Here is a 288,358-nt window from a genome sequence, read left to right as displayed (position 1 = left end):
TCTTGGCTTATCCGGGGGAATGCACACAGTCAGTTTAAATGAGTAACGGCTGGCTGTTTCTGCTAGATCGACACACGTTACCAGACCATCCATCAAGCCGCGGACAGCTCCCCGATGTTTTCTCTAGGGGAGGAGCACATGCCTACATGCATCATACACACACACACACACACACACACAAACCCTTTTAAAATCTCCCCTCAGCCATTTTGAGTTCCCTTACCCAGCATTAAGCTGGCAGGGTTGGGACTTATACACTTCCTGTACTACTTTGGCTGCATGAAGATAATACGGTTTCAGGAATTTATACTGCGTCAATTTCTTTCATTCATTTAAGCAATGTTGACAGAGAGGAACCTTTAACTCCTAGCAACTGATTATTTCTCCCATAAGGGCCCTATACATACTGTCCGCGGACTTATAAGTAAGTGGTCTGCGTATGAGCTGTTACATTCATACTCCAAAACAAGGATTGCACTGGGATGTGCAAGTCTTATATTCCACACATGCACACTTTTCTGAGCCACACGGCTGTTGTCCCATGCTTGTTGTGTGAAGAGGTCTACACGATCAGCACGATGGATGTTGATACTAGCAACACACACACGTGAAATCCATTAACCGAATTAAGGAGCAATAAGTGGCTCTGCAACCAACTGGACAGGAGTCAGAAGCAAGTGTAGCTGCTGCAATCAGCCACTTGGCCCCCCTCCCTTGATGTACGGTTTGTTTTGGTTTGGTTTAGTTAGTGCTGCTTTACACATACCATACACTCTTCACTCACACAGACACCGCATCCATTACTGACTACTGACATTCATGCACCATTTATTAGAATACTTTAAACTTGGTTAAATAAATTATAATTTGGTTAAACTATTCTCTTGTGTGGTTTCCTCTTTGTCCTTCCCTTGAGCCGGGATGTGACAGTATCTCAAGAGCCCACAATTCTGTGCTCTCTCATGCAGCTCCTCTTTTAACATCTGCTTCTCCCTCTCATTGGAGAACAATAACGTCATCTATTCTGCCGCCCAGGGGTCCAAAGCAAGTGTGTCTAATGCCTCACCAGACGCCCACCTCTGTGCCTCTCTAACCCTCGACTCATTCATCCTAAATGGCGGGTTTAATGTACAGGGAGATGTTACAGGGAGTCAAAGGGGGACTGGAAGTATCTCCAAGTGCGCTGAGCATTAACTCAGTCGGCAAAATTAATAATAATTGAGTGTACTGTAAAAACAAATAGGGAAATCAGAGCACAAACACCTGCAAATAAGTATTCCACATCATTATGCTCTCCACTACTGTGTCATGTTCAAGACAAATATGAGAGTTAAGTCAACAATTATACATTATCCCATTTAATGGCTTTTTATGGAGCTTATAACTAATAACTGGTCCATCATACAGATCACCGTTTGTGGTTTCACTTTCGTTTCAGGTCATGTTTAAGCCTGTGAGACCTAGCTGAGCTGAGGCGCTGAATGTGTTAAAAAGACTATAACATTATAATGTCCATAGTTTGTTAACCTGATCGTCCGCACCCACCCGCAAACAGATAAAAACCTGTGCCAAAAACAACTGAGGGGAACTGCCGGTCCCGTGGGCATCTGCTATTACACAGACCATACGGGCAAGAAAAAGAGAGTTTATCTTGAATATAGTGTTCTTCAGTCAGTGCGTTTCCATGGGACAACTGGATTGGATTATCGCATATACCGAACTTGCCGCTCGAACGGACCACGTCACTTGTCTGAGTATACATGGCCTTTCAAATATTCGATAAATGTCCGATAAATGGCTGTCTCCACTATGCTAGTTGGCGCTGCAGCCCTTTCAAGAAGTGGTTATAGAGCCACGTCCGGTTCCCTTCTGGAAACAACCCTTCTATTTTTTACATCGTCTCCTTCCACTTCCTTCTGAAATCCTCCGGATTCTCGAGCAGGCGCAGAAAGAGAACTCCGATATGCGATATCCGATCCCTGTATACAGTACATGCAGAGAGGATGCCGTCTATGAACGAGTTATCTAGGTGTTCTTATCCGACTTCGCTTGTGTGTTAATGTGCCGATTTGTGTGCGAAGTACATCGGATAAAGGTGTTTACACACATTTTACAAGTCCTGTTGAAGTCTTATGCGTTTATTTACCCGATTATGAGTCTGCATGTAAACACAGTGACTTTCTTAAAGGTCTCATATTATACACTTTTCTGTCAGTATTATCTGGTCTTAGAGCTCCCTAATACGTTTTTCTTTAGTTGTTTGCTGAAAAAACCGTTCAGATAATGTATTGTAGTATGCCTTTATACCCTTATTTTCAGCTAATCTCACGATGGCCTATTTTTGAAACCGAGCTGCAGCTCCCCTCGTTTTATATACAATCTATGAGCTCCTCCCGCCCCTGTCCGGAAGCGAAGCCATTGGCCTCTGTCCATAGGTCCATAGCTTGCCGTGCCTGTACTGCATGTTACCACGGTTAGGTTTACCCATGAGAAGAACCACGTCTAGTGCTAGTAACGCAGGAGCTCAGCCGCACTTTGAACAGTTTGACATGACCGATCCTTGTCTGCATGAAAGACTATGTTCATACAGATGCACTGACAGCCACAAGCTAATGGAAACGGCAAGTTCACAAAAAAATGCAGCAAAAGATGTAGGCTACTGCGAAGCTACTCGGGGGCTAACGATTAAAAATAACACTAAAATCAGTGAAAAAATGTGCTTCATAGTTTGACTTCTACACTATTACCTTCCAATGCTTTGTCTTGCTAAAAACGAGGCATTGCCAGACTGCTGTGGGGAATCTACTGTAAATGGGTTATTATGAGCAAAAGCTGGATGCTTGTCCCAAAGCTAATAGCTATACACCAGTCAGGCAAAAATACCAATAAAAACTAGTGCTGTCAGTTTAACACGTTATCAACGGCGTTAACGCAAACCCATTTTAACGGCGATCATTTTTATATCGCACGATTAACGCTCGTAATGGCTTAGCAAACGTTGTGTTTTTTTCACATGCTGTTGAATCAACTAGTAATGTTTGAACAACTGAAACACCACAAACTATACATATGGCTCGCAGTTAAGTTACTGTTAATTTAAACGGAACATGTCCTACAGCGTAATTTCACATTAAAATCATTTAACTGGCAAAATGGCTAAACGTCCAGTAAATTCTGACTTTTATCTTGAAGCAGAAACCGGAACCTAGTACTTCCTAGCTCAGCTGCGCGACCTTTACTAGTAGCTTCTTCCGTGTGTGAGTCTAGGAGTTCGCGGAAAAAGAACAGAAAAGAAAGCTTGTCATTTGCAGAAGTCTTACTTATAACCCTGCGCGCACACTAAAACCTCCATGAATGTTAGTGGCAGCCGGCAGTCATTCATTTTCACTTTAATTTTCTACGAATGGCGACTGAAGCCTCGGCTGCACCAGCGCCATAGCAACCACCCCACATACACAAGCGTATGGTGTGTCCACTCCACACAGTCTGATATAAGCCGTGGATGAAAGACTCCTAAAAAATGCAGGCCTACAACAACCAGTTTAATTTAGCCTGAATAAGTTTATTTGTTTTATATAGCCTATGTTGTTTTATGGTTTGGTTTTTAAAGAGGACCTATTATACTACTTTTCTGGTCTTAATTTCTTGTTTTACACTGCTATAGAGCAACCTGACACAAATCACATCACAAAAAACTATGTAGATTTTCGGGAAGCTCTTTCTCTTATTTTGGCGATCCAGCACGTCCTGTCAACACTTGAGTGTGTGTGCTTCGGCAATCTCCGCTCCCTCCGCCTGTGCATCGGCCATCTCCGCTACCCCCCCCCCCCCCCCCCTCCTGCAAACCCCACTCCGTTGTGATTGGTTACCTTCCTTCCGGAACACTTTCAGTGGCGGGAAGCGCGAGTATGGACCTATAAGGGCGCGAGGCAGAGGCGAACAGGGAAGTGACAGCATTACCATACATGGAAACATCCGCGTGGTGACTTCACGAAGTTACATGCGACGTCACGAAGTTACAAAGGGTAGACCGCTTTGAACACGTGACTTCTCGACTGGCTAGAATAGTGTTTAGTGCTCGGCACAGACACCCCAGACGGTCAGCAGGGAATACGTCGAAATGCATGTAAGTCATTATTTGATAATTTAGTATGGTTAAGCATGACTATGAATCATCATAACAACGTTTATAGGTCATAAAAGTCAAAAAGCATCATAGGTCCTCTTTAAATAAAAAAAGAAGTTCCAATTATGTTTGTCTCTGCTGTTTTTTTTTGGGGGGGGGAGATCTACATTGTGGGCTATTTGCACTGAATTGCAAATTATGATATTTTAGAAGAAATACACTGAATTACTAGGGTGTAGAGAATGGGTGTGATAAGAGCATTACAATAATAAAAAAATAATGGGACAAAAAGAAATCAAGGGACATTTAGGCTAGAATAGATAAACATTTTAAATATTTTAATCGTTTGACAGCACTAATTAAAAAAAAGCACAAGTAGCTTCCTATCCTTTGTGTTATTAAAAACGAGGCATTAATAGACTGCTGTGGTTAAGATAAATTAGTGGATTATGAGAAAAGCATTCTGTGTTGGTTTATGCAACATTCAGCAGTGTTGGGAAAGTTGTTTTTCTACGTGAACTAGTTCAAAGTTCAGTTCACACACTTTAAAATGTACTAGTTCAGTTCACAATTCAAAATTCTGAACTAAGTTCACAGTTCAAAAATGAACTAGTATACGAAGAAGAGGGTAGAGCCTGAGGCTAGGTCCATGGTCTGAGTAAGTGCTGCTGCATTAATTTTTTATTTTTATTTTCAGTGGTGTTTCGCATTTTGATGACGCAGCGGCGGTGCGACACTGTGGTGGCATGTGTTGCCAGATTGGGTGTTTTTCAGCTACATATTAAGGGCTGTTTACGCTGTCTTTTAACTGGGTTTTCTATGGAAATCTGGAACTCGATGAACGATTGAACGACTGTAAGAGCGCCGTTCACAAACGCCAGAATGAACGTGTTCGCAATAACGTTCATCAGGCAGAAATACATACATTCAGTTCACGTTCGCCCCCAATATGAACGAGTTCATGAACGATCGTTCATTGAACGCGGGCACAACACTGACATTCAGCATGCTTTGCTGTACTACAGGCATCTTGTCGCTTAGCGGGGAAAACAAGATGAAGGTGAAGGAATATTTTTCCAGAGGATCTCGGGGCCGTGGACCAATAAGAAATAGGGGGGTGGGGTTATCATAGACTACTGCACGGTGGAAATTTCTGGTTAATATGGGGGGAGGTCGCTTTCCCGTTTTTGACGTCAGAAACGGGAAGATTTCTGACTGGAGTATATTGGGGGGGAGGGGTGAAGGGTTTCAGAAAGGGGGAGAGTGGGAAAAGGAGAGAGTTTTCTTTTTTTATATACTTTGGCAGTCTCTAGGCACACCGTGGACCCATGTTTAGGTTCAAAAACATCGAAAAAGTGCATTTTGCACGATATTGGAGCTTTAATCTGACTAAGCCTCAGACTCTGTGGACCTGGTTGATTGCCAGCTTAATCATGTGATATAAAAAAAATGTATATTGCCCTTCAAACCTTATATTAGTTACAAAACTTGTCTTTGCTTAGTGTAAGTTATTAAGAGGATTTCAGAAACACAGAGAGGAATCTGTTTGTGAACCCCTTGAATGAACCTGAGAGCACAGTGTGAAAAACGTTTGAGTGGTGAAATGAAAAATTGTCTTCTAATGCAGGGGACATGTCGGAGAAGCAGTAAAATAAATGCGTCCTTGGAGAACGGGAGATTGTGTGTGTTGGTCATGAGGCCTGGTTACCAAACAGCCCTCTGTGATTCTGACAGTTGAGACGTGAGATTTATGGTGTGTTTTTACTTTCAAAGAAAGTCACTGAAGGTCGCGTTGATTGGCAGAGAGGATTAAGGTCATAGAGTTGCTTTGGATGTCAAAGTTATTAAATTAGGCATTGAATACAAAGTGAAAACTATTCTTAATCAAATTTGGACTTTCGAATCTGAACAACTCTAAGCCGCTGTTAACGTGCATTACATCAGATTTCACTGTAAGAAGGCAACAAAAAGCAGTTATAAAGGCGTGTTAGGGACAATTCTCAGCTCCAGCCACACTGAGGGGTGGCATGTTCTCCTCCTGTTAAGAATTCCTCTGTGTGCTTGAATTCACCATACTCCCAACATGAAAAGACAGCCTTGAAATTGCAGATACGTATGAATGTGAGTGTGAATGATAGTCTGTCTACCTGTGTTAGCCTTGTGACATATGTGTGACCTGTCCAGGGAGTTCATTTTGCTTCATGCCCACTGTGTGCTCATACTACACCTTGTTCCTTCTTCCAGAAGAGAAATAATTAGGTAAAGAAAATGTATTTTACTGGTGATATTCACTCAAGAAATCGACGTTTATGATAGATAGATAGATAGATAGATAGATAGATAGATAGATAGATAGATAGATAGATAGATAGATAGATAGATAGATAGATAGATAGATAGATAGATAGATAGATAGATAGATGTGTCAGGGGATTAATGTATGTGGGCTTTGCCAGTTAAGGCCTCTCTGGATGTGTGAGGCTCATAGTGCAGCTGATAAGCACTGAGGTGTCAGGAGGAGGCAGTTGAGAACAACAGTGTTGTTTTAGATTGTTGTTTTCACTAGTTCAACCTGAGTCACATTTCTTTACATTATATGATATGTACACCTACAGTCTCGTACACCCGTCCCATGTACTTCTTTTGTGGACCGTCCATTGCATTACAACAACCTTTTACCATTGCTATAGTATGCCGTTTATAACGATATATAACTTCATCACGCACCTCCTAAGGGAAATATCAGGCTTGCTACACTTTAAAGTTCTCAGAAAGGTTATTTTTTCTTCCTCAATTCACTTGCTCAAACACACTGGTGTTAACAGATATACCGGGTTTTAAGGTCAACCGATTTACACTTTTAAATAACTCCTCTGTCAGAGATTTAAGTGGATATATATTTCAGCACAGTTAATAAAAAAACACTTCTGAGACAGACAAAGCTGAACAGATGATATGAGGACATCATGTGTGGATTTGAGCAACAGAAGCTGAGCTCTGAAGAAAAGCTATAATTCGGTAAAGCGTGACATTTGTTAATGCAGGGACTTCTGTGTTATATAAATAGGTGCTTGAGCGTTTGACAATTTCATCAATTGGAATTTTTCAGGGTGACAAGAGTGAAGTTAAAGGGCTCATTGTTCATATAAACAGTGCTGTTAATGTCAGACACTTGGGTGACACAATGCATGAGGACTTTGAGATAAAAACAGTCCACTGTTAGCATTGTCGTACTTTGATTTATATGTTCAACACTAACAAAGGAAGGAGGTGCACGGTGCTGAGCCCCTGAAGTAGACTGTAAGGTTGGTTGCTTTTATTTTTCTCAGGCAATACATAAATGCTACGTCACTGATATTTTAATTGACAATACATATTTTTTTTTCTTAACTGATGTTATATTTTATTATTACTCCTACGTTGTTTTACTGATCGTACTTCATGGCTTGATATATCAAAGCATTGTCATGGGACCTGTTGTGAGGGACAAGTATTTGTCAGGTTGTCGTTGGGCTAATAACTTCATAATAAAATGCATTGATTTGTGTTTTTTGTGCCATCCTGGCATCCTCCAGGTTCTTATGTCTACTGATTTAAGTCAGTTCAGGTAGAAATATATTTAAAAAGACCAAAGTGCATCTGGGTCGATTAAAATCTGAACCATAGTAGGAAGAGTATGCATCACAATAGAATACATTACGTTGATAGGTCATGGACAAAACCATTAAAGGGACACGCCTCCAATTTTACATATGAAGTTCAGTTTACCATTCATAAGGAGTCGTACTAAGTCTGTGAAAACCGTTGTCTAATATCTGCAGAGTATTATATATAATAGTATATATTTATATATATTTGGTGCTCAAAAATGGCCTCTGACAGACTTATAGACAGAAGAAAACACAACATGTGTTTGAGGGAGCACACAGGAGGATGCTCAAATAATCTTTAAGGTCAGTTGATGGAACCTTGAAAATCTATGTGTGCTGGCTAGATTTCCCCTAGGCGGTGTGGAGGAGTGCTGCTCATCAAGTTACTAACAAACACGGGGCCCAAATGAAAATCGCAGAATTGCTTTGAGAAAATTAGCGTTCCTACTGTGCAGGGAAAATGCGAACCATGAGCCCCTTTTACACAGCCAGTGAAAGCCGGGAATATGCCGGAATTTCGGCCCTCCGCCCTGCTGTATAAATGTGACCGTTGCGGAACGGGGGAAGAAAGGTGCGAGAGATTGTTCCGGGAATTTTACTACCTCGGGGGGTAGTAAGATTGCCGACACAATCAGTTCGTTGGGCTAATAACTTCATAATAAAATGCATTGATTTGTGTTTTTTGTGCCATCCTGGCATCCTCCAGGTTCTTATGTCTACTGATTTAAGTCAGTTCAGGTAGAAATATATTTAAAAAGACCAAAGTGCATCTGGATCGATTCAAATCTGAACCATAGTAGGAAGAGTATGCATCACAATAGAATACATTATGTTGATAGGTCATGGACAAAACCATTAAAGGGACACGCCTCCAATTTTACATATGAAGTTCAGTTTACCATTCATAAGGAGTCGTACTAAGTCTGGGAAAACCGTTGTCTAATATCTGCACAGCTTGAGATTTACAGTATATACACACACTTGTATATATTTATTAGTGGTGGGCCGATAACGGCGTTAACGGCTGCGTTAACGCCAGACTCTTATCGGGCGATAAAAAAAATATCGCCGTTAATCTCTTAATTCCACCTCCTGTTCGGCTCAGGGGAGATGCTGTTCGCCGTCGGGGTGAACCCCCTTCCGCACGTGAAGGCTCGCTTCACGTGCGGGAAAGCTATAGTGTGAGCGGCCACAGCTTGTATTTTGGTCATATCTAACACTGGACTGCAGGCCTATATAAAAGTGTTGTACCTTTGCTTTCTTTGGGTTAAAAAAAACTCCATCAACTCAGTATCCGTCTAGTCCAAAAAAACTCTGTCAGCTGCTGCTGCAGACGGTGTGCAGACGTGCTCGGAGAATCGGCATCGGCGCATCAACAGTCATTCAATGCAGCGGCAGTAATCATACAACCGAACGGTGTAGAAAGTCCCGTCAGTTAAAAATAGTGATCCAGATTTTAAATCCATGTTAAAATCGGAAGGATATAAAGCTAGTTAGCTTAAAAAAAGTAGCAAACATGTCAACTGTGATGTGTTCAGGCCGGCTCAGTAATATGATTGATGTGTTCAAATGCAACACAAAAAAAAAGAAATTTGAGATTTTGGCGAAACTTGTTTTCCCAGCAAGATAAAATAGATAGTAAAGATGGAATGGAATTATGACCTGTTTAATGTCCTATCTAGAGCTATGATCATATCAGCAATTAAAGCAATAATACAAGTTCTATTTCAACAAAATAATAGAAAATTATCAATTTTGATATCAATAAAGACTTGGATCGTTAAGGAGTCTTGAAAATGGTATCAATATCAATACAAATTAACTCTCCTGTCATCTGAGAGAAATTAAGATGATTTAATTGTTTTAACCGTTAGTATTTACCGGTTAAAAATATTATCGGTTGACTGGTTTACCATGGACATCCCTTATACTGTATAAATGTATATCATACATTGTATGTTTTTTTTTGTGTTATCCCAGTTAAGTTTATTATTAATTTTTTATCATTTAATATTACTTTTAATAGTTCCGGGACGTTGGAGTAATAACCTGGTGTTTTGACACTTCAGTGTGCACTGTGAATTTGAAGTAATGTTCAGTTTTTGAATAAAGATGCAGCATTTACAAATGTTTATTTTTTTTATCCGATTCATCGATTAATCGAAAAAATAATCGACCGATTAATCGATTATTGAAATAATCGTTAGTTGCAGCCCTAAACAATTCATCGTTACCTCTTATGGCCTACAGTTCAAAGTTCATGTTTAACTGAATAAACAGTTTGTAAACACAAGTACATCTTGTTGAACATTATTTATTTTCATCACCAATTATCATAGTAGAACAGCTTCCTCAAGCAGTTTGTGATGCATGTTGGAAACAGGAGATGAGCCCCTGGTCTGATGCGCCACCTGGCTTGAGAAACACGTTCTCAAAGACTTACTTTGAGTCATTATTTAGGGAGCGCACACATATTATGAATGAATTCAAATGAGCCATTTTAATCTAGATTAATCTAGATTAATTTCAAAATTAATCTAGATTAATCTAGATTAAAAAAATTAATCTATGCCCACCTCTAGTTTAAAGTATTCAACAAACACTGTTTGTTCTTAGATGTTATACCATAGGACATTGTTAATTGGAGAAAACTGCCTGTGTACTTTCAGTGTTTGTAAAATGTGTAAATAATTAAAACCACATAGGGCCAATGGGAGGAAGTGGCATTGTCCCCTTTATCTGCAAAATAAGCAAACTTTTGGTATACACATACTATTTGTCAGTGAGGAATATAAACTGTGTTCATTAAACCTCATATAAAATTTATAGATATAGCCTCAGGGCTGCAACAAAATGTCGTCTCTGTTTTTGTCCCAGTTCGCACGTCAAATGTATAATAATTTGGCACTTGTCAGCCACAACTTTTCTCTAAGATAAAGTCATGACAAACTTTGCAAAAACCTGATAGGTGTTTTGACAGCACTTGGTGTGTAGTTGAAGAGATGTCCAGAACCTTCTAAATGGCCTTCTGTCCTGCCAGTATGAAATATATCCAATCCACTGCAGCCACATAAACTAGATTGTGGCCTTTTTTTACAAGGTTCAGTCCCAGTCCTTCAGCTACAATAACATGGCAAAAACCTAAACTGACATATCCTTGGACAATGCAATGAAAATGTGAACGGGTCTGAACAAGAATCCACAGTGACAAGCTTCCACATGCCTTTCAGCTGTAGTAAGGTTGAGCATGTATCACAACAAGTTATAGATTGTTATACACACGCATTTGTTGTTTGTATGGAAAGTAACTGCGGGAAATCGCTGAAATAGTAGATGCTGAAAGCTGACAACCTCTGGGAATATGAGCTGTAAAGTTAATTCATTCTAAATTAATTTACAGTAAATTATAATCTCAGCGATCAGACTTGATTGGACGTGTGGTTCATGTTTTATGGTTGTGAATTATTTGATGACATGCGCACACACACACACACAGGCACACACGTTTGCGCATGCACATTTCCATTTCCATCACATCATTCTAATGATTTGTTAACCACTGTCTCTCACTTCAAGTGATATCCGGGGATTTATTTTTCTTCTCATGATTAAGTTTCTTAATCAGTTGGCAGTGCATCATGGGTAATCACTTATACCATATTTATTACCTCTGGACATGTGGGTGAACAAAACACGCAGAGATGCGATTATGGAAACAATTTCTTCATTGGTTTTTATAGAAAAAGATCCGAGTTGTAGATGAAAGGTGTAGTCGGCAATTCTGGAGAATGCTTGTTGTCAAATAAACTTTTTGTCAAAATCAGTGAATATCTCCTCACGATACGCTACCTGTCCATACTGTATGCGCGCTGAAAAGAAATCCACTGTTTATACACTCTGTAAACTGGTTTGTAAACAAATGATATGTTAACAAAGAGGGCCCACTATAGCTAGCAACATGCCCCAGATCCTAGGCTGTGTATTAACACTGGATTTCTTTTGAGCGCACACAATACAGAAAGGCAGTGGATTATGAGGAAACATTCACTGATTTTGATAAAATGTGAGTTTGACAACAAGCATTCTCCAGAATGGCTGACTCCACATCTAAGGGTGTATTCACACATGCCGTGTTTAGTTCGGTTGAAACGAACTCAGATGCACTTCTGCCTTCGGTGCGCATCTTTCAGGCAGGTGTGAATACAGCAATCGCACTCGGGTGCGGACCAAACAAACGCTCCGAGACCCAGCTGAAGAGGTAGTCTCGATGCGTTTCCAAACGCACTCTGCTGCAGTTCGTTTGTGGTGTGAATTTGTTCGGACTCGATCCGACCCAAATGCAGGAGGCACTGTGCCTTTTCTTTCTTTTCTTTTTTAATAAATAGCCGTCAGCTTCACATTATGGGAAAGTGTTGTTGTCACCATTATTAGGAAGATTAGTTGTGGTTTGACCGGGAGCCCAGAACAATATAAATGCTGAATGTGTTCAGCGATCAGATGAAGGAGAGGGGAGCGTCTCTCGCACAGTGCCAACAGGTTCACGCTGCGCAAGAAGTGTGTGTTTTTATTTTGCTTCCCATGTACGGGACCGTCAATACTATCCCCGTGTCAGTTTGGAGCTGAACTGCGCCGACCCAGCTGATACACAGCTTAATCAGCTGAGTGTCAGCTTGAGCCTATTCTTCTCGCGTGACGCGCATCCAGCACCAAAAATACAGTAAAAATGATGTTTCACATCGTAGGCTACAAGCCACATAACGTGGCATTGACATAAGGCTACACATTATGACCATATGAAACAACAATAATTTGATGTTTTTCCTCTTTATTTATAGGTTAGATGTAGGCCCTTTTATTATTTTTAGCCCCATATTATATCAATGATATATATTTCGCAGTTTAAACTTCGTGCTTCCTGTTTCTCTCCACCCCAGAATGTCTGTCCAATGAATGAATGACCTCAGATCACGTGTGGTTTTGCTTCGTAATGCTGGTTCACTTGCAAAAGGGGCAATATGAAAGTGGACCACACCAAACAAAAAAAATCAAAACTCTATTTGGTCTGGACCAAAGCAAGTGCACTAGCGGACTTTCCCAGTGTGAATACACCCTAACTGAATGTATGAGTTTGTTTCATGCCACCTTTAATGTACATCAGTGTGACTAGGATTGCATGGGACAATGTCAGCAAATTCGTAAAACCTTTACTTTTCAGAATCATTTTACCCACTGTAAGCGGTTGGGATTTGTTTTAATCAGCACAGTTGCAGGTGACAGACTACAATATCCCTCCTGTGGACAGACAGGAAGATCCCAACACACTGTTTCAGAAACCTTTGGGCCTAATTTCCTGACAATGATAAATTACGGCAAAAAAAGAGTAGAGACCTGATTTCATATTATATTTTTTCCCTTTTCAGGGCGCCTCTAGGATCACTGCTCACACAACTGACTAGAAAAAGAGATGCAGCTTCCACCTCATTTAATGATTGCTGTAGTTACACAACACCACCTTTGATCCCTCTTTATTCAATGTGCCGCTCTTTTGATATATTACCTCAAATCGCAACAGCTAATAGAAATCATATATCTTCATTCTTTCAACGCCGGCTTTTTTTTTCAGCAGCAAAAGAGATTGAAAAGCTTACTGGAAGCAACCCTTAATGAGCTTACACGTCAAAATCTACTTTGCAGCAAATAGAAAACAAGGGAAGGGTTGATTAATTTGGCCCTGATTAATTATAATCGGCCTCTTAACTAATTATGTGGGATATTTAATTACACATGAATGCATGGCTCACTCAATAATCAATTGTTTCTCCTGGCAGTAAGTGATCAATGTGACTCTGTGAATGCGGTAATGTGTATTGTTTTTTTGTATTGTGATGAGGATGTATGAACTTGCCTTTGAAAGCAAAATGGAGAGAAAAGCAGCAGCACGTCACCCCTACCATATTTTTGTACCACTGTTAGCGGGTTGAGTAACCTCAAGCACAGCAGTTTGACCACCACAGTTCACTGTTGTTCTTTTCAGTGGCGAGTATTGGTGTGGAAGGGCGAATGGTCCCTGACTAATGGGTTGTGGCCTACAGCGTGGCAGTGATGAATGGTACTGAGAGTCTTTGCTGTGGTTTCAGGATTTACTCAGTGCAGTTGGAGGATCGTAAGGCTAAAGTGAGCTGAGCGATGTTCAAGCATGATGTGCTCTGCAATTGAAACCCTGTGTAGTTCTTAAGGCTTTTTACCAGCCCTGGGCTCAGGGTGTGTTAAGATGCCAGATGTGTGACCTAACATAACTGTAAGTGTTTATGACACCACAACAGGAGTGTTTCACAGTTGAGAGTGGAACAGAGTGGAGGTCAAAAGACGATCTTGCATCTCTGCCTATATCATTTTCCAGCCAGTGGCAGAATACTATTTTTTTCCACTGCCAAATAGTTGCGATGTGAGTCACCCTGCTCAGTCTCTTTTTTGTATTTGGGCTCATTGCCTTGACCTGTCTGTCACAGGATTTGCAAGGACCTAAGCCGTCCAATTAGCTAAGCTGCCTTTTGTTGCATTTCTCATACACTTTTATTCTGCAGAACTCCTTACACCTTGTCTCACAAAGAAATACAAAATGATGTCATACATACAAAGGAAATACATGTCATGCAAAGGGGCTCCCTTAAAGGCATTAGATTCAAACAGTTGGCAGAAAACCAGAAGCCCTTTTAGATGATCAGGTACTGAAATTATTCTCCAATTTGAGCCCATTAACAGGCTCCATTTCTTGATCCTGGGCCTTAGATCCTTCCCCAACAAATGTCTGTTCCCAAAGTAACACTTTCTAATTAACACACAACTTGTGGACATTCAGACTGAAAAGCAATCACTAGGTGTCACAAGTATCAATATGAGAACTGTGGATAGGATTTCATTCCGTATTAATGACGCGCTGGAGATTCCAGCTCCCTCCCGGGAACACTGTTTTCTCTTTCACAGAACTTGGGTCCCCAAGAGGGAGGCTCTGCATGGCCACTACTCAGTCTTTGTAGTAAGATGCAGTGGTAGTATAAATAAGTTCTTGCAAATTTTATTATGGCGATACATTATAATAACGCTCAATCATCTCAGACACAGCTCCAATTCACCTTGACGTACCTTCAAGGACAAAGCTCATCCCTGTAAAATGTATCCCCTCATTTGGTGTTATGATGGTGTTGAAGCTCTGTCTCTGGCATGTATGGTGGTCGTGTTACTTACTCAACTAATGGATCTGAATATTATAATTTTTTTGGACAGGAGATATAGGAATCAAGATACAGTAATAAGACAAATATGTCACAAATCACATGGAAAACAGATCTGGCAACACTGAGGAGGTTCATTAGAAAACCGACTGCAGAAATAATAATTCTAATGATTGACAGAAAATGATACACCTGAAATGAAGTGTTGGGGTGTGGGTGTAGGAAGTCAATAGCTCTCAGCTTCTCTCGGACTGTTCATGTCAGTTAGCCGACTAATTTTGTCCGACTGAAAAATCTGAGCAACTATTTGATGGACTGTCATTTTTATTTCTACATTTCGGAAAGAGATTCATGGTCTCCAGAGGACGAAGCCTACTGACCTCATCCTCTGACTTTTCTTGTGGCAAGACCACAAGATTCACACTAATGGTTCTGAACGATCATGGCACGGTATCCTGGCAACTTTTGAAGGGATTGCTGTAAAAGCTGCCACTGTTATCGATTGTCCCTGGAGAATGTATTCTAATGATTTTGACGATCTGGGGACATTTCTTCTGGCAGGACCAGTATCTCAACATTCGTCCTAAGTTAGATAGCTTGACATCTGTTGGATGGATTGGCCCATACAATTGTGGACTTAGAGACGTTCATGGTTTTAAGATGGTGTATTCTGATAATTTTGGGGAAGCCTTGGTGTTTCCTCTAGAGCCAAGATCAGCAACATCTTGACAACAATTGAATTGTGGTGTGTCATATTGTGTCATATATATTAAAGGTTCCTGGAGGATAAATCCTATCCTTTCTTTTCGGCCTCATACGTCCTATATGTGCAGTGCTAAGTAGAAAATGTTTGCATTGTACCAGGGTTATATAGCATGATACACCTTCAGACTTATGAGGTTAGCTTTATTATGCTTAACACAGTGTAAATATTAGTAAATGTAGTATTATGTTTATTCCTTAAATTGCATGAGTGATTTTATGTCATGAATTGTATGCAATAAAGTTTAACACAGTAGGTCCACTCATTAAACAACTAATTTCTTTTTTATTTTATTTTTTTGGCCAGAATCCAAGCCCAATGCATGAACAGCTTTTCTGTTTAGTCAGAATATATAGAAGCTCAGCGCAGCTGGAGCAGAAACAGTGCTGCCCTTCATCTCGTCTTCATATTATCATCAGCTTCATAATATATTAGTATAATATCACCATTTTCTGAAGCTTCATGCTGATTTTGTCTAAAGTGGCAGCATTAACCCTTCCTCTCCAAGTACTGACTTGAATAAAATTATAAATTCATATAACGCTGAGATACTTGGGCCAAAGTCATCCCTTGTTATTCATCATCATTACCCTCTTAGTGGATTTCCTTGAATTGGATTTTTTTCATGTCCTGCACCATTCGATCTTTCCAGTGACTAATGCTGTGACAGTGGGGACAAGTGGTAGCTTTCTACAGTGCAAAGAATGATTTATAACCAGGTAAAAAGTGAGATTAAGTCATGGACAAGGGTTCATTCCTTTGGCATTTATCAGGAAGGTGGTATACATTAGCAGGGGGGACAAAACTGTATAAACATTGGCTTATCTGTGGTCCACTGATTTTTATTCACTTGTGCAAGCGCAATAGAGCATTAAGCTGATGACGAGCTCTGACAGAAGGATGATGCAGATTCTAGAGTCTGATATGAAGACTCTCTTTCACCTCCATCTTTTTCCTGAAATGGGGCAGGGCTCTCCAGGACCCCAAACTGGTTGGAAATGTTCACACCAACAAAAGAAAAAAATTCAAATAACACAAAATTTAAGGCTTCTTTTTCTATCTCTCCAGCTTGCTGTCCCACTGTCTGATGTGGTGATCTGGTTCAGGGTCCTTTGCGAGGGCCAGGCAGTGTGTTGACAACCCAAGGGTTTTCTCTGACATGTTGTGTAAGTAGTCAAGCCATTTGATGGATGACTGTTATTTTCTTGTCAACCACAGACGACTTTTATGTTTATCTTGGTATCTCCTTGATGGGCTTTCATTTATCCAGGACCGACCGGACTGGACAGGAAGTAAGGGAAGGCGAGCAAGAAAGAGAAAGGCAATCAAAGAGAGAGCAAGAGTGAGGGGAACATTGCATCATGACAAACAGAGGGAGGTGGAAAGCGAGAAAGAGGGAATAAGAGACCACAGAGAAATAACTGCAGTAATTCAACTGAACATATACTGTTGTAGGTCTCACAAATGATAAGTGCTGAATTGACATTCTTGTGAAGGAACGTGAATTAAGTTTTATTTTCATCTGAATACAACACGACCAATCCATAAAAGCTGCCAAATTTGGAATAAACCCCTCTGAGCTACATGTGACTCACACCACATCTCAGTGACCTTCAATGATGAAGCCCTGTAGGCCAGGGTTAGACTATAGCCCCTTTTACACAGAGATTGCGGCATATTGACGGAACGAAAGAGCGGCAATTTGCCGTCTCTGCTTGGTTAGGTGTTATTTACACAACGCCGGCCTGCTGGCGCATCAGTAGCCCCTTTTACACAGCGTTCCGGAATGAAAGAGGTGCTTGTAAGCAGCGTCAGGTGTGACGTAAACATTTAGCGTCGTGCCGGTCAGCTGCTTTACAACAACAACACTGGCTGGTGAATTGAGAGCAGAAGTGCTGGAGCTTGCAGTAAGATGGCCGTATTTTACTGTCCCCGTGATGTGCCCGTTGATCTCGCTACGCGCTGAGTCCAACATCTCTGGGACAGTTAACCAAACTGACAACATCACTCCGCTCACTGCGTCACCTGTGTGTGTGTGTGTGTGTGTGTGTGTGTATGTGGGTGGGTGTCTGTGTGACAGATTGGCTGTGAGCGAGTCTCTTTGAGAGCAGTGCTCTGCCATTCAGACATACACATTCACACAGAGTGTGAAGTCACGTTACTGTAGACAGAAATATAGTGTGGATATAGCCTACATATACGCTCAGATTTGGGATAATAATAGCGGCGGCGATCTCGCTACGCGCTGAGTCCAACGTCTCTGGGACAGTTAACCAAACTGACAAAATCACTCGACTCACTGCGTCAACTAACTGTCTGTGTGTTTGTGTGACAGGTTGGCTGTGAGCGAGTCTCTTTGGGGGCAGTGCTCTGCCATTCAGACATACACATACACACAGTGTGTGAAGCCACGTTACTGTAGACAGAAATATAGTGTGGATATACGCTCAGATTTAGGATAATAATAGGTCGCAGCCTAGCTTAGCCTAGCCTAGCTTTCCTACTTCATTGTACAACTTCCCCCGGGCAGAAATAGACTCATCAACTCTGCAAAATGAAGCGTGGGGGTTTGGATTGAGCAGCGGACTTTATGATCAGCTAGATTATACGCCGTTCCTTTTATTTGGTGATTTTTACTGGACATCAGGCCGCCGTGGTAATGTTAAACACACGTCCTTCAACTGCTAACATGGTCGCATGTTTAGAACGTAGGCTATGGAACATCAAATGCCCCCTGTTCCGCATCAACAAGCTGGCTGCATTTATACAGAGAGGCGGAACTGATTGTGTCGGCAATCTTCCAGCATTTTCACGGCTTTCACTGGCTGTGTAAAAGAGGCTTATGGTTCGCATTTTCCCTGCACAGTAGGAACTCTAATTTTCTCAAAGCAATTCTGCGATTTTCATTTGGGCCCCGTGTTTGTTAGTAACTTGATGAGCAGCACTCCTCCACACCGCCTAGGGGAAATCTAGCCAGCACACATAGATTTTCAAGGTTCCATCAACTGACCTTAAAGATTATTTGAGCATCCTCCTGTGTGCTCCCTCAAACACATGTTGTGTTTTATTCTGTCTATAAGTCTGTCAGAGGCCATTTTTGAGCACCAAATATATATAAATATTAGAGGTGGGCATAGATTAATTTTTTTAATCTAGATTAATCTAGATTAATTTTGAAATTAATCTAGATTAATCTAGATTAAAATGGCTCATTTGAATTCATTCATAATATGTGTGCGCTCCCTAAATAATGACTCAAAGTAAGTCTTTGAGAACGTGTTTCTCAAGCCAGGTGGCGCATCAGACCAGGGGCTCATCTCCTGTTTCCAACATGCATCACAAACTGCTTGAGGAAGCTGTTCTACTATGATAATTGGTGATGAAAATAAATAATGTTCAACAAGATGTACTTGTGTTTACAAACTGTTTATTCAGTTAAACATGAACTTTGAACTGTAGGCCATAAGAGGTAACGATGAATTGTTTAGGGCTGCAACTAACGATTATTTCAATAATCGATTAATCGGTCGATTATTTTTTCGATTAATCGATGAATCGGATAAAAAAAATAAACATTTGTAAATGCTGCATCTTTATTCAAAAACTGAACATTACTTCAAATTCACAGTGCACACTGAAGTGTCAAAACACCAGGTTATTACTCCAACGTCCCGGAACTATTAAAAGTAATATTAAATGATAAAAAATTAATAATAAACTTAACTGGGATAACACAAAAAAAAACATACAATGTATGATATACATTTATACAGTATAAGGGATGTCCATGGTAAACCAGTCAACCGATAATATTTTTAACCGGTAAATACTAACGGTTAAAACAATTAAATCATCTTAATTTCTCTCAGATGACAGGAGAGTTAATTTGTATTGATATTGATACCATTTTCAAGACTCCTTAACGATCCAAGTCTTTATTGATATCAAAATTGATAATTTTCTATTATTTTGTTGAAATAGAACTTGTATTATTGCTTTAATTGCTGATATGATCATAGCTCTAGATAGGACATTAAACAGGTCATAATTCCATTCCATCTTTACTATCTATTTTATCTTGCTGGGAAAACAAGTTTCGCCAAAATCTCAAATTTCTTTTTTTTTGTGTTGCATTTGAACACATCAATCATATTACTGAGCCGGCCTGAACACATCACAGTTGACATGTTTGCTACTTTTTTTAAGCTAACTAGCTTTATATCCTTCCGATTTTAACATGGATTTAAAATCTGGATCACTATTTTTAACTGACGGGACTTTCTACACCGTTCGGTTGTATGATTACTGCCGCTGCATTGAATGACTGTTGATGCGCCGATGCCGATTCTCCGAGCACGTCTGCACACCGTCTGCAGCAGCAGCTGACAGAGTTTTTTTGGACTAGACGGATACTGAGTTGATGGAGTTTTTTTTAACCCAAAGAAAGCAAAGGTACAACACTTTTATATAGGCCTGCAGTCCAGTGTTAGATATGACCAAAATACAAGCTGTGGCCGCTCACACTATAGCTTTCCCGCACGTGAAGCGAGCCTTCACGTGCGGAAGGGGGTTCACCCCGACGGCGAACAGCATCTCCCCTGAGCCGAACAGGAGGTGGAATTAAGAGATTAACGGCGATATTTTTTTTATCGCCCGATAAGAGTCTGGCGTTAACGCAGCCGTTAACGCCGTTATCGGCCCACCACTACTTTAAACACATTCTGGGTATGGGCCAAGCCATGTAGGGCCAGTGAAGTGATGTGTGGTGGTAACTGTTGCACAAAATGACTTCTTGTATACCATTGGTGGCCCACTATATTTCTAAATTAGACTCTGTTCACCCAGTAAACCAATTTTTCTATGTGTTTCTATTATATATATAATGATTACTGTAATTTATAATTATTAAGTATGTGAGTGCAGAACTTTAAGCATATTATACTCATGCATCTTTTATCTGCCTCATTGCTTCACCATTACTGTCGACCCTAATTATTGTATAGGTGCCCCATAAAGACAATAGCGTAATTAAGGACTGAAAGCTCAAAAAGCATTATCTAGAAGTGTCATCACTGCATGCATTTAAACGATCTTATACAACTCTATAAAGGAATCGTTTTCTCCGAACAAAAGACTTTCCCACATGGGCCTGTATTTATTCTGAAGGTATTAATGTACGTTTGCAAGAAAGAAACTGAAACGAGCGGCCTCGAGCAATTAAGGCATGCACAACTAGAATGCGCCTTCATCGGGCAGCCTGCTGACAGGATTAGATATAATGAGGACGCGTAGGGATCTGTAAGAGAGGTGGACAGATTAATTCATTCCTCATGATAATGCCTTCTTTATTCATTCAGCGCCACAGTGGTGAGGCTGAGGCGACGAGACATATCTCTCCTCAGGTCTGTGACTAAATAATGAAGTGTCTCGGGGGAAAAGGATTGAAGATGCAGTTTAAGAAACTGTGGTGCCAAATCCTGGACGTTTGCCATTCATTTAGCTCTAGCCTTTCTCAATTTGTAACTCGTCACGTTTGGCACTATATTACGTATATAGTAATACTGTTGGGGAAAATGGTGAGTCACTACTGTCATTAAAAATATAGCCTATGGTGTTGTACTTCTACCAAATGAGCATGTGGGCTGGCGGACACCCCATCCGCAGGCAGGAGATGATAAGGGTCTTTAATAAGTATTACAATTGAGCAACAAGATCTTTATGTATGCTTACATAAACTGTGAAGCCAGGCGGTATGGTTTAGAAGAGCACCCATTCAGGTTTTACCTTAAGTTCCTTTTTCAATTTTTTATTTTTTGCCACATGAGATCAATTACACTCGTTGGTGTTTGACGCATGCTACAGAGACGTTATTGATGTTCCATTCACGTCGTCAAAATGGATTATTGGACAACATTACCCTGAAAAGGAAATTCCCATTCAGCCGTTTCCAGGCAGTTGGCCTCTCCATCTACAGCTCAGCTCAACATCATGCAGGTGATGTAGTGGACCACTACAGAGAGCGAGCAGCTAAACAATGCAAACTGCAAGATAAAGCAAACCAATACACACAAGGCACGGCGGACTCCCTCCTCTTTTCTTCAGTGTATCATTGCAACAATGTGACTCCTTGCATCCTAGATAACTCCCACAGAGGACACATTTTATTCTGGCCACATTTTTAGTATGCATTTTTCCCTATCTCTGTTTGTGCCTGAGAATATTTAGAGATTGTAGGTGCAGTCAGCGATTCTGGAGAACGCTTAATGTCAAAATCACTTTTTGTCAAAACCTGTGAATATCTCCTCAAGATTCACTACCTGTACTGTGTGCATGCAGAAGAAAAACATTGTTAATACACAGCCAAGCTATGTACTATAAAATGCCAATACATGCTAGCTACGTCGGGGAGATATTCGCTGATTTTCATAAAAAGTGATTTTGACAACAAGCACCCTCCAGAATCGCTCATTCCACCTTTAAGTGACGTGGTCAGATATTATTTAAAAGGGAGGAACAGATGCAATGTCAAACACACACACACACACACACAAACAAAAACTACAGCTATTTAGTATGGTAGAAAAAGATTTAGGATGTCCCAATTCTTGTGTTCAGATGCAGCATGCTTAAAAATACCAGGATGCCTATAACATCCGGTCGGGACTCTTAGTGTGGAAATCAGCATGCTATTTAAGCGGTTCTGAACCACAATCCAGTGTACCTCTGTATAAAACAATCAGGGATGCGACGGGTATATAAGCAAGAAGCAAGATCATAGTGCAATGTTATGAGTAAATAAATAAGTGAAAGTATGTCCCAATTGTATGCCTACTGCATGCTAACTAGATTCCCTTTATGATCAGCTGGAATAGAAAAAAGAAAGAGTGTGTGATTTGGAACGCAGCCTATGATAGCGGGAACAAGAAAAAAATCAAAAATCAAAATCCCCAATTTTGTAACAAAAGTCACTTAATTTCCTCTCATTCACTGAGATCCATTTTGTTAAGTCGGAGGAAGTGTTTTAAAAGTAGCTCCTTGCTGTGATAGTACTTTTTAGTCAACACTCTATTTTTTTCCATTCTTTTGATCTTATAGAATGATTAACATCACTGTCTGTGATCAAAATGTGAAAAAAATTCTGACCCAACACCAACATTAAATAAAAATAAAAGATAACAATAACAGATAACAGTTGTTAACACTTGTTAATTCCCTTCTATTTAAAAACCAACTTAGAGTATGTGTGTATTTTCTTACACCATAACACTGGACTTATTTTGTATTTTATGGATTAAATGTTTTCAGCGAGCACAATCTCATTCTGGACCATACTTCCTTCTCCTTCTCCCAAATGTGGAAGGCTGGCAGTGTTGCTGGACAGAGAATCCCATTAACAGAAGTTCAAATAGCAAGTTGCATACAAAGCAGAAATACTTTGTATGCAACAGCCTACTAAATAATGTAGTGATGGGCAAGCATTTGCGAATACCCATTTTCAGTGTTTTGTACAAACAAATTGAAGCCCAATAACCCACGTTGTCATTGTGGCACTGACTGAGTTTCCCATCAAACTTCTTATGATTCCTCCAAATGAGTTTGTCATCATAATAGAGAGAACAAATGAGATGAAGAGAATAAAAATGTGAGGTCCACTTAACAGCTGGTAACTATTGGCGGCTCTATTTGGGTTCCAATTGGCTTCGACCATTTTTAATCTATTAAGCAATAGAAAACAAAGTTAAAGGTAACAATATAAACTAAATGAATGATTTGTGCTCATGCTCACTCCTTGTTTCCATCCTCAGCTAAAACTAATACAATACGGGGCGACCGTTTACAGGCTGTACATCTGTCCCAAAGCCACAGTCTTGAGTTGGCATAAGAATGTATGTCTACCTTAGTCATTGACTCACACTAAGGAGATTGATTAAAACCTTGAGTTGGTTTCAAGTTGTATTAACAGCATAATAGGCAGATATTTATACCAGACTAACCGTTGAGTCATGCAATTGTTTTCCTGCTCATTGCTCTATATTCAAATCAATGACTAAGGTAGACATAAATTCTTATGCCAACTCAATAAGACAAACTATAGTTGGGACTTTTGCCCATTTGTGGTTTAGAATTGTAATTTTTGCCAATGTGGCAAATGAGAATATGGAGGATGAATAAGCAGGAACTAAAATAGATCAACGATTAGTTGACTATAGGCAAGATTCGACCAATCAGATTTGACTATGTTAATTTTTAGTTGAGGACAGCCGTACTACACATTTGTACCTGATGAATGGTTTACACTTTAGATTAGGAGGATGTAGAAAGGTTTGTAAATTACTTATTAAAAATGTACCAATAGCAGTTATTGATCAACTTCAAATATGTTATGTTAAGTATTGGTTCATCATTATCTAATGACTTATAGTATATGATATATGAATTCTTATAAATGAACATTATTATAAAGTGTTACCGTATATGGTATTTAGCTAGGTGTTTCTGTAACAGACATAACTGTAACACTAAGATGTGGCCACAGTGGTCCCTTAGATTAGAACACTGTTAAGCAGAAGAGCACAGCACTTAAATACATTACTCCAAAAGTAAAACCGAATTCCTTGGTCACACTCAGCAATTTCGAGCCCCATGGGTTGTGCAACAGTGGTGTTACTATCTGAAACAATAACAGTTTTGCCTGGCAATTACCCCTCAGTTAGTTGGCCGTTGTCCTCAAAGGCTAATTGGTCTGATCTAATGTTCCTAAATGCTGTCCAAAGATTTTGCAGCTATTTTTGGTTATTAAGCATTAACATTAACAGTCCAGTTGTGGGGTACAATGTTGAGGCTTTTTAAATTACTTAAACACATTATATTGTCCTGAGATGGAATGACTTCATTGGTCCTCATTTGCCCCTTTCCAACCGAAGCAAAATTGGGGCTAGTTCTGAGCTAGAGCCCAGTTCTAACCAGTTTTTTGGTTTCCCACTGTCAAAGAGCCGGCTCCGGGCTGGAAAAACTGGTGCCAGAGCAGCCCCAGGTTTGAGCGGGGCTAGAAAATGTGAACCACCTACGTCAGAGGCCAGGAGTGGGATTATCCCCTGACCAACCAGACCAACTAAAACCTCATAGTCGCCATATTTAAAAATACCGCTACTGTGAGACGTAAACATAGCATAATTACGAACGTAGCGATCAAATCGACCGGCGAAAATACGCTGTATGGGTCATGTTTGGTTAACAAAGCAAAGCGAGAGGCAACACGTGTAAAAAATAAGATGTTGCTGTGCTAGCTTTAGCGTTAGCAAGGAGAGCAGCGAAGTTGGGCGACGTACACTGTGAGAGTTGGGATTTTTCATTGTGTAAACATGTGTTCCGAAGTGACCTGATATAACCACATGTCGTTTCGAACTCTGTACTCTGGGATCTCCATGACCGGGGCTGACCGGTTTCCAGCAGTCAAGAGACGCTGACATGCCCCAGCTGGGATAAACAAACAAGTTCCCAGAGACAATCATTAGTAGAAACGCACACACACAATGTCTGTAACCACCATTTGAGATGTGAATAAAAGGCCGGTAAGGAGAAGGGGAACGGCAGAGTTGGTTCCAAGATTGACGACATAGTACACTGTCGTTACCACTCTCCTTGGCAAGTAAAATGAGCTCTTTTGTCTCTGTGTATCTTTGTGTCTGTATCTCTTTTTGGTCTGTTTGAACTAACGCTTGGGTCTTGTCTTACACACAAGTTTAATATCCCCAACATACACAGACGTTTACAGTGACGTCATGACGTTGCTCTCTTACCAGCTCTGGTCGGTAGGAAACGAAGCGGTTCACAGCTTGTGCCAGGGTGAAACCAGTGGCTAACTGGCCCCAGCACCAGCCCGGAGCTTGCACTTGGTTCCCATTCTAGGCTGTACGCTTATTTTTTTAGGTGGTAGCACTGGTGCTAGCAAGCAAAAAAAAATCAGTAGCACAAAAATAAATTTGGTAGCACACAAAGTCTGATCGAAAACTTTCATAACCTTAACCCTTACTTTTCGTTCTAATTACCTTTGAGCATGTCATCTTGGTCTCATTTGAGATTCTCAATTAATATTATATCCTAGTGTGTGCAGTAATAATTGTAGAAAAATGAATAAGGGTGCACTGATTGCAATTTAGACAAAATAATTTAACCTGCTGATTGCAATTTTTTGCTGATTCAGAATTATTTCTACCCATAAAAATATAAAAATAATATCTATATCTATATATTTTTTGTATATACATATATTATTATATTAATTATAATAAACATTTTTGGAAAATGTCCTTCTGTTAATTAAAACCAAACTTTAAAACATTAAACATAGCCTAATAAATAAATAAGTATACATATTGGTACAATTTAGGATAAATTAAATATGTTGTTGTGAATGTGTTGGGAGTAGTTCTTCAGTGGCTTATTTCAAACTTTGTTTAAGACTACTGTTGACTTTTCTCTGCAGCTGAAGGAGTTGATGTTCAAGCTAGAGCACTGCAGAGCTGTGAAACGCTAACTTCCTGTTCTTACTGGCTTCAAAATAAAAGTCAACTCACGTTTGGCTAAAAACAGGCTTTTAATGTAAAGGCGCACAGGAAATGTTCTGTTTGCACACGCGCTAACTTGAATGCGTTAATGTTAAAAGCCGTCTCCTTCCGGTGTTGCACCGAAAGCTGTGACCTGTCAGAATGTTTGACCCTAGAGGGCGCTGTTCTTATTTCTTAACTGATTTCAATAGACTAGGTATTACAACCTAGCCTGGCTCCGCCCGCCCGCCTACTTCCGGCCAAATTTCATTTTCCCTTCAGTAGTCAGTCTGGGTGTACAGTGCATTTCCCAGTTTTCTCCGGAGAATCTACAATCGTCCAATCAGCGAACAGAGCGAGTGGCTGAGAACGATGACGTCGAAGTCGCGCTCCAATTTCAGTTGAATGCTGCGTTCCTTTATACTCGGAAGAAGGAGATTTCCGACTTGGTAGTTCCAAGTTCCGACCTGTCTGTGTTCCAGTGCATCTGCTCGCGAAAGTATGGACGCCTAAAACCTTTCTCGTCCAAATAACTAAACGTTAGGCTCTAACAAGTTACTGTTGCCAGGTACCGATTCATAGACTACAATATGTAGTGAAGTCGGAAATTTCCGAGTTCTCTGTCCAACTGGAACGCACCGTCAAAAGCCGGCTCATGACACACGTGACGACCAAACGTGATGCGATTGGTTGGCTAATCCAAAGTGGCACTGGGCAGATCCAATAGTTTTAAACTTCGACAGACACCCGCCTCCAAGTGAGTGAACGTTTGCCAATTACAGCACTTCCAGACCTTCTGTACAAATGAAATGAAGTACGATGGTCTGGTTGGACCAGGCTAATAACAACCCAGTCTCACAGTGAAATGTTTTAATATTTATGTTGGTCCACAGCTGAAAACATAGTTTCACAAAAACAGCCCTGCAATTGAGAGATAATTAAGTTGTTTGCTTCCAATTTAAAATGATTGCGCAGTGGAAAAAGTATAGCCTACACATTTGGTAACTTCATGGGTAACTAGGTTGGTTATTCACCTTTAAAAAGAAAACTATCTGACCATTTCAGTGCCAATTTTGAGAAACTTCTACAATTTGCGCAATGGACCAACGTTTTTACATAGCTTATATTTCACTATGAGACTGGGTTAATCAAAAAGAACAGCACCCTCTAGGGTCACACATTCTGACAGGTCACAGCTTTCGGTGCAACACCGGTTATTACCGTTGGTGAATTTTCTTAAGACGCTAGAATCGCCGCACAAGCACAGATCCCGAGCAAACATCTTTCACCAGCCAAAGTGGCGGGTGGACTCAATAACTTACTTGCCTAAGACTACTCACCAACATTTGGAGAGTGTTAATGTAGAGCCCTCTAAGCAGTTTTGCGCATCGCTCCTCTGTGTCTCAAAGACAGCCTCTCCTCATTAGCAACCTGTCGCACTAGTGCGAGTGGACTTGTATTCATCACCGCACGTGATCAATTTCAGTAGCAAATGCGAACAAAACTGTCGCACTGTACAGCCCTGGCCATTAGTGGGAAAGGGGTAATTGAGTATTGAATGGTCCAACGGTTATTGGAAATATGTTTTGCAATCTATCTGGTGCTAAAGGGCTAGTTGATTAGGTCTTGCGATTGCAGTGAAATTTCAATAAATGAAGAGGGCAGAGTTCCCATAGGAGAATACACAGGCCAGGCAACCTGTGCAGAAGCCAATGAGTGTCGGGGTAAGAAAAGGTTGTTGTTGAAGAATTATTAAACACAAAACAGGCACAACCTTCTCATGAAACCCCTTTGAAAGGTCAGGAAAATGCCACATAGCTCCACTGCAATTAATCACACCAACTTTGTTACATTGTAATGGTCAAAACCTCCCTTCATTAGAAGGGACCACACAGCGACTATATGCACAGTTATGCACATTGTGGCTCTCCTATACAGTATATGATTATATAAAAGTGAAATGTGGCTGAATTATATGCTTGGCTCCACCAAATGGAGTATGGTTTAATGTATAATTGCAGCTGGATAAAATAAAAAAATTCAATATGAATACATACTAGTGCTGGCTGGAGGAAACCATCTAAATCTATAAATACCTAACTTCTTCCCCCTTATCTTTGATTTATTCATTAGATAGTCAATGTCAAAAAAATGGCTTGCCAGGGCAAGTTAAAAATAAATAGCACAGTATGTAAAACAAATGTATAATCCCTTGTGTAAAATGAGCACTAACATCTTTTGAATGATTAAGCAGTGTGATTGGTTATACCAATTAATTTGTACGTTTACACAAAAATAAATGGTGTAACCGATGAAGAAGGTTCTTTTAAAGGTGGAGTCAGCGATTCTGTAAATCGCTACTGTCCGTACTGCATGTGCGCTGAAACAAATCCAGTGCTAACAAACAGCCTAGGCTCTGTAAATTGGTATGCAAACAAAGGGGTCCACCGTAGCTAGCAACATCAAAAAGTGATTTTGACAACAATCGCTGACCACCTTTAAGTGGGCCTGTCCCAAAAGTTCGATCTAACATGCACACTTCCACGACTACACTGACACTGCACACATGTGACATATCCCTATATAAAACATTCATCCAGAAGAACAGAGTGATTGTCATTTTATGGATGGCAACAACAAAACAAACAGCTGTAAAACTAGGCTGCGCTAGTAACTCCTGACAAGCCTTCATTCCACCCTCCCTGTTTTGTATCTGTTTGAAGCATCTTTGTAGCTTCATGCCAAAATCCAAAGCACATAAAGGCCAGGACACACCAGTCCGACTACCCGAAAATGGAGACTGCCGATTCAGGGAGCTCCAGTCTTCCCGTCGCGGCCGAAAAAGTGCAAAGAACACACCAAACCGACTGCTGACTTTCCGTACGCTCTGCGCTTGCGCGGGACGTAATGTCTCCATAACAGCAGGCGGCGCTAATCTGTATTGTGGCCCGAAAAAATATGGAAGCCGGAAATGATGGGACGGCCATCTAGACCATAAACATAGATGGAAATACGTATTTATATTTATGGACCATAAAGAGCACCATTTTTAGCAGAGAGTGTCGAGCATGGTGTCGAGCAGTCAACAAGGGTTGATGCATCTGAGTACTCGCTGAACGAAACAAACAAACACATTAAAATGATGGCTAACTGTTGTTAGCTGTTTGTGCTACCCGCCTCACTTCCGGGCTTCACTGATTCGCTAGCCCTCCACAAATCAAATTGCTCCAACTGAAAGACTGCCCGCCGCCCAAAAGAAGCCCGACGACATCTACGACGACCGATTTCACGGCACACACCAAACAGATTCGTGTCCCCGCCCCCTCCCGACTCTACGACGGCGATTGTCGGGCCGGTGTGTCCTGGCCTTAAGAGATCAACGATATTCCAATACAAGCAATCTTTGTTCATTCTTTCAATAGATTTGATCTCCTCCTTCGAAAATCGGTAGAATTGTTTTAATCTAGCCTCTGGCCAATTACAAAGATCACATCTGATAAATGCCATATTCATTGCTTTTTATAAGGTGGTTGGAGCACTAATTTCCTCTGGGCACCAGTATGTAATTTGCTCATCGATATGTGTTTCGACTTACAGTTGACTTGGATCAAAGCCCATAAGGAGCTTGTTTACCGTGAAACGTCATCAGTTGGTCTGACCACTGACTAACAGCACTCCCCTGTGGAGAGTCTGTAATGTTACAGTTTCTGACTTGTCTAGTTGTACTCTTCAACCCTTTCTATATGTGCCTATGTGGATTTGTATTCATACATGCATTATTTATGGAATCTATCTCGTGTACAATCAGGACTAAGGTAAATGTATAAATAAGCAGGTTTGTGTCAGGTCCTATTGATCAGACTGACGGGTAAATAAATCCACTGCGCTCCAACACTGCATTCTAACAGATATAGCTTATTATTCTGAGATGTCGTTTTGAAAACATCTTACATTTGTTATTTCTACACAAACCAGGTTCATTTGGTCGTGTGTGTGGCTATGCAACAGAATCAACAAAAAGTCATCTCTCTGAATGAACTAACCCGATGTCATTTTTTAATACATTTTGTGTTCAAGTCATTAAGAAAAGATGAGCTATCAATGTATAGATAGACAGATTTCAGAAGTCCCCGGGCTGAAAAAAGGTAGATTAGAAGTCTGGCAAATAAATGAGAACAAATAATAGATGCATCATTTTATGGCCACTTGCAGAAAAGCAATTCCAACTGTGAGTGTGTGTTCGTTGTAATTTTCAGGTGCTTCACTGCCACAGAGAGGAGTTGCGGTATGAATAGCTTATGAGCCAATGGTCTTGTTGGTAAATGATGAATCTCTTGTGGTGCTGCAGAGATCAGACATTGCATTCGAATGGATGGAGTGGGTTGTACTTTCGGTTTCACTGGGAAATGTGTTTGTATGTATGGCATTGTCATATCATATGTTTGTCAAGCCCCTGAAAACATGGTTTGTATCTGAAGTATTTCTCTATATGGTTGGTGTTCCTGGGATATATATAAGGCTCGTTAGCTGCTAAATGCTCTTCTTGCTAATCAATAACTCATCAGTCTGCTTCAAACCAATGACAGAAGCACTAAAATATTTCATGTAAAATAACCACACTTGTTCTAGGTAGAAACATATTTATAAAACCGTTGTGACATCACACTAGTAAAAATGTAGGGTTAGGATTAACAGGACAGCTGGGCCAAGGGAAGACTGAGGAAAGACTGAGGGAAGAAAAACCTTGTTCATTATATTACAATAGCGATTTTATAATTATACAACACCGATTCCGTATGGGTGAAGTTTTCCTTTAATAAACATGACCATGGTACCATGCCTTTTACATGGCATCCAGGTTTTTAGTGGGACTGAGGAATTAAATCACAAGGTGTGATTGATAGCTCACCTACATTGCAATGACACTGCCAACCCCCCACCTCGAACCATCAATCCAGTGATTATTGTTACCACTCTAAAGTAGTAACAATAACCAATGGTACAGCGTGTGCTGGAATCTTACATTTAGTCCCATTCCCATGTCCCAAATTCAACTCACGTCCCATTGACAAGTTCAACCGCGTGAGCTTTAAAGCTATAGTGCGTAACTTTTTTCATATAAATGAATGTCACCTTTATTCAAGCCATTGGCAAATTAGTTGACACAAAGTTGAATCTACTCAGTATGGCAGTGTCTAAAAATGTGTGCGACCCCTGACAGGAGCTCAGAAAAATCTGAAGCGCCCAAGAAATGTTTTAGTTGTTGATTCTACTGCTAAGAATAAACCTTGACATACAGGTGCTGAAGGTATAAAATCCGTGTGCCATCAACAAAGGCCTACCTAATCTACGACAACATTCTTGTTGTCATTATTTAGAATTCCTCTTGTGGGCAACAGAAGTTACACATTATAGCTTTAAAAGGCACTTGCCATCAGCTCTCTCTTTAATCAAAAGTTTCACAAAGTCAACCAAGGCGTACCCCCCTTCAGTTTGAGGGGAGATCGGTCACATTAATGCAACCCCCCCCTGGCAGGGACGATGGCAGACGAGTAGTGGGGAGTTGATGACATCCGTGGGGTAAATGATGGGTAGAAAGGCTAGGACGGCGACAAGGACAGAGGGAAAGAGAGGTGGATAGAAAACCAAAGAGAAAAGTGTGTGATGAGGGACAAAAGCCATATGGGTGAAATAAGCAGAGAGGGGTACAAAGGGGCTAATTGAAGCGAGGAGGGAAGGAGAGGGGACCAGTGAAACCGGGTTAATGGCAGAGCCCGCAGCTGGCTCACTTGGATCAAGTGGAGCCGTACAAAAAATAAAAAATAAATAACCTGCTGCGGCGATAAATATAGTATGGCAGGTCATCAGCACAGTTATACCCATGTCCCCCAAAGGACACTGCTGGCAGAATAGGTCCACGGGACAAGTGGACTGCCCAGCACACACATTGACTGATGAGCAGTTGATTGAAGTTCGGAGTGTGAGTAAAAAAAGAATCCCCTGAGGAGAACAGACACACACACACACACACACACACACACACACACAAGGAACGAGTAGATGAAGTTGACCTTTAACCCGCGCAGTACGAAGAGAACACTACTGATGGATCGAAGACAGGAGCGATGGGATCTATCAATCACGTGATGCGGAGATATATTGGTTGTTACATAAGATGACAGTGATCGAGTCTATCAGGGTTTGAGGAATGATGAAGTGCAATGTTTTCTGAGCTGCCTCATGGGCAAAAGGGGCAATATCGTGTGCAGCGTACCTCTTGACAGGATTTTGAATTCCTGCTGACATTGGACATATAGGCCTACTGCACACTATATAAAATGCTGAAAGAGTTCTATAAAGGTTCAGTTAGACAACAGTCACTACACCCTGAAGAAAGGCTCAAGAGGACGCGCGTTGGTGTACTTTTTATGTCTTGACAAATGACTTAAAGGGCTTTTGTTTTTTGATCCAACCTTGAATGCCCGGATGCCTTCTTCCTCTCTGTTAACTGTATTGCCTTGCATGAGCACTGGTGGTTGAAAGGATACCGAGGTGCTCCTGACACTTTCTTCTTAGTGAAAGTAATAGGTCAAATGGCAATGCACTAAACTATCCCAAACAAATGCTACGTGTAAGTGTCTGCAACATTGTCAGTGCTTTGCCAGTAATATTATACAATCTCGTGAAACTTTGCCATTGAAAACACAAAAAAAGTCAAACAGGAAGGGTTCTCTGGCCACCATGATGAAGCAATAAAAAAATATAATTTTTTTGCTGCCGGAAGAACCAGTGACGACCAGGAGAATGATAAGAATGTGGTGGCCATGGAAGCAGAGGAAGATGGACAAGTGGCAAGAAGACAAGCCCTGGAGTGAAGCATGCTCTAACCCAAGCCACAGTAGTAGTAGTACTTTTGACACATAATGCAAGCCATATAGATGCACACATTCTTCTGTCTATCTTGTGAGAACATCCTGAGGGACTGCTTTCTCTTTAGAAAACATGCATTAGGAGATATTGCGGCAGAGGACTTTAACTTAGGATGGACTCTCCCCCCTGGACAAAATAATAAGTACACTTCTGTTTCACGTAGGAGTGGAGAAGACATTGTGCCATGGGCACGAGGGCTTAATGGGCACCCAGGAAGAGTTAGCTAACATGAGTATGGTGGTCCTCAGGAAAGAAGGGAACACATGTAATGGATAATGTGTATCAGGGTGGAAGAATCCAAATGTACCGGACCAATGCATTTGAGCAAAACAAAAAATACCAAAAAATGCAGGCACTTGCCAACACTGTCGAAGAAATCATCATTTGTATTTCAAGTTTTCCAGGGTGAAAAAGAGCAGGGTGCCAGCTAATGTCTACTGCACATGCCCATCCACTCAAGGAGCTACCACTACAATGAGAATCTGGGGTGGCCGTGTCAGTCTTAGCTACTATTTAAGCACATACCAATTTCCTTTCGACATTCAGCTAAAGATAATACATGAGACAATCAAAGTCTTAATTACCTCAGGTAAGACCAATCCCCAAAACGAATGGGTAAACTCTGAGTCGTAGATCACACCATGAAACAAATGGATTTTAATGAAGATGAAGATGTAATAGGAACCTGTGACTAGCAGATTGCCTTGTAATGAGAGCAACACACAAGGTGGGCGACTTGTGTTTTGCTCTCAAACTACTATATGTGAGGACAAAGAAATCCCACATATTAGGCAATCTCTGCACGTACGGTATAGCTGCCGAAACCTCAAACAGAGAGAGTCTTACCGACGTTGTGCTATGATTAAAATACATGAAATTGAGCGGACATTTTGAATACACAATAAGCAGTTTAAGTATGAAAAAGATGAAGTGGCTCAGAGTCTCAAGGGAGCCAATGCTGACCTCTGGTAATTTGTCAGCAATGGAGTCTTACCAGCTTTGACACTTTGGTCACATTCAAGAAATCAAACACATGTCGACATAAAATGTAAATTAACATCACACAGAGTCATTAAAAGTGAACTCTCAAGTCAGGTGCATTATTCAATTGACTCGTTTTGCCAAAAGAGGAAAACAAACACTCCACTCACTTAGTTAATCAGTGAACATGCTTTCAAATTGAAAGTCATGACCGGATTCACATGCAAATGCATATCTGCAGTGTGTGAGGCGAATGTTTATGTTTCTAAATGTTGTGAAAAGCTGTTTATTTATATAAAGGGTCTGTTCACTAAATTTACATAAAACCAATCATTCTCAGTTACCCCTCATCGAGTCGAGCCATTCAAGATTGCAAACACGCCTGTTGGCTAGTATACTAGTGACATGGCTACTTGAATTTACAAGCTGACAAACTGGAATAAGCTATTACACCTCATTCAAGAGCTCCCAGAGCATTTTCCTTTCTCTCTTTCAGGCTGTTTTACATCTTGATGCTCCAACTCCTCATATTTTACACAACAGTGGTGGATGGTAATCCATATTAATTTTGCATTTTCTTTTGCATATTCTGGAAATTCAGTAGACATGTGTGTTATATACATTTAAATCAAACTGTAGCTGAAAAGGTTATCCGGAATACTTTCATAACTGTCTGTATCTACCATGCTCTTTTTAGGGAGCTGTTTTGTACACTCTGTAAACTGTAAATATCCCGCTCAGTATGGATCTTGCTCACAGTTGTTTAAAGACCAAATTGATCTCGAATTGATCTTGAATTATATTAGCCAGTCGTTGTTGTACGATAAGTCTTTAATATTGATATAGGTATATCAGCCTCAACAATCCAGTTTCTCTCTCGGCTATAACCACTATCGTGTTTTGTCTGGCCCTTTCTTTCTCAAGTGTTTCTTAAGGAGGAGGATATGTTGTTATAGTGACTGGCAAAAGGGCTGCACTGGGAATAAAAGCAAGCCTTTTTAATCCAGCATAGTGTTACAGCAATGACTCTCCCCTTAAACAGTCTAGCTAAAGGTCTGAGCTGACCCAGCATCAGAAAGGTGACATGGAACAAGGCTCACAAGCTCCCTGTGTAGCTGTGCATGCAGGAAAAGCTGCTGAGCCGTTCTAACTAAAAGGCCAAGTTCATGTCATTTTAGATACGCCACTCGGGTAAAATACTCTTGACATTTTGAACCAGCCGTTTCCAACTGTTATTAATCATGCGTTTGTCGATCAGCAGCTGTGTTTTTATTATCATCAATCATCTGTATACCCGTGTGTGCATTGCCTCAGAGTTGGCCCAGAACCATAACAGGGGTCAACTCGATTCTGATCTTTCCTGGCCTTGGGCTTTTTTTATTAGGCTAAATTTAACATATGACATGTACATTAATGGGTTTTTAATCTGATAGAGCAGAGGAGAGAGAAGAAATGCACACATGAGCACAACCATCATTATTTAAAGTAAGATTGCTAACTGTCGCCATCATGTGGGCGCTAACAGAACTGTGCTCATTGAGACACGAAACACTCAGTATTAGCAGCAATCCATGTTTATGTGAGAGCTACTCCAATCATGTGAACACCTACACCTGACGAGTCTTTGACAAGTTGTATAATGGAATCCCACTGTTCATTCCCCAAAGCCATCATCCTAGCCTACCTTCACAGGCATAATTACACTTTAATTTGAAAAAGTTACACAATGCATAATTCATCAGGCAACTTACTCAAGGCACACAGCGCGTGCACAAACACACACACGGAGAGCTTCACACACAATTGCAATCACAGTCTGGAACAGCTGAAGACTAAAGAAAAGTCATGAGTAAGTTGTGGTATAATATTTTATTCTCATATTTTATGGAATACAAAGCCCCATCCCCCCCCTCCCCTACCCACCCCAGAAAGTGTGCACATCAGATGTGGTGGAAACTATTCAAAGAGCAGGAACAGAATAGCCAAGAGACAAAAGAAGTTTCTTTATGGGTGTAGAAGAGTATGACTGCAGTTTAATGCAATGATCATATAAAAAGTATACCGTCACATCATGAATGAACCCTTTGAATGAAAAATCGCCAAATGTGGCTAGAGTCAGTTGATGAAAGGGCTGCAGCCATGACAGCTAAGACAAAAGAAAATAAATCCGTCTTTGCAATGATCTTTTCCATTATGACTACAAAGACGTAATCAATCGTGTGCAACAATAATTTAGCTTTTATGTGACTGTAAATCCAGTCACTTTTCTAGTCTTCCACACAATATCCTGCTAAGCTGCACAAAAGGAATGAAATATCTCCCCAGTCGGGACTTGGAAAAAGGAACAAAATAGTTCGACAGTTACACAAAAAGAAGACACATAGCGGAGGGGATAAGAAAATCAACCAGCAGGGCAACAAATGGACAATAACCTCATCTGTACTAGCAGCCAACCTAGGTCCAATAATTTAGGCTTTTTTTTTTCCTTTTCTCAAAAATGACTGAACATCTGGAGTGTTTTTGCCATAACTACCCATAACTTCCAAGGGAATTTGTACCACTGGAACCATAACGCAGATTCCCATCAACTGGGACAAAATAACAGAAGCACACTTAAGTATTTTCATAAAGGTTCTGGCCAAAGCTCTTTGCCAATCTCATGACATGTAAAATCAACCAGCTCGAAGACACACTGGGATGGCAAAAATCACTGACAAGTAGAGTGAATACAAAAATTAACATTAGTAACATCACTGCCATTGAATCCATACATTTCAATGCATGACAAAAGTTCATTTCAGAAGTTTTGGGAGCAAAACGGGTTTGTTCCAACCCCCTCCAACCTGTTATTATGAGATGGTTTGTTTTAGTTGATTTTCCCAAGAATGAATTGTAATCTTTTCCTGACCACTACACATCAAAAAACACACCAGAAAAACAAGTTAACCCAATACGATACACACAATCCAAGGTTCACAGTCCGAAAAGGTGCTGTTTTGAAAAAGAGCATCAGGTCCTCTATGTCCACCGAGTAAAGTGTCCGACTCGGTGGACTGCAGTTCCACCTTTCAGTGAGAGCCATTCACGAGGTGGACGGCGGAAAAACTATTTAAACAAAAAAAAAAGGAAGAAAGAAAGAAAAGAAGAAAAAAGGACATGTTCGGGATGATGGAGCTTCCCCCTCGTCAGCCGCGGTCTCATTTGTCTTCTAAAAGCTTTTCTCAGACGTTCTAGTAGGGGGAATAAACAGGCGGTAGCAGTTTGCTGTCCATGTCTATTCCTTTTTTTCCAATCATGACTTCATCTATCCATCCATCCCAGTCTTTCCCCTACGTGGTCAGGCTCCTCACACCATGTAGGAGTTCTGGTTCTTCAGCTTGTCCAGCTCTTTGCTCTGCTGCCTCAGAAACAGGATTCTGAAATTGAGGCAAAAACAATTGGGCATAAGAATGTGTGTCATTGTTAGGACCGATATGGATTCTTGAGTGCCGATGCCGATTATTTTCTGAGAAAAATTACGATAACGATTAAATCGGCCGATTATTATTATTTTTTAATCCCATAAATATATATTGAAAAAAATATCTTTTTTGAACCCTTAAATATATATAAATACTTGTTACTGTCAATAGGTGTACAGGAACTTTTTATTTATTGAAATATGCATTATCTAAAAATAAAAAAGTGTTACAAATATGTCTAAAGTGACATGATGCATTTTTAAACTCAGACATTAAGCATTTTATGTAACTGCACCCAACCCTCTGATATATCGGTCGGGCCCTAGTCATTGTACAGTATTATCAGTTGAAGTGGATGTCACGTTGGCCTCACCTCTGTTCCCTCAGCGTGGCCTGGACTTCACACACTCGGACCAGGGAGCGCAGGTTTTTCATCTCGGTGCAGATCTCAGACATGTACAAGTTTCCCATGTTGTGGAAGTCCTCGTGCAACCGAGCCGCCTGCCGCAGACGGGGGAGAGAGATTAGTGTCAAGTTCTGACTAAAAATTTTCAAAACAAACATCCATTTGGCATACTTTAATATCAAAGACCAACATTAGCTCATTGATTTTGTGAATATGAAGTAACTAGGGCTGTCAAACGATTAACATTTTTAATTAGATTAATCACAGGGCGCTGTGGATGAATCACGATTAATTCTTCCATTCGAACAAATGCCCGAAAAATTCGAATTTTCTCTATATTGTTGTATGAACAGAACGATAACTGACAGAAGGTGGATATGTACATTTAAAATTAGTCTTTTTATTCATGGAAAATCCAAATTATGATTTTAATATATGCCCACCACACCATAAATAAATTATTCTGTCTCTTTGCTATGTATTTGGGCAAATATAGGCTATATAATGGCATTTATTTGGTGAATCCATAGGTTGTGCATTCATGAATACAACTTGATTGCGTGCACGGCCACGTATTAGGGGACTGTTCATTTGTGCCAGAAAGCCAACGTTATGTTGATGTCTAATCACACACACACCTCTGAAAACTGCAGACGTTTGTGTCCTTGCAGGCTCTGAAGAGAGCAGAGAATATATCTCCTCCTGTTGCTCCTCTTTTATACAGGCCTCTATGGTTGCTCCTGACATCAACTGCCGCCAGCGACACAGACGCGGCCGTTAGCAGAAGCAGTTCTTTATAAGTACGTGGTTAGCAGTTTAAAACACAGACTAGCTGCTGCTGCGTTTGGCCGCGCGCAGCTACTGATCCTGGGTCAGCCACAACGTTAGTGAATGTAGTGCAGAGCGAGTGGGATGCACGGAGTAGATCATTCTGCACATGCATTAATTGTGTTAAAAAATCAAAGCATTAATTCCAGAAATTAATCACCCTGCGTTAACGTGTTAATTTTGACAGCCCTAGAAGTAGAGCTGAAAGTTTATTTTTTGAACTTGGAAACGAGTTACACTGACAAATTACCAATAGCGAGGACCACTAAAGCCTCGTTTCCACTGTGCAGTGTTGTAAGTTTTGGTGCGGCTTGGCACGCATTTAATCGCGTTTCTGTTGTCAAGTTCGATAGGGGATCCAAAATAAGCGAACTGCAGTGAAAACGCAAGCCAGATCTAGGGTTACTGTGCCCTGCCCAACCAAACTGTGCTGCTCAGTGGAAACAAGACTTTAATTGGTGTTTCCTGCTATCACAACTAATGGACTTTCTCTGAAAAGAAGAGTTGCTCAGTTGTCATGGAGATGATTTGGCAACAATGGTTAATAACAACCTCTGAGAAAAGCCTTAAGGGGAGTCAGAAAGCTTCTGAACACTAAGTAAGTGGACCTTATGATTAAATGTGTTGTGAAGCTGGGCCGATTCTTTGCACACTGTTATAAAATGATTGGAAATTTGAAATACGTGGACGACGCTAATCTTACAAGCTTAAAACAAGATGGTGCAAAACTTAATGTGGCCTTTAGATGCCAACGCAGGAAAGACTGTCTATCAAGATTACTTTTTTTATTTTAATAAAAAGGTCCAAGCCACAAAGACTCTTGTCTTTTTCGAGGCTCCATAATGGGTGCTTCATACAGAAACAGAAACTAGTGATAAGAACACACCAACGTGTGTAAATCCCCTCGGTGGACAGTACCTGTTTCTCAACATTCTCTGAAGGCCATCCTTGGATATGTCTGATGAGGTTCTCATCAAAATGAGATGCCAGGGATGGAGTGAAGGAGACGGGGGCGTCGGCCTGGTTTTGGCTGCTGCTGCTGGAGGGGGCGTGGGGCAACGCGGCACCGGATACGGCTGATCCCGTATAGGCCATCTCCTGGCTGCTGGAGCAAGACAACTCATTAACTGTGCGTTGACGGTGGCAAAACAATCAAACTGCAGTTTCCCTTATGTTGGAGTGCTGATGCTTTGCACACTGGTCACAGATACTGTGGATTGTTCAAGCTATACTATTTAATTTTTATCAACTGAGAAACAGGCCACCAACACTGCTTATATATTTTGATGAAACGTGGGTGGTTAACCAACTTTCACTTATTTTTTAGTGCTTAAGTACCATGAAAAGCCCAAGTTCCATTGTATGCCAAAATAGGGGACAGGCTACTAGACCATGGAACCCTTCTTAGTGTTGATGTGATTTGTGAGAACATCTTACCTTCTCTGCTGGATAATTCTGGGGTCCTCTGGTCGCTTCTCTACGGCCTGAGACAGTGGGACAGATCCTTGTTTAACCGAAGACATATTGCCCTGGAGAGAGAACAACAACAGATAGCAAATTAGGAAAGAAAGATAAATGATGCATTTCAGATGAGGGCGGTCATGACAAAGTGGACAAGAGTGAGAGGAAAGATTTGGGGTGAGTCATAAGCAAGGGGAAATACAGTCTTCAAATGTCTGGTTCAGCGACTCACCCTTGTTTGTGAGGATGTGATGCTGCCAGGGTGCGCGCCCAGGAGGGATTTCTGGTTGCTCTGTGGCGTGCCGTTTCGCGGCGAGACGTACGGCCGCGGTGATGACGCGTCCGACGTCAGAGAGACAGGGGACTGACTGGAGTGCTGGACTGAAAAAGGAAAGACAATGGGGTGGGTCATTACATTTCTATATATTCAATCAGCTTACATTTACACATACAGGACGTTAGCCTTGACAGATATTAAGAAATGTGTCAACAGGGAAAATCTGAGGCCTGCAGTCATTGTATTGAGTGGCACACATGAAAGTAATCAGTTTAGCAACAAGGCCAAAAAACCATCTGACAACGAGCAAATTAATAAGCTACAGTCATGGAAGACTAGCCTGGTCCAACCAGACCATTGTACTTAATTTCATTTGTACAGAAGGTCTGGAAGTGCTGTAATTGGCAAACGTTCACTCACTTGGAGGCGGGTGTCTGTCTAAGTTTAAAACTATTGGATCTGCCCAGTGCCACTCTGGATTAGCCAACCAATCGCATCACGTTTGGTCGTCACGTGTGTCATGAGCCGGCTTTTGACGGTGCGTTCCAGTTGGACAGGGAACTCGGAAATTTCCGACTTCACTACATATTGTAGTCTATGAATCTACCGGTACCTGGCAACAGTAACTTGTTAGAGCCTAACGTTTAGTTATTTGGACGAGAACGGTTTTAGGCGTCCATACTTTCGCGAGCAGATGCACTGGAACACAGACAGGTCGGAACTTGGAACTACCAAGTCGGAAATCTCCTTCTTCCGAGTATAAAGGAACGCAACATTCAACTGAAACTGGACTCGTCATCGTTCTCAGCCACTCGCTCTGTTCGCTGATTGGACGACTGTAGATTCTCCGGCGAAAGCTGGGAAATGCACTGTACACCCAGACTGACTACTTAAGGGAAAATTAAATTTGGCCGGAAGTAGGCGGGCGGGCGGAGCCAGGCTAATGGAAGACGGCTTTCGGGTTGGACCCAAGTTCAGGCGTTCTCAACTTTTTTTGGCACACTTGTTGCGAATGCTATGCAACACATCTTCTGTTCCAGCAGAGTACTGTCATTGGTATGAAAGAGTATAAAGAGTCAAGAAGACAGTCAAAATGTAGTTAACAAACTTGGTAAAGTTGGAAAGATTTTGACTATACAAACTTCCGAGATCAATAACTCATAAGCAAAACGTTATCAAAACAGCAACGATGCATCTTTGCTCTTTTCGTAAGCCAGAAAATGGGCTACAACCTAATTTTCACCGAAACAAGACATCATCTAAACCCAACCACTGTAAATGATATTGAAGAGCTATACTTATTTATGCATGTTATAACCGGCACTTTCGTCTCACAGCCCGCTGCCCATAGAGAACAACGTTATCAATCGAGTTCGGAAGTCTCAACTTTTTTTTTAAGTGCATAATGGAAAAAATAAAACTTCCATCTCTAATTTATTCTCACCGCTTGCCCCAATACTCATCCGACTTTTGTTCTTTTCGACATACCTATAGACAATCTAAAAACCCTCCAAGTGCAGTTTGACTTTCTGGGGAGACACTGCACTTCAAGACTGATTTGCGGGGACAGGCAGAGCAGGATTTATAAAATAAATAAATAATAAAAAGAAAATTTGAAATGAGTTTGTGTGGCAGATGAGACACAGGCGAGGAGGCCGTACCTTGGTTGGAGTGCTGAGCGGCTGCGAGTAGAGCAGTGATGTTGAAAGCAGGTCCAGCACTGAGGAGTTTATGAAGCACAGACCGCAAGGAAGCTTGGGTGACAGCAGCTGCCAAGACTGGAGGGAGGAAAGAGGACACGGACACACACACACAAATTAGCAAGGCCACATAACAGGTGGGTGCACAAACACGCATGTTCAAGTGAGAAAACACAGATTATATCAGAAACAAATCCGTGGAAAGATTCAACTTTTCAACAGCATCAGAAGCCACTTCATGTAAATGACACTTTACTAGCAAACAACTGGAAGAACTCGAAGCATAAAATATCAAGCTCACATGTACGCTTCTTAACCCCGTTAAGACAGAAAGGCAAGAAATCCATTGCAAGTGGACATCAGAAACGGTATCCAAACACAGCTATGAGAAGGAAATACATTTTTTTGCCCTATATCAACAGCTGTGTGAAAAAGAGCTACAGTATTTGCCCGAATATAAGTCCACTGCCATCAAGCATTTCTTTCTCCTTAAAAGTTGAAAAACATCAGTCACATATTTGCACATTCTGTCTTCAATAGAAGTTGAAATCATTGTCTCTTGTAGTTAGCATTTAACTTTTTGCACTCCTCATCTGCATCCTTGACAGATAATTCAATTCACAATCCCTTCCTTGGAGATTAATTAATGTCCTCAGTGACAGCAAAACAAATCTTCAAAAACTCCTGCAGGTTAAACTGGTCTAACCGACCCTAAAAAGGACACACTATACTGCTAGCTTAGCAACAATAACGCTACCTACAATCCATAATAAACTCACTGTGTGAGCCGGTGTTATACCGGAACCATTCAACACGTTTGTTATGAAGAATAACACTACGCACAAAAGGTTACATCAAAGCCACTTTGTGTAGGAAATTAATGTTCACAACCTTACTGAACCTTCTGATAAAGACACAGGGCTTGTTACAGCTTTATGACCCTATCTCTACCTGTGTACAGCAAGTAAATAAAGAAAACAGCTGCATGCACAGACCACAGTCTTCTTTTTCTTTTGTCTAACAGTGTCCCTTATACGCCATCTTCATTGTCTTTATTGAATGGCCAAATCTGGGTCAGGTACAACCTTAATATACATCATACTAAGATGGCTCACACACTTAGAACACTCGTGCACGTATAGTCTGGCTCTGACTGTAGCAGCAATATTATCACTAATGCAACAAATGCATCTATTTTGGTGTTTACATTTGTCCCAGATATTCATGTTAAAAAGTGGTTTCCACTGATGGCATCAAAGGCCAAGAATTGGTCGATAATTAAATCAAAATGGAATGTCTGATGCAACGGTTACGGTTGAGCCCGGAGACACTTTAGAAGTGTGTGGAATAAAAAGGAAGGTGGCGTTTTGTGTTTGTTGCCCTCACCCTCATTGAGTTTGGCCATGTCCATACTGCCGTTGTTCATCTGCAGAGTGGCCTGTAGCGCGGGCAGCAGCTGGTGCAGGATGGCTGGGTCCTGCAGCAGGGCCGGGGACGGGGACTGGACAGACTGAGGCCCTGAAGAGGAGGAAGAGGAGGAGGACATGGTGGAGCCTAAAGCAGCAGAGCTCAGGCTCTGAGAGGACGAGGAAGAGGAGGAATGGCCGGAGTTGGACGGCGTGGACTGGTCTCCTGGTGTGGTCTCTGTGGAGGAGAGAGGAGCAGCACAACACAGTGTCACTTATGTGTCATTATTTCACTGTCAGTTTCTACCTTAAATGTTTAGCCACAAAGTGACCAACAAATGTAAAAATGTGACCCACATCGCTAAAGTTTTACATTTCTGCCATACTTACTTGTTGAAGCTTTGTCCTGCAAGGCCTCTTGTCTGTAGTCCATGTCCCTGGGGAAACTGTTCGTTGCCACCTTGACTGGGTCTTTCTGTCGTTGTTCCCTGAAGTGGATTGAAGCAGAAAGCAACAGTGATGGTGTGCAGGAAGCCAGCTGCAGTTGGACCCTACCTTAAACTAATGATATTCTGTTAAGATAATTGCACTGTGTGATGCTGTAATGCATGACTGCATAAGAATTCTCCATAACCATTTCAGGTTGAATGGAATTTGAGTGTGTGTTTGTGTGTGTGTGTGATGTAATTCCATGTGTGTGGGCTTGCCTCTCCAACAGGTCCTTGGGCTTCTCCCATTGAGAGACCTCAGTTCTACAGTTGTAGTAGTACTTCTTCCCAGAGGAGCTGATGTGTTCTGTCCAGTCGTCTGCTGGCTCCTGGTGCTGAGAAAGACATGACATGAGATATTAGAAAAGGCTAAGGTAAGATATGAAGAGTTAAAGGCTTCCACTGAAAAAGATGCAAGCGGACTACTGCAGACTTCACAATAGCTGTCGAAAGCGAATTGATTGTAGCAATAATACATTTAAAAATCTGAAGCAGAGCAGCAATATTAAGTAATGCTCTGCAGGTTAATTGGTAAAACATTACAGATGGGATACACTGGGCCAATGCAACATATCGCTTCACATGAATCAAGTATAAATAAGTCTATGTTCCTATAGAAGGCCAACATCCCTCACTTTCCATCCTCAATAATGGATAAGGGGCCTTTCAGTCAATGGTAGTACACATATATATATATAATATATATATATAATATATATATTAAATATATATATATATTATATATATATATTAGTGGTGGGCCGTTATCGGCGTTAACGTGCTGCGTTAACGCCAGACTCTTATCGGCGATAAAAAAAATATCGCCGTTAATCTCTTATTCCACCTCCTGTTCGGCTCAGGGAGCCAGTCATTTGTACAGTTCAGCTTAGACTCGGCCGTAATGCTGCTGCACACACACGCGCACACACACACACACACACACACACACACACACACACACACACACACACACACACACACACACACACACACACACACACACACACACACACACACACACACACACACACACACACACACACACACACACACACACACACACACACACACACACACACACACACACACACACACACACACACACACACACACACACACACACACACACACACACACACACACGCTGCATGTCAGAGACGAGGGGCGAAGCTTCTCTCACACACCCGCCGCTCTCTCTCTCTCCATCACTTGCCCACGACACAATCGGGTATTGGAACGCAGGGTGGGTGTGTGTGGCCACCGGTCGCCACGTGACTATAAGTTTCCAAGTTTTAAACACTTCTATCTCTTCAACGTCAACGTCACCGTACCCGAATCCTAAATATCCCCATAGCAGACGCTATATTTCATCGGGGGGAAAACTTTGTTTTGCGCCACAGTTCGACTCGGCCGTAATGCTGCTGCACACACACACACACACACACACAGACACAGACACAGGCACACACACACGCTGCATGGCAGAGACGAGGGGCGCTACCAAAAAGACGAGAGGAGCGGTTGGAGCAGTTGGAGAGTTTAGAGACACATGCGCGCACATTTATTTACATAAAATCGCAATCACTTGTGCAGTTATGTAAAATGTTTCACTAAGGAAAATGACAGAAAAAGTAACGCACAGTGACTTTGATGAGTAACTTTAATCTGATTACTGGTTTGGAGATAGTAACGCGTTAGATTACTCGTTACTGAAAAAAGAGGTCCGATGCCGGTAACGCGTTACTATGTAACATCTTGTTGAACATTATTTATTTTCATCACCAATTATCATAGTAGAACAGCTTCCTCAAGCAGTTTGTGATGCATGTTGGAAACAGGAGATGAGCCCCTGGTCTGATGCGCCACCTGGCTTGAGAAACACGTTCTCAAAGACTTACTTTGAGTCATTATTTAGGAGCACACACATATTATGAATGAATTCAAATGAGCCATTTTAATCTAGATTAATCTAGATTAATTCCAAAATTAATCTAGATTAAAAAAAATAATCTATGCCCACCTCTAAAATATATATATATATATATATATATTTGTACAGTTCAGCTTAGACTCGGCCGTAATGCTGCTGCACACACACACACACACACACACGCACATATATATATACATATATATATACACACACACACCATCATTACAAGAATTCCAGGAAGAGAATGTTATTTGCCGCATCCTGTTTTTCCTATCTACAATTGGACAGGTTTTAAAAACAGAGAGCCCCAATAACACTTTAGTTTCTCTCAAGAGAAAAAAATAGATGACCTTAATTAACATGAATATTAGCCAGTAGTGGTAATAGAAGTTTAGAGCAGGATTTTTGTGTGAATACAAACAAAAAAGGGAAACGACATTATTTAAGATATTTATAAGACTTTGTGTTCATTCTCGACAGAAAGAGAGCTTATTATGTCCACTATAAAAACCATTGTGGTTGTACTTATCGCTGCTGTAGAATATAATGTCTCTCAAATGTTTTGAATCCTTTTCACTGTGTCCCAAATGGTCAACAACACTGCTGTGACTAACTGCTCGGGTCTGTTACAGTTAACTAATGTTATGTGCAGTCAGGTAACCCCAAATTTTCAGATTAGCCACATGAATAAGTGGTCCGGCTAGGTTTGACACTTGCAATGCACAAGTCAAAAGAGGAGGAAGTTAAATAGTGACAGTTTTTGACGAGAGCCGACCCACAGAAGATTAGAAAGCCGTTTTTTGCAGAAGAGGAGAGGAAGGAACCATTTACAGTAGACTCATGATAGCAATAAATAATCTTTACACTTCCATCTTGATAAACATGCACTGCAAACCACCTGCAGTTCTTTGTCCCCTCCTGTGGCCCTTGGATTTGGTTCAATTAATCAAAACTTGATTTGTATAGCCGGAGTTTGCATACACAGCGAAGGCAACACAAACTGCCTTACAGAATCAAAACATCTCTCTCGTGATGGCTGCACAGATGTTACCAAATGAAGAAAACCCTGCCTTTAGGTAAACTACCTTCCACGGCATATTTTCTTCAAAATTATATGAATTATATATGAAAGCTCCATCGATTTGATAAATCCGATAGCCTGTATTCATTATACTGGAACACAATGTTAGTATGTGGCCTTAATGCTCAGTCCAACCAGGCGGATACTTTATAATATTTAGATAAAGAATTCAATCTTTTTAACAAGGAAGCCATTTCAGAGCATATGAAGGTTCTATAGATAACTGTTGTTGAAAATGTATGCACAGAGAAAGAGATGCCTTTCCATAATGTCACGCATACCATGTTCTGAAGTAGTGTGACGGCAATTTCTAGAGGAAATGCTGAGGGTTTATCATGAGGTAAGAGTGGACAACGTCTTACCCTGTCTGCAGGCTTGCTCTGGGTCGGATGCGAGTCGGAGCCATGGTGGGAGCTGTTGTTGTGGGAGTTCTCCTGAGGAGAGCCGCTGGTCCCTGCAACAAAGCCATTCATCAAGTCACAGGAAAAACACACAATGTTCTGCTGGAGACTGAAACTCAAGCTCATTATTTACATCCGAGCAGCAGAAGCTACATTGTGATGTATGTTGGTGGTCGGATGACAAAAAACATTTAAAGCTTCACTTAGTTCTCTGTGTCGGTTCCTGGGTTAATGTTTTTCATCACACTTTTAGCATTCATGTCTCCTCTCCTCCAAAGTGCTAAGGGCTAGAGTGCAGTCATGATAAAACCAGACCACACAGTAAGAGACCAACACCAAAGCAATGCTAAAAGTTACCATGGAGACACTGACATTCATCATAAGACTTTGCATTTGTTGATCAGTTAATAAAAGTTCACATGGTACGCCGAGGGAGAGAGCCATTAGTTTGTCTGCAGCCACAAGCATCTGATGTTTTCTATCTGTCTGAGGTTATTGCAGTAGCAAGAAGGTGCATGATCCCCTCTCCCTTATGACAACACTTAAAATGCCATGCAAGCATAAGACTACCCCTCCATGCCTACCATTTTTTCCTCTGACTGTGTGAGAGGTTTTTGCCTTGCCGTGTCCCACGCCGTCTCCGTGTCTGCTGACGGGACTTTCGTCCGAGCGTCGCAGAATCTTGTACGGGGGCGTGGGGTCAGAGGAGCCATCGCGCACCTTGTCGTAACGGTGAACGCTGCTGGACTGGCTCTTTGGCTGAGATTTATGGGTCTGGATTGAATAAAGAATGATAGAAAGACTTGTTAGAATGACCAGAATGACCACTGAGGCGGTGCAACATCATTGAGACTTATGGAAGTGAAAACATAATTGATTATATCCTCTTAAAATACATTTTTCTTGCAAAAGACACATCTGCACCTTACAGTACAATGGCTTTGGCATTAAACTATCTACTTTATATGCAATGGTTAGCTGAATATATTACATTTGTTTTACATTTCCCTGATGCTCTCTTTTTATATTCTTATGGAGTAATACTTTACAAAAACTCTTAAAGTGTGGATTGCTGGTTCTGCTACTATAATCCTTGAGGGATATGTGTGTCTTCAATAAATATTAAAGATTATGCCAAGCTTCTCGGTCTCACCGAATTTGTTTAATGCATACAGGAAGCCACTTAAAAGCTGGTGATTACATCAGTATTTTTGATGTTCAAGGAGCACTTCAAAGGCGCACACAATGGTCTTCCCTTGACAAGCCTACTGCTACATTAATGCAGTTAATTTAGTTGAATTTACTTTAATAACTTAGGGAACTACCACAGCAGTACTTTATTTTGTGTTTTCTTTGTATAACCATGTAGAATACTGTAAATAAACACTTCATAAGGGTTTATATTGTTGCACTATATAGTGTAGTGACAAATTATTGAGAGTTGAACTGTAGCCGAGTTAGTGAGAATTGCCTCTCACCATATATTTGAAAATATGGCTTAGTTTGAGGATGGTTTCTGCATCTTCAACGTCACAACAAGAAGATTTCAGTGAACCCTTTCGATGGAAAAATACTACACCTCGCTAAGCTACGTTAGTGGACAACACTGACAGATGAGCGGTACCGAACTGAACATGTCATTATACCTGATAGGGTTGAGAATCCCTTCTGTCGTTGCACCTTTGGAGATACAGACAAAAACAATATTAGAAAAGTCGTACTGACGGTTGGTTTCTTACCATAGCAACACACTTTCTGCAACAATTTTTAGCCAATTAGCTGCCGTTAGCTAACTTAGCTTGATAAGCCACCTTAGCAACAGCTGGTTGCTCATTATGTCAGAAGTAGAACATTGATAATACATACATTTATATGTAAACTATATCTTACTAAATGTGCCCTATTTACGTAGGGTTTCCCACTATAATGTTCATTAGCTAGCGCCGTGTTAACATTAGTCGACTAGCTACAGGAAATATCGAGAGCCCATAGCTAATTGCAGGCAAACTGTTAACGCTAGCTGGTAGCACGGATAGCTAGCAGATACACATAAACACGTATACCCAACCCTACATAAAAAAGGCAAACCCTTCGCCTAATTATCTAAATGTTCCAGTTCGTGCTTGATTTACCCATCGCTGACTCTTGCTGGTTTCCTTGCATACATCACCATCAAGGCCGAGGTGATGTATGTGTGTGTGTGAGGGGGAACTGTGGCCTCCTGTCTGTCTGCTCTCAACACTTCTCTTTTCTTCAGCTTCCTGATATCTGCACTCAGCCTATCGTTTCAGATACAAATAGCTACAGGCCGCGCACCGAGTACCAGCACTGCATAGCGGCTGTTCTTTAATCAAAAACCGGCCTCAGTGCATCATCTGGCATGAAGTTACGGAACGCTTATGGCTCGGCCGACGTAGCTCAACGAAAAGCAGCAGAGTCAGGAGGAAGCCATGGAGGAAGCGGAGAAGAAGGACTCATCGCTAATGTTTAGCTAGAAAAAAAACAACGTCCGGTTTCACCTTTCAAAATAAAGTGCAACCATCGAACGCGTATCATTATTTGGCAAAGAACAATGCTACAATGTAGAATAAGTAGCCTACATCCCTGTAGTTAAAGCTGTTAAAATGCTGCCTTTGAATGTTTAATGTTAAATTCAAACAAAGTTAAAACATTTAAAATGTTAAAGTAAAGAAATTAAAAAGACTAAATGTAGGCCTATCGATAAATGGGAAGGAATGACTAAACATCGAGACTTTTCCAACGGATAACTACTATACAGGCTTATTCTATAAAGGTAAACTATTAGCCTATTGCTGCGTAGGCTACAGCTGCCAATATTGTAGCAAAATACAGAAAGTAGGCTATCATAATATTAAATAATATATAGCCTACTCATCAAAAGTAGATACATTTTACGTTTAATTGATAAATCATATTATCATAAAATAAAAGGGGTAGGCCTATTTCTTCTGGAATTTGAGCTTAATTGTTACCAAAAATAGGTAGGCCTACATGCCTATTTTTTCCAATTCTTGTTATAGCCTATCGAAAATAATAGGCCTATTCCCTGAACTACAAAAAACGCACGACCTCGATATAAGGACAAGTGTAAGGTTTTGTTCACTGTGGCAGTTTTAAGTTAGAGCTGTTATTTTGAAGTAAGGGTCTTCGTCTCCGGTCTTAGCCTGTCTCTGGATAACGTGACGCAGCTGAAAACCAAGCTAGTTGGTGTGGTGAACTCCTCCTCCGAGTTCACATTTAGTTGGCTTGCCATTTTCTGGGACACACCCACGGTCGGTCTGACAGCCGGTCTGTGTCTGTTGTATTTACATTAGTGGCATGGCCAGGAACAGTAGATTGGCTTGTAGGGATAGCGACTCATCTCGCCCCCTCTGTATTGGTGATGGTGATGCACGCCCCTCAATCGCTTAATAACAACACTTAGAAAATAATAGGCTACCTGTAACCTCTGTATACCGTTTGTAACAACCAAATTAGTGTGAAATTGATCTTTTGAGAATATTTCTTTTGATGTATACTGAAAAAGGATGCAACTTCAATTTCATCTGTATGGATGCGGTGAAAGTATGTGTGGAAAGTGAACTGGTGTAGTCTAACATCATGCCCAATGCTCTGTGATTGGCTTATTGATTGCCCGCTGGCCTGATTTAGGTCAGACCTGGTCAACCCTGATACATATTGACTGAACAAGAGACAGAGTCTATTGTACAATCTGGCCAGTCGAACACAATATACAATCTCTCTCTCCAATTGGAGGTTGAAATGCAGCTCGTGCTCTTTAGATATCAAGCAGCCAACTAGGCCTGATGGAAAGGACTGTCTCTGGTGAGTACACTTTTAGTTATGCAGGGTCATGCTGAGCTGCTTCCCCTTCTTAAAATGTGTATGAAAGGACATACATATGTCTGTTTTACACTGCTAATCTATACCACAGTATTAATCCAAACTTTTTTCTCGACATTTAAATGTCATCAGCTATCTAAAGTGTATTGTATTTCTATACCCATGGTAAATGATGATTGTTTTACAGACCTATAGTGCATTTATTTTAAATCGATCCCCGTGCTTCTAAATGGACCTCTGAATAGATAAGGTTATATGATTTGAGATGGATCAATAAGAGAGATGGTAAACAATTGATTTATTTAGAGTTTCTATCCTGTAGAATAATTTGTTTGATGTTATTTTAGGTGTGTTATATGAAGCATGCAAACATGTCCATTGTATTTAAAAAAGAAAATTAAATCGGAATACGTTTGATAAAACAATGACTGATTTGTGTTTATGGACATAACAATATAGATATATCTAATAATTCCGTCATGTTGAAATATCTCGTGCAAACATTAGGGGGCAGTAATATCTCACAAGATGTATCTTTTACATACCATGTGAAAAAAACACATGCACTTCTTTTCTGTCTCTAGTCATGCTGTGTTTTTCCTCCTGACTGATAGAAATAAAGAAAATCTGAAGCAGATAATTGAATGTGACAATGTATCTTAGATCCAATATGTGTTGTCTTTGCTCTAGAGTGAGGAGGATGCTGGGCCGAACAGAACACAGAGGTACAGTATGTCCAAAGTGAAGCAGGTTCACACATTGCCGTTACTTTTCACCTCCCTGATCCTGCCCTTATAGATGAAAAGCCCACATAGCCTAAAGTAAAGTAGTGATCCCCTACAACAGTTAATCTTTCAGAGGCTCCCCCTGTGGGAGGTTATTCATCACAACCTCCATTTAACCTTTGACCCCTCTCTTTGTGTTATTGACCTCACCTCATAATCCTCAAAAAAGGCACTGTAGATTAGGAACAGGTGCAGGTGGAGTGCTTATAATGTTGTGTGTGTGTGTGTGTGTGTGTGTGTGTGTGTGTGTGTGTGTGTGTGTGTGTGTGTGTGTGTGTGTGTGTGTGTGTGTGTGTGTGTGTGTGTGTGTGTGTGTGTGTGTGCGTGTGCGTGTGTGTGTGTGTGTACTGCTCCTCCTGCTCCAGGCGTGTGCAGGCTGCTATCATCAGTGATGTCTGGAACAGAGTCTCACACAGACAGAGAGGAGGACTACAGGTTCCTCCACAGCATGCTGATGGAGAAGAAGCTCCACCTGCTCTTTAAGGTGATGACACGTTTGTTCTACAAACATCCATGCTAGTTTACTTCCACTGAGTTAAATCACCGCATTTTTATTTATTTTGTGTAACTTTAAAGTAGCTCCTTTTTCTGCATAGAGCGGGTGATAAATATACATAGGTGAACATATTCAGATCGTGTTCTGATTAGTGATACTATCCATTAATAAAAATGTGCAAGTATTTATTCGAAAGATGTGTCAAAATAATCTAGGGTACAACACCATACACTTTGTATATAATTCTATACAGGCAGAATGGCTCACGCCGGTGCTACACAACATATATTATAATTATATATCATTATTACTAGTGCATTAATATGTATGTAGCACTGTATTTATGATCTGGTAAAGATCTATTTTACTGTTTGTTGTATACAGTTTGGTAGGTAAATGCATTGCAACATATCATACTTTATAAGATTATGGGACAGTTTGTGTGCAAAATATGAATCGGTTCAGGGACTAATAAATCAAGTAACTTAAAATGAAGCACAGCAATTAAAGCAATAGTTAAGTCAATGTTACTTTCCACCTCGCTTGAAAAAACACAGAAACGTGCCTCGGTTATACTGAATATCTTTCAATAGATTATATTTTATGATTATAAAACACTGTAATTAGTAGAAGAATCAGTAGTAGTAGCAGCAGTATTTGGAGAAGTACTAGCAGTAGAAGTACAATAGTGACTTTTTCCATGTAGAGAAAACCTTTATTTTGATACTCTCCTGACTTCGACAGATCCACGAGCGGCTGAAGCGCTTTGAGAAACGAAGCCCCATCCCTGTCCAAGAGTGCGCTGTGAGCCTGGCCTCAGATGTAAGTGTCTCTCTCCAAACATCTTTTGCAGATAGACGCGCCGCCGAGGATGACAGTTTGACAGCGGAGGGAACAGGGAAAGGGTTTTTCCTCGTTCAAATACTTTCCTCTGACATACACATGACTTTCCTGTCACACGGAAGCATGAGTGGAACGCACACACACACACCTTCCTGTGTGTGCTGAATTACGCAAATTATATCTCAAAACTCGGCCACTTCGGAAGATCATCGCTTGACAGGCTTGTGTTTTACCGCAGATATCGTTTTGTATCTGCGCGGCCAGGAGTTTGGGTCACCGAGGACAGTGTCGAGCAAAAACGCTGCTAAAATCATTTTGTGTGTAGTCTAACATTTCGGGGTTGGAGAGCAGTACAATTCATTTCAGTTTCAAGATGAAGTGACAGTGAATACTCCCTCTGCGGCTGTGACTCAAAACGACACAGCCGGTCACCATTCCCTCCAGATGTGCATCAAATGTCATATACCGGTTCTCTCCACTCTTGTTACCAACCAATCACTCCTTTATGTCCATCCCATCCTGCTGTCTTACTGTATATGTACCACTTTGATCACATTCTTCGATAATTTCCCAGATTTTTCCCCCTCCCGGGCTTGAACTAAGTGTTAAAGCTGTAGTGCCTAACTTTCTCATATTAATGATTGTCGGTCACATTCAAGCCACCGGCAAAAGAATTGACAGAAAGTTGATTAAGCCTATCAGCTCCACCCAAAACTCACAGTAGGGAAGTGTTTACAAACTGGTGTCACCCCCTGACACTGGCGCAGGAGCTCAGAAAAAAGAAAAAAAAAGAAGCACCCAAGAAAAGTTTTGCTCGTTGATTCTACTGCTAAGAAAACACCTGGACATACAGCAGAAGGTATACAATCCATGCCACTCACTTAGGGCTTACCTCATGAAGAAGCGCAAACAGTGTTGTTGTAATTACTCAGAATACCTCTTGGGGGCAAGAGAAGTTGCGCACTATAGCTTTAAACTAGGATAATGTTCCTACACTTTTCCCTTACTCTATGCTTCCATCTTTTCTCCCCTCAACCCCCAAACCACACTCCCTGTCCATTATAACTATTCTTCTCTTCTTTTTCAGTATCCTTTCCCCTTTCTCTCCATTTGCTTTGCCTCACATTCTCCCTACACCCAAACGTACTGTAGTTCCTGCCATATTTCCACACTGTCTGTCTATCCCCACGCACTCCTCTCCATCTCTTTCCCTTCAATCCCTTTAGCTTCAGATTCGGTTAGACAGCCTCTCTCTCCGCCTGGCTTAAATCATCAGGGCCTACTGGTGAGGGCCAAAACCATGCGTCTGTTTCCCCTCAGAGAGGCTTCTGTTTGCTCACAGTGGAAACTAATGACCTTCATGCATTGTGTCTCTGGAGTGTGCCTCGACATCTTGAAGCAGTAGAAGTCATTACAGTAATATGCTCGACAAGACGGGCGACTGCACACAGTCACTCCCCGCCTTCTCCAACTCGCCACTGACGGTCAAGGCTGCTCTGTTGTATACTGTCGCCGCAGCTGTCGTGTGGCCTTGAACATTTGGGAGTTTGTTTTTCCCCAAAAGTGGCTAAAAGAAAAAGGGACCAATAGTTAACATAGAGAAGGGACAAGCAATTTCCCCAACATGGAGGCATAGTGGGAGTGTAGAAATAAGGACAGTACTGATGATGTGTCACTGCAGTTGAAGTTGAATTTCACGAACCCCTTTCTGTGCCTCTGCTCGTTTCTCTGTCTGTCTTGGCTTGTCCAGTGCAGTGTACTACAGCAAACCTCACTCAGGCCATGGTCTAAATATATACCTCTAATTATGAAAAGAATATATCCTGCATCCTCCTTCTCTTTTTCTCTGCTTCCAGTTGGCGGAGGACCTGATACGCCAAGGCGGGAGCGATGAAGTCAAAGAACTGGTTGCCCTCTTTTCTAAACCCCACTTCAAGGTAAATAGTGTTTCCTTCCATGGTGATGCGTTCCTATAGCTTCTCATATGGGTGAAGACCTAATAAATAAATAAAATAAAATTCTTTCTACCAAAAGAATGCACTTTTAAAAAGAAATAGATCAACAACATGTTGGGAAATGTGCTAGTTTCTTGATTAGATGCACCAGAGAAGAATGATACCACTCACTCACTTAAAGCTATAGTGCGTAACTTTTTCATATAAATGAATATCGGCTAGATTCAAACCTTTGGCAAATGAGTTGAAACAAAGTTTTTTTTGATGAAGCCTATCAGCTCCACCAAATTCTCTGTAATTGTCAGTATAGCAGCATTTACAAAGCCGTGTCGCACCCCGCCACTGGCACAGGTGCTCATCAAACACCCACAAAATGTTCCAGTTGTTGATTCTAGGGCCACGGGAAGTTTAGCTTATGACTGGGAGCGAGCATAGGGAAACAGCTAGCTTTTCTCTGTTAGAGGTTAACAACAATAGCCTATCTCCCTGATAAAACACACATAAATAAATGTTCTAAACATTGTTTCGGTATGAATTAAATAACCCCATATAACGTGTTCATTTGTGAGGTTTATTTGTGCCACAAGGCATATTTTTGGACATTTAAGACAGAGCCAGGGTAATGTTTACTCCTGTTTCCAGTCTTTATTCCACGTTACTTAAGCTAACAGGACAGACATGGGCGTGTTAAGTCGCTCTTCATCTAACTTTTGGCAAGCAGGAAAAAAGCATGTCAAAAGCTCACCTTAAGCGACTTCTTCAAACTGTGAGAGAGTCCAGTTTTTCTCTGACTGAAGCACATTTTGTAATTGCCATTCATATGGACCATTTAGGAAACAAGAATTGAATTAATTCTGAAAATGCTTGTTTTTGTTTCCTTCTCTATAAGGACCGTTATGAATAAAATAAAGCTATGAATGTTGTGGTTACACATTCAGTCATTCACATGGCTAACAGTAGCGCTGCAATATATTTAATTCAGCCATGCTTCGTCTCTAAGCTATGCGGATGCTGCTTACACACACATCAAAAGGCTTGTAGTATTTTGTTTCCTACATGGTTCACACATATTAAACCAACTGTAGATTTTATTTTACATTGATTTCACCTCATCATTCTGCCCACCGAGAGGTGCTGACATCTATTAACCACACTGGCATTGAAGCTAATCTACTCCCTAGTTATGTTTATTAGTGTTCACTCATGTAGGGGCCCAGCCTACTGAAATGCATGTTTCCTTATTATAGATCTGCTGACAGTCATACTTCAGACACATACACACAGACACACAGACACACAGACACACACACACACACACACACACACACACACACACACACACACACACACACACACAGCGTATGGTTTTCCAATGAGCTGCAGAAGTCGTTGCTTTTCTTATTGAGGAGACGAAACCAGCCGAGAACTCACAGGTTTGTTTAAACAGTCTTAATGACCTGTTTGTTCTTGGCCCCAACGTAGGAGCTCACACATACTTACGAGAGACTGTGGGTATAATATTCTGTAAATGAATGTTTGTTTTTTGGAAACCTACCTCTGAAAGTGGCCAGAGACACATTGCTCACGCGTTGGCAGCTTCTGAGCAGAGCAACCGTTAACGGACGTGGGGATAACAAGTAGACTAACTGACGGATGGATTGGCTGATTGTTCAAATTAAAGTTGACGAGCAGATGTTTTCCCCCCGTCTCATTCTTTCTCATTACGGTAAATTCCCCTTCTTGTTGGGAATGTACCTTGTCCAGGCTCACTGCAGTAGATTAACGTTTATCCAGAATGTTGTTTTTTTTCTCCAAACAAACCTAGAGTTTTTTACACTGCCAAAGTTAACAAAGGATGACCTTAAATGAACTGCCTGGGAATTGATAGTGAATCATATTTCAATTCACAGTCCTCAGTCGAAAAAGGGAGTTTGTTTGTTTTGTTCTAGGACGTGTGAGCCATGTACAGAGGTTCTGCTTTACTTGTGTGTGGGGTTGTGTTCAGGTGGTCCACAGTCGGGCAGTACATACATTCCAAACTAAATCAAAGCGGGCTTGTTGGCGCGGGCGAAATGGAAGGTGTGTGACGAGACGAAAGCACTGTATTTGGATCAAATCTCCATAGTAGTGAGCGCAGGCAGGGCAAGCAATCCTGTTGGAATTTTTGCACTGCCTCATTTAATTACCCACTCGCCTTTAATTAGGTTTCAAGGATTGGTTGCATTTTTGTTTTAGTGCCTTTAAACCTTACAGTTACATTCATCCATCTTTTGCCAAACCAGTGACTGTCATTTATTCTCCCATATAGTGGACGGCATGAAATTAACAGATTTTTAGCAGTGATTACTCTGGCATTTGTTCACAATACCAAGGTTCAATGCTGACAACAACTTGACAGCCAATATGCATATTTCCATTATGTTTGGCGTATACCTCTGGTCTTAAATTATAAAAAATGCCCTTTTTCATTGTTTTAAAACATGGCAACTGGCAGTTAGATTCATGGCCAATCAGAGCAGACTGGACTTTTTGGAAGGCGGGGCTAAGAGACAGTCTCTTAAACGTATCGGGTCAAACAGAGGCTGAAAAGAGGAGTTGCAACAATGGCACTGGGACACTACTCCAAGAAAGCAGTTTCTGGTAGAAACCTAAATAACAATTTTGAAAGTGAAAAGAAGCATACTATGTGGCTTTTTATCAGTATACATTTTTAGAATTCAAAGTAACACACACGTCCTGTTCCTATTTCCTTTACAGAGTTTCCTGTCTGTCCATGACGCTGTAGCTCAGAGAGACTTCGAGCCTATTCTGCCACCAATTCCTGATGACATGCCAGAGGAGGACGAGGAGGATTCAGTCAAAATTGTCAGTCTGGTCAAAACCAAAGAGCCCCTGGTCAGTAAACATTGTCATGTGTCAAAGGTCAAGTTAAAAATGTGACTTCGGCCTATCACCTGGCTTAATCAATCATTCTTTATTCTCAGAGTTACACTTAAACACTAACTGAAAGTAAATGAGAAGATTGATAAAAGACTCAAGTCTGTTTGCTAAATGTGCAGCTAAAGCCTGCATGCGGTTAGTTTAGCTAGAATAGAGACTGGAAACAGGCTGAACAGTTAGCCTGGTTCTGTCAAGAGGTTTATATATATATACAGTATCTCACAAAAGTGAGTACACCCCTAACATTTATTCAAATATTTCATTATATCTTTCCATGCGACAACACTGAATAAATTACACTTTGATACAATGTCAAGTAGTCAGTGTACAGCTTGTATAACAGTGTAAATTTACTGTCCCCTCAAAATAACTCGACACACAGCCATTAATGTCTAAACTGTTGGCAACAAAAGTGAGTACACCCCTAAGAAAAAATTTCCAAATTGGGCCCAAAGTGTCAATATTTTGTTTTGCCATCATTATTTTCTAGCACTGCCTTAACCCTCTTGGGCATGTAGTTCACTAGAGCTTCACAGGTTGCAACTGGAACCCTCTTCCACCCATTCATGACGACATCAAGGAGCTGGTGGATAATAGAGTCCTTCCGCTCCTCCATCTCCCGTTTGAGGATGCCCCAAAGATGCTCAATAGGGTTTAAGACTGGTGACATGCTTGGCCAGTCCATAACCTTTACCCTCAGCTTTTTTAGCAAGCCAGTGGTCGTTTGGAGGGGTGTTTGGGGTCGTTATCATGTTGCAGTACTGCCCTGCGGCCCAGTTTATGAAGGGAGGGGATCATGCTCTGCTTCAGTATGTCACAGTACATGTTAGAATTCAATGAACTGTAGATCCCCAGTGCTGGCAGCACTCATGCAGCCCCAGACCATGACACTCCAACCACCATGCTTGACTCTAGGCAAGACACACTTGTCTTTGTACTCCTCACCTGGTTGCCGCTCCACACTCTTAACACCATCTGAACCAAATAAATGTATTTTGGTCTCATCAGACCACAGGACATGGTTGCAGTAATCCATGTCCGTAGTCTGTTTGTCTTCAGCAAACTTTTTGTGGGGTTTCTTGTGCATCATCTTTAGAATAGGCGTTCTTCTGGGATGACAGCCATGCAGACCAGTATGATGCAGAGTGCGGCGTATGGTCTGAGCACTGACAGGTTGACCCCCCACCCCTTCAAGCCCTTCAGCAATGCTGGCAGCACTCATACGTCTATTTTCCAAAGCCAACCTCTGTGTACGACGCTGACCACATGCACTCAACCTTCGTAAACTGGGCCGCAGGGTGGTATTGCAACATGATAACGACCCCAAACACACCTCCAAGACGACCAGTGGCTTGCTCAAAAAGCTAAGGGTAAAGGTTATGGCCTGGCCAAGCCTGTCTCCAGACCTAAACCCTATTGAGCATCTTTGGGGCATCCTCAAACGGAAGGTGGAGGAGCGCAAGGTCTTTAATATCCACCAGCTCTGTGATGCTGTCATAAATGGGTGGAAGAGGGTTCCAGTTGCAACCTGTGAAGCTCTAGTGAACTACATGCCCAAGAGGGTTAAGGCAGTGCTGGAAAATACTGGTGGTCACACAAAATATTTACACTTTGGGCCCAATTTGTAAATTTTTTCTAAGGGGTGTACTCACTTTTGTTGCCAGCAGTTTAGACATTAATGGCTGTGTGTCGAGTTATTTTGAGGGGACAGTAAATTTACACTGTTATACAAGCTGTACACTGACTACTTTACATTGTATCAAAGTGTCATTTATTCAGTGTTGTCCCATGGAAAGGTATAAAGAAAAATGTGAAGAAATGTGAGGGGTGTACTCACTTTTGTGAGATACTGTATATATATATATATATATATATATATATATATATATATATATATATATATATATATATATATATATATATATATATATATAAACCTATATATATTATGTTCTTTATTTTATTGAAAATAACGGAATAAGATACAACTTGGTCATTTGTAAACTTTTGACCTGTTGCTTTAGACAGCTAACTACCTGCTGGCTCGAGCTGCATATTTATGTTTTTGTTCAAACATGAAAGTGGTATCCAACTCTCAGCAAGAAAGTGAATAGCAATATGTCCCAAACAGTCAAACTATTCATTCATTCAGCAGTTGTAGCGGAAGGTTTATAACCTCTCAGTTAAAAAGCACTGGGGATAAAAGTGAATTCCTATCGTGGACACACATGATGACCTGCACTAACATATAAAATGTATTTTTCACTCTACCCACGAGAATCCTTAAAATGTCTCTAAAAACATATACAACTGTGTTTTACTACTTGCGAGCCTGTTTCTAATTTGGTCTACCTGGCCTTGTAATGCACACAAAGCAAACACAAACGCAGGTATTAGAGCTAAGACAACCATGTAACAGGGTAACTGCACTCTAACATTTGCAATTTGTCCAGCCACAATATATGACATCCACATAGCAATAAACATATCCAAGGGACTGAATTTATGTCATGTTGTCAAACGGCATGACTGATAAAGCCATGTATGCCAAGGCGTAGCAGGACGTACAGTCCTTGAAATGACAGGGAACATAAGAAAAGGCTGGATCACCTTTGCGTCTGGCGCGCTGCTCGCTTCCCTCAACCAGGAATTTCCACAGTCAATTCTTCCACATCTTTGTTGCCATATATCTGCTTTGACGCACAACATACTTTCAGCATTGTTGTGTGTGTGTGTGTGTGTGTGTGTGTGTGTGTGTGTGTGTGTGTGTGTGTGTGTGTGTGTGTATTTGCGCGTGTGTGTTCGCGTGTGCACATATTTACACATGTGTATATGCTCTGCAAAACTATGCCTCTGAAATGAGGCCTTTAAAGCCGTTGAGGGCATTAAAACGGATTGGGATGATTTCTCTTCCGTCTTTGATGTAAATCAACTTGTTTCAAGGTCTCTAATCATATCTAATCTTCTTGATACTGCCAGACTAATCTAGGTTTATTCCACCTTGTCCCAAATCATTGTCACTTATTTCTGGAAATATCCTGGATCAAGTGAACCTGGACTTAAATCCAATCAAAGAACAAAGAGCACTTACCTTGGCCAAGGTCGCAAATCCTTTACATTTGTTATTTCAATAAAAAAAAATAAAGAATTTTTTTTTTGATCTGCAGCTGGATCTAGAATTCCATGAAATACATATAGTGATGGACAGCATTTGCCAGATTTTTTTCCACTAAGGTAGGTCCAGTAGCTCATTAGAAAATAGCATAAATTATCAAAAAAACGACTGCACACAAAGTTAATACCCCTTTAAAATTTCCTGGACCGTCATCAATAAGTGAAGCTTTTTTTTCTGAGCCTTACTTTCCACCAAATTTCATTGGAATCTTTTAAAGTTATTGACATATCCCGCTGAACTAAAAGCCAAAAAAAAAATCACCAAAAACCTAACCCATATGGCAGAGATGAGTATAATCTTTTTTTCTCTCTCTTTAAAAAAAAAACTAAAATATGCTTTTAAGGGGAAACGTGAGAATAATTGACTTAATGATGAACTGTTTTTGCAGTGTGTGTGTGTTTGCTTGTAAGTTAGAAGAATGGGACCAATAATAGAGAACATACTTTTGTATTGATCCCAAAACTAGATTGGAGGGGGGCTGACCTTTTTCTGACACGGCCCCCTTTGATTGATCCAGCATGTTCCCGTTTTTTCCAGACAACAGGGTTACACCCAAGGGCGAGTTGATTGTAGTCAACTACATAAGATGCTCTTTCCATTGCGATTTGCTCCCCATCAATAACAGCTGTTGAAAGTAATGCTGATTTGGTTTAACCTTTTTCCACTGCATTGTGTGTTACATGTATTTAAATGATACAAATAAAATCCCTAATTAAGATGCTTGTCTAGACTATAATCAAAGCAACATGTTGTATCCGCTGTCTATCGATTGACCTCTCTGCCTCTGTGCTTGTGTGTCTGTCCGTCATCCTTCCATTCCAACACCACCATCCTGAAGGGGGCCACAATAAAGAGAGATAAATCCACTGGGGCTATTGTTGTGGCGAGGATCATGAGAGGAGGTGCAGCTGATAAAAGCGGTGAGCCGATGTTGCGTCCACTCTACACTTCCCTGAACCATTAAAGGTGCACTATGTAACTTTGGGTGTGACAGAGAAATTAAACTATATGTTTGGAATAATGTTTGAAGTTAGAAAGCTACCTGAAAATCTACTGTTTCACAGTTGTTGCTTACAGCAGCAGGTCCAACAGTTTTGTTAAAAAACATATTCTGTAGTCTTACGTTTGTGTCCAGGTGCTTCAAAATAAATTAGTTTTTGATTATATTGATGAAATAATTTGTTAATAAGATTTTCATGTAGAGAAAATATGTTTTGTTAACTAACTGCAGGCTCTACAAATGTAAACAAATCCCCTTCCCCTGAAAATGCATAGTGCACCTTTAAATCAGGCTGCTGTTACAATTATAATGATGAATGGTATACATATACTGTACATGTCAAAGAGAAGAGCGTATAGTACACATTTCCATATGTATTTCCAACACTTTGAAGGCCTGATCCATGAAGGAGATGAGTTGAAAGAGGTGAATGGAGTCTCACTGGAGCACAGGAAGCCAAAGGAAATCCTTCCTCTTCTGGTTAGTCTCACCTTAGCTGTTTGGTGTTGCTGTTTGCTTCCATGTCTCCTTGTTGGATGTTTTGGTTCCTTTTCTCCTCTTTGCAATCAACCTTTACTTTCTTCTTGTCTATGTTGTAACTTAAAAGGATAAGGCTGGGTTTGCATCACACCTGTCTGTCAATGCATTAAAAAAAGTATTGTTTTATAGTTAAATTTGGGGTGATTCAAAATAACCTAAATACAGTGTAACACTGTGGCTTATTCATGTGGTTTTTTAAAAGGTTTTTTTAAGATAAAAAAAAAAGATTTAAACAATTAAGCAATATTCCACGTCCAAAGGAATAATATTTTTCAGTCTTTGGCTGTACAGACAGAATACTTGTTATAATTTATACATCTTTTCAGCTAAGAAAATGAACTTACAGCCAGGAGATGGTTTGCTTAGCTTAGCAAAGGGGTAAAACAGCTAAAATCTGCCAATAAATAGGCTACTTATTTTTATAAACTTTTGTTTTGGCACTTATAAGTGCTGATAGTGTAATTTCACTACCCTCTGACAGAATCAAGCTTGATATTAGGTGTTGGACACTTTTAAGAAAATGTTTCCAAAATATTAAACTGCTCTTCTTGTGCAGGATCGTTCTCAGGGTGAAATTACATTCAAAATCATTCCTGCCTCCTCCAAGGAAGAAATGTCAGCAAATAAGAAAAAGGTACAGTTAATATTAACTCCACATATTCCGTGCTGTGTGTATTTTACGTTAGCATGCAAACTGGCTGCATGCGCAAAGTTGCCCACCTGGTTCACGTAAAAAGAGATGAAATCAGGGAAATCTTGTGTTTTCGGTTATATTTTTGTGTTTTCGCCACAACGCTGTCACTAGAGCAGCGTGTTGTCAAGAAGTAAACTCAGATCAAAGAGTCAAGGGATAAGGCACTCACTAACTGCATTGCAATTTACTGCTTTTATTGGTTTAAACACTTGATTGATGAGTTTGCACACATCACATGTGATGATCCGTATCAACTCAAGTTTAAGATTTACAATACATTTATGAACTTAATGCGGAAAATTTCAAGTTTCACGGTCCTCTTTGGCTAGTTAAGAACTCTAGGCCACTACCACCACCACATACATACATACATGGAGTGGATAGTCCAAGCTGGAAACTGTTAGAGAGCCGGGAGCATTTGTAAAGGATTAAGACAAATTATTCTTTATGATCATGGTCATTTCTCAAAAGTGACACAAGCTTATGTGGAGAAAAAAAGCACCAGACCCAGACGTTCTGTCCGTTGCCAGGATTCACAATGAGCTCACAAAGCTGAAGTATAGGAGAATAGAAGGATGAATAAACAGTTAAAAAAATGTAATGTGAATTGAGTGATTTTCTTTTTTCAGCTGTTTTTGCGGGCACTTTTTGACTATGATCCTAACGAGGATCCTGCCGTGCCGTGCAAGGATGCAGCGGTAGCCTTTAAAAGGGGCGATGTCCTCCAGATTTCCAGCATGGAAGACGAGGCATGGTGGCAGGCCTGTCATTATGGGGAAAGCAGCACTCGGGCAGGCCTCATCCCGTCACAGCAGCTCCACGAGAGGTGGTGAATTATGGCTTATTGTAAATCGCAAAGAGTCCACTCACTTGAAAACCCCTGTGATATATATTATACCTATGAGACATTTTCTTTAAAGCGTCTGGAAAGCTGGTCTAAAATAGTAAAAAAGATGGGTGTCTCAATAGGCTTTTACAACAATCTGATATAAAATAAAAGTTCATCTGTATAATAAAACTTAGTTTAAAAAAAAACAGCTCATTTACTGTCAAGAGTAGACAAGACTTTGGTTGGCGTGGCCTGTATCAATTGGTCTCCATGGCAACAGTCATTGTTTTTATGGAACGTTCGTGCAGAGAACTGCCGTGATTGGTTCAAAATACTTATTGAGTAATGAGAACCAGAGCATAGCCCGTCCATCAAAACCAAATTTCTAAAGTTTATCAAATTTAAAAGATAATATCTTTAACTATTGATAGGATTGACAAATATAACTCTGTTCAGATGCTTACTATCATGCAACTAACTCCCCCAAATTACGTAGTTAAAAGGAATTTGTGGATTTGGGTTTACAGAGGATTTAAATCCTAATTCATTCTTTTTTTATCTGTCTTTCTACAGGAGAGTGGCACTACAGCGACCTAAAGCCCTGTTCAACCCCCGAAGAGTCAAATCAACAGGTGATGAACCCAAGTTTGTCCATAAAAAAAAATCACCCCACCTGTAAGGAATAAAACACTTTTTAACAATTTCCAATAAACACATTAGCGGTCCTTTAGCGCTATGCCTAGGGGTGACAGGCCAGGTCTGAAGAGCATGGCCCAGGTCGGGGGGTCATAGGTGAGCTCTGCTGCCCTCCTGTTGTACTCACATTGCCTTCGTTTTGCTCCACATGCTCCACAGATGAGGCTCAAGGTACTGTCTGCTTGAATTTGCTTTTTGAAACCTCACCTTGAGCTTAATTCACCTGGAATAATATGCATGTGTATTATAGGTATTGGTTTGGTGTTGTAAAAGATTTAAAGAGGTGTACTATCCCAAAGTAATAATCATGTAATGCTGCCCGCACCACAGAGGATTCTGGGAAATGTTCCTAAGTTGTTTAACCCTGCAGGTTTGAAAGAATCTGACCTTCTGCAAATTCGCTAGTTTTTCGCTAACAGTCACTTTGTAAGGCTAAGGTAGTTATTAATATTGCTCAATTGTGGATATCGTTTTTTAAATGAAACTATTATTAGAATTTTCCAAAGTCAAATATGACATTTGGGTCAGAACATATGCTAATACTTTGAGTATGAAATTTCAGAGCAATGCAGATGTCATCCCCTTGTGGTTTTTGTCCACGATTTCCTCACTCTTTCCTCTTCTGTCTTCCTGTTTTTTTTTCCAGTCCTGGAGGATGTAGACTATGGAGCTATAACAGGGATCCATATCGGTGAGATGTTTGACTTGTTCCACTGGTACTGGAAAAAGGACCAATATGATACTAGACAATGCAACTCAGGGCAATTGGACATGACAGCTCACAACACACACTTATATCGACTATATAGGGTGAACTTTGCAATAATAATAGACGGAGAAAAACCAGCGACAAAAGGAGGCCCTGGTTATATATTTACAGAACAAACCCGTTCATATGATGATGTAGTTGTGGTCGGGAGATTTGTGGGAGAGGACTGGAACAACGAATGTGGGGTTTTTTTGCCTTCCCATTTATCCCATTTGTCTTGATCTGGTGGATTGGATGTGAAGTGTGCGCAGATGAGCGGTGCAGGATGTGTTCATATGGGGGCCGTGCACTTGAGAGGCTGATTGTAAAAAGGTTCCTTACATCTGCAGGAGGCAAGATAATTACAGATGTTTGCGAGATATCAGTTCTGCGAGTCATGTGTGTTTAATAATGTGCACTTCATCTCATCTCAGGCCAGATTCCACCTGAGGACGGGCCTCAGACAGACTGTGTGTTTTGTCTTTCGTCTGGCGTGTAAACACTTACTGATGCTGCACGACCCAATGACTTCATGTGCAGAGCAATCAGAGGAGAGAGTGAGAGAGAGACGAGGGACATGGTGGGGTACTGCGTGTGGACACCAAAGTAAATGCAAGGTGATGAGGGGAAAAAAACAGGCCAATAGCTTGACCCACTTTATCTCCCAATGGTTTATTGTCTCAGGCCATGGTTACCTGTGTCTGCCCCTAAGAGAAATATGACAAAACTCTTATTTGCTTTCTTGCCGAGAGTAAGACGAGAGGATCGATGTCGCTCTCATGTTTGTCCGTTAAACATGAATTTAAAGCCAGCAGCCAGGTAGCTCAGCTTAGCATTAAGAATGGAAGCAAGGGAATGCAAATATATATCCAACTTGTTATTTTTACACTTCAGTTTTTGTTCGGTTATTTTATACCATATAGAAGGGTCCAGGCTAGCTGTTATTCCCCGCTCCGCAGATTATGCTATTGAAAAACACTGGGGAATACAACAAGTCAGTTCCAAACCTGTCTGCCTGTCAATTGTGTCAGTTGTTTTAAACTCAGGCCATATTCTTATATTACTAGCTTACCAAAATGAAGCCACACTTGATCGTTAGCTTGTTGATCAAAGTAGCCAAGTTGATAGACATGGGCTCTCTTTATAGGCTCCTCTATATAACGTCTGTCCAAAGCTGGTGGCTATCAAAATTAATATGTTAGAAGGTGCAGCTATGTCATTGATATCAATTGGGAAAACGTTTTATTTAGATTTCCAAAGAATGTTTTTGAGGTAATCAAATTTGAAGGATTTAATCCAATTCCCTCTTATACCCACACGCAAACCAAATATTTAGTTTCACTTGAGAAATATATGAAGGTAAAGGCACTATTTACTGAATAGTTATTAGAGTGGTATGACTTTTTTCATCTCGCTCTTGGCAAGAAAGCGAATAAGCGCATTTCCTGAACTTTCTGTCTAATTTATTAAATGGCGAAGCTTTACTATTCAGTACAACTTAAGTTCCCTAAATGGTCTCAGTGTGTTCATGGAAGACTACGATGCGTTTTACGGAGAACTGATCTGGGCTCATATCATATAATCTTGACATTAAGGGCTTTGGCCCGTTTTGAGTTGCATGTCATCGCTCTTATCTCTCCTCTCACTCTTAATTCATGCTGACCAGTGAAGCAGAAATATCTTCAAGCATTTCCAGAAAAGAACTAATGTTTTACGGCTGAGAGCATTTTCAGTAACAGATGAGAATTTTACTGCCAGAATTCATTTAGACCACCAATTACAAAAATGTTTTTCCTCTGGACCTCTATTTCAATCTAGGAAATGAGATTTCTCCTTTTTCTGTAGAACATTGGTCGTATGCTCTACGTATTACGCTCTTTACATTTCTGAGTGAAATCATCAGTCTAATTCTCATGTAAACAAAGGGTTTGACATAGTCTACTCGTACTGCCATGTTTCTTTAGAATGAAGCCCCGAGAGGAAATGAGACAGATATGCTTACAAAGTGAAATTACGGCTGACGTCAAAGAAAAGCCTGGCAACATCACTTAGCAGCAGTTAACATCATGAAAGAGAGGGAGCTTGCCAAGCCAGGCCAGACCACAAGTCGCATGGCAGACGGTGGCAGTCAGACGGCCTGCAAGCCACGCGTGACAGACTGGGGTTGACTGAGATCTTTGCTATGCAGGGTATAGTGCTCGACACCTGAGTTTGTTTGGCAGTGCTGACGGTTTGGTAAAGACTGTTGTACTTTTCTATCCTGCCTCCCACTCCTACTAGCGTTTGACACGGTCCAGTTTTGACTTTGACTAATCAAGTGTAGAACCAAAGGCAGCATGTTCAATGGATTGTAAATCTTTGAGGTAGCCTAATTCAAGTATTTCACGCATGTTGAGCTTAATAAAGTATTAAGTTATCTAAAATTTGAAGTCGTCATATAGCTAAATAACATAAAAATGTCTGGTTGACTGTGAAGATGGGTAGATATGGGCTGGTTTTAGCATCCGTCAAGATAACAAATGTCTTTCTTTGGTATGTGTAGATTGGTTTGAATTAAGAAAACAACATGAAAATGTGCACCAACCTTTATATACTAACAATAGATCAAATGACTGGGTTTACCGTTAAAGGGGTCGCTCCTACGACAGTGAATTATCAACCAACAGTTGTAGTCTCCTTTAGTGACTTGTTTTGGATTTACAGCCTGCACCTTTACTGTTGTGGCTCACTCTCAAGCTCTCATCAACCTAATTTCAGGCTCTGTTATCAGGGAAAAAGCTCTACAAACACACCATATGCTACCTGATCACTGATCAGCACCAAACGACATATAGACAAAAATAGCAGCGGAGTGACAAATATTGCAGGAATCAAAGACAGAGCTAAAAGGAGAGTGAATAATAGACTTGCATTCGCTAATGTATAAATTGATAACAAACCCACCATATCAACTTTACAAGCCGATAATGCGCCTTGTGTTGTGTGTTGTGATCAAGGGACCGGAAAAATCAATGAATGCAGGTTTTTAGGACTGTGATTAAATGAGGATATCCCCCTGCCAGGTTTCAGTGATAAACCTGGAGGGTATAATGTCCTCTCTCTCTCTCTCTCTCTCTCTCTGTCTCTCTCCCTCTCTCTCTCTTTCTCTCTCTCATTCTCTTTTCCAGCTGGTTCAAGAAGGAGCTTTCGACTGGGGAGAAAGAGCAGTCGGGCCAGAGAAGCGGCTCGGTCTAGGAGGTGGAGTACAGGAGTGCACGGCTCACTGCGTGCCCCTACCTACAAAGAGGTGATCCCCTACCAGAGAGACACCAAAGACAGACAACGCCTGGTCCTCCTGCTAGGTACATATGAGCTGAACATGTAGCCATGTTAAGGAAACAGGCTTTTGTGTGGGAAATGTTGTTGTTCAAAGCACAATGTCAAAAGCTGGCAAAATGGTTTCCAATGTGTGAACGACTATAAGCAACTATTGTGAAATACTGTGTACATTGTTTAACATTGCTATACACAAGGCTTATAACATCCTGTGGTAGGGTTAATATCGCACGCTGTGGTCAGTTGTGTTCTGTTTTATGTTATCCCACTTCCCTTTTTTTTTTGTCCGTGTAACAAATTCAAAATAACATGATCCCTTTCACTAAAGGACAGTTTTGTGGAAGCAGTTGTTGATCAAAAGAAAAAGCAATGCGTTGATGATGATTTATGTTCCCACTCGTGAGCACAGGAAAAATCCTTTCCCATCAGAACCACAGTAAACACTGTCACATAACTCCCAGGTCAGAATATATTGTGTTCTCTTAAGTTACCTTAGCGGCCCACCCCAGATTCACTTCTCTGCCAATCCTGCAGGTCTGCTCTATGTATTCTTTGAGCTATATCTCTCCCAGGGGGAGCTTCACACTGAGCCCCGCCGACAGTCTTTTTAATGTCATCTTACGATACAAGTGTAGGTCAGCTGTGAACGAGGGAGAATCGAAGAAAGAGGAGAACTGGAGAGGTGCAAAAACAAAAGTAGATAGAGTGGAGATAAATGATAGTTAACGGAGAGAAAGGGATGAGTGGATTGTGAATGAGATCCCTCATAATGTCAGCCAAGTGCTCCATCATCAAGCTAGAACACTTAAGCTTGGATTTAGATTTAGACCTCTTTAATTGAGTTGGAGCTTACCCCGACTCTGGATTACATTTTACTGTCTGACGTGAAGGCTCTTCATTGACCGGAGGTCATCATTAAGAATATATGGCTTATTGGCAATGAGAGTTATGGACAGGAAAAAGCCAAACCTGGATGGCTAAAACAGGACCAGCTGGATAATGTTTCACCAGAAATATACCCGTTTTTGTTTGCATTGCTTACGCACTTTGGATGAAACAATAGACCGTTATGCCCCAGGAAAGTTGGTGCAAGTCACTGCCAGCCACTCTAAGCCATGCAGATCGTGTAACCCTCGAGAAAAAAGAAAGAAAAAAGTCGGAAGAAAGTATCCACACAGCCCTGATGATGCTCCGCTCCAGTTCCCTGGAGCAGCTGTGAAAGACATCAGCAGTGTAAGAGTGGAGAGTCCATAAACTTGATATTTTGTAATGTGTCAAGCTCATGCGACGCTGTGATGGAAAAGGCAGGTATGTCAGGAATCCTACTTTCAGACGGCGCTCCATTAGAGCCTGATGCAATCTGGGGCTGCAGAAATCTGCTTTAGAAGAAAATCCCAGATGCTACAGTGTGTGTGTGTGTGTGTGTGTGTGTGTGTGTGTGTGTGTGTGTGTGTGTGTGTGTGTGTGTGCACGCGAGAGCGAGTTTGCTTAACTGCATGCTTCATCCTGTGCATCCTACACTCCAACGACACTGATACCATGTGGCTTTGCAGATGTCACATTACGATGGCGATGCAATGGATTTTCCAGAGGGTATATGGGAGAATTAAACGTCTTTCGATAGACACATGAGGGACAGAGGGAGGCCGCTTGGAGAATCATTTTCAAACTGAAATCAGTATGAAATCAGAGCTCTGTCTGTCTGACTCTCTCCACCTGTGATGATAAAGGCAGATGTGTCCCCAGATCACTATAAGACTATTTGATGTTAAGACTTGTCGTGAGGAAAAACATTAGTACACGCGGCGTATGGGGGAATGAATACCCGTGTTTTGATCTTTTCTCTCAAGGGCCCAGCGGCGTTGGCGTTAATGAACTGAAGAGGAGGCTGCTGGTATCCGACCCTGACCGCTACGGCGTCACTGTACCGTGTAAGACAGACATTTGAAAAAGTTTCACCTCCACCACCACCATGGTTTCCCATCTTTTAAAGCTGTCCTCCTCAGCCTCGCCCATCCTGTTCTCTTTCAGACACCACGCGTGAGAAGAGAAGGCAGGAGAGTGAAGGGGTGGATTATCATTTTGTATCAACTCACATGTTTGAAGAGGACATCCTCAATCACAGGTACCGATGTGTCCCACTCATGTTTTGTTCTCCTACCTCCGTTTTTCAGGAGAATGATCTCCACCATTTCCACTGCTGGTCGATGCCAGTATGCTATTTCACTGTTTTTAGTCCCTGTCCTTTTTGTCTCTAGGTTTATAGAATATGGGATATACAGAGGGCACTACTATGGGACAAGCCTAGACTCTGTGCACAAAGTGATAGCTGAAGGCAAGGTGTGCCTCCTGGATGTGCACCCTAGTGTAAGTATGAATAGACCATCAACCAAAATAATTCATGTTTCTTGTGTAAATCATTCACACTGGTTTTCATCATTTGACCTGTTTATTCTACATATTGATCAAATAAAATCCTGGCAGTTTCCTGCCTTGCCATACCGTGCGTCAAAGAAAACTGCCATATTCAGTTGCAACATTTAGTATTATTTAACTTTTAGCTTCCAATGTTTAAAGTAATGCTAGTAGATTCACACCATGCTTGGATCTCAAGAGGAACAAGTGATGATGTGCTGTGTTTTTCGTGCCAAAGACTGACTAGTTGAACCAATAAAATCTTGGCTTATTCTTTGAATGTGTGTCTACGTTGTTTACAAAACGTATCTTAACCATAAGTGCTTACTTCTGCCTTCATCTGACCTTCCTTCTTTTTTTTTCGTCCTTATCGCCTCAGAAAATAAAGCACGTGTACACATCTGAGTTCAAACCGTACGTGGTGTTTGTGCAGCCGCCGCGTATAGAGGAGCTGCGCCTGACCAGACAAAAGGCCAAAGTCATCTGCGACGAAGAAGACAAGGGCTCGGTCAGGATCTTTTCGGTAAGAGAAAAAACAACCAGGACACATGTGTGAGGTCAGGTGCTTTTTCCATGTCTTGTAACACGCAGGGCCGCATGAGGTCATACACCCTGACTCCAAATACACCCACCCAACTCTTACAGTCATACACACCCACCTAAACGACCTTACTCATGAACACACCTTGACTTCCACATGGTTGACCCTGTGGATGGCATTTAAGAGACGTTTAAGAGACAGAGGGGGCTATGAGGCCGCTTGGTGGGTGGCTTCTCGTTACCCAACTCACGTATAGGTGAGAACTTTTTTGTCCGGAAGATGAAGGGTTACTTCTTTTGTATATATACGTATGTGATGGATTAAAAGATGGACTCAACTTCTCTGTGTTGCTTTGTGTTCAATCAAAACAACAGTGCATTTGTTTGATGGTAGATGTGTTCTAGATCACTTTGGTAACCCTCATCTGGCTCCACATTCACTCTTTGACCCCGGCTGCCCATGTGGCCCTTATTAAACCCACAAGGTCACACACCTGTGTTGCAGCATATGGCCAGGGGTTTGCCCCAGGGCCAAAAATTGCAGCTTTAAGATATTTCAGGCGTATCTTATAAAGGCTTGTGCTTTCAACTCGCACTGCAGCTGGTGTGAAAAGGTTTCCTTATCCTAGAGACTCTCGGCATGTAACGATGTGTTACTGCCTTGGCCGGTATAGTTGAATGGTCGCAGGGATCTGTTCCATGTCCAGTTCAGAGTTACAGAATGTGCAGATTATTGTCAAAAAACACACTTCTCGGAAGGATGTTTTTTGTCACCATATGGCCAGGCTTCAACAGGTCCATTAGCATTCCATCCACAGCATTTGTCCGGTCAACAGTGAATTTGACTTTAAACCTCCTATGAGGAACTTTTAAAAGTTTATGAAACAGTCTAATTTTTCCATGATCATAAATGAACTCAAACAGAAAACAAGACCATCAGCGAACAAATCGCTATCTTTATATAGTTAGGATTAATGCCTTTGCCTTTGATTTCCAGATAAAGAGACAAAACTGTACCAAATCAAAGGTGACTCATTACTTACTTCACCATGGTCATATTAATCTAACATAGTCACATATACATTTCCTCATTGCGGTGCATCCTGCGGTCTCTCCTTCACTCGCTTCCTTAACAAATGCATGCACTGCTGGCATGCTTTTGGGCACTGGTGTCGTAAAAACACTACCACGAGAATCAACAAAAACTGAAAATTCCTCGTAGCAAATCGTAGCAACTTTAAGCATCAATCGCTGATTCTTTCTTAGTGTTCCTTTAATAATTTTTATCTTTCACTTGATGGTTAAATCAAAAGACACACAAATCAAACTGTAAAGGCAGCTGAATGTGACCAAATGTAGCATCCCGTTACCGCATTTTATTTACCAAGGTGTTGTCTTCACACAGGAGGAGGATTTTGAAGACATGATTGCCTTGTCTGAAACCATGGAGAGCCAGTGCGGCCACTTCTTTGACAAGGTGATTGTCAACGGAGACATCGCCACAGCGTTCAGAGAGCTGAGGGCGGACCTCCAGAAGCTACAAGAGGCCCAATTCTGGTGGATTCCTGCAGAGTGGATCTGTTCCTCGCCGACAAAAGCGTGGAAAAACAGCGGTCATTTGGGCGCCTGGATTTGAACTTTGAACTCACAGAGAGACAAAGAAACAAAGGAAAAAAAATGACTTTATTATACCTAGGATATAAAGTTTGAGTTCCAGTTGTAAACAGGTCCTGTGATTACCACACTTTTCCACAGTGTCCCCTTAGTGCGTATCTAATTAGGCAAACAGAATCCATCTCTCCCTCCGTCTGTCTCGGAGCCAGGTTTTCTGTTGGCATTTGGCTGAAATAACGTCGGCATACGCAGGACAGAGGAGGAGGAGGAGGAGAAGAAAAAAAAGAATAAGAAAACTCTCCAGAGCTTGTGGCTGAGTGTAATCCTTCCTTGCCAAGTCGCAAACATCAGCATGTAATTATTCTGACAGCTGCTGCACTTCAATTAAATGTAATGTACACCAGAGAAATATTATTAGTAGAAGTCAAGGAGATATTTTGCCGACAACATGCTGAACAAAATATACACTGAAAAAAAGATAAACAGTCAATTAAAGACGGTAGACTGCTTCATGGCTGTAAGTTTAATAAGTGTGTACATATTGTTGATGATGACTATAGATGTTTTACATGTGTGATAGACACTATATAAACTTAGTTGTTGAACATTTTCAGGGCTTAACATTGTGCATTCTTAAGCACCTTAACGCCTTTATGGAACATTAATTGTATAGATGTCTTTTCTTTTTAAATACACTAACATATTGAAAACATATTGCAAGGTAATCACCATTACTGACACTCCTTTAAAGGTGCACTATGTAACTTTGGGTGTTTCAGAGAAGTAACATTTTCTAACATGTATTTTCATAACTTAATAAACAATCTTTCCTCACAGGACAATTGGATCTCTGGAACACTGTTTAAAGTAAGACAGCTACCTGAAAAAGTTACCGTTTCACTGTAATTGTTTACAGCAGCAGGAACCACAGTTTTGTTAAAGAGGACCTATTATACTACTTTTCTGGTCTTCATTTCTTGTTTTACACTGCTAGGCCCTCATTTATCAATTTTGCGTGGAAACTGGTGCAGATTCTGGCGCAAATACCTCCCTACGCCAGGTATCGCGTGGGATTTATCAAACAGGCGTATCTCGCCAATCTCAGCGTATGCCAGGCCATTATTGATAAATGCGGCGGATGAAAACTAGCGTATCACGCCCCTATATTTTCTCAGTTTAGAGGCCTCGCCCAGAGGTTTTACGACATGCATATGCGCAAGACGGCACTTCCCTGAAGTAGAAATTGACAGAATAACAGCGAAAGTAGAAAAAAAAGAGTTTCATTTCGGAGCATTAGCCTACAAGCAGCATCAAAGACATAAGGCAGCAGTTAGGAAGGAAATAACTGCTGCGGTCAACAGCGTTGGTGTTGACTCAAAATCGCCACTAAAAAAAGCGTGTTGCTGTTCTGAAATGCAACCAAATGGGGGTGCGGGGCTGCGGGCATAATATAAGTGGTGGAGGAGAAAAAGACGCACCAACTGTCCGATAATGGTCCCCATAAAATAAATACAGGCCTGCAGAGATTTCAATGATTGGCCCTTTTAGATAGCACTATTCAAAAGGGTTTTAAAAACTAAAAATAACACATTTAGCGTTTTACTGTATGACAGCATGCGCTTGGCACGAGTGGTCAGCCCGGCCGTCAGCTGCACAAGCCGACCCGGCAGCGATCAGCTGTGAGAGCGCCCACCGTCCTGCTCCACCAGCAGATAGGAACAACGTGCCGGTTAACGGTGGAAATAAATCGCTCGCTTTAGCATTAATGACACATTAAAAGAGGAACTAACATCTACAAAGTGCGTCAAATAAATAAAATGTTAAGCTGAATGTTGTGCCGTGTATTTTTTTGTATCATAAAGAGCAGTGTATGTCTACTACATATTTAATACTTAGGCTAACATTTTGAATGAATGCAGCCCCCGTGCCTCAGTGTCCCCCCAGCTGCCCTTTCGAAGTCCCATGCAGCCCTCCTAAGTGGCCGGTGTGCGCACTATTGAATCAGCTCTCCTACTCAGTTGCACACCATAAGCTGCTCATTTTTAAGTGATTATATCTTTATTTCGGTCTTATTTGCACTGCATTTGTATTATCTTCTAATAATTGTCCAACAAAGTCATCGGCTACCCGTCACAGCCTGCACTGCGAGTCCAAGCTGTTTTCAAATTTGCGTACACGAGCTGAGAGCTGGCGTGGGATTTGAGCGTACCCTACGCTCACGTCCATATTGATAAATGCCGAGATTTGCGTGGAAATGTACGTACACCCATTTTTCTGGTCTACGCAAGATTGATAAATGAGGGCCACTGCTAGAGAGCAACCTGACACGAATCACATCACAAAAAACTATGTAGATTTTCGGGAAGCTCTTTCTCTTATTTTGGCGATCCAGCATGCCTGTGCTTCGGCCATCTCCGCTCCCTCCGCCTGTGCTTCGGCCATCTCCGCTCCCCCGTCAAGCGTCAAGCCGCTTTGAACAAGTGACTTCTCGACTGGCTAGAATAGTGTCTAGTGCTCTGCACAGACACCCCAGACGGTCAGCAGGGAATACGTCGAAATGCATGTAAGTCATTATTTGATTATTTAGTATGGTTAAGCATGACTATAAATCATCATAAAAACGTTTATAGGTCATACAAGTCAAAAAGCATCATAGGTCCTCTTTAACAAAAATATTCTATTCTTAATTTTGGTTCCAGGTGCTTAATAATTTAGTATTGACTTATGATGATAGAATTACTCAATACTAGGAATTACATGTAGAGTAAATGTGTTTCGTTAACTAACTGCAAGCTGTGTTTAAAAACAAATCCTCCTCCTCTGAAACTACATAGTGCACCTTTAACAGATACTCATATTGGAGCATCACAGCTGCAAGTCGGGTGTAAAGTTCCACTCTTCTCCTTCACACACGCTGCCTAATCTGATTCTTGTAAAAGGCTGCATTCCTGTGCATCAATGGTATTTCCTTGCTCTTTTTGGAAGCTCGGCTCAATTGGGTGTTAAGGAGTGTTAATGTTTCTATCACGTTGTGCTTGGGAAGAAGTGGGAGCCGCGTAATATGGGGGAGACGATAATGGCTTTCAAGGGACGTGGGCCTTTTTCAGCCATAGGCTACAGAAAGAAATTTACGACCACACATAAAAGCTTACTGTAAGAGCACAGGGGAAGGTCTACACTAGGATTAGGCTCCAGGGATAAAGAGCATTCCCGTTTGTCTCAGGTATTTATTATTGTTTGACAGTCTTATTGTCAGAGTCAAACGCAACTGAGCACGCAAAGAGGACAGTGGCGGAGATGGGTGAGTGGAGATGCACTAATTGGTGTGTCTGTATGTCTCTCGGTCACCAGAAAACCAGACAAACTAGACTGTTAGGACAACAGTCACACTTGTGCCAGGATCGAGGCCCGACCTCAGCCAAAGCGTGGTGGCAGTATAATTTCATCACACCACTGAGAATCTGCAGGCGCCCTCTGAGATCATAACTATGCCATTTAAGACACCGGAGTGATCCAATGAAAAGTCGTTATTTCACGTTCACTGCAGCTCCCACTTCAAACATTACACAGGAGTATGATGTCAATTGGTCTCGGATCATTTGGCTCAATCATGTAAATGTCTGTCCGAAGTATGTTAAAATAAATACGAGCGATGTTAAAAAAATATCTTCATCTTTGCGTGAGATATTCATAACACATACGTGCTGAAAGTATCTAGGAGTTAGTAACTTATACAAACCTAAAGCAGGAAGGGGGGAAAGCTTTAGTTCATTACAGCGCACTGTGAATTGAAGGAGTCATCGACTGTTTCCTATTCCCTACGATTGACACATTAAAGCTGGACTGCAGACAACTTTTGAAAGATGAAATGACAAAAACTTCTTCTTTCCAAAAAAATGTTTAGTTTACGAGCAATAAATTGGGCCCTTGCAAAATGTAATACAATATGCTATGGGGTTTTGTCTGCTTAGCTTTATTTGGTCTGCTATGACCAGAAACGGTTAATGTTAGCAAACATACGATATTGCTTTGGACTATACATGTAGGCCTACTGACTCGGTTCATTGGCTTTACGACACAGTTGGTAGTGACATGCTAACATGTGGTTTTAACTGTCACTACACGTTAGCATGTAGCATGCCATTCTGTTATACTACATGCCAGCAGATCAGAGAACCAAAATGTCACTGTTTTTATCATAAAAATCAAACAAAGGTGAAAACCTGACCTCATCCGAAGACGTGTGTGTGTGTGTGTGTGTGTGTGTGTGTGTGTGTGTGTGTGTGTGTGTGTGTGTGTGTGTGTGTGTGTGTGTGTGTGCGCGCGCTTGTGATCCACTTGCTATCAGTCAGGTCACAAAGATGTGATGATTTGCTGGCCCATGGTTGAAGGGCAGAGGTGTAAACATAACATTGACACTTTTCTGGTAGATTGTTGTCCCTTTGGATAAGCATGTGTTTTGAACCTGCAACACACAAACACAAACACACACACACACACACACACACACACACACACACACACACACTCACACACACATACAGGAATGCCAAACTATCCAAACAAGAAGAGATCTACATCCTCCCAAAGTGTTTTTCACAGGTCTCCTGGCTGCAGTATGCAGGTGTGTTCCCAGCTAATATCAACAGCTGAGCCGGGGAACATGTCACAGAGGGACAGGAGTAAATGGTGTGTGATCGCATGTTGCATTCTCCCACTGCTGCAGAGGAATGTGAGCAAGGTATTTACTGCACCTAACGGGGATGCTTCAGGTCCATGTGTTTTTCAGCTTTGAAAGCATTTGAAACTCAAAGCTCCCCACCGATACTGCTGAATTATAGATGAGAGTTATGGAGTCCTTTAATAAGAGTTATGGAGTCCTTTAATATGTTTAACTGTCGAACAAGTGCTGCTCGGATTTAAGCCACACAACCTTCAAAAGTTTTGACTGTAGGCAGGAAAACCCGCATTTTATCACATAATGTTTGTTTGAGGATTATTAAGTTATGATTGTCCATGGCGAAGTCATTACAGTAGATCCAAACAGCCTTACATAAGAGTGTTTGGATGTCATGACAGCTGAAGCTGAACCACAGTCTTCAAATACTGGGCCGGGAGCCCGCATGTTGTCATATGGTTACACTAATGACGATGCTAAGCCCCTGTCAGACCCAGCTTTTCTAATTGTTCACAGTCCCTGTTGCTTCATAATGGAGACAAACATTGACAAATATGAGTATTTTGGTTGGATTATCCCTGCTCACGCTGCAGACGGTGCAAAATAAATGCCCATGCATACACACTTTCTGACTCAAAAGAGCTACATGTGCAACACTGGCTCTGGATTATATGGGCAAGTATTAATTTCACTTTCCAGTGTTTTTGTTGACTCCACCGTGAGCCAATTTGTACTGAAATCCATTTCAAATCTGCAGGATTTCAGGAGACACAGTTTTGGGGGTTTTCTGGTTATTAGCAAGCATGTAATTACGCCCATATATATTTCCTTGAATCCCCTGATAAAACATGTATTATCTGCTGACTCGCTTATTGGTAAAAAAAAAATGCAAGACATTCATACGCTTCGTGTAGAAAATATGAAAGCGTGTCCAACGCGCTGCAGTCACACCAGACACAAAAAAAACTCACTAGTAAATCTAATGACCGCATTTGCTGCTATTCTCACATGTGCAATATATATTCATATGCTGGCATGCTACCAAGGCTGCTGCTGCTGCTGCTGCACTGCAAGCTTTTCCTCACAGAGCTCTGATTGGTCGGCAAGAGAGGCTATGGGCGTCACTGCAACAGGTTATTTGAACTCTCCTCACAAAGCTCAACTAAAGCAGACAACATCCTCTGACTTTGCAAACATTATTCTCTCAAAAGGGGTCTGTCATCATCACGTCGGCTCAGCCCTTCAACGCAGAAATAAGAAGAGTAAGGAAACGCTTCTGAATCTTTTTCTTCTACTCACCACTACATCAAAGTGTATCGGGGATGGGAACCTGCTGCCTCTGCTTACATCTGGAAGTCTGCTGATGCACCTGTTGATCGAGGGGGAAAATGTCTCTGTGTCTAACGATGGACAGGGTTGCAGCGATGACGTCCGATACTCATAATATGCTTCATTTGGAGGGCAACAGGACAGCGGAGGAGAGCAGGAGCAGATTGGACTGTGTAGTAGACTTACCCCAGAGCAGTTTAACAGACGGGCAGGACACAGACCCGCAGGGATGCCAGGACACCACTGAAGACAGCTCTCCGATCAAGTACAGAAGATATGGGTACGGCCCTTTTTGTCTTGAGTTGGAAATTCTGTTTTTATGGCATGATCAACGGCTAAACTGGGGGTTTGTATTTTGGACTACAGCTTTAATATTTATTATAAGGCAATTCAACTGAAAATTTAGTATTTCAAAGTCATAAAATCTAAGACAATTCTCTGCCCTGACATTTTGCTATTCTAGAATGTTGTTTTTGGAGTTCCTTTTCGGTTCCTCAGTCGTGGAGGTTGGAGGCAGAGATGATTTAGCACCGTGTTGTTTCATGTATAAATGTTATAGTCTGAACAGATGGGATCGTAGGCGGCCTTTTTTCGTGAAACCTATTAGACAACTTCTGATCCCTCCAGGTCTCGTCTGGGCGGCGTCCAGGTTCGCCACAAGAGGCAAGTGCTTCAGGACATGGCGCGACCGCTCAAACACTGGCTGTACAAACACCGCGACAACCCTTACCCCACCAAGACTGAGAAGGTCCTGCTGGCTCTGGGCTCACACATGACACTAGTGCAGGTGAGGGACCAGAGTGGGATGAAGGCACTAGTGAATTTCGTGAGTTAATCTGAAGCCACGTTGCTGTTCTGTAACAAGGTGCATCTGTATATCTGTTTCAGGTTTCCAACTGGTTTGCGAATGCGCGGCGGAGGCTGAAGAACACAGTGAGACAGCCAGACCTGAGCTGGGCCCTGAGGATCAAACTGTACAACAAATACATCCAGGGCAACGCGGAGAGACTGAGCGTGTGCAGCGATGACAGCGACTCAGATGGTACGGGCTACAATAGGCCTATTAAAGAATCTGGCATTGTGAAAGAAAAAAGGTCCAAAGACAGGAATTGTATCTTAATTGTTTTGATAGTTTTGTAACATCCCCTTTCTTCATATGACATTTTTTAATGAGTAGGACCTGGAAGAAGTCACAGCTTTTTTATTTCCTTTCCCTGCTGCAGATGACGAGTGTCGCTTTCAAACACCCATCGGCCAGTCAGACTTTGGCAGGTCGTCTCTTCACCACAACAAGAGCGTGCTCCAGAAACAGGGCAGCGTCCTCAACATGGCCGACTCTGCTAACAGCGACGACAGCACGTCCCCTCCGTCCAAGTACAAGAGCAGTTTACTGAATCGCTATCTGAACGACACGCTGCGGCACATGATGGCGGCGAAGGCAGAGGGAGTCGCCCAGGCACGCAAGAGGAGGAGCCACTCGGAGTCCTTCAGCTCCAACGAATGCGAGCGGGACGTGGCCTCCCCGGCGTCGTCCTACGAAACAGAGGCCAATTTGGTCTATCATATGGGTGAGCCATTTCAGGCATTACAGCAACTACATGTGTGGTTGAGCGTTACTGTTTGTGCTTATAATCAGAGAAAGCATGCAACAAACACAAACATATTGGCAAGGACTCCACGATACGATACGCATCACGATACATGGCTCACAATATGATACATCACGATACATTGCGATAAGATGCCTTTTACGATATTCCACATAGTTCAATAAAGATGTAAAAACAGAGCAGTAATACAAGTTGCTGTACAATCTGGGTGGTCTTAATACATCACATTGCATTGTATTGATAATTCAGCAGGCAAATTGAGTCTAAATAGTTTTATTCAAAACTTTAATTTGAGGCAACTTGCTGTACTGCTACATCTACAGGAGCTAAGGTTGTAGTTCACAACATGTTTAAAACCATTTTTTTTTTTCAAAATTTCGATTTCGGGAGCCGACAATACGATACAGATATTGCAAAAATTAATATCACAATATATTGCAGAATCTTTTGCACAGCCCTATTATATATCAAACCAACTCAAGTAAAGCAATTAAATACAACATAGAAGGTAAGAGGAGATAGATGATAGCACCCCCTGTCAACAGAAATCATTAAAGCATCTTGCTTGTTCATTGGAGATTTATGTTGAATGTGAGGTAAAATGACGTTTTAACTACCCTCCTTCCCCTCAGCTCATTTTTAACACACCATAGAGCACAATAAAATAAGAACAGAACGAACAGTAAAGTCTACACGGCTACCTCAGAGCTCCCTCACGTTAATAAATCTCAGGCATTCCACTGACAGTCAGAAGCTCTGCGAGATTCAATTATAAAGTTACAGCTAAACTTTTAGGGAGTGTGACACCCGGGTGCAATTTCAGACCTATGGGGAGCACAGTACACTGACAAGCCTTACAATCTGCTAAGGTACAGGAGTCAGAGCCTTTACAAACTTTACTTCTAAGGACTCGTGCAGACGCTGAAATCCCTCATTTTGAAAATTGGATTGGAGCTGGCCCTGGCTGCCACTGTACACCGCAAATATAATTTCCATATAGTAGAATGTGCCATTTGTTCCGCTTCAGCCCCTCGCCGTGGTGGAAATGTCCAGTCCAGTCTCAAGGACAATTACAGAATGTCTGAGACTTTATTCTCCCCCGAGGTGAGAAGTGGAAACCTCAGGCGAATGTAGCAGTGGGAGCAGCCAGTCAGTGAAAGGCAGTGAGGACTTCTCACAGAGCGACAGCCAGTGCTGCCACTCAGCTGTGAGACAACGCAGAGCGACATCACTAACACCCATTTGGCTTTATACCCGCCGCTGTCTGAGGGTGCAGCTTCATATGCTTTGGCAGGCTGCTTCTCCCAAGTGACTCCAAATCCATCCAAATTTACATTGTATAATAGGAGTTGTGAAAAGATTTTGGAAACCAATCTAGCTCTTTAGCATATCTAGTAGGTTTTATTATCAAATTAAACGAGGCATGCATGCTTAATGTTCCTTTACTAATCATTATTTTAGAACCTTTTCCTGGCAAACCTCAAATCCTGGTCCCAGTCTAAAGGTTATTTTATAGACATTTTTTTATAGTCCATGGTTTAATCTGTGTCCGGGAAACTGAACTAATTGGGCTTGCGCTATATATTTAATATAATAGTGCAGGGAATTGGTATATCATATAAAATATACTGTCTTGCTTAAACTATTAAACAAATGTGGTTTCATTTTAATAAGTGTTTATAATAATTCAACATCGATGATGCAAAGAATCTCATTTCTCATTTTTTTCAGGGAGTAGTTTGACATTTTGGGTAATATGCTCAAAGCAGATCGCCACTGCTTTTTGTTCGGTATCTCGGCTCAGCCCACTGGTAACAAAATCCACCTACCAAGTTCACTCATTAGCACTTATAGTATCTCGTCTGTTTCATCCTTTCAAAACTTGATGTGTAAAAACTGATTCTAATTACCGTTTTGGCCTAAGCCAGCCCAGCTGTTTCCCCCTATTTTCAGTCCTTAAGCATTTTATGCTAAGCTAAGCCGACCGTCTACTGGCTGCAGCTTCATATTTGGCATGCAGACACGAGAGATGCATTAATCTTCTGATCTAGCTCAGGGCGAACGAAAGCGAACAAACCTTACGTTCCAAAATGTTACTCTGTGCCTTTCAGACATGTTATTGCTCTCATACTTCAAATCATATTTCTTTTGGGAGGATTCGGGGGCGTCTTGATGTCATCACACTCTATTGAAATGTTTGTGCAAACTTTTAATGCGTCCCTGCTGGCCATATTAAGGGTGTTTGCAACCCAGTACGGCTCCTCTGTGGAAGGTGAAGTGGAAAGTCAGGATTTGCCAGATGCATGACAGGCACCGACACCATTAACACGTTTCTACTCCGCGCCTAAAGCAGTCACCATCAAGAGATGCCACTGCACAGTGTCTCACAAGGACACTTTAGACGTGTCAAACTGTCTCCCGACCAGGAAGTAAAAGTCTAGTGGAATAGCATGTGATAGTAAAGTTACAATTCTGTACAGAAATGTGAGGAGGATGTCTACACCATATAATCATCAGATTCAGTATTTCCCTCCAAAAGGCTGGAGAGCCATAAATGTGACCAGAATCATGTTTTATTGGATGCACAGCGGCGAAAAACATTTCTGCCTTGCTGCGTTTTCCATCCATTTTTGTTTCAAATGAAAACATGAAGGCTGAGAGGGGGAGAGAGTCTGTCTTTTTGCAGATACAGATTCCCGTTGAGGAAAAATACGGTGTTAGACACTTGTGTTGATCCTGAATGACAGACCTGAGAGATGATTGAAAGGTGCTGACTTTGGATCATGAAGGGACTTAAAGTGAAACTGTTGGAGAACACCAGAGACCTAAATCCCCTCACGTAGCCATTCGTTCAGAGTGAGGAAGTCACGTTGGCGAGAGTTTTTGGAAGTAAAGAGAAAGCTAAATTGGAAACAAAAAGATTGTCCAACTTTCATACAAATTCTAATTCACTGTCTTGCTGACGGTTAGATGAGAAGACCGATACCACTCCCACATCTGTTCATTTAGAATATTGAGAGGACAAGAAAGTACATAAGAATTTTTCCCAGAATGCCAGCACTATTCGTTACTTGTAAAATAATAAGGATAAATTTAAGCTCTAACGAATTAACCTTCATAATAAATGAATTATAGCTGTACTGCACTTTTGCAGCAGGGTCATATCGAAAAAAGCAGTCAGCTTCATTACCCCCTTTTAAAATCTTGTTGTAACTGATCCCTGCTGTACATTTGAGGCTCACCAGAGGTAAAACAATGTTTTTTTTTGTCTTGGTCATAAATACAACAGAGGCACTGAAGTACTTTCTTGGCAAAGTACATTATGGCTAAGTTCAGTAGCAGCAACAAAAAAAAAAGAGAAAAAGGAACAAGCATAAAACAGCAAAATGATTTACTGTCGATAAGTAGTAACTTTTGGCTGTAGCCTGGCCAGAGAAATCAGAGACAGGGATGTTTCGGGCTGTTAGCACTGAAAGACTGTGTTTCACAGTGGGCCTCTAATTTCCCTGTCTATTGCACTCTGAAGAAAATTCGCTTTGACCAGCTCCTATCTGCTCCAATGGGGGAGAAAAAAGGCAATATTCCAGAAGTGAAAATGGAAAATATGCTCTACATCTAATGCACACTTAGGCGCAGACCACAAACAGAGATTTGTGCAAGCAATAAAATATTACTCCAAAAGTCCCAATTTATCCTGCTCCCTGCATGTGAAGTAGCCAGAAGTACTTTATAGTCTCATTTCAGGGCACTGCATGAGTAAGCCTGGCCCCTTCCTTCTTAGACAGGCATGTTGTGATGTTCAGGTATTCATTCATAAATATAACAAATGAATCAGGTCTTGGTCAAAAAAGAAATATCTATGTGTAGGGATAGCTTTAGTAAAAAGTATTAACCCACAGCAAACTGGGCGCTTATTAGAGCTGGAAACCTGAAAGCGCAATCCTTGTGACACGATGCAGATATCAGATTGTTTTCCCTCTTAAAAGCTCAAGAGAAATCCCTGCATTGCATTTGTTTTGGCCAGAGCGGCTGAGCACTGGCAGACTGGCATTGAGTCAGACCTCAAACTCCTGTGGCAGTGTATGACAGATCCAGAGAGACATACTTAACTTGACAAGTAGTGGCTGCATACACAAATGTGCTAATATTTCAGAGATGCACACACATACTTGCACATTTGGGAGCGCCTTCCCATGCACAATAACACACACACACACACACACACACACACACACACACACACACACACACAATCACAAACAATCATGCACAATCACTTATAAATGCACACTTAAATACTCACAGACATGCTGCAAATAAATACAAATAAATCTCCTAAATTAATACAATGTATCACTAACATACTGCCACACAGCCTGATCCAGCCTGGATTATCCTGTGAATATTCTCTGTTTGCAATGTGACTGCTATAGAGTAAAGTAATTCATGGCATACTTAGGTGAGTCTTGTTTCCTTCTCTCCTGCAGACACAACGGACTATGCTTCAACTAAATGTGACAGGTAAGTGCAATTGTTCACCACTCAATCTGCAATCAGATCAGCTGTTTGACCTTTTCAACTCTCATCAGCTTGGAAAGTAATACTGCTTAGGATCCCAACCGGAGGTTGTTCACCTCTAATTCATCCATATTAATTTGGCTTTGTATCAAGGGGGAAATATCCAAGCACATGCAATGTTTCTGCTTTTCATTCCTAAAATCCCTCTTCAGCCATCCCACCCTCAGGTTGATTTAGGCAAGTGGTGAGATGATGTTTAATAATCCTCCTATTTTCTCCTTTTTCTTTAAAGCGAGACAATGTAGGTAATAACATAGTTTTTCAAGAACTGGTCAATTTGAAACTTTTTTGGCTATTTTGCTTTCATACCATTTCTTCTTTCATACTAGTATGAAAGAAAGTGTTTTTTTAAGAGATGCAGATGTAAATAATATAATGCATATTGCCACATTTGCATATGTATTCAAACATTGCTGAAAAACTTGTAATACAAAAGTATTGTTTTGATGTAAATAATCAACTTAGTTGTGTGATGATATCTATAAGTTCTTAATGTTACCCCATTAACATGAAGTGTTTCTCCTTACAGGTGGAACATACATTCTTGAGAATGCTTGTTGTCGAAATCCCTTTTTGTTAAAATCAGTGATTATCTCCATCCCATCCCCTTCCTGCCTGTACTGTGTGTGCATGTTGAGTATAAATCCAGTGTTAATACACAGCCTAGGCTCAGTAAAATGGTATTTAAACAACTTGTATGTAAACAATGTGGCCCACCAAAGCTAGCAACATACCAGTTAACAGATCCTTGTCTGTATAGTTAATCATGTTGACAAAAAGCATTCTCCAGAATGGCTGACTGCACCTTTAATATATTCACAGGGCGCAGCAGCAGGGCAGAGGCCAGCACAGAGGAGTGGGTCAGGGCTGGAGGGAGATCCACGCTGCTGTGGCTCTGACCGACTTGGCCCAGGGGCAGAGCTGCACGGTGGGCCAGAGCGGAGGAGCCGTGCCCAGCGCTGGCACAGTGCAGAGCCGCGCCCGAGAGCCCTTCTCCATCAGGAGGACCTCTATCATGGACAGGATGCGTGTCTCGACACCCGCCTGTGCCCTGAGGCAGAGCTGCACCGTGGGGCCCACTCTCACCAGCCGCATCATCCAGAAATCCTCTCATATCTCTGAGGTCCAGACTGTTAACGTGGCCCTGGCAAACAGTGTGTAGGCATTTTCGCTGGAGCATCTGCTCTAAGCAACATAAGCAATAGGAAAACCAGATGCTTAAGTGCCTCACAAATATATGTACAGCCTCTGCTATTTTGTAATGCTGATAAACGTTGACATTTTCAATCATTTTGTACTTTGTAAAAATGGAAAAACTGACCTAACTCAGTTAAAGATTTTTCTAGCATTTTTGCCATGTTTGTAATGTCTTCCCATTGCCGTCTGTTGCAGTAAGTTATATTAACTTCCACGAGACTGGATTATCATCCAATGCTTGAGTTTTGACAGCAGCTATTTGAATAAACCCAATGTGAAATCTTTGGACCCTGCAATCGTTTGCTTTCAATCAGCGCTCTGCAGTGACTGAAGCCGCATAGTTATGTTTGACCGAACTGCATTTAGTGGTAGTTTTCATGTGTGCAACTTGTGGGTCCTGCAGTTCTATTATATCCTTTCATGAAAAGCTTTTTTAAAGGTTGTAACATGGGCAGAAGGGGGTGGCATTCTGAAATGAGCAGGGAGAGCAGAGTACTGTGGTTAAACAAGCATCGATAACAGACAAAGAAAAGTTTTACACACTTTGTACTTTGATATTTATTTGATAGTTGTTGAAATACATTTCAGTAGATCAGCAGAAACCCATTAAACATGTTGTATAAGAGTTACAGCCACCACAACATGCGGCTGTAACTGTTTTCAGAGGAAAAAATCTCTAAGCCAATTCAGGATAACTTTTCAGCACCAGTGACCATGGAACATAGCTTAGTGGAGACCAATGGAGCTGTAACCAAACATTCCAACTTTTTAATACAAATAAAACTTTTACATATAAATATTTAACCAAGCGTTCAACGGATGCACAAAAAAGTCCATTCCTCCTTTTAACATGGGCTCAAACATAAAGCTTCCTGTGCAACAGTTTTAATGAGAATATTTCTAACCCGGAGTCTGAACTCTCAGGCTGCATTTAGGTTCCATCTCCTTCTTTGTGTGGACACTGTGGACAATAACTCCCAATCTGTCTATTAAAAAATATAAATGGTTCAATAAGAAATGATCATCTCTATCTATCTATCTATCTATCTATCTATCTATCTATCTATCTATCTATCTATCTATCTATCTATCTATCTATCTATCTATCTATCTATCTATCTATTTAGATTTTTTTTTTGCTTTTCTGCAATGAGAATTTCAACACACACACACAAATAAAAACAAGGTCTGATTCCATGAATTTATTTGAATTTACCAACTCCAACTCCAACTCCAACTCCATAACCCAATACTGCGCTGCTGCAGCGTTCTCAAAACAATTGCATTTTAAGCTTTAGCTGGTGGACCTACGACACTTATCCAATAACAATCAGAAAATGTTTTCTTGTAACTTTTCCAAACTCTAATTGACCGTCACGTCAATTAAACTTACTATTAACAGTTCAAAATACATTCAGAGGATAATAACCTGTTAGCATTGTAATAGAATTTTATTATAACATACTTGTTTATGAAAATAAAGGCATGATAAGTGTAACAGAAAATATGATTATAGAAGAAGAAGAAGTCACACACAAAATATTAAACAGAAGACAGACTGCACATTATAATCAGTACGTCCAAGCAAGTTATTATCAATTTTACTCTCTTTAATGCGAGCCAATGCAGGCAAACTTATTTTTTTCACGGACTGGTCAATTTTTTGATGTTTGGCAATTTGTTTTCCACAACAGTTTATACTAGTTGACTGACTCCAACTTTAACGGCCATATTAGCACGGCCTTATTAGCACTATTCTAAAGGTTATTACGGCTATTTGCACATTTATTCAAACATTTCTGAAATATTGTAATTCAAAAAAAGAATTGTTTAATGTGAGCAATCAACGTTCAATCAAAGTTTGATGATGATATCTATAAGTTAAATAGAATTGTCCCTATAAAGCGAAAAGTTTCCCATTAGTGAACTCCATGTACATCTGCAGCTATGTCTGACAGGAGTTAAAATACATTTATTCAACATAAAACTTTTTCCCTGCCTTTTTAATACCTACTTGAGCTCACAGAACTCAACAGTGTCCGCATTACGACCAGCCAAAAACAGTCCAGCATAGAGCGGCTCAGTGAACGTGGTCTGGACTCTGTGAAGGAGAGTCATGGTTTCAGAGACGCTGTAGAAAGACAGAACACCTGCACTGTGATCCAGGTACACTCCTACTCTGGAGACTTTAGGCCCTGAGATGCTACGTAAGCAGTAGTTATGGATGAAGGTATAACTACTGCCACAATTTAATACCCAAGACTTCTCATTGCATCCAAATGCATGTGAATCAAAGGTCCCTGATCTGGCTACACCCTTGTAAGCGACTGCTACTGAAGCATTCCTGCTCATCTCCACCTCCCAGTAACAACATCCAGTCAGTCCATCTTTACTCAACACCTGACAAGCGTGGATGAATCTGTCTGGATGGGGAGAATATGCCGTATTTTCATCACTGTATGTTATCTTTTGGTCATCTTCCGATAAAACCAGAAAATGGTTTGCTGTGTTTGGATCCAGTTGGATTTGACATGAATATTCTAAGAACTTAGCTCTGGTCGTGGGCTCAGCCAATGACCATTTCTCCATAAGAACGTGCTGCATTTCATCTCTTGCCGCTGTAACTGCCGCCATCACGTCCTCAAAGTACCGCAGGTGACCGACTTTTGGTTTTGGTGGTGAGTCTGTAGATGCAGTAAGTTTGGACAGGGAGGGGTAATTGTGAAGAAACTGGATGTTATCCTCTGTGCGAGAGAGCAGGTCCAGCTGGACGTCTTTCCCCTTCAGCTCAGCGATCTCTTGGTCCAGCTTCTTCTGAAGATCTTTGGTTCGAATCACTTCCATTTCCTGTTGGCGTTTGATCTGCTGCATCACATCAGAGCTTCTTTTCTGGACGAGACGGATCAGCTCAGTGAAGATCTTCTCACTGTACGCCACTGCTTTATCAGCGGATCCATTGATAGCCCCCACCGCCTGCTGAAGTTCCTTTGCATATTTCTCTCGGTCCTGGATTCTCTGCTGGATTTTTTGCCGACTTTCAGCGAGCTCCCTCTGCTTCACAGTCCTTTCTGCCGCGGCTGACACTGTTTCGTGGCCATTGTGTTCATCCATTGAACAGAGAAAGCAGATACACCGCTGATCGGTGCGGCAGAAAATCTTCATCACCTCATCGTGATGGGAGCAGATGGTGTCCTGAAACTTAACGGAGGCTTCCACCAGTTTGTGTTTTTTAAAAGTGGGTGATTCGTAGTGAGGCTGGAGGTGTCGCTCACAGTAAGAAGCCAGACAAACCAGACAGGACTTGAGGGCTTTCAGCTTCTTCCCGGTGCAGACATCACAGTTCACATCTTCAGGTTGGGCATAGCAGAGATCAGCGGGAGCAGCTCGGAGTCCAGTCTTCTTCAGTTCCTCCACTAACTCTTCCAACATGGCGTTTTTCACCAGGAAGGGCCTCGGGCTGAAACTCTGTCGACACTGAGGACAGCTGTGGCTTTTCTCCTTGTCTTTTTCTTCCCAGGAGGCTTTGATACAGCTCATGCAGTAGTTGTGTCCACAGGGAATAGTCACCGGATCCTTCAGCAGATCCAGACAGATCGCACAGCAGAATTTCACCTCGTCTGCTTGTTTTCTTTGCAGCGCCATTTCACCATTTAACAACAAGGAAATACTTTTCAGTTTCACTTCTTCATTCCAAATAAAAGCCTTTGCGAAAGAAACCAAACCCTTTTTTTATGTTTTCTTTCACTCACATGCTGATCTGCAATGACTGTGCTTTTCACCTCTTGCACTTTGCAGCAATGCGGGTACATAAATCCCTAAACTTGTAGATCTACCAAAGGGGCATGAACCAGGAAATGTTACATTAGAGCTGCACTTAGTTATACAAGTCACAAAATACTCCAAATGACACCACAGGGGCATCACATCAGTCTGTTGGATACATGGAAAAGGAGCAGTATTAACCTTGGCAGCATTTATGGCCCTTATTAAAATGTTTACAGTCAGTACTGTCCTCCTTTAATGCTTTATGTTTGAGGACATATCTCCTTAAAGGGATAGTTCAGTATTTTTCAAGTGTGGGTTACTTAGGCATAGTTGATATGTAACCTTATGGAGCTAACAGTCAGTGCAGTCACTAAAAGGAGTTTAGGGGAGATATCGCTGTAGCAGAATTGAACATTCTAAAGTTGCAGAGGGGGCCAGAAGAAAAACCTTTTTAAATCCATATAAATGTAAACCTAAAACCATAGATCCATTCAATTGTACGCTGAACTGAGATTTTTTCCATAGCTTAGTTTGCCATACAGCTGTTTATTTTTGTATCATTCGACTCAGAGCTACTGTGAATTATCTCAGTTCAGTGTACAATTGAATGGACATAGGTTTAGGTTTTAGGTTAGCATTTATAGGTGGTGAAAAAAAGTTGTTCTGCTGGCCCCCTCTGCAACAATACAAGACTGACTTCAGCTCCAGCAAAGTCTCCCCAAACTCCTTATAGTTACTGCGCTGATGTCCATCTCCATAAGGTAACAGACAAACTATGCATAATTACCTCATACAACCCCACTTCAACAATACAGAAATATCCCTTTAATATTCAGTGTAACCACTAACTTCAGCCATCCTTAGCCATCCTACTTATTAATAAGTGAGTTGGAGTAAGGAGGAGAAAATGTTGCATCTGCTTCTAATGCTATAACCATTTTATAAACTGCCGGTAAGTCATATAGTGATAGTTTTTGTCAACATAACACCAATAATGATGAGTAAATATTGCGCTCCCATTTGCTGGGTCACTGCACCAAAGTCTTTCATTTCTATAATGTATTGTCTGTCTGGTGAACAAAATCATGTTTTTCTGTATTATTCTTGAACAGCAAACAGCTCTTTAACTGCCAAAAAAACTTAATGTTATTGGAAATATAGAGAATAGGATAAGCCTGGTTTGAATGTCTGGTACTCTGACGAGAGACTTGCGGGGAGCGTCCTGTTCCATCTGGGGACATCCTGACACCAAACATAAGCTTGTAATCACACTCAAGTCATCTGGGACCGTTTCAAAAAACATGAGTAACGGCAATTTTTTCCACTCCTGACCTGCTTTTTTGGGTCTGTTTTTTGACATTTTGTGCAAAGATTGTCTTGAGTCCTGCATGTGTACATCAGGCCAATCATCAACAAAGTATTGCGGAAAGAGCACCTCACTCCTGTTTCCACTGTGAAGCTGCTTTTGATTATGTGTGCTGCTACACAACATGGAAACTAAAACGCAGTCCTCAACTGGCAAATGAAACAATAATTAGTCCGGAGTGACGGCATCTTGAGGTTGTCATTTATTTCAGTTTGAAACAACAGAGACTTTACTGGACCATAACCATAGCAAATGTCATTCAACTTTAAGGCAAATATTAATTGAAAAAATATTGCTGAATATGAATAGGAGCACAGCAACAACAACAAAAACCTAGAGGTACAGGTACAGAGATGAAAAAGTCAACATGATTAAATGTAAGAAAAAGGAATTCAAACAGATAGCAAAAATACATCAAATCCAAACTATATAGTGAAGACAGGAAAGTACAACGCTCCTAAGAAATGCTCTCATACTATAATATGTGAGAAATGCCTTCAATAAGTCAGTCATTATATAGACCACACCAGACAGGGACTAAAAATAAAGACAACATAAATTGGGTGAAGACAAACTTAAAGAGTCAAGCTGAGACTTAAATGGCCAAAAAAATATGAACTGGAGTGAGTAAAAGAGCGTATTTCATTCCAACAGCTCTTAATACTGTAAACTTGTAGCGGTTATGGTCCAGATCAGACATGCAAAGAAAACAACACACAGGGTTGGTTGCAGAAAAATCCTTAAAAGACAAAGATGATTGCTTGTCTTGGACAAAACAAAACAAATCTGTTATTTTGGAAGCATTTTTTTTTATACATAAGAATGTGATACACCATATCACCATCAAACAAATAATGATTGGATTAAGAGCAAAAATGAACTGGCGTCAGTAACCCTAAGTAAGTCTATTGTGAAATGTCTTATGGGAGCATTCACAGTGTTGAGGTGCATAATGACAGACGTTACATGAAAGCCAACACACACTCCATATAACAAGTCTCTTTCACCACTATCCCCAATGTATGTGAAGCGTTTAGTGTATATGTATAAAATAAAGCTTGCAAATATATGTGCTGTAGAACATTCTGTACTTTGTAGCTACTTCGAAAAACTACTTAGAAGTGGACATGTACAGCTTGCAAAGCATAAGCAGGGCACTAGCTTCAAGGAGATTTTTGCATGGAGTATAATGAATCATTTTTGGGTACAATTTGACAAGCTATGTACTGTACTGTAACCTACAAATTGGTTCATGTTAGAGGCACTATTAACCTGATGCCTTAATGTACAACAGAGTCACTGCTGCCAATAAGATAAATTCAAACCAGACGTGTGCTCGTATGACGTGCACTTGGCCTGGTTATTTCAATTTAAAAGGCTATACTTCCTTCGACAGGAGGCTATTATTGCATGATCCTTTCATTCATGTTTGAAACAGAAAGTAGTGACAGATGATGGTTGGAAAGGAAGTGTGCAAACAGCAAAGTCCTTTTGACCGACAGAACTAACTCCCAATTATAAACTTTTTTTTTTTTTCTAAATAGAAAAAAGAAGTACTCATCTAGTTCCACCTCCCCCTTTCTTTTACTCTTTTTCCTCCCCCGTTTCTGGTCCGTAGTCATTCCTATAAGGTTGGTGCTTTTTTTTTGTCTTGATTTGTTTTTTTTTGGTTGTGCCCAGTTTCAGGGTATGGAACAGTAGCCTCCACACGCCCTGCCACCGCCCTGCTCCTGCTCCCCCAGACGGACCTTCTGCCCCTGGCCTTCACTCTCCCAAAGCCCCGGGGTCTGGAGGATCTTCTCCACAAGCTCCTCAAAGGCACACTGGACGCCATCTTTGGTCTTTGCACTGGCCTCTGTACAGAGAAGAGAGGGTTAGCAAGATTTATGAGATCAACCAATAGACTGGCAGAGATTTTTCCATGTAAAAATAAAAATATAAAACCTAAAGTCAGCTTTCTAAATCCAAAACAGAGCAATACATCTTTCTGTTTACACTATATTCAAACTAATGATATAGATTTGAGAAAATTCACGTGTTGACAAACACGACATATCAAGTATGAAATGGCTTCATTGAAGAAGCAGGAGAGAAGGATCTTCCAGAAGGATGAAGACATCCACACAGCGGATTAAATCCTAGACCAGCCCATCCATTTTCCAAAGCCCTGCTTTTGGCCCTTCTAAAATGGAAACTCCGCAAGAAATGTTAACCTAATTTCCAAGAGACGGGCAGAGTGAAGATGAGAATCAGGAACATGTGTAGACGCGGATCTGATAAATGAAAGCCCCGCTGGATTTGAATCATAATGCAGTTCTTCTGGGCAGCGCTGACGGTAGAGACTCAAAATTGCCAAAGCAGTGTAAACAATGCAACAAACCAAAACTTAATGCATGACTTGTTCCAACTACACAATGGTAGCTCGGACCTACAACTACGGTATGGTACGTTCTAATGGCGCTCGGCTACATTTTATGGCTCTATTCGGTTAAATGACCAGGTCAGGTTTCACTCCAACATGGATACTACTTACCAATAAAAAGCATAGAGTGTTTCCTCGCAAATTTCAGACCCTCGTTTCTGTCCACCTCATGGTCGTCCTGAAAACCAAACAGACATCCCATGTCATTTCCCCTTATGTTAAAAACACATGGTAAAGGATACAACAGCTGGTGAGCTTATTTATCAAACAGTCTGGTGTGGTATAATTAATGTTGAGAGGTAACTGTTATACTGCATATTCTGAACAGAAATGACCAGAATTGTAAGATGTGTCAACTGTCACAACCTAACCTGTACAGTGTAAGTGTTGAACCTACAGACTCACCCTATCGATTTTGTTCCCGACAAGCATTTTCACTATTTCATTGCGTGTTGTGTAGGTCTCCAGTTCATTCAGCCAGTTTTCCAACTTAGCAAAAGTGTCGCGCTTTGTGACGTCGTATACTGTGAAAAAAGTGCAAAAAAAATTTTGTTGATGATTTTGAGGAAATATGTGATGTAAAAGTGTTATAAAATCCTTTTCCAGGACATGCCTTCTATCTGATGGCTGTTGATTTACACCAGAGCATTAAAGGTGGAGTCTGCGATTCTGGAGAACACTTGTTGTCAAAATCACTTTTTGTCAAAAATCATCATGAATATATCTCCTCAGGATCAACTACCTGTTCGCACTGTGTATTGATAAAATATTTAGTGTTAATACACAGTGTTAAACTAGTATGTAAACAAAGGGGTTCCAAAGTAGCTGGCAAGCAACATGTCATTTACAAAGCCTAGGCTCTGTGTATTAACACTGGCTTTTTTCCCAGAGCAAACACAGTACATACAGGTAGCGGATCGTGAATAGACATATACACTGATTTTGACAACAAGCCGTTCTCCAGAATCGCTGACTGCACCTTTAAGTTCAAAGTGACTGACACTGATTCCCTCGGTGCAACTTACCAAGTATGACTCCCTGTGCACCGCGGTAGTAACTGGGTGTCAGGGTGCGAAACCTCTCCTGTCCAGCTGTGTCCTGCAAAATAAAGTCACTCAAGGTCAATTTGGGCGAAAGACTGCGTGATACCAAACGTTTATCATGAACAGGTACGCCAGCCAAGTCCCAGCATCCACACTCACAGACTCTGACATTGACATGTGTTGTTCAGAAGTCTACAAGGTCTCTCTCTGCTGTCCCACTGTGAAATTGGCCATCGGATGAGGACTTTTTACTGACTTTTGAAATCCTGTGCCGTTTCTTGTGGGAATTATACTCGGTTTATATTGTTCTAATGTTAAAAACAGGGATGAACAGCAGGGGCGTCAATAAAATAAAAATAACTACAGAAACAGAACCCTAAAATAAATGGCTATATAAAATGTACATGTAGCTCTGTAGTTCTACTTCACTTTTAGTGAGCTTATTGACATATGTATATGTATGCATTGCACACAATATAAGCCTTGTACCTGCCTCAGCCCATGTTACATGACACTTAAACTGCTGCACAAAAACATATAAGCTAAGCAGACGCCTAATAGGCTCTATGGGAGTTTAGTGTGTAGGGCTTAAGTCGGGCCTCACTGTGTATGGTGTGTAATAACTGCACTTTATTTGGACGGCTGCAACATGTAATCTGCTATTCAGTTTCTTGCCGTGAATCTGGCTGTGCAATGTCGCCACCGTGTGGAGAATCCCTGTAGTTCATTGTGTTTTTCCTGACTACAAAGATAAACAGTAGACAATTAGCTTCATGACTTTCTTCACTCTTACTCTTACCCATATCGCCAGCTTTGCTTTGTTCCCGTCTACTGCCAGGGTCTTCACTTTAAAGTCCACACCTGACCAATGAAGAGAGAAAGGGGCTTTTAATGGTCCGTTTTAAATGATCAATAGTTTCCATGTGTCTGCATGGAATGGAGTCGTTCGTGTGTGCATCTGTGTGTGTAGTTGTTTTTGTGTGTATGTGTTTTTTTTTGGTGTGTTATTTTGTGTGTGTTTGTGTGTGTCAAACCTATTGTCGCCGTCTGATCTGGATCAAAAGTATCGTCTGTGAACCTCAGGAGGAGACTGTTGGTGCCAAATAAAGATAACATGCAAATAAGCAGGACACAAAGTACAATAGGCTTTTGTGAGTGGACTAAACGCTATTTTGGCCTCTCAAGTTACAGGAAGGACCACAAACAACAACAACTGTAGAGCTTCAATGTTAACGACCGACTGGTGAAAAGTAGAGTAGCCTAATATGTTATCAAGACACAACAAATAACCCAAAACGTTTTTTAACAGCTGCCAGTGTCACATTGACGTTTCTTGTCATCCATTTGTCAACTTGTCAATAGTCAGTATTTTGCCTACATTGGTAGAAAAGGGGAAATAACAATAGCAGCTAGCAGTAGCAGCAGCTGAGCATTGGAAAATAAGTTTGACTTACATAACAAGAACAATATCAACATTCTGAACAGGCTAGCTTGTAAGCTCGCTAAAAACAAAGACATACCTGGACTTCCCGACTCCACTTTCGCCAATTATCAACAGCTTCAGAGTGGTCAGCACGTCGTCATCCATATTTATATGACAGATAGTCTTACTTCCGAATGGCAACGCTTTCTTCAACAAATTTCACTTGTTTTTAGAGCAGCAGGAGGCTAGTAGCTCGGATGACAGGATGACAGTCTGCAGTTCGCGCAACTTCCGCCCAACCTGGGACGCGTGACGTCACAGAGGCTCACCAGGTTTCAAAATAAAATTTAAAATTGTTTACAAAGATTCTCAGTCTGTTATTGCGTATTCTTGTACACATGTTTTTATACTCATTTTGCGAATATCTGTGTCAATTGATGTAGCTGAATAAAGTTGTATTTTAGTTCAAAGTAAATAAGTAAATTAAATTGCATTGAAATAAATGCAAAACATATACACAATAGTAAAAGCAACACAATTTAAAGCAACAAATTGAAAATAATACCTTCATACCCTATAACAAATGTACTTTCATCCATTTAACTTGAATTGCAGCCATTTACATCGCTGTCTATATACGTTTCAATTGTTTTGTCTCTTTATCAGCTGGTTTGTATTTGATGTATATTAGCATTGTATATTGTGTATATATTGTTGTTTTTTGCTTTGAATTTGTTGACTCAACGTCATTGTAAATGAGGGTCACCCCTCAATGATCTCTCTAGTATGAATAAAGGTAAATGAAAATGGATGTTAAGAGTGAAATGTCTTTATTTTTAAAGATGCAAATGATGCAACTCTTACAATTAGTTTTACAGTTCCAAGACGAAATTCATTTTTTTAAATTGTTACATGTCACAAGCGGTCACAAGGTTACATTGTGAATTAAAATGTACTGGACACCACTTTATTTTGTTACTGGTTTGTACACATTTTTCTTTTCTTAAAATTTTCAACACAACTTCATATTATTTTGCCAATGTTGGCAAGTTTACCCTGAAGCAGAGGTGGAGGGACTAGATGGAAGTCTTCCATAGAAAATGATTGTTGACAGGTAGAACACCTATGATTGGTCTAAATAAAGATCCACAGTGCATAACAATATGTCTTTGTTCTTCACCTTTGTCACATTTCATCAATCTTCAATGGCCCAACTGTTCTTCAAGTTACCTCAACCACGAGAAGGAATCACCTGGGGGTTCAAGCAATTGGAAACTTGCAACAGTAAGTATTGAAATGGAACCACTGAGCCATGCTACACCTTCTTCAATGGGTTCTTTGACTGGGCCTTTCCTGCAGCCCTCATCTGCCTCCTATAGTCATTACAGAGGACCAACTCTGTTATTATGCAAATCACATCTCATGAAGGACCTGAAAAGAGTCTGCAGTAAAATAAATACAGCTACATGGGAATACTCACTGCTCTCTTTAGTCTGGCATTTCTGAGAGAGGAGCAGCTCTTTTCTATTCCCCAATGAAGTGTTTGTACTAGAATTAATCAAGTGGCTTAATTGGAGCAACTTTTTTACAGCTATGGCCAGATTCCGCACAGATTGCATAGAAAGACCCCTTCGCACCTGTTTTGCCATGATGGGTCATTTTATTGGATCTCATCCCTGGTGGTTCTTGATCGGCCCCCTTATTCTCTCTGCGTTTCTCGGGAGCGGATTCTACCTTCTCCAGGACCGAATGTCGAACGATATCGAAGAGCAGTTCACACCTGTCGATGGACCAGCCAAAATGGAGAGGAAATACATCCAAGAAACCTTTCCCGGAGATGAAACCGTGTTTTCCCGTTTGAGACTGAGCACAGATGGAAATTATGCCACTCTCATTGCAACGAGTGACAGGAACATTTTGACTGTGGAGTCTCTTCAGGCCATCCTAGATGTGGACTTCAAAGTTAGGAGTATGGTTGTGCACTTTGACAACCAGTCATTTGAGTATGTGGATGTCTGTGCTGAAGTGATGGGATCCTGCACCTCTAATGACATTTTAGATATCATTGAATACAATGCCAACAATATAGACACTGTCAATTTGACGTTTCCATGGCATGACTCTAATTTGAGGCGTTTTCCGTTTTATTTAAGCCTGGGGAGTGTGAGAATGTATGAGGAGAGCTCTGTCCTTGAAAGTGCTGAAGCCGTACAGCTCCATTACTATTTACGTGAGGACAACAAAACAAAAACTGACCTCTGGTTGGAAAGCTTCCTTATTTTGATCTCAAACACATCATCCACATCCATTCAGGTAAGAAAGACTTCAAAACATTCCAGTCATTTTCAGTGATCAGTTTCCATTTCATAAAGTGGCTTTTTTTTAAACGTATAAATAATCTTTCTAGGTGTCATACTCCACCTCCATGTCAATGCAGTGGGAATTTGAAAAATCCCCAGCTTCCGTCATCCATATATTCTCAATCACCTATGCCAACCCAGTCTCACAGTGAAATGTAAAATAGGTACATTGGTCCACAGCGCAAAATGTAGAGATTTCACAATACAGGCCTTGAAATTGTGAATTACCTACATTTGTTCCCCCTATTCATTTCTAATGGCCAGCGTACATGTCACGTGACTTTCAAATCCTCCCGGCCGAAACGAAACCCAAGCTGTGACCGCCATTGCCCCAGCTTTTATTCTGCAGATTTTTAAGATGTATACGCTATTAAATGGGTTTTTGATAACATTGTTAGTGAGAAATGTGTGTCTTACTCTCACAATCTTCACTCAGTGAATGTATACGATGTAGTTTGATGGTTATCACGAATATTATTCTGGACATCGCCAAGAAAATGTAGAAATACAACATTTCTTTCAGGTTGATATAGTGGTTGCTATGCTGTTGCTATGACGCTCCTGGCGCTGCCTGAAACCGGAAACAGGAAGCGTTTGAATTATTATTATTTCTTTGCTGTAAATGCTTAATTTGTTGTTCTCTCATTTAAAAAACACATGTTTATTACAGAGGAGGGATGACGTCTACAGAGTCGCCTGCTAACAGCTCCCGTGACAGTTATGAACGTTTTATATTTTCGTTGTCACCATGAAAGCCAATCAAGAGAGCAGAGCTCAGTCATCCTCCACGGTCAGACAGGAAGTGAAGCGATAAATTACAAAGTAAAATCAGTTTGACACTTCCGGTTTCACCATATGTAATGAATTTAGCTTTCTTGATATGTCATTTAGAGCGATCTGATGATTCTGATCACTCGATATTGCGGACTTTACAGTTAAAATAGCAGGAGAGATCACTTTGCTTGCTTTTTAACCTCTGCATAATCTTGTGGATTAAATTACTTTTTATTTTATTCATTATTTTACATGAAATTACCTTTGAGGGATATCCTTGACACCTATTTTTTTTCTCACCTGCACACTTTGTTACCTTTTACCTTTTACGTTGTATCTTATTTTCTATTGTCTATATCTTTTTAGTTTTTTTATTGTGCAAATAAATTAAATCAAATCAAAAGCATTACATTCTCTAATTTAAAAAAAAACATGTTTATTTAAGAGCAGGGATTACGTCTCCAGAGTTGCCCGCTTACACCTCCCGTGACAGTTAGGAACGTTTTTTTTTTTCACGAGCAGCTCCCATGAAGCATGGAAGCGATGCCTATGAGTTCATGGCATGGACATATAAAGAGTTCCGAGCTGTCCGCCGGTGATTGGCCGCATTCTTTCAGCTTGTGACGTCATCTGAATGGGCGCATTCCATTTTCATGTCTGCACCAAGCTGAATCAAAAGGCCACTATGTTTGTTTTATAGCCTGATATTGATTTTAATGTAATTTCATGTGGCTGATTATATTTATTATGAAATAAAATATATTAAAAACATATATTATATCAGTTAATAGGCCTATTGAACCAAATCATCCACTAAAGCCCTACTGTGTGTGTGTGTGTGTGTGTGTGTGTGTGTGTGTGTGTGTGTGTGTGTGTGTGTGTGTGTGTGTGTGTGTGTGTGTGTGTGTGTGTGTTGAGTGATAGTGAGAGAGAGAGAGAGAGAGAGAGAGAGAGAGAGAGAGAGAGAGAGAGCATGGTCAATCAGACTGAAGACTATGTTAACAGTGAGTGAGTGAGTGAGTGAGTGAGTGAGTGAGTGAGTGTGAGGAGTGAGAGAGAGAGAGAGAGAAAGCATGGCCAAATTGACTAAAGACTGTTAAGAAATGTTTCATTGCATGCCCCTCATTTAATCCCTGCACTCTCTTCATAGGCCTATTTTAATGAGATATTCAGAATATTCAGCAGTTGAGGGTGGTGCATGCATGGCATGCACCATGCATCGCACAGTTTTGTGCCATGCATGTTGTGGGAGGAAGATGAACGAGATGGTTGTGGATTTTTGGATGAAATGGAGCACTAGGCCGAAAACAATAGGATGCCTGGCTACTCGAATCCTGGGGGAAGAGGATGAGATGGTGGAGGGCTACAGAGACCTGCTTTTACTTCTACAACAGAATGCAAATGTAACATGGGGGTTGTGCATGGAGGGACAGAGCAGACTGTACTTCATGAGCAAATCATTATTTACCTATTTGGGCCCATAGTTGGTTGTGGAGAGAATGATAATTCACAAGCTGCTGAAGATAATGGACAGCACTGCTCCTTCAGCTATTCAACCACTACAGAAAGTCATTCCTGCCAACTGCAATACAATCCACAATAACTGCTGCTTCAATGCTACAATTTCCCTATGGCAATAAATAAAGTAGGCCTATATTATCCATCTACAAATCCATCCATCCATCTATGCAGGTATATTTGATTTAGGCCTGTATTTTAGATTATGCATAGCGTTCTGCATTATAATCTCTGAAAGTGACATCCTTTGGATTATTATTTCCAAAAGAAAACAAATGAGCAAACAAAAAGCTTCATTTTCATTATTGGGTTTTAAAAGTGATCAGGGGCCTATTTCAGGTAGCTGGTTTTGAGTCAACCCAGAGTTTGTTCGCTCTGAGTTAGTGGAAACTCAGGGTTTTCCGTTTCAGGTAGCAGGTTCAGCGCAACCGAGAGTCAGTTACTGCGGCAACATACGCCGTGGGTCTAACCTGCTGGATAGGTGGTTAGACCTACCCTGAGTTTGTTTTCACTTTACGCTGCAGCTCCGACTGAAGAAAGAGTGTCACTGTCACACGCGTCCCAGTTTGAAGCAAAATCACTCCATAGAAATCTCCATCGGGATGTTTTTATCATTTCCTGATGATTTTACGTTTGACCGATCATTTATCTGATCAGTAGCCTTCTCAGTCCGTTCATATAGTCGGCCACCTTACACATCGTGACATGCTCTACATTCAGATTAATAAACCTATTTGTATTGTTTTTAACTGGACTTAATTGTCTTTCACTCCCCATTTTAAAGAAGCAACAGTCTGTTTACTGCACAGTGGGCTATTAGGCTATAGCTTCCCAACATATTATACAGCAAATATAAAACACTGTCAGAAATGCTGTGCTGCGCCAGCTTTATTACTTTACTGCTGATATGCGTAACTTTTTAAAATAGACTATGGCTTCTCATACGGAAGCGAAATGATTGCTCTGTTTTTTTCTGAATTGCCGAGGAGATTAGATCAGAGTTATGTGACAATATCCCCGTTAATTCTTCTCCATAGGCTACCATAAACTCATTCGTTAATATTTCTAACTCCAGTGGGAGTGAGAAGTGGAGAAGTGGGAGGATCACGCATTTGTTTCTTCTGTTTCCATGGTGAATCATGTTATCAGCGATCCATTGACGATGGCTTTTATGCACACGCTCCACCCAGAGTGAACACGCTCAGAGTTGATTGACCCAACGCTGATCCACTGTTCTGTAACCGAAAACCCAGAGTTACTCATCAACCCTGCGCTCTGAGTTGACCAACTCAGAGCGCAGGATTAAACTCAGAGTATGTAAAACCAGCTACCTGAAATAGGGCCCAGAAGATCAAAACCTTGCCATAAGAACACCAACTGAATACATCGCTGGAAAGGTCTTAATGTTGTCAGTGTAAAGATTCTACGACTCTACATTTAAACACACCTACAATTCACCATCATGCTTATTATTTGATTTAATTTATTTGCACAATGAAAAAATAGGCCACAGAAAAATAAGATATAAAGTAAAAGGTAAAAGGTAACTTGTGCAGGTGAGAAAAAAATGGGTGAAGGATATCTCACCTCAAAGGTAATTTAATGTCAAATAATGAATAAAATAAAAATTATACAGAGGTTAAAAAGCAAGGAAAGTGCTTTTTGTTAGCACTTGCTATTTTAAATAATATACATATATTTTGCAGGTTTCATACCCTTCTATTTCAAAACGCTCTATAAGTAGAAGACACCACCACTCAAGGGCATGTCCGTCTAAAGGAAATGCAATGAAGAGAGTAAATCATGATATATATTTCTTCTCTTCTCTCTCTTTATGATGAATGTAAGTTTGATTTAATTTATTTGCGAGATAAAAAAGGAGGTGTAAGCGGGCAACTCTGGAGACGTAATCCCTGCTCTTAAATAAACATGTTTTTTAAAAATTAGAGAACACAATTTAGCAGTTACATTAAGCTTTTACAGCAAAGAATAAAATAAAAATAAAAAACGAAAGTCATCAAAACGCTTCCTGTTTCCGGTGTAATGCTTTTGATTTGATTTAATTTATTTGCACAATAAAAAAACTAAAAAGATATAGACAATAGAAAATAAGATACAACGTAAAAGGTAAAAGGTAACAAAGTGTGCAGGTGAGAAAAAAAATAGGTGTCAAGGATATCCCTCAAAGGTAATTTCATGTAAAATAATGAATAAAATAAAAAGTAATTTAATCCACAAGATTATGCAGAGGTTAAAAAGCAAGCAAAGTGATCTCTCCTGCTATTTTAACTGTAAAGTCCGCAATATCGAGTGATCAGAATCATCAGATCGCTCTAAATGACATATCAAGAAAGCTAAATTCATTACATATGGTGAAACCGGAAGTGTCAAACTGATTTTACTTTGTAATTTATCGCTTCACTTCCTGTCTGACCGTGGAGGATGACTGAGCTCTGCTCTCTTGATTGGCTTTCATGGTGACAACGAAAATATAAAACGTTCATAACTGTCACGGGAGCTGTTAGCAGGCGACTCTGTAGACGTCATCCCTCCTCTGTAATAAACATGTGTTTTTTAAATGAGAGAACAACAAATTAAGCATTTACAGCAAAGAAATAATAATAATTCAAACGCTTCCTGTTTCCGGTTTCAGGCAGCGCCAGGAGCGTCATAGCAACAGCATAGCAACCACTATATCGACCTGAAAGAAATGTTGTATTTCTACATTTTCTTGGCGATGTCCAGAATAATATTCGTGATAACCATCAAACTACATCGTATACATTCACTGAGTGAAGATTGTGAGAGTAAGACACACATTTCTCACTAACAATGTTATCAAAAACCCATTTAATAGCGTATACATCTTAAAAATCTGCAGAATAAAAGCTGGGGCAATGGCGGTCACAGCTTGGGTTTCGTTTCGGCCGGGAGGATTTGAAAGTCACGTGACATGTACGCTGGCCATTAGAAATGAATAGGGGGAACAAATGTAGGTAATTCACAATTTCAAGGCCTGTATTGTGAAATCTCTACATTTTGCGCTGTGGACCAATGTACCTATTTTACATTTCACTGTGAGACTGGGTTGCCTATGCCATCGCCATCACATTTTCCATCGTGTCATGCTGGAGGTTGGTAAAACATCTGCTGAACATTTGATGCGATGAATTTTGGATGTGTGACTCTTCTTGATCTCTGAATTTCTTTGAAGGTTGGATAACGTGAGGACCAAGGTGTGGGTGGCGTCCTGCGGTGTGCTCTCCACAGGGCTAGCAGTCCTGAGCGGTTTTGGTGCGCTGTTGTTGCTGGATCAACCTTTTGTCATGACAGTCGCCTCCTGTCCTTTCATGATATTAGGTAGGTCTTTGTTGAAACATAACCATGTTCCATGAAGAACCATTGTCCGAGGCTGAAGCAAAAAACAGATTACAATTACAATTTACAAGTGGTTAGAAAAAAAAATCAAAGCTATTTTGTAGTACCACAGTCCTTTAAAGAAGAAGAAATCTTGACCTTTCAAGAAATCTCAAAATATGAACCCACTGCTAATTATGTCGTAGTTTAGCAGTGAAAATCCAAACTCATTTGCAATAAATCAAATTACCAAAGATCAATTGACAATATTCCACAATTTTTCTTCTTGCTATTTGTAAAATAACTTTCTCCCCTGACTTTTAATCTCTAGGTATTGGACTGGATGATATGTTCATCATGATCTCTTGCTGGCAGAGGACCCTTGTTCTGGACAGTGTCCCTGACCGGCTGGCTGAAACCTACAAGGAAGCTGCCGTCTCCATTACCATCACCACCATGACAGATGCTCTGGCTCTTTTCATGGGCTACAACTCGCCCTTTGGCTCGGTCCGGTCCTTCTGCCTGTATGCTGGTATTTCTATTTGCTTCTGCTATCTGTACAGCGTCACATTCCTGGGGGCTTGCATGGCTTTGAATGGACAGAGGGAAGCAGAAAACAAGCACTGGTTCACCTGCGCCAAAATCCCAGAAGACGTGGCACCCAGGACCTCCAAAGCCTTTAGTATCTGCTGCGTTGGGGGGAGCTACGATCGAATCACCGAAAAGGAGGAAACAGAGCCTATGAGCTACATTTTCAGGCGGTTCTATGGCCCATTCCTGACCCACAAAGTGGTGAAAGCATGTGTCTTTGTAATTTATGCAGGCTATCTAGCTGTTAGCATCTATGGTTGTTTTGCCTTAGAGGAGGGACTCGACATCAAGAATCTAGCTTTGGACGATTCCTACCTGATCGATTACTACACCGATCAAAGGCAACACTTCTCTGAGTATGGTTGTAGCGTGATGGCAGCAGTGACCCAACCCTTCTCATACTGGGACGAGGATGAGTGGGAGCGTCTGAGTTCGTGCATTTCAGATTTTGAAAGTTTGAATTTTGTCAATGGCACTTTTGCTTGGTTTCTGTCCTTTGAACAGTATGCAAACGCCAACAACCTCAACGCAAGTTCTCCAGAGACTTTCCAAACACATCTGAGCCATTTCTTAGAACTCAACGCCATGTTCAAACAAGACATCAACTTGAATTCAGACAATGAGATTGAGGCCTCTTGTTTTTACATTCAGACACTGGACAAGACCAGAGTGAATGAAATGATGAGTGGACTTAGAAGGACAGCAGAGGAATGTCCAGTAGAGCTCCTGGTGTACCATCCTGCTTTCATCTACTTTGACCAGTACACTGTCGTCATGGACAACGCCATTCAAACCATCCTGGTGGCAGTGATTGTGATGCTAGTGGTCTCGCTCCTCCTGATACCCGATCCCCTTTGTTCCGTGTGGGTGGCTTTTGCAATTTGTTCGGTCATCGTGGGTGTGACCGGCTTCATGGCCCTCTGGGGTGTAAACCTGGACTCCATTTCCATGATCAACCTGGTCATGTGCATTGGTTTTTCTGTAGACTTCTCAGCACATATTTCTTACGCTTTTGTCACCAGTCCAAAGAGTGACGCCAACGAGAAAGCTACAGACGCCTTAGCCCATCTAGGCTATCCCATACTGCAAGGAGCATTGTCCACCATTTTAGGAGTGGTGGTGCTATCCATGTCAGGGAGTTACATCTTTAGGACGTTCTTCAAGATAGTTTTTCTCGTGATTACATTTGGGCTACTCCATGGCTTAGTGTTTATTCCAGTGTTTCTGACACTGTGTGGGGCCTGTTGGAAGCGGTGCTGAAGTGGGGATATCCATTATGTGCATTAACCTGCATTTTAAAGTAGAACTGATATGAAAATGAAATGTTGTGTGAAAAAATATAATCTTATATGATTTTATAGCTTTTGTGCATTATTTTCAAGTTTTTGTGTCTGTGCCTATGTTTCAGTTGGGGTGTTTGCTTCCCCACCCAACCCCAACCAGTTGCTATACCTAGCCATAACCCCATGTGCTGATATTTTAGGGGAGGAGTTGCTAAGAAACACTCTGTAAATATCAGTGATGCCGTCGGCTAGAGATTGTCAAAGCATCAAAATGTTGTTTCAAGATTTTTTACGGAACTGCTGTGACATTATGAGCTAATAAAAACTAAAGTCGCATTTTTTTTATTTGGGCTTCCTTTTATTTATTTGTTTTCCGGCTGCACAAACATTCATAAGACACCATTGCCATCACATTGTTGAGAAACTTTGTCAGTCAACAGCAGAGAGCCATTCAATGTGTTCACAGAATAAAAGCATTACTATACATCTATATACAATGTTCCCACTATGTCCAACTCATATGTACAGCTAAACATGAATAAAAGGCAAAATAACAAAATAAATGATGCCAAATTGAAGCTAAAAACAAAGGTTACATTATGAAGTATAACATATGCTGGTGGTAATCTTGACAAGAGCTATACCTTCAATGAAATCAATGTTCTAAAATATGGATTACAACGTACACTGGCATCTTTCTTCCACTGCACGGGGCAAAATGTGTTGCTTGAAACGAAAAGATAAAGACTACTAGATGAGAGAAATGCTTTGAAGTAAAGGACACGACAATGGACAGTAACTGACAGAACTGGCCTTTGTTTGTCCGAATAATCTAAGGATTGAAAGTCTTTAATCCTCTCATTTGCAATTAGAGGGAAAAACTGATATTTTGAGCTCAAGACTATTTCAAATATATTAGGCCAACAATACAGCCTTAAAATCCTTAAGGTTCCAAGGCTCTATCACTACATAAGCACAGCTTGGATTTGTTGCATGCTTATATGAGGCTGAGCAGCAGCTTTTTGATCCATCTGTACGCACAGCACATGCAAAATAAATTACTAAAGAAGTGCAAAAGTTAATGTTTGTATGGTTTGTTGTACACTTAACCTAAAGTGCTTTATCTTGTTTAACTTTATACACTTCCTACTTTTAAGGAAGAAAAAATAAGTTAAACACTTACAGTCCCGAAAGGCCACCGTGTAAGTAACAGGGAAATGTGCAGAGGGGTACAGCCAGACAGGAGAGTGTGTGTGTGTGTGTGTGTGTGTGTGTGTGTGTGTGTGTGTGTGTGTGTGTGTGTGTGTGTGCATGATCTTGCAATCATCCAAAACAACAATTATTACATGGAAAGACAAAGTGCAGAACCCCATTATAACAGCAAGGGGCGAATTTGAGAAACACATGACTCCAGCCACGAGTTGAGATCTAGTTGAAAGTCTAGTTGCCATGATAACACAGTACACAGCGGCTTTTTGGGGTTAACATGAGCACTTCATGTCAACAAAGTAAGGATCTCTAAAGACCTGGCTCAACAGAATGTGAACACATTTCCACAAACCATTTAACACTAAGAAAGGAATGCTATCCGGATGCTGTCTTTCCCACCTTTGAGGTGCAGTTACATTCATGTAATATTTCCTCCTGTCAACTGAGAAACATCCTAAACATTATGCATTTAGAATGAACCTGTGTAAAATACACATGTTAAAAAGGTCAACTTATAAAGTTTCATATAACAAAAATACTTATCCGGTAGTATTGATGTGATCGCACGAAAGGGTAAAGCGTGAAGATACGAAACGGTGCCAACACTAGTCCGGAGACTTTGTGAGTGCAGGCCCTGGCTTCTTACTCCCTGTGATTGGCTAGAGTCCATCCCTCCTTCCACGGCCCCCCTGAGCTCTTATAGATCTGACCATTTCCCCGTCGCTCCCTCCTGATTGGTTGCCGTCCTCTGCTGGTCTCATCTGGTCTCCAGGGACTCCAGGGTCTTGCCCTCCAGGACCAGCCGGATCTCTTTGTTATCCAGAGTCTCGTACATGAGCAGAGCCTCAGCCAGGTTCTTGTGCTCTTTGGAGTGAGACTTGAGCAGGGCTTTGGCTCGCTCATAAGAGTCCTGGACAGAGCAAGAGAAAAAGATGGTTGGAAAGGTTTTGTTTTTGCAAATGCTAAGTTTTTTTTTCGTAAGTGTTCAGATAATAAAAAAAGATCCCACATACCTTCAGTAGAACCCTGATTTCGTGCTCCACAGCTGCTTGTGTCTCTGGGCTCTGATTTGTCATGTCACTATAGGTCATCACACCTAACTGGAAGACAGGGAGGGGGAAATAATGTAAAATGTAGCAAAATGATATGCTTAGCTGCATATGTGGTACAAATACTTTGATCAGGTTTACAATTTCTAAGTCCGTTTCACATTAGCTTACCTTTTCACACATTCCAAATCTGGTCACCATCATCTTTGCGATTTTTGTGGCACTGTCAAAGTCGCTTGATGCACCTGGAGAGGAGGAAATGACATGAAGGCCAAAGTTGTGCAGCATATTTTGTTGCCTAAGCATGTGTGTCAGCGAGAGGCAGAGAGTGAAAGAAGTGAATACCAGCCAGTCTCGTTCTGACAATTTGTATTCGCGATAAAGACATTTTATACATGCCATGTAGAACATCTAGCAATGTGTTGCGTTTATTCTACGCAGTGCCCACCCTTAACACATGCGTTGCCGTAATAAGTTCAAAGCTGCCAACAGCCTTTCTTCATGAAAAGGTATCAATAGTTTTCCCACATTCTACTCTTTGTAAAAAACACATTTAAAATTTCCTGTCCTTTTCGAGAAATCTGTCTTACCAGTTGTGATGTTCTCATGGCCAAATATAATCTCCTCGGCTACACGGCCGCCCATGCTGACGTCCATCTGGGCCAGAAGCTGAGAGCGAGTCTCACTCCAGCGATCGTTCTCTGGGAGCATGGACACCTGGGAAGCAGCAAACAAAGAGGATGAGTTAAAAATGTAGGGCATGAGAGGATCTAGAGAGTTTCGAAGTTTGTACCGGACCTTTTGTCAAAGCTTAATATGGAAGAGTTTAACCGTTGAGCAAACAAGCTTTAGGTTCCCTTACATGTCCCAGACTGGGGCCTCTGGGCATGATGGTGGCCTTGTTAATCGGCATGGCGTCTTTGGTGTACCAGGCTACAATTGCATGGCCTGATTCATGATACGCTGTTATTGTCTTGTTCTTCACGTCAATTTCAGCACTCCTTCTCTCAGGGCCTTGAGGGGGAAAACGAAGGAAAAATCAATACAACAATCCCATTAAGAAAGAGGAGGATTGAAAATAAGACCATTGCCACGTTGTCAACATGACTTTGATGAGAGTGATCCTAGTCGTAAAATTGCAGAGAAACAAAGGAGGTGTTCTTTCTCCACCAACTAGCAAAGCTTCCGCATGGCATTGCTCACCCATGAGGATTTTGTCTTTAGCAAACTCCAGCTCCTTCAGTGTGACCATGTCTAAGCCATCCACCGCTGCCTTCAGGGCGGCCTGGTTCACCAGATTTTCCAGGTCAGCGCCAGAGAAGCCCACTGTGCCCCGGGCGATGATATTAGCCTCAATAGCTGCAGAGAGAACAGGAACAAAAGACCTCACAGTTAGGAACAAATAGTCAGTCTAAGATGCAGACTGGGATCCTGTTAAAAGCAAGTTAGAAATCAAACATCCAGCCTTTGTTGTCGGCTTAAAGGTGCACTATGCAGTTTCTAAGAAGGGGATTTGTTTACATTTGCAGAGCCTGCGGTTAGTTTACAAAACATACTTACTATACATGAAATTGTTAATACTGAAAAAGTCTAGTCTAAAAAAAAAATCATAAATAAAGTCTAAAAAAATCATGAATCAGAACAAAATTATTTTGAGGTCCCTGGAACCAAACAGAAGACTAGAATATGTTTGTAAACAAAACTGTCGGCCCTGCTGCTTTAAACAAACATGTTTCAGATAGCTTTCTAACTTGAAACAATGTTTCAGGGATCCAATAATCCTAAGGGAAAAATTATTTATTCAATAATTAGAATATATCTCAGTTCACTTCTCTGACACACCCAGAGTTACATAAACTGCTGCCTACAAGCAATGGTGGAGTCTGTCTTGTAGTGGGTTACAATATAAAATACCACAATGATGCGTTTGAGAAAAAAATATTGTGTCAAAAAATAAGATGTTGAAGTCACACCTGGATCCACTTTGATTTTCTTTAGATACCAGTTGAGGATCTCTGTGCGTCCTTTCACGTCCGGTTTGGGGACAGTCACCTGCATGTCAAATCGTCCTGGGCGGATCAGGGCACTGAAAGAGAAGATTGGGCTGGTTAGAAAAAATACTGTGTCGGCAGCATTCAACTCTGTGTCACTACATCAAAGACGGCCTCTGAGTCCATTCTTTGATATTGACAAGGAAGGCTGGGACTCCGAGGGCTGTTTACATTACGTCATGTGCACAGTCAGCTCTGACATTTGCACAGGTAATAGCAACAAGCACTGAGGTAAACATACGTATCCAAAGCCTCTGGGAAGTTGGTGGCACCAATGATGATCACACCCTCATTTGGTTTGAACCTGTAAAAATAATATGAGTCAGTCTCTGCAATGAAGTACCTCATTTCATCATTATTATCACTACTACTTTATTGTAATACTAGTTACTTGTAAATGCCTCTAAATGTGCTATGTCACAATATAAAACCATATATCATGAAAGAAGATTTTATTCATATCACTGATCCCTGCTGCTAACACACCTACCATATTAGCAGGTTTAAAACAACTACTCACTTACTGAATTTCAAAAAGTAAAAAAGGGAAAAACTAGAAAATTCCTAGAAATTACCCATCCATCTCAGCAAGCAGCTGGTTGATAGTCTGCCTGGAGTAAGGATGCATGGGAGACTCAATCCTTTTCCCTCCAACACTGTCCAGTTCATCAATGAAGATCACACAGGGAGCGTTGGCTTTAGCCTCTCCTACAAAGAAACAGGAAGACAAACATGAGAATAAAACACAACAATTATAATTACTGCATTTGCCACAATTCTGCAGCCCTTGTTTTAGGAGTCAACTTTACATAAATTCTCTGGGAAGGGAAGTGGAAATATATATGTAAACTATTTTTCTATTTTTTTTTAATCTTACTGAAAAGGTTCCTGATGCGGCTGGCTCCCACTCCAACAAACATCTCGTCAAACTCGGACCCTGAGGCGTAGTAGAACGGCACGTCTGCCTCTCCGGCCACGGCTCTGGCCAGGAGAGTCTTTCCTGTCCCTGGAGGGCCAACCAGGAGAACACCTGGAGTAAAGAGGTAGAAGAATGATACGGAGATACACAAACAAAGCCCTTAAATCACCAAATAACATAAAACGGTCACTGTACTTTAACACACACCAAGTGCAGAATTGTTGGAAAATCAAAGCTTGAAATACACTAGAAAAAGGCAGGCCTACCTTTGGGCAGCTTTCCTCCCAACACGGTGAACTTCTGTGGGTTTTTCAGGAACTCCACCACTTCCTGCAGCTCATTCTTTGCTTCTTCCGCCCCCTTGACGTGGTCAAAATTGACGTTTTTCACCAGGACGGGATCCACCGCAGAGTCTAGGCCTGATGTGGTTCGGAACCGCACTAATCAAAATGGTTAGATTAAAGTTCGAAATCACACTGCATGGCATGGTTAATGAACTCGCGCGCGCGCACACACACACACACACACACACACACACACACACACACACACACACACACACACTCTGCCGGTTACTTCAAATTGAAGAACCCCATCTGCATTGCATAGATCAGTCAACTTATGCTGGGCTTACACTAGAGGACTTTTAAAAGACTTTGAAAAGACTGAAGACTGAAACCCTCTTACATCTAAAGACAATCAACTCACACCTGAAAACAACTAGTCATTAGTTTTCAGTCACAGAGTGAGATTTTGAAAAGACAGGGGGTCTCATATTGCAAGACTACAACTAGATTCCTTTTGAGATTAATATTATTTCCGCAAACGCGATAGTGATTATTTAATTAAAAAAAGGTTAATTCAATATTCCGAGCGGGGGACTTCCTTTAGTTATTTGACCATCTTTATTTGCTGATCTCGTCCCCCAATAACTTTAACTCTAACTGTTGGAAAGGCCGCTTCCCTCATGCACCCGCACTCGCCGTGCCCGCGCTCATATTACTTTTGGACATTCCATGCGCACAGAGGGGCAGAGAGTTCAGTGGAGGAGTAGTGTCTGTTTGTGTGCGTTATTGACCAAAACGTGAGTTTGTCCATTGTGAACGGCACATAACATGCTTTAAGTTAAGCCTACCGTGACTTGCATATTTCTTAAGCTTTATGAGTGTTTAAAGTGAGTTTATTACCTGTTTGTCACAGCCTGTGTTAAGCTAATTGTTATGTAGAAAACGGCGATTTTGCCCACTTCATTATCCTAATTTATGCATCCTTAGTTGAAGTTACTAGTCTGGTGTCACACTATTATATGTAAGCCCCTGATATTAATGTTGTTTCGCTACATATAGTGCAATTTCGGCGATCTTTTGTGTGTGTGAATTCGCGAGTCGTTTATAGTGTAACGGTCACGTTAATGAGCCATTAAGCCCTTTGTTCTATATGTTTCCCGCCTTTGACCACTTAACACTGGTTTGTGTTTCACCATTGTAACACTGTGTTAGTGAAAGAGTATATGTCTGTTTAGCCTACCTGTAGTAATGCACAGGCAATACTGTTATTCCTTTTATCATATTTGTGAACATACTGTATAGCCTATATTATTCGATATTAATGCAAGTGTGGTTTCTTGTCTATTTCCTTTTCAGACCACACACACTGTTACTTATGCAGACATAACCCCAAAGCCTAAGTTAATTAACCTGTGCATTGCTGTGCTGTGCTGTAAACCACCAAAGTCTGCTATTAAAACCCATGACTGCATCCTATACTCTACTGTGTGTTCTTACCGACACCCCAGGAAGACACTCTGCTCTAACCCAATAGCCTTATACAGTCCACCCATTCAACACTAACCCTGTATTTGACGGTAAAGTGTTAAGGTTGCGCGGCTGTCAGCCTGGTTCTCCCGCCGAGGCTTTAAGGAAAAAGTGTCCGAAATAAGTCCCTGCACAGACGGACGCAGGTCGCGACTAATGCCACTCCTCCTGCGTCCTGCTTGGTGCATGCGAGAGTGTGACAGTGTTTACGTCATTTCGCTTGAGCCAACCCCTTAAGACTAGCGATAATATCAAACATGTTTGATAATGTCGGAACCTCAAGACGGGAAGAAGACTAGCTGAAATCGGGTCGGAAGACCACCTTACACCAAACGACTGAGATTACGTGCGCACGCCACAACTCCAGCACGACTTCTGTGATTTCAGTCCGACATTGGAAGATTGTCTGCGACTGTCAAATCGCGTGAAAAGTCGTGTAGTGTAAGCCCAGCATTAGTTGTTGTTGCAGAAAACATGCTTCTTTTTAGAGGTTAATGCATTTTTAATATGCGTAGATTAGTTTAGTAGCCAAAGCCAAGGCTTTATTATTAACATTCATATATTGATATGTCAAACATATTTAATTGAATTTATGACACTATTAAAGAGTAGCTTTAGAGGAGAAAAGGAGCCATTACCCGATATGAAGGGGGTCTTGGAGAGACCATAGAGCCCAACAAGGAGCAGCACCAGCAGGATGAGACGAGTCCTCTTGAGAGAGTCTGAAGAGGGGGAGCAGGAACACTACACATCAGTACTGTTTAATGCTTAATTACATTTACATTTTATTTAGCCGTCGCTTTTATATAATGCCACTTCTAGTAAGTGCATTCAACCATGAAGGTACAAACTCAGAACAATAAGAATAACTTAAGTACTATAGCTTCAAATAAACCAAACTACTAAGTGCCACATGTCAGTGCTGTAACAAGTGCTTTTAATTTGTTTTCATAAATAATGGAATAATGAGATAGAACAATGAAACTTGCCTTGTGTGCGTTGTGTCAAGGCTTGGGCTTTGAGGAAACCCTCAGCAAAGCCCCTCTTGAAGGAATCCTGCTGTCCGTCAGGTATGTTGGTGTTCTTTACCAGAATGTCTAGACTCTCAACTGCAAAGCCCTTGTCACGTGTCAGGAAACCCTGCAATACAATACAAGGCAAGGCCGGTCAGCAGTATTCACACATTCACCCTTATGGTGTGTTCAAACTGCATATAGTTAGGCCTGAAAACTAAAAGGTGCACCTGCTCTGCCTTTAATTTTAGAATTTTGCACAAGAAGAACCTTTGGAGGCCCATTTTTGTGTTGCTCAAAGGCAGCTGCTAACCGAGCTTATGCAGTTTGGGTAACTTAACGCAATTAAATCAAATGTATAAAAGAAAACTTTCATATTTACTATTTATTTCAGTCACGAATGTGCAGAAAACAAAGTACCAGCTTTTCCACCATTTTCAGAGGATCCAATGAAAGACGTGAGGTGAAAAGAACTGAGGTGATGTGATGCATTTTCCACTCAAGAGCAGAACATTTTCAACTTAAAATTTGAATTTTTCTCCAGAGCACATTAGTCCTATCCACAACATGCTTAAGCACGTTAGGCACGTGAAGCTCTACCTCTTAAAATACGAACCTTCATAAATGATGGTGTGAAGCCTTCAGGTTCCAAGGGGCGTTCAGAGCCTAACTGCAGTCGCTTGGTTCTCCTTACTGTTTTAAAGCCTCTGCTCTGGACCCACACTTAGAACAAAAAAAATAACAGCAAGCATATGACGTTAAATCAGAGGTTTCAACTTCCCACAGTGTGTAACTGTACTAGATTCATTGTAAATATACAGATTGTTACAAGGCAAGTTCACAATGTATATGAGAAAATAATAATAATTATATATATTTTTTAATAATCAAGTGAACACAAAACTTTAGATCAAAATTAAACTTGTCACATCACATGTAAATACTGACTTGGCCAGTGTTGTAGCTCTGTGCTGATAGACTGAAGAGGTGAAGGATGTTGCCAGGAAAAACCCTGGGCAGACACTGGCATCGCACCACATGAGAAGCCTGGGGACAGAGGACAAGGTGTTACTGTTAATCCTTAGATACCTTTAAGGGACAAGCACACGCACTACTTACTTATTAGCTATCACCTCGCCGTTAAGCTGATCAAAAAGACGAGATGCATCAGAACCCTGTGATGAATGCTAACCAACTCAACTAACTAGATTCCTGAGAGAAAAATCTGCCGTTCTGTGCAGACAAGCTTTACATGTTTTAAGTTCCTTTCATATTGTCAAGTCCTGACCAGTTGTATTCAAATATGCATGATAATGCGGGGTCAGGGAGGTTGTAAGGTTCTTGTAAACTTCAAGCAATGATAGAGACGTCAGAAGCCATAACTGTTGTTGAGTCATTAACAGGAATGCACAAGGAACTACAGAGTGTGAGGCCTGTTTACTCCAAAGAGGCACATTCTCACCATTCTTATTGCAGAAAAAGGAGTGTGTGGAAAGATGGGAGGTCCTCCAGGCTGTCTGTCCGCCCAATGCAAGTGGCGCCTCCTGTGGACTGAGGCGTGGGAACACATGGTTCAACAGCTCATCCAGCTGCAGTGCTCCCAGGTCTGATAAGCCAAGGTCGCGCAGGTTCCACACGGGCTAAACACCCACACACACATAATACCGTTAAGTGTATGAGATTTGATTTATACACAAATTTTCAATAAAGCTATAGAGTGTAACTTTTTCATATGAATGAATGTCGGTGACATTCAAGCCATCGTCAAACGAGTTGACAATCACAACGTTGATTAAGCCTGGAAAATAATCCCAAGAAACAGCCAAAAAAGGTTTCAGTTGTTGATTCTACTGCTCAGAAAAAACCTGGACCTACAGCAGAAAGTATAAAAAACATGTGCTATCACAAAAGGCTTACCGCATGTAGATGCTCCGCCAGTGTTGTTGCAATTACTCGTAATTCCTCATGGGGGCGGCATAAGTTACGCACTATAGCTTTAAATAAGTGGAGCAGAATTTGGGAGAACGAAAACACCCAAGTGCAACATCACACCGTCTCTGACTTGACACCGCAATTAAATAAGACGTCCTGCTAATGTTTACCTCTGTGCACTGTGGTTCTGCCTCTGATGCATGCTCCTTGTGTGTTCTTAATTTGCAGGTGGCACTGCTGCTGCTTCCCACTGAGCTCTTGATAGAGTGGAGGACGTTGATGAGGTGGCTGAGAGGTACTGTCACCTGTAATCACATGGAATCAAACAGTGAGTGAATGAGCATTTAAGGATTAAGGCAATTATTAATGGAAAGGCAAATGTGAGTGTACACGTGTTATTTGTTGCTGCCTCTTGGCCAGGATTCCCTAGAAAAAGAGGTTTTTAATCTCAATGGGACTTTCCTGGATAAATAAAGGTTAAATAAAAAATTAAAAAATACTGTACAAAAAAGGCATATTCCATCACCTAGCTTGTGTTAGAAAGGCAACGTGTGTAGCAAGCTTAGACTCTTGCTAGTTTTAAATATACGTATCCACATACAGGTGACAATCACTTATCAGTGGACATATTGGTTAAATTGCCGATTTTTAAAATAATGCTAACGATCAGCAGTCAAACATTTGCTCACTGACGCACTTTCCCACCTGTCAACTGAGGACACACTGAGCGCTGAAACTTCACATACAGGCCCGCACACAGCCTTTATTTTAGTTTCAGTACGGGTCAACAGGAAGATAACAGTACTCGCACTAATTTACATGTACGTTTATTTTATTTCATCAAACCATGGAGGAACTAGGTCGACAGCAGTGTGACTCGTTAGAAGAGAACAAGCTAAGGTTACCTTAGCTCTGCTAGCAGGCTCAGCTGAACAGGGTTGGAAGCAAAACAACAACAATGCTAGCCCGGCCTCATGCTTTCTCTCTTACCTGCGGTTGGACGGTCAGAGAAAACATGCTTTTCCTTCTTTTAACTGGTTACGGGACGGTCGTGAAGCTACAAGAATCACACCACTAGCCCTGTGTGTTAAAGGTCCGTCTGTCTGAAGCAGGCATAGCAAGCAAGTCAAAAGGCGAACTTCAGCGGCACACCAACAGCCTCAAATAAACCGGATATGACCTCGGCTGCGTTGTGACCGGTTGTGACACATTTTGTATCCCTGTCGAAATCTGGTTATCTTTCCCTGGTGTAGCTACAGTTCCGTTTATATGCCTTTGGTAAATGTAAACGTTCTAATTTGATAGTCTGCTAAGGTACATTTTTCAATATGTGATAAATTGAATATAGTCTCTATAGGCTAATAATAGCCATTATTTACCACTTCATATTTTTTTGTTTTATTTTTTCTTAGGCTGATAACAGGGAATAATAGAAAATAGAACAAAAGACAGCAGACAGTTTCAGAAACAGCTCTATTCTATTCATTAAAATCCAATGTGTTTGGCCCAAGAATGTGTTTATTGCATGTCAAAAAATTGCTTCAGATACTATTGTTTTACAATTGTATATCAGAAAGCATGATAACTTTTACTTAAAACAGAGCACTCCTTATTTTCAATTTACAACTGGCAAGACACAGGAATAAATATATGGATTGTCCTTACTTTGTAGCTCACTTTTTGCAAAAGTGTAACCTTTGATTACTATTGCACAGAAGCCATACAATAAACGATTTTACACATAAATAAATATATTTATATTATATCGCCATCTATCCAGTCTAAAAAGAGAGCCCCTAAAATAATTCTATATTTTAGACAATAAATATAAAAGGTTGATGTCTGCAGTTACCTGAAGAAGAAAATATCATTGAGACCGAAATGTACAATAAATATAACATCTGGCAATAACATTAGGAAACTCATCACTTGAGGTCCATAGCTACTCTATGATCATGAATGAAAAGTATGTCTATTAAAAGTTGACTCAGTTGAACTCCTGATGATCTTTGGGTCATAAATAAGATCACTGCCTAACGCTAAGCTACTGTAAGTGTTAGAAAGAAAATTTGCCAGTATTTAAAATGCATGAATCTTACTCTTTTACAACACCTATAAAGTATCCACTATAGGCCAGAATGCTACACTATATTGCAGAGTCTCCCACACCGTTATGAACATTCATGTATCTAAGGTAGCATCTCCATTTCTACTGGGGCCTCCTTACACTCCGTCTGTGGCAGCGGCTTGAAAAAGCCCCAAAGCAACAATAGTAGAATGGCTTCATCCCAGGTTCTTGTTCTTTGATTGATGAAGTCATTGATAATTCAGGGGATTTTCCTGTGAGGAGGAAAGATGAAACAGGGTTTTAGTAGTCAGGTTTTATAAGCAGAACAAAGGGGCAATAAATTCCAATGGAGAAGATCACATCAGTATTTTGCTCACCTTCTTTTCCGTTGTAAGTAAACCTGGACAAGCCATTGGGCAATCAGAGGCCAGAGTGCAGTCAACGCCACTGTGAGTGGACAGTATTCAAAAGGCCACCAGGACGGTCTCAGGACCTATAAAGACAGACACTTGTTCATCCCAAACACTGCATCATAAAAAAACTTAATCCAATAAAGCTGAGATCTTTTTGATGAGGACCTTTAATGCTACGGGTAAGGAGTCCTCCTGTCTTGGTGAAGATGATCTCGACTGAAAGATTTGAAAAAGAAAATATAGAAATGATTCATGAATCAATACATATGTAATGTATGGTATACAGGTGCAAGAAGGAAAATAATGCAATGTTTACTTTCCACTTCTTGTGTGATTGTAACAAATAAACCACGGTCTCTAGATTTACCAAAGTCTACATAATGTGGTGAACAACACATGTCTCGTTCTCTCACCTGTGACGCGGTCAGTGCCTCCAGTGCGTTCAGCCTGTGCAGCACAGTGGCCATGTCATGCTGCAGCCTGAGCAGAGCGGTAGCTATCTGCTCGTTGACGTTTCCCCTGGCAACGCTAACAGGAAGTCCGCTCCTTGACACACAGCAGCAGGCAGCATCTGCACTGGCACGCCGCACAGAGCTGCACGTAACCCTCGGCGACAGAGAACCTGAAACGGCAGTCAGAAGAATGGGACACCTTTAAAAGCCTCCGGAAACCTAGTCTAAAATAATATATACATATATGATATCAGAGTTGGGTGTCTCAATACACTTTTACAAAAATCAGATTGAAAATAATTGTTCATAATTATTATAAAGCTTAATTAAAAAAAAACGCCTTTCACTGTTTAAACCAGGACTGTGTGTGCGTGGTATCAAATGTTATCCATGGCAACACATCATTGTTTTTAGAAAACGTTCGGGCAGAGAACTGCCGTGATTGGTTCAAAACACAGCCTGTCTCATCTAAACTGGATTTGGGTTAAGTTTATCATACATAAATGACAATATCTTTCATTTGGATTGATAAATATGCCTAACTCTTTTCAGATGCTGACTATCATGCAACTAACTCCCCAAATTACATAGTGAAAAGGATTTTGTGAATTTAATGCTAAAAGATATGTGAATTTAACGTGCATCTTATGCGTGCTGTATCTTAGGTTGTCTGATTGTTCTTTTGAAGGTGAATGAACTAAGTGCACATCTCAGGGCTACGCTGTCAGTGTGAATCAAAGTCGACCACTGTAGTCTCACCTCTCCCTCTTCTTGACAAGGAGCTGTTGCGTTGGCTTGTACTGCTCCCTGCTTTGAGGCGGGAATCTCCCATGAGCATTTGATCCTCTCCAGCGTTCAAGGTAGTGTTGCTTTCATACCAAAGATCCCTTTGCCTCACCGAGGTGACTCCTGATGCACCGGACTGACGTTTTGATGTGGACAGCCCCTTAGTAGGATAAGGAGAGAAGGAAGTGAATAAGCATATTCGCTAAAATGTCCAAAACTAATCCTTTAATGTGGTGTACACTTAAGGGGAGGGACACCACACCTCTTCCATGGCCAGATGCTCCATCGAGTCACAGAACTCTTCATTATCTGAGTCTGTGGACCGGTGGTTCTTCTCTCGAACAGAATCACGGGGCCCTAACGGGGCAAAACAAAGCACATTTTTCAGCTCATTATTTTAGTTTTAAAAAGCACAATTTGCTGCTAACCCTAGCACCTATTTAGCAACTAGTGACTGAACATATCACAGTATTCTGCAGTGAATGAGCCCGATATCTCCCTCAGAGACCAAAACCATTTTAACTTACATTTGTAACTTATGTCACTTTTCATGTTCATTGCTTCTTTCCCCCAAGTGGCCAAAAAAAAAGTTTTTAGCAGGCTGCAGGGACCGTTGGTAGCATTTTTAAGTGAAAGCTATATTCTTTACCTTCAAGACACCTACATCACTACACGATGTGACTTATAGCAACATGTTCTGTGTATAGCTTTAAATATTATTTCACTAGTGTATCTTACCTCTCAGGTGGCCATTAAAGTGCATGTAGGAGTCATCCTGAACAGTGGTCTCTATGGAACAGGCCAGTTCCTCCTCCTCCACCTCGCTGTTGAGTGAACTGTGTGTCCCGTTGGTGAAGGAGGACATGCTGGGCTCCATGCTGCTGCACGACCCCATGGTGTCAGCCCGCCACCTGGGGCCCTGCACCGCCAGCAGCCTCTGATCAGGACTCCAGACTGAGGCAATACAAAAGAATGAAATAAAAAAGAGAGAGAGATAGAGAGAGTGTGAGAGTACCACACCGCATTTCAAAATCGGGCAGATCTTTTTTTTTGTGTGTGTGCATATAGTCTAGCCATATCCCCCCCCCCCCTCCCCCCCGGCTGTACCTTGTCACAAATGACTTTTTTCCTTATCTCATTGAAGTGCTGCTCTCATTTATACCAGTGTATTTAGAGGGAAAACAAATCTCAAATCTCATTCAGTTACTTTAAATGGAAACATTGTATATCTCGCACTATTAGAGTGAACTCAAGGGTGTTGTGTTATAAAATGCTAATTTTGGTAAAGACAGAGCTATAAATGTATGTTGGTCTCTCTGTGAGTTTATGACCAACTGAGTAACACATCAGTAATGCACAGACCGTCGCCTAATAGAAGGAGAAAATGTGGGAAGATAAAACGAAACGAGTACAAAGATGCACAGAATGAGAGAATGCACATACAGTAAATAATTAATCTGCGCCACATAAAGACAAAGCATTATTTGGAGAGCATTTTTCGGCTACAGGCAGGTCAGAAATAAAGAGAAATATATAGATTAAAAGGCACAGCATCTTCCTAAAACACCTGGGATATGTCGTTTTTAACAAATGTTACACACACAGGACTAAATTGTATAGTTGTTAGGGAGAATCTAAGCTGCGGATTGATACACTTTTGCTACACTAGTGAGTATTTACAACGGCAGCAATATTTGCGGGTGAATGACTGTGTTGTTGTTTTTGTTGCAACAGTGGAGCTCTATCCCACAGACGAATAGGAAATATCAGGCACAGCTTTGGTCTTCTCATGGGATTTTCATTCATTAATTTTGAGGGAAAATACAGAATACCACCAGCTTTACCCAGTAAATGACTTTACATAATTGATAGTGCACACAGCAAACATCACGGCACAGCACGAAACAGCAAACAGCTAACAACTACAACTACTGACGGTACCTTTATCCTCCTCCTTGTCTCCATCATCTGTATTGTCTTCTTCATCTCCGTTCCCCTCCTCCTCACTCCTCCACCTCCAATCACTACTTTCCTCTTTTGTCTCCACTTCACTATTGTCTTGGCTTCCCTTTGCCTCCTCGCTACTCACACCTACACCATGAGCACTGCTGGCTTTCACATGCTCCGGGAAGTTCTGTATATCATCCCACAGATCCCCATAGCCTGAACAGTGAGGGGGAAACACTCTGGATCAACTCTTCATCAAAGGATGTGCTGCTGCACCAAGTGAAGACACACACACACACACACACACACACACACACACACACACACACACACACACACACACACACACACACACACACACACACACACACACACACACACACACACACACACACAGGTGTAGCTTCTACACACTACATCTACACCACAAAGCATGATTAACTACAGCACGTAAGCCAACAACCAACACAGACAACACACGACTATTTCACCCATTAACCCATTTAGTTTTACAGTTCAAGCCTGTCAAGCCAAGGACACTTATCTCTCTTTTTTTTTTTATAAATGAAACGGCAAATAAAGCAATTTAATTAGGTGAATTTAAGCCTACAGACTGTGGGACGGGTCTATCAACTGCACAGCTATACCACAAACACCAAAGACTTGCCTTCCATTGTTGGTTTCTTAATTTGTCTCATCAGCTCATCTAGTGACAAAGAGACACGTAAAACAGGCTCAGTATTCCATAACACCATCGGTCATTTCAAAGCAAATTAGCAACAGAAACTACATCCCCCTTGAGCAGCAGGGCCTATATTCTGGATTGTATATTTTTTTATTTTTTGGTGACTATGGCGTCACTGGTCATGTACATCACCTGCATGTCTGGCAAAAGGCCTGGTGAAGGCTCTCCTGTCCACCTCATTCTCCTCTGCCTCCTCCCCTCCTCCCTCCACCTCAGTGTAGAAGTTACCGAGCTTCTGCACCAGGTCAGACACCTCATCGGACATTGGGATGGTCTCCAGAATCTGACGACAGACGCAGAAATAATGGCTTGTGTTAAGAAAGTGTGCTGAGTAAATGAATAAGATATAAATAATGGATATGCAGTATATGGCAAAGGATGACTGATTTATCTATTGGACCGGTTCATCAAAGCTGGTAGCTGGTGGAGGAAAAAAAAAAGTCTATTTCAGCCTGACTTTCAACAACAGTAGAATCGATCGACCAATGACAATATATGAACAAATGATATGAACAAATACCACACAACTCGATTCAGGGTCTGAAACAGGTGTAGATTGAAGCTGTTACGTATAATGCCTATACCCTTTTTAAACAATTCAAATTTGAAAAAAAGAAGTAATAACTGTCTTACTTCAGACGATTTCAAACAAACAAGAATACACAAGACAAAATCAAACAAACATACAGTATATAAGCACGAATGCACAATTTAAAAAATCTTGTCAAACACAGCTTACTTATTTTTCACCATCTATTATTTTGCCATTACTTACTTTTAGCTCAAGCACTTTCATATCATTCCAGTACATGTTTTTTTAAATTGTTTTGTTAACTTACTGAGTATACTACAAGTCTTCAATTCCTCATGACAGCTGTTCCATGATTTACTCCTTTAACTGATACTGATACAATAATATTATACCTAGGTCCTCACTAAGTGTTCATTAAGTATACCGTACAAGTTCCTCTTAAGTCATGTTGGAATCCTCTTATTGTAAACAACTTTGGAACTGGATGCCACAAAGGGGTCACTGACATGAGGGGGGAAACGAATAGTAACTTATGCAAAAGCCATCTGCTTTTATTTAAAAGGTTCTGTCATTGTTCAACAAATATACATGATACAGTTGGTCATTAACAAAGCCATGCAATCAGCTCTGTGAGGCTGTACTTAGGCACATGGGCTTCACCATAGTCAGGAAGAACCATCCAATGGTTGTTTAGATATTTGGCTTGACCAATCAGCCAACATTGCCAGCCTATCCCCGGAAAATTGTCTTTCTACTCCAGTGTATTCATGGACTCGGACACCACAATGGTATTAGACAACTTCTATTAGACACACTTTTCCTGCCAAAACGTTGATGTAAAGAGTTGTTTGTTCCAAGATTATTCACTGTTTATTATTATTCACGCTGCTTCTATTCATCCATAGTTTTCCATGAAAGGACTTACCAGCTGGATGTTCTCCACATAACTCTTCATGGCTTCCTCCTCTGTCATATTTCCCAAAGCGGTCCAGGCATCCCTGGTAACACACAGTCTCAGTTCAACACTCGGGCACTGACATGAAAGTTCACACTGCATAACTGAAATTGTGCAGTTACTTTCACTTTATTAAAGGTGAAGTAAGCGATTTATTTATGTTAATATAAGTGTTAATTCGTTATTTATTCATACTGTGATCACTTACATAATGTGCGCGTTTCATAAAGCCGATCTCTCAGTCAGCTGCTCAGCATGTTATCGGCAAATAAACTTTTCGGGGGATCCGAAATTAATATCCAATCACAAGAGAGAACGCTACAAACCGAAACCCGTTTCCCTCATGGTCTCACTGCCGGTGCACGCCAGAGCAACAGATGGGTGAATGTGTATGCGCCTACAATAGCGGAGCAGGTAAAAAAATCCTTCCCAATGTCTGTTTTGATGGTTTTTATTATGTTTTATCACACTTATGGATCTGAGAAGATGCTAGATAACTCGCTGCTTGAAGACCGCAGTGCATTAATGTGGTGACGTAGGGACGAGCGAGGGGACTGCTAACTGCAGTAACTGACAGGAAGTTAGCTAAAAGAACCATTCCGCTTACAGCACCTTTAACTAGTGTAGAAATGTCCCCCTTGCATAATCAATTCATTATTTTTCTAATTCTGGACTATGCGTGGGATAAACCTGCAAGCAGCAATACTTGGGTGTTATTAAAATAAGTCATGGATTTGAGGAGGGACTGTGCCTTTTCCTCCAAGTCTCTGGATGTACAGGGGGTCAGAATGGGATGCTATGAAATGGACTATATGGATCTCACATATTGTGTGAAGTTATTGAAAACATGCTTCTGCTCTCTCTTCTGTGCGATCACGCCATACATATGAATTTAGTTATGAATTACAAAAGTTACGTTTTCTTTAAGGCACCATAATAAATGCTTACCATTTAGCTTTGCCCCGTGTGTCCCAGAAGCCGGTGGGTCGGGGGATGTTACAGGGTCCCAAGGTGGCCTGCTTATAGAAACTATACAGCATCAGCATCATGTCATCAGACGGCTGCAAAGGACCTGAAAAACAAACATATGCAGAATTATAATTAAATAATAAAATGCTATGCTGAAAAACGTGAGATAGGCCTATACTATTCAGGTAATCTGCTATTATCCCTACATCAGATGTATCCATAAACAGTTAGCCAAAGCCCTTGTGCTCTGAAAGTAGGTCAATCACCTAGACTGTTTACACACCACAAGCACAGACTTCACAATTAACAACACATACATTAACCCTTTAATCCGATTACTTTCATTCACAGACTATAGGATAGAGGGAAATAGAACAAGTTGTCACCTTCTTCGGGCAAACTCCGGATCACTTGAACTGCAGCCGCAAATTTCGCCTCCAGGCTGTGTTTGTCCTCCTCCTGCGCCATGCTGATTCTCAACAAGGATGTAACGGAGGGGTCCTCACATCTTCAACAAGAATAGGAAGCACTAGGCTACTAGACGGAAAAGGCAGTTCAGAAAGTGTTTAGAAAAAGATACTTTGACAAGATTTGTGTATCACTGCAGATAGATCAAAGGACCCAAACAAATTAATCTCTGATATTTTGGATTGTATAGGCTACTCGTCTATTTAATAATAGCCTACTAAATCGGATTAGCAGTAACAGGATACCTGCTTTAACACACATTTTTCATTATATGGCTGATTTCAAAGAAACTCACCATAAAGTTCATATTCGCCGGTACAACGTTTATATTATTAGCCCGGTGTCTGTCGGCAATTGGCTATGCAGCAGAAAGCCAATCTCGAGTCCGGTCAAGGATGAACCAAACAGTCGGCGTTTGATGATTAAACTTGTCTGGGAAATGTAGTTTTTTGTTTGGCAAAACCTCGACAGGTGGTGCTTTAAGGCTCGACGTTTGCTCCTTCAAATCCCACAAAAACCTCCAAGCTGGGCATTTAAACCGCGGTGACTTGTGGGAAATGTAGTGTCGTGAGGTAATTCAGTCTAATACTATGGTCTAATAGCAGTTCATGTAGGTTGCTTTATGCTCCTGAATTTATCATAGTGTTTTATCCGTTGTTTTGATGACTAATAATTTAGACTGAGGGATATTGTGTTTAAATAAAACGGCTAAATGTTATGGAATATGATGACTATACACATTACCCATAATGTGTATATGTGATAGGGTAATTGTGTTGATGTTGGTTATTATTTTGTAAAAGTAAAATGTATAGCCTACTCATCTTACAGGTAGGCTACCTCTGCTTGTGAATTCAGCCTTTTATTTTTTTTAATATAAAAAATATAACTAATATAATCAAATATTTTTTGATAATGAAATAAATACCCTTATTGGATTTTTGTATGGAATTTCATTAATATTACATTAGTATTTATTATTGTTATGTGTTATTTTATTTTATTGATTTACTTATTTTATTATAGGACCTGATGACACGTCATCACATTGATATGTCATTGGTCTACTGCCTTTCTCCTCGGCCTCTCAGCCAATCACCGACCAGGGTTTATAACGTAGATGCCATTTGTCACGGGCTGTTGTGAATCGGAGGCGAGCGGCCCCACAATGCCAGGCGGGGGAGCCCCTCTCACAGCAACCACACGGCACAGCATCACCGCCTCGCCTCACTGAGAGAAGGACAGAGAGAGGAGAGAAATGCAAAGGGATGTAAGATGGCAGAGCTACAAATGCTATTAGAGGAGGAAATCCCTGCCGGTAAAAGAGCGCTCGTAGAAAGCTATCAGAACCTGTCCAAGGTAGCGGAATACTGTGAAAACAACTATGTTCAGGTAAGAGACGCACAAAGGCGGTTGAATGTGGTGAATTTGTCGGTTTATCTCCGTCGTGTCTGCGGTGCTGTAGTAGAAGTGAGTGAAACCACAGGGACAGGAAACGCTGGTCGTAACCAAAGAGATCTTCAAACCGCTAGCTAACCGGAGTGGCCTTTTTCTCCCGGTGTAGTGATTCATTCGCGGCTCGGTGCCGTGTCAGGTATGGCCATATTACTTCGTTATTTTATCGCAGTGGCTAGTAGTCGGCCCGCTTCACCGTCCAGAGCCGTGTTCACATTTAAAGGCTATACGGTCGGTGTGTAAAAAGCTGCTGGGGGCTCTCAGAGGGTGTGTCGTTGTTATGACCAAGTGGTTTGTCACTGACTGCATTCTCAATACCTCTGACAGAATAAAATCTCGGTCTGCCTTTTTCTTTTTTATATATTTTGAAATGAGCGTTACTATTCCTTTCCTCCCCACGACATAAACCAACACACGCGTTACACATTTAGGACCACATTACAGCGTTATTATAGGAATATATAGAGCCATTTTACTCGTGCACATATTGAAAGCTAACAGTAGCAAACCTGTGTAAGTTCTTATTAGTCATTTAATTGGATTTTTTTGTACCAGAAAAATAACCGGAACAAAATACCATTATACGGTTAGTCACTACAAACTCTCTATAACATACATTTATTGTAGGCTATTGAATGATTAACGACACCTTACTCTCTAGGACTGTTATAACGATTTTCATTTGGTATTGGTCTTTTCAATAGACTATTAGGATCCCATCTTTATTCTGTTTGGATATCATTATGCAGGGCCAAGTCTGTAAAGACTTACAGGGAAAAACACAAGTAATGTAACTAGCTGTGTAGTCAAGCTTCACATGATGCATATAACATGTGTCTGCTGCTCCAGTGCTGAAAACATGGCTCCTTCTGATAACCTCTCTGAGCATGTACATGGATCATTTGCTTGTAATCAAATGAATGGTACAGGTAAATGGTAGGTGTGTTTCAATGTTTTTTTGCATATTGACTGAATGGTGAAATCAGTGTCAGACAAAGTATGAATCAGTATTCAGACAGAAGCATTGGTATCCCAAACCCAGGGACATGCTGGGGGAACCATGCGATTTTAAGTCATAATTTTATTCATTTCACAGAAAGAAGCCGTTTTCAGAATTAGAATTATATTAGTTTCTAGTTATTAAAAAGAAGAGCTGTGCAATTTTGGAGCAGAGAGAGCAGAACGATTCTGAAGAGAATCATTATCACCACTAGTGTTATTTCTACGACAATTTAATGTCAATGTCAAATGTAATTCAGATTTTGGGGTCTCCGCCTCAGTCGAAATCACAGTGATCCATCGACCAATTTGTATTAAATATTAAAACAACTTTAGGGCAATTTTTTTCCTAGCCCTGTGGAGTTACTACTACTCACTATAAACCTCATCACCCTGTAACTGTGCCACGGTGCAAGTGTATTGAACGTTTGTGGGTGTGAGAGTGAGTGTGTGTGTGTGAGTGTACACTCACCGGCCACTTTATTAGGTACAGCGGTTCATTTTCTTGTTAACACATATAACTAATCAGCCAATCACATGTCAGCAACTCAATGCATTTAGGCATGTAGACCTGGACGGTACAACTTATTGAGGTTGCCAGGAGGGCTGGTATGAGTATTTCAGAAACTGCTGATCTACTGGGATTTTCACCATCTCTAGGGTTTACAGAGGATGGTCCAAAAAAGAAAAAATATCCAGTGAGCGGCATTTGTGTGGAAGTAAAATGCCTTGTTGAAGTCAGAGGTCAGTGGAGGATGGGCATACTGGTTCAAGATGATAGAAAGGCAACAGTAACTCAAATAACCTCTTGTTACAACCAGGGTATGCAGAATACCATCTCTGAATGCAAAACACGACCAACCTTGAAGCAGATGTACTACAGCCACAGAAGACCCCACCGGGTGCCACTCCTGTCAGCTAAAAACAGGAAAATGAGGCTACAATTCTCACAGGATCACCAATATTGGACAATAGAAGATAGAAAAATCATGCCTGGTCTGATGAGTCTTGATTTCAGTTGCGACATTCAGATGGCAGGTTCAGAATTTGCCGTTAACAACATGAAAGTATGGCTCCATCCTGCCGTGTACCATCAACCATGCCATGTTCAAAGTCACCTAAACCCCCTTTCATCCCCATTCTGATGCTCGGTTTGACTTCAGTACATTGGCTTGACCACGTCTAAATGCAATAAATTGCTGCCCTGTGATTGGCTGATAAGCTTTTTGTTTTTATAAGCCATTGAACAGGTGTACCTAATAAAGTGGCCAGTGAGTGTATGTGTGTGTGAGTGTGTGTGTGAGTGTGTGTGAGTGTGTGTGTGTGTGTGTGTGTGTGTGTGTGTGTGTGTGTGTGTGTGTGTGTGTGTGTGTGTGTGTGTGTGTGTGTGTGTGTGTGTGTGTGTGTGTGTGTGTGTGTGTGTGTGTGTGTGTGTGTGTGTGTGTGTGAACTGACGAGGTTGAATGGTTTGGTGGGAACAGCAGTGTCTGTTGACAGAGCAGCACACGCCAGAAGCCCCATGGTGCTCCAGCATGGTCAATTTCTTTTTTAATTTTTGAACGTGGTGCTGATGAGAAAGCGCACAGTTGTGCCGTAAAAACTGGTCGGATCACTTTACACTGCTTTAAGTCAGACATGCAATGTAGGTTACACTGCCTTTTTAACTTAAATGTAATATTTAAATAGCAGATTTGATCTTTTTAGAAACATCAGGTTGATAGCTTGAGCCTTATATGTCAATATAGGCAGAAAATAATGTGGTTCGTTCATCATACTACTCATATACTATACTTATACACTTTACTACTTGAAGCTTTTTTCTGTCATTGCTCCTTAAATCAATTAAACCATTCTCATCCCCATTCTCATGTTTGCATCACCTCTGTCTGTCACCAGACCAGACACATCCAAATTCCAATAATTTGTTGACAACACTATTGTCATTTTTTTTGTACGACTCAAATCATGTGACTGACTGAATACACTAGGCTTGTTTCTACTTGCTGGCATCATCCAAATTAAGATATCTTCCCTTTGTTGATTTTCTATATATTCATGTGTAGCTAACAAAGACAATGATGAATGCTCTTGTGCACAATTGACCAAGAGATTTGAAAAGCTATTTAAGTCATCGAAGATCTGTCACACACACACACACACACACACACACACACACACACACACACACACACACACACACACACACACACACACACACACACACACACACACACACACACACACACACACACACACACCTTTTTTCATTTTCTCTTCCCATCTAGAATATTGCCTCATTTGCCTGTGATGTGAAGATGCATAGTGGCTTCTTCTGAATAAGGATATCTTCAGGGACGGTAGCAAACATTAGCTGGAATCCTGCATGCAAATAAACACACTTGGCAAACACAACAGGGAATTAAATAGATAGGATGCTGAGCAGGGCCATTAAAGCTTCATGCCGAGACTTTGCAGTTGCAGTAGCAACATTAGACGTGGGATATGACTGAATACAATTCATAATGTAATCTTTTTTAGTCACGTTCTGTTGTCATTGATGTGAAGTAATACCTGGTGGTCTCTATTTAAAGGCCTACTTCACCGGTTTGAATATGAAGGTGTATTGAATTCTGAGATCCTATGTAGTATAAATGTGCAAAAAAAATTAAAATCGGTTCATCCTAGGCTGAGAAAAGGCAGAAAGAGTGTTTTTTTAACCCTATATTTCTCTTTCTCGTGACATCACAGAAAGAGAAAGATAGGGTTAAATAAAAAACTTACTTTGTAAATATTACTGTGATGTCTTTTACTGTGACATCACAGTAATATTTACTAAGTACGTTTTTTTTAACCCTATATTTCTCTTTCTGTGATGTCACGAGAAAGAGAAATATAGGGTTAAAAAAAACACTCTTTCTGCCTTTTCTCAGGCTAGGATGAACCGAATTTATACTACATAGGATCTCAGAATTCAATACACCTTCATATTCAAACCAGTGAAGTAGACCTTTAAAGTAGATCTGCATACTGCTGTGGGGTTAATGTTTTATAAATGCAGTTTGTGTAGTCATCTGCCGGAATACTAAATAAACAGCACAACACAACCATACTGAAATGTAAATCTACTCTGTGAGCAGTTTAGTCTCGGATTAGATACTGGAAGTGAGCCATTCAAAAAAGACCTGTCACCTGCAGAATGATTGGTGGCATAAAAGCAGGACTATACGCTTTACCTTTCTTAAGGCCTTTGTATACTAAAAATAGCAACTCTTTGGATGAGATCTGTTGTAATATGGAACACTGAATAATATGAATATCAGGCTGTTTGTAGGGATACAAACGGGCCTCTGTTGCTATATTGGTCAAAAACAGTTCTATCATTTTGTTCCAGTGTGAAGTTGACAATATCTAAACCAATTTTTTAACCTACCAGTTGGTATCAGTATTCTTTTTTCCCCCCCAGGTTAAATATAAATAGTTTTTCGTCTCTTTAAGGGATGTTTGAAAAGAGGTGTTAGTTGAAAGCCTTGGAGTGATCGACTTAATATTTCCCTGATGATGACCTGCCTAAATCCCCCCCCCCAGTCAGCTCACAGGTTTCCCCTCTGACTCATGGCTGTCTCATGTTTTAGACACTTCAGTGTGAGACCTGGTGTTATTCAGTATAATGTGGCACTCATTAAATTGCTTCCTTTTGGTGCATTGTTAAGGTTGAGGCTGGTGCTTTACTATTTTTTTTAAATTAATTTTAAGTGCAATTCCAAACTCTCTTGTGAGCTTAATGTGACATTTAATATATCTCAAAGCAGGGGGAAGTGTGTAAGGCAAGACAAGGCAAGGCAAGTTTATTTATATAGCACAATTCAGACACAAAGCCATTCAAAGTGTAAGAGAGACAGTTGGGGGTTCCATAATGAATTCAGTATATTAAAGGGACGTACAGTAGGCTAATATTGCCACCTTTTTTCAATCACAGTCACAGTTTTCTTCTTTCCATTCATGCATTGCACCTGTGTGTGTGTGTGTGTGTGTGTGTGTGTGTGTGTGTGTGTGTGTGTGTGTGTGTGTGTGTGTGTGTGTGTGTGTGTGTGTGTGTGTGCATCTATATCTAATGCTATTGTCCACGCATGTTTTTTATATTTCTTCAAGCCTTTGTGTGAAAGTGACTCTTGGAAAACGTATGTCAGCGTTTTCCAAGCTCAGGTATGACGAGCTGTTCCAGTCTCAGTGTTAATGCAGTGTAAGCCAGCAGTGTTTCCTCTTCTGACCTTGCCTTTAACAAACTGACAGTTTAAGGTTCTGCATGGGGTTGGGCCGAGCTGCAGGTCTCATCACCACACATCTGCCACAGATAATGGGGCTGCTGCAGGTGCAAACGATTGTTGTCATGGTGAAGGATATTAGCATCCTGTTACCACACAAGCACATGCACACTCTCACTGACACGCACGCACGCACGCACACACACACACAAGCACAAACACACACACACACACACACACACACACACGCACACGCACACACCAAATTATTGTTTGGTAAAGGCTGGTAATGTCTTTGTGGCACTGACATCATGGCACTTATTGGATACTAGACAGGAGCTTTAAAAGAAGGCAGACAACTAATCATAGTAACTGAACAGCTTAAGGATTTAGCAACAGGTCACATATAGGTTTAACCTTTTGAAACAAATAGTTTCACATTTTGAAAGACACACTTACATGCTTTCTTGCTGTAAGTTTTATGAGTAGATCAGCACCGCTCTCATGTCTATCGGGTAAATATGAAACCAAGAGCTGATCAGCGTTGCATGGGGACAGGAAAACAGGGGGGAAGCGATGAAAACCACAACCTGTTATTTTTTACCTTTCTGTTGTTATGCAGAGTAAACAAGTGAGTTATCAATTAGTAACAAGTGAGCCTCAGAGGCCTCTATGATATGTAGAGCAAATATATGAGAGAGTGATTTCATTCTTCTCAAGTTATTCCTGGCTAGAGAGCAAACATAAATGTACTTCCTTTGCCTTGCTTTACGCTCAAAGAGTAACTTTTTTTCAATGTGTGTTCAAAGTGATTAGACTCACCAAAAGGACAGCTTCTTCCTGCTCCATGAGGCTCTGTGAATAATCACGCTCTGAGGATGGATGTGGGAGAACTAGTACTGAACAGAATAGTTGATTTATCAATACGTTAATTGAAAGAAATGAATCAATGGCCATTTGAATATTTGACTACAGAAAATGTATAGAAAAATACCGTTACATGCTGGTCAGTGTTAGCATAATATGAAGTGGTAAAGATGTGCGTTATTTGTTTGTTGAGCTTATGAAACTTTGTTCTTGTACTTACTCATTTTGAAATTCTGTAGTGTACACTAAATGAAGAATGTATGAATGAGAAAAGCAAATCAATAATAATTTATATAAAAAAAATTATAATGATCATAATTGCTGTTCAGTTTCCAGTTTCCTGACAGTGTGCCCTATTGGAGTGGCTCTCTGTGTGGCTTATGACTTGTCCCCGTTTTGTTTCCAAACTATAAATATGCCCATTCAGTCCCGTCGCTATTTAAAGGCATCCAGAAACAGATGGTTTGGACAGCCGGGTCATTTGGGATCCCATGAAATGTCTTGGCATTCCTGCTCAACCGGGCTCAGCTCCCAGCATGCACCTGCCCCATGTTGTCAATGGGAGTTATTCGGAAGTTATTGTTGTACATTTCCAGGCGTCTCTGCTATCCATAAGGTCATTCCCTCTGACAATTATGAAGTCTCATTCACCCAAATCCACAAAATCCTTCTAACTATGTAGTTTGGGGAGTTAGTTGCATGATAGGAAGCATCTGAAAAGAGTTAGTCACATTTATCAATCCAGATTAAGTATAATAGTTGAACATTTATTTTCAAACTTATTTTTGTAAAAGCTTATTGAGACACAATATTTGATCATATCAATTATAGGGGAGAACGGGGTAATGTGAGACACTTTTTACATTTGCTCCCCTCTAAGGGAGCTAAAATGATTTATCAGTCAAATTTACACATTTCCCATTAATTCAGGATGTTTCCTAGAAAAGAGCATTAGCAGAATTTATTCATGACGAATGGCAGTGAAAATATGATTGTTTTAAAAAAGTGGTCTTGTGTTACCCCAGCTGGGGTAAACTGAGACAGACCAGAGAAATCAAGGGGGTAAACTGATCCACTTACTTTTTCCACTCTGAAACTACCATAACAACACTTGTGTTGTAACCATTAGAATCCTGACAGCTAGCTTGAAAACCAAATATTCCAAAACTAATGTCAGACTAGTAACAGAATCATGGAGTTTGGTCAATTAAAGCTAGAGTTGATAATTTTTTCACTGTAATATTTGGCAAAACTGTCATAATAGCCATTCAGCTATATGTAGGTGAAGTGGTCTGAAAATATTTTTTCATCACTTTGCTCCCCCCTGCCTCTGTGCTGCCCCCAAAAATTGCCACCGCTCATGTTAATTTTGACCAATCAGAGCGAGGCTCAGATTCTCCGTTCTTATTGGCTGTGGGACTGTCCGTTCACTTGGCAACGATGTTGATGCGTCAGTTGCGTGAGCGTTCACGACCCTAGCAGTCTGACACTACGGTTTGGCCCTACTACGGCGGACAGCGAATAGCAATGTCTTCACCAACGAACTATACTATACTATCTATGCAACGAACCCTCAATTTACCATTCCCCGGATACCAACAACTAACACGGTGGGAGGACAGTGTGTACACAGAGGCTGAGAAACACAGAGGAGGAAATATATTTGCGGGTGGCTGTTGCTGTATGACGCCGCTCGGGGTTAGAAGACGTGTGGAAAGTGAGCCAGGAGAATGGGCTTCCTGGTTAATTCAGTGAATATGCGCGGCTGTGCTTTAGCCGATAAACCAAGTTAGCACCGGTCAGATAGCATTAGTTAACTCACCCGGTTGTGTGCAGCCACCACCAGGGAACTTTCACGAAAAGTACAGCGAAGCACCGGTGTTTATCTACGCCAGCCACGGTCCTGTCACAGCCAGGTAGGGTAATGTAGGCTACTTGCCTTTATTTTGTACTGCCGTGCACACAATGCTGCTGTAAATGTGTTTGGTATGGTGCTCCCTTGCTGTTTGTGTGAATCTGCAATGTTGTTTTAAGGCTATTTGTTCCGTTCAGTTGCTGTTAATTTGTCTTTTGGCACAATTGTTGGCCGTGTTGTTGTTGTTTTTGTGCGGACATGATCGCTGTTGTGTCGGGTCGGGTCTGATCGCAGCCATGGTTGATTAGGGGAATAAATATATTGCGGGGGGGGGGGCAGTAGTTGCGTAGGTGCGTTGGGCGCTTTGAACCATTTTTGACACAAAATGATGAAGCGCCACATTAGGAGCAACATGAACGCGTTCGGAGGGAGGAGCTACAGCAGGTAGAGCGTTGGGAAAACAGCCGTTGGAATACCAACGGCTGAAACTCTCAACTGCAGCTTTAAGAAAAACATTTTCTAAACACTTGAAAGTAACTCTGATCAAATACACAATATAATTCATATTCAATAATTAACATTCAAATGACAGATAGAACCAGTTAGATTAAAACACAGTCTGGGGGTCAGAACACAGGACCCTTAGAGCCAGCTAGTGTCTGGGGTAAAAGAACAATCAGAACCAGCTAGAACAGCCTGGGACTCCGAACACAGGACTAGACCCAGCTGTCATTTTCCATCTTTTGAGTCTTTGATCAATATTTTTCTGCATTTGTTTTATTGGGATCATTCATTGAATAAAGACATTTTACTTAGAGTCTATTGATGTTGAAAGTCACTCTCCTGTCCCCCACATACACGTGCCAAACAATGCCCTTGCTGACACCCCTTCAACCATTCAACCCCCACCTCCAGCCCACATTGTCTTGTCTTATTCAATAGTCTCCTTGCCACTTCAAATATAATGGATTCATTAAAAGAGGGCACAGACACTGTCTCACTTTACCCCACAGCATTTGTCTCACTTTACCCCACTGCCACAATTTGAGAAAAAACTAACTCTTGTAGCGATTCAGGCTAATCTTTAGCTAGTATCATCACATGGTTTCATATGTTGGTAGTTCATCAACATGTATGATAGAAGTTTTCAGAATCAGAATCAGAATCAGATTTATTTGTCATTGCACCATTACAGAACAACAAAATTTCATTTCAGTTTTCTACCTGAATCAATTTGCTTTGGCACAACAGTTGATTAAGTTGACAGCAAGAAAATTTACTTTTACATGCAAAAAAGACATTTTTGTGAAAAAAAAACATGCTTACAACATCACAATGAGGTCCTCTCTTTTATGGCCAAGGGGAAATGAGAGGAGCTTGAAAACATATATCTCACATGACCAAAAATGTGTTCCATTGCCTAGATACAGGGGGTGTCTCACATTACCCGATGGCTCACATTCCCCCGTTCTCCCCTATATTGATTAATATTATACACCAGGTTTCCAGAGGCTTTAAGATCATGGCTTTGCAGTTTACAAACCAGAATGAATGCTGCTGTCAAACAGAGTTCCATGGGGAGCGCTGCCCCCTCACTCCTGGCTCTCACAGCTGATAGGAGAGTAACAATGAGAGTGAAGCATTTCCTCATACCTTAGCTGCACTCTGCCAACTTCTCCAATTCTTCCACCCACACATCCTTCCGGAGATTCTTTCTGACTTGTGTTTTCTCTCTCTTCCCCTCTGTCCTCGTCTCCAGGCTCAAGACAAGAAGAAGGCCCTGGAGGAGACCAAGGCCTACACCACCCAGTCTCTGGCCAGCGTGGCCTACCAGATCAATGCCTTAGCTAACAATGTGCTGCAGCTGCTGGACATCCAGGCCTCTCAGCTGCGACGCATGGAGTCCTCCATCAACCACATCTCACAGGTATACACAACACAGGCCTGGAACATGCATATAGACATCAGAGCTGCTGAAATCAAACTCGCAATATGACCTACTGTAGCACTACTGCGATTTTCAAATCACAGGAAGGTGCAATATTTGTTAAGGGCTAAATGTGTGTCAGAATACTATTTTAAGTTTAAAATTGGCGCGCTACAGAGATGTCCTGCCTACACATCATATTCTACAGACTTAAGAAAATATCTTTGTTTGGTCCAGGTTCACACACAAATCACATCATAATCATTTTAATATGTTTTCCAATGAAAATGAGAAGAATGATGTAAAAGTGATCATTCCCTTTAATGGTGCAAATCATACCACAATTGCAATATCAGTCACAATAATCACAATTAGATATTTTTTCTAAATCATGGACATATGAATGAGTAGATCCTATTTTTTTTATATAAAGGGTTAATTTTCATGGTGTTTATTGACCTCTTCCACAGCGAAAACAAAGCCATCGGTTTGTATATTAGAAACAGGCCTCCATGTTTGCCTGTTGTCTTGGTTACGTACATTTCCCCAACAGTCATTTCATTCTCGCAACCACTTTCTCATCTCTAGCAGAAATAGTTTTCATACATATGATATATTACTCATTCACGCCGCCATTTTTCAATCACTGTTAAGATAACTCTCAGTGAAACTTATCATTTCCTGTACAGATGCTTCAGATTAAAAGCCAGTCGCTCCCTGCTGGGCACAATCTACATTTACTGTTAGGCTTTTAATGTGAAATATTGGCAAGAAAACATAAGGAGTGTCATTGGTATTTAAAGAGTGACTGAACAAAATGAGAAAGTGTAAAGCGATTGGAACAAATTTGTGAATGGAACAGGACTTTTGTTCAAAATGTTCAAGATTACATTACTCTGTTATTGTACTCGTACAATCGGTGCTTTTGGAATGTACAATATGCTTATTTCAATGTGTCCTCTATAAGTGACTGGCACTGTCGGTTTTGCTCTGCGTGTCACATTTTTATTTTGAATACTGGCTGTTATTTATGATTTTTTTATTTATGAAAGTTATTTACAACATTTGAACTTCTGTCTCATATAGAGAGACACTACCAAGGTGTGGTTTACAGTATTGTCATCTGTAGATTCAAACTATCCAAACTTGTGTTAATTTATGCACCAAAGTGCACAATGACACATTCACACATTAAACAGACAGACAGACATGGCGGGGGCATGGATCATGCTGGAGCTGCCAAACCTCTACAGCCCACAGCCACAGTCCCTCTTGCTTAATCAGCAGTCTGTCTCTATCTCTCTCTCTCTCTCTTTGGCTCTGTGTGCTAGCTCCACGCAACCACCAGTCAGCCAGTGAGAGTCCACCACACACACACACACACACACACACACACACACACACACACACACACACACACACACACATACACACCCCCCTCCCTGTGTGCTTCATTAAGCCTGTCAGGGATGAAGTGAACCCCTGACACCAGCTCTTTCGTCTGGTTCAGCGTTTTTTCCACCTCATGCTTTAGCCCCACAGCCTGCATGATAAAGCAGAGTTCTACTGTAGGTGTAGTCTGATGAAGAACAGCCAAAGTCTTTTATTGATCTTTCAGAGAGGACCTTGTTGTAACCACGGTGATGGGAGCAGTTGACAGCACCCCAGTAGAAAAGCTGTTAAGTGATGTCAGCACGATCACTCCACTGTAATCGCTACTGACAGCGTTTTGTTCCTGCTGTCAGTCAAAGGAGAGACTTGCATCAGCCCCAGTCTGTCCATCATGTTCCAATTTTTTTTTTCATAGCAGCCATTGTGACTTATAGCAGTCAAAGCAGAAGTGTATGAGGGGTGGAATTAACAAATATGAGGTGTTAAAAAATGGAGGTGATGAAAATGCATGTGAATTGATGTATTTTACGGTTTTAATCAAATCAACTTTAAATTATCAATCGATTTTTCATTTCACATCCATTTTTACCACTCAATTCACTTGCAATTTCATCACTTCTATATATCACTTAATTTTGTGTGACTTCCACCCCTCATCCAGGTGTCACTGATAACATAGGCTGCCTGCCATATGAGTGTATCTGTGAAGCCACGCCAATGAGACTGTATGCACAGTGCTAGAGCCCTAGTACAGGAGCAGCTAAGTAAATGCATTCATCATTAAAGTTACTCATTGCATCAGTGCTTTTCATTCTGTTGCATCATGAAAAAATATCGGCCTCAAACAAGGCATCTCTTTTCCTGAATTCTGTCAAGTTATGCCTGTGCTGGATTTCAGAGAAGTTTAAGACCAATTTAGTTTCTTTTTCCTTAAATTGAGAATATGCAATTAACATACTTTTTTATATGAGGAGTGATGCTGTAATGTAGACTAGCACCTTTTATAAGGAAGTAGAGATAAGATGTAGTCAATATAAATAAATAAATGTAATATAAATAATAAATGGTATTTCTTTGTCTCAGAAGTTTCATAGTGGTACGTAGTGTCGTAAGAGAAGGTACCATACAAGTAGTTATATCTCTCAGGCACAGATGGGTTGGAATTGCCTCTCAACCCTTAAAAAAAGTAAATTTACTGTTACATTTCGTACGAGTTTACTCCTGGGGCTTGATTCATTCTACTAGTAGTGATTTGTCCAAGAATTACCTTGCTTGGTTGTGCCAACCATTTTTTCTGGCTTACAGACTGTGCAAATAGTCTCAACACGAGAGAGTTAGAATGGGATTAGAGAGAGAAGGTAGCCAAACGTTGCTGCCAAACCCAAGTCCCGTCTCTGTAGGGTTTAAAAAGCCCACGGAAGCAGAGGCTGTCACAATGCTATACACAAACTGACTCTACCCAAATGAAAAGCAACAGCATATTTAATCAAGGCAGAACTGTCGCAGTATAAAACATGCACTCTTCTCTGTGAGTGTGTCGGTTAAGTTGAGCGGTTGTGCCTCAAGATGTGTCTGCGTTAAGTTCTGGTGTCAAAACCCAAACCAAGGATTCTGTTGCGATGCGATAAACGTCCCATGAGTCTCTTTACTCCTGTTTTACGAGTCCTGCTGTCCTACCACATTCGCCTAAGTGCAGAATGTGCCTAGAATTATGTAAAATTCCAAAAATGATTGGGACCTTGATACACTAAATGAGGTTTCAGTCACACCAGTTGTAACATAATATAATGTCAACCGTACAGTGGAATTGTCTGAATTTAACAGACATGTTACCGAAACCATGTATGAGATCATTGACGTGAATCACACATCTGCTGCTGACACGCCTTGGACTCTCAATACAGACTGCATCATCTTTTCCCTCTTGCCAATACCACTTCAACATGGGTGTAACAACTTACACCATGTTCTGCTGTGTACTGCAGAGGCTAATCATGTGCTAAGAACACAGCTGTATAAGGCTAAAGCCTCCTATATATAGTAGATATACTCTATCCTGCAGTGAAAATGACAGCTGAGCCATCTGCTCTCAGCAACACAACACACAGAGGTTGAGCAGACAGCCAGATGTTTATTAGAGTAAAGAGATTACGAGAGGAAAATGAGATTGAGAGAGAGAGAGAGCAGGACGGGGCAGACAGAGGTCTGTCATCACTGATTAGGTAACAGCCATTATGTCTACATTTTCATACAGATCACCTCATTGAGATAGCAGTGTGTGTGTGTGTGTGAACAGGAGATGCTGAAATGGAGCTGACAGGGTCCAGACATCCCCTACAGATGTGTGCCATGATTTTTGCACGTTTTCAAAAGTAATTCTGGATGGTTCTTTTAATGGTTTTACAGTGAAGTCACAGTGAGAGCAGAATTTGAGACACTAACTAAACTCTCTCTTAGCATCTGCTCTTGCTCTTCTTAAATGTTCCTCTTTTGACCATGGCAGCCCATCCGATTTGGCTTATAGTTTTTACATACAGTATTTTCCCCTCTCTCTCTCTCTTTCTCTCCAACTGTCTATGCCTCTGAGTTCTGTTCTCACTTTCTCTAATCTGCTCTACCCCACCTCCACTGACCTATCACTGGCAGGAAATAGGCGGCGTCTTTTCGTATTTTTTTTTTCTTACTTCCCAGCTGAAGCAGGGCGTGACGCTTTCAGTTTCCTCTCCTAAGAAAGGAGCCTAGCATATTCTCTCTGTATATCTCACATGCAGCACACAGACGTCATGTAACACATACACACAGAGATGTTGGCAGGTGGGTGCGGCATATCGCGGGTTAACCTCACAGCAGCCATCAGACTTCCAATCTCCAGAAGCCAGAAAGAGAGGCGGTGGAAGCAGTGGATGGAGCTGTCGGCTTCCACTGGATGAGATGTCTGAGTGGTGGATTGATGGGTGACCTCGTTGCTCTGTGGCTCTCGCTCACACACACACTTCTAAAACACACATCCTTATATCCATTCACACACACACACTAGCACCCTTATATCAACACACAGACTAACACACACATCTATAACACACACGCGCACACACACACACACACACACACAACACACACACACACACACACACACACACACACACACACACACACACACACACACACACACACACACACACCTATTAGGATAAATGTTTCAAACCATTTAAAACTGGATATGATCAGGCGGTGCCGAAATGTCTGTCTGAAAAAACTGTCTGAATGCCACAAACAATAACTTTGAATAAGTTTTGGGCAAACCACGTCTTTAATAGAAAAGGTGAAATGAAAAACAAACAATGAAAGCAAACAATACTATAAATAAAGTGTCTTTAAATTAAGACATTAAATAGTGCAAAACCTCTACCTCGGCTAGAGTTTATTTTACTAAAGGTGGGGAGAAAAGGAAAATACAAAAGAAAACACATTGTTCCATCCCCTTTTCTCATTCTATGGTTTAGCCCACACTGAAAAACACCTGGTGGACAAGTGGCTTTCTCACAACTTGTGTGATTTATTTTCATTTCAAATAAGCCTCTTCTACAATATACAGATGTACTTATATGCCACTATATTCCAGAGATGAAGCCCTCCGCCCTCCCTTATTCTTGCACACTTGTCGTTCACCCCCCCCCCCCACCCCCCACCCCCTTCCATCTCCATCTATCATTCATAAATTGAAAGCCAGTCGGTGCTGTGAACGGGTGCTGTCAGCAACGATGACTGTAATGGCACAAGATGAGATGGAGGTCACCAGCGTTTTCAATAGGCGAGCGTCTTCAAATGGGCCCCAGGGTGTGGGCCAGTAGAGCAAAATACAGGGTCCATAGGAGTTTCACAGTGTGTGTCCAAGCAGTGGGAGGTCTGGGGAATTGAAACACCATAGAGGAATTTACAGGATGAAATAAAACAAATAAATGTGGTTCTCAAGTAATCACTGTCAAAAATAATAGTTAATATGCTTACTCAAATAGGGATTTATTTATATATTCTTGAATAAAAAGGAAATATAGTGGGAACATGAACCTATAAAAGCCCTCGAACGGGGCCCTGAAAGTATTCATATTTAAAACCATCTTTTGTCCTGCCTGTTCAAGCCATATAAGGAAGAAAAATAAAAGACTCTACCGATGCTTTTGCATTGTTTAGCCGCTGTTACGAAATGGAATATTTCTTCCAGGTGTTTTTCATAATTGAATCCAAACAGGGAAGGGAAGGGAAGGGAGGTGATATGCCCCCTGAGCTCCTGAGAGAATGTGAAACCGATGGAGCATGTGTCGGGTTTGTATTAAAAAAAAAAGCATATTACTGTTACTGAGGCCTTTTAGCAGTATAATGCCATTCAATCTCTTTTCAAAACAAATGAAAAATCACACATGCGTCTAGTAATAACCTGTCTAAAACAAGGTATAGCTCTTGAGTTGACGTGAATAAAACATTTGGGGAATTTAAGAACATTACAATATGCTAAATAAAACCCTAAATTTCTTGTTATTAACCCACCACCTCTTCATTTCTCTCCCTTGCAGACAGTGGACATTCATAAGGAGAAGGTGGCGCGTCGAGAGATCGGCATCCTGACCACCAATAAGAACACTGCTCGCACACACAAGATCATCGCCCCGGGCAACATGGAGCGGCCGGTGCGCTACATCCGGAAGCCCATCGACTACACACTGCTGGACGATGTGGGACACGGGGTCAAAGTAAGAAGGGTTTTAATTTGCTCATTGTGTCAATATAAATCCAATCCTCATTGTTTGTTTTTAGAGACTTTTTAGTGAAGACAAACAGTCTTAAATGTCAGTGTATATTGTATATATTAACTCGTATCATTACTAGTTTCTGTTCACTTTTTAACTACTGGTTTTTCCAAAAAGCACTTTCCAAGCTTCACCATAAGAAGACTGTTGCAGCTTTTGTTCATGCTTAGTAACAACTTCCTTCCTTAGCTGAAAGTTAAAAGTGTGCATTTGTGTGTGTGTGTGTGTGTGCGTGTGTGTGTGTGCGTGTGTGTGTGTGTGTGTGTGTGTGTGTGTGTGTGTGTGTGTGTGTGTGTGTGTGTGTGTGTATCATCCATAGTGTGAGCAAGAGAGAGAGACATCTTGGCCGAGTGCTACTTTCACCATCCCTTTTTGAATTGTGCAAAAATATTCTTTCAACCCTTTTCCGGTTCATTTCCATTCTCTCTCTCCATGGGCCATCCGCTGCCTCCTCTCCCCTCTTCCGCCTATTAAAACGATGTGTGTGTTTTTGCGTGTGTGTGTGTGTGTGTGGCAGTTTGTACATACACACAGTCATGTGCTATTGATTGCCGGCGTCACACATTTGCGCGGTGTGTTTGCCACGGCCTCTCCATCCCTGTCTGTCTCTGTGGAGATAGTGACTGTCTGCTGGTTTTCAAACATCGGCTGATTCAAATTGAGAAAGCCAGTGTCTCCTCCTCTGAGAGCTGGCTCCACACTGAGACAGATTTGGAATCGGCCCACAATGCAAATGGGCCATCGTTCAGGGGACGCTGCAAAAATGATGGATCTCTGCAGAAGCTAGTGTAGATGCTAGAAAATGGGCAACTTTTTACGCTGATACCTTTTCAGATATATGTGCATAGAAAAACCGCAGTTCAGTAAAAGCAGTCAGGCTTCTGTAGAATTACTAAGTTTGGGTGTCTACATTTGGTTTGCACCTTTTAATTCAAGTTATTTAGGGGTTTAAAGGTGGAGTCAGTGATTCTGGAGAATGCTTGTCTTCAAATCATTTTTATCAAAATCAGTGAATATGCCTATCCCCACATGATCTACTACCTGTCAGTACTGTGTGTGCTGAAAAAAGAAATCCATTGTTAATACACAGCTTAGGCTCTGTGGACTGGCATGTTGCTAGTTATGGTGGGCCCCCTTGGTTCATGGATAGATATTTACTGATTTTGACAGGAAAAACGTTCTCCTAAATCGCTGATTCCACCTTTAAAGGGTAAGATGAGAATAACCTTAGGAAGGGGGCACTGAAGATGGTCTGGCTACTGGCTGATTTTAAATTCTCTGTGATATCTCTGTCTGGCTTCTGTGTGTGTGTTCCCCCGACTGCATTTATTTTTTTCACTGATGTGCATTTGTCTGGCTCTGTGCAAAACACAAATGCATATCGCATTCCATATTTCAACCGCGGAACACTTTCTCCCTCACACACGTCTGTGAATAATTCAGCAGGATTGACATCATTTCATACTCGCCTACTGCACCAGCAGACACGCTGGATGGAAACGTGCAGCATTCTGAGAAGTCTATCAATGCACGCGTGTTTCTCTGCACGTTTGTTTTTCGTGTACACACTTACATGTCTGTGGTGTGTTCATATCGTGTGGGAAATAGCAGCTTATTTACACTCCATCCATGTAGCATATTTGCTCCCGGGCCTGCGGTGGATATATACCCGTGAGTGTTCGTCATCCCGGCTGTCTTGCATGATGAACCAGAGGAACTCACTCATGCATAGATGAGACTTGAACACGGAAAAAGACCCATTCACAAGTACAGACCCTAACAGAATTTACTGGCAGGACTGGCAGTTACCACGGCGACATGGACACCTCAACCCCTCTTATTTATGACCACACTGCTTTATTGGCCAGTTTTATTTCTTTTAAATGCCTGGGTGCAACACTTTAAGCTTTGGCAACGCCACATGCAGCTCACTGCTCATTATTTCTATTGTGTCTCGCAATTGAAGTGATTATTTTGCCGGTTACAGTCTCCAACACAAGTCTAGACAATTAGGCACACAGAATAGACTAGTTTACACACACACACGCACACACGCGCACACACACACACACACACACGCACGCACATACACATACACACACACACACACACACACACACACACACACACACACCCAGACACACACAGACACATGGGGAGTAGCTTCACTATGTCTATTTGATCCGACATGGTTTCACTCTTTTCTGTTTTTTTTATTTATTTTATTTGTTTTTTTTATACTACTTTTGCTTGCAAATTGAAACAAAAGGAAGTCATTGTTTTCCTCTATGTAAATTGGGTCTGCTTGATGTGGGTTTCATTTCAGGCAGGCAGGTGTCTGACTATAAATAGGAACGCATGACGTAGAAAAATGTGAGCTCAGGCAGGGTTTTATTGTAGCAGATAAAATGCCACATTCTGTATCTGTACTATATATAATGCATGATAAATGTGTAATAGAATGTGACTCAAGATGAGTGACAAGTCATCAGTGCTGAAAAATGTGTCGATCATTCATCAGTGATTTTGGTCATCGAATAGTCGTCTAGGTTATTATAAGTAAAAGAGTCAAAGTCTATCAAGTCTGTAAGATTTTTTTCTTTCTCATTTCTGACATTGTATAAACTAAATAATAAGAAAATCATCTAAATCATTGTCAGCTTCCTAAATGTCACAATTATTATCATTGATGGAATAACTATTGAGGCATACTGTAGTAGTTGTGCCCATTCAGCTGTACTTTTAATTCAGTATTGATAAATAATCATAGACTTATGTTACATTGTATGAGTCTCCTTCACCCTTTCTCTACTCTCTTGCCTTATTCTTCACGATGCTCTATCAACTCCATATACTGTAAATACAAATGTAATAATTAATGAAGTATAGACGTTGGGTCCATGCATAATGCTTCATTTCCACACTTTTTTTCACTAATAACTCTTAACTTTTCTAACCATTAACCAATGAGCCTCATCTTGTTTTCTGTCTTCCCCTTTCCCCCTGCTTGCACTCAGTGGCTTAAGGCCAAGGTAAGAGATGGTTGTCTTTCACTTCTATTTGTCATGTATTGATAAAACTCTAAGTCAAGGTATGCTATCCATTAACACGGTCTTCCATTTGTTTCAACGTAAACAAGAATTTGGGATTTTAATGATTTTAATTTGAATGGAATTAGGTTTCCATTAAATAAATATGATTACATGAAAAACCACTGTAACAAAACAGTATGACACATTAGAATACTTTCTGCTGTTGCCTGTTATGAATGATTAATTCATGTATAGACTCTAGTAGGGTCAACATGAGACAGTATGTTGCAGTTAATGTAGAAACATGGTAACAGGAAATATGAAAAATTGTATTTCATATTTGAAGTATTTACTCTATCTACACATATTCCTAAATCCTGTATATTTCTTTCCATATCAGTGTCAGTGAGTGACATCCCATTACACATGCACAGTTAAACCTACTCAGTGTTGCCTCCTGTTCTTTCTCCGCCAACATCTCTCTGTGTCTCTTGATCTACAGTGTTTGTCTTTATATTATTCTGTGGACAGAAAGTGTTTCTCACAAAGATGAATCTTGTTTGAAATGAATTCATTCGACTTTATTCAAGCTTAGTCATCATTTCTTAGCGACTCTGGCAGGAGAAGCACAAATTGGATTAGACAAAAAAAAAAAAAAAAAAAAAAACGATGTTGTAACTTGTTAATTTGTGCTTGCTCCTCCAGCAACATGGGAACAATGCAGCTGGACGAGGAGGGACACTCTCCAGGACCAACCCCCCCACACAGAAACCCCCAAGCCCCCCCATGGCTGGTCGTGGTACCCTAGGGTAGGAATTTACAGTGATAGCTTTTAAATAAGATACTTTTGCGTCTTCTTTTTCTGTGTGTATGTTTTCTTGTACAAACAGAACACATAGTCTTTGTTATAGACATTGGCTCTGTATCATTATACCCTTGTGCCATTGTATAATAATATTGTTATTTTGAGAAAAATTCCTACATTTTGCAATGGTTAGTTTTGACACCAGGATAAGCACCAGCGCTTGATGGAAACATGGAGAATGAACCGTGTTCTCTTGCTAATGTTGTATCTGTTTCCAGGCGCAACACTTCCTACAAGACCCTGGAGCCGGTGAAGCCTCCAGTGGTGCCCAACGACTACATGACGAGCCCGGCCCGACTGGGCAGCCAGAACAGCCCCGCACGCACAGCCTCACTCAACCAGAGACCCAGGACACACAGGTAGCATGGAACCACCTCTTCTCTTCTTCACTCTGTGTTTGGACACCATTTATTCTCTCTCTGATATAGCTCAACTGCATTGGTGTTAAAATAATAATAACTTAAACGATGGCTCTCTGGTTTCAGGTGTCTCAGTTTTCACCAAAAGCTCTGTTTATGGTGGCTTAAAATGCAGTTTGTGTGTGGAGCAAAGGTAAAACCGTACAGAAAAAGCTAAACAAATAAATAATACCCTTGTACGTGACTACGTGTGGACAAGGTCATAGTTTTGTATTAGCACCTATCAGGGCACGACGACTTTTACATATGGCTTTAAATTTCTCAAGGCTCTACCAAACTTTAATCTTTAGTAATTAAAGGTGGCTGTAAAATTAACTGTCTCCTAAAAATCAATGGCATCAATTTACTGACTAAGAGGATAAGGTAGTTGAGTCTTTTTGAGTGGTCACCTTCATATTTAATGAACAGCTTAGTACTTATAGCCCCTTTTTATACCGTTTCCCCAAATGTACCAACAGTGCAGCGGGACAAAGGCATGGGCCCTGTTCAGCCAGGACAAATAGAACAGCCCTCTAATTAAAGGCAGCATTGTTTCAGTACAGATAGAATGTGCTGGAGGGCAGACACATCCATCCGTTCATTATACCTGCTTATCCACAACTACAGAAAATGAAAGACCATTTTTCCCATTAAAAAGCAGTCTGTATTTAAAATTGTCTTTGTTTGCTCACTAAAGCTTATACACTATATTTTTTTAATTAAAAAAAATATTTTATCTGCCCTAGCTTGCTTATGAGGACTGCACTAGTATTTTTGTCCTCAAAATGGTCCTCCTCCTTTTGCAAACCCTTACACATCTCGGCTCATGTATTATCCTGTTACACTGTGTAACTGCTCCCAGATTTTTTTCTCCCAGTATCAACATTGTATGAGCACATGGCATAGTCAGTCTGAATCGGTTTCCACAAGCATATTGTTATGACGGAATGACATACTATGAGGCAGTAATGATAGGATGTCAAACGATGTCATGTAATTGAGTTTGTCTCACACGTCCTACTCTAATGATCACTACTAAGTATCTCTCTCTCTCTCTCTCTCTCTCTCTCTCTCTCTCCCTCTCTGTCTTTCTGCAGTGGCAGCAGTGGTGGGAGTGGCGGCAGGGAGAACAGTGGAGGCAGTGCAGTGGGGATCCCTCTAGCAGTGCCCACCCCCTCCCCTCCCAGTATGGGCCAAGGTGAGGCTGATCACAGGTGTCTGCAGTGTGTGGACTCACTGCCGTTCACTGTGGTGGATATATGCAGGCTCATTACTCTGTCTCTCCCTCAGGTGTCTTTTTTCCTCTCTGGCTCTCATTGGTCTGTTCTTGTCCTACATTTTTCCTCATCTACATTTACTCAAATTGACTTTTATCGGGTCAAAGAAAAAGGATTGATTGTAAGAAACAAACAAAAAGTTACCCTTATAAACCGTGTAAATGTGCACGTTCATTTAAAATTCAAGAATGATTGGCAGCACTTTACTTGATTCAGGTCTTTTTCTTTCCTTTTTTTTGTCTCAAACAGACAGTATATTAAATGTATAGTAACTAAACTGCTGGGCAGATACATGTTGAACAGAAATAAAGAAAGTAAAGTGTGCCTGGGAGAAATGAGACTGTATGTAAGACTAAGATAATTAGTGTTTTGTACTGTATTTTTTGGGTTCTAAAGCTGTGGACCTGTACTGCTGACTGAAGTAAAACAAATGTAAATGCTGATATTATACTGACAGCAGCTTATTATTTCCACTCGCATGGAAATATACAGAAAATAAGACAGTATCAGAATCATTGCGTATTGTTACAAAAACTACCGCTAACAGCTCAAAGTGACCAATCTGTCTGAGGTTTTTAACCTGCCCATGTCTGTCCCCTTCTCTCCTGCAGTGGTGACGTCCTCTGCCTCAGTGCCCCAGGGCCCCGGTCTGGGCCCCATCCCCATGTCTCAGTTCGGCACCATCTCCCGTCAGATCTCCCGTCACAACTCCTCCACCACCTCCTCCGCCTCCATGGTGTCGGCCACCGGCACCTACCGCCGCGCGCCCTCCGTCTCCTCCCAGCAGCCTCACATCAACGGGGGCCCCGCCTACCCACAGAACACAGGTAACTCAGCCCCCCCTACCCACAGAACACAGGTAACTCAGCCCCCCCACCCACAGAACACAGGTAACTCAGCCCCCCCTACCCACAGAACACAGGTAACTCAGTCCCCCCACCCACAGAACACAGGTAACTCAGTCCCCCCACCCACAGAACACAGGTAACTCAGTCCCCCCTACCCACAGAACACAGGTAACTCAGTCCCCCCTACCCACAGAACACAGGTAACTCAGCCCCGCCCTACCCATAGAACACAGGTAACTCAGCCCCCTCCTACCCACAGAACACAGGTAACTTAGCCCCGCCTACCCACAGAACACAGGTAACTCAGCCCCCCCTACCCACAGAACACAGGTAACTTAGCCCCGCCTACCCACAGAACACAGGTAACTCAGCCCCCCCTACCCATAGAACACAGGTAACTCAGCCCCCCCCCCCCTACCCACAGAACACAGGTAACTCAGCCCCCCCCTACCCACAGAACACAGGTAACTCAGTCCCCCCTACCCATAGAACACAGGTAACTCAGCCCCCTCCTACCCACAGAACACAGGTAACTCAGCCCCCCCTACCCATAGAACACAGGTAACTCAGCCCCCCCTACCCATAGAACACAGGTAACTCAGCCCCCCCCTACCCACAGAACACAGGTAACTCAGCCCCCCCCTACCCACAGAACACAGGTAACTCAGCCCCCCCTACCCATAGAACACAGGTAACTCAGCCCCCCCCTACCCACAGAACACAGGTAACTCAGCCCCCCCTACCCACAGAACACAGGTAACTCAGCCCCGCCTACCCATAGAACACAGGTAACTCAGCCCCCCCCTACCCATAGAACACAGGTAACTCAGCCCCCCCTACCCACAGAACACAGGTAACTCAGCCCCGCCTACCCATAGAACACAGGTAACTCAGCCCCCCCCTACCCACAGAACACAGGTAACTCAGCCCCGCCCCCTACCCATAGAACACAGGTAACTCAGCCCCGCCTACCCATAGAACACAGGTAACTCAGCCCCGCCTACCCATAGAACACAGGTAACTCAGCCCCCCCTACCCACAGAACACAGGTAACTCAGCCCCCCCACCCACAGAACACAGGTAACTCAGCCCCCCCTACCCACAGAACACAGGTAACTCAGTCCCCCCACCCACAGAACACAGGTAACTCAGTCCCCCCTACCCACAGAACACAGGTAACTCAGCCCCCTCCTACCCACAGAACACAGGTAACTCAGTCCCCCCTACCCACAGAACACAGGTAACTCAGTCCCCCCTACCCACAGAACACAGGTAAATCAGCCCCGCCCTACCCATAGAACACAGGTAACTCAGCCCCCTCCTACCCACAGAACACAGGTAACTTAGCCCCGCCTACCCACAGAACACAGGTAACTCAGCCCCCCCTACCCACAGAACACAGGTAACTTAGCCCCGCCTACCCACAGAACACAGGTAACTCAGCCCCCCCTACCCATAGAACACAGGTAACTCAGCCCCCCCCCCCTACCCACAGAACACAGGTAACTCAGCCCCCCCCTACCCACAGAACACAGGTAACTCAGTCCCCCCTACCCATAGAACACAGGTAACTCAGCCCCCTCCTACCCACAGAACACAGGTAACTCAGCCCCCCCTACCCATAGAACACAGGTAACTCAGCCCCCCCTACCCATAGAACACAGGTAACTCAGCCCCCCCCTACCCACAGAACACAGGTAACTCAGCCCCCCCCTACCCACAGAACACAGGTAACTCAGCCCCCCCTACCCATAGAACACAGGTAACTCAGCCCCCCCCTACCCACAGAACACAGGTAACTCAGCCCCCCCTACCCACAGAACACAGGTAACTCAGCCCCGCCTACCCATAGAACACAGGTAACTCAGCCCCCCCCTACCCATAGAACACAGGTAACTCAGCCCCCCCTACCCACAGAACACAGGTAACTCAGCCCCGCCTACCCATAGAACACAGGTAACTCAGCCCCCCCCTACCCACAGAACACAGGTAACTCAGCCCCGCCCCCTACCCATAGAACACAGGTAACTCAGCCCCGCCTACCCATAGAACACAGGTAACTCAGCCGGTGTCAATCCAAATCCACAAAATCCTTCTACCTACCTGTATGTACTTTGGGGGAGTAAGTTGCATGATAGTAAGCATCTGAAAGGAGTTCAGCATATGTATCAATCCAGATTAAAGATATTTTCATTTAAGTTTGATACATTGTACAGGAATTCGGTTTAGATGAGGCGGGCTATGCTCTGGTTCTTAGGACACAATAGGTATTTTTGAACCAATCACGGCAGTTCTCGGCCCAAAAGTTCTATAAAACAATTACTGTTGCCATGGAGACCATTTGATATGGCCACCCATGCACAGTCCTGTCAAACGGTCTAGACAATAAAAAAAGCATATTTTGTTTTAACTATGTTTTATAATATTTATGAACATTTATTTTCAATCAGTAAGTGGTCAAAGCTTATTGAGACACCCAACTTTGTTATCATAGATAGATTTTTACTATTTTAGGCCAAGTTATCAGAGGCTGTAACGCATTTTATTTTTATCATGTATTATGCATGTTATTTATGGCGTGTTTTCATACGTGGATGGTGTTTGGAAATAGTCTCACATAAAATATGTACAAAGCAGAGAGGAAGCTTGTGTTTTAATTTTTGTACCGCCCTTTCTTGGCAGTTATTTTCCGTTCTCCAAAAATAATTATGTTAAGCTGCCAGAAAGTGTCCTCTGGGTCAAAGGGATACGCATGGGCAAGCTCTTCTGCAGGCTAATGAAAAATGAACGAGGAGCGATAATTACTGAGTCCAGGGGCTGTTGAAACCTTCCCACCTCAGCACGGGCCGCACACAGTGTTTCATTAACATTTCTAATCGAATTATGACATTATCACTTTAGTCATATGGGGGAAAGGCCTCTTCATGTTCACGAGAGACAGGCAGGGACAAGACGCGTGGACAGCTGCAACACAGGACACATCATGCATATTTTTCTGTCAGAAGAGAAGACTGTATTTTGGCAGGCGTCACTCCTCCGAGCCATTCTATCGTCTAATGGCCTCTCTCTCTCTCTCTCTCTCTCTCTCTCTCTCTCTCTCTCTCTCTCTCTCTCTCTCTCTCTCTCTCAAAGGACAGACATCTTGAAGCTGTGTGAGAGACAGCGATGCAGAGCTCTAAGGGACATCATATGATCTCTGTGATGTCTGCTCATTGAAATATAATTCAAAGCAAAAAAAAGAGAGGCGTTTTTCTGGTGAATGTCATAGAGGCAAAGCAGGGAGCTCATTGATCTAACAGGGTGTAGCTGTGGACGGATGAGGCTCTGCGTCGAGAGCAGGGCGGAATAATAAGACATTACTGCCCAGTGAGATTACAGATGCCCCTCCATTACATGTGATTTGTGATTTATGACTCACACCTGGAGTGACTGTGTGTGTGTGACATTATGTATTTAAACAAGGATAGCTGTCTTCCTCTTTGTTTGTCTATAAATTATTTCTCCTTTTAAAAAAAACAATGTAGCAAAAAAGCCTCATTTTAGGGGCCTAAGATTGAAATGAGGTGTAAGGTGTGATTGAACTAAATGTGGCACTTGACCCCAGACACACTGCGCTAATTTAGCATTGAAGTCAACCTACTGTCGGATCAGGTACCGATGCTGCAGCTCTTCTTGTTAGTGCCTTTTTTTCTGTGCTGTGCTATTTCTACCACACACACACTGTCATGTTTTGGGGCGTGTGTTTTGTTTCGCAGCTCTTTGACTGTAGCAGAAACCTATTGCCACCAGCCACACCCTTTTAACGCTTTTGACTTGAAACAGACGCTGAGGAGGAAGATTCTCAGACTGAGATGAATGTGTCTTTAGCCAAGCTTGACAAAAAGAAAGAAGACTGGTTGGAAACATTAGAATGAGTTGCCAAGCGATGCTTCCTGCACTGTATCGCTCACTGTCCCCGCTTTTTGTTCTCTATTTTTTCTTCCCCCTCCCTTTCTCTATTCTGTATTTTGACTTCATCGTCCTATTTCTTTCTTGTGTCTCTCGCCCTCTCTCACCTATCGTTGCTGTCTCTCTCTCTCTGCTGCTCTGCCTGCCTGTCTGTGGTGGTTGCTGCTCCAGTGTCAGTGGCTCCTCCACCTCCTCCTCCGATGGTCCAGCTCACCCCACAGATCCCTCTCACCGGCTTTGTGGCCAGAATGCAGGAGAGCAGTAAGTAGACAATCCATACAAATAGGCATGTGTGCATTAAAATAAGTGACGCAGAACGACATGCATTGTTACAGCCACTGACTGTATACACGGCACATCCCTGCTGTGCATATTCACAACCTCTTAGACAGACAAATTCACTCATAATGTGTCTGAGTAAGTGGACAACAACTAAAAAATGTATTGAATTTCCTCAATTATAAATCTCTTACTGAACTAAATTCAAAAGAGGCACAAGGCTTTCACAACGTTTCAAGTGAGAATATTTGAAGTCACTACTACTACTTTTATATATACTCTCTATGGTCACTACACATGCCAGCAGATATGTCACATCCTGTTATCAGAGCTCTTTGATTCCACCCACTGCGTCACACATGGCTCTACATACGCTCAGCACACCTTTTCTTGCACTGTGTTTCGGGTGGGGAGCTGTCTGTCTGTTGCCATGGTGATGGAGGATCACCCGAGGCGTGCTTTCCGCTACTCCTTGTCCAGCGGAGAGAGAGAGAGAATGCGACCTGATGCCGTGTCCTGATTCTCTGTCTGCCTGCCTGTCTGTCTGCAGATATACAGCTGTGTGGCCAGTCCAACTGTCTGTGTTCGTCTGCTCGAACGCAACACAGGTTGCCAAGGCACACTGAGCACGATATGAGTCATATACAGTCAAATCAAGAACAGGTTACGCCTTAAATGTTAACCCAGGTTTGAGATCTTAATTAGCAAAAAAGAAAAAAGATTTTCCCCTTTTAGAGGCCCCTCTGGCACACAGGAAGTGATGCCATTTGCATTTCCAGCAGTAGAAACTAACGGAGATTATTAGTATGTAAATAGAAAGAAAACTGGGTAGTTAATATGACCAGCACCCCAACTGAATAGACGGAAAAAAAACACAGCAACAATGAGCCAAGGAAATACTTAACTCAAATGTCTCTACTCTAATACTGGATAACACTCTCAAAAACAGGTTCCGGCTCACATGCTTTCAATCTTTAATGAAGTATATCTTGCTTTTTCTGTATCCTTGAGCTGTGATTTACTGTCACTACACAGTTTGTATAGGGAGAGGTCAATATTCAGTCAGAAAAAGCGCTCGCCAACTTTATACTCAAACTGACTCAATGTAATGTATGCTGTGTTTACACTGGCCCTAGAGGGGTGATGGATTGTGCTTACTCAATCCAAGACAGCTATTGTTACACAGTGAAGCATTTTCATTTGCTCCCAACGCTTAAACAGATGTAAAGTCACTTGTCAGACCGGTGGAAAGAAAAGGAACGCAAGCAGATTGGAAATGAATTGATGCATTAAATCCAGTTCTCTCTCCTCTGGTGCATCGTTGCAGTTTGTTTAATTCACGAGTTTATGAATTAGTCAGAGAAGAGGTTGACGTTTTTCTTTCATCTCTGGACCTGTGGGTGTATAAGCCTGCAGGGAAACTGGCCCCACGAGGACGCTTGAATCACAAGCACAAACAAAGTGTACAGACCTAAGAATGCCAGTGCCAGCGAAAGACATCAGGACCTAAAATAGGAATTTAAAGTGTTTGGGCTAAATGCTAGGACATAGAACCCAGAAAATATAACTTAATTTAAATGAAATATAGAATTCCCTCCATAGCATAGTAGTAGGAGTAGTAGATGCTGTGGGATAACACTGAAGAGTCAAAAGGACACTAAGCTTCCCTCTAGTGGACATTTAAATGACTGCACATCAATAGGCACTCACTGTCTGCATGGGTTTCATTTGTGTCATAGTTTGTCTAGATCAGGGGTTTCAAATTGATCCAAGAAAGGGCCGGTGTGGCCCTAATGAATCAGTCTGATTTAGTATAGATGATGGTTGTCTATATTGAAACATTACATTTGACAATATGCATACTAGTTCAAAGTATTATTGAAAAGTATACTGACTACATAATAGTTAGAATAGAATACATAGTTAGGAAAAGTATTGGATTGTTGAGGCAGGAGGGCACCTATAAAAATGTACTGCAGCGTTCAGGATAAGGGAACACTTTGCTTTGCCCTGATTGGATGTTTGTGCCCTCAGTCACAGACAGCCCGGCCCCGCCCCCTCCGCCTCCCCCCATGGACATCAATGTGTTTGAGGAGCATTCTCCCCCTCCTCCTCCCCCACCGGCGGACTATGAGGAAGAGGAGGCCGCAGTGGTTCACTACAGTGACCCTTACTCTGAAGCAGACCCACAGTGGGCCCCCAAGACATATTTAGAGAAAGGTTAGTTGTTTTTCTCTCTTTCTTTACACTTTGTTACACCTGTTTACATGGCAATGTCTTATTTGGAATATGATCTTAACCGGCTTTAATATTGGACTACTAGTGTGCATGTAAAATTGGTCATTGACTTTCTTCTGATCGTTCATTCCCCCTCCCCCCCCCCCAGTGGTGGCCATCTATGACTACTCCAAGGACAAGGAGGACGAGCTGTCCTTCATGGAGGGATCCATCATCTACATCATCAAGAAGAACGATGACGGCTGGTTTGAGGGCGTCAGTAACGGCGTCACCGGACTCTTCCCCGGAAACTACGTCGAGTCTATCATGCACTATGCTGACTAAAAGAGAGAAAAAAAAGAACACCCCAAAAAGACACTGCAGTTTTAAACAGAGGTTAACCTGTGAAGATGTACAGATGTATGCAGTCAAGTGATTGAACTTCATACAGCTCCCATTTTGAATGAAGTGCCATGGTGAACTTAAAAAAAAAGTTTTCTTTTTTGGGTTGAGTGGGGGCTTGTGCTTCCACAGTTTAGGTGTGCTCAAACAAAAAAGAAGTATAGCACAACAATGGAGGATGCTGAACTTTGGAAGACCCGGGTCTGTTAGTTTACACTGTGGAGCAAAGGGAGGAGATCAAGGCCTTCTCGCTACCACTCTTCCCAATCTGCGGTGGTCGGTAGCACTTTTTCAAACTTCCAAGGGTCACATTTTGCCTCACAAGAAATTATATACAATCAGAATATAGTTTAAAAGGGGTCCAGGTAAATCTAGATTTAGAGTGTTAGTTTGTGTACAATATGTGCAACCGACATTTCCAGTATTTTGCAGTGTATGCAGAAGGGTGAAGTATTACCGCGATTTCATGTTGAGGCAGTGCAGCAATTAGTATGAATAAAAAGCTATCCCCCTTTTTTAATTTGCACTGTAGACCTGCAGACCAACCCTTCCCTCCTTTCAGAAAAAACATCCATCTTCCCTTATCAAAAAACAGAAGAAACAAAAAGGACAAAGAGACATCAACAAGTGCATTAGGACACCAGTGAATGTTCAATGCGGTCGATGTCCCAATCACAAGATGTTTGAGAAGGAACAAACAAAAGCAACCTCGAGTTGTGTATTTACTATGCTCTGTGTCAGTGGGGATGCTGTCAACAAAAAAGAAAGGGGTGAACTGAGTGTATAGAATGCATTACAAAAGAAAAAAAGAGAAAAGCGTTTCTTCTTATCTGGTGATGTTTTCTTTCCGTTCTCTAACTTGTATATAAAGTGTAACGTGAGAAGCTGCCAGTACAGCACATTTTGTCAGATAGTGTGTGTTCCACCTGTGAGGTCTCCATCAGCGTCTGTGGACATGATGCCAAGATTGGATGTTGTTTTTTTCCAAATAGTTTTTATTTTATTTTTGAATATTCATTTTATTCATCAAACTCACAGTGCCATGTGAACTTAATCATTTTATTCCAACCTTTTCATCGGTTCTGTGTTCAGACATGGTCATATCTTTACGGTCGCTGTCACTCTTATTTGGCGATTGCTGTCCAGCTACTGTAGCAGAGCTCCGAGACAAGGAAGGACTAAGTAACCCGTTTGTCTTCATGTTTTTTTTCTTTTTTTTCTTCCATTGTGTTGGAAATAGCTGCTGATTGGTTATTGACGGCTGTGATGATTCTTCTGACCACTGCTTTGATATGCTATCCAGGAATACCAACTCACTATTTTGACACTGGTCGTCTGTTCTCCCAGTGGTTGCTGGTGCGGTGCTTCACATTTGGTGCTCAATAACCAGAATCGCCAAACCCAAACAACCTCAGAATAAAGCTTTCTCTATACACTGTAGAGATGCACCAAGGGATTTAATGTCCCAGAGGGTTGAACATCCATCAGATCTGATTGTAAGCGTCTGCATTGTAGTGAATGTAGGCCACTCAGCAGTAATGTAACTAGGGAATTATTCAGTCTGCTACTCAACAGTATGTTTTTGTCATGTTTGTTATTTACAGACACACAGATTGAAGTCTGTGCTACATATGAATGACACCTGCTTACTGCGGTGAAGGAATGAACTTACTTTACTTTAGAATCATTGCTGATACGAGGACTTCTCATCTGATTTTCTACTGCTTTTGCAAAATAAGATGCCTGCTCTTACAAAGGGATTGTCTGTGCAAGTAAAAGCCCGCTGTCTAGTAAAATTGAAACTAATGTTTATCATCTATTATTATAATTATTATCTAAGAATCTTTGTTTGTCATAAACCACATAAAAAAACATAATCATGTATACTTTAGAAAATAACAGGGCATTGAACTTTTATTTTGAAATGGATACAAACTTCCTTATGTTGCGATGATAGGAATACAACCCAGAAGGTAACATTTTCAGTTTTCTACATAAGACTTAAAGAGAGAGATAATGGCAACAGTATTCATTCAGCCTCAGTGCATGAAAGTGCAGTATCTAAACGTCATAACAGTGAATGATTTGCCCCTACATCCCATTCTTGATTGTATTTTGTCCATCATGATCATGAGCTCATTTTTTTTGTGAGAAAAAACAATAACTTTTTCTACCTAATGTATTTTCTAGCTTTGCAATCAACTTGTTTTTTTTTGTGTCAGACACTGCTGAGAAAGGTGCGCAAGCAGTTTGTATGTAAAGGATTTATTTATACGTTTTTCATAGAGAAACCATGAGACAACCACTGACGTACAAAACTTTGTAATGTTTACCACTCAACGTCTAGCATTTCAGGGCATCACAGGTCAAGGCGCCTTTCTTTAACGTGTGTTTTTATTAATGATGAAACGTGTGGGGTAACTTAAATGTTCATGGGAACAGAATCCAATATTAGTCTTCTCTCGGTTTGTACATAGGATGTGGTCATTGAAATTTATGTACAGTCTTTTTGTAATAAACAGCTCATTGAAACAATGGACAACAGTGGGTGTTTTGTGTGTCCGAAGCGGTTGAAACAGGCGTTAAAAAATGTAAGATGCAGAAATACAAATATATATTCATTTGTGAATAAATACAAGCTTTGAAAATATGATTTGTATCATAGGCATGTAACCACTATATGTGTACGTAACTGAGAAGTCGTCTTATTGGCTGTAGGTTAGCGATTTTTGCAGTTGTGTGCAAAAAGGAGGCTAAATTCATGCCGCCTCAAGATGACATCAATACACAGAGAGTTGATGTTGTCTCAAACTTGTGTGTGTCCAGGAGGAGGAGGAGGAATGAAGTCTGGTGGTGACTCATATGGATAGTCCTCAACATGACCGTTGGATCCGTCTGTGAAGAATGAGAATTAAATCCAGAGATGTGGATTTTAAGATTCTAATACTCAGTGTTTCTGCAGGCAAATTCCTGTTATGTATTGTAATAGAACATTCCTGCACTCCTTCTCCATAGCTGTTCATAGGCAGCATTAATCTGACCACGGCCGGTGTGTACTATTAAGCTGCTCAAAGTATTCATTTTGAATTCATGGAACCATGAAATTCTCAGAATGATGCTATTTGTTTATTAAAAAACTAATGCAACGCATGCAAACATTTGAGTAAGTGCTAAATATGTATTTGAACAACTTGCAAACAAATTCAAGTTCAAACTTCAAATGGTAACTGTTTCAAGGTTTTCCTATTCAGATGTGTAGACCTACCTTTGAGTGCAGCAGAGTGCAGAGTTTGCAAACTGGTGGCTCTCTTTATTGCAGCCTGGTAGTTCTTATACAGCACAGTCCCATACTGAACACACACACACACAGATGACACACACACCTGTTTAACTCTTTGCCAGAGATGAAATGTCCATATTTGCTACTTCTTTTCATTCTCCAAATTTGAAGTTGGACATAAATGTAAGATGGGCTGCAGACAATGTGGACTCTGACCTTGGCTATCCTGATGGAGTTGACCCAAAGCGACAGAATGTGTTCATCATCGCAGCACAGGAACTTGATGTAAGGCGACTCTTTCTGGATGCAGGGATGCTGGGAATATAGAGAACAGTGACTGTAAATGGCCTCTACTATTTAGTCTTGCACTTCTATAAAGATGGGTGACAGGAGTGAAACAAAAGAAAATAGTAATAATAGAAAAATTATGCAAAAATATCCTGATTTTAAATGTCTAGTGTGGGTCAAGCTCCTGAAATGCTGCATCCTACACTTCCCACAATGCAACTTGATAGTGTGTTGATAGATCCTGCCTCTCTGGTAAATTAAATTTTTTCAGTCAACACTTTAAAACTTAATCTAAGATAACCCTGATGACATCACTATGACATCATTGGGGTTATTTACAAAGATATTTCAGAGCCGTGGTAAATATCTCGCATCTGTTTTCGCAGGCTCAGTACTTCCCACAACCAGAAAATAGAACTTGAAGTATGAAATTGCTGGAGTGCTCCTTTAAATACAGACATACTACACACAAGAGCCAGCAGAGGGCAGCTCCTACCAAGCTGTTCCAAGTTCAAATGACACTGGCTACTGTTAAAACAGGAACAACAGGCCTACATGTTTTACTGGGAATGTGGAGGTCCCTCGATTCTTTTAACTTTATTCAAAACAAAAGAAGGACACAATTTGAAAAAATTTAGATTTGACAGATTTCTAAGTGAAGTTTAAGGGAAGCTATTGAGAACAAAAACACTATGTTAAGTTGATTTGTCCAGGTTCCCATGGTTGAGAAACACGTTTGACATTCTGACGGATTTTTGAAAAGTAAACATGGCACTTATACAGGCACAACCTGACAAGCTTTTATATTTTTGCATTTTCATTCATGTAATTTGCCCTCATCATGTCTTAACTGTATTTTGCCAACAGCATTACTAACACTGTGTCTTCTGAGTCTGACAACCTCATGTTTAGCCCCTGCAGTGGTGAAATTGTGTAGAATCCTTCCCTGGTCCTATTCAGCCTTCCTCTTTCTGAAGCCTGGAAAGTACTACACAGTAAGTGGATTTAGTCTTGTTTAATAGCGCCCATGGGTTTTCCACGTCATATCTAAACTGCAGTAACAACTAAAACACAAACACTACGTATAGTTTTGAGAGCATCATGGATCCCTGCTGGGAAATTGAGTCTTAATGACCCCAAGATACTACTACAACCCTGCATAGCCTTCAAATACCACACACACATACTGTACCACCACCACCATCAGTTAACACATTGTTCCACTCTCCGTTCAAGCCGAATTGAAATGTGCGACCTCTGTGTTGACCATAATGATGATGTTAAACTCTGCTTCTGTTCACCTCTGCCTGACTGACTTCTCGTCTGCTTTTTGTTCTTTTCACCACCAGCCTTAACTGCACCAAGTAGGTGAGGTGTTGACATACTGCAGGGGTCCGCCCAGAGCTCAAAACAGCTTTATTTAAATATGCACACCAACTGAGACATCTCTGACCATGTTGTGGAAACACTGTTTGCCAGAGAGAGAGAGAGAGAGAGAGAGAGAGAATAAATATTGTTTCACTAATTCAATTTGTTTTGCTAATACTGGTCATCCCACCCAAGTGTTTCATTTCCACACAATGTAATAATGAAACTGTGAATGTATATGAATAAGGGCATCTGAAAGTGCAGTCATTTCCTCTGAACATTGAGCCACTTAAAGGTGCTACAAGGAACTTTTCAATATTTCTGAAAGAGTCTCATTTTTCCTCTGATGATCGTAAAGGACATGTAACAGCAAACGTGACCATAAGTGTGAATTTTTCTTAATGCCTTTATCATGGTTCCCTCACCCTGGAACTATAGCTGGCATAGTTAAAACACTACCGCTTTTGTCCAAAGAGGGTGCAAGAATGAACAAAAAATTAATGTTCCTCAGAGCACCTTTAAGTGTATGAATAGTACATAGATGGGAAGGCAAGATTTGTAAGGAGATAAAAAAAGGACTAACTCACCTTTAGCAGGAAGCAGAAATCGGTGGGTGCTCTGTATTTCTGTCTGTAGTTGCTGGTGCTGTAGATGTTGACTTTTTCAAAACGAACAAAGCAGGCGAGATCACTGGAAGACTTCCGGACAGGGAAAAAAATAAACAATTTGTAACGTTCATGATTATACCTTGCAATCGTATCGTTTTTTGAATGCTTGACAGAAGTGTTGGGAAAATGCACATGTTGGCATCACAGGAAATATGTCTGTAAACAGAATTTATAGCATTGCCAATCTTTTACTGGGATACTTACGAGGTAGCATAAATGAAAGTAGTGCATATGCCTTCTGTTTATTATTTTGCCTTTAAAGTGATGTTGTGTGTGGAAGAAATACATTGCCTCGATCTCATTGTATGGTAAGTATTAAAAAATGAAGACACTTCAAAAAGGAAACAAATAAACGAGAGGCCATTTGTCAACTATCAAGCTCCATTTCAGAGGAAATATTTTGCATTTCAACATTCCTTCCATTTTTGATTCAAAGCAGAAACACATCAGGCTCCCCACATGTAACCACACTGACAAAGACTCTGTTGTTCAACTGGAATCTACAATGTAAAGCTTGCCGTCAGAGAAGGTGACCCCCAGGGGACGACAGAGCTTTTCCTTCCTGACTTTGTCTCACATCTTGCTCCACTTTTCCTCTTCCATCTCTTCCATTTTCTCCAACTCTGCCTGCCTGATGATCACTATTATATCTCTGCCTACATGAAAGCAGTGTTTGTGTATTTTTTAAGACTTGCTGTACTGTAGTTACATGTGGGTGCATTTCAGACTGATGGAAAACAGTTATGTTTTGTTGGATTTTTTTTTTGTCTGATTTTGGCCATTTCTCTTGCCAAATAAACCTTTTTTTCCAGATCTATCTCTGCTTCAGCCATGTGTCTTTGGCCTCAGATGATTCCTGCTGCTCCCTTATGTTTGCCATTTTGCACATCTGCCTTGCACGGTTCCTTCTCCAACTATTCCTCCCTCTTGGAAGGTTGATTTTTTTGGACTTTTAGCCTGCATGGGCGGCGTTTTCTGCTAGCTCTGTGACAGAACGACATGTTTCTCTTTAACAGCGGCGAGGCCTCAATTCACACTGTCCATCTTCATTTCTCCGGCTCTTCCTCTTGCCTTTCTGCATTGGCCAGGCTCAAGCCCTCAGATGTAAGTCATCATAGACTTCACACAGGGGGAATAAAATCCTGTCCTTTTGTTTTAAGGACTGCTGGCATATTTGTCTTGTCCAGTTTATGCTTATGGTTTTCTCTCTTCAATTATGACAGCTCTGTTAGTAGTCGGTATGAAAAACCTTAAACCCTTCGTCAACATAGCATAGATATGCGCAGACATAGCTTTAAAGCAATTGTTTGATATTTTGGGAGCAACGCAAATTGGTTTTGTCACCATGAGTTAATTAATAAAATTGAGACAAGCCTTTCTCCGTCCAAGATATAGCTGACTAGCTTGGCGAAAATACTGGAAAGAGGGGAATTTTTACTTGCATCTTAATGTAAAAAAAAAAGCCTTTTAATAGCGTTCAAGCTAATTAACACATTATCTTTGTTGAGTTTTTATAGGGGGTTTAGGTGTACTTATCTGTTAATTTAGCTAAGCTCGGGACAACATTGATATTAAACCAAAAATTAAAAACTTTGGTTTTATAATAAACCAAAAAATTGCCTATAACAGACAGGCTAGCTGTGTACCCCATTTCCAGCCTTAATGCTAAGCTTAGCTGAGCTAACGGACCGCTAGTTGAAGCCTGATATCTATTTTACGAATTGAGAGTTAGAACAAGAAACAAAACAGTGGGCTTGTTATAAAATTGTTGCTATGTACCTCACTTATCTTGTTAACAATGATTTCTAAAGATGTCCAGGGATAAAACTAGAGAACCAAATAAAAACTCTTTGAATATTTATTTACCTAGAATAGTTCATTCCTAATGATTTTAAAATTCAGGCTGTAGCCAAAGTTTAATAACAGCTACTAGTGGCTTAGGAGAGTAAGATAATGGGTAAAATGCAAATAAAGTGGGATACTTGGTTTCTTTTGTGAAGTGTGCCAAAAATCACTTCATGAAACATAACCATAACAGAGAATTCACCACTTTCACTGTCATGAAAACCGCCCACTAGAAATGTTCTCCAAGCTAATTAGCTTGTATGTGTGTTGATGGCATTTAGAAAAACACATTTGATCTGCCATACCTTTGTCTTTCCTTTGGGTACATAGTAGATGCCCGAGGCCCTGAGCATAAAGTAGCGAGGTTTCCAAACCTTTTTCCCATCTTCCTTTAGGTACAGTGTGCCCTCAAGATTGGGAACAATCACAACTGCACCTCCCAAATGCTCCTTCAGAGTCAGAGGGAAAAGATAACACAACTGAAATGAACACAGGATACAGAAAAATAGATATATAATGTTGTACAGTCGTACAAAAAGAAATATGGTGGGTAGTGAGTTGATTCAGCATGGATGACCAGGTTTCAGAGGGTGTCATCTGCATCACAATTGTGGGAGCTATAATGCTTTCTGAAAATATACCCTGAAGGAAGCATATACAGTATAAGGAAAATAAGTGTGCCTTATATGGAGCCTTGTGGTACTCCACATGAGTAGTTGTGCAGTGGAAAAGATCACTGTATCAATTTAAAAAGAGTGCTATTCTGATATATCCTAACCCCAACAATGTCCAGAGCTTCCTTGTGTAGCCGAACAGGGATAATTCCAAAGGGAAGAGGAGAAAAAAAGGTTAAATTTTGAAGAACTGAGGAGCAGTATCTCAGGAGAGGGTTAATAGAGCTGGCATAAAGTCATGGCAAACTGGGTTTGATTGAGTTGGGCCTAATGGATAATAATAGGACATAATGGGCCAATAATCATCATGTATCTGTACATTGGGGATCAGAATGCAGAGGATGACGCTGTACATGTGCAGGATGTAAAAAAGCTTTTTTATAGCCTACTGTATATTGGAACCATTTTCAGTTTGTGCTCGACACAATTCCGCAAGGTGTTAGCTTGGTGCTCGAACTGACCTTGAGTAAGAGTTGTTTTTCTTGCTTGTTAATCCCGCTCAAGCATTCTTTCTTTCTTTTCCACATGTAAAATAACTTCAGGGCGAGAAAGGCATAGTTAAATTTAATGACTTGGCGTTCAACCATGTAATCAAACTTCTGACAAGAAAGTGTGCACACAGTTACTCGCTCATACTCACCTGAGGGTCTGTGAACATTAGGTACTTCTGAATCCTGGACACAAAATATATTTTGTTTTCACTGTGGCGAGTCCATGCAGACAGCGACTCCACTAAATCTTCATGGTCCTCAAAGCTTCTTTCTGAAATAGTGAGAAGCCAAACTATGATATCAATATACAGTGTGCAATTGTGCCTCCTTCTCTACTTCTAGTTTCCTTGCCTGTGAACACAATGACCATTGCCTACATATGATTTCTGTGTGTGTACAGCATGTGAGCTTGTTCATCTCACCAATCTGCAAATCGGAGTTGGTCTCACACAAGCTCCAGTCGATGGCACAGTCACAGTGTGTCTTCTCAAACAGCTTGTCCAAAACCTCTCGGACCGTCTGCCCCTCATCCACCATCAGTACCTTGGAGCTGCCGTCACTCATCAGCACCTTTACTATCAACTACGAGAGGCATCAAGCTCAGTTACTTTGTTCGCTTAGCTGCATGGGGAAGAGAGACACTCAAAAACCATCTGACTTCACCTTCCTCACTTTGGCTTGTTTCAGCTTCTCCAGAGCCAGTTTGATTTGGTCCACCTTTGTCTGGGGTTCGCCCTGGAAGCATAAATACAAGGAGGTCATCAGTGATCATTTTGTCATGAACAACTAAAAGGTGGAGTTAAAATCACTTTTGGTCAAAATCAGGGAATATCTCCTCAGGATGCGCTACTGTGTGTGTGTGTGTGTGTGTGTGTGTGTGTGTGTATGTGTGTGTGTGTGTGTGTGTGTGTGTGTGTGTGTGTGTGTGTGTGTGTGTGTGTGCTGAAAACAATCCAGTGTTAATACACTAGGCTGGCGCTTCCTGCTTTCCTACTGTGCAGACGCTTTTCTGCTTGCTCTCTCCTCCTCTTGCACTTTTTGCTTACATTCTTATTTTTCCTCGATAATAAATTTAGCAGCAGGTCCTGGATACATACAAATCAAAGGGACTGTAATTTATTTTTACTTTTATAGATACTACAGGCATTTTTGGACACTTTTACGACCTTCTCAATAGAACGTGAGGGGGGGCCTAACAACAGGACAAGCCTGTGGTGACTGGAAGCGAGGCGCTCAGCTAAAGCTAATTAGCAGCAAGATGCCTCCCTTATCTAACGAGGACTATCAAACACTCCTACAGAGGATTACAGCACTGGAAACAAAAATGAATCGAATAGAAATGAACATTGATGTGAATGGACTATGTGGGAACGACACCACTCTATCAGTGACTTTAAACAGTGGACAAGATCGAGCTAACGCACAGCTAACTAGCACCGACAAGGCTATGAAGAAACAAAAGGGCCGTGTCCAGGTTAGTGATAACCCTCCCTGGAATCGTCTTGGTGGAAGGCCAAAGAGATTGGAAAAGGGAGGACGGATAACCGGCAGGGCCGAGCACCATGAGATGACTGATCTGGATGGCTGGCCTGCGTTATCACTCAGGCACGGTGCCTCCTCAACCCCCGCGCCTCGGAGGCCGCAGCAATGGATTACTGCAAGGGAGAGAGGTAACAACAACAAACTTCCACAGCAAACAAGTGTGCAAGTGTCGAACCGGTTTACTCCACTGATGCAAGTCCCTGGATTTCCCTCTGATGACCAAGATAGCATAGCGCCTTCACACAACAAGGTAAGGCCCGAAAGCCAAGAGCCACAGAGAGAGCTAACAACCGGGCTAACCAAGCTAACGACCAGGCCTGAAACCCTGATAGTTGGAGACTTTTCTGTTAGAGATATGAAAAGCATGTTTAGTGTTGATACCAAAGTACTCTGCTTTCCAAATGATATGGTGTCGGACCTAGAAGAGAGAATCCTGGAAATTGCAGCTGCACACACAACTGTAAAGAACATCATTCTGCACATCGGATCAAATGATGTTGTAAAACAAGAGTCTGAAATGTTGAAACAGGACTTTAAGAATCTCCTGAACACGGTCAGCTCACTGAATGCTGAGGTGTTTATCAGTGGTCCTCTGCCACCAATCAGAAGAGGACCTGAGCGATTCACTAGACTGTTAGCACTGAACACATGGCTTTCAACTGTGTGCCCTGACCACGCATTTTATTGACAATTTTAACATTTTCTGGAACCGCAAGCAGCTTTTTAAGACAGATGGACTTTGTCTAAATAAGGCTGGAGTCAAACTATTCACATCCAACGTGATGTACGTCCTACGTCACCAATCTGTTCGGGCCAAGGACAAGGCCCAGGAGAAGAAGATAACACAGCGTAGCAGCAGCGCCAAAAGGACAACTGCCGGCCCCAGATGACAGCTCAGACCAGGAGAGATATCAGGGCAGAGAGGAGGGGGCTCCACCCATCCCCGTCTCCCCTGGACCACGCAGGTCAACACCAAGCCGACCTCTCTCTCCTCGTTTCTCTCCTACAACCACCCTTTCTCCATCCTCTCCTGATCTGGGATTTAAGGAAATCACATGTACCCCCAGCAGTCAACGTCCCCCTCAACTCGCCAATCTAAGCCACAGCGCCCGGCTCTTCACCCCGCCACGCAAACCCCCTCTGATCCCACCGCGACGTCTTCATCATCAGGCTAGGGAGACTGATGATGTCAGCACTTGTTGATATGTGCCGGGCCGCGGCTACTTAGTTAACGCCTACGACTCACAGGATAAGCTGGGGCCCTGTTTCTCAAAGTGTATCTCAAGTAACAGGAAACTCTTAAATCCTGTAAATGTATCAAATCTGATAAGCATTCCTCTTCAGCCACAGTGTGCTGAAATAAATCGGGCTGACAATGCTTCGAACACACTAAATTTAGCTTTATTAAACATCAGATCCTTGGCAGGTAAAACATTTTTAATTAATGATCTTATTACTAGGCGCAATCTTAATTTTATGTTTTTAACTGAAACTTGGTTAGACCAAGATAACAGCTCAGCTGTTCTTATAGAGTCCGCCCCCGCAAATTACAATTTTGTGAGTGAATCCAGAGTGCATAAAAAAGGAGGGGGGGTTGCTATTCTGTTTAAAGAATCTCTACAATGCAAAAAGATGTCTTATGGAAATTTTGATTCATTTGAGTATGTGGCTCTACAGTTAAATTCAGCCTCTAGAGCTATTTTCATCAATATCTACCGGCCACCACAATACAATGCAAGCTTTTTTGATGAACTTACTGAACTGCTGTCTGTAATCTGTACTGAGTTTGACTGTGTATTAATCGTCGGAGATTTCAATATTCATACTGACAAACCAGAGGACAGATGTGCGAAAGAACTGTGCTGTGTCCTTGACAACTTTGGACTAAATCAGCATGTTGACAAACCAACTCATAACAAAGGGCACACGCTGGACCTTATCATTTCCAGAGGAATGAACATTTCAGACATAACAGTGGCAGATATGGGTCCCTTCACGGACCATTCCTGTTTATTTTTTGAGAGTACAATGTCTGTTCACACAATTGATCAGTCAAAAGTAATCAAAAAGCGGTATATTACAGAAAATACCAGTGAAACATTCATTCAAGCATTTTCTTCGATACCACCCCTCCCCTGTAACTCAGTTAAGGAGCTCTTAGACAACTTTAACGGCAAAGTTGTGTTATAGATGCTATTGCGCCCACTAAGATGAAGGTTGTCTCTGGTAAGAAAAGATCTCCTTGGAGAAATGCCCCGCAGGTCAGAATAGAAAGAAGAGAGTGCCGTAAAGCAGAACGCAGGTGGCGAAAAACAAATCTCCAGGTTCATTATGACATCTTCAAAGAGAAACTGTGCACGTTTAACTCAGAACTGAGAAATGCAAGGCATTCTTTCTTTTCTGACATCATCACCAAAAACAACAACAATGCACGTGCCCTGTTTGCTACTGTCGACAGATTAACAAACCCTCCTGTGCCAGTAGCGTCTGAGCATCTTTCCACGAGGGCCTGCAATGAATTTGCCTCCTTCTTTACTGAGAAAATTCACAAAATTAGACAAGCTGTCACTGCATCAATACCAAGTTCAACATATGTGTTCCCTCTTAAAATCAATTCAAATGCAATGACAGAATTTTATCTTATAAACCACAAAAACCTGGAGGACATTATACAACACCTGAACTCCTCATCCTGTTGCCTTGACATTCTGCCCACAGGCTTCTTTAAAACTGTTTTTAGCTGTATGGCCTCAGATGTTCTACAAATGGTCAATATGTCCCTTCAGACAGGTGTATTCCCACAGGCCCTGAAAACAGCAGTCATCAAGCCACTCTTAAAAAAGAACAATCTAGATACATCACTCATGAAAAATTATAGGCCCATATCTAACCTACCATTTTTAAGTAAAATCATTGAAAAAGCTGTTTATCAACAGCTAAATAACTACTTAGCAATGAATAACTGCTTTGATGTCTTCCAGTCAGGATTTCGACAACACCACAGTACTGAGACTGCTCTGGTTAAGGTCCTCAATGACATCCATTTAAACACAGACAGTGGCAAAAGTTCTGTCTTAGTTTTACTGGATCTCAGTGCCGCTTTTGACACAGTTGACCACAGCATATTACTAGATCGACTAGCAAACTGGGTTGGACTTTCGGGAACTGTACTAAGCTGGTTTGAATCCTACTTAAAGGATAGAGACTACTATGTGTCAATAGGCAATTTCACATCTGAGCGGACAAATATTACATGCGGGGTCCCCCAAGGTTCCATTCTTGGCCCTCTTCTATTTAACATCTACATGCTCCCACTAGCTCAGATTATGAATAAGAACAAATTATGCTACCATAATTATGCAGACGACACACACATTTACATAACCATATCACCAGGAGACTACAGTCCAATACAGGCACTGAGTAAGTGCATTGAACAAATCAATGATTGGATGTGCCAAAATTTCCTTCAATTAAACAACGATAAAACTGAAGTAATTGTCTTTGGTGCCAAAGATGAACAATTAAAAGTCAGCGCACAGCTTACATCCATTATGTTAGAAACTACACCCCAAGCCAGAAATCTTGGTGTTGTTGTAGACTCTGACTTGAATTTCAAGAAACACATAAAATCAATCAATAAATCAGCCTACTACCACCTAAAAAACATTTCAAGAATTAAAGGGCTTATGTCTCAGCAAGATTTAGAAAAACTTGTCCATGCATTTATCTTTAGTAGACTTGACTACTGTAACAGTGTCCTTGCTGGCCTTCCAAAAAAATCAATCAGACAGCTTCAGCTAATTCAGAACGCTGCTGCTCGAGTCCTCACTAGGACCAAAAAGGTGGATCACATTACCCCAGTTCTGAGGTCTTTACATTGGCTTCCAGTCACTCAAAGAATTGATTTCAAAATTCTGATGTTGGTTTATAAAGCACTAAATGGTTTAGGGCCAAAATACATTACTGATATGCTGATAAGTTATGAACCGTCCAGGGCCCTTAGGTCGTCTGGGACAGGTCTACTTACAGTCCCTAGAGTTAGGACTAAACGTGGAGAAGCAGCTTTTAGTTTTTATGCACCAACAATCTGGAACAAACTCCCAGAGAACTTGAGGTCTGCTGCAACTCTCAGTTCTTTTAAATCGAGTCTGAAGACTTTTTTGTTTCCTTTTTAACTTGCAATTTTCATTTTATTTGCTTCTTTTAATTTTTATTTAATTTTTATTTGCTTCTTTTATTCGCTTTTAAATGTTTTATAATGTGTTTTATGTATTCTAATCTTGCCCCTGTAAAGCACTTTGAGTGGCCTTGTGTCTGAATTGTGCTATATAAATAAACTTGCCTTGCCTTGCCTTGCCTTACACAGCCTAGGCTCTGTAATGTTTACATTCCCTATATTTTACATACCAGTTGACAGAGTCTAAGTTTTTCTTTTCAGCGCACACGCACAATACGGACAGGTAACGGAGCGTGAGGTGATATTCACTGCTTTTGACAAAAAGTGTTCTCCAAAATTGCTGACTCCACCTTTAAGTTTCATGATCAGTGAAAGATTCTAGGTTACCATCTGTAGCACCACAGATGACTCAGCAGTGTTTGACGGTGGAGGAAGAGCAGATGCTGGCTCAAAATCCTGAGTCATGGCCGAAGATGCTGCAATGTGATTATCTGTACCACCACCGGTCTCTAGATCAGCGGTGGTTGATTTTGATCTGAGGTCGGCCACCAAATCATCCAGGTCATGGTCCTCCAGTTGATTGAGAGACTCTGTTAAAGGGTAAGTTGTGGCCTAAACGTTAGTGAAATGTCCCTGTAAAGGTCACTGGTTCAGTCTGGACACAGTACAAAATTGCTTGGGCAAAATGAAGCAGCTGCACTTGGCGCTTCCCCATTTATACTGCTGAGGTACCATTGAGCAAGGCCTTTAACCATATACTGCTGTAGTCGGGTGCAGTGTGACTTCCTTATTCCCTCATAATGTCATTTCATTTACAAATGTATCTGATTCATTAATGTGAAGTCCAAACAACTTTTCTGACATTTCTCTCTCCACTTTTATCCCTCCCGGTTCGTAGAGGTTGACATGACTTTCTGGCACAAGAAAAAACAGTCCCTCCCAACCCAGGTCTTATCTTTAAGAGGACTGCCTTTTATCTCCGGCACTTGCATCCATCTGAATCCCGCTTACTTTCAGGGCAGTACAACTCGACTGAACTTTCCTCTGGACAAAAGCATTGTCTCCTGAATGGGCACTTACCATTGAGGTCTGTGAAGCCGATGGAGAACGGTCTGTCTCTCTGTGGATCAGGATCTACTTCTGGTGCGTCGGTTGCAGGCATTAAACTCTGCAGTAATGTACACAGTAATGTCACAGTGAATCAATAACATCTCAGAACCACCGGGCTCCCACTTTCTTAAACACACCAATAAATTAAGGCATATTGCGAAAATAAGAAATAAGATGCGATATTATTTATTTTAATGTTTTAAAATACATTTGACCCAGAAGTCACGTCTAGCAGGAGCCGCAGTTTGTCTATTTCCAGATAACAGTGGTGATCAAAGAGCAGCCCCAAAAATCCAAGTGTCCTTGAACCGCTCTGACCTGTTGTTAAATGATGTTACACAAGCCTGCTATTTATCAGGGATTTTCTTTCCCTGCATGCTGGGTTTTCAAGCGGCGCCCAATAATAGAGAACACATTGCTCTCAGCTTGCTGTATGTATATACGATAAATCATCATCAGTAATTAAGGAAAAAGGATTTGTCAAAACTGTGATGATACAATCACTCTTTTCCTTTTTTTGGGACAAGCTGCATACACCGAGACTCTGGTGAACCTGTGTCCCCTCTGAGTTATTTTATTATGATTTTATTATGATTAAGCAATATTTGAACCATTAACATATGTGTCCACAGGCTCAATCATATCTCATAAATAAACTGGGCAGACTGCCAAACTGTATGAAAAATGCTGCATGCCAGCCATGCAGTTCAACCCTGATGACTGTGTCTGAAAGCACATGTCCTGCTGCTTTAATGACACCTCCAAACGGCTTATAGTCGGGGCTAGAAAACACTGTCTGTCTTCTGGCTCCAAGGCAGTAAAGCAGAGAATGGACCCAATCAAGGCAATAAGTGGAACTACTTATGTTTCTAATACTCTGAGAGAATCATTTGTTTAATCAAAAAGCTTTTTTTAATTTTTTGTAAACTGGTATTAGTCTGTGGAGTGCTGTTTGTCATTTTGATGACTTTCAAAGAAAGGCGCATGCCAAAGTGACATACAGAGCAATTTTTTTTGTTTTTTGTTTGGTAGCCTATGTCTGATGTTATGTTTGCGATTGATCCCATTCTCAGGGCTGCACTCATTTAGCTAACATTGGGAGATTTGAATTTGAACAATGAACTGCGCCTCAGGCCGAGGTTGCATCAGTTAGAAGAGTGTAATGCTTTTCTTGGCGTGCTGCAGTGCTATGATGAGCAGCTTATGTGTGCTTAAGGCAATCTGCAGCGATTGCCCACGGTCCAATCCAGATGCGATGACTTCAACGTCTCGGCGTCGCCCTTGCGCCTTTCTGTCTGACGCCCTGTTTCAAAACAGAGCCTGCCACGGGTAATAAGATAATGCCCAGATTATCGAGGTAAACAGCAAGTGATTTGTCTGATTCACTTATTGAAACGTGCTCACACTTCAAAAGCACTGATGGAAACATTCGGCGAGAGTGTACGAGGCTCAGCTCATCTGGTCGTGTTTTGAGAAAGAATGCGACCGGAGATGTTTGAAATCCCACTGTTTTTTTCCTCACAATCCCAGATGTAATCTACTAATGCATAATGGGATTTGTTTGTTTAAGCCATGTTAGCAGCGTGATTGTAAGGTGGGCGATGGCGGTGACCTTGGTCCACCTTGGTCAGGAGGAGTGAAATATTTCACAACTTGTTGCATGGGTCTGCCATGGCATTTGGTACAGAGATCCCTTGTTCTTGTAGGATAAACCTTAGACCTGGATGATCCCTTGACTTAACTATGACATGTCTTATGGATATTCATGTCCCCATTGATGTAATCTTTAGTTGTTTTGGTAATCTTTTCACTTTTCATGGCACCATCATTAGAATTTCAGGCACTTTGGTGTATGAGAGAATATCTGCAAAACGAATGTCATTCCCATCAGCCTTAGCGTGTTTATTGATATTTAGTCAATAGTAGCATGCTAAACAGGCTTCACTGCCAGGGTGAAATTGCACTCGCTCATCATCAGCATGTAAGCATTCTGACTGTAAGCATATTAGAAGTCAGTGTCAGTGACAATGCTAGCAATCAGCTTTCAGCACTGCTGTAAAACTTACCTGAGAGAGTTCATCCATCTCTCCAAGCAGGGTGCTGAACATGGCATCTATGTCCTCCATCTGAGAATGGTAGAACAAAACACAGCACTATGAAGGTTACACATAATCGTTTAGAAAGCAGATTATAGGAGATGACAGCAGTAGAATTGGGAAGTGAAAAAACTTTGGAAGATTTCAGTTCAGTATGAATTCAGTTTCTAGCACCAGCGCCTTTGTGTGTGTGTGTTTGTGTGTGTGTGTGTGTGTGTGTGTGTGTGTGTGTGTGTGTGTGTGTGTGTGTGTGTGTGTGTGTGTGTGTGTGTGTGTGTGTGTGTGTGTGTGTGTGTGTGTGTGTGTGTGTGTGGCAGGTTCAAATGCTTTCCATGTCACACAAGTTGTTGTAATCACCGCTCAGCAATCCAATGGACCTCATCATAAATAAACTGCATCATTTGGGTCCATATTCCATTCACAGTACAAACAATGCAGAACTAATTTCACAACTGCAATTCATTAGTTCTTACTAAAAACCCATTTGGCTGAAAGACGCCATGTGAGGTGATGGCAAGCAGAATGATGTGTTTCCTTTGAAAACATCTAATTATGACACTCTTTGAAAAATCACCAAGTTATCTGTGAATTAGGCGAGTTAGCTCAAGCAAGCAAGTTATTTGTATTAACAAATGATAATTAAAAAAGGTTTTCGTTCAGATCAAAGATTTCCATCAGGCAAGACTGTGTGGAACTCAGCGACTATGGTCCATATGGCTGCGGCACTTTGCCAGCTTTAGGCTCAAAAACAAATCCTGCATGTGGAGAGGCTTTAAAAACTAAAAGCCACAAAGAACTCAATAGGTGTCTACTTCTTGCCAGCTCTTTGAGATGGTTGCAATGGGTAGTTATCATTAGCAATGGGGGCAAAACTATGGTTTAAACATTAGGGGGTCCAAACACGAGTCTAGCCCAAGAATTTCAACAAAAAGCATGATTGGGAGGGGTGATACACTTTTTCTTGTTTTTCTAAACAAACATAAATCAATTTGATATACTGTAGATCGAAAATAAAAGGAGACAGCAGATATTCAATGTTATAAGATTGGTCTTTTCTCAGTAAAGAATGGGGGGTTTTTGAACAACTGTCCAAACCAAAACCAACATACACTGAACAGACTGTTATGTCTGTATGAATGATCCGTGACTAATATTTGAGATGATAATATGGCATTTGTTTGCGGTGTCTTCTAATCTTTACATTGTGTAGATTACATGTGTGCATTTTCCGCTTATAATTTCACATATATGTAGTACAATCTCTGTTTGAATGGTACCCCTGGATGTAACTTGTGTGACTCATTTATGTTTCTTCATGTGCCAACTACTTGTTGTGACCCATGGTGTTGATTTGTTTTCTTTCTTTCCTGTATCTCAATAGAGTCTTGTTATGTGTTGCAAAGCTTAATCTTGTTTCCTTTAACCAAGTTCCACATATCGTACTGTTTAGGTTGCTGGGAAGAGCGCCAAACCTCTGTGACCACAACAAAGTCCGTATTCAAGCAGTGCACTGTACCCATGTTTCGGTCTACGAAGCCATCCCTTATTTCCTGTTGTCCTGGTTGAAACTGTATTAACTGTTTTTTTTTGGCTAGTTGGGGGATAGCTGCGTGCATGTTAACACAAGACTGACATTTAACTTGATGTGGCGAACATAAATATGTGTTTGTTTTGCTCATCCAACTGACAGGATTAGCAATCATTTGGGGTTGTGTTTCAAATGACACTAACTGTCTTTCATGGTTGTTTTTAGAAAAAGCTGTTCCTTCAGCTGCTAAATGCTCAACTCACTGTATTATATTCACAAGCTACTCACTAACTTTGAACTTGTCTGACCGTTTTTTTTGTGTGGATGCAGGTAGTATACAGTGATTCTTTCTGAGAAAAAGTAGCTTGCTTTGGTAACGAACACTATGAAACCAGTGTCAATGATAGCTTTAGCCATAACACCAAAAACAGTTAGCTAAACCATGCTAAAATGCTTTGTGGAGAAATGTGAAAAGTATACACTTGGGTGCTAATCAACCAATCACATGGCAGCAATTTAATGCATTTAGATGTGTTCAAGAGAATGTACTGAAGTCAAACCGATCATCAGAATGGGGAAGAAAGGGGGTTTAAAGTGATGCACGGCAGGATGGATCCATACTTTCATGTTGTTAATGCCAAATTCTGAACCTGCCTTCTGAATGTCGCAACTGAAATCGAGACTCGTCAGACCAGGCATGATTTTTCAATCTTGAATTGTCCAATGTTGGTGATCCTGTGAGAATTGTAGCCTCATTTTCCTGTTTTTAGCTGACAGGAGTGGCACCCGGTGGGGTCTTCTGTTGCTGTAGCCCATCTGCCTCACAACCATCTGGTTGGTTGTGTTTTGCATTCAGAGATGGTATTCTGCATACCCTGGTTGTAACGAGTGGTTATTTGAGTTACTGTTGCCTTTCTATCATCTCAAACTAGTATGCCCATCCTCCACTGACCTCTGACTTCAAAAAGGCATTTTACATCCACACAAATGCCGCTCACTGAAAATTTTTTCTTTTTTGGACCATTCTCTGTAAACCCTAGAGATGGTTTAGATTGAAAATCCCAGTAGATCAGCAGTTTCTGAAATACTCATACCAGCCCTCCTGGCACCCTCAAAGTCACTTAAAACCCATTTCTTCCCCATTTTGTTGCTCGGTTTCAATAAGTTGTCCCGTCCAGGTCTACATTCCGAAATGCATTGAGTTACTGACATGTAATTGGCTGATTAGTTTTATCTTTTTGCAAGAAAATGAATCGCTGTACCTAATAAAGTTGCCGGTGAGTGTATAACTATTTACACATCCAGCACATCCAGAAAACAAAAATATTAATTTGCAGTCGTGGTCATCTGGCCCTTTCAATGCTTAAGTTCTACACTATTTCCACCAGCTTATCACAAACTGTCTGCCATTTGATGATGGGCAAGTAATGAACAGTGACTTTATCGGGGCCTTTTCATTGAAAACAGCTGCTTGCTGTGGAGGAAAATGGCGCTGAGGAAGATGAGAGTGAACCAAAACAGTGAAGCTGTTGGCTGTTAAACCAATACAAAGAGCTGGGGGTTGTTATAGATGGTGTGACAGACTGGTGTGAGATGACCCCAGTCAGCCAGCTCTGACTGAAGGAAGTGGTAGCCTCTACTTTACATAAGGATAGACTGAATTTGGAGGGAGGACAGAGTTGACTTTTTTCTACTAATTTATTTTAAGGTTAACTATATTTTCAATGCCTTAATTTAATCTCATCTTAAATATCTCTTTGTACATAAACCAACCGCTGTTCATTTGAAACCATCTACCTTTTTTGTCCTCTCAGTACGCGCACACTCACACATCCGTTTAACAAAGCTGGTTGGATCACACACGCACATACATGCAGTGCCTTTCAACACCCTCAAAATATTTGCCAATTTACCATGACTTGCTGTTGGTTTCTGTCTTGTCTGTTTGTACTGTAGGTCCTGTTTGTGCTTCTTCAATGTGAACACATAAGCTGTTGTGTCCCTCAAATGATGTCATGTCTCTCATTTGTTTTGTCCTGTACCGCTTCACTTAAACAAAAAAGGAGCTGAAAGATGAAAAAACTCTCACTGTAGACCTGCAAATAGTTTGATAATCTTCTGTGGGTCCGTCACCATTGGCAACCGATTTGAAATGCACAGCCAGTGATCCATTGCTTATATAAAATATTGGACAATAGCAGCTTGAATGTTATACATATTTTCATACAATTTATACCATCTTCTCTTCACTACAGTTGGATCACACTGTGATTTAACCGGCTATACCACCTGAGAGAGAGTGAATACATTCTCAGAAGTGCATTTCATGGTAAGCGTAAATAGCCGATGTGGCGAGCCCAGCAGACATCTGTTTGGCTTTGTTTGACTTTACGCTGATGTATTTTATACATTAAAGCTGCAGCTCAAAGTTTTGCAAAGTGCATGTTACGCCCTGTATACGGTAACTCCTGAGTGGTGTTTCAAGACATTTATACATGTAAAACCCTTTCCCGTTTTTTTATTGCCCTCTTTACGACGTGTTCTTCCTCATACAGATATACATACAAATGCAGCATGATGTTTGGTACACAAACAGAAAGACATACTGTATACAGCCCTGCCTGTGCTATTCAGCCCCACTCTGTGTTTATGCTCAACAGTAAACAGACCATCCATTAAACTGTAATTAGGTAAAAGGGGAAGAGTGGAGGGGATGGTAGTGGACTAAGTATTGTTTCCATATGAAAGTGAAATTTTGGATCCAGAACATGAACTTCACCTTTGTGGCTTCTCAGGACATCTACGTGACACACGTGAAAGTCAATCCTTACTTCTGTTTCCATAACTTCTAACTCTTGTTAAACTTTTTAAACGCACGTACATGTACACTACTGTTTGTAATCGCCTGCCAAAAAAAGCTTGATTCAGTGCAATCAGATGGCTGACTGCACAACTGAATAATCTTCCAAGTTTTTTTGCCTGGAGAAAATCATCTTTACAAATACATGTTATTTTGTAAAAACTTATGTTTTTCACATCGAGAATAAAGCAACCAAAGTGACAACTGAGAGGACAAGAAAATAGACAAAGACCCCTCTAAGCAAGAGTTAAACAAGAACATATAATAAATCTCCATAAATTGAATGTTAAGCATCAAAATCTGGGCAGATTTAGATATGACAAGCAGACATGAGTCTAGAGTTAGCAGCACTATTGGAACCGGATCACAGAATATCAGCTGAACATACTATGGACTGGCACGTCACAGTTTAAACTTATTCAGTCTAGCCACTCAGCAGACTGCATGGGGCCCAATGATATAACAGGTTACCAAAATAGTTAGGGCCCACTTTAAAGTACTGTTGTTGTTCTGCTTTTCTGGACCGGAAAACTAAGTCCAAATCGATAGGGGAAAAAATGATTATAACATTGTTATTCCTTAATGAAACAATGTGGAGCCATCGACTAAATGGAAGTTTGAATGATTCAATTCTTCTTAAGTTGGGGCCAAAACTATTTCAAATGCAAACAATACATCTGGTGGTGTATGTTTATACTGTTTCGACCAGTTTGAAAATACGTAGTCCTTATTGAAGGAAAGAAGAAAACCGATCAAATCCAAACTTTTCAACTGTTGCCTGAGTAATACTTATTTATTAACAGTAATATCTTGTCAGTTATATGCTGTGTTTGCAGTCACGGCATGTACTCTGTAAAGCAATGCGGTTCAAAATCCCATTTGTTTATAAAATTCCATGCTCTCATCATGGATGTCAGATGGTTGCTGCCGTCTCTCCCACTGTGGTCTCACACATCAACAGATCGAGGAACCGCCAGGACACAGACAGGCAGGCGGACAGGCACGCAGGCAGGCAGGCTAGCAGATGGACAAGCCCAAAGCCCGAATACAAAAGGTGATTTATGGAGACTTCTATGCATGAAGGGAATCAAAAAAGCATTGCCTGCCGACTACAAACCAACATGTTTTCTCTCTTCTTGTGGTCGAGAGCTTCTTACTGTTTTCTAATTAGTTGCACAACCATCTACTGGCTCCTAAGAGAGGACATATGTTTGTCCTAAGCAAAGCTGATGTGGCTGCTCAAGTATTTAACTCTTCAAGGGAGGATCAGAAAGAAAAATGGTAAACATTTTCATAAATAATAGTTCTAGTTCTAGTTTGAAATGAGCATATTTGTATTTTATTTTGTTATAATGCATAAACATTTCACTGAAATTTAAAAAAAACATCAAGATAGACTTATACATATGACTTATCAAAGTTCTTACCTTTCCTGTGTCTTTCACACATTGGAGTGTCATATAGTGTGTGTGAATGCTAAGACGCTCATGGTTCAGTGTATAAGAATAGGTAACCACTTGTACACTTGCCTCTGCCTCTGCATATGGTCGCTGCATTTCCTGTGAAATCAGGAAGTAGATTTAACAGCTTCTCTGATAAAGCAGAGTGAGATAGTTGTTTTTTCTAATAATGTTGCATATCTGCAGGGCTGATGTTTTTTTTTTTATCAATTTGAGCTATCTTTGTAACTTCTATTTAAGTTTACTCTTTTTAAAATGTGATAAGAGTAATTTTATTCCCACTTGTGTTTCTTTTTCATCTTGCTTTAATGGCCTTTTCGGGGTCTCATGTAAAGCCCTTTGCACCGCCGTGTTGTCGGAAGCCTTGCCTTAACGAGGTCTAATCAATCTGCATAACTGGAAACACCTGTGGGTCTTCAGGGCATTGTAATACATGTCTCGTATCAGGGGCTAAAGCAGCAAGAAACTAAAGCAATAACTTACAGGGTTGGATGAAAGAAACGGGATTTCACATCATTTCATATACATGCATGCATGCAAAAAAATATATTGTTACATTTTTTAAAGTAACTACGGTATAACTGCAAAACCTGGAGCAATCAGTGTATACCCTCTTAAAAAGTCCTATTGGACAAACATACAATTAAAACAAGAAAAAAATGCTTTACAGTAATGGACATACTTGTTTGCTTGTTTTTGGTATGCCCAGCTAAAAGTAATACCACAGCACTGCCTTTACGAAAGCTATAAATAATGTTCTGTTCTAGAAAGGTTTTGATTCCATTTTATGAGGATGCCTTTCCTGATGTTTTTGAACTGTATTGTGTTTTACTGACTGAGGGTTTCTATTACTTTGTACACACCGTTCATATCAATGCATGTATAGGCCAAACGACTCCATCTATAATACAATACCTTTCAACGGCACCACACACTACATCTTCCAAAATGAACATAAAGTTGAATCACCTCTTTAAATGGAACCGTGTGGACCTGGGTTAAGTGTTTGATCTCAATCGAAAATTGTGTCATTACAGGAGTTGTAGCAGCAGATAGAGCAAGTGATGAGAAGAGCATCACTACAAATAGTGCAGACCGTGATAGAAGAGTGTGAAGTCCCACAGTGCATAAACTGTTGAAGGGTTCACAGAAATGAACATCAGCATGTGGTTCTGACTGTCTTTAAGTGTTTGTGGGCTGTTTGTCTGGCTTCTCCTCGAGCACAGAGTTGACGTCGTCACCATCATGTGTGGTCTGACTTTAGCCTGCATGAGTAAATAAGTAAGTGTGTCAAAGTGTGACCCTGCTATCACCTGATGACTATGTATGTGCATGTGTTTGCATAATGCATTTTGAACAGTCCTTTTAGAAAGTCGAACATTGCTCACTCAATTTAAACATCACGTGATTGTTTATAAGCATCTCAAACAAACTAATGCTAAAAGGTGGAGGATTTAGACTGTATACAAACTTGCATTACATTCAGAATGTGTGTGTGTGTGTGGGGTGTGTGTGTGTGTGTGTGTGTGTGTGTGTGTGTGTGTGTGTGTGTGTGTGTGTGTGTGTGTGTGTGTGTGTGTGTGTGTGTGTGTGTGTGTGTGTGTGTGTGTGTGTGCGTGTTCCATTTTGCCATCAAAATGAGAAGAGGGCGGAAGCCTTTCAGTGTTTCTAATGTGGGTTTAAGCTTTAATCAAAGACATGTGGGGTCAAGTAAGGGAAATGAGAGTGGTAACAAAGTAATACAGTTTACATTTTACAGGAGATGCCATTTTGGCTCCAACTTCACAATATCACAGGGTTGGTTTTAACAGTCTGACCACTGCACCCTATAATGCAGTATTACAGAATAGATCAAAGCATTGCTCATTTAAGACACATTTTAATTCTGAGCTAGTCAAAAACCCACAATGTTGATCCTGTTAGCAAAATAAATGGCCAAAAAAAGAAAAAGTTGGAAAGAAATATCTATTTTTCCATTGGAATAATATAGTCCCATGTAAAAAACTCAATAAAACAGATCTTTGAAATTCCACTGGAACATTTGGAGGTTGCCATGAAGTTCTGGTGTATGCAAAACTGAATGAGTCCCCCAGAGTGTGAGAATAAAAATAACATTCGAATGGTCCAAAATATCTACCACATGCACAGCATCAATGGGAATGGAGTGACTCGGCGGAGTGGTATGTCCGGGAAAGCTACGGGTTAATTTAAGAGTAGGAGCAAAGCCTGTTGCCAATTAGGAGCAGTGAGCGCCACATGTGGGCTAGACCTATCTATCTCCAGAAGGGGCAAAGGGGGCAGAAACCGCGGTGCACGCAATATGGAGACGTGCTGAATGTCTGCGTAATCGCTCCTTCGAGATTAATTGGCAGTTACACCTATGGACAATTACTAATTTGAGGATTTTTCTTTGGCTCTTGAAGAGATGACTCGACGAGATCTACTGGGCTGAAGGTTTGATACGCAAAAGGGGGCCACCATTCCCTCGTGGCCTGTTTCCAATTTTTTACCTTTCAGCATTGCAATATGGCACGTATCTCTAATATAGTTTTACTCTTTGTGACATCTTTACTCAGTGGAGTAGAGAGCGCGGCTGAGCCCTGCCGGGGGGCGCACTGCTTCTCTGGCCAGCAGGACTGGAGAAGACCGTGCGTCGGAGCGCACTGTCAAGGGCGCACGGAGGCAGCAGCGCCCCGACGGCCGTTTCCCCACCCTGTACAATCCAGACAAGGACAAGGACAAGTCCATCCGAGTTACCAACAGGATGCCCGTTTTAGTCACCACCAAGCCCAGGGCGCGCAGTTCACGCCGTATATCGTCCGCCAGCCTCAGCCGGGAGAATTTGCGCAACATGCGGCTACAGACAGCGCGAGGAGGACGAACCCAAGAACCATCACCGCGGAGGTGTTCCATCCTGGCTGCGCCGGTGGGTCATGTCCGACCAGCGTCTCTCATTACCCCACGAGTGATGACAGTGCAACACGGGAGTGCAAAGGGATTGGATGTAAACTTCCCCTCAGGATGCGCCAGAAACCCAAACCTTGTTACGGAGATGACTGCGGTGCGTACGGGGGAGACGACGGGAGAGGACACTCTTCTCCGGTTCATGTGACAGACAGAGCTGCGCAATTTCTAGATGATCTTCCAAACTTTGGTTCGGAACGTGGTGCGTTTATACAGTTGACGTGTGACATGAAACCAGGTCAGTATCAGCATGTGAGTAATAAGCCATAAAATGGAGGTTAGATAAACGTGTCTTATTTGAACATTAGACATATCACACACACACACACACACACACACACACACACACACACACACACACACACACACACACACACACACACACACACACACACACACACACACACACACACACACACACACACTCAGCATTGTAAAAATATAATGCTTTTCTTTCTTTGCCCCCCCCTAGGGACCAATGAGCTCCCCTCAGAGGATGCCCTTGTGCTGCAGCTGCAGCTGTCTAAGAGCCAGGAGAAGCTGGTTGAGGCCCTCAGGGGCCAGCAGGACGAGGTGAGGGAGCTGCAGAGGCTCCTCAACGAGCAGCAGGGGACGCTGGTCAACCAGCAGAGAGAAATACTGGAGCAACAGAGGAGCATGCATGATCAGATGGAGCAAGTAAGCCTGCTGCCATTGATTGATAATAAGGGATATGTGAACAATTGGTGGTTTTGTGAATGCCCAGTAATTACAAAAACTTTGAATGTAGATGGGGTAGTTGGAGGTTATACACAGAGGCTGCTAAATATAATCCCACACTTTTTAGTTGGTGTATTTATATCATGAAAGACAATGCTTATTAAAGTGTATATCACATGATATATGATGCCCATCATACCCATGATCACACTAAAAAACGTTTTAACCTTTTTTTTCTTTTTTTCCTACTTCCAGGTTAAAGCCCAGTACAGTATACTGACGGACAGCATCAAACAAACATCTTTCCAGAACCTGCAGGGAGACCTGGACAGTCACAAAGAAACCCTGAGTGGACATGTTAGAGCTCACCAAGCAAAGCAAGCTCTCTCTCTGCACAAGGTGGACATGGAGGCCAGTGTGATGGAGGTGAGCCATGAGTTGAATCACCGATCAAGGGTGGGCAAGTGTGTTATCCAGTATAGGAAAGTAACTATAGTATACATAAGTATGCACAGCTTGAGATACTTGCACTTTACTTGAGTATCTCTATTTTATGTCACTTTAAACTTCTACAAGGAAACTCTCCAGAGGAATTATTGTACTTTGTTCTTACATACAAGCATGGATCTAGCAAATTATTTTGGACACAATGTTAATATATTGATTCATTTTGAACAATATTGGACAAGTAAAAATGATATCTGTCGTATGACACTTGGTTGCTCAGTTTGGCTCCGTCCATCACATTGATGTGTGTGATGCCCTCAGGTGGGCGGCTCTCTGTCGGCCTGTGGCAGCTGTGGTCCTGAGGAATACTGTGACTTCAGCAGCGGTCGGGCTCAATGTGAGAAATGTACCGTCTGTCCGGCCGGCTTCTTCCTGGTTGCCCAGTGCTCAGTCCACGCAGACAGAATCTGCCAGGTCAGCACCACTATCTTTTCACTGTGTGACAGTTGAACTCAAGGACATGAACAAGACTCGGATATTTAGTAGAATATTTTAACTTCATTTGGTCATAAAGCATGAGATTTAAAAAAACAACAACCATAAAGCTTGTATTGGTGTGTCTCTCAGTTATAGCATATACAGTTATTCACAATCTCTATTAGTTTTGTTTTTGGTCTCCACCAACTACTGAGGAATATCAAGCCAGATCAGCCTTTAGCTACTAAATGATCGACAAGAAGCTTTTTTTAGTTGAAAACAGCTGTTGCTGCGGTCTAAAACTAAGCTATGACAGTGGTGAGAGAGTGAACCAATACAGTAGAATAACAGGCCGGAAATCTAAAACAATGAGGAGAAACACATTATAAAGTTATATAGATCTGATGGGAGCCGCAGTGTATGGTCAATTTCTTTGTTCCCCAATATGATAAATCCCTTTCAAATAATAATACTAGTGCTGTCAAAGATTAAAATATTTAATCGCGATTAATCGCATTAATGTCATAGTTAACTCGCGATTAATCGCGATTAATCGCATTTTCATTTATTCTAGCCTGAATGTCCCTTGATTTCTTTTTGGCCCATTATTTTTTCTCATTTTAATGCTCTTATCACACCCAAATTATGATATTTTAGAATAAATACACTGAATTACAATGGTGTAATTCAGTGTATTTCTTCTAAAATATCATATTTGCAATTCAGTGCAAATAACAATATAGACCCCCCCCCCCAAAAAAAAAGAAAAAACATAAAACATAAAACAACATAGGATATATAAAACAAATTAGTTTGGGAGTCTTTCATCCACGGCTTATTTCAGACTGTGTGTGGAGTGGACACACTATGCCTGCGTGCAGGTGGTTGCCATGGTGCTGCTGCAGCCGAGGCTTCGTAGCGAAAATTAAAGTGAAAATTAATGACTGGTAGTTGCCACCAACATTCATGGAGGTTTTTGGTGTGCGCGCAGGGTTATAAGTAGGACTTTTGCAAATGACAGGCTTTCTTTTCTGTTCTTTTCCGCGTAGTCTCAGAGTCACACACGGAAGACTAGTGAAGGTCGCGCAGCTGGGCAAGGAAGTGCTAGGTTCCGGTTTCTGCTTCAAAATAAAAGTCAGAATTGACTTGACGTTTAGCCGTTTTGCCAGTTAAATGATTTTAATGTGAAATTACGCTGTAGGACATGTTCCTTTTGAATTGACAGTAACTTAAATGCGAGCCATATGTATAGGGTGAATCTCAATACAGGGGTTGCGGTCTACGAAGGCTGCATTTGGAGACCGATTGCGTCATAGCGGCGCGCAAAGGTTGTTCCATTTGCAAGGCTCCTTGCAAGACTCCTCATATGCGGCCGAGAATTGTTATTTTTTATTTTATTTTATGCCATCTCTGAAAAAAACGCAATGAATCTTGGGATATGTTGGGCCGCGAAGGATACATCTGATGCAGCCTTCAAAACCGTGAAACGAAGGCTGCATTTCACGGCTGCATATGAGGAGCCTTGCAAGGAGCCTTGCAAATGGAACAACCTTTGCGCGCCGCTATGACGCAATCGGTCTTCAAATGCAGCCTTCGTAGACCGCAACCCCTGAATCTAGATACAGCCCGTGTCGTTTAACAACGCTCGTTGGCCTTGGAACCGGCCTTCGAATCGGCCTTCATAGACCGCGAGACCACGTCCTTCCAAGGATGCGGTCTCTGTAATGGGATCCAGCTATAGTTTGTGGTGTTTGTGGTGTTTCAGTTGTTCTAACATTACTAGTTGATTCAACAGCATGAGAAAAAACCACAACGTTTGCTAGACCATGACGAGCGTAAATTGCGCAATAAAAAAATTGACGCCGTTAAAATGGGTTTGTTAACGCCGTTAATAACGCGTTAAACTGACAGCACTAAATAATAAAGTATGTAAATATATTTATAGTTTCTTTTAAATAAACTCCAAGTGTCAATGTTGTCATCATTACAGGACAGAGACGAATGCCTTGAAATAGCAGATCTTTGTGGAGATCAACAGAAGTGCCTCAATACTCCAGGTAATGTCAAATAATGAAAATCTTTGTCAACATTGCCTACATTTGATTCCAATTCTGACTCTCATAATACATCTTACAATTAAAGCTATATTGCGTAACTTTTTCATATAAATGAATGTCGGTTACTTTCAAGCCATTGAAAAATAAGTTGATACAAAGGGCCACATCCATTAAAGGATTGCGCTGCTTTTGCGGCCGCTAAACCAGTGCAAATGAGAGAAAAAAATAGTGCCCTATCCAAAGAGCATGCGGAAAGGGTGAAATGCGGCCAAACTGCTCTGAAATCCCCCTGCCGAGCAGCACAGATGGTACGCCTCTCTCATTTGAATGTATTTAAATGCGGGATATTCAAAGTCAAGTTCAAAATTGCTCCATTCCTATGCACCGGTGAGGTGTTTACCCCTTCACCGCGGGTTTGACCGCTCACTCAATTAAATGCATGACAAACAAACTGCGCCCAGCTGCCAAACTTAGTGCCGATATATACATAGTGCAAATTCCTTAGTGGATACAGGGCTAAAAAGGAGCAGATTGCAGGTGCCTTGCGCTGCAATTCATGAAGTGAGCGCATTCGCGCAATCCATTCTGAGTGGCCCAAAGTTGATTAAGCCTATCAGCTCCACACAATTCTCTCTGTATTCCTCAGTATGGCAGCGTTTTCAAATTGGTGTCGCACCCTGACACTGGTGAAGGAGCTCAAGAAGCACCCAAGAAATGTTTCAGTTGTAGATTCTAATGCTAAGAAAAAAACCTGGACGTACAGCAGAAGGAATAAAATCACGTAGGCTTATTGCATGTAGATGCGCCGACAGTGTTGTTGTAATTACTCAGAATCCCTCATGGGGATCGGATACACTCTACCTCCATGTGCGCCCGACACGCTCTTGTGCAATTTAAAGTAGTACATCGTATCCACATATCTAAAACTAAATTAGCTCGTATGTTCCCCGATGTAGACCCGACCTGTGATAGCTGTAAGAGCGCACCGGCATCACTCTTTCACATGTACTGGTTGTGTCCCACCTTGACTGAGTTCTGGACATCAGTTTTTCAAACAATTTCTGAAGTACTTCAGCATCAAATTGAGCCGAACCCTTTCACTGCAATTTTTGGCATCGCTCCCAATTCAGGCTTGCCTAAAGTGAAGCTAAAGATACTGGCCTTCACATCTTTACTGGCTCGTAGGGCTATTTTACTTAAATGGAAAGATCCTGCTCCTCCCTCCCACTCACATTGGATTAGAGACATTATGTCATGTATGAATCTGGAGAAAATTCGTTGCACTACCCATGGATCTGAGACTAAATTTCATAGAATATGGCGCCCCTTCCTGGACTATTTTGATAAATCAACCACAATAGTTGAAGAGTAGCTACCCCCTCCCCTTTTTTATTTGATTTAATTTGATTTCTTTATGTTTTTTTTTATTTTATTTTTTATTTTTTGTTTCATATTGGTTGTTTGTTTTTGTTTCTTGAAGTGTATGTTTCTGTTTCTGTTTCGTTTCTGCTATTTTTGACGCTGTGTATTGTTTTGTGTATTGATCTCGTGGTGCAGGACTGTTTGTGATTGGGTGGGATATGGGTGGGGTGTGTTCGGGGGGGAAAAAAAGGGGAAAAAAATCTATGATCCATTGTACTGCAGTTGCTTGCTACTCTGCGATTTAATAAAAAAAACCATTGAAAGAAAGAGAATCCCTCATGGGGGTCAGTTACGCACTATAGCTTTAACAATATTACTACATATTCCCTGTGTAGTAATATTGTCAAAGTCAAACTGCTCACTGAATATTTTTAGTTGGAGACAGTGCTTCAACTGATTCAAATGCAATGCACTCTCTTATTTCCTCTATCATCAGGTGGATTCAGGTGCCAGAGCATGACAGAGCGAGATGCCAACTCGGGAATGTGCACCCACGGCTACTTCTACAACTCGGACATGGACGAGTGTCAGGCCTGTAATGAGTGTGACGGTGAGCCTGTGGCTTCCCCTTGTACCTTCACCACAGACGCCCTGTGTGCTGGCCCAGTATCTGTCGATGGCGCCCTCTCTCTGTCGTGGGCCGGTGATGTGAGTCTGCCTGGCTCTAAAGGCCACGCCCTGGCTCACGCCTTCCCTGGAGTTCAGCTTCACATCCATGGAAGAGGTGGCGCCGGCCTGGTGACTGCTGAGGAGGGACGCCTGGTGCTCAGGCAGCATGGCCTGGTCTGGCTGGATGAGAACCTCTCGGTGAACCACGGATGCCGCAGCTTCATCCAGGTGTCTCTCCGTCTGAACAACACGGACGGTTCTGAAGGCCGCGAGCTCAGTGGCATTAGGATCGAGCAGCAGGATGTAAGGTCTCTACAGAGCGCTAGCATCAGCGGGGTAGCGGAGGTCGCCCCAGGTCACCTGATCTCCCTCTTCCTCCGGAGCGCCAGCAACCACTGCAACCAAAGCAGTGAAGGTCTGCAGCTGCACGACCCTGCAGCGGCTCCATTCAGTCTCTTCTGGCTCTCTCACGACACCGGTGCCGTTGCCACCACGGCAAAGGCCACGGTGTCGGCACACTACCACACAAACTATCGCCCGCTCTTCCACACCACTTCCACCTCTGACCCTTACGTAGTGGGGCTGACTCACGATGGCCGCGGGATTCGTTTTGCCGAAAGCGGCACGGTGCGTTTTGTATTTCAGCAGGCGTTGTACTCCATGGGACAGGCGTGTGTGAGCGAGGGCTTCCAAATGTTGGCGTACCTCAACCATAACGGAAGCGGCCAGGAGCTGTGCCGTGCCTTCAAGCCAGGCGTCCACTATCGAGACACGTCCATATCTCTGTCTGGAGCCGCTAAAGTCGGCCCCGGGGACACGCTGGGCTTTGAGATCCTTTCTCCCGCTCAGTGCAACGTGCGATTCTTTGGTGACGAGACGGGCATTAGCGCCCTCAGCTTGGTTTGGGTCCCAGCTGCTATCTCCTCGTCTCTGTCCGCCTCTGTGTCTCAGACCGGCCTTCCATCTGGAGCAGTCCGAAACAAGCCGCTGTTCTTCCGCCAGACCAGCCCTCAGGTGTCCCAGATGGGGCTGGGGAAGGGATCAGTGGATCAACGACGAGATTTTGTCTTCAGGGAGAGCGGCACGGCCAGTGTTGCTCTGGATCTCAAACTCATTCACTCCTGCAGCCTGGTGAAGGTGACTCTTCTGAGGCGAAGTGCTCCGGAGGTTTCAGGCCGGGAGGCGGAGGGAGCGCGGCCCGTCCCTGTGGTCCAGCAGGTGGGCGGTCAGATGCCTGAGGGCAGCCTCTGGGCCAGTCTGACCCTGAGAGCGTCCTTCCAGGTTCATAACGCCACAGCCGTGTTCTTCACACTGGACTGTGTACGCGGACGGGTCAACCAGATCAGCCACCAAACAGGAAGTGGCGTGTCTATTCTTTGGGTAGCAGCATAACATTTAAAAAAAAACTTTCCAATGCAGTTTTCTTCATATGGTTTCCAGTTCAGAAGACCTTATCTAATCGTATTATGTTATTGAATGATGGACTGGTTTCATTGGTTTGATTTCAAAGGAACAGTAAGACGAGTTTGAATAATAGGTTTATTTACTCTCTAGCCAGATGTCAGACAAGAAGATTGATACTACTCTCATTTTTGTCTGGTAAATATCAAGCTAAAGCCACTAGCCTGTAAGCGAAGCGTAGCATACAGACTTGAAACAGAGGGAAACATCTATCCTGGCTCCTTACAAAATATGTCTACAGTATTAGCAAGTAAAGCTCACTAATAAACCCATTATATCGTGTCGGTTTAATTCACCAATTCACACTTTACAAGGCTGTAGATTACCTAACTCTTTGATAATTCTTAGTTGATACTCTTAATGGTTAGTTAATGTCTTACTCACTGTTAATGCTTATGAATGGTTAATTAAAGCTTAGTTAAGCATTAACTATGCATGATTGTTATTTAAGGCTTAGTTCATTCCTATTAAGTATAACTACTAAGCAGTTATTAATGGTTAGTTAATGTACCCTTATTGTAAAGTGTTACCAAAAAAAAGCAACAAGTTCCTATGCTAACTGCTCCCAATGCCCCCAGCCCTAGTGCTAAGCTAAGCTTATATATGCTAAGAATATTTTAGCTGAAGCTTTATATTTTACAGTCAGATGCAATCTTTTCATGGAACTCAAATAAGAACATTTTCCAAACTTTGAACTAAATGTTTAAGCTGCTTAATGTTATAGTGAGTAGCCTACAACAGAATTAGCTTTTCCAGAAGTGGTTTGTCGTATATAAAAATGATCAAATATCGACTTTTATTTAAAATATTTTGCATTATTAATTGATCATTATATTTATATTAATGCAAGTATTAGTAGCCTTTTCTGTTATGAATTCTACACACGAACAGACGTTCGTAAACAACCGTGTTCACCTTCTAATATTGCAGGACACAGTCCTAAATGTTTTAAAGCTTGTGTTTTCTGCTCTTTATGTTTTGAGATTCCATGTGCTGTACTTTGTCTGTTTTTTATTTAATGTAATTTAGTTACTATGTTGACTCCAAAGGACCTTCAGATCATTCCCACTGTGACAACAGCAATTTCTGCAGTCACCAAAGGCGGTCCTCTGGCGCTGGTTTCATTCAGGAGTGTGTTTTTGCGGAGCATGTGTTTCATGTTAACCGCCATTTTCTAATGTGAATATCTACTGCATGCCTTGTTTTAATGACCACTTTCTGCATCTGGACTTAAAGACAGTCATGTTGTGTTTCACTGAGGCTTTGTTGACATCAAACCATCCTAGGGAGACAGCATGCTATTTTAATTATCAACACCTAAGATACTGTTTACTCAAAACAGACTGTAAAAAAAGAAGTATATTTGATGTTTTATATTAAATCCAATAAAAAAAATCTACATTTTTTGTTGCCTCTGTATGAGGAGTCTTTGTCATGTAGTGTGGCCAGTTAAAGCAGGAATAACTTAAATTCTTAAGCAAAAAAAACAAAACATTCTTGCTCATTTTAGAAATCAGTTCATCTCTAAAGCCTGACTTTGTGTGGTAGGACCCCTAGCTCACTGTATGGTAGCTAATGTTCGCTAACGTTAGCAAGCCTTTGAACTTTAAAGAAATATCAGTCACACAGCAATATCACAAAAAGTTATTGCTGTGTGACTGATATTTCTGAGTTAGGTGACTGTATGACGTGTGCTACTTCTACTGCTATTACATTTCAGCATTTAAAGCAGCCAGTAGGGCACAGCTGCTAGTTATAACCGTGTTTTGTTACAAGGAGCTATTGAGCACTAACTGGCCTGTCATTAATTCTTGAAAAGCAAAATATACAGTAACCCTAGGGGTGCAATTCTGAAGCATATTTGTAAACCTTGTGATTTAACTTGATTTTACTCTCAGAACTACTTTTTAAGGTATGCCTGGCTGACGGTAGGTTTTTTGTTATGACGGGATACTTTTGTTATTAGTGGAGAGCCTGTTTCATGCCAAATCTCCCATATAGAGCATCTAATACTGTAAGTGCAGCAGTCAGGGATGTGGTGACTGAATTGAACAGGTTTGCCCCTTGCAGAAACTGCCAGGTGTTTCCTATTACACATCAAAGAACAGAGGGCCTTTATCGCAAATTTAAAACTGTTGAAATTATATCAGCCGGGTAGTTAACCTCCTATTGGCCTCCCTGCGCACGTCCACCCAAGACCCCATCTTATTTCCAGAGTATATAGGCCTTCTGCTCTGCTTTGGCACAAGATCAAAAAAGGCATATTACGATCCTGGGCATATGTTCCATGAAAACCAGCAGAACAGTTGATGTTATTATTTCAGCCTTTGAAGTCACGACCTCCGGGTTAGTGTGTGCTATAGATTATTTCAATAAATCGTGACTTTTAGGGGATTAGTGCCATTAATATGCAGGTTTTTGTGTCTTGAAGGTGCCGGTAGGGAGTCTCCACCACTGGATCAAAAGAGTATACCGACACAACCGTATCCCACTTCATTCCTCTGATTCTCTCTAGTTCAAGGTTGCTCGACAAGAGAGTTACTATGAAAAGCATGTGCAGGCAATGTTTTACGAACTCATCCTAAATCTTTTGCACAACCCTTTGTCAGACACAAGAGAAGAACACCAAAGACAAAACCCTGACCCCAGTTGACTAACAGAGCAGAGAGAAAGCATATCTCTACACAAATGGCAATCACTTTGACGGCTGTTGAATGACTCTCTGGCTGAGTTATGGTGGTCTGAAGGATGATAAATGTTTAAGGAAAAAGGTCAAAAGGCTCACAGAATAGTGAGTGGAACTGCGTTTGGCAGGACTGGTTGCCCTGACACATTAGCACTTTGGATAATAGACTACAGATGGAGGGAGAGACGAGGCGTGGGTCATGTAGTTTGGGCAGTTTGAGTTTGTTTGTGTGTACTTAAGTATGCTGGCTTTAAGAATTTGGCCTAGGATTCTCAGTCAGTTTTTTTCCCCCCAAGCCTACAACATACCAAATCAATGGAAGTCAATGCAATTAAAGTACATGTTAACATTCAGTGATATATTCTCAAAGGAGAATTACTTTAATCCATTCATTGTTAATTTAGTACAGAAAAGATGGGGGGGGGTGTAGAGCAGGAAAGTGTATTTACATTTTTCTACCCTTTCAGATGTATTGTTAAATAACATACAAACATAAAGAAAAGTATAATTTCATTAACATATTAAGGTAAATATCAAATGTTTTAGTAGAGCATAATAAACTCTTTGTTTATCATGCTTTGTTCTTGATGGAAATAGGAAATACAGTTATTACTACTCATGGTATGTTATCAAAAGTAAAGAAAAGGTAGCTCATCTCAAGTTCCCAAGTGAAGGAGGTCAACATACTGGCATTTCACTTATTTAATAAGGCTCGCATCACAATAATCAACGGTGACGCGTTTTGGCACAAAGCCTTCTTCAGAGCGTTTATGTTATGTTATGTAAGGCATTGGGAGGGTTCAAATATCAAACCTGTGTCTTGTTTTTTTTTAAGTTCAAAGGTTCATCCCTCCACTCATCAATAACTTTCCTACAGTCCCATTTGTTTTTTATGAAGAGATGAGGGAAATGTTGTAATGAGGTTGATTACCGTCCAAAAACCACAATACAATGGGACAGAGTTTCTCACATTTCATCTATTCACTTGATGGAATTTACGACCCCCATATAAAGAGGCATGTGTGGTGCACACAGTCGTCTCAGCCGGAGAGATACCGTAGACTGTAGTGTAGCATGGTGGGGATGGTGGGGCTACTGGGCTACATATGGTGCACAGACTGCGGCTGCACAGGTAGCTGGAATGTGAAGAAAGCAGGTGTAATGAAAACGTAGCCCTTGATACTGAAACTAACAAAACAGCAAGGCAAATGAAAAGGAGGAAGGGTACTGGGGGGGGGGGGGGAGAGAGAGAAGAAAAAAGCTGTGGGAAAAACAGAGAAACGGTCGGCTCCTGTGTCAGTGCATCTGGAAGCAATTCTCACGTGTTTTGAACTTTTTTTCTTACCTTACCTACACACAACCCACAGGCGTTGTCCGTTCTCTGTCGCAAGTCAAAATGTTTGAGTAGATGTAAAAATCTACTTTCGTACTACTTTACGTGTTAGATCAGTGCAAAAAGGTTTATCAATGGTGTGTGTATGTGTGTGTGTGTGTGTACACATTTAATATAATATATGTACATATATGCATGTATAAAATGTATGGATTTATTTGTGTCTGTGTGTATACAGAATACCAAAATTGCACCGTTGACTTTCCAAGGAGATTTCTTCCAGAAAAGCAGCACATACAATATTCCCAGTGGTGCAACACTGCACTCTACAGGAGATGAACAGAATAAAACTCGCCAGTTTTTACTGGTTACATTTTATTATTACTACATATGTATTCCAACTTTTTTTTCTGCCAGTACAACAGGTTAAAAATTCATTTTTCTATCTAAGTTAATGTTATCACTTGCTACATGACAATATAACCGTATATATCATAGTTATATATATTACTGTACTCTTTGTTTTAAATACAATTAGTCAAGATACACTTCAATACATGGATGCAGACAGTGTCCATTATCAGGGATTGTTCTTCAGGTGTTATGGAGTCTTTTTGAAATATTACTATCATTGTCTACTGATTTTAAATACACAGTGATCTCAAAGTTTTGACACAGTAATCATGTAGGACTATAATACTCTAGTAAATGTAATGTCTGAGTGACAACAGGAAAACAGCAACGGTCTAATAAAATGTGTAAATGTGACAGGACTACAAGAGTTAAAAATCCCACAAAGCATTTAGGGACGTGACTACAAATAGCAAGCATCGGCACTTAAGTGTTGAGTGTTGCAGCAAAAAGGGAATGACATCGCTGTCATGTATGAAAGGCATCTTTGAGGCAAATAGCAGTGGAGTGGATGGTTCATGATGAGAGAAATCAATGAAGTGATAAATACTGTATAAGAGGCTATGGAGTTTATGTATAGCAGCAGCAACCTCTTCATTCTTAAAGCTTTGGCATGAACCTAAAATGGTGAACTACAGCTAATGCAAAGCTGCTGTGAATAAAGGACTGGACTAATCTATTTGGGTGGACACATTATAATGACGAGTTTTGCCATAATATTGATAGGAAAATATTCAATGCACCTATGTTGTGTCTTGTACTAAAACAGTACCATAATTTCAACTGAGTGTAATGCTCTTGGCAAAACTGTGTACTTAAAAGACCATGACTGTAAGTGAATGTGCGACACACTGCATAATATCATTACGTAGTTGGTTTTTGGTCCACGCTGCAAAGAGAACTGACTGTCTCTAAGAGTAAAAGAGAGATGGAAAAAAGATGAGAGAAGGATGACAGATAGACAGACAATAGGATGAGTGAGGTACAGAGAGGAGAGACTATGTCACATTGGTTAGATAAGGCCTGTACGTAGTAAAGGGTGAGTCGTCTTAGTGCAGGATCTCAATGAGGAGGCGTTTGAAGTCTCCACCACACTCAGAATCCAGGGCGTCTTTCAGGGTAACATCGTACTTCTCCAGGTACATGTCCTTCACTGTGTCCAGGTCGATCTGGGGGTTAATGGAACATCACATGGCTGTCAACTACAAACATCTTATCTCTTTCAATTTTGGTTTTTAAACCCCTAGTTTGGTAATCTTGGTATACGTTCACATCCTAACCACTATGCTGTGACATTTGGCTCTGCGGTCACACACACACACACACACACACACACACACACACACACAACACACAACACACAACACACAACACACAACACACAACACACAACACACAACACACAAAACACACACAACACACACAACACACACAACACACACACACACACACACACACACACACACACACACACACACACACACACACACACACACACACACACACACACACACACACACACACACACACACACACACACACACACACACACACACAGACTTGCCTCAGAGCGGCCCACAATGACGCGAATGAGTGTGTCTTCATCAGTGCCTGCTCCCTTCATTGCGGCATTAAGGCGTCGGGCAAAATACAGCTGTGGGTTCTTGGCACACCTGACTATTAAAGGATCACACACACACACACACACACACACACACACACACACACACACACACACACACACACACACAAAGACAGCAGGTGTTACTACATGAACTTGTCATGGACTGTGTCATTCTGTGGATATTTGTTGCAACCTACCCAGAGTAACGTAGCATTCTTTGAGAGTTCCTGTGGCCTCTGAGTCAATGGTGTCCAGAATGTCCGTCCCTGACAGCTAAAGGACAGTATGTTAACATGAGAACTTTCAATGTAAATAAGGAGAAGCCATTGGGAAATCATCTTTCTGTGGTAGGAATGAGTGCAGTCCTTACCGACTCATAGACCTTAAAGGTGGCCTGGAGCTGCAGGTAGTTCCTGTGCGTCAGGACAAAGGTGAAGGTGGACTCATCTGTGCCACACCTGCCCTCTCCTGCCTTAAGGTCCATGGAAAAAAAGTTAAATAAAACGCCAGCATTGGAATTCGAAAACATTCAATGAACAAAATGTCTGAACTAACATTTTGAGCCAATGCAAACTTATGGTTGCCTTACAATGTTAACCTGATGTTGGCACTAAAGGGGAAGTCAGCCAATCATCAGTCATTAAGATTCATCCTCTAGGGACCATGAATGTCTGCACTAAATTCCATGGCAATGCATACATACAATAGTTGTTCATATTTTCAGTCAGACCCAAGTGATAGACCAAATTATAATACTTCTAAATATTTCTTCACTACCGTCTACAGTATTTGTGAAACTCTAAATCTGAAGCTTTTTTACGTTAGTTTTGGAAATTTTCTTCAATGATCCCATAATCTTGCACTGTAATAAAACCCACCGTACAGAATTACCACAAAAACAAAATCTATACTTGTGAGATTTACCCATCATCCTAGGCTTAAATATCTAAATCTAGGATCACATTACCCTTTGAACACTAGTGTTATCTTAAGGGGAAACTGACTTAGGATTCTAATATGAAGACTTGTGCATCGAGAATTTCAATCTGCGAACGTACTTCATGCAAAGATATGGCATCCTGTTCGGCTAAATCCTCATCCACTTCATAGCCCTCGTCTCTACTCGCCTGTGGAAAAAGGAAGGATACGGAGGGAGAGAAATGGAGGGGAGAGAAAGGGGAAGGGAGGTTTAAGAGGATGGATAAGGGAGGTGGTGAATGAGAGAGAGAAGATTTAGTGAGTGGAGGAAAGGTCAAAAAGACGGATTAGAGAAATAATCACAGGCATTTAATGGGATAACAATCATCTGCTACACATCAACGGGGAATATGTGAAGGCCATTTGAAGTCGCAGCTAGCTTGGGATAGTTTGTCGCCACAGAACATGAGTCACACTAGTGTTTGTCTTCTCTTTCTGGGAGGAGGAAGAGAGAGGGGAAGCAGAAAAAGGGTGGGAGCGTGAAAGCTGGTGACAGCATAGAGGCCACAGGCTGCCAGACACTCATGTGATGAGTGATGAATGTTGTGGTGGGCGAATCACAACATGGAGAACAAATCTGCCATCCATCATTAAGGGAGAAGAGTTCTATTCTCTTTCACTTTAAAATTATAGTGCGTTACTTTTTCATGTAAATGAATGCAGGTGACATTCAAGCCATCGCCAAAAAAGTTGATAAAAAGTTGATTAAGCTAATCAGCTCCACAAAACTCTCTCTTTATATTTCTCAGTAGGGCAGCGTTTACAAACTGGTGTCACCCGCCAACACTGGCACAGAGCTCAGACAAAATCCCAAGAATAGCCCAAGAAATGTTTCATTTGTTGATTCTACTTCTTAGAAAAAACCTGGACATACAGCAGAAGAAGGTATAAAATCCATGCACTATCAGCAAAGGCTTACCTTATGTCGATGTGCAGACATTGTTGTAATTCCTCAGAATTCCTCATGGGGGCAAACACAGTTACGCACTACAGCTTTAAATAAAACCAAAACAAGGAGTCTTTACCTGCAGCAGTGACATGAGCAGGTTCCTCACGTCTCCACTAGTGTCGCCCTCAATGTCTGCCTCTAACTCACGCTCATGCACTGTAAGGAAAAACAATAGTCATCCCCATTAGGGTGTCGACCATATGTTTTAAACCAGCAACAGATGTACAAAATATTATACGTGAAATTTGACCCAGAGAAGGGTTAAATCAGGCTGAATTTGTGGCCGGCGAGTGAGGAAAACATGGCTCACTACACTGTGATTTGCTCCTAAAAAGGGAAACACCCACAACATTATGACGAATTTGAAACAGTCAAATTAGAAGACTTTCCAGTCTGAGAGGAACATTAAATTGATAGCTTTGACTCATCATGGAAGAAGACTCACCCTCGGCATAAGCCCCCTTGTAGCTCAAGATGTCCTGTTGAAAGTTAAAGAAAGATGAGATTCGGTCAGCTATTGATAAAAAAGCGTATCAATCATTTTAAATTGATAAAATGACTCATTTAGAGAGGGCTTGCTTGTAGAGATGAAGCTACATAGAATTTCCTGCGATTTTATAGTTCAGCTCTAGGGTCTTTCAGCATAGGGTTCTTTAAGCATTGATCAACAGCGTGTAAACACGAATAAAAGAGTCATTGACAATTACAAAGCCACTAGTGAGAACCTATCATCAAACCATAATTAATGAGGCTTTATCAGAAATTGGTACCCGACAGGTGGCCCACAACCAGAGCAGTTATTCTTTAAATAGAAAATAAAAATGTCAGTGAATACAGACTCTACAGTAAATAAAGCATGATGATACTGATAATCCTAATACATTCATTATGGTTCATCTGAAGTTAAAGAAGGAGAGAAAATACAAACGTGTTGCACAACCACAGCATGACATATTGACAGACCTCGTTGGTGGCTGTGCACAGGATCTCCACCAGCACAGCCTCGTCCGTGCCCGCTCCCTTCATGGCCTTCCTCAGCTCCTTGGCGAAGTAGACACGAGGAGGCTCCAGCATGGCCATGGTGGCGTTCTCAAAACTACCGGTCAGCTCTTTCTTCAGGACCTCCTCCAACTCCTCCATAAACACAGCAATAACATGGTTGTTACTCTGTGTGTGTGTGTGTGTGTGTGTGTGTGTGTGTGTGTGTGTGTGTGTGTGTGTGTGTGTGTGTGTGTGTGTGTGTGTGTGTGTGTGTGTGTGTGTGTGTGTGTGTGTGTGTGTGAGTGTGTGTGTGAGCGAAAAGAGGATATGCAGGCAGGTACTCACATCGTCATACTTTTCAAAGTAGGCCTGTTTGATCTCCACTCGCTGAGCCGCAGAACGATTGGCCAGGATTTGAATAATGGCCTCTTCATCGGTGCCTGAAGAATGTACAGCAGGATGGACATTAAAGAGTTGACTTCAGAATCCTTCAAATACAGTAAACGTGCTCAACCATAGCAATGTTATACTGTCTGCTACCATATCACACAATACCAGACACATTTAAAGTATTATGAAGACTAAAGGCACTCCAGGAATCACATCACTCAACTTGGACCATTCTTTATTTTAAAATGGGTCAAAGGTAAAATAGATGTTTTGAAAAAAATTGCATGTACAATAAATTCGCCTTGTGTAATATAAATCGCCCAATCGATGCTCAACAGGCTCATATTGAGGTCATTTAAAACCAAGGATATTCTTTAACTCTTATTCAGGAGGAGACCCTAATCCTCATTCAACATTAATTGGATCATGTCAGTGGGCAGTGGAGTAGCTGAAGTCAGCCACTGTTAAACTAGCCTTTTATCATAATGCATATTATAACCGCGTGAGTGTTGTATATCTACATAAGAGCGGGGCGGGAGGCCAACATGTTTCTACAGTAGCACAGAACGGACAAACTTAACAGCCTTGCACATTTTTATACTGTGTATATAGTGGGTGTCGTGGGGAAATTCACCTGTTGTAAGACGAAGAAGAAGTAACCTACTATAGAATAAATAACTAGATTATATCTGCACCTCATCACTTGATATTGTGAAAAGACTTGGGGCAGTGTTGGATGATGCCATCACATTTACTAGCGTCTAATTTGTCCTTGAAGGCCACCATAGCTTCTGTCCTATAGCTCCTATATTGCACACTGTACCTTTAACACATGACGTATTTTGACATAAAATTGAATTTGCTGATTTAGAGAAGACATCGGCACTGCACTGATTGGACTCCTTTCACTCTAATCAGGTTATAATGGATTCCTTCATCACATGCGAGTGGAGTAAGAGAGACAGCCCGAAGAAATGGAAAGAATCACGCAGAAGAAATGCACGATACACAACTACTCACAGAGGAATGAGCCTCTACACTTACCTAGACCTTTACATGCTCTTCTGAGAGCCTTAATATCAGCTGTGACATCGAAGTCCTCAAATGGGACAATGGTGGGCTAGGGAATAAAAAAGTCGAAATATATATCAGTCACACAAAAAATAAAGCTAATTCAAACATCTATAGAATCAAGACATTATCTTATAGGGCCATGTGTATAAGGACTGATGGTGTACATTCAAACAGCCTGCAAATCGTAGAAAGTACATTTTATAATTAAATGAAATAAAAGTACCAAGCTACAAATGTATTTTCCCCCTATTCATCATCAGAGGGAAGTGGAATGAAGGGAAAAGGATTCATTACAGTAGCCTACATCCAGTCTTTCCTACAGGAAAAGGGTGCAGCCTGTGTGTGTTCGCTGAGTCATGGGGCAGCAGTAGTAGCAGTGTGCAGTCTCCTCTCCTCGCCCACTCTCATTCTAAACACAATGCGGCCTTATTGATCGGCGCCTCAGTGGAATTCCACATCACTAGTAGGCCTATACTGCTGCTGCCGCCCCGGCCTGGCCCGGCTTGGCCTGGCAGGGCACACTCCCTTTGATGAAGTTAACTGCACGAGTTCTGATTCTAGGTCCTCCTACTCACTTAGTTAGCACCCCCAAAACGTCTTGTTTTCATCTTGTGATGCAAATAATATGCCTTCAGTATTAGCTGGGACTCTGTCTTCAGTGGCACTATAGTGATCTTGTTTCTTGATTTATAATGACTTTTATTTTTTCAGATTTATCCTGTTGCATCACAGCGAGTTTTCAGCAGCTCTGTTAAAGTGTCTGATAGGTGAATTCACCCATTTAATTTGTATACGGTTGTTATGTTCTTTTCGATGCCTAAATAAGTTTCGTAAAATCTCGTTTTCTTACCTGAACGTTGCCCATGATAGTCCGGAGCGGTCGTTGCGTTTAGGAAGTGAAGTTAGCAACAAAATCAAAGAGAGCTGTGTGTTGTTGATGGGCGTGCTGTGCTGGACTGCTCTGCAGCTGATGTGATGTGCGTGTCAGGTCGGATGGGTGTCCGCTGCTGCAGGGGTGACGTCACTGCCGCTCATGAATTCGGCCGGATGGAGCTGGGTGCTGGTTCAGGTGGTGGGGGGAAGTATTGACTCCGTTAGTTTATCAACAACTACGCTGAACAAAATTATAAACCGAACACTTTTGTTATTGCTCCAATTTCTCATGAATTGAAATAAAAAATCTTGACAAAGGCCGATTTCTCTAAAATGTTTTTCAAACATGTTGATTTAAATCCATGCACACCTCCTTTTGCAGATATAATCCACCCACCTGACACATGTGGCATATTTAGATAGACAGCACGCTTATCACACAGGTGTACCTAATTAGGCTGGTCACTAATAAAAGGCCACTCTAAAATGTGTGAGAGAGAAATAGCCCTTTTGTGAAGCTCACTGTGGAAGCAATATTATATTGATTAGTTTAATTTTACACTTGTCCCTACATTCATTATTTGGTCAATGTATAAAGTATTCCATCTTATCTACTGATGTATCATGCCTGGACTTTTGCTGTGATTAAATCAGCGTGATGGAGGCTGACACCCTGTGTGTGGGCCAACACCCACCTTAAACCCATCTTATCTTTTGCAGCCTTCTGAGCAACTCCCAGATTCAAATTAGCATTGAGTCATCAAAAGCCAGACTTGATTGATCCATATACCATTTGGCCAATGTGTAGCAGCTCATTTTGTGTACAACTCAGAAAAGACCCTGAGCAGGACATTCTGGTCTTCTCTCCATGCATGAATGTTCCATGCATGAATGCTTTTCTCCATGCATGAATGCTGACCATAATCATCTGTATTGTCGCCATTTTCACCTGTATTTTAAGTTTTACTCAAGTCAAAGTATAATAATGTCATCAAATGAAGTCCTAATTATGCAGCAAAATGGTCCCAATCAGAGTAATATATGTTGTAGAGCTATGATAACTGTTGCATACACACGTTAGAAGCATTTTAACCTTGTAACTGGTCAAGGGGTTGAACAATGCGTTGCATGTGTTTGAAAGATGTATGAACTTTAAAAAGTGGCCAAAACAGCCAAGGGATAAATATAATGGAGTAATGAGCACTCAAGTAGAGCACTCAAGTATACAGTATGTACTTGTTCTAGATGTATCAGATGTGGTGTGTGTCTTTCTCCACATGGTGGCAATGTAATACAGAATGCAAGAAGACCAGACACCTGCCACTATGGGATTTAAAGAGAGACAACATTGATTTAGTGGAATTGGAAGTGTGGCAGACACAAGCAGGTGTCTGAAGGTGGGTTGCACATTTTGGTTTTAAGATCATTTATATTTGTTTGTTAGTGAAGTTATATATCACGGTAAACCCTAAAAGCATCCACTATGGAACATAACCATTAAATCATTGAAAGCAGACCGGGGTTTTATAGAAAGATTTATTCCAGAATTGAGGACAGGGTATTTAATGTATGTACATGCAACACAACATGAATGTACACTTTTGTAATGTTTTGGAGAACCACTATTACAGTACAATAAGCATACAGTAGCTTTAGTGGGCAAGTTCCATTTCATTTCATTTCAAACAGCCTAAAACCATCTGATCAACAAAAAAAGCTTGTGAAAGCTAGAGTGGAGGGGGGGGAGGGGTCATGTTTATTTATCAAGCCTTTGACATTACGGGTGCTACTTCTGAATGCCTGATGCGCAAAACCGATTATTCACACAGAACGTTCTTTATCAAAATGCTTGATAAATACATGACGACATCCAACATCTATATTTGTACATCTCAAGTGCTCCCAAGTCCTCTTTAAGTATTTCATAATGCAATGTTTTTTTATGCCTTCTGGTGAATGTTAGTGTATCATTACCCCGTATATTCACTGACATGCAGACACAGCTGTAATGAAGCCGAGCTGACTGCCGTGTGTGACTGCATTGCATTAGGTGTCGTTGGTGGGCGAATGATCACAGGACAGGGAGGCTGACTGTTCTTGCTGTCAGTTGGAGATGATGTTGAAATGGTAAATTACTCATTATTACTGTTAGCGAGAAAGTGGCAAAGAAAATTTAAGAAGGCTTTGGTCATGCATAGTCTTAGTTCTAGCGATTGAACATGTGCAAAGATTTGAAGGAAGGTGCATTCAAGCAGATGTAAAATGGGCAACTAAGTGACAGAAGAAAATGCATTATTCACATCCTCAACGCCTGTTTTTTTCTTTTTTTGGTCCTTGAAAGACTGCTGCACATTTCCTTTTAGAAATGTGGAAATACTACAGCCTCTGAGAAGGGACATCGGAAGGCAAGAATATAGAGTGAACAGTAAAGAAATATCAACAGACGGGAGAAACCTCATGGATATTTTAGTACTGCTCAACTGTAAATGCAAGCCATTCGAAATCTGTGTGTGCATTATTGATGGCAATGCACAACATTGCAAGAGCATCCGTGGTACATATGAAGACCAAATACCACAATCAACAACATCAAATGTTCCACTGAAATATTTGAGCACACGTTTACCGATACACATTTAGTTATTGGATGCTTGATCATTTGCCACATGCAATGGCTTTTTTTAGAAAAATACAAACTGTATATTGAGTACCTTTACGGAAACAGTTTTCATCAAGCTGTATTGCAATCCTTTGTTATTCCCATGTTTCACTAATCAAACGGATCATATTCGTATCATGAATGATGTGTTTGGGCTAAAGGTAAGACACCACAGCTGTGTCTGGGGCTTTGGTCCTGCTTCTCAGAGCTCATATTCAATCTCTTTCCAAAGGTCTTCTCTCCCTGCCGACTGCTTGTGTCCATCGTCTGACACAGTAAGTCTCCGCTGGCTTACTGCATAACATAGACTATCATCAGCGTACGGTGAAACATTCGTCCACATACAATAAGCTCAATAGGTGAAGCATTTACTGTGTTTGAGACAAATGATTGTCTGATCTGCTGGTAAAAACAAGTTGGATTAATTTTCTGGTTCCCCTTGATGTACTCAATGTGATAAAAACATACACACAATGAAACGTTTGACAAATGTGCAGGCATAAGTGCAGACTAGAAATTCCTGTGAGTCAAGTGAGCTCAAGGTTGCATTTGCTGCAATGTAACAACCAGAGGTTTGCTATTCAGCAAATACATTGCATCAATGAACAGCAGAATAAATGTTCTTTCTCACACAACATCTTTTATCTCTTAGGTCATCCAGAGAAAAAGTTTCATTATCAGTCAGTTTTGCTCCTCTGTGCTGTCGGTCTGTGTAAACGAAAAAAGGTACAATCATCACACCAGTCATCATGCCCTCTCCCCAGAGTCTTGCTCCTGAAAGTCCCAGGGGCAAACATCAACCTTTTTGGCCCCGCTGCTCACTGCAGGTTTGTAACTAGTACTCAAAGAGCTCTCTTTCTTCTTCTCTGGGGATTTTTTAGTCTGAGCAAAGCTGCTGTGCAAGGAGGGCTCGGTCTCCTGGGAGTGAACCTCTGCCCTCCTGATCTCAATCATCTCTGGGTCTCTGGTGGAGCTCCTCCGCCTCTCAGAAACCGGCCCGCCGCAGTCCGACGACTGGCTGACACGTCTCCTCTCCGACGGAGGCTTGTTGGAGGAGCTCCGCCTCTCCTTGCTCTTGTCCCGCCCTTTCTCCTTCTCCGCTTTGTAATTGGACGAGCAGGAGCCTTTCCTCTTCTTCTTGTGGGTGGTGGGGCTATTGCAGGTGGTCTTCTCCTGCTTGGGCGAAGGCGGGCTGCTGTAATCCCACGGGCAGATCTCGACCATTAGGGAGGGAGGCTGCAAAAGACTCCCCGTGGACTTGGAGTGGTCCGAGTGGAGGGCCTTGGGTTTCCCGCTGGTGGGTGTGACGCTTTTCTTACGCGCGATCCTGTCCGGGGAGAGGGAGTCCGAATCTCCGCCCACCATGGGCTGCTCCTCAAACTCCCAGGGACAGACGTCCGGCTTTAGAGGGAGAGGTGACCTGGGGGGCCGAGGTTTCCTTGTTTCCCTGCCTTCCTCCCGTTCTCCTCCTTTATCTCTGGAGCGCCGTCTGTTGGAAGGGGAGTGGCCTAGTTTCTGCCTCTGCTGGGACCGGCTGCTTTTGGAGATTCCAGAGCTACTGCTGCCTCTCCGGCCCGTGGTGGTTTCTCCAGGAGCGATGGAAACGTGTTTCTGGGTTTTTGCTTCAGAGGGAGACTGAGGTTCTTCCAACTCCCAGGGACTGACCTCAGACACATCGTAGAGGTTCCTACCGGTCTCAGAGAAAATGGACGGCTGGCTGCCACTTACCTGTTAAAGTCAAGCAATAATAAACACACCTAGTATATCAGTTAGAGTAATAATCAATTGATTATAGATCTTAATACTGTACTAAACTAAACTAGGCCGAAAGCTCAGGTATTTTCATATTATTCAACTAACTCTGAACATTGGGGATGGCTAGAATGTAACCCACATTTATTCATATGAAAAGGTTACGCACTATAGCTTTAACAATTGAATAATAATAACATTTCAGTACCGGAGTAAGATAACATATTAATGCATCAACCAATTTTGATTTAGAATGGAAGCAGGTCAAAAGTACCTGTTGCTTCATGATTCCCATCTTCATGGTTGTCTTTGAATACTCCACTGACTGGCTGATGATCATCTTGGGGTAATGCTCCGGTGTCTCATCCACCTCAGACAGCATCCTGTCCTCCTGTCCCTTCAGTCCCCTCTTACTGGCGTCCTCCACGCTCTGCGTCTTGTTGCTCAGCCCCGGCATCTTCTCCTTGGCGCTTGCAATCACACTGAGGGATTTCTGCATGATGGAAGTCCGCAAGAGGACGGGTTTCTTCTCGTGCGTGAGGTTGTGGGCGCTGGCTGATTTCCAGCACAGTGGAACAGACTCGGTGGACTCGGCCGGTTCCAGTCTTGGTGGGGTCGCAGAAGGTTCCAGTTGCTTCTTAGCATTTCTCCGGCCAATCAGGGAACCCATAAGAGATCCTTCCCCACTGCCTCCAATGGGAGCCATTTTGTCTCCTGCAGTCGAGCCAGTTTGGCTTGCAGTTTCCTCATCCTGGTCACAAACGTGGTCATAGCTGAGAGACTTCTTCAAGCTCATGACTTTGTTCTTCAGTAGTTCATCGCGTGGTTTGCCTGAGGCAAGATTAAAAAACAACAATAAAATTGCATCAATTGGAATAGATTCACTTACTGTATATGACCTTTTTTCCCCATTCTAAATCACTAACATTTTAAGTTTATTAACTTTAAATTTGGCGACTGCCATACAATTGTGTACAGGCATTCATAGTCACTAAGGTTATATTGGCTTATTATGACCAAATACCCACAAAAACAATCCCATCAGGCTCAGCAGTTCTTTGTGTGTTAAGTGCTAAAAGGCCAAACTATGGTTAACATGGTAAACATAATGTACTTAAGGTTAGAATGTTAGCATTGTGGTTGTAATCATAGTGACATGACATTTAGTTCAAAGCCCATGAGTCTTAGTACAGTCACAGAACAACTAGCATGGCAATTGATTTGGGGTGCAACAGCGCACAGATTAATTGGAAATTCTGCATACAAACACTTTCTGTTAGGTTGCACACTGGCTGGTGTTTTCTGTTATTTTTGTCTGTGGTTACAATGTCAATAGGTGTTTTTCAGAAAGGACATTTTCCGACATGTCACAATAAAAAGGTCCAGGTTTAAATAATAAATTTAGTGATTCAAAGCAGGTCACTCAACTGAGATGGCCCTGGTTGCTGTGACAGAAGCGCTCCATGCCCAAGTCCTATATTCTTATCTCAGACGTGCACTGCTGCTTGTCTGACTGACATCTTGGACAGGATTTCAATTGGAACCACCTGAAAGTCTGTGTCATGACCCATAGTGCCCGGCATGCTAAAAATCGACATTTTTTAGACTTCATCTCACCGACCCCTTAGCATTTATGTTTAATTTATAAAACTAGAACTTCCCAGGTAGCACTGAACATGCTTATAGTTGACTCTCTAAAAGGGTTAAACTTCCCATGTTAGAAGCTCTAGCTGGTGCTCCCATATAATTTGAATGCACGTTTGAATGTAAATAACTTTGCCCAAAATAGTTTTTGTTGAATGTAGCAATTTACAATAAATCCACGTGTACTGTCAATGATTTGCAAATATCTGTCTCTTGTGTTACATGTCTGTTGTTTCTATCTTAAAAGATGCTCAGAGGAATTTTCAGTTTGTGTTCATTCTAGGTTGCACACTGGCTGGTGTTTTCTGTTATTTTTGTCTGTGGTTACAATGTCAATAGGTGTTTTTCAGAAAGGACATTTTCCGACATGTCACAATAAAAAGGTCCAGGTTTAAATAATAAATTTAGTGATGGCATAATTCCATTTGGATGATTCAGTTTCAGGGTCCCGGTGTGGTGCATGTTGGCTCACTGTCACACTGTCACTGGTGCACTTGTATAAAACACAGCCATAGATAATGTTGTTAGTCACATCTGTGCTTTGAATATCTGCCTTTAAAATAAATGGACTTAGTATGCTGTAGCTACAACTGCAGGTTGTCAGGGCTGGCTTCTTGTTCTTATTCTTTTCAATTGAATATTCAATCACTAAAAAAACATTAACAAAGCTTCCTTCTCCAAATTGTAGATTGATGGAGGAGATAAAAAGCCCAGTGGCGTTGGTTGGTCATATATTTGCAGATAAGCAAACATGAAGAAATATTTCAAAAAAGTTTAACAACATAACAGCAGTTGTAAAAATGATTACACCGCATCTCTCGGGCTAAATCTCAGTGATGAATTATATTTATTTCCGATTGTTACCGTGGTGACTTGGCTCAAATGGGTTTCTCCTCAGGGTGCTGCGGTTGCTGCCATGTTCGCTGCCGTCCTCGCGACTGCACTGCCTGTGTATGTGCATGGTCTCTGGGATCTCTGTGATCCGTCTCATCAGGGAGCGACCCAGACCTTTCTTGGAGTTGCGCTTTTTCTGGAGGTGAGGATTGTTGGCGAGCATCTTCTTACGCTTGTAGACTTCCAGCTGGGCGTACAACTTCTTCAACTCATCCTGAAAAAGAAAAGGACTCCGTTATATACTGAATTAGTGTTGCACCCCGGAACCTTTGTGCCGACATCTGGGTACCCCGCCGTATGGTTATAGTGATTGCTCTGCCTGGATGTCTCATGTACGTTTGGTTGTTATGCTGTGAGCATGGTTTCAGTAAAGACACAAAACTGAGTACAAGTGTGTGTGCATTATTGCCCTCGGGTTACCACAGACTCTGTGTCTCGGCTGTTCTTCGTTCAGCCGTGGGTACAGAAGGCGAGGTAGCTCGACTCGCTTCCAAACAATTCCAAGCACTCGCGATTTCAAAAAATTATTGTATTTATTTCACAGCTCAAAAAGGAACAAAAACTTTCTTCTAAATAAAGGAAAATATACTGGCAAACGAATAAATCTTTGAAGGCAACGAGTGAACTAAAATAAGCGGTCGAAAGACTTTTTTAACCCACCGCCTCTTTCCCTTGACACTTAGCTTTTCATCAAAACACTACACACACCTGGCCTAAGTACCTGAGTGGTGCGTAAACCCGCCCACAGACCTCTACAGGTAATCAAAAAACAAAGCAGCCTAGGCATAAACAGTATTAATAATATGCTAAACTAATTCAAAATTTAGCTTTCATTTAAAACATTTCTATTTCCATAAACAATAAACAATAAACAAGTCAAAACATCTTTGTGAACAGAAAATCAATAGCCTCATTAAAACGGCTGTGACACTGTTAATGTCGGGCAGCGTTTATATGGATAATGTTTTGAACCAATATTTTGATAATCCAACAACAGACATCCATGAGGGACAAATTATCATGATTTCTGTTGGTAAAGACAGATGGTTGCTCAAAATAGTGTTCTCGAATTATTATGGCAACTATTAACTTGGGGAACCACAGTGTCTTAATTGTGTAAAACACAACATGGCTCCTATTAAAAATATAATAATTACTAGTATTAATCATATGATTTTTTCGATTGACCGAAACCAGTGGCAGTCCACATTTTGACAAAAAAAATATATATATCAAGTATTGAAGTGTTCTATCCAAACAAAATATATAACAGACAAGAATGTATCGTTTTTTCACCAACTTTCTCCTTAGATCTCACTGAACAACCAACCAGAGACTCCCATCAATCTGGTTTCAAAGCAGGTCACTCAACTGAGATGGCCCTGGTTGCTGTGACAGAAGCGCTCCATGCCCAAGTCCTATATTCTTATCTCAGACGTGCACTGCTGCTTGTCTGACTGACATCTTGGACAGGATTTCAATTGGAACCACCTGAAAGTCTGTGTCATGACCCATAGTGCCCGGCATGCTAAAAATCGACATTTTTTAGACTTCATCTCACCGACCCCTTAGCATTTATGTTTAATTTATAAAACTAGAACTTCCCAGGTAGCACTGAACATGCTTATAGTTGACTCTCTAAAAGGGTTAAACTTCCCATGTTAGAAGCTCTAGCTGGTGCTCCCATATAATTTGAATGCACGTTTGAATGTAAATAACTTTGCCCAAAATAGTTTTTGTTGAATGTAGCAATTTACAATAAATCCACGTGTACTGTCAATGATTTGCAAATATCTGTCTCTTGTGTTACATGTCTGTTGTTTCTATCTTAAAAGATGCTCAGAGGAATTTTCAGTTTGTGTTCATTCTTGCACACCCTTTGGACAAAAGCGGTAGTGTTTTTACCACTTCAGCAGTTGTTCCTGGTTGAGCGGACCCATGCCGGTCTCGTTTGCTGTTACATGTAATTTATGTTCATCAGAGGAATAATTTGACTGTTTCAGAAATATTTTAAAGTTCCTCGTAGCACTTAAGGGAACAGCCGGAGTAAAGCGTACAGATTTGGATTTAACCAGACTTGTTTGTAAGTGATACATTACCCGTATATCCTCAGGGTCCAAGCTGTGCTCACTCCAGGCTGAGGTGATGCTGCTGTTGAGGTAAGAGCCAGATCTTCCCATGTCCAGCTCCTCTTCATAGGCCTCTGTGGCAATATCATCCCTGGCCTGAGTCGCTTTGGTCAGGAACTAAGACAGATGGAGAGTGACGTTAAAAAATGGCATCACTTAGCCTGCTGGAAGGCTGAGAAAAGGACATCAAATTGGAAATACAGTCTCTTATTACTATGGCCTTTTGGATTCATAGCACTGCAGAATAAATAGGTTGGCTTAAGGGGTCATTTGAGGCAGGCCGGAGGGGGACAACATTTTCCTGCAGTAAAATATTATATCGATTATATTTAATGAAAAAGTAACTTCCACGCCCAAGATCGACTTAGGTAAACTTAAATGACCTTCGTCTGCTTAAGACGTGGACTGCAGCCTATGAAGAAATGTACCCTGCAGGGGATTTATATTTTTTTACATTACTTATTTAAGATAGTATTGATTGTTGTTTCTTTTTGTCTGAGCAAACAAGGTCAAACCCAGCAATATTATCAGGTAAAAAATATTGGTAAACATATAAATTACTCAGTTAAGTTTAAATGTTTTTTTGCTTTTTCTATTTTTTTCAATGCAACTACGCAAAAAGGTTATGACAAATTCATATGTATGCATCTCCATTTTGTCAGGCACTAATCACCTCCTCCCAAGATTCCTAAGAGCAGGGCGAGATTGAGAGATTACAATAACACATTAAATATGAAGACATTGCTATCTGTTTGATCTATGCATTTATTTCACTTGATTAAATAACAAATCTGGGAACGAAGACAGACCAAATATTTATCCCAGACTGAGGAACAGCCGCTGTGTGAGTTTAACATCCTCCCATTGCGCTTAATTATCCCAGTGTACTCAACCGACTTCCACTTCTGATGTGTCTAATTAAGAAATAATAAGAGAATGAAGAGCTCTGATGTTGAGCTGCATTTCTCACACAGCAGGAGAAGTGAGAGATTGCACAGAAAGATACCAGCGGGAGTGCTTAGGTAAATTACAATAATCACTAATGCAGTTTCAATGAGTAAGGTAATGGAAGCAAAATATGCGTGTGCATCCGTGTGTATATGTGTGTGTTCCAGATCGCCAATATCAAATGGAGTTAATGTGATTAATGGACTGTTGTGTATACAAGCTACAGTACAGCAATAGCCATTAAGGAAATCACTCTGTACTCAATGTAACCTCCATTACAACTGCAGGGAAAAGAAGAGAAAGTATTACTTATTCCCCGATCACATTAAATGCAGCACTTTTATATGGGCCCTAATGATGATATGTGAAATGATCAACTATGCAAAAAGTAATTAAATGGAGCGAATTGAAATCTATGTTGTGGTCAATAGAGTTATGTGGGTGTTTGCTATTATCGACATTGAGTGCAACCTGTTTTACTCAGTTTTGCTCACTTGCCAACTCCCATATTAACTGCATTGTGCCCATTCAAACCCACGCTAGCTGACAGTTTGCTATGTGGAGAACAGTTAGGATGCAAATGAATGTTTTCATCAATCGGCATATATTTGATTTATCTATTTTTGTCTTTAAGATGCTTTCTTTATGGTGCAGAGAGACAGAGATGGAATGTTGTTGAGAGGGGAATGACATGCAGAGAACTGATCATGAGTCGGATTAGAACCGGGTCTGCTGCGAGGACTGAGCCCCGTGGGGGGGGGGGGGGGGGGGGGGGGGGACGCTCTAACCACTATACCATATATGATTGTTTTTTGCCTAAATTAAAGGTGCTGTGAGCGAAATGGTTCTTTAAGCTAACTTCCTTTCAGTGACTGCAGTTAGCAGTCCCCTCGCTCGTCCCTACGTCACCACATTAATGCACTGCAGTCTTCAAGCAGTGAGTCATCTAGCATCATCTCAGATCCATAAGTGCGATCAAAAATGTTAAAAAAAAACATGAAAACAGACATTGGGAAGGATTTTTTTCCTGCTCCGCCATTGTAGGCGCACAAACATTCACCCCTCTGTCGCTCTCTGCGCTGCACCGGCAGAGAAACGTACCCGTTTGTAGCGTTCTCTCTTCTGATTGGATATCAGGTTGTTCTTTTTTTTTTTTTTTTTTTTAAGATATTTTTTGGGCATTTTTATACTTTATTGATAGTGCAGAGAGACAGAGGTGAAATGGGGCAGAGAGGGGAGTGACATGCAGAGAACGATCGCGGGTGGGAATCGAACCCGGGTCTGCTGCTGGGCCCGGCCCGGGAGGGGGACGCCTTACCAACTGAGCTAAAGGCGCCCCCATATCAGGTTGTTCTTTAAGCTAACTTCCTTTCAGTGACTGCAGTTAGCAGTCCCCTCGCTCGTCCCTACGTCACCACATTAATGCACTGCAGTCTTCAAGCAGTGAGTCATCTAGCATCATCTCAGATCCATAAGTGCGATCAAAAATGATTAAAAAAAAACATGAAAACAGACATTGGGAAGGATTTTTTTCCTGCTCCGCCATTGTAGGCGCACAAACATTCACCCATCTGTCGCTCTCTGCGCTGCACCGGCAGAGAAACGTACCCGTTTGTAGCGTTCTCTCTTCTGATTGGATATCAGGTTGTGGGATCCCAGAAAAGTTTATTTGCCGATTACATGCAGAGCGGGTGACTGAGAGACCTGTGTTATGAAGCGCGTACACTATATAAGTGATCACTGTATGAATATAGAGCAATTTAACATGTATATATTAACATAGATATATCGCTCACTTCAGCTTTAAATCCCTCATGTAATGATCATAATTTATCTACAAAATAAATCTTATACATTGAAGCACTTTGGAATTCGGTGATGTTCTTGACTAAATCTATTCAGTTGCTTCCGACCACTGACTGACAGCCCAGTAAACATGACATGGTTCATGAGCTACAGGCATGATTGTGTTACCTTAGGAACAAGCAGCAGGCCCAGAGTCACTGTCACAGTCAGATGAGTGTGAGCGAAGAACAACATGAGCATCCAGTCAGGGTGCAGCCCCGGCACCAGAGAGAACCTGCAAAACAACAACAGGAGAGATTGTGTTCACTCACCAGCACTTTATACAAGCTTTTATTTGAAAACAGGTTGAAACCAAACGTCTGTGAAATAAACTTAGACGCACACACACACACACACACACACACACACACACACACGTTAAAAGCAGCTTTTAGTGATTCCCCCTAGACGAGGAAAACGGAATGAAATGTACCACAACCCAGAGGCAATCCCCACATCAAAAACTGTAAACAGAGAGAGGAATTAAAAAAGTAGCAGTATATTGGAACCAGCTACCCCCTATGAGATGCAATCTGAGTATAAGAAATATGTGTTGACCAAAATTTTATGGTAGTGATTTCATAACACAGGTAGCTAATCAAATATACCTCAGAATACAAGACATACGTTTTTGAGCCACCAAAATATTTGATAGAAAATATGTTACTTGGTTTTGTGGCTACAATTATGAGAAATGATTAGCATGCTATCATTCTTACCTAAAATGTTGGTAACATCTCTTAACATCAGCACTGTCAGTTACCCAAAATACCTTTTCATACTTATTCAAAGAGTATCCCAGAGAATTACCTACTTCCGGTTGCAGACTTTATGTATATCTTTTTGTTTACTATGCAGCAATTTCTCACATTGTTTAAAATAAGTGATGTACAAAATAAAGATAAAGAGCAGTAACATTGTTTTCTCCCACCACCTACAAAAACAACAAGAAAAGTCATTTTGCACAGAGGAATTATGTCCCATTTCTGACCCCAACGACTCACTCAGACATGTGCACAATCGATGTCAATGCTCTCAGCAGCAACTTCAGTGTCTTGTGGATTCTTATCAACATCATTCCCATTGTTGTAGTTGTTTAAAACCTGACTTTGTATTGTATTACCGAGCACCAGCACTTTTAATCGCACCAATTATTGCTGGGATCATTTGAAAAGTACACACAAGCCTAAATGGGATCTTAACAGGTGGCTGTATTTGGGCACCAAATTTCAAAAACAAATCCGAACCTGACACCGTGACGGATTATTCAATGCAATTATTAGACAGTATCAAGCTGAGTGTTGTGCGTTTTGATTTCTCTGTGCCAGCACCAAACGCTTCAGTTTGCTTTTGAGAATAAGAGAGAGAGAGAGAGAGAGAGAGAGAGAGAGAAAGAGAGAGAGAGAAAGAGAGAGAGAGAAAGAGAGAGAGAGAAAGAGAAAGAGAGAGAAAGAGAAAGAGAGAGAAAGAGTCACAAGGCAGTTTCCCGGTCATTCATCAGAACTCTACCAAGGTGGCTCAAAGGTTGTTGGTCACTTCTGATAATAACATTCATAATTCACGTTAGATATCAAACAGCTAGTGGGTGTGTGATTTGTATTTGTCCAAACTTCTGCACCACACACACACCCACCCACCCAGCCACCCACACGCCCGCCCACAAGCACTCACACACACACACACACACACACACACACACACACACACACACACACACACACACACACACACACACACACACACACACACACACACACACACACACACACACACATACACACACACACACACACACGCACACATACACACACAGATCCACACACCCCATCCAGCCTTATCTCTGGGCCACAGCAGCAGCAGACTGCCTCCGTCAGCTCACTGAAGAGAAAACTCTCAAAAACAATATTTCATTCCCCTGCAAGCGAAAAACAGTATGGTTCATAATATAACAGGTTCAAACCAGTGACAAAGGTGTACCCGTTGGACTTTTCTCAACAGATTAAAAAAGGGAGTGATCTTTTCCTTTTTGTCCAACAGAGCACAATAGACCGCTGCCTGAATGAAAGAATGTTCAATCACCAACAGTTTTATCGGATGCAGTGTGATAAATGGAATTTCTTTTTTGCCCAAGGGTCCTGCAGACGAGCCATAAAAAACACCTGACTGGTTTTATACCCACTGCAATGGGATTGGCAAAGTGTTCTTTGCTTTACGAGTCTCCTAACAAAATTGAGAATTACGATTCCACCATACTTTAAATAGCTCTGGTGCTTTAACTCAGATGGTCCAAAAAACATATTCCCACATAAGCACATAGAAGCCTGTAAATAAGCTGCCAAGAGGCACACAAGAACACATAATCGTAAGTCATCCAAATTCAATGTGATTTTGCAATTCCAAACACTGATTTAATTATGATGTTTAGGTGGCCCAGTGATGGAAAATCAGCGTGGACTGAGTGCCCCTTAGTTTGACAGCTCAATAGTCCAACATATTTCCCATTGGACCGAAAGGCTATTGTTCCAACGGCCCGTTATCCCCAAAAGAAAAAACAGACTCAGTGGAGTCTTAAAATAAAACCACACACTGTTTCTCTCAACACGGGAATACAAATCCAACTACAGGTTTGGTGTTCTGTATAACAGGCCGCCGGACCAATGGACTTTCGATCCAATGGGAAATATGTTGGGCTATTGAGCTGTCAAAACTATAGGCGGTCGAAGTTATGGCACGGCACCAAACCAGCATCCACAGTCTGGGGAAAAAACCTTTAACATTCAAATGATTGCATCCGAAACTAAATCTGGCGTGGAAGTGTTAGCTTACCCTTGAAACTAAACTTGTGCAACTTCTTAGCCTTAGTCGTAGCAGCATTGTTTTGCTTGAGAAATTAAACATAAGGGGAAAACCACAAAAAAATACTGACAATTCCAAGAGCGATTATCAGATTGTATTATTATTGGCCTAAACAAGCTAAAAATGCCAACACTATTGTTATGGCTAGTTTGGTGGCTACAGTTGCCTAATTACACATCCAGCAGACATGTAACAACATTTGTCTTCATTTGGAATTGTGTGTCTGGCTTGAATGCAAGTCACCTATTCACACTCCTTTTAGCTCGGCTTTGGGCTCCAACTGAGCTCGGCTATATACACTCAACAAAAATGTAAACGCAACACTTTTGTTTTTGCTCCCATTTTTCATGAGATGGAATTAAAGATCTAAAATTCATTCCAGATACACAATTGTACCATTTCTCTCAAACATTGTTCACAAATCTGTCTAAATGTGTGATAGTGAGCACTTCTGCTTTGCTGAGATAATCCATCCCACCTCACAGGTGTGCCACATCAAGATGCTGATCTGACATCATGATTAGTGCACAGGTGTGCCTTAGACTGTCCACAATGTCAACCAGATCGGTTGCTCGTGCATTGAATGTTAATTTCTCCACCATAAGCCGTCTACAGCAACTTCACACAGCCATTGAAGAGGAGTGGACCAACATTCCACAGGTCACAATTGACAATCTGATAAACTCTATGCGAAGAAGATGTGTTGCACTGCATGAGGCAAATGGTGGTCACACCAGATACTGACTGGTTCTGAGTCCCCAGACCCCCAATAAAGCAAAAAAATGCACATTTCAGAGTGGCCTTTTATTGTGGACAGTCTAAGACACACCTGTGCACTAATCATGATGTCAGATCAGCATCTTGATGTGGCACACCTGTGAGGTGGGATGGATTATCTCAGCAAAGCAGAAGTGCTCACTATCACACATTTAGACAGATTTGTGAACAATGTTTGAGAGAAATGGTACAATTGTGTATCTGGAATTAATTTTAGATCTTTAAGTCCATCTCATGAATAATGGGAGCAAAAACAAAAGTGTTGCGTTTATATTTTTGTTGAGTATATCTACAGTGTATAGCTGCTAAATTCTCCAATATGTTCACCAGCTAGTCGCTAACATTGTTTATCCGTCTATTTAGCTCTGTTGTGTGTCAGGTACACTGTACTGTATATTGTCTCTTTTTGTTAACACATCCTGGAGCTGGAAACAATGGTGAGAGTGAATCAAAACAGTAACCTTGAGAACGGCTCCATAAAGCGATGGGTGAAAATATTCTAGACAAGTTTGCCTTTTTCACATTAGAGAGCCATTTGATCCATTGTTAACATTTTTTGATAACATATATTTGTATAAGTGCTGCTTTAAAGGCAATATAACGATAATGTAGTAGTAAAGTATTAACACAACTTTAAACATTTGTGCGAAACCCCATGCAATTGATCATACTATTCCTCATTGTCACACAGAGGTTAATCAAGAGAAATAAGATACAGTCTCATTGTTCAACAGTTCATCAGCTCTGCTTAATGTCTCCATAATGTCCCCTTCACTCATTGTATCTTCCATTCACTTCAGACCGCAAACCTCTTTCCATTAGTAACTGTTCCGCCCCTTTTTCTTCACCCACCTGATGATGTGGAAGATGGCCGATATGAGGAGCTCATTGTAGATGGCCACGGCCATGTAACGGGGCTCGTGGAAAGCCGAGGGCACGGAGCGGACAGCGTAACAGAGGTACACACCCCACAGCAGGAACAGGAACTCCGCTGCAATACAAAAGAAACAACAAAAAGGTCACAAGGAGTGTCCTATCTGCTTTAACGTCTTTATTGTCTTTTATTTAATTATTTTTCTAATTAGGTTCTGTGTCCTTAAGTATGCCTTTTTATATACCTTGAGCTGGGAAAAAGCCTTCAGTACAAAAGCCAGAACAATTAGGGAAATACGCGTGTTTGTTTTCTGAGAGTTGGATGATCGTGTCTCTGAGTTGAGTGCAAAGATGGAGCTAAAAGGCCATTAGCTGAGCCTATAGCAAAGATGGTGAGCACAGGGGAAGCAACTGCCCATGGTTTAAAAAAAATACCCAGCAGCGCCTTAAGCCCACTAATTCAAAAGTTGTGTTTCATCTGTTCAATGCATGCTCAAATAGAAAGGTCAAAATCTCAATTGGTGGTAGCATTGTTACTCCATTCACCCAGGTAGCCAAAGTCGGGAAATGTACGTAGGTTTTAGCTCTCTGTACAAGAATGTGTGTACCACATCTGGCAATACGAGACAATAGCAGGCTTAAAAGGTGCTTCCCAATCTTTGTGCTAAACTAGGTTAATGACGTCTCAGCTCCAGCTCCGAAACATAAGTCACGGACATAAAAGTGCAATGGATTTTCCCAAGTAACTATTAAGAGAGAATTTTGAGACGATGATTCTCAGTCCTACTTTGATACTTGATGCTGATGGTGTTGGTGGCATTCATGTAGTTCAAATTTAGCTATTCCTTATTTGGCAAAAATTGCCCATGTTTGCATTGCCACTCCATCGCCCCAGTGCAAAGCTGCTTTCTCCACAGCGAGTTTAACATATCCCTGTTATCGACTATAATCTCAACAAGGTCACAAAGCCCGACTGCAAATCACAGGGAAGATGTGTTTAAAAAGCCAGCTGTCTTTGTGGTAATCAGTTTCAGAATATACTGCACAGTATATGTGCAGAGATAGCTCATTATCACCTATACTGTCAATATAATGACAACTTACTGAACACCAGCTGCAAAAATCCATATTAATTATTTGGAATAGGCATTCCTTCAGGGTTGCAGCACATTAGGAGGCATGGCTCGATGGTGTAGAAAAAAATTTGAAATAAGTAATTTTTACAGTTTCTATAGTACTGCATACAATAATTCCAAATGAGCCTCACATAGTCGCCAAGAAAAGTGCCGAGGACTGGCATATGAGTCTATAGTCTTTACAGTAATTACAAACCATTAATATTCATGAATAGACATAGTCTGTAAATCATCACCAATTACATGGTGCTTAGCCTCTGAATCAGGGATGCATGGAGAGCTGCTGGCTATGAGGGAAGGGCTAAGAATTCCAACTAATGCAGATTAATTGCGTATTCAAATGAATTGCCTATTGTGGACAACATCCATACTGTTTTGCATCCGCTCTGTTTTGCTCAGACAAAATGGGATGATTTATTCATTTCCTAGGCCGACATATGTTCCCTCGTCCACATTATGACAAAACAAGTGAGAAACACAGAAAAGATAGCGGATTAATTTTTCGCAAGCATGACATTCACTTATACGGCTGGCATTGCTAGAATCCTATGAAGAGACTTCACAGGGCGCCTCCTGTCTCCCGGTGTAGCCTGAGAACACCAGCGCGTTCTCACTAGCTGTCTGGAGGAACAGCGGGGATCCCTCTCATTTCCTGTCTCATCTTGGAGTGCACACACACACACACACACACACACACACGCACACACACATACGCATGCACGCACACACACAAACACACATACACACACACACACATATACACACACACGCACTAGCACAGAATTCTAACACTGATATTGTGCTCAACGTTTCAATCCATTGAAAGTGCACAGTTCCTCTGAAGATGCCTCATTCCCCTGTCCTGTCTCCAGAGTGTCCTTAGCTGTCTCTCTCTCCAACTAGTAGAAAACTCTGTCTGCATCGTTGCCCACACCCCTACAAGCTTCACAAGCCTTTCACTCTCTCTCCGTCTGTCTGTCTATCAATTCTCACAGACAGACCAGAAGCAATCTCTCAGGGATCCATCTTTTTCTTCTCTCATAACAGGATTAGTCTCTCTCCCCTGCTGTCAGACTGGGCTTTAGTCAGGTGCCCCATCTCTTGCCTCCTGGTTCAAGAAGGGCTCATTAGGAAGCTCCTGTAATGCACAGTGCACTGAAGGCCATCTGAGTTCACACACAGGGGGACTTGAGGGATATAGTACCTGCAGCCTCTGCCCTATCTAATCCCTCTATTGTGCCTGTCAGTTCAACAATTCTGATCAATTTGGGGGCTGAATAAAAAAGGATTTGTCCCGGAGACAGCGTCAGAAAAGGGGTACGGTTATGTATTTTTTTTCTTTTGGGCTGAAGGTCTGCTACAGAAAACTGTCCACGTTCCAAAACAATTAAGTAAAGCAATGCATTTCCCTGCCCTCCAGTAGACAATAAATCCATTAGACTGTGGTGAATAGCCTGCTGCTGTGTATAGATTTGCTTTCATATGTCATACGATACATTATACCATTTAATTAGGTGATAAATTCTAGTCTTGTTGACGCTAGATAGGCTCATCCTCTGAAAAAGTCTTTGGAGACTTGCGTTTGGTGAAGGGCTATATAAAAAATAAATGAGGGCCCATGGTGGCTGGAGGTGTTCTTTAATGCTGGTGAGAGAGGGGCACTCCATCTTGTTTATCAGAGCAACCCCCTTGTTAACTCAGTACACAGCATCATTCATTAAACTGTTTGTGCGCAAACCCATTAGGGCAAGATGAATCATACAATGAACACTATCATCCAAATTCACAACTTGCATTTAAGAGCAAACGTTTATTTATTTTTTTACAAAATGCTGCTTCGGGGGCAGTGGATTGAATAAACACACCTATTACAGCACAATAATGGGTTCTGGCAAGCGGGGCGGCTTGTTAATGAGCATTTGCATTTGCTTAAAGACATAGCTCTATTCATCTTCAACGAGAAACCCGCCAATGCACAGACGTGTATCACATTTATACAAGACGGAAATTCCCCACCAGCAAATACTGTTTACTTCTGTCGGGCATCATTTGTCACTTGAACAAAAATTATTGGTGCATTCTCGCTGGAAATTTCAAGAGATGCAGTTTAACAACTTCAAACAGTCCCCTCCGTTGATGGGCAATCTATTCCCACTAGGTTCCATCCACGTTTATAAAAGAGACTTGTCAATGTCCCCAATAGATGAATCGGATATGATGCATTTCTGTGAGGTCGCAGATTTTTTTTTTTTCTTTTGCATCACTCTGTCCATTACCTTCTGAACCGTAGCAAGCTCTTTACCCTTTGTCCAGGCTGGCATTGGAGTGTCACAAATTTAAACCACTTACAGTTGAGCCAGCATGCCACCATTATTCCTTACACACTTCCTTTTCACAGCCAACATGCCACCAGTCCCAGCAAAAAAGGCTGAAAAATACATGACCTCAAATCATCGGCCAACACAACTTTTTCTACATTTCTAGATGGTTTCATGTAGTCTTCTTAAAGAAAACAGTGCAAATTAAGAACTCCAGGCAACATGAAGCTCATCCGAACAAGTTGATAGTGAAAGTAAGGATGTATGCCCCATGAGAAAAGTTAAAAACACCTCAACGTTCTTGTTTTTGCTCAACTTTTGTTGTTTGGGGAAATGAAACACTCCTTCCAGCTTGGTGTTCATGGCGCACAGCGGAGTTTATGTTAACAAGCTAAAAGTATGTGTACATTCAGTCAGTGTTACTCCGGGTGTGTATATGGATTGCATTTCCTGCCAGGTGGAACCTGAGAAACCTCTTCTTCGTGCTGATAAAGTGTCAAGTACACAGCCTAGGCTCCATAAACTGGTATTTAAACAAAGGGAATGTTACAGTAACAAAAAAAATGTTCAGCGCAAACACAGAACGAACAGAGGAGGAGATATTCACAGATTTTGACAACAAGCATTCTCTAGAGTCACCTTTAAGCTTTGGCTTCCTCCATACTCCTTTTTCGGTCACAGAAGATACATTTATTTTTTAAATATTGTTCATGACACTTTATAATTATTTTTCTTTTGTGTTATTTGTATTTGTATGATGTGTCATACTTCCTTTCCTTTTTTATCTTATATTTTAAAATGTTTGGTTCAAAGTAAAGAAGAAATGAAAGAAGCTCTAGCCATAACCCAGCAACCTAGACCCAAAAAATAAGCCTAAAAAGCTCCTTAAAGTTACCTACACACTCCCCCCCCCCCCCCTCCCCACACACACACAGTTACTCACCGACAGCCATCATGTAGTCCCAGCGGTCGAGCAGACACATGGTGAACTGCAGTCCCTCTGTGGTGAGGCCTGCTGTGATGAGGGCACGGCTCAGTTCGGGGCTCTGGCACACAGCCGAGGTCCAGGCCACCAGGAACCACAGCACCACCAGCAGGATGACTATGAGCAGACGCAGCACCCGCCAGCTGGTCATGTAGGGCGTCCTCTGGGCCGTACGGGACAGGAACACCTTTAAAACCCTTTTGGTGGGGGAAGGAGAGGACAACAAAGCATGAATGTTGGAGACTTCTGGGCCAAATCTTGGTGAGCAGTGTAGTTGGATAAGAGGTTCTCTCCCATGCGTTCTGCAGTGCATGCCCACGGGCCACGGCTGTAGCTCTGATCACTTGAATTACTGTAAATGTAGCAGGGAGGAGATAGGCCCACAGTTATCTCAGTTCATCAATGCTTAGTTGAGCATGTTTCGGTATAGTCGGGTATAGCAAAATCTCTTGGGATGAAGGGGGAGAAATATGTCCGCGAGGTGAACAAGGAGTAAATTAAACTTGGAAAAATTTTCTCACAGCGGTCCAATTTTTGTTTCCGCTTGGTGGTGTGGTTGAACAAATGTGTTTGGAACGAACATGTCAGACCGAAATGCGTGCAGATCATTTATTTATAAGTTGCACAGTGTTTACTATACTTACCTCTCTGTCTGCATGCACGCAATACCTCTGTGAAGGGGAACTAACAAAGCAAGGCATCAGCCAGAATGGTTTTTAAAGTGTTCTGTTGATGAATGGGTAAGGAGAGCTACACAGTGTATGGTGACAAAGATAGCATTATATAAATATCACCATCATCCATCCAGACATACAAACAAGTCAGTTTATCAGTTTACTATGGGCTCTAGACTGGGCTCTTCTGCTCTCTCCTGACCAGGCTGTGACAAATCTATCTCCTATCTGATATATTCATAGGGATGGGGGGGCTTGAAGAGCTTGGCCCCCGGGGCACACTTCACACTCAGCGAGCTCGGGTACAAAACTAATTGGTAATTTTTCCATGAGAACACTCTGGCCGGCCTTTGACCCTGTTCTCCCATCTTGGCATCACTTAGCTCGGAGCTGAAGAGGAGCAGGGTTGTGTGTGTGTGTGTGTGTGTGTGTGAATAGATACTTCAGCAGCAGCAGGCGGATGCAGATAGGCCAGACCTGATGTGAAATTCAAATGTTTCTCATTGGCAAGGCGGCATGCTTGTATGTGTGTGTGTGTGCATACAAGTGTGCTGACTGAGAGGGATCTGCGTTATTGAAAGCGAGAAAGGCTAACTCATAGGCCAAGTTATTATCGCGGCGGGGAGGAGGGAAGACAATGAGAGAGGAGAGGAGAGGATTGTCAATGTTTTGGGGTTTATCTTGCCTATCCTATTCTATATTAGGGATGGGAATTATTCATGAGTAGGGAATAAATCAAAGGGGAAAACTTCATATAACGATAAACCACTTTTTAAATTCCAGCGAGTTGAGTGTTGTCTTTAGTTTGACAGCCTACCTGTACAGCTTGAGGATGACGGTGCCGTACATGATGGCGAATCCCAGGAGGCGAACCCACCTCAGGAGGATACATCGGAACACACTGGGGTGGAAGTAGAGGATCATCACCTGCAGAGAGGAGTAGCAGTGTTAGCGTTTACACTGGCAAACAAACACACACACAAACACACTTTGATTATATGTTATTATTTTCTGTGAGTGGTAAAAGGCACACTTCTACGATAGAGTAGTAGGGCCACGGGAGAGAAAATTAAATGAAAGGAGGAGTTTTTTTTCAATTATGCATAAAAAGATAAAAATGTCGGGAGAAAAGACGAAACACAATGTCGAGAATAAACTCTATTGAAGGACAGGTATAGGCTTAAGACTGCGCTAAAGCTGGAAAGATGTTGACAGATTTGAAACTTCCCGGTATCAATAACTCTTAAATAAAACGTTGTTTAAATTCAAACGATGCATCTTTGCTACAGCCTCACTTTCACTGAAACAATAAATCCTCTAAGCTCGACTGAGTGAAGGTATTAAATAGTTTTATTTTTGTGTTGAGCTTATTAGACGGCTATGCACACAGAGCAATATAATATAAGTCTATTTAGAGGGCCTCATGCTCTGTGAAAAATGAAGTCGCAGCCCATTATCTTCCTTATGACGATAGCAGGGATGCATCGTTTGTGTTTTAATAACGTTTTACTTTATGAGTTATTGATACTGGAAGTTCAAATCAGTCAACAGCTTTACTCCGGTCTTTCTGTGACATTGTATTTCGTCTTTATTACTCGACATTGATTTCCCTATTCATTCTTGACATTTCGTCCTTTTTCGTGAAGTGAAATAATAATTAAAAAATTCCTCCTCTAATTTTTTTCTCATCTGTGGCCCTAATAGTCCTCCATACACTTTCGCTCCTTTCATCCTCCTCTCACATTCGCACAGAAGGATTGAGAAATGAAAACAGCCGTCTTCAGCCTAGAGGCAAATCTCTCACGCCTCCAGTGCTCCCACTGATGTTTCCTAACTGTGTGTGGCTTGTATGTCAGCTGGAAGAACACACGAGCTATGACTGTTTGAAGGTCCAGATCCTATTTCACTGGTGATATGCGTCTGAGTATGATTATTATTTGCATTTTGATTTGTATTTGGTGCACACATGGGAAGTCCAGGTTGTCATTTTTCTTATTTTTTAGTCTCTGTGTGAACGGAGAATTTGCCAGTGGCTCTCAAAAGTGACAGCCTATCATTAACCGCGTGGGGTTTTTCTTAACACCCATTACCGATAAAGATGAGGCCCCGACGGAGGCTTGAGAGATAGGTCTCCCATGTCGTAAAGATCCGAGCCTCCATTTGCATTTTTATTACAGGGGTGTTTTTTTTATTTCATTAGTGTGCGTCTCGGCGGGGCTCCACATGTCAAATCCCCACAGACAGAGAGTTCCACACTGTGCTCTGAAGATCCAGGGCAGCCAGTCTGTCCCCCCCCCCCCCCCCCGTCACCACTCCATGTTGTTTGAGCATAAGACTCTTGCCAAGTCTTCCAGTTTAAATGTGCTCTGCATGTATTCACACACAGCACACACGGAAACCCAAGTGTTTACAGTGACAAGAACAGCCTCAATTGATGTGAGTCACCTGATGAATCATGACTAGCATAATACAAATCTGTGATCTTTTTAACATATTATTTCCCCCGTGATATGGTCCATACACAATGTAGCTATTGACGGCACTGAGAGGTGCTTCAAATCTAATCCAGCATGTGAATGGCATGATCATGTACAGGTGTCTTACACCAAAAGACCTATAAATAGGCTTATAACCAAGGAAGCCAACAATCAAATACATGGGGTAGTAAATACATTATGCTTACAGATCTATCCAGAAACAGGTAGGCTTTTTTGGAACATCATCTTCTGTATATATGATGTATATAATGACGTGTCAGTTTGCCTCACCAGACAGCGATACAAACAAACTAAATGTGAACTCACTGACATGAGTAAAACCATTGAATGATAATAGAATAGTTCCATCGTATCCAAATCTCTAGGCCGGTGTTCCAGGTTGAAACAATTATGTATTCAATTGGTTTACTTCACTGACAGACATGCTAGACCAATTTACCGTTGAATCAGACGTGATGTTGTTCTATTTTCCCTTGCTGCCAAATAGACAATAGGGCCTATTTAATAACTCTATCTACACGTGGTTTCCCTTAGCCTGTTACTTGAATAGATCATCCAATTATGAAGTCTAAAGCCTAAATGCACTGGCCCCTAGGCTGTGACAGAATGGAGACCTGTCCAATGCAAACCCTGCTGCTTTTCGCCTAACACAATTTCCAGGCTCCAGCCAAACCCCACCGCTCAACACAGAGATCAGGATATGTGGTTAAAGCTAATGGACGGATGGCTTACAGATGCGGTATAAACACGTCCCTGAGGAGTATATATATTACATCTCTGTAATGCCTTGGCATTGGAAAGACAGCAGCCATCCAGAGTAATTACACCTAGGAAAATACAACACCTGTAGCCTCAAGAAAGCAGACCATGTATGTAGCAAAAACCCAACTCAAGAACCAGCCAACCCCGAGGCTGTTGCAGTCTGCCTGTTAGATGTGTTGGAACTTAAAAAAATAATAATAATTAATTGGGAATATGAATGACAGCGTACACTTTATACTATCTCCAACACAATTTTAAAGTAAAGAGTATGACAAAAATATAAAGTTCAGACATACACCCATTCAGCTATTCAGGAAGTTACAAGTAAAACGGAGTCTTGCGATGGATGACACACAGTGAAGTTGTATTGATGCCAATGTCACGGGAACATGAGCAGTGGACTAATCTATGGCTGTTTTTTTTGCTGATATCACCACAAGCCTGTCACGTGTGATGTATGCTCTAATGGAGTCTTATAGCTGTCATAACAGCCCTATTTCCGACCTTCAGTCTGTCCACTCTCACTCGGTGCGCAGACATTTTCTCCTCACCTCCTGATTAAGAACGTGACACGCAGATTTAAAGCTTCCCTATCGACAGTGCTCATCCAAACTCCTCGCAGCGCCAAAGTCTGTCATTGGTATGCCGGTCATGAGACAGCTGGGGGGCCCAGTCCATTTTATACCCAAGATCAGGAATTATAGCAGTTCCCTTTTTAATGCCTCACTACCCGCTGTGAATCATACCTGCTGCCGCCCGGGGGGTCTGATAAACGATTTGGTACAAGGTAGACACAAAGGCATTTATGTGAAAAAGAAGAATTTTAGAAGAATTTGCAAGAATGAATCCCTCCATGTTTTCAGACAAGGACACATTTCAAATTACAGCGGTTTTCGTGGAAGACTCGTTATTTTAAAGCTATAGTGCGTACCTTTGTTATACAAGTGAATATCGATTGCATTCATTCCATTGCCATATGTTATGAGTTGACAGAAAGTTGATTAAGCCTATCAGCTCCACAAAACTCTCTCTGTATTTCCCAGTATGGCAGCGTTTACAAACTGGTGTCTCCCTCCGTAACTTGTAGCATTAATATAGTGAACGTGTTAGCAAACAGTGGCTTATGTAGGTAATTATGTAAAATAAGAGTATTTTGGTGGCCTCCATGCACCTTTAAGCATTAGCTATTTTTCATTCAATGTTCTTCCTCTACGCATCTGTGAAGCAGCACATTGCTTTAATCGGTTAACTGCACCAGTTAGTGCTCAATCAAATAAAAGGGCAGACAAATACGCTGAGAATCAAAGTGGAACAACACAAACAACAATCCACCTGCCACTTGCTCATGCATAACCTATACACCAGTGGCGGCAGTGGCGAAGTGGGTAGGGAGTTCGCCTCTGGTGTGCAGGGTCGGAGGTTCGATCCCCTGTCTCCCCGCCACATGTCGAAGTGTCCCTGGGCAAGACACTGAACCCCGAATTGCTCCCGATAGTTAGCTTAGTTAGCTTAGCACCCTAGTGCTAAGCCTACCCTGCGTGGTAGCTGCTGCTATCGGTGTATGAATGTGTGTGTGACTGGGTGAATGTGTACAAAAACAATGTAAAGCGCTTTGGGTCTGTGATAAACGGAGATATAGCGCTATACAAGTCCATTTACCATTTACCATTTACCTATATCAATAGTCTCTTCCGGTGTCCCCTCCTGCCTCTCCATGTCTCACTCTAATGCAAACTTTAGGATTGATTACTTAGCACACTGCCTGGCACTTTTATCTCTTTGCCTCCTGAGCAAAAACATCCAGCCTTCCAGCTTCCTATCTGCACACACGGACCAAAACAATAAATCAGTTCCACAAATAAGAGGCTAAAGTAGGCCACGCTGTTTCTTCCACCCACACACAGAGATGCATGCAAATCCGACGCGAGAAGGCACATGCCCTTACAATCACAGAGAAATAGAAGGCTTTGAAACACACTCATAATCCATCCTCCATCCTGCCTACACACACACACACACACACACACACACACACACACACACACACACACACACACACACACACACACACACACACACACACACACACACACACACACACACACACACACACACACACACACACACACACACACACACACACACACACACACACACACACACACACACACGTAGAAATAGGCAGGGGCAAAGAGCCTCACTCCCTTTCTGCAGTGCTACCCATGTGGACTACAAAGTTACCATAAAAAGCCCCATATTTATATATCGCCCAGAAGAGACAAGGTGGCCCTCTTTGGTTTTGCATCCAACCTCCTCCACCATCAATTAATCAGGAGATATATTTTTAAAACAAGTTGTGCTAGAACTTGATGGACTGTTTAAAAATGCATTGAGCACCAGATCCGAGCAGCTGCACCGAGCTCAGCTGAGGAGGCTGCTGCTGCTGGCGGTGGCGGCAGCAACAAAGAAACGGTGGCGGCGACAAATGTGAAGACTGCGGGAGAGGAGACAGAGTCAAAGGTGTGACAAGGAGAGAGGGAGAGAACATGCAGAGGGGTAATGAAAGGAAAAAACATGATGGAAGGGGACTGACGGCCAGGTGCTCAAAAACACAGGAAAAAAGATGGAGAAACAGCAGAGAAAAGTGTTTGTGAACATAAAAGAGTGGTGGGATATTTGTGGGGGGGCTATTATTTGTACTTGAGTTATCCCTAGGGTGAATAGGGGAAAGAGGGTGGATGGATGGATGGATGGATGGATGGATGGATGGATGGATGGATGGATGGATGGATGGATGGATGGATGGATGGATGGATGGATGGATGGATGGATGGATGGATGGATGGATGGATGGACGGATGGACGGATGAATGCAAAATCAAATCCAGTTTGAGCATGGCAGCAGCAAAGTGTGGTCACATAAGGACAAACCCACAACACCTGCGGCCCTTCATCTATACCGCAGTAAAACTGTCAGGCTTTCTAGGCTATACTGCAAATATCTTTCTTACGGGAACACTCCAGTAAGTTCAGAACAAGAACCTTTATCCCGAGAGCCAGCCCCAGCACTTTGAAGCTCTTTCATCTCAATATATTTGGTTGTATTTTTTTCTCTCTTCTTCTTAGAAAATGGTTACCATCCAGCCATTATTAGGCTTTGTGTTTGAGGAGAGCAGTTGGTTCACTGTTGGCAGTCTGTGCAAGCATTTGAAGGGAGCGAATTCCCCTGGTTTCATCAGATCTCCCAGTTACATGGCACAGCTCAGGTTCCCTACCATCTGTTTCCATGCTAAAGATGGGTTTCTGACACGGCACTCCAGGTGCATTGTGGGCTGTGTGCACAGGTGTAAATACACACACACATACATACAATACACAGTGGCACCCACCCACATGGACCTGCTCACGCATTCAGGCAACAGAAAAGGATGGCAAAGGCACACAAACAATAAGACACACTGTAACTAAAAATGTTGCCAACTGTGATATCCAACTCAGACAATGATCAGAATAATTTATAACAGCATCTAGCTGCAACTAAAGAGGAAAGAGGCAGGTGTAAACGCCTTAAAGTAATGTGTTTAATTACTGTATGAAGAAATTGATTTTTTTTTGGTAATGGTTTCATTCTCCTGGTAAAATGTTCTCAGGACAACGCGTTAATTAAAAGATTTCACCCGGATCTTTCCCTCATTAGAAGAAGTTGAAGAAAGTAAAATGTTCATAAAACCATCCCTCGTTTTTTAAAGTATCTTTTGGCATTTTTGTCAAGAGGCGGACAGCAAACATGGGGGAAATTATCAGACAAATCTAACCACGTTCACCGGCAGGAGAGTTTGACTTTAAACAATGCATACTGTAGATATAATCCAGTGTTAAGCACTATCATTGCGTAAATTCAACAGGAAACCTAACCAAAGAAGCTGCTAAGCTTTTTGGTGCCCTAAGCTTAAATTGTCAGTGAGCCCCCCCCCCCCCCACACACACAAAAAAAAACTTGAGTTTGCCTCTTTACCAATTGATCGGTTACGCACGCCCATCCCTACTAGGTAACCTAGCCTTGGTTGCTGACATTAGCATAATCGGTGGGCAAAACACCACATGCTCGCATGCCCTTGCAAGATCTTTGCGACTGCTTTTAGGCACATTTGCTGAAGTGATGAGTTTTTGCGAACAGCATTTACTAACAGAAAGAACAGGTTAATGTGTGGAAAAAGTTGCCGAGAAGCCTACTAACTGCCTTTGCAAAGGAGAGACTACGCTCTGTGGAAGTGATTGACAGGTGACGCAAAAAAAATATGAATTTGGAGGCGGGCTGTCGCCGTGCCCACCTAATCAGAAGCTAGTAATGGTCCTCGTATAGTAAATAGACATATTTTAATTGGCTGAAAAAATTAAAAATACATTTTCTTCACTTTTGATTGGGTGGGCAGGGCGCACATTTGGGTGGCCCCGCCATTATGAATCGCCATTCAAAAACAGCTTGATAACGCCGTGTAGGCTATAATTAGGGGAAACATCTTATTTGCCCGAATTGAGTTATAGGTTACATAATTAAGAAAAAACAACGGTGGGCCAGTTCATAACTAATTTATATATTTTTTGTAATTTAATGATTACCATGACATTTTTTAAGGAATCTCAATTTTGGGGGGCCTCCGGAACATCTCTTTTTCCTTTGTAATTAAAAAAAATAAAAATTTAATTTAAATTTAAAAAAAATATATATGGGGTCTCCCCCAGGGACTTGGTGCCCTACGCGCTCTGCGTACCCTGCGTATAGGTAGTAACTAACCAATAGTAAACATGGTTAGCAGAAAAAAGCATCGCTTCCTTAAAAAAAAAGTTAAGTCTCAAAAATAAAGCAGCATTCTTTTTTTTGGTACTATTTGACAGCGGATCAGTTATAAGCAGCCACTGTGAACTGAGGAGTTGGAAAAAGTTAAGCTGCAACAACTCCAACCCCTCAGCACAGTTACTGACTTTTTGGTATAAAACTCCAGTGAAACCAATTAAATGTGGTTTTGCTGTTATACTTCTGACAAAGTATAGCTGCCCATGGCGTGTTTGCTGCCCCAATGAAATATGGGACCTGAAGTATTAAACTGGACTAGATCGCTGGCTCAAAATAAAGAATGATAGGATGATAGTTCATAGTGGATGGCATTTATCAGAATGCACACTTACTGGGAAGTAAAGCAGTAAAGCCCCAAACAAGATGGTTTCCAGCAGGACGAGACCAGACGTGCGGATGCTCTGTGTATGAGAAAAAGAGAAACAAGAGAAAAAAAGCATCAAGCCACAATTGAGTCACTGACAGGGAGAAGGTGTATTTGTGGGTTGGTGTCTGGCGGCTGGTTGAAAAATGATTGAAGGTCTTTGCTCAGCTTTGTGAATTGGCACCATGGCTTTAATGCAACTGCACGGCAAACATGTCAAAATGTTGCATCAAATTCATGCTGTTGTAATATATTGTACGTGGCATGTACAGTAGTATCGAGTAGTTAGAGTTGTAGCTCCAGCTTCTTTGCCATGGCTGGAAAATGCAAATCATTTATCCATTGCCTCGCTCAATGCAAGAACACGCAGAGACGAGTTGAAAATATATCTCTTCTAATGTTTTACTTTCGCCTGAAATAAAAATAAGAGTGTTGACAGCACTTTTCTGGGTTGGATTTAATTACCCACATTACATCCAAGAGGATTTTTTTTTAATGTTTTTATGTAAATTCCAAGAGCTCCAGGGACTTTGATTGTGAACAGAGGAAATGTAGGAGATATTGAGGCCACAACACAAATGTCTATGAATAGCACACGATAAGAGATTCAAATCCGTTTTGCCTAAGGACTGCTTGAAATTATTCCACACCTTGAGGATTACGCATTTATTTCACTTTATTCTCTTAGCAGAGTAAATATTAAGCAACAACATTGCTGTTATTTTGGGTGAATTCAAATTAGGGCTGAACTTAATCGTTTTCGAATCGTAATTGTGATTTGTTTGTGTGATCTTGTACAAAGGTCTCATTTTGTTGTGTGAGCCAATGCACATGGGGATGGTTTGCCTTTCATTAATTCTGGTATAATATGTTGGGTGTTGGACCGTCTGTAATGGCTTTTGGCACTTATCAAGCACCATGAGGGGTTGGTGAGATCTCAACACAGCCCATAACTGTTTCTATTGGCAGATTTTAGGCCATCTGATCTTTACCTGCTAGACACATTTTATCAAACTCTGTGCCCCTGGTTTTCAAACTCAAACTTCATGTTCCCAAATTGAATATGTTTATAAGTCCTGATGACATTTCTACTCAACAGTACTCCCTCCAGAGCCACAGAGGACATTGTGTTTCTACTAACTATGTATCAGGAATTTGTGGGCTCATTATTAACTGCTCTGCCATGTCTAAATAATTAGATGAACGCTTATCAAAAGCGTGTTTTTGCTTATTTTTTTGTTGCCAGTTAAAACATTTTTCAATTTCATGTTACTTTCTACTCAGGAAGTAACATGAAATTGTGGAAAAAGTGGAATGGTTATTGTGGACAAAATGCCAAATGAAAAATAATATAAAAAAAAAGAAATTGACATTTAAAATCGTACATATAGTACAGCTTTAAATCAACAGCATTTGCTTGACGTCCACCACTCTCCTCCCACAGTGACCTCGGTATACGGCCCCCCTCACCTTGTTCCTCCTGAAGTGGTATACCAGCACCATGCCGACCATGTCCAGCACCATGCACAGACCCTGGAACGAGGCCACAGAGAGCCGCAGAGCCCCGTCCTCCTGCACCAGGCACGGGGTGTCGTCCCGGCAGTAGGGGCAGCCATCGCGGCAAGGCAGGCACTTACTGGACACTTCGGAGGTCTCGTCTCTGTTCGAGCCCTGCTGCTTATCTGAGGATGTAGAGAGTAGGGCCATGCTATAAAAAAAAAAAATCGATACGGCAATATATCGTGATATTTATTTCCGTGATAACTCTATCACATCGTCAGCTCCAAAAATCTATATTTTGAAAGAAATTGTTGTTTTTTTTGTAAAGTTTTAAATGAGTTGTGAACGTCAACCTCAGCTACTGCAGATTTAGCAATACGGCTAATGGCTCAAATTGCTAAGTTTTGAATTTGATTTAAAGTCTTTCAAATAAATAGTTTTGATTGAATTGGTCCACTGAATTATCAATATAATGCGATGTGATGTACAAAGACCACCCAGATCGCACATAGCAACTTGTATTTCAGCTGTCTTTTTAAGATAAGATACAAGAATGTTTTGTATCCTGCAGAGCTCGAGTATGCTGATGAGATGAAAGGAAGCCTTTTGAAGATTTCGGATCTAATCACAACTCACAATACAGGTCCTGGTTTACTGGAGCCTTCTCAAGGATTATCAATGTAATTAATTGTGTGTGGCTGTCACACGCTGAATTTTTTTATTAAGCGCTCAGTTAATCAATTTGAAGGAGTAGGAATCATCAATGCAATAAATCACAAAGCCTTGGGGGTGATGATTACAATGATACAGCCTTTAATTAGGCGGACGAGGGAATTATCAAGGAGAGGAGGATCAAATATTGTGACACCGCTCCCTTCATCACTCCCGTCTTCATACACGTTGTCATATCAGCACGTGGCACATTCAAATGGGGTTTATCAAATGTGTCCCTAGATCACTTATCTCGCCTATCTCATTTCACATTAGCATGGACTGGATGCAGACCTCAATTTAATCAGTTACAAGTAAAGAAAAAAAACACAATTTCTTCATTCTGTGATGTGTCTGCTGTGGCAATCTTCAGCTTTAATCCTCCATTTCCATCTATCTGACACTGTGCTGCTCTGCTGGAAAAGTGTGCTTCATAAGCATGTAATTCCCCTGTAAGTCCCAGAGCTCATACGCTATACAAACACTGGACTTAAGTTGTGCAGTGCTTCGGTTGAACATGATTGCAGGGGACTGTGCAATAAGCAATGGGATATCAGCAAAAAATAAATTTACGTAGGCATGGACTGGTGAAGGTAAAGACACGTTAAATTCAGGAATTAATTATGAAAGCATGTCACTTATGTAAGAGTTAATCCACAATGCGACTATCATTGGTTTCAAGTTGGTGTTACTTTTACCTTTTTGTTGTGTTGTTACCTTTTATATGTGTCATGCAAAGCTGTAGGCTATCTGTTTTAAGAAATATCTGTATTGTAAACATTCAGATTTACAATAGATATGGTTGTGTTTTCAGTTAGAAATTGTCTTATGCCTTATTGGCTTTCTAACTCTCCATACATGTAAAGGCTTAGCTGCCAATAATTTAAAAAAATGTACCTAAATTAAAGACATACCATGTTTTTGGTATGTCTTGAATTTAGGTTTTGTAATTCATAGTGTATGCCTACATACCAGGCTATGGAAGTAAATGAGTGTCATCGGATTTTGAAAATAAAAAGCCATTGAATTTTAAGCACTGAATATTTATGCATTGAAATAACGTATCTGAATTGTTTGCAGCATTGAAATAATGTATCTGAATTGTTTGCCTCTGAATTTAATTCATAAAATTTTAAACAACTAATTTTCACCTTTATTTTACAATGTTCTCAAATTCAAAATCAAATATTCAACATTAAAAAATTCAACGTGCCAAATTCAACTTCAAAATCCCATGTATGAAATTCAGAGTAAAACTTTGGGGACCCAAGGAAGAGCAATCGATCATAGATGCTAGATCGCGTTCAAACAAAGAGAGCCAGTGGGAATATTAGCTTGTTGCCTTGGATACCCCTGACTGATGAAGGAAGGCAAATCAGGTTTTAGCCATGTCAAACGGCAACGCAAGTAACGATGGTGCTTCGGTGAGTACAAACATGTTTCTATATAGGGAAGAATATAATGGCTAGCATATATATAGAAACATGTTTGTACTCAGCGAAGAGGAAAAAAATTCAGATACATAATTTCAATGCGGCAAAAAATTCAGATACATAATTTCAATGCTGCAACAAATTCAGATACGTTATTTCAATGCATAAATATTCAGTGCTTCAAATTCAATGGCTTATTATTTTTCAAAATCCGATGACACTCATTTACTTCCATACCAGGCTTCAATATGGGATAATAATGCGAAACTACCACCTGTAGAGAATCAGTTAAGCCTTATCTTGCGCTTGCACAACTGATCTGGTGGAAGCTGATGAAAAAGTTATCAAGTAAAGAATACTGCAAAGACTATTTTTCATATCTGTGCTGCATTATCTTTGCATATCTAAATAATGTTCACACCGCTACCTGTGTTGTTATTTCAGGGGCAAAACTGGTCTGCTTAAAAACACACAGTCGACTCTTAGATTTGACTTTTCGGGGGGAGAATCGTTGGCACAATGATTGGAGAGAGAATAGAAGAAGATAACAAAAGGAGAGAAAGAGAAACCCCATTAAGTTTTCATTTTCTCGACTCAGTTTCTCATCCTCTCAGTAATCTCGTGGGTGGCCAGATGATCACAATGATTTGCCACCTTCAGTTTGAGACAAGTTGTCACATGCAGGCAGCACCATCTTCCGCCCATCAGATTACCTATGAGGGGTGATGTGCCAGAGTTTAGGGTTTACAAAAAAGTGTTTTCCAGTGATGCATGTCATTAAAGCTGCTGCTGAGTTTTTTTTGCCCAGTTTTGTCCTTTATGTGGGTTCATGGCCAAATATCAGCTTCTATGATTTGTTGCCAGAGACATAGGAATCAGATTTTAGATCAAAATAAATTATTTTGTTCATTATTAAGGATTCCAAGCATCGTCATTATTGAGATAGGCTAATGTCTAATAAAATAAAAGTACTGGTATATTTTCAGGTAAGATTGTGTGTGTGGGGGCGCCTTTAGCTCAGTTGGTAAGGCGTCCCCGGGCCGGGCCCAGCAGCAGACCCGGGTTCCATTCCCACCCGCGGTCGTTCTCTGCATGTCACTCCCCTCTCTGCCCCATTTCACCTCTGTCTCTCTACACTATCAATAAACCAAAAAATATCTTAAAAAAAAAAAAAAAAAAGATTGTGTGTGTGTGTGTGTGTGTGTGTGTGTGTGTGTGTGTGTGTGTGTGTGTGTGTGTGTGTGTGTGTGTGTGTGTGTCTGTTTCTCACTAGAATATGTCATGTTAGCTAACCAGGACTGACAGGCTAGACAGACATGTCAGAAAAAGTTCTGAAAATGCAAGGTAAGGTGCTTGGGGAAAAAGTAACAGAACTGCCACTGGTTTCTGTACTTATAAATACTGAAAATGTTCATAAGTAAGCCATCATTACATTTGAAGGTGATTTCTATCCTTCAACTGAACCTGCAGCCAGCGTGGTAGTTTATAAACGTGCCACGTGTCTATAGAACACACATCATTCAATCATTCAGTGCTAGCCAATACGAAACACTTTTTAAACACTTCTGTTCTCTTGTGTTCCTGTTATGTACATATTATTCAGTTGTGAAGATGAATGTACCAATATCTTTTTTTATTTTTTATTATTAATTCTCTATTTATCTTCTCAATGGATAGCCGTCAGGACAAATTGACTTACATCATCAACTGATTGCAGATTGTGACATTCATATTCATATTTTATAAATATTAATATAAATATAAATAAATGTGTTTTTAATGCAGGCTGTGTTTTTTTTTCTTCATCCTTTCTCCCTTTTCATACATGTCCTTTTGGCCTGTTGCTAGGGAACAAAGTGAAACCTGTCTCCATTCTGGTCTGTTTTTTGGGGTGTGCACGAGGAATATCAGACAGGTTCTAGTGGGGGGAAATCAGGGTCTCCATCTACTGCGACCCGTTCTGCACTGTAGTGATTTTTAATGACGGGTCCTGCATGGGGTTTGGAACATGAGGCTGTTCACAGCTTGAGCCGTTTGTCTATAGGCCTCACCATGCTGCATTACAGTAAAGCTCCAGCCTAGCATATCCTCCCCCTTAGGGTGTTGTATACTGTTGGAGTCAGGGATGAGAACCATGGCAGTTGCCTGATTATCTCACTCATCGGTGCTCAACTTTCTGCCCGAGGACACCGCAGTGCGTTCAGTCAAGGTGTCGGAATAGAGGCATTCAAATCCAAAGCACAACAAAGGAGGTAAAGTAAAGGGTATACTTTGAAATAGCTATAGGGTGAAAGGAGGAGAATGGGTCCAAAGCCAAGTTGTGTGTACATGTTCATATTTCAAAGTGTAAGGAAATTATATAGCAGTGTTTTTATCTGTTCTAAAGTTGGCTAAACTACAAACATTCAGGGCTTACTTGCTGTGGTAGTAAGCTAACCGAGTGTTGTTCCCAAAGGAAAATGCCATGTTATGCTACATCATTTTCTGGGGTGTGTGGGGTAAGTGAAGCATAGTGTTAAAAATCAAAGCATAACTCTATTGCTTGTCCAATTACATTTAGTGGTGCTCATCTAAACCATTGGAGGACTCGATAGAATTACTTTGTTCGACTTTTATTTTGAATATTGTACTTTAATAGGCTACACAGTGTTCAGTTGGAATCGGAAACATTAAAAAAGTCTTAAGCGATTTTAGTACGTTTTTAGCAGTCAAATTAGTTTACGCTAACTAGCTACAGCTTAAGACATCTACTAGCAAGTTCATGGTTGTTTGCTAGAAATGGAGCCTGCTCAAAAGTTTCAAATAGTAAATCTGATATATGTGCAGTGTGAGTAAATAAAGGTTGTGTAACTAAGTGTAAAGTCAAATATAGTGTGATTAAACCTTTATTCCAGCAAGATGTGGAATAAACGTGTCTACACAGCCACTTAACCCAACAGGTCTGTGATTCCAATGCCACCTGTGGCTCCCACTATAACTCACAATGGAAATGTAGCAGACATTTCCACAATACAAACAGACAACATCTTTTGACTGAAAGTCGAGGTCTCACAACCTCACAAGCTCCAGGATGCTAATTCAATAAAACAAAGACATCAGAAAATGTGTGGCTGTCAACTGAATAAAAGAGGCTGCTTTGTAGGGTGTTATTTTCATTAATCCCAAAAGCTTTTAAAATATTCAAAGTTTTGATCTGACAGCTCACTGCAATATGTATTTATTTTTTATATCACAGAGGGATTTATAACCTACTTTTAAAGCCATTGAGCGCCACTCGGCTCGGATGGTAGAATCCTCTTCTGCACTGGCACTTGTACTTGTCCAACACAAATCCATGGCCAACGATGGGAGTGCACTGGAAGAAAATACGGAGAAAGACAAGCTGAGGTTAACAAAAAAATAAAAAGTTGGCTGTTATCAATAATGGTATCACAAGAGGTCGATGCACGGGGGCAAAAGTGAGAAGCTGAAGAGGATATGATCTGAATGTGAAACATCATAATGGAGGGGGTTGATGGACCAAGTTGGTGACTCAGCCAACGCAGCTTTGTTTTGCCTCTTCAGTCCAAAAGTGAGTGGGAGTAAAATGAGAAATTCCTTCTCACATTCCTAGGATTTCAGAATCAGTATAAAATGTACACAAAAAAAATACACTAATTGATTTGCTTTTCTTGTAAGTCATCTGCAATGGGCTTGTTTATTATACTGTATTTGAAGGCATCACCTTTGAGTCTTGGACATTTTTTCAATTTTTTTCAATTATTGTTACATAATAGTAAATAATCTGCAAATGAATTGATAAAAAAAATAATACTGTCAATTGCAGCACAATAGTAATAGGCCTACACTAAGCCAATGACTTAATCCAGAAATTAAAATGAACCAAAATGGGCATCAAGTAAATATGAACAATCAAAGTTATACACAGTGAAAGTATTGATTGTTCTCTGAACACAATCATATTTTTAGAATTTTGGCTTAGCAAAACATTTCATTGTGCCTCTTAAGTAAATATGATCTATCTAGTGTCTATCCAAATTATTACATTTATAGGAAGATATTGTCAAATTCTGATAAATTCATGGTGACTAACAGTTTAATTACTAAACTTTAATCAATAGAGAAGGCTGTTACATTAATAACGCAAAAGACTAAACATATACAGTGTTGTACAGACATTTCATCAATCACTGAAATCAAAGAACTGGAATGTTATCCAGGGTCTTAGAAGTTTAAAACAGAAATCACAAACTAAGCAAAGAACAGTTCCTAGTGTTTTCACTGCCTCCTGATGACTAGGCTCATTTGCAGGGCCCACTGCTGTGTTGGTTAATGAACTTGTTTCAGTTGTGTTATTGAGTCCCCTACATCGTCTCTACATGCTTTCCTGCATGCAACAGCAGACGCCCCAGATATAAACATGCCTGGTGTCAGGGGAAATCACAGGGCTTTGCCAAGTTACAGGGAAACTAATTAATATCTAAATTAAGAATTAAGGGTTGTTTGCAGAATTTAAGCGCGTCTGCATAATTCCAGCTTGCATTGATAACTTTTGGGAGCTACATGGACTTACAGACCATCTGGAGCATAAAAAAACACGATCAGCCACATGCACACATGGGCACCGCACTGCACACTCATGCAAATGCATGTATCCCGGTACAAAAATAAAGCTGCAATAAATTTGACATGAACTTTCATAAATAGTGCATTACATTGCATGCTTGGAGTAAAAACAGTATATCTCTTTGGGACTGCTGTTATGGAGAGAGGCAGGGTTATATTTATACTTCATGAACCAGTGACTGTCAATAAGAGTCTTAAATTTTATGATATTTTGCTTATTTACATTCTTGCTTAGTCAAATGAGAAAATCGATACCATTTTCATGTCTGTGAGCTAAGTTTTAAGAGACACTGTCGGCCTATAGCCAGGCAGCACTTGGCTTACATTAGTGTAGCATACAGACTGTAGGGAAAACAGCTAGCCTAGCTACCTTCAAAGTTCAAAAATAGGCCCATCAGAACCTCTAAAGCTAATAAATAAACATGCTGTACCTCATTTGGATATCACAATCTGTAATTATTACATTTTGTTTGCACACAGATGAAACACAACAAACACATTGTCGCTTTATAGTTGCTGTTTGGTTTATTATGGAACTTAAATGCTAGCTGTTTACCAAAGCTTCCAGTTGTTATGTTATGCTAAGCTAACCTCCTCAAGCTGAATTTATGTTGCATTCACGCAATGTTGGCAGAATGGGAAGAAGAAACAGGAAACCCTCCTATTATCCTGACATGGAACGTTATTAAAACATACAGTAGGCCTAGTTAACACCACTGCTAGCCTTGTAGCCCCAGAAGTTATTTAGCCTAACATTAGCTACATTTGGTTGGTTATGTAGGCTAGCCTTTTTTTATCAGTGCACTATAAGTGAATCCCGAACCTAACAGTTTATTTTAAATTTACTGTATGGATTGTATTAATGTTAATATAGGATTTGATTAAGATGTGACTGCAAGCCATGGTGTCTTTAAAATCTTTTTCAACTGATTTGTTGACACTGCTGTAGTTGTGACATACCATCATTGCCAGCAATTCCTGATATCTGCATTTTTTCCCCACTTGGCTGCTCAAAATGGCATCCGAACGATTTCACTTGAGTGTGACATTCTCATACAGACATGAGAGTGCTATTGATTTTCTCATCTAACTCAGGAGGAAAGCTAGTAGTTCTCATAATGTCAAACACCACCACACCAAGGCCACTGGCTGCAGTTATTCCATCTGATTGATGGGGACCTTTGGGTAATGGCTCTCCCACAGACATGTGCTTCGAACGAGAAGGCTGCATCTTCCATTTAAACTTTCACCGCTTGTTTCAGTAATAGCCTACTTTAAGTGTTGCAACACTTATTAAAGGGATAGTCTTGTAATTCAGCAATGCACACTTATAAAGTTGGGGGACTTGCGACCTACACAGACACAAAAGAAGCCTAGATATACTGACTTTATGCTTCTAGTGGGCTATGCGGTCAGGCTCCAAAAATGCTGGATCCTTCACTTTACCCATAATGCAACAAAAGACGCTTGAGTAAAAAGAAAAATTGTAAACGGCACATATTTGAAAAGAAAAATAAATAAAGTCAAATACATTCTTAAAAAGTGAATGATGATTACATTTTGGGATTTGCAAGCAGCTGCATGGCTTAAGAAGATGCTACAACGCTCCGGTGCACAGAAGAAATGTTACCAAACAGATTTATTTTAATTACTTTTTTTTTTTTTGGGGTATTTCATATACAAAATATCTCCACCAAAGAAAAACTATCTGCAATGAATTCCTGTGCTGTGGTGAAACGTTATTTACACATTTACATGTAAAGGGGACAGCAGTAGTGACCAATCTCAACATAAACCCTTATGTCAAAGATCTTTTAGAGGTTATCCCGACTTGTCATTTTTGTTCCCCATTTAGTTCCTCATTCTAAACTTCTGCACAGATTTTCATAGCTGACAAATAGCCCCTGAAGTTTGCAGGTACCGCTCCGAAATATAAACTGTGTGAGATGGGAATCCTTGAGGCCATTTTCGGGTTCAGCTGTTAAAACATTGAAAAATACAGGCATAATATTTGTACAAAATATCAGAGATCATTTTGTATTTTTCTGTCATTCTGTATGGTATGTAATAAGGAAAAAACAAGGATAATGGCTTTCAAAGGGATAACTGCCATCAGCGGCCTTCATAAGAAAGATCCAGTGTCCCTTATTATGTTTTACATTCAGATACATCCATTGTGAAACTAGTGTTCCGTACACAGCATGTCTATCTCTACGAAATAGATTCTGCACATCATAACGACCACAAAGCTAGAGTAGAAATGTGAAGAAGAACCCAATATAGACCAATTTGGAAAGCAAACCATTTTCACCTTATCTTAGTTTGGTGTATCAACATGCTTCCATTTGTTAACACGAAAGAAACGGTACAGATGCTCACAGTGAGGCTAGAGGAGGAAAGTCATGAGTTCACCAAAGTCAGTACATCCTCTGGGGACCATGAATGTCTGTACAAAATGTAATAGCAAGTCATCCAATAGATGTTGAAATATTGCATGTGTTAACTTCTCTTTCCACAGAAAGTCAGTAAAAAGGTAGTGAGTGCATAGTCCAAAGAACGATTGGTATTTATTATGCTTCTCATAGCCAGGTTGGTAAATGCTTCTGTCCTGTGGGAAGATGAGTCATGTTTCATGTTGTGGGGGTTTCTTAGTTCAAATGTCCGAAACAATTACACCATAGCTGCTGCTACAGAAACCAACATGCAGTTTTAAGCAAGTATTTCTTACAACATCGTTGAGAATGTTCAGGATGTTTCAATCACAATTTGCAAACAAAACCTGAACGTGGCAACACAGCGAGTGTTAATCTGGAGCAAATATGTGTGTGTCTGTTTTCTGTGTGAAGTAACCACAAGGAAATAAAATAATAATGCAAAACACAGGACAGGGACACTGCTTTGAGCTAAAGCCTGATCAGTTTGTATTCCTCCAGACAGGGAATGAGTCTGAGGCTAAATTTACACTACAACGGGATCGATAAGAACTGAAAAGTTTACGTTTTTAAAAACTTCTGCGTTTAGAGAACGGTTTTTAATATGCTCCGCATGCACACAGATCTTCAAAAGGGACCGACATCGCTGTACGCATGCCAGGCCAGTAGTTGGCAGTGAAACTTTGTAGTGGATAGCCCTATACGGTGTAATTTTGCGCACTTAACCAATCTGTCTGCCTATGGTCTCTGACCACAGTGATGGTGCAGCGGACTTTGTTGGAGGAGCGTTAATAAACTTATCAGGGATAACAACACAAACACGGGTCAGTAATCCGCTCCGTTTATGTTGCCTCCCATTTTGCAGATGGCTATTTGTAATGTAGTGCTAATATGCATGTGCGGAGTGGAGCAGTGATGTTATCATTTCCACAGGGAACAGCTTGGCTATTTACGTGGTTACATTGGAGTTTAAGTTTTCAGCCCCCCAACGCGCTGTTGTCGTGTAAATTAAGGTTCCTCAAACGTTGAAATACTTTTGCGTTCAAGTTGTAAACAGCACCTGGGACTTGGCCAGGATGGTTCTACCTCTCTGACTGGAGGAGCAGGTGGCATGTCGAGGACTCAGCCCCCCGGGGGGCCGTGCATGTACTCTGGATGGAGACCACTTTGAAATTTTCAACACTTGTCGAGCCCAAAATATTAAATATGGATGGATGGATGGATGGATGGATGGATGGATGGATGGATGGATGGATGGATGGATGGATGGATGGATGGATGGATGGATGGATGGATGGATGGATGGATGGATGGATGGATGGATGGATGGATGGATGGATGGATGGATGGATGGATGGATGGATGGATGGATGGATGGATGGATGGATGGATGGATGGATGGATGGATGGATGGATGGATGGATGGATGGATGGATGGATGGATGGATGGATGGATGGATGGATGGATGGATGGATGGATAGATAGATAGATAGATAGATAGATAGATAGATAGATAGATAGATAGATAGATAGATAGATAGATAGATAGATAGATAGATAGATAGATAGATAGATAGATAGATAGATAGATAGATAGATAGATAGATAGATAGATAGATAGATAGATAGATAGATAGATAGATAGATAGATAGATAGATAGATAGATAGATAGATAGATAGATAGATAGATAGATTTGTTGCAGATGCAATCATGCAGACAGAATCATTCACTGCCAGCATTTGTTATGAACTTCTTTTCTGCTTACTCCAAAGGATGTGAAGACTCGTTAAGACAAGACATACCCAGGCGGGACACAGAGGTGGGCAAGGATGAAATATTATGCTTATTTTAGACCTTTATTGGGATCTGTGCATCCTGATTGTTGCATTTATTAAACCTGCCTGTGCTACCGCAGCAGAATCTGTTTTGCGGTTCCCGGGTGCATCTTAAAGGCCAGAAAATAGGAGTGTGAATGAAATGAGCTGAGACTGCTTGACTATCCCCACTAATTCAACCTTGTATGAGAAAGATAACATTGCTATTTTGAACCTACCAAGACTCCTTAAGCCCAAACGTCTCTCAGAACAAGTACAGGTCCCATGAGTATAAAACCTAAGCCTGCATGTCTCACTAGAGATTGATAAGGACCATCAAAACTAGATTAACGTCACCCTAAACCCCTGAACAGCCTCCCTTTAGCACACCGCTCCATATGTCGTCTATTGCCAGTGCTGCTTTTTCCAGCAGAATAATACACACTTGTGCAGCAACACACACACACACACACACACACACACACACACACACACACACACACACACACACACACACACAGATCTAAAGGCAGGGAGTTTATATTTGCCAAGGCCAGCCACGTTTTTTTCTCAGCCGCTATGAAAGGGGTATGAAATGGTGGTTTGACGTGTCTCCGTTTGATGGATCACCTTCATCACACCGCAGGCTCGAAGTCTGAAAGTATTTTATAATTGCACTTAACATTGGACGCAGTGGGGGGGCTTTTAATTCAACTTATTTTTATATGTATAACGCTTGACTTACAGGCTTCAAGGTTGAATTGTCAATCACAGAAAGTGCGAAAGACTGTTAGGCCTGATGAAAGGATGTTTTATTATTGAGGCAATATCCTTACATTAAATCTCAGACCTTGTGTAGTTCATCAATGGCATTTGATCATTAAAATGCTAATTTGTAGGGGGAAAAACCCTGGCATGCTTTAATAATGTGGTAATAAATGTAGATGGTTTGTGATGGTTTATGCATTACAGCAGTGCGCTTAGCATATCCACCTAACTCTGAATGTTTAAAAGAAAAAAGAATCATAGGTGTCCTATTCTCAGAAACAATCACCTAAGATTATTTTGATCTGAGTTTCAGAATCATTACATGTCTGATCCCTTTATTGCATTATGGTCTTTCAAAGCTAGTTTCAATTATTTTCTAGGATAAAGTTCTCTTTGTATAATTGAAGAATGTCGATGTAAATTGATGGGTCTGGAAAATAACCATTTGCTATTTGATTCCATGGGACCGACACAATCCTAAATAATACTATGTGTTTCAGTTTTTCTGCATTCTGCAAGTCCTTTGGGGCTGAGAGGGAAATATCTCCATTTCATACAGAAACAAAATACACACTTCAAATTAGACCTGGCCATTTTGAAGACAGGCTAACATAATCATAACATAATAGCCATTAAGAAACCCAGCCAGCACCGGCTAATCTGTCAAACAAGTACAAAACCACACATTTTAGAGTGCCTGCATGACACGCAAAGTGTAAAACACACTTCTCGTGAATACAATTCCTCCACAGACCGACGTAGCCTGAGAACAAAAATAAAGAATTATCTGCAACGTTCACGTGGAAACCCCTCATGTTTGGACTGCAGCTGGCGTTACCTGTTTCAGTTTTCTCACAGTGCTGTTTTGATAAAAAGCTGGGAAAATGAAACCAAGATGGGGAGTTGGTAAGAGAGAAAAAGAGGGAGAGAGAGGGAGAGCACTCTGCGTCCCTTTGAGATCTATAAATACACTGAAAGCATTAAACCCCTAAAAGCATTACAATCAGTGTGTCCCCTGGGAAAGGAATCTGCCTGCTGCTATTTCACATGACTAGCAACAACCACTGAAACTTTGGACGTCTGAGGAGAGGAGTCCTTGGACTTGAGCCCGCCTGGCATTTCACCATCAATGTAAGAGGCGAAAAACTGAGTTAAATAAACTGAGATATATAGGTGGTTATTGATTGGTGGCTTATTGCGGAAACAGTGGTGAGACTTGAGAGAGTAACCAGGAAGGCCAAACCAAGTGGCGCTGTTGGTTTCCACTTCACTAAGCCTGTGGAAACCTGGTCCAATAGTAAACTGGTCTAATAGTCTAATAGTAAGTAAGCTTTTACAAAAAGTTGATTGAAAATAAACGTTAATAAATATTATTATACTCAGTGAATTTTTTTTTTTTTGTAGACCGTTTGACAGGACTGTGTGGATGTGGCCATCAAACGGTTTCCATAGCAATTTCTTTTTTATAGAATATTTGGGCAGAGAACTGCCGTGATATGTTCAAAATACTTATGTGTAATCAGAACCAGAGAATAGCCCGCCTTATCTAAACCAAATTTCTGTAAAGTTTTTAAAACGTGAATGACAATATATTTTATTTGGATTGATAAATATGCCTTACTATTATCAGATGCTTACTATCATGCTACTAACTCCCCAAATGACATAGACAGATTTGGTGGATTTAGGTTTACAGGGGGCTTTAAGGACATTAGCTGAGGGAGCAGGGACGATTGAGAGAGATCCAGGGCTATAATTTAGGGGGACATTTTCAAAAGGTTACGACAGATTGCTTTTGCAGCCTTTGGAAGTGTCGAGTAAAGAGCAAGTCTCGCATGGCATTTTGAGACTTATGAAATGAACCCTCAGCTTCTGCACACACAGACATCTGGGTGGGTGATCCCCAGCTCCCCGCATGGACTCGACTGGGAGGCCTCCCTCGCTCAATTAAGATCCAACTGCTGCCGCCGACTTGACAGGCTCTTTACATTTGGCTGTGGCAGCCGCCGAGCTGCAGGCAACAGATTAGAGAGTGAATGGTGTTTCTCTGTGGAGAATGACGACTGTCCCTCTCTGCTGTCACTCCTTCCTCATGCTCCCTCCTTCCTCAAGCTCTCCTATATGCAGCCTTGTCCTTCCGCTCTCCTTCACTTCACGCTACACTGCGCGCATCATCGGCCTAATTAAAGATCACAGAAGGAAATATATCGGACTTGCCAGAACATTCTGCAGAGAATATGCAACGGGTAACTGTGATGTTGTTGAAAAACTTTTTGTTGAAGAAGAGTTTGAGAAAGAGCAGTCGCAATTGAAGTACTTATTTAGGCTTCAGGCTTTTCAGCAAGGACAGTGGGACACAGAAGGACGTGAAGGCAAGATTGAAAAGAAAAGTTAAGCCTAACTCTGAAACATGTGGACGTCCATTCTAAAAAAACTGTCTATACTTTAAAACAGTAACGTCAAGTCCATCCGCAGGTGTGGTCTCTAATCATGCAGAAAACCAAAGGCGATAGAAAAATGAGTGATGAAATGAAACTCAAAAGCAAGAACATCCGCACAGATTAAGAGGCAGAGGTGACTGTGATAGCCGGGCCTTGTGCTTCCAACGGAGGTAGATGGCATCCCAAACTTTGGGCAAAAAGATAACCTGGAAGATCATTTGATTTAAATTAATTTATTGACGGCTCTTGACCATACTGATCCATGACCATACTGATAGTATCATGGTATGGAGCACAAACAATTCAAATAATAACAAAACAAAACAATGGCGTACGGCATGGACAAAACAAAAACGCAACTTAAACAATGGTAGGACATTTTTTGAGATAGGCACCTGTTTTACCAATATCTTTTGGTCTTTCTGACCTCAAAAGCAAAAACCAATTTAAAGATAAATGGAGAATTAACATAATATTTCGGCAGGTACTTCTTTCTAAAAATACATGACATTTATATTATTACACTCAAAAACACCCTCTCACACAATTGTTAAAGATAGGGAACAATAAAGAGATCTGTTCATTTGTATTTTTTGTTACAATATTTTGTTATATCTAATATATTAGTTTTGTGTAGGGGAGCAAGCATTTCATTGTACAGTGCAACTGCCTGTTTTACTGTACATATAACAACACATTTCTTGAATCTTGAATCTTCTACTTAGACCCTTGCTACCACCCCTTTCAAATGTCCTGCCCCAGCTTGTAACACAGGCTTTCTGTGGCTGCCCATGATTGATACTCATTTTGATGTGTTAAATTGGTTTAATCCTTCTTTAAGATAGTCTTCAGATCTTAACTTCAGATGTCAAAAATGCCACCCGCATAAACCCTACACAAGGTTTTCTTTTTTCCCCCAGCAACAGTCTAATTGTTATTCGTGAGACAGTGTACCATTGTCGCATTAAAATTCAGATCAATAACTTCTGGTCTTTTCAGGGGAATAATACACTTAATAAATACTGCAATTTGGTTTAACCTGAGACCAAGAGAGGCCTATAGCTGAGACATTGTGATGCTGTATCTTGCTGCTGAATGTTTTATTAAGGAGCGGAAAGTGGAAAATTCCCCTTGTTAATAAAAAGAAAAGTGTTTATGGCCAGTGCAACTTGAACTGACTATCATGAAGCCTGAATCTTCACGGCTTTGTTTTATTAATGTGTGTTTCATATTAAGAAAGGTCTAGCAATAACATTCCTGTGGTAGCATTGTGTCCAGTGTGTGTCTGCCACTCTAAATAAAAGTGTGTTGCTTTAGTTTCTATAAATCATGCTACATTTGATAGCATGTCCTTTGCTTCAGTCCATGTCACCTGTCTGCACATCAATGTCTAAATGTACAGAACAAGATGAACGTAGCAGGTTTATTTATATATATATACATGTATATAAAAATATATATGAAAAAAATGTGTAACAAGTAATTTATAATAATAATAATAAACAATATTTTTATTATAATGATATTTTTAATGCTTCATACTATAAATAAGCCTGAAATGGCGTACATGTGTCATATGTGAGTGGGCCCATTTGTAAAGAGACCCCCTAGTGTTTCAGTCATGGAGGTGTATACGATCACTTCACATGATAATACGCTTTAATGACATGGTGCTGAATGTTGAGTCACCGTTTGTATTCATCCCCTGTTGTGTGTGTTCCCTGCAGCCCCCGGAAGAGATTTTATTTAATTTTTTTGAATATGGCGCTTACATTTCCACCACTGTGAAAAGCTTGCTTCATTAAATTGAGTTACTTTTTAATTTTTTTGATAGTTGCTTTTTTTTGGGGGGGGGAGGGGTGGGGTGGGGGCGGCTTTGACTACGAACACTAATGGTCTCTTTTGATGATGAAAAAGGGAAACACACACGCGCGCATAGCCATTTGGTGTGCAGATGCTCTAAGCCTTGAAACACTTCGTCCAAGCTTTAGCTGTAGAACTTTAAACTCCCTGAGGAGAGACGGAGAGCCTCTGGCAGAACAAAACATAAAGAGAAGAGTGAAAGAGGAAAAGAAAGAGCAGAACAGGTTATTTTTTGTCTCCTCCGCTCCTCGAGTCACCTCTTTTTTTTAGGATGCTTGAGAACAAAGCGTGCAAGTGTCTGCTTTAATACAGAAAGACATATCTTAGAAGAAAACCCGAAAATCCGAACTATGCCTTCAACCTAAATATCCATCTATGCTCAAATTCTGCATAGGTTTTTTTTAGCTTCTTATTCAGCTGGGTATGCCTTTCCTTACATATGGTATTTACACTGACTTTAAGACTTCTGAAGCTTAAATCCTCCCTTCTTTCCCCCGCCATGTGCCAGAGACGATAAGGAATGCAGAAAGACACAGTGAAGCTTTCTGTGAGGCTGGAACAAATATTTAATTGATGTCCCTTCTTTCACCCTGCACACACAGGCTGTGACCCAAGGGCTGGCCTGGTCGGTTGTAGCGGGGCAGAGAAGGGCCACATGTGTCCAGGAGATACATTTTTTCTGATACGTCAAACACTTGCTGAGTTGCAGCTAGCATAAATAGCACCAATTTATGGCTGTAATGTCTTTATTTATGTAAAGCAAAAGACAACTTTCAGATACCCATTGACAAAAATATGATATAGGCCTATAGTTAGCTAGACTGTAACTTAAAGCAAAAGTTAGCAACTAGGTAACGTGAGCATTCATCTGTAGACACTTGACAAATTCTCTTTCAGAAACCCTGAAGGTCAAAACAACAAAGTGTATTAGGCTTAATGAGCTAGCTATCTAGCTAAGTCCGTACGCTAATTACTACCCTGTCTCCATTGCATTGTGCTAGGGAGGTCGGCAAGGTAAAGATGGTACGGTCCATAGGCGTGTCTAAAATCGTTGCGAAGTATAGTTACATGAATGTTTCAGGAGGTTGCCTTTAATATTTTTTTGTTGTCAAATAGTGCGGGGGGGAATCTCTAAATCTATATCCACGCCTATGCACTGATTGAGATTGAGGAGTATACAGCATGTGAAGCAATGGAAGAAGGCGGGGAGTATAATATCTCAATTATAAACAGGTCAATCCAAATGATGATTTAATATGCTGGCAGAAAGCTGAGAATGACACATTGACAGACGGAGAGATTATTCCTGGCTCCTCCGCAGAGGAGTTAATTGGCTTTAAGAGAAAGAAGATACAGAGAATGGAGTGAGGGGGATGGAGGAGGCAGTAAAAAGAAAAAGAAAACAAGACAGAAAAGATAGATGGATAGGGACTGATTGCCCGGGATAGAGAGAGGTTTAGGAGAGTGTGTGAATAGACATGGAAACAGAGAGTGTGAAAAAGAGGAATTGCAGCTGATTGAGAAGAGAAAGACCTAGGGATGGGGGTAACCCTCCATGGCTGTCACAGCACTTTACACTCATTAGCAGAGCTCTGCCTTTGAAGCCCTTTATCTCCGGTGGCACGTTTTCACAGGACGGGCATGTGCATCCTTCTATACATTTAAAAAGCACACACGAAGAAAAACAGAAAAAAAATACATAAATCTACACAGATGCATCCATTCACCATAGTCACTTATCATTCCTCAGGACCTCGTCTAATAAGCACTGTGGTTCCTTATGTAAGACGCTTCCCCTTCGACTGACTATCCATAATGCATGAAGTCTTGTATTTGGTTCATGGTGACACATTCTACCTTCTACAACAGTCTCGCTGTATCCGGGCAGACCAGAAAAAAATGGCCAAGAAGAAGAAGAAGAAGAATAAGCTCATATTTATGAGCAACAACAACAAAAAACGCTCAACCACACACAGCACATGTAAACAACTCATACTTGCATGGGCACGTTGGTATTTTGTGAGCATACCTCGTTGAAACCAGCTAGCACTCACTGAAGTTTATTTAAGAACTCAAAGATCCATATATCAATATCATGTTTGTTGTTTTACATTAACAATGGATCAGATTGTCTACGTGAAAGAAAGAAAGTGGCAACCCCACAGAGAATTGAAGAGTGTAGCAGCATCCTTTACACATTACTTCATTCACACAATGTCAGCACACCTATAAGTGAAGATGAAAGTCTCCTGTTATTCCGTCCGGAAGTGCTCACGCAGTATCCCAAGTTGGTTGCCCTCACTGCTAATCCTGTCGCCACACCAATTAATAAGCCTACATGAGCTGCTTTGGTTTAGTTGTATTTGAAGTGAGTTGATCTAATAAGTGAATCAATATACAAAAGGTATAACCTTTTAACTTCATCAATAGCATTAGTGTTCATAATGGATTGTACATGGACTTAATTCATTAGCAGTGAATGTGGCTTTGCACTGCTGCAGCCAATACTGCCACAGGTTTGACACTTATGTAATTCTTCATGACTGAGGGAATTACAATCGAGAGGCTAACATGAGCAATTCTTCCCACTCGGCTAATCCTAATTAAAGTCTAACAACAACAACAACATGACATAAAGCCATAGATAATTGCTTTGGTTGTCCAGCCCAGAAAATCTCTCATCAACCCAGTTTCCAGTTGCATTAAAAAAGTTCCCATAAACCCTCTACGCTATACCTGTCCAGCACCGAAAGGGTGAGCAGTAAAAATGAGCGTCAAACGATAGCTGGTGACTTTAGTGTAGCAAGCAGAAGATATTCCACAGCCTAAGTGACCAACAGAAAATAACCAATTATTGCATTGTCTATGCATGTGCAAAACATGATCCTCCATTTTTTTTGTGAACTTGTGAATACATTTTTTATATGAGACATACAGTTTGCTGGATACATGCAGCATTACCAAACCAACATAAAGAGACTGAATCCTTCCCTCACAGCAACCATGAGAAGGGCCCTGCTGTTGTGGTAATCCTCTGCACACTGCTGATGCTCTGTCACATTAATAGAGACGGTCCCATTATTGTCTTATTCTCTGAGACAGAGCCTAAGGGTGTGTTTGCACTCGATGGGGAGAGCAATGAGCCTCACATTGACTTACCACAGCCCATTTCCTCAAAATAAAAATATATATTAAGTGATATTTAGAAAGGAATTGTTTTTTAATGGGAGACCTCGGGACAAATGCTTTTCTACTTGATATGTGATAACAAACAAAAGAAAAAATCACTTATATTCAAGATTTACCTTAATGTAGTGTGTGTGTGTGTGTGTGTGTGTGTGTGTGTGTGTGTGTGTGTGTGTGTGTGTGTGTGTGTGTGTGTGTGTGTGTGTGTGCGTGCGTGCGTGCGGGTGTTACGACCTTGGGCCGTATGTTTCTAGTTCTGTTTTGTTCTGTGCTGTTTTCCTTTTGTTTTCGTCTGAGAGTGGTTTGTGGGAGTGAGACCTCTGTGCGTGCATGAGCTTTTCTATACAGGTGCAGGTGCGAGTGATTGGCTCCATAAGTGGCGGAAGCTGATTGGCTCACTATCAGCCTCCGGGCATTCAAAGGCTCCGCGATTCATTCAGCCGGGGGCATGATTGACAGCAGCAGCACCCGCTCGCGATTTCCCGAACCACTCTTATTATTCTTTGTCATGTGTTAATTGTTGTGTCTGATTATGTTCCGTAGGGGTGAGTTGTCATTTATTTTGCAGAGTTTGTCTCTTGGTTTTGTTAATGTTTAGGCTAGGGTTTGCTTGTTCTTTTGTTTAAGGATAGGTTGTTTTGGCGTTAACTCACCCTGAAGATTATTGCTGTTTATGTTCCATTACTGCTCAGTTAAAAATAAATTACCATTTATTTTACTTTAGAAAAGTCGTTGTGTGGTGGTTTGGGGATCGGGGAGTGGGGAGTGGGGAGTGGGGAGTGGGGAGTGGGGAGTGGGTATTGTAGCATTTGTGTTGTGTCTCTGGTTCCCCTAGACCGGGGCATAACAGTGGGTGGGTGTGTGTGTGTGTGTGTGTGTGTGTGTGTGTGTGTGTGTGTGTGTGTGTGTGTGTGTGTGTGTGTGTGTGTGTGTGTGTGTGTGTGTGTGTGTGGTGCACTATTTCAGCAACCAATTGTTTATTTCCTGGAAGCCTTTGACTGCACGGTTTTCAGACCTCGACTTGAAAAAGAAAATTGAGGTAGAGTCCCAGAAATACTGCACCAAAGTATGGGAAACGGGCTGGCTGAACAACAGTAATAAGCAATTGTTTACAGCAAGTGGAAACAAACAGGGTAAAGAAATTAAAAGAGTGACACATTGAGAAAGAAGTAGCACAAAATGCACCTCATTTAAATAATCCATAGAATATACATTATACTCTATAACTAAATACATCCTAATTTAAATTACCCATATCAGTACAAGATTGATGATATTGGAAAAAAATAGACAATACATGTCCCCTCTCACAAAACTGAATGTATGTAATTAACAGTTTTGATTTGATGCTGTCTTCAAAGTCTTTTTGCTTCCAACATTTCCTACAATTGAAACAGCGAGAGAAAAACAACACTGCTGATTCAAGTTGCCACTGAATCATTGACTTCCCGCTTGGCCAAATATGGCATTGGAAGGCAAATCATCAGAAGAGGAGAATAATAATAAGTGGTAAGCTCTGTAATTATCCTCTGAAAATGTCCCTCTCATAATGGTTCATGTTCAGGTTAATAAGCAGCTTGAAAGCAAACGTTTGCACCGAGAGTAGGGGGGGGGGGGGCAAAGAAAAAAGCTGTACACGTAAATGTACCTTCTGTGAATAAAAATACTCACATTAGCACAGACACACCAAAGACACCTTGGAGAAGTGAAAGCATTTCTGTGAAAGTGGTTGTTAATGGACAGGCTGAAACGGCCTTAGTAACTAAAAAGCCAGTCTCGGACCGACTACTGTGATTATAATGGAAAGACCCCACTCCCACAGTACACACACACACACACACACACACACACACACACACACACACACACACACACACACACACACACACACACACACACACACACACACACACACACACACACACACACACACACACACACACACACACACACACACACACATGTAGAGGTATAGGTTTACATGGTCAAAAGAGTATTCATTTAGTTATTGTGGGCATTCTATACAGTTAAAGCAGAGCTCAAGTGATTTAATATATGTTCTATAAATGCATGATTGTGTTACTGTTTCATGCCGGTTAATACATTATAAGGTGTAATGTCAAGTTCCGCCACTAGGCGAATCTATTGTATTACTGAGGAGGTTTTGAGTAGAAGAAGAAAACTGTTGTTGATGTGTTATTATTACTGTCGTAGAAGAAGAAGTTTAACGTAGTAGATGCTCGCAGCCATGCAGACAGCATGAGAGAGTAGGACGCTGGCACACTGTATTGGAATATATTCTTCTTGTTTCGGTAAAGTAAAAGAGTGTTACTCCGACGCAAGTACAGCCTCTGCTACTTTTCTGTAAGCCTGCAACAAATCTGGCGAGCTAGCCAGGAGAAAAGTTCAACGTGAAATCGCACGCGGGCTGCCATCACGGGCACCAGACGAGAGAAGTGGACTTTTCCCCGGAGACGAACCTAGAACGAAAAAGTAAGAAAAGAAAAGAACTATTAAGAATACAACATGGATTTGGAGCTACTCTTAGACAGAGCCACTGCCAGGCTAGGTCAGCTAAACCGGGACCAAGTGGTGAATGTCTGCAAATATTTGGAATGCATTGAAGACGAAGAAGATACTGTCGCGGATAAGAGTAGGCGCGCTTTTATCAAAATGGCGGAAAATAAGCTGGACGAAATAGAAAACGACAAAGAAACAGAAGAAGCAATGCAGCTAATTAAAGAACTATTGTCGTTCATGGGGAAGGAAGAAGTTCAGAATGACGAAGAACAGTCCACGCATGATGAGATGGAAGGAAAATTCCAGGAGCTGCAGCAGTCCCGCCAAGCCTTAGAAGAGGAAATAAAAGAGCTTGGTGTGAAACTAAATAAAACCGAGGCTACCACAGCTAGCCACGTTCTGAACCTGCCGCCAGCCAGAGTGCCAGAAGTGACCATCCGCCGTGAGTTTCGCATCTGTGGCCAAATCGGCGAGGGAGGACAGCGTGACAAATTGTCATACAACAACCTCCTCCACCAGATAGAGAGCGGGCTCCGTAAGGGTCATGGTGAGTCAGACGTCATAGAGGCAGTGATAAGGGGCATCAGCCCAGGCCTTAAGCTTCGCGACATGCTCGAAATAAAGCATGATTTGACCCTGCCTCAGCTAAAAATAATATTAAAGGGACATTACAAAGAAGATGACGCCTCAGACCTGTACCAAAAGTTGATCAGTATTTCTCAAGATCCAAAAGAGTCAGCACAGGATTTTTTGTTCAGAGCCATTGAACTCAAAGACAGGCTGCTTGTTTCATCCAAAGAGGGAGAGGAACACTTTGGTGCAGAACTGGTCAAAAAGAAGTTTCTGAGGTCAGTGGGTACAGGACTGCTAAATGACAATATCAAATTCCAGATTAAGCCACACCTTGATAATCTGGAAGTGACTGATGAACTTTTGATTGAAAAAATAAATGAAGCAGCTAACCTTGAGACGGAGAGACTAACGAAGTTGAAGAGGAACAGTGCCAAGACACCCAGAGTGGCTGAGCTACAGACGACCTGGGACAGCAGCACGCAGGGCTCCTCCTCAACCCAGAACGGACAGCCAGAGAAGAACGCCAAAGAGCCCTCCAAGGAAAAACCAAAAGTCGCTCACCATCCACCTGAGCCTGAGGTAAACATCTTGGTGAGAGAGCTTCAGACAGAGGTAGCTGAAATGAAACGGATGATGCTTTCCTCCATGAGTGCTGTGAGACCAACGAACTCAAGGCAGGCGGCAGACAACAGGGACCCGCGCCGGAGGAGAGGCTGCAGGACGTGCCAGGACAAAGGAGAGGGAGACCGCTGCAGTCACTGCTTCAAGTGTGGCGAGCTGGGCCACATCTCCAGAGGATGCAGAGCTCCACGCCAGGCGCAGGGAAACGACCTGGGGTTGCTGCGGGGGGACCGGCAGTGACCCAGCCACGATCGTCAGAGTCCCGAAGCTGCCACTTCTGTCTGCAGGATGAAGGCACTGATAGAAGGTTACAGTTATGTACTGGTTGTTCAGCTACAGTCTATTGCTCTAAGGTATGTCAGAAGCAGCACTGGCAGGAACACAAAGCTCTGTGTAAAACTGTTAAGTTGGTTGAGCAACACCTAGCGGTGGAAGAGGCACAGAGAAACAAATTACCAGAAATTGCTAAAGTTAATTACCTCTCAGCAAAACAAGGTAAAAAGCTAATCCAATTAATTGGGGAACGTAAAATGGTAAAATGTACATTTGATAACGTGCCAGTGACAGCACTGTGGGATACAGGCGCTCAAGCAACTGTGATAAATGACAAATGGCGAGTTGAGCATCTGCCTAATAGCACTATCAGAGCAATAGATGAACTATTAGGGCCAGTAGCACTAAACGGACTTGCTGCCAATCAGACAGAAATACCATTTATGGGGTGGGTACCTGTAGAATTCAAACTAAGCATGTCAGACACTGCTACTTCTAGTCTGCTAGCCAGTACTTGTTTCCAGCGACCCCAATGTGGCAGAAGACCCCATCATTGGCTTTAATGTCATAGAGGAGGTGATTAATGATCTGAAACAACAGCAATGTGTTACACATAGAGACAGTGCCACTGATATTGTGAGCAGCGCTTTTGACATTGACTCTTGTGCAGCAAAAATGTTTATCCAGCTGATGCATACTCACCAATCCAGTAATGAGGGGATTCCAGTAAGTACTGGCAAGAGTAAAGTGACACTACATCCAGGTAAAACCACCACAGTGAGATGTCGCACACACACAGGGGCTGAGAAAGACACTGAAATGTTGTTCTGTCCAAAAACAAGTGCAGACTTACCTGAGGGGTTACAAATACAAGAAGTGTTGTTCACCATGAAAAGAGGTAACTGTTCCACTGTCCCTGTCTCTGTGATTAATACCACAGGACACAGTATCACTCTGGGCCCACGCGTCAGCCTGGGACACATAGAGAGCGTTAAAGCTGTGTACCCGGCGGCCATACAACCTGTGACTGCAGCACAAGTAAGTTCAGTCAAAGTTAAACCAGGAGAGACAGACTGCCCGGACACAGCATGTCCCGCCACAGACAGTAGGGCAGTGTGGGATCCCCCTGTAACATTAGAACACTTAACTGGTGACCAGCAGGCCCTTGCAAGAGAAATGCTTAAACAGGAATGTGAAGCCTTTGCCCAAGATGAGTATGATGTAGGCTGTATCCCTTCACTCCGTATGCACATTACTCTAACTGACCAAACACCAGTCCAAAAGACATACATTAGTGTGCCTAAACCATTACATCAGGAAGTAAAGGAGTACTTACAGGACCTGATTAACCGGGGCTGGATTACAAAATCAAAATCACCCTACTCATCACCCATAGTTTGTGTGAGGAAGAAATCAGGTGAATTGAGACTATGTGTGGACTACCGTGAACTTAATAAGAAGTCGGTGCCGGATAGACATCCTATTCCAAGGATACAGGACATGCTAGACAGTCTCAGTGGAAGCTCTTGGTTTTCGGTACTAGACCAAGGAAAGGCGTACCACCAAGGCTTCTTAGATGAAGAAAGTCAGCCACTCACTGCCTTTATAACTCCGTGGGGCTTATACCAGTGGGTGAGGATCCCATTCGGACTGAGTTCAGCTCCAGCTGAGTTTCAAAGAAGTATGGAGGAGTGTATGTGGGGTCTGCGTGACGACATATGCCTGCCTTACTTAGATGACAATTTAGTCCACAGTAAGTCCTTTGAGGACCATGTAGAACAGCGGTTTTCAAACTGTGGGGCGCGCCCCCCTTGGGGGGCGCGGGGTTATGGCAGGGGGGGCGCGGATGAATATGTAAAAAAAAAAGAAAAACTAAAAAAAAAAAAAAAAAATTTTTTTTTTTTTTTTTTAGTTTTTCTTTTTTATACTAAGATCATGGCATAGCTGGACACAAGTTCTTCTGCTTTGTTCCCCTCACTGCATTTAAATGCATTCAGTAAATTACAGAGAAATAGGTCTCGTTAAAGAAAAAGAGCACCAAGCCCAACCCAGAGGACCCTGCATACATTTTGTTTATTTTAAATTAATATTTTTATGGAAAATCCATGTGTCCTTCTTCAATAGCTTCTAATTCATCAGACCCAGTGTCTCCAAATTATTTGTTCACACAAAATTCCTCGTATAGCCTCTTAATTGTCCTCTCAAAGTGCACCAGATTCATGCATTTCACTTTAAAAAGGTGAAAAAAAATCTCCCGGGGGGGCATACCCCCGGACCCCCCTAGGAGGGTCTGGTTCTCCTCTGGCAGCTATTCTCCTCCAGCAGGACATTGGAGGCACTAGCGAAAAAACACTGGGTGTGTGAATGACATTTAACTAGTCAATAATTTGGGCAAGTCTGTCTGCTTATCTTTCTCACTCCGATGCACACTCAGTCAGTATTATCCATGCTTAAAGGAAGCAGGATTAAAACACTGGATTAAGATGTTAAAATGTATTAAATGTGTTTAAAAACGCACAAAAATGTTTAGAATGTTTCAAAAACATGTTTGGGGGGGGGGGGGGGGGGCTCCGCTGAAATTTGTTCTCTGAGGGGGGGCTCACTCTCTCACACTTTGAAAACCCCTGATGTAGAACATGTAAGGGAAGTGCTACGTCGGTACAAGCAACATGGAATAAAACTCACTGCAAAGAAGTGTGAACTGTTTAAGTCCAAAGTGAGGTTTTTGGGAAGGGTTGTGTCAAGTGCAGGTCATAGCATGGATCCAGCGGAAGTGGCCCCTGTACAGGCTCTAAAAGAAAAACACCCCACTACAGTAGGAGAAGTCAGGCAGCTGTTGGGCTTCCTATCCTATTATAGATCATACATTCAAGACTTTTCCCGCATTGCGAAGCCTTTGTATGAACTGTTAGCTGCCCCACCTGCTACCCACATACCTGAAAACAATGTCAAAGTTGCAAAAAGGGGGAAAACAAAGAAAGGGAAATCAGGACAGTTACCGTCAGGAACACGCGTTTCATGGACTGATAATCATCACCAGGTTTTGTGTTATCTGATTGACAAACTCTCCAGCCCTCCAATTCTAGGCTACCCGGACTTTAATGAACCATTCGTCCTGCACACGGATGCTTCTCAGGCAGGACTAGGAGCAGTGCTCTACCAGCGCAGTCACGGCAATCTACAGGTAATAGCCTATGGGTCCAGAACGCTCACTCCCCCAGAGAAAAATTATAACCTTCACTCTGGAAAGCTAGAGTTCCTAGCGCTTAAATGGGCCATTTGTGAGCGCTTCAGAGACTATCTTTTTCACGCTCCCTCGTTTGTTGTCTATACCGATAACAATCCACTCACATATGTACTGACAACAGCGAAGTTGAATGCTACCGGACAGAGATGGGTTGCTGAGTTAGCTGACTTTAACTTCAAAATTAAATACAGGCCAGGCAAAGCAAATGCTGATGCAGACGGGTTATCAAGAATGCCAATGGATTTTGAGAGCTACATGAGTCAGTGCACCCAGTCAGTCTGTCAGGATGCCGTCAGAGCAACAGAACAGGGTATTTTAGTCCAACAAAAAGAACCGAGCCCACTCCTCAGTTCAGTGTCGTTTAATGCTCTCAAGGCACAGATGGAAGATGAGAGTTTTCTCAATACTGTTCAACCTTTATCCAGAGAAGAGATACAGGCAGCGCAGCAACAAGACCCTGTGATAGGCAGAATGTATGAATACAAAGAGAGAAATGCGAAGCCTACTGTACAAGAGTTAAAGGGTGAAAGTGTTGAGCTTAAAGCGCTGGTGAGAGAGTGGGGCAAGCTTGAAATCAGAAGAGATGGGACTATGTACCGGAGAACTCAAACAAAAAGTCAGCTTGTACTCCCAGAAAGATACCGTCCGCTCATCCTAAATGAGCTTCACAAGGAAATGGGCCATTTGGGTACAGAAAGGACAGTAAACTTGATCAGAGACCGCTTCTTTTGGCCCAAAATGCAAAGGGATGTTGAACATTTCATAACAAATGTGTGTGAGTGCCTCAAGAGAAAAAAACCAAACAGACAGTCAAGGGCACCCATGTTGAGTATTGAAACCACACATCCATTCCAAATGGTCTCTGTCGACTTCCTGCATCTGGAAGAATGTAGAGGGGGCTATGAATATATTCTTGTGATAATGGACCATTATACTCGCTTTGCCCAAGCATATGCCACAACCAACAAATCAGCCAAAACTGTGGCTGATAAACTGTTTAATGATTTTTGTCTCAAGTTTGGTTTTCCAGAAAAACTGCACCATGACCTTGGGAGAGAATTTGAAAACAAACTGTTGCACCACCTGAAAGCTCTCTCCGGTATCAGGGGGTCTCACACTACTCCTTACCACCCGCAGGGGAATGGGCAGACCGAGAGGTTTAACAGGACTCTCCTCTCAATGTTGAGAACACTGACAGAAGAACAGAAAAGTGACTGGAAAAACCACCTCCCTAAGGTCATACATGCCTATAACTGCACAACTAGCGAGGCCACAGGTTATTCTCCATTCTTTCTTCTGTTTGGCAGGCCACCTCGACTGCCGGTGGATTTGTTGTTTGAGACAGAGAGTGAGAACTGTGCCCGCTCCTCCCAAGAGTATGTGGAAAAGTGGGGACGGAGGATGGCTGAAGCATATGACATTGCTTCCAGAAATGCTTCCAAGTCAGCTGACAGAGGAAAAAGACAGTATGACAAAAAAAGGTACGGCCCCACACTCCAAGTAGGCAGCCGTGTCTTAGTGAAAAATGTGACTGAGAGAGGAGGACCAGGAAAAATCCGCTCCTACTGGGAGGATAACATTTATGTCATAAAGAGTCAAAAAGGGGAGGACAGTCCTGTGTTTGAAGTGGAACCAGAATGTGGCCGAGGCAGGACAAGAATACTTCACAGAAACATGCTTTTACCTTGTGACTTCCTCCCAGTAACCACACATGAAGAGAACACTCCCGCCACAACTCGTACAAAGAGAAGTAACAGGGACAAAAACAAACAAAAACATGCGACTGGAAAAGCACTACAAATGAACAGTGAGGACTCGGATGATGATTTTCCTGCAGTGACATTCACTTGGTCTCCATCTGAACCTCAAGACCCACCATCGCTTTACCCCACAGCTGAGCAGTTCCATCCACAAGCCGAAGAGGCTGTCCCAGAAGTGTGTGAGCCTCATCTTGTTGAAGACGAACAGGCCTACACCACAGCTTTGGCCGACAGCGCAGAGGAGGCTGCTGGTGACGATGAGGTGAGCTCAGAGGAGGAAATTATGGAGACTGAGCTGCGGGACCCGTATCCAAAGAGACAAAGGAGGCAACCCCAAACACTGACTTATGATCCACTTGGCCAGCCACACTTCACAGAACGAATAGTTTCCACTCAGGGGATGGATGTAAAAGGCTACTGGCGGCCCTGGTAGTGAACTAAAAGGGACTTTGTAAACCGAAAAGACACTCCTTACCTTTTTTTAAAATTATACCATGATGTGCCTTGTGTTTATTTTGTAGTAGGTAACACAGACGGTTGGCTGATTGATGTGTTGTGTGTGTTGGGTATGGGTTATGGAGAAAAGAGATTACTCAACCAAATGTGGGAATTCAGGGATGTGTAATATGCATTAACTATGTATGTGTTTGAGTACGAAGACTGATGACATCAGGAGTATCCCTGACTACAGTGCAGGTAGTCTAGGTAGCTCATAAACAAGGTTATAACCTAAATATTACCATTCAATGTTATGCATGTCGCTGTATTTGTGTGAAAGGCAAGAAGGTATACTAAGATGTCGGGACGACATTATTTAAAGTGGGGGAGAGTGTAGAGGTATAGGTTTACATGGTCAAAAGAGTATTCATTTAGTTATTGTGGGCATTCTATACAGTTAAAGCAGAGCTCAAGTGATTTAATATATGTTCTATAAATGCATGATTGTGTTACTGTTTCATGCCGGTTAATACATTATAAGGTGTAATGTCAAGTTCCGCCACTAGGCGAATCTATTGTATTACTGAGGAGGTTTTGAGTAGAAGAAGAAAACTGTTGTTGATGTGTTATTATTACTGTCGTAGAAGAAGAAGTTTAACGTAGTAGATGCTCGCAGCCATGCAGACAGCATGAGAGAGTAGGACGCTGGCACACTGTATTGGAATATATTCTTCTTGTTTCGGTAAAGTAAAAGAGTGTTACTCCGACGCAAGTACAGCCTCTGCTACTTTTCTGTAAGCCTGCAACACACACACAAACACTCAATACAGATTTGAGTTGAACGACTCCGCTACAGTCAGTTCCAATCAGATTTTAACAGACAGCAGCCCAAAAGAGAGTCACTCGTAAAGACGAAAAAATGCTGAGAAAACCGTGCATCGGATCAAACAAACATGGCGCCCTCCCTTGTCCCTTCTGTACTTTTCACCCAATGATAGACAGAGAGGGCGGAGGTAGGTACACAGACAAAGAGTACGGTCAATTATTCACCACATCTTGCTGCAATACATTACACTGCATTTATTATACATCATATGGCCACAGCGACATGGCATGCAAGCCCCAGCAGCTACTCTCCCCCCTGCTGGAGTCAGATAGGCTTCCTGCAATGTATCACACATAGCTAATGCATTGGTACTGACCCAAGAAAAGGCAGCAAACTCACAGATGTGCCAAACACACTGACGCACATATACACATAGAAGCACTAAGAGATACAAACCTTATGTATGGTTGCTGCCAGTCGCACAGGTAATAACACTATATTATGGACAGGGCACTTACACACACATACCACCGTTGCTATCAATTTTCCATGCAATGATGACAAAAATCCTTGGCTCTATGAATGGCGTTGTCAGTGTGTATGCTCCAATTATTTGGTCCAGGCTTTTCACTTCCTTGAATGGCTTGCCCTTCTCACAATTCTGTACAGGCATTTATGGTCCCTAGAAGATCAAGTCTACTCATACTGCTGGCCCCTTTACTTTTCCCGCAGCGCCACCACAAAGTTGACATGGTTATTTTTTCTAGTGAAATGTCTCAACAACAACTATTGGATGACTGCAATAATTTTTGGGAAGGATATCCATAGTAACCAGACGATGAACCCAAAACACTTCGGTGATCCTCTGACCTTATGTCCAGCGCATTCCCCTAATGATGTATAGTTATAAATGAAATGATTGCTCAACTTCTCATCTAGTGCTGCCATCGAGTCAATTTTCATTTGTCCAAAACTTGGTTTGTGACCAAATACCTGAAAAACTGTTAGCTACTCTCGTCAACCTAAATTGTATTGTTTGATTTTTTGCACATGCTAAACTCAGATGGTTCAAAAGAAAAACATTATACCTGGTGAAAATCAGCATTGTCATGTAAGCATAGTTGAGGTTGAGTTGAGGTTGTAACTAGGGGAGAACGGGGGTAATTTGTCACACGGGTTGGTTGTCACAATCGTTATATCTCGGAACCAGAAGGCGCTGTCTGTGAAATTTTGGTATGTAAATATCCAGAATTGGGATCAGCTGTGTCTGAAATCGCGCACTTCTGTACTTACACTTACTTTTTTGAGTGCACTTTGCGCAAAACCGGAGAGTGTGCCAAAATGAAGTGCACTGTAAGTTCCTCTGTCGTGCACTCAAAACGGTCTAAAACTTGAGTGTGGAGCGATGGACACTTTCCACACTCAACGGCCGCCATCTTGCCTACGTAACGGAGAGGACGGGACATTCTAATCAAAATAGAGGAGCTTGAAGCAACCGTGGAGACGGACGCGCTCCACAAAAGTTAAATTATATATTGTTTTAGTTTTTCCGCGACTAATGTGCCTGTTTTGGCTATCGGTAACGCAAGCAGAAAAAAATACCACCGAAGAAGAACCGTCAAAATGCAAAGTCATTTCCGGTAGGTGCGCGACGGCAGTTTGGACAGTGCACTGTAGAAATGAGAGCACTGCGTCTATAAGTAAGTGTACTGTAGGGATAATAAAGTGCACTCAATGTAAGTGCACTTACGTAAGTGCGCGATTTCAGACACAGCCACCTACATAGTCTTCCTTGGAGTTAGACTGCTGAATTTGAGGTGAGACGAGTGTTTGTGTTTTTCATGTCAAATTGAAAATATTTAGCTCCTCAGTATTTTTCGTCTAGGCTTTTACACAATGGGTTTATAACAAAACACTTGTTACCCATACAAAGTGTGAAGGGTAAACTATAGTTTAGATTGTGGTTAGCAAGCTAATTAGTTGTCAGATGGTTGTTGGCCTTGATGCTAGCAAGAAATTCAAGTTGGGGTTGGTCGTCACATTTTTGGGGGGTTGGTTGTCACATGTTACCTCAAGGCTGCAGCCAGAAAAGGAACCCAATAACAAAAATAAATTGTCAAGCTGTATCCTCACTGACACCCCAGAGAAGGAGAGCATAGAGCAGGAAAAGGCAGCTAGCATGCAAAAGAAAAAAGGACAACAAAATCAAAACAACCCAGTGCATCCCAAGCTAGACCAGCTGCCAAGGCTACAGTAAGTTATGTAGGCCTATTTGTCAACTTGACAATGCAATTAAACTTTCAAATTTAGTTCTACTTTCTTGCCTTCTTTTTAAGATTATTCCCATTAAGATAACATTGTGACAAACAACCCCATAGTGTTTGACAACTGACCCCTTGATGGGCTGGTTGTCACAATGTGTAAGGGTGTCTTTGATGATTAATTTCTTCTTTATTACAATAAGATAGAAAAAGTGAGGGGTACGCATTTCAAACCAACACCTTAAGCTTCAATTTAATGTAGGAATGACTATTGAAAGATGTTTAGGTGATGAGCAATTCTCACTAGAGTAAAAAGTGTGCCTACTTACCCCGTTCTCCCCTACTTACAAATACTTGGGATTTATGATTGATGCAGTGTTTCCCCTACCATTGTACAGGCCTGGCGGGGCCGCCAGGCCAACGGGACCCCCGGCCAGGCCAACAGCAGCCTAACTTTAAAAAAAAATAATAATAAAAAAAAAAAAATGATTATCAATTTTTCATTGATTCCGTAATAATAATATGCGAGCGTCTGCGCGGCACTGTCGGTCTACCCCTCGTGTGCGCCTGTCTTTACAACCTCTCGTTTGATCATCCCATCAGCTGATCTGTGTGTCTGCGTGTGTGTATGTGTGTCTGCGCGCGGCGCGATGCGCGTGTGTATTCGGTGCGGGTGCGCACTTGTTAAAACACGGAAGACAATGAGCAGGAGCATGACTAGCAAGCAAACGTTGAACTAGTGGCGAAAATAAAACCAGCGCCTGCTCTATGGAGATACTAAGGACTCAGTAACAGGGACGTTGAACAGGAAAAAGTGCTGCGCAAAGTTTAGAAAGTTAAAATCGCTACGTCGCCGTGGCAACACAACCAATCTGTATCAACAGCTGAGACAGCGCTGAAAAAAACGGCATGGACTCGTTTCAGTAAGTTTACCGAAGTGCCACACTGCTACTGCCTTTGACATTCTCAGAAAAGCATTCATTTATTTTCAAGGGACATTAATTTATTTATTGTTTTAACTGTCAAGTTATCTTGAAAACAGCAGGCTATTGTAGGCCTACAAGCTTTATGTTTTTGTATTTTCAATGCTACTTTATTTGTATGTTTTAAATTGAGAAATAGGCTAGATGAAATATAATGGTCGGAATAGGGAATTTGCCTTATGTAGCACACATGTTGATAGGCTAATCATGATGTGTAGCCTATGTTAATTCATTTATTTTCAACAAGGCTATTTGCATTAAAAAAAAATAAGGAACATTTTTCAATAGGCTAGCTTCAAGGTGAGGTGATTCAGATTATTCCAGAAATGAGTCTAAACAGGACCTGTCTATATTAGATCTTAGTGTTTATTGTTTTTTTATTGAAATCCATGTGTTTTTCTTCAATAGTTTACGTGGCTTGTGTCTCCAAATTATTACAGAAAATAGTTATAGGCAGGGCATATGTTGTTTACAGAGCACAGAATTAATCAGATTTCGCCTCTCAAAGTGCACCAGATTGATGCATTTAACTTTAAAAAGGATAAGGTTTCTTCTGCAGGGGGATGCCCCCAGACCCTAGAATGTCCATTCTCACCCAGCAGGATCTAAAAATCCTGTGAGAAACACCACATGTACAAACGTACTGAATGTGAAAGCATAACCCTATGCCCTCATTTTTAACAGGCTGTCAAAAGAGGCTCATCCCAAATGGGGTTCGTTTTGGTCAATTTCTTCTAGAAATTTGGTACGCACGCGGCACGCATACTCTTTATCAGCTCTTACCACCGGGCCTAAAAAAAATTCTAGGGGAAACACTGATTGATGACCACATCTCGTTTAAAACTCACATACAAAACCTGGTGAAAAAACTGAAACTAAAGTTAGGTTTTTACTTTAGGATTAAGTCATGTTTCTCTCTCGAGGCCAGACGACGATTAGTCGAAGCTACCTTCTTGCCGGTTCTTGATTATGGTGATCTGTTGAACATGAATGCATCAGCTCACCGTCTACATATGTTGGACACTGTATACCATGGAGCCTTGAGGTTCATTACAAACAGCAGAGCCTTAACCCATCACTGTACACTATACTCAAGAGTAAACTGGCCTTCTCTTTTTATGAGACGACTTAGTCACTTGTATGTTTTTATTTACAAGGCGATCTTAGGTAAACTCCCTTGTTATTTGTCATCGTATATGTCCAGAAAATGTGTCCCCCATGCGTTAAGGTCTCAGGACATGGTGCTCATGACTGTTCCTCAAGCTCGTACAGAGCTGGGTAAAACAGCTTAAGTTTTTTGCGCCGTCGTCATGGAATAACCTGCAAAAGCAGCTTAAGCTTCAGGACCTAGTAACTCTAAACGAATTTAAGGCTGTTGTTAAGAGTTTGAAGTTGGACTCCATCGGAAATTGTGAATGTTTTTAGTTAAGAATCTTATTTTTATGTTGTACAACTGTACTTAATATCGAACTTGTATTTTGTATTCAAGTCATCTGCATTAAACTGTATTGATTGTTCAGGACTTATTAGGCTAATTATCATGCTGCGTAACTCAGTTTGTTTCCATTAAAAACAATACACCAGCGAAAAATCTGAAAGGTTAGCACTGTCATTGTGAGCATGTATGTATACTTTGTTAGCATTCATTACAGCCTCACAACGCCACTTGCATGGCTGTAGATAGTTTAGTCAAACTTCAGTCCTTTGGAGCGTTGCATTAATATTATATTGTATTCCCTGTGGCCGAATGAACCGACAGCTTTACTCTTTTAAGTTTCGGGCAATTAGCTGGTGCTCTCAACCAGAGAGCTGTCATGATCCTGCTTGGGCCTCAAGCCCTTGTGTTGTTTTTTCCCCTTTACCCTTGTCTGTGTTCTGGTGTAATTGCAGGGTTGGAGTCAGGTGTGCTGGAGTCAGTTACCAGCATTCACAGCTGCCATCAATCAACAATCAACTGCTCTTCATATACCCAGCCCTACCTTCCAGACACTGCCAGATTGTAAACTCTGTTACCCAGTCAGTAACTCTCTCTTTGATAAGGAACATGGTTGTGAGATGAAATGGTGAACAACACTAATGTCCCAAAAAAATAAATGCTCTTTCAAATCTGAAAATCTGCACTGTTAACTATTAATGTTTTGCTTCATGCAACCATTTGCTTTGATCACATGCAGTGTTGCAGGGGAATGCTGAACAGATGGTTGCATGTAAAAAATGAAATAAGTTTACTTTGACACGTCAGTATGACAAAATAGGTACGTGACGCAAAAAGACAGCATTGTGATTAAAGACCACCAATATATTTAGGAACAGACTCACTTCCATACTGGTGTCATTACAGCGGTGAGTCCCAGCGAACCAGCCACTGGTGGAGCACTGGTCAATGTCCACGTCCTGCAGGTTCACATCCACACGGACCACACCCCTGACAGAGAGACACAAGGGAGGAAATTAGTTACAGGAAATAGTGAGGGCAAAATCATGAGAGAAGGTGGTCCAAGGGAGAAGAGATAAAATGGGAATGATATACGTTATCATTGAGGCAAATAATTAAAGTAACTAATTAAAGCTAACTTCTGTCGCCCCCACGAGGAATTCTGAGTAATTACAACACTGTCAGCACGTTGTGACAGCTCCTGGCACCTCCTGATTGGCAGGCTTCCAGGAGATGATCGCTAATTACAAACACCCATGCTGGCTGATCTCCTCAGCTATATAAGCTGCAGGAATCAGCCACTTAGGTCTCCCTTCCTTGATGTATGGTTTGTTTTGCTTTGCGTTGGTTTGGTTTGGTTTGGTTTGGATTTGCTTAGTTAGTTTTGTTTTGCACATACATTACACTCACCACTCACACAGACACAGCACCCATTACTGATTACTGACATTCATGCACCACTTAGTAACTTACTTTAAACTTTGTTTAAAGAGATCCTATTATACTACTTTTCTGGTCTTAATTTCTTGTTAAAAACTGCTATAGAGCAACCTGACACGAATCACATCACAAAAAACTATGTAGATTTTCGGGACACTCTTCCTCTTACCCTAGCGAGCACAGCAGTCTTCTTCTTTTTCTTCTTTTTGGGTTTTTTTTTTTTTTTTTTTTTTTTTTTTTTGGCGGACGGCAACCAGCTTCAGGTCGCATTACCGCCATCTACTATGTTGGAGTGTGAACCGGAGTTAACTACCCCTCTAACTAAATTCTCCCCATCAATCCTGTCACCCTCAAATATTTAAATAATTTCCCTCCCCCCTCTTCAAATAAACTTTTTAAACTAAACTCCCCAATTCCCATTTCCCTTAGTTCCCCTTTTAATGTTTCCCGTACTTGTGTGTATTCCCTGCAATCCATAATGACGTGCCTGACTGACTCCTGCTTGTTCCTGACTTGCTTGCCCGCTGAGATCATTCCTCACCTCCTCCCATGTTAACCCAGTAATATCTAGGTGCTGAACTGCTGCTTTGACAATGATTTGTATCCTCTCTGTCTTGGATTTTACCTCCATTGTAGCATTGACTACCCCTGCTATGAACGTAACTAGCTTTTTTAAGTCAACAACCACCCTCCCCTCCTTTCCTTGCTCTGTTTCATTTGCAGCCCTATCCTGATTACCTTCCCTGCTTCTCTCCTGGTGTTCTGTACTGCTTCTCTCAGCCATTCCTTCTCTCTGCCTCACCACCTTCACTGCTTCTGCGTATGTGATTTTATTTTTAACTCTAATTTGTAGTATCTCCATCTCTCTCTTCATAACTTCACATCCACTAAATGCTACACTATGATTTCCCCCACAGCTACAACATTTTGGCTGCTCCTGATTACACTGGTCATATTCATGATCCCCCCCACAATTAGCACACCTCCTCCTCCCTTTACATGCTGTGGCTATGTGGCCAAATTTTTGACATTTGTAGCACCTCATTGGCTTTGGGACGTACTCTCTAATATTGTAGCTCACATAACCTAAAGTTACATTCTTTGGTAGAGTTTCTTCTTCAAAATCTAGCACGACACCCTCACTGTCTTTCCTCTCCCCGTCTCGAGTAATCAGGATTCGACGGGCCGCTTTCAAAGTTCCTCCTCTAAGATTTGACTTGATTTCTTCCATAGAGACTCCCACTGGCACCCCCCAAATCACTCCTTTACTCCACTTACTCCCTCCTTCAACACGGCTTGAATCCACTACTTTAACCTTACCTATCTCTTTCACCCTACCAGCTCGTAGTAATTGTTCCTCAGTTTTACATATTATCATTAAATTTCCATCCCTTAAAACTTTTGCCATATGTATGTCTCCAATCTGGTTTTTTAATATGGTTGTGAGTTTTACTGGACTCATTGAGGCAACTCCTCCTTCCTCTCTAAACCTCAATATAACTTTAAACTCCACTGGCATAGGCCTTTCTCTTTGGGGTCTCTCCTCCATTTCGCTCTCCTGGCCTCCAGTACTCTTTACTTTTTTTGAGCTAGTCCCAGCAGAATTTTCTCCTCTTTTAACCTTCTTAATTACGTTAACTTGGACTGTCTCCATGCTATCGCTATCAGACTCTCCTATATCCGTATCTCCCCACTCCGGTCCATTCACAACATAGTCATGCCTATCCGCCACCACTTCCTTCAATTCACTGGTTTTCTTCATCCTTTTAAGTCCTTCACGTATCCACCTACGCCTTTGAAACATCCCTTTATACCAGGATGATCTATGACACTTGTACTTCTTTGATCCCTTTGCAAAGCGACGAGGTTCCAGTTTCTCTGGACGGTCTTCCCTCCATTGCTCAGCGCTCGTGCCAATCACCTGCACCTGCCGGCAAGGAAACACCTCTGCGTCGGTGAACGACTCATCAAGGAGCCAATTGAGTTTCTCCACACTGGAGATGTGTAACACCGTCACAGTGTGGCTTCAGCCTCAAGCACAGCAGTCTCTCTCTACACACTGCTTTGAGCTTCTCCGCCCCTCCCCCCTGCTGCAAACCCCACTCCGATGTGATTGGTTACCTTCCTTCCAGCAGCGGGAAATTTTCAGGAAGGTGGGGGCATGCAGCCGGAGCTTGCCTGAGCAGCATTACCATACATGGAAACATGACAGAAACTACACGAGTGTGACAGAAACTACCCGGAAATTTGAACAAGTTCGGCTCGACCGGCCGCCATAGTTTTTAGTGCTCTGCACAGACACCCCAGACGGTCAGCAGGGAATACGTCGAAACGCATGTACGTAATTATTTGATACTCTAGTATGGTTAAACATGACTATAAATCATTATAACAACGTTTATAGGTCACAAAAGTCGAAAAGTATCATAGGTCCTCTTTAAATAAATTATTATTTTGTTAAATTTAATCTCTGGTGTGGTTTCCTCATTGTCATTCCCTAGAGCCGGGCTGTGACATGGGGGGTCGTCAATAAGTGGTTGGATTGAGTAATTGAACAGTTTGGAGGAATCACACAGGACAGGTTGGTAGTTTGTTTGGGAGCAGCTTCTTTTAATGAGGGCTACGTCAAACTAATTTGGTAAGTATTTCAGTGATGTGTAAAACTTTTGGTAGTTAAACTGGTACTTGCTTCATCTAGCTTACTCTATAGGTATTATGATGAAGGAGTTAGGGTTTAACCTTGCATAATGGAGGAAATCAGTCTGGGCAATAATTGAAGGGATTTATTAGTCTTGGGATTAAAGGTGTGCAGTACAGGTTTTTGGGGAGGCCGGTTAGTCTTTGTTAAATCAGTTAATTTGTGCACTAGTTAGTATATTTTGGAAGCTCTTTTGTGGTTTAGTATTGTAAAGCAGGAGTGCATGGTTGGGGATTGAGCTTTGTGTCTGGAGTGGGTAATCGGCTGAGGCTAGGCTAACAGAGTTGATTGTCTGGTGAGCACATGTCTGAATTTGAACTTTCCCTGTTAGGCTTCAGTTGCGTGAGGTAAGCCTTGGGTGATCGCGCATGGATTTTATTCGTTCTGCTGTACATCCAGGTTTTAATTTAAGCAGTAGAATCAACAACTGAAACATTTCTTGGGTGCTTATTGGGATTTTTCTGAGCTCCTGCGCCAGTGTAAGGGGTGGTTTCACCAGTTTGTAAACGCTGCCATACTGAGACATACATAGAGAGTTTTGTGGAGCGGATAGGCTTAATTAACTTTGTGTGAACTTGTTTGGCATATAGCAGGGCTGTACGCTTATTTTTTTAGGTGGTAGCACTGGTGCTAGCAAGCAAAAAGATTCAGTAGCACAAAAATAAATTTGGTAGCACACAAAGTAGGCTATGATTGAAAACTTTGTCATCCTGGTCTCATTTGAGATTCACAATTAATATGATATCCTAGTGTGTGCAGTAATAATTGTAGAAAAATTAATAAGGGTGCACTGATTGCAATTTAGAAAAAATAATCTAACCTGCCAATTGCAATTTTTTGCTGATTCAGAATTATTATTATAATGTCCTTCTGTTAATTAAAACCAAACTTTAAAACATTAAACATAGCCTATTAAATAAATAAGTATACATATTGGTACAATTTAGGATACATTAAATAGGTTGTTGTGAATGTGTTGGGAGTAGCTTTTCAGTGGCCTATTTAAAACTTTGTTTAAATAGACTAGGCTACTGTTGACTGTTCGCTGCAGCTGAAGGAGTTGCCTTTCAAGCTAGAAAAAAGCGCTAACTTCCTGTTCTTACCGGCTTCGAAATAAAAGTCAACTCACGTTTGGCTAGTAACAAGCTTTTAATGTGAAGGCGCACAGGAAATGTTCTGTTTGTACACGCGCTAACTTAACTGCGGTAATGTGCCGTCTCCTTCCGGTAATTGCCGTTGAAGCCGTGAAGTTGTTATACCTAGAATCGCGCACAGGTCCCGAGCACACATCTTTCACCAGCCAAGTGGAGGGTGGACTCAATAACTTACTTGCCTAAGACTCATTTACCCGCAGTGTTAATGTAACCCTCTAAGCAGTGTTGTGCATCTCTCCTCTGTGTTTCAAAGACAGCCTCTCCTCATTATCAACCTGTCGCACGAATGCGAATGGATTCGTATTCATCATCGCACGTGATCAATTTCAGTAGCAAATGCGATCAAAACTGTCGCACTGTACAGCCCTGCATATAGGCTTGAACGTAACCGGCATTCATTTATATGAAAGAGTTTCACACTATAGCTTTACAGTAGATTGGGATAAATGATTACAAATAGGAAAGGAGAAAGACATAAAACATTTTTATAAGAAGAGCAAATTAGAGGGGGAGGATATTGAGCGATAGAAAAGAATATAGGGACAGTTGTAGAATTGAGACATAGGCGAAAGGGAAATACAGGGGTAAAGGTGACGAAATTGCATGAGGTTAGGCAAATTGTTGTGTGGGAAAGAGGAGGAGGTGGAGGCAGACTAGGCTGAGAGAAAATTAAATTAAAAAGAGCATGGAAGAGAGACGCTCAGGGGAAGTGAGGTCGAGGGTGGAGGAATCAGGGAGAGGGTGATTGGTAATAGGGAGGAAGGAAAGAAATAGATTAAAGGTGGGGAAGAGATTTAGAGCGATGGGCATGAGGGTGGACAGGAGGGGGATAAAGGTAAAAAAGAGAAGCGAGGGTGAAATCACCATAAATACTTGCACAACAAGGTTTTATTCTACTTCTTGCCAGACATTAAGGATGCCCTGACAGAAGATTGATGTATTGTTTTTGTGTAGAAAATAACCCTTTGTCTTTGCTTGTTTTTCAGATTTATCCTTATCCTTAAACAGTTTTTTCTCTTTTAACACTATAGGATAAAAGGTCATGTATCAAGTCTTGACTGGACAATATTTTGATGTTTTTTATTGGTGGTGTCAGGAACTGCCCGTGGAGTGGTCTCAGCTGTCTGAAATCTCTCTGGTAGGACCACCAGAGAAGCTGTTTCAGTGAAAAGGCTCTGATAAACAACCAGTAGACAATCTCCCAGAAATTAAACGGCAAACAGACAAAGGTCCAGACTAACTGGTGAGCATAGATGAGCATTTAGCCACTTTTTTTCACAGGAGACCAAAACCGAAGCCAGAGGAGTAAAGTGAATTTTGGAGAACCCCAAAATGGTACTCCAAATGAATGCCCATGTTCAATTCTGCTTGATGTTATGCATTACATAAAATTGTTTCTGTATTTAGCCGACCCACATTGATTTAAATGGGGTGGACAAAAAAAATTAAAAACGCCAGTCATATGACCAAACACTACAGCCTCCCAAATGGTCGTACAGTTGAATAAAAACCTTTTTTAAACAGTTTCATCCAAAACAGAACACTAGAACTTGAACGTAGGATGTATTGCACAGCTGTCGTGTCAGACTGCATGATTTTCAGCTGGGTTTACCTAATAAACTGGCTACTAAGTGTCATTTTCACTATATCACCAAACATATCTTTAAAGGCACTGGTTTAGTTGAGTTCAGTCTCTTTGAATATCTGTGGTCAAATAGTTCTGGAAAGAGCATGTGTGTGTGTGTGTGTTTCAATACAAAGTTCGTAAGAAACGGTATTAAACATTCAGTTTGTTCTCTGCCTTCTGGCGTGGTGTATTACCACCAACGCGAGAAATTTTCTCTCTCCGTCTGTAGACCCAAATATCTCTGCAAGACGTTGGTGCAGTTTGAACGTTCAATACAACATGCTGGCCTATGCAGCAGTGAGCCATCACAGCTCCACACTGTGTGAAGTGAATAAGGTGAAACACTGTTCAGGGATGTGACTGCCATACAGCAACCAAGTCAGCTCAACAATCTCTAATTCCACCATCCTACAGGCGCAACAACATTCAAATGAACATTCTCTCTCTCTCTCTCTCGCTCTCCCTCTCTCTCTCTCTCTCTCTCTCTCGGTGGCGCTGGAAATTGGAACAAACAACCATGGAGACAGGCTTTGGCCAAGTACACTCCTCAGTTACGCAGCCAGACCCAAATAGAGGGAGATAACCAGGTTGATAAATCTGACTGAAATAAAAACTTGTTTTACAGTTTTGCAGGTAGGTTTGGTCAAAGTAAGGGCACACATTAGAATTTTGATAATCGGAGGATAATGCTTACAGGATCAACAAAGTCATAATAATTCATCTTGGGGGGGGGGGGTGGGCATGATCACTGACCAACCAACATGGCCACCCTGCAAGAGTTTGCTAGTAGCTTGGGAATTGAACATCAGAATTTTGACCTACTATACTTTCAAATTCAAAAGTCAATATTAGTGTCTCATGGTTTTGACTTACTATCTCATACATGACTCTGTTGCAGCATAAACATGTTACAATTTTCTTAATTCAGTTTCTTATGTGCTTTGTTGAATGTATTGTGTTGTCACCTATTTTATTATTGCAGTTGTCTTTTTTGTTTATTTTTTTAATTAAGTGATAGTATTATTCCAGCTCTGATTGACAGATGTCAAAATGTTACAGAGTGGTTGCAACTTTTAGCCAGCTAGCCCAGCCTGAAGTAAACACATCACCTTTTACAGTCGTACTCAAAGTAAACCAATCAGTGTCCTGCTCTGCATTAGGCTTGGGACAGTCTCTCTCTGCCTCCCCACATCACGATTCTGCTTTGAATCTGCAGCTGTCATTTACATTTTGATTAGATTTACTAAAACGAATGGCCTCTCTTTATGCATGCTGAGTTTGAAATTCGGCCTGGCAGGACAGTGAGAGAGGGGGGAAAGAGATGAGAGGGAGGGTGCTTAGAGGTAAAGAGTAAAACGACATGGTGGAATTGACTCCATCATTGAGAGCCAACCAATTTTCGATTTTTAGAAATGTCATCACAGGACTGAGATGAGTGGAAGAACCCATGGAAAAGTTGAACACAACTAATTACACTCCAAGAGGCAGAGTGAGGAGGAAGACAGCATGCATCCGGTAGTGTGGGTGCATCCTCAATTACGGAGTGTATCTTTCTGTATGACCCACTTTGTTCTTTAAAAAACACTTCATTGTTGTTTACCCTCCTACCTTGGCTCCCTCTGCCGACATCAATACTGTTGCAGGCAAGTGCCAAAGTGCTTCACTTTAGGCATGAAAGTTCATTCTTGATTTTATATATATATATATATATATATATATATATATATATATATATATATATATATATATATATATAACCAATCAACGTGCATTGATTAGGGTGATTTTTTTAATCGTGGAGAGAATTGGAGAATCTCCTTGTGTCAGTTGCCCTAAGCGTCCGTTATATTAAGGTTCATTAAATATATTCAGTGAATGAATTCATAAGCAATCAACTGGCTATTCAAGCTCAACCAATATATATATATATATATATATATATATATATATATATATATATATATATATATATATATATATATATATACTGACACAAGGAGATTCTCCAATTCTCTCCACGATTAAAAAAATCACCCTAATCAATGCACGTTGATTGGTTTTAGATGATTGGCAATATGTCAAACGGACAATAGGTCATCTTGGGATACAAACAGAGCAACATAGCCAGAAATGTGAGCTAGTGCAGCTCAAAAGTAAAGTGTGTATCTTATAAAGTGGAGAGATTCACTATTTTTCAGTTCCGATACGATTCCGCTATCTAGGTTTGGGATATCCTATATCACATTTACTATATAAAAATGTGTTGCCGGTGATTATAGGCTATGTGTAACGCTATAAAGGCTTAAGCAACTCAGCAGTTCTTATTTAAAAGAGAAAAAATATATATACAAAAAATCTAAAAAATATATAAATTCAAACTCATTTATTTGAACTGCTTTGAACTGTTTCAATACAGAAAATGAGAATGTCAGCTTCTTCACAAGGCATTGAAAGTGTAGAGAAAATATTTAAATTCACGTGCAAGAATGTCTGAAGAAATAAATATCCACAAAACAAAACGCCCTATAACATAAGCTACTCGGGAAAAAAAACACCATTGATCTGGAACTCGGAAAAGGAAAAGAAAATCAGTATTTCTGCTCTCTCTCTCTCTCTCTCTGCTGTCCGTCTGTTCCTCTTAAAATGAAATTGTAATCACATTTAAAAAGAAACAGAAAATGGCATTTGGTTTGGTACGTGGATCGGTGGCGTCGGTCCGATATCTGATTCTGACATGACATCCATATCAGATGCAAAACCCAATATTGGATCGGATCGGGCCCACCCCTAGTATACAGTACACAGTTTATTATGTAAGCTAAAATTGAACACAACGATGATTTTGATCAAATTGACTCCATGGTAACTCAATACGGGGTAGGATTAAATAAGTGTATACTTCTTCCTGCTCCTTTTTAGGCATATCTCAGCAATACAGATAATTTGTTTTCTTTTTTTCTTTTTTTTTTGTGAAAACATAATTTTTGTTTATTGTATTTCCATGCTTTTCATTTTGTTTTGTATGTTTGATATGTCTGAAATAAATTGAATCAAATCAAATCAAAATACAGAACTCTTCTTTGCCACACGCAGACCCTACCCAGCGCCAGCAATGGCCACAGTACAACTCCCGGGAAAAAAAAGTCCAAAGCCGCCCCTGGCTTGGTGTAGTGAGTGTCCCTGGAGCAGGTAGTGATGCAGCATTAAGCTCAGGGACACGTCAACAGGCTTGCCAGACGGAGGCCCAAAATCACAAGCACGACACAGAGTGCTGCAGAAAAAAAAAAAACACTGAGCAACATTTGTGTATCATCCAAATAAAAACTCACCCACAGTCATTTGTTTTTCTGTTTATTCTCCAGTTGCAGTTAAGGTAGGTTTTACTAAACATTTAGCTGGAGGTGTAAGTATCTGTGGGAGTGTGGTGGTGGTACGAATGTGGCTCTGAAAATTGGGATTGTATTTGGCACCGAGGAAGAATCCTCTCTCTTATCTTAACAGGTTTTTCCCGAACATACCCTACATAAGTGAGTGAAAGAGTAGAGTAACAACAGCTAAGAGCGACAACAATACACACTGCACCCTGTGGCCCTGAGCTTGTGTGTGTGTGTGTGTGTGTGTGTGTGTGTGTGTGTGTGTGTGTGTGTGTGTGTGTGTGTGTGTGATAGCAAAAAGATGGACATGTTTGTGTGTGTGATATGTTTCTGACTAGACGGATGTAAGGGTTTTGGTGCACTTGGGAGTTAGAGTGTCTTCCTATCGCAGTTTGTGATCTTTCATTGTTTATTCATGATTTAATTGATCTTTTCCAGACGCTTTTGGAATGGAGCCTTGAAATATGAGATCCTTGGGTAATTTCATCAAACTAACTGCTGCCCACACACACACACACACACACACACACACACACACACACACACACACACACACACACACACACACACACACACACACACACACACACACACACACACACACACAAATGTAAGTTGTGTCGTTCCCTTCACCAACAAACACACAGTGCAAAGCCTGCAGTGTTCATTAGATGGTGGGATGCAGCGGCAGAGATGCACAGCTGTGCTTTGACAGGCGAGCATTTTAAATGAGAAAGGTCTACCTTAGTCTGTGAAGCCTCTTTTAGCACCATCTGTTTCTTACATCAAGGATGCAATTGATCAGGATCCATATTTACATTAAGTCTTCCTTACAGTGCATTAGGGTAAATCAAATTTAGGGTACGTATTTGTGTTGATTGATTGATAGTCGTTTCCCCTTTTTCAAGTATACAGTGTATTTACATACAGTACATGTAATATGAAAATGTTTTACTTCATTTTGAGGACATGTTTTGACTCTTCCTCTCTCTCTCTCTCTCACACACACCCACACACACACACACACACACACACACACACACACACACACACACACACACACACACACACACACACACACACACACACACACACACACACACACACACACACACACACACACACACACACACACTTCCCTCACAGGAAAACCAGATCTCTGGAACACTGAAGTTAAAAAGCTACCTGAAACTTTCACTGTTGTTGTTTACAGCAGCAGGGCACACAGTTTTGTACAGAAATATTCTAGTCCTGTGTTTGGTTCCAGGTGTTCCAAATTTTTTATTTTTTTATTTATGATGATATAATTATTAAAAACTAAGAATTACATGTAAAGTACATTTATTTTGTAAACTGGCTAAAGCTCTGCAAATGTCAACAAATCCCCCTTCCCTTGGAATTGCATAGTGCACCTTTAAAACCATTGTCACCCTCAAACAGCACTGAGGACTTATCCCAAAGCAAGGACCTTTTCTTCACTTTCCAAAAATGAACTCACTCCTAAGATATAAAACTGAAATTGGTACTCACAAAAATAGTTGAAGAAGTACACACACACACACACACACACACACACACACACACACATGCTCACGCGCACGCACGCACGCACGCGCGCACACACACACACACACACACACACACACACACACAACACTGTTCCTCTCACCTGAACTCTGGAGCCGAGTTGCTCTTTAGTCCGTAGAAGCCAGCAGACAAGGTGAGCAGCCAATGGGGCACGAACGCCCCGTGTTCACACTCCAGGTAGGGCGCCGACCACTTGATCTGGTTTTTGTCCAGAAGGTAAGTTCCACTCTTGGCGCCCGCCGCTGCCTCCTGCACTCTCCTGTGCATGTTTAGTTGTCTCCTCCCGTCCCTGAATTCGTGGAACCAGTCGGACTCCGGGCCCCGGCTCTTGAGTTGGCGGTGCGCTGAGCTGGACAAGTCCCGCAGCACCACCTCCTCTCTCTCGGTTCTTGTCGCCTGGAGGAAAACGTGGGGACCCGGCGTGGGCCCGTTAAAGGTCACTACAGCCCGGTGGATTTTGGGGTCCCCCTCGAGGATGCTCTGGACCAACGCGTGGTACCAGTGGATGTCCCTCCTTAGGGTTTGCTCGCGGGACCTGTTGGCCTGCAGAATCATGTTGAGGAAGTTTGTAGCGTGCGTAACGGTGTCCAAGATGCTGTGCAGGGAGTAGTGGGAGGCGACGTGCAGGCCGCCTCGCAGGCTGCTCAGCTCGTACCTCCGGGAACAGTTGACGTGCCTGAGCGCCGAGGAGTCCCCGGTGTGCAGGAAAGCGGTCACCACCCTAGGCAGGTCCTCCTCGATCTTGTGCGCCACCACCGCGCGCTCTGTGGCCGGTAGGAGCGGGTGGTAAGTCGGCTGGTGATGGGGCGGCTCCCTGTTGATGTTTTGGGTGCTGAAGACTGGTGGCGGGTTCTTCTCTTCACGCTCACCATCCGACCACTCCACGTAACCGTAGTTTGTGCCCAAAACGAGCGCTGTTTGTAGAAGCAGCGGGACGATCAGGAGAGCCATGTCGCTCCTATTTCTTTTTTCACGGGCGCAGAGAAGAAACCGTTTGCACTTTGCAAAGTGTGGCGTGCATAATAACCAAAGCCACTTTCGTTCTCCCACTGCTCCACTGAATTAGAAACACTTTAAAAGGAACACACACCACCAGATACTGTCCTAGAATCCATCCCCATGATCAAACAGAAAAAAACGAATAAGGGCTTTCCACTTGTTATCCTTTTGTTTTCATTGTCTTCTTCTTGCGTTTTTACGGTGCCACTGTCTCGTCCAAACAGCCGTCCAGCAAGCACCCCACCCAGCCTCCTAACTCGTGTGGGGAAAACAACCCTGTCTCCTCAGCAGTCCGCGATCCATGCATTCATACGAGGCGACGTTACGACCGAGTGCCAGCCGTCTGTTCCCACTCCGTGTGGAAGAAATCCATGTGAGAGAGGAGCAGGACGACGAGGAACGGAGCGAAATTGTTCTTGAAGTTCTGTCCCTCCCAATGACAACCCTCACAGTAACAGGCCACCTGGAGTGTCGCCCACCGGTGCGTGTGGTTGTTTGTCACTGCCAGTCTGCCGGAGGTGGGCGGGGCGTGGGAAAGACATGCAGGAGCTTTCCGGTAATGAAAGAAGCGCGCCCGTATAGGAAAAAAAGCGAGGGTGATGTGATGATGATGGTGATGATGAAGTGGACAGGGGAGCCTCCTGTCAATTATACTGAGTCTAAAATTAGAATACGATAATGATGTGTGAATGAGGGAGGGACCAAACAGACAAACATGTACATGCAGGTATGTTGCTGTAGGACTTATTGCCCTAATGTATGACAGCTGAACAGTACACGTATATGATTGTAAAATATTTCATTCCAAAACCATTAGGTCTACAGTTTCTAAACCGCATACAGACATTTAAAAAAAATTACTAACTGCATTGCCACTGTAGGCAATCATTCTGATATATCTCACGTTTTCACTCCAACATGAAATACTGGCTTTAGTACAGTATTGTATCATCCCAATTGTTCATATACTGTCACTTCCCTTGTTGGTTTATCCAGATTTGTGATTAATTTGTGGTACTGTGGTTTACCATATGCGCCATGCATGCATGCATGCACACACACACACACACACACACACACACACACACACACACACACACACACACACACACACACACACACACACACACACACAACACACACACAATAATGGTGTGCACCTTACATGAAACAAGTAGCACAAGCTGTAAACAAAGCACTAAACTATTACCGTTCAGGAGAGATATTAAGCCAGCACTGCAGTGTATAGGCCTACTGTGTATTGGCCTTTTTGTCTTTAATTACTGGTGGTCAGATGGAGAAGCTAGAGTAAATATGTCAGTGACTGGTGCTGTAGATGCTGTAAGGTTCAGGCTGTTGTTTCTCAGGTGTAGATAGGTCCAGAGGTCGAGGCAATACCATTACAAATCTGTAGCAAGTGCTATATGGCTGCAGTATTATGACGATTTGTATGCCCCAGGCCAACAAGGGTCAGAGCCAGTGGCGGCTCCTGACAATAATCTCAGGGGGGGCAATTGTTGCCATGATGGGAAATATGACCCAAAATTAACCTAAATCAGATAGCATATGACAATGTCATATTGCATTTAACTGTTTGTTTTTCCTGTTCATCTGGCATAACCACTCTGGCAACATTAGACAAGCATTGCACTGTACAGTATTTTTGGAAATTAAGTTAGTTAATTTCTTGAATAAAATTATTTTAGCTCTAAAATGATTTAATTATCCGGCTGTGGCCATCACAGATAACTTGTCATCTACCAGTGTGCGCCTCAGATAGGCTTCCTTTAAAAGTTAGGAGACAAAAATGGATGCTGGCATAGCATGTGCAACATTAACAGTGCTAATCATCACATTGGTTTGGGTTACTACTGTCTACAGCACTTGGTAGGCGGGTTTATGTCAGACGGTGAAAGCAGCTGTCAGCTAAACGACGATCAACAGCTGATCGCCGTTCAATAGCCGATCAGCTGTTGAACGGCGCTGGCTCGTATATGCAGATTGATGTTTAATGTTTGTTTTACCTTTTCTGAGAGATGATGCATAGGGGTGACACCCAAAGTTATCCATGCGGTCTCTGTGCTGCCATCAGGATGGATAAAAAGCCAGTATACAGTCCATATCATCATGCAGCGGCAGCAGGACAGAGCGTTAGCGCATTAGCATCCTGCTAGCCTCGTTAGCCGTTCAAACGAGCCCCGTGAAAATCCGCTTTAATAAGATCCCCCAATCCATCTTGGTAGATACTTGCTTGATGGTTACATTTTGTCTGGGAAAGACCTAGTCCGAGTCCGATCAAGTAAGTAGCTTGCCAGCCTAGCCTGAGTTGATATAAAGTTGTGTTGGTCTTGAATATGACCGCTCTGGGCTGCATACTGGACATGTGACTGTATCAGTCACTGTAATTGGTTTATTGTTTACTGTACGTATGACGACAACACGTTAGGGCGAGCACCCCCGGAACCCATAGAGATTGCATTGCGAGCAGGGCCCCAGGACACTGCCTTTTCCGAGCAACCAGCATGGACTAGTGGCCAACCCATTAGTACTGCATGCTGTGAATGGGAGCTTATTTTCCATGAAAGCCCTAAGGCAGATTTTCCCGTCCACACCAATACAAGCGGCGAACAAGATTGTGTCGCCGCAAAATTTTTCTGGATATCAATCATAGGCTCAAACTTATCTTTAGACCATATACTATTAAACCTGAAGTTTTTTCATTTCAAAACGCCACATCAAGCGTTTTATTAGCCCAACGGCTTTTAACGGCTTTCAGTTTGTTTTCGAGGGAGGAGGAGGGAGTGGGCAGCCCGCTACGCTTGCCGCCCGTTGCCGCCCCCTCTTTCTTGATAGGTCGATGGCGCCACTACGTCATACACTCGGGCGTGCCAGGGCTCTCATGAAAGCAATATGGCAGCTTCCTTGTTGCTTCTCTGCGCCAATGAGAAGCTTTCATAGGAATGAATGAGCGCCATTTTTCAATACGGTGTCCATTTCTTTATATGTCCATGATTGCGAGGCTTGCAGTTTGAAAAAAAAAAGTTTTACATTGATGTCTATGAGAGCGCTGGGGGCGATTTTCAACCAGCCCGACATCGCCCCAGAGTGACGGTACAGAGCACAGACGCTGATTGTACAATGATATTCAGACTTAGATGCAGGTAAAAACTGTATTGAAATCATAAATTATGATTATTAATACAAAAAAAAAAAAAAAAAAACATCATTATTATTCATTATTATATTTTCGTTTTTTGCTGATATGGCTCAAGGAGGGCGGCGCCCTATCGCCCTCTATGGGCGAGCCGCCACTGGTCAGAGCCCTGTTAGACAAGCATAGTGAAACAGTACATGAAACTGAATACTGAAAACCAATATCAGCAGTTATAAAACTGACTGTAAAGATACAGCGCCCCCTTTAGGAAAATCACAGTTCATCAAGATAGCGCTGTAGCCTAAGTTAGCGAGCCAGATATAACTTTTTCAATTCACTCGTGCAAAAATACTTGCCATTCTTCGGATCATTTCAACTCACCACAATCAACAAATTGTTTGTTATTGCGGTTCACGATACAATCGTATATCGTCCCATCCCTACCGGTACACATAGACACAGTTAAACACACACAACCTGCACATACAATCGAATGTGAGAAAAATGTGCACAAAGGAAGTCATGATGAGCATTCTACTCTCTCATACTTCATGAGTCTGTCTGTTCATTTTAAAAACACACACAAACATGGAAGCACTGTATTTGTTCTTCTTGTTTTGTTCATGTATCCACCTTTCTCTGTCTCTGACACTCTCCAGGGTTCATCAGGAGTTAGTTAGCCCCCGGACTGTAAACGCACTGCGCAGCTCGCCCGGGGTGACTCGCAGGCCGTTGCCATGGCAGTGGAAGGTGACGACCGCAGCCCCGAGCTCTCCCTTTGCGGCACACACTTTAACATCAATATGTAGCCTACCTTATGTGGTTAAACGTGTAATGATGCATGCCAGAGATGAAGAAGGCTATTCATAGGCAGACAATTAACTGCTGGTAGAACTGACAATAACCAACAACGGAAACAGCCTCAAGGCCTTATAAAAAAAAAGGGCTGCCTCATTGGTGAAGTAGGTTGGGAGAGAGATGGCAACTAGAAAAGAGGGAGCATCAGAGGCAAAGGGGAATTTTATCTTCTTCTACAAGCTGTACTGGCTCCCCTGTCCTGATGAATATTTGATGGGCATTTGCTGCTTCATCTGCATGCTTCACAACTTGAGAGTCCGTACAACAGTCACAGTGCTGTAGCAGCCCCTTCTTTCACCCACGCTCCCTGATCTCCCAGAGGCTCCTTTAGATTCCCCTTAAGAAGAGAGCAAAGAAAGGAAAACGGTATTTCCTTTGCTTTTGCTTTTTTCTCCCCTTTTTCTGTGCATGCAGGAGTCTGCTTTGCTACCGCACCTAGGCCTACTGTATGCAGGGAGCTGTGTTCCAACTAAAACAAACAGAGTTGCTGTCAGTTAGGAAGGTGTCCATGGGCTCCGTAGAAACATTTGAAAATCTATAATCAAACACTAGCTGGAGGGGCACCGGAAAAGACACCATCAATCGTTCCTTTACAATCTGTGTGGAAGTGTGAGTGTCATGAACAATGCCGTTTAGGTGTGTCTGTTACAGTTACACTTTACTGTCATAACAGCATCTTTGGATAATTAAAGATTCGGTTTCAACTGCAGCTCTCCATCTGTGCTGCAATGTGGAGGTTGTCAACAACATCAAAGCTCTATAAGTGTGAAATATGTTTACTCTGGTTGCTGTGCAGCTGCTGGGAGTACAGCAAGAATGTTTTAAACCCACAGTTAGTAACTTAGTTTGATCTGAGTATGACATGGTGGTGATGGATATGGCTACTCCTGTCACGTCATTTGGGGTATCATCAGATATTTTATCTTTGTATTATTTTTAGGGCTGTCAAATTAACGGGTTAATTTCGATAAATTAATCACAGAAAAATTAACGCGATTAAAAAAATTAACGCAGATTAATCGCACTTCTATATTGCCCTTTGACCCAGTGCAAAAGAGGTGAGACGATAGCGGAGCTGCACCTGTAGTTTGCGCACACGCCCCGCACGGGATTAAAGAGTAAAGAAAGAAGCAGGGGAAAGGGCCCAAGGGCTCTATGGATGTGTTATGGGCTGCTCCGGGCAAATAAGCATGAAGGTATAGGAATACGTCTTATGTTATTCTCCGCTGTGTCTGTGCATTGATTTAGTGGGTGCCTAATTAACAATGTAGGTTCAAAACAGTATCTCTCAATCTTCCTCCGTGTCTCAATTTTGTTTGCTAGCTGCGATCATCTCCAGCAAACGGACACCCGCCCCCTCTCATTCTTCCTAGCATATGCCTGTCTTTTTTCCTCCTTTGTGTGTGTGTGTGTGTGTGTGTGTGTGTGTGTGTGTCAATATTTTTGGCTATGAGTAGGACGATGTTCAATGAGTCGGCATAGGCTATGTGCACCTGTGTGGCAGTGCAGCGCTGTCTGTTATGGGAGATAGACAGTCGTCATTTAGCCTGCTTGTTTTTTTGTGTTTTTTTTTCCGGCGCTAGTAGTTCCTAAATTAATTTCATGTAGGAACCTGGCTGAGGGGAGGAGACAGAAGTTACGAGAGAGAGAGAGAGAGAGAGAGAGAGAGAGAGAGAGAGAGAGAGAGAGAGAGAGAGAGAGAGAGAAACGAACGGTAGCCTATTAGTTGTTTATAAACAGGCATAGAAGTGTCATATAAGTATCCGATTAATTTAGATTAATTAATCACAGAGCCTGTAATTAATTAGATTATTTTTTTAATCGCTTAACAGCCCTAATTATTTTGTAGATCAAGCTCTGTTGCTTGGACTAAAAATCCACTGGTTTTGTGGTGTACAACAGAAATAGGCCACCGAGATTCAAGATTTTATACAGGGTTCAAAATGATGATTCTTTTTATTCCGTAACTTTAGTTTGTATATCTCCCCCAGTTGAATAAGCCACTCTGCTGAATGTCACTGCTCTGGCTGCCAGATCAATTGCCATTGCTGGCTCAAGATGAGAACTGTAACTATTTTAATTTCCCATGATGCACTGCCAAAGAAAGCACAGTTTATCAACCTATGCTGGGGAGTCAACCTATTTTACCTTCAAATAGTTCAGCCCAATGTTCCAAATGAAAGGTGTAAGCATGTAGCTTTAAGCATTGCACCAAAGATCTATAGACACGTGTTTCCCTTTCTAATGGTCAGCAAAATCTAGAAATTGAATTCACTCCAACTTCGGAGCATCCTTGGCAGTAAACCTTTTTAGTTGTTATAAGGAAAACTCAGTCACAGAAAGGAGCAAACACTGGTCCTACTTACTGTGCAGCTACAGCACTAGGCCACTCTGTCACAGGCAGAGAGAGAAACCAAATCAGCCGTAACATCTGCAAACACGTAGAGGAAATATTGATTTGTGCTGTTGAATTTGGAGTCAGAAAAGACAAACGCAAACATGATAATCATCTAATCCTGCTGCTTACTCTCGCTGTTAGAGAGAAGCCTATGTCTTTATTCAAAAACATGAATGAGAAGAAGTCCGGGGTGTCTCTATAGGAGTTTGCCTTTTTGTTCTCGTTATATTTTACGTAGTTTTCAACAGTTTCCTCTGAACCAAAAATATAAAATGTCCATTGTTGCTATTGTTGAAGCATATGTTGCAGTCCCTGCTGCACTGATAGCACCCAGCTGTGAGTACTTTGTAAACCAGGTACGTATAAATACAGTTTACGTCTAATTCTGCAACAGCATGGGGAGGCTTAATTGAACCATATGATTAATTCAATTACAGCCGTATCACGCCACTTCTCCTTGATAAACAATATTGCACAGGTGGGTTATAATTAGAGAACAGATGTTTCCACAGAGCGCCTGAGTGCTTTTGTTGTCAATAGGGGCCAACTGGCACTGGTTGTTAAAGGACAATATCAATCTATATATGCATAGACGTAGGCAGTTGTGCGAAAAAATGCTTTAATTCAGCTTGTATAAACTTGTGCTGTTATGAACTGTAGTGACATATTATAGTTATGAGCAGCAGGTAGGACAAAATATTGTTTGATCCTTATCATGCTGAGTGAAAATAGCCTAATCACAACCACAACTGAAGGCCCCGGTGTGTGTGTGTGTGTGTGTGTGTGTGTGTGTGTGTGTGTGTGTGTGTGTGTGTGTGTGTGTGTGTGTGTGTGTGTCAGTGCCTGTGCATAAGTTCTGCAAGACATTGTAGTTATCTATCAAGGTGTGACATGACAGCCTCATCTACTGTACATTATACAGTACTCTAATGTGTGAAATTCCCATCTGGCTGCACACATACTCCTATCTGAGCCGTCTCGGAAATCACCCCAGCAC

At 41.4% G+C, this 288,358-nt stretch overlaps 13 protein-coding genes across 16 annotated transcripts; 5 read left to right on the top strand and 8 right to left on the bottom strand.

Annotated features, from left to right (window-relative positions):
- Positions 1–36,244: 36,244 nt before the first annotated feature.
- LOC307254965 (WW domain-containing adapter protein with coiled-coil-like) lies at positions 36,245–50,116 on the bottom strand. Of its 2 annotated transcripts, none has more exons than XM_080033544.1 (13): positions 49,804–50,116; positions 49,318–49,351; positions 48,256–48,445; positions 47,633–47,724; positions 44,476–44,591; positions 44,159–44,256; positions 43,749–44,006; positions 42,324–42,440; positions 40,618–40,766; positions 40,362–40,453; positions 39,843–40,029; positions 38,064–38,191; positions 36,245–37,645 (listed from the first exon to the last, which is right to left on the bottom strand). In XM_080033544.1, exons 1-13 carry the CDS (start codon positions 49,842–49,844, stop codon positions 37,576–37,578), a joined length of 1,572 nt encoding a protein of 523 aa, XP_079889670.1. In that variant the 5' UTR covers positions 49,845–50,116; the 3' UTR covers positions 36,245–37,575. The 2 variants fall into 2 exon arrangements, with proteins under 2 accessions (XP_079889670.1, XP_079889671.1); XM_080033545.1 differs by having other exon boundaries at positions 39,843–40,026.
- Positions 50,117–51,379: 1,263 nt separating this feature from the next.
- On the top strand, positions 51,380–74,142 carry LOC307255412 (MAGUK p55 subfamily member 7-like; the record flags this gene model as incomplete). The annotated part of the gene is made up of 18 exons (XM_080034094.1): positions 51,380–51,517; positions 52,226–52,260; positions 52,686–52,804; positions 53,561–53,638; positions 55,516–55,596; positions 58,372–58,509; positions 62,568–62,649; positions 63,124–63,209; positions 63,826–63,903; positions 64,593–64,789; positions 65,366–65,424; positions 66,135–66,179; positions 69,404–69,577; positions 71,402–71,482; positions 71,583–71,676; positions 71,810–71,918; positions 72,346–72,489; positions 73,912–74,142. The coding sequence occupies exons 2-18, from the start codon at positions 52,236–52,238 to the stop codon at positions 74,140–74,142; spliced, it is 1,821 nt and encodes a 606-aa protein (XP_079890220.1). The 5' UTR covers positions 51,380–51,517; positions 52,226–52,235.
- A 6,019-nt stretch (positions 74,143–80,161) lies between these two features.
- LOC307255981 (homeobox protein Mohawk-like) lies at positions 80,162–87,477 on the top strand (the record flags this gene model as incomplete). Its single annotated transcript, XM_080034816.1, is given in 7 exon segments — positions 80,162–80,188; positions 80,190–80,407; positions 80,755–80,914; positions 81,016–81,169; positions 81,351–81,695; positions 86,225–86,258; positions 87,138–87,477. Coding segments are annotated over 7 exon segments (1,278 nt in total).
- A 1,871-nt stretch (positions 87,478–89,348) lies between these two features.
- Positions 89,349–91,154, bottom strand: LOC307255411 (tripartite motif-containing protein 16-like; the record flags this gene model as incomplete). The annotated part of the gene is made up of 1 exon (XM_080034093.1): positions 89,349–91,154. The coding sequence occupies one exon, from the start codon at positions 91,152–91,154 to the stop codon at positions 89,523–89,525; it is 1,632 nt and encodes a 543-aa protein (XP_079890219.1). The 3' UTR covers positions 89,349–89,522.
- A 1,676-nt stretch (positions 91,155–92,830) lies between these two features.
- LOC307255816 (ras-related protein Rab-18-like) lies at positions 92,831–97,804 on the bottom strand. Its single transcript, XM_080034615.1, has 7 exons — positions 97,629–97,804; positions 97,143–97,198; positions 96,908–96,969; positions 96,091–96,163; positions 95,471–95,589; positions 95,177–95,243; positions 92,831–94,498 (listed from the first exon to the last, which is right to left on the bottom strand). Exons 1-7 carry the CDS (start codon positions 97,694–97,696, stop codon positions 94,326–94,328), a joined length of 618 nt encoding a protein of 205 aa, XP_079890741.1. The 5' UTR covers positions 97,697–97,804; the 3' UTR covers positions 92,831–94,325.
- A 1,320-nt stretch (positions 97,805–99,124) lies between these two features.
- On the top strand, positions 99,125–107,391 carry ptchd3b (patched domain containing 3b; the record flags this gene model as incomplete). The annotated part of the gene is made up of 4 exons (XM_080034092.1): positions 99,125–99,844; positions 99,939–100,039; positions 105,398–105,543; positions 105,872–107,391. 4 exons carry the CDS (start codon positions 99,125–99,127, stop codon positions 107,389–107,391), a joined length of 2,487 nt encoding a protein of 828 aa, XP_079890218.1.
- Positions 107,392–107,768: 377 nt separating this feature from the next.
- Positions 107,769–118,555, bottom strand: LOC307255905 (ATP-dependent zinc metalloprotease YME1L1-like). Its single transcript, XM_080034725.1, has 18 exons — positions 118,392–118,555; positions 117,572–117,706; positions 116,932–117,109; positions 116,418–116,516; positions 116,086–116,192; positions 115,446–115,596; positions 115,095–115,178; positions 112,909–113,082; positions 112,601–112,753; positions 112,299–112,431; positions 111,965–112,027; positions 111,646–111,758; positions 110,876–111,031; positions 110,535–110,686; positions 110,263–110,389; positions 109,844–109,917; positions 109,637–109,723; positions 107,769–109,533 (listed from the first exon to the last, which is right to left on the bottom strand). The coding sequence occupies exons 1-18, from the start codon at positions 118,416–118,418 to the stop codon at positions 109,381–109,383; spliced, it is 2,166 nt and encodes a 721-aa protein (XP_079890851.1). The 5' UTR covers positions 118,419–118,555; the 3' UTR covers positions 107,769–109,380.
- A 1,287-nt stretch (positions 118,556–119,842) lies between these two features.
- LOC307255409 (acyl-CoA-binding domain-containing protein 5-like) lies at positions 119,843–126,736 on the bottom strand (the record flags this gene model as incomplete). Its single annotated transcript, XM_080034091.1, has 12 exons — positions 119,843–119,962; positions 120,060–120,098; positions 120,296–120,504; positions 121,094–121,280; positions 121,383–121,477; positions 121,859–122,074; positions 123,062–123,283; positions 123,735–123,773; positions 123,945–124,095; positions 125,270–125,342; positions 126,248–126,371; positions 126,655–126,736. The coding sequence occupies 12 exons, from the start codon at positions 126,734–126,736 to the stop codon at positions 119,843–119,845; spliced, it is 1,557 nt and encodes a 518-aa protein (XP_079890217.1).
- Positions 126,737–128,003: 1,267 nt separating this feature from the next.
- On the top strand, positions 128,004–160,245 carry LOC307255793 (abl interactor 1-like). 2 transcript variants are annotated; one of them, XM_080034579.1, is made up of 10 exons: positions 128,004–128,128; positions 137,934–138,101; positions 144,065–144,241; positions 148,036–148,139; positions 148,414–148,554; positions 149,691–149,791; positions 150,482–150,697; positions 154,838–154,927; positions 156,980–157,165; positions 157,332–160,245. In XM_080034579.1, exons 1-10 carry the CDS (start codon positions 128,012–128,014, stop codon positions 157,505–157,507), a joined length of 1,476 nt encoding a protein of 491 aa, XP_079890705.1. In that variant the 5' UTR covers positions 128,004–128,011; the 3' UTR covers positions 157,508–160,245. The 2 variants fall into 2 exon arrangements, with proteins under 2 accessions (XP_079890705.1, XP_079890706.1); XM_080034580.1 differs by lacking the exon at positions 154,838–154,927.
- Positions 160,246–160,254: 9 nt separating this feature from the next.
- Positions 160,255–180,968, bottom strand: LOC307255794 (amyloid beta A4 precursor protein-binding family B member 1-interacting protein-like). The gene is made up of 13 exons (XM_080034581.1): positions 180,922–180,968; positions 175,077–175,136; positions 172,981–173,068; positions 172,288–172,490; positions 166,842–166,913; positions 166,601–166,760; positions 166,328–166,449; positions 166,149–166,223; positions 165,319–165,462; positions 163,088–163,198; positions 161,061–161,159; positions 160,830–160,914; positions 160,255–160,459 (listed from the first exon to the last, which is right to left on the bottom strand). The coding sequence occupies exons 1-13, from the start codon at positions 180,952–180,954 to the stop codon at positions 160,371–160,373; spliced, it is 1,341 nt and encodes a 446-aa protein (XP_079890707.1). The 5' UTR covers positions 180,955–180,968; the 3' UTR covers positions 160,255–160,370.
- A 2,180-nt stretch (positions 180,969–183,148) lies between these two features.
- Positions 183,149–192,494, top strand: LOC307255544 (uncharacterized protein). Its single transcript, XM_080034232.1, has 6 exons — positions 183,149–184,156; positions 184,391–184,596; positions 184,873–185,043; positions 185,386–185,538; positions 187,532–187,598; positions 189,457–192,494. Exons 1-6 carry the CDS (start codon positions 183,481–183,483, stop codon positions 191,019–191,021), a joined length of 2,838 nt encoding a protein of 945 aa, XP_079890358.1. The 5' UTR covers positions 183,149–183,480; the 3' UTR covers positions 191,022–192,494.
- Positions 192,495–195,478: 2,984 nt separating this feature from the next.
- LOC307255808 (annexin A13-like) lies at positions 195,479–202,507 on the bottom strand. 2 transcript variants are annotated; one of them, XM_080034600.1, is made up of 11 exons: positions 202,367–202,507; positions 201,487–201,562; positions 200,398–200,492; positions 200,035–200,205; positions 199,517–199,550; positions 199,148–199,227; positions 198,203–198,271; positions 197,515–197,616; positions 197,342–197,417; positions 197,085–197,197; positions 195,479–196,689 (listed from the first exon to the last, which is right to left on the bottom strand). In XM_080034600.1, exons 1-11 carry the CDS (start codon positions 202,379–202,381, stop codon positions 196,570–196,572), a joined length of 951 nt encoding a protein of 316 aa, XP_079890726.1. In that variant the 5' UTR covers positions 202,382–202,507; the 3' UTR covers positions 195,479–196,569. The 2 variants fall into 2 exon arrangements, with proteins under 2 accessions (XP_079890726.1, XP_079890727.1); XM_080034601.1 differs by having other exon boundaries at positions 200,035–200,202.
- Positions 202,508–205,795: 3,288 nt separating this feature from the next.
- gpr158b (G protein-coupled receptor 158b) lies at positions 205,796–280,903 on the bottom strand (the record flags this gene model as incomplete). Its single annotated transcript, XM_080033655.1, has 13 exons — positions 205,796–206,776; positions 207,075–207,631; positions 209,309–209,552; positions 211,438–211,584; positions 214,390–214,495; positions 218,746–218,884; positions 223,164–223,402; positions 224,697–224,806; positions 232,327–232,395; positions 233,829–234,040; positions 239,255–239,357; positions 268,957–269,062; positions 280,035–280,903. 13 exons carry the CDS (start codon positions 280,901–280,903, stop codon positions 205,796–205,798), a joined length of 3,882 nt encoding a protein of 1,293 aa, XP_079889781.1.
- Between the last annotated feature and the right edge of the window lie 7,455 nt (positions 280,904–288,358).

This window comes from Ammodytes marinus (assembly GCF_949987685.1).
Source record: "Ammodytes marinus genome assembly, chromosome: 9".
NCBI classification, from domain to species: domain Eukaryota; kingdom Metazoa; phylum Chordata; class Actinopteri; order Uranoscopiformes; family Ammodytidae; genus Ammodytes; species Ammodytes marinus.
The sequence above is the reverse complement of the archived record's forward strand: the minus strand, read 5'-3'. Positions and strand labels throughout refer to the sequence as shown.

Bases quoted from the DNA above. Each gene is read 5' to 3' on its own strand.
- LOC307255816 (XM_080034615.1), bottom strand. From the start codon at position 97,696: ATGGATGACGACGTGCTGACCACTCTGAAGCTGTTGATAATTGGCGAA. The intron at 96,970-97,142 runs GTTTGACACACA...TTCATTGGTCAG, and splicing joins AGATCAGACGGCGACAATAG to GTGTGGACTTTAAAGTGAAG. The intron at 95,244-95,470 runs GTGAGTCTGTAG...TTTGGTTTTCAG, and splicing joins TCGGGAACAAAATCGATAGG to GACGACCATGAGGTGGACAG.
- LOC307255905 (XM_080034725.1), bottom strand. From the start codon at position 118,418: ATGTTTTCTCTGACCGTCCAACCGCAG. The intron at 116,193-116,417 runs GTCAGTATTTAC...TTTTGTTCTAAG, and splicing joins AGAGCTACAACACTGGCCAA to TGTGGGTCCAGAGCAGAGGC. The intron at 109,534-109,636 runs GTATGTGGGATC...TGCTCTGTCCAG, and splicing joins AAATCAGGGTTCTACTGAAG to GACTCTTATGAGCGAGCCAA.
- LOC307255793 (XM_080034579.1), top strand. From the start codon at position 128,012: ATGGCAGAGCTACAAATGCTATTAGAGGAGGAAATCCCTGCCGGTAAA. The intron at 128,129-137,933 runs GTAAGAGACGCA...CCTCGTCTCCAG, and splicing joins GTGAAAACAACTATGTTCAG to GCTCAAGACAAGAAGAAGGC. The intron at 149,792-150,481 runs GTGAGGCTGATC...TCTCTCCTGCAG, and splicing joins CCCTCCCAGTATGGGCCAAG to TGGTGACGTCCTCTGCCTCA.
- LOC307254965 (XM_080033544.1), bottom strand. From the start codon at position 49,844: ATGGTGATGTATGCAAGGAAACCAGCAAGAGTCAGCGATGG. The intron at 42,441-43,748 runs GTGAGGGCAACA...TCCTCCCTCCAG, and splicing joins CATGGCCAAACTCAATGAGG to TCTTGGCAGCTGCTGTCACC. The intron at 40,030-40,361 runs GTAAGATGTTCT...GTCTTGCTCCAG, and splicing joins AGAATTATCCAGCAGAGAAG to CAGCCAGGAGATGGCCTATA.
- LOC307255544 (XM_080034232.1), top strand. From the start codon at position 183,481: ATGGCACGTATCTCTAATATAGTTTTACTCTTTGTGACATCTTTACTC. The intron at 185,539-187,531 runs GTCAGCACCACT...TCATCATTACAG, and splicing joins ACGCAGACAGAATCTGCCAG to GACAGAGACGAATGCCTTGA. The intron at 187,599-189,456 runs GTAATGTCAAAT...CTCTATCATCAG, and splicing joins GAAGTGCCTCAATACTCCAG to GTGGATTCAGGTGCCAGAGC.
- LOC307255808 (XM_080034600.1), bottom strand. The intron at 200,206-200,397 runs GTGAGTACCTGC...GTGTTTATGGAG, and splicing joins ACTTTGAAAAGTATGACGAT to GAGTTGGAGGAGGTCCTGAA. The intron at 199,551-200,034 runs GTCTGTCAATAT...AACTTTCAACAG, and splicing joins TGTGCACAGCCACCAACGAG to GACATCTTGAGCTACAAGGG.
- LOC307255794 (XM_080034581.1), bottom strand. From the start codon at position 180,954: ATGACACTCCAATGTGTGAAAGACACAGGAAAG. The intron at 175,137-180,921 runs GTAAGAACTTTG...TACCATTCTCAG, and splicing joins GTGTGAAAGACACAGGAAAG to ATGGAGGACATAGATGCCAT. The intron at 166,450-166,600 runs GTGAGATGAACA...TCACTATTTCAG, and splicing joins CAACTCCGATTTGCAGATTG to AAAGAAGCTTTGAGGACCAT.